The sequence below is a fragment of the Erpetoichthys calabaricus genome, chromosome 11 (assembly GCF_900747795.2).
Source record: "Erpetoichthys calabaricus chromosome 11, fErpCal1.3, whole genome shotgun sequence".
NCBI classification, from domain to species: domain Eukaryota; kingdom Metazoa; phylum Chordata; class Cladistia; order Polypteriformes; family Polypteridae; genus Erpetoichthys; species Erpetoichthys calabaricus.
Genome location: NC_041404.2, coordinates 134,995,397 through 135,277,589, shown reverse-complemented (window position 1 = coordinate 135,277,589; position 282,193 = coordinate 134,995,397). Strand labels below are relative to the sequence as shown.

At 53.9% G+C, this 282,193-nt stretch overlaps 9 protein-coding genes across 12 annotated transcripts in view; 6 read left to right on the top strand and 3 right to left on the bottom strand.

Annotated features, from left to right (window-relative positions):
* Positions 1–7,673, top strand: part of kcnj12a (potassium inwardly rectifying channel subfamily J member 12a) — a 22,689-nt gene extending 15,016 nt beyond the window's left edge. Inside the window, exon 2 of the mRNA XM_028813983.2 lies at positions 5,900–7,673. Within this exon, the coding sequence (XP_028669816.1) occupies positions 6,012–7,310 (1,299 nt within the window). The 5' untranslated portion in view covers positions 5,900–6,011 and the 3' untranslated portion in view covers positions 7,311–7,673. The remainder of the gene's footprint in view (positions 1–5,899) is intronic.
* A 56,497-nt stretch (positions 7,674–64,170) lies between these two features.
* sox8a (SRY-box transcription factor 8a) lies at positions 64,171–68,031 on the bottom strand. Its single transcript, XM_028813982.2, has 3 exons — positions 67,281–68,031; positions 66,054–66,292; positions 64,171–65,461 (listed from the first exon to the last, which is right to left on the bottom strand). Exons 1-3 carry the CDS (start codon positions 67,697–67,699, stop codon positions 64,734–64,736), a joined length of 1,386 nt encoding a protein of 461 aa, XP_028669815.1. The 5' UTR covers positions 67,700–68,031; the 3' UTR covers positions 64,171–64,733.
* Positions 68,032–75,980: 7,949 nt separating this feature from the next.
* Positions 75,981–156,183, top strand: lmf1 (lipase maturation factor 1). The gene is made up of 11 exons (XM_028813980.2): positions 75,981–76,239; positions 82,316–82,625; positions 99,569–99,579; positions 110,879–111,027; positions 118,995–119,060; positions 135,953–136,120; positions 143,400–143,571; positions 145,373–145,526; positions 148,749–148,932; positions 151,467–151,579; positions 155,822–156,183. The coding sequence occupies exons 1-11, from the start codon at positions 76,011–76,013 to the stop codon at positions 155,994–155,996; spliced, it is 1,731 nt and encodes a 576-aa protein (XP_028669813.1). The 5' UTR covers positions 75,981–76,010; the 3' UTR covers positions 155,997–156,183.
* An 18,399-nt stretch (positions 156,184–174,582) lies between these two features.
* On the top strand, positions 174,583–223,431 carry LOC114660947 (ras-related protein Rab-26). The gene is made up of 9 exons (XM_028813977.2): positions 174,583–175,018; positions 181,243–181,353; positions 202,476–202,517; positions 209,283–209,349; positions 214,215–214,267; positions 220,534–220,599; positions 220,689–220,745; positions 222,290–222,366; positions 222,993–223,431. Exons 1-9 carry the CDS (start codon positions 174,836–174,838, stop codon positions 223,093–223,095), a joined length of 759 nt encoding a protein of 252 aa, XP_028669810.2. The 5' UTR covers positions 174,583–174,835; the 3' UTR covers positions 223,096–223,431.
* A 3,659-nt stretch (positions 223,432–227,090) lies between these two features.
* On the bottom strand, positions 227,091–244,581 carry LOC114660943 (arf-GAP with dual PH domain-containing protein 1). The gene is made up of 11 exons (XM_028813974.2): positions 244,001–244,581; positions 236,605–236,735; positions 236,308–236,399; positions 234,719–234,801; positions 232,035–232,147; positions 231,252–231,398; positions 230,307–230,390; positions 229,869–229,931; positions 229,387–229,458; positions 228,942–229,170; positions 227,091–228,805 (listed from the first exon to the last, which is right to left on the bottom strand). Exons 1-11 carry the CDS (start codon positions 244,089–244,091, stop codon positions 228,777–228,779), a joined length of 1,134 nt encoding a protein of 377 aa, XP_028669807.1. The 5' UTR covers positions 244,092–244,581; the 3' UTR covers positions 227,091–228,776.
* Positions 244,582–248,883: 4,302 nt separating this feature from the next.
* On the top strand, positions 248,884–251,431 carry LOC114660948 (cytochrome c oxidase assembly protein COX19). Its single transcript, XM_028813978.2, has 3 exons — positions 248,884–249,032; positions 250,160–250,271; positions 251,229–251,431. Exons 1-3 carry the CDS (start codon positions 248,951–248,953, stop codon positions 251,320–251,322), a joined length of 288 nt encoding a protein of 95 aa, XP_028669811.1. The 5' UTR covers positions 248,884–248,950; the 3' UTR covers positions 251,323–251,431.
* Positions 251,432–251,616: 185 nt separating this feature from the next.
* Positions 251,617–257,114, bottom strand: LOC114660942 (uncharacterized). 3 transcript variants are annotated; one of them, XM_028813971.2, is made up of 6 exons: positions 257,055–257,114; positions 256,491–256,650; positions 255,256–255,766; positions 254,228–254,409; positions 252,971–253,117; positions 251,617–252,728 (listed from the first exon to the last, which is right to left on the bottom strand). In XM_028813971.2, exons 3-6 carry the CDS (start codon positions 255,689–255,691, stop codon positions 251,895–251,897), a joined length of 1,599 nt encoding a protein of 532 aa, XP_028669804.1. In that variant the 5' UTR covers positions 255,692–255,766; positions 256,491–256,650; positions 257,055–257,114; the 3' UTR covers positions 251,617–251,894. The 3 variants fall into 3 exon arrangements, with proteins under 3 accessions (XP_028669804.1, XP_051789974.1, XP_028669806.1); XM_051934014.1 differs by having other exon boundaries at positions 256,491–257,107; XM_028813973.2 differs by lacking the exon at positions 252,971–253,117 and having other exon boundaries at positions 256,491–257,107.
* A 4,022-nt stretch (positions 257,115–261,136) lies between these two features.
* LOC114660946 (RNA-binding protein with serine-rich domain 1) lies at positions 261,137–267,290 on the top strand. 2 transcript variants are annotated; one of them, XM_028813976.2, is made up of 7 exons: positions 261,137–261,228; positions 262,667–262,822; positions 262,984–263,175; positions 263,825–263,927; positions 264,387–264,540; positions 264,922–265,063; positions 267,015–267,287. In XM_028813976.2, coding segments are annotated over exons 1-7 (855 nt in total). In that variant the 5' UTR covers positions 261,137–261,226; the 3' UTR covers positions 267,121–267,287. The 2 variants fall into 2 exon arrangements, with proteins under 2 accessions (XP_028669809.1, XP_051789529.1); XM_051933569.1 differs by having other exon boundaries at positions 261,139–261,228; positions 264,922–265,069; positions 267,015–267,290.
* Positions 267,291–270,734: 3,444 nt separating this feature from the next.
* On the top strand, positions 270,735–276,899 carry stub1 (STIP1 homology and U-Box containing protein 1). The gene is made up of 8 exons (XM_028813975.2): positions 270,735–270,976; positions 271,753–271,985; positions 273,405–273,603; positions 274,463–274,628; positions 274,698–274,785; positions 274,878–274,934; positions 275,382–275,498; positions 276,228–276,899. The coding sequence occupies exons 2-8, from the start codon at positions 271,872–271,874 to the stop codon at positions 276,351–276,353; spliced, it is 867 nt and encodes a 288-aa protein (XP_028669808.1). The 5' UTR covers positions 270,735–270,976; positions 271,753–271,871; the 3' UTR covers positions 276,354–276,899.
* The last annotated feature ends 5,294 nt before the right edge of the window (positions 276,900–282,193 follow it).

The window sequence follows — 282,193 nt, the reverse complement described above, 5'->3', positions numbered from 1 at the left end:
TGTGAGTGTGCCCACCATGGTTGGGTCCTGCCTGGTGCCCACTGCTGCTGGGAGAGACTCTGACATGTGAACCCTGAATTGGATTAAATCAAAGTGCTGCATGCAGACAGGAGTAGTGGGGCATAGTGGTGAGTGCCGTGGCTTCATGGGTATGGCATCTGTGGGCACAAATAAAACAGAACAGAACATAACAACCTGGTGGGGGGGGGGGGCAGAGATGGGCCTCTAGACCTGGCACACAATTATGTTGACCATTGGTTTCTTTTGCAGCTGGACTAGCTACCTTTGTCTAGCTGCTTGGTCCCTGTGCCCGCCTTACACACCTTGCTCACTCGAGGTCTGGTGCCACCTGTCTGCCACACTTCTCCCCAGCTTTGTGAGCCCACCCAGCTAACCAGTGGCCATGCGCCCAGGCTGATAGACTTTAGGAGTCGCATCTGAAGCCAAATGGACTTTAGAAGACTTAAAGTTGGAGGGAATGTCAGACTGGGCGACTGGCAATGTGACTGGCACATTCCTTATCGTGAGCCCAGCTAGTGACGGCCGAACGTGAAGGCTTTGAGTGGTCTGAAAAAGCTGAGACATCGGACAGGTGAGCCCCCTTCCTGTGTGATGTCCTAAATGCCCATGTCAGAGAAAGGGGCTAGCTGGCACTGCTTCGGAAGTGTGAAACTGGGTGACAAACCCGGGCAATGAGACCACCCCCTCAAACCGGAAGTCATGAAATGTGACATTGTGAGTGCCCGGTCTGCGTTCCCTCCAGGAGCTGCCCACTCATTGCTTTACGGTTGGCTTGTCCAGGTAGGCCCACCCATTCTCACAGTCCTCAGTCACCTGAAGCGAGGCGGGTATGCCATCAAGGTGTTCTGGGTGCCCCTTTATACCAATGCCACTTCTCCCCCACCACTCGATGAAACAAAATCACCAAAGGAGGACCCCCCCCTTGATGACACAATCAAATCTGATCAAAGGTGAAAATCTCTGCCCCCTCCCCCCGTCCCGTAGTCTCTGCCGACTGAACACAAGGGTGGGAGACCCCACGTTACGTTAAGCTGATGGGAGTCCGTGGACTTAAGAAGTGGGGCTCTTAATGCGAGCTGACCCTCTTAGGACCGGACCAATGACTGGCGCTCGGTCCCCGTGGTATTGCCGCCTCGCCCCCTGTGACTGGCAGCGCTGCCCTCGATCCGTGGGATGAGGAGGAGGACAACAGGATCGATTTGAGACTCTTAGCCCTAAACCGCAGCTCCCGTCTCTTTCCTCCTTCGCGTAAACAACGACGGGGGCACAGCTGACCACCTGAGCAGGGACAATGCGGAGTGACGTCACAGGAAGGTGTGTCCCATACGCCGGATATTCCAGGTTTTATTTGAGGGGCGCTATATAAAGCCGAGCCCGATCTCTTTGAAGTTCTAGAGCTCCTAATGCAGCCTTCAGACCAACTCCCCCCCCCACCCCCCCGAGACGTCTGGCTCATTCACTGCCAGCCTGCGTGACATTGCTGAGTTCCGCCGAAGCTGCCCTCGGGTCCCCGTTGTCACGCTACAAACGACCTCAGGCCGGATATTCGCAGTGGCGGCGGTGGTGGCGCTGATCATGCAGTGCTGTCACACGGCTAAATTTGATTGGCTTTAATGTCTTCCAAAATCCCGATGAGGCTGTCACAAGCGCTTAGCGACACTGACTGTGCCACGTGAACGCGGTGAGTGGTCGGGGGGCTCGATATAGCGCCTGTCCAGCCCAGTCTTACAAAGCGCGGAGAACAGCCGGGGATGCAAAGAAACGCACAGAGGACACAACTGGCGGTCACAGCAGACCCGAGACCACCGATGAACAGCCCGAGTGCCAAAGTCGATTTGTGCCACAAAGGTGTAACTCGGTGAGGACGTCCGGTCCACTGATGGCTCTTTACGGGGTCGTGTGGTTCCTCGTGGGGTCTGGACGGGATCTTTGGTTTAAAAAAGTCCCAAATGTGTGGACGAAACCTAAACCTTGAATGGCCTGGGAGGCGGCGTATCGGGACACTGGCAGATGAAGACCCCCTGAGCTGAGCCCCTGTGACTGAATGCAGCGAGAGCCCCCGTTTTTACAAATCTGTTGTTATCTATTTGTGGATCCCATTACCGATTGGGGCGAGCAAAAGGCGCTTTCTGGGACCCCCATGTGGAGGTTTTTATGGCGTCACTCTGAAGAGCCGCTTGGGCACCATGTCGCGGATACGTCGGTCTTCTAAGGCGCCAAGAGACTGAGTGCCAGGGGTCGGCTTGCCACCCTGTGCTCACCAGAGAGCTGTCGAAATAGATTAGAGGGTGACGATGGGGGCACGTGCCGTAAAGTGTGGCGTGCTACCAACAACCACTTCGGCAGCCAATCGCGGGCACCCAGAGGAACGAACTCGGTTTGAACCCAAATATCTCCCGGCCGCTCCGAGCACACGTGCACGCGGACCACAGAAAGGTGACAAGGAACACAAGCGACACGGGCGACACGACCCCGAGTCTCAAATAGGAGTGAGCGTTCGATCTGCCGCTTAATCCAGCTCAAGGTCACGGGGGGGCGGAGCCTAGCCAGCCCACCACTTGGGGGGTCTGGCAGTCCGTTACACACGTGACTACACGGGGGCACCTTTGGAGGCGTCTTTGGGTGTTCACAGGGACAGACAAATAAGCGGAGGTGACGGCAACCCGCCGTGTCACACGTGTCACACAATGGGACAGTGGCCTTTACCCAAGCGACTCACGTGTCGTGGATCAAACCGCAAAATGACTCAAGTCGTCCGGTGCTGCAGTTTGATTTAGAGAAGCTAAGAAACAGGCGGGTGAAGGGGCGGCGTGTGCGGCTCTGATGGGCGGGCGGCGGACGGCGGGGGTTCGAGGAGCTGCTGGGCCAGCGAGGAACTGCGCGGCGTTATGATCTTCGTTTAGGGGGCTCTGCGACTTGGAGCGACTCAGCTGGGAAATCAACACGTCATACTCTGTATCAAGTGACAAGGCGCTATATGATAGATAGATAGATAGATAGATAGATAGATAGATAGATAGATAGATAGATAGATAGATAGGAAAGGCGCTATATAAGAGACGGTCAAATCGTGCCAGCCTCTTCTTAATATTGTCACTTTCGCCGAGGACACCCCCGCTGGACTCTTTACTAACTGATCTTCATTTATTGATGTCTTTAGCCAGCCTTTCATTTCAGATGTCACTGAAGTCACCGCCATGTCCAGTACGTCGCTAATTACGTCGTGCAGACAAGCGGATTTCACTCAGAAGCCGCCACTGTCGCCCTCAGTTGTCGATGCCAGGGTCTAAATGTAGGTCTGGGTTTCCAGCACCAGCGTTCTCCCACCAGTCCTCCCCGCTCATCACTTTCCAATAACAGTTTTTGGTTTTTTTTTGTCTCGGCGAGGGGTTTGCGGGTTTTCCACGGCGCATGCGCTGCATTCAGCGCGGCCTGATTGACAGTCCCGAGGGATGATCGCGTCACGTTTTGCACGCGTGTGTTCGTGTAAGCGAGTGCGCGTTCCCGTGCCTTGTCTTACACCTGCCACTTTTATCTGGCCGGTGGGCAGGTGGGCTGGTGGGCGCAGCTCTTGCGTTGCTCGCGGTTACAGATAGGGGCGACAGGTGCCTCCCTCTATGCCACAGCACTTTCGTGTCACACCGCATGCGACGCCGGCGCTGGATTTCGCTGAGTTTCCCAGATCCTCGTCTTCTGTTGAATCTAAAAAGCGGGCGGCTCTCCGTCGGCGTCACTCCAGCCAAGTCCATCTGATGGAAGAGGTTGGAGGGTCTCAAAGCGAAGCTGGCGCCCACCACGCAAGTGCACACAGAACGAGGCGACATCAAACTGAGACGCGCTGCCCGTCTGCCCTCACGACCTGCAGGGCTGCGGCTGTCCGTAGATTTGAGGAACGTGACGAGCTTTGGGCTCAATGGTGACGACGGACGGACAGGCAGGTCCTGATGGGTGCCAGTTAGTGAGTCAGATGGCACAGGGACACAACCAAGGACCTCGACCTCCCTTTATGTTCTACTGGTGTCAGAATCCTGGAGACAACACGTCCACCATGTCAGCGAGATTTTGTATGCAAACCAACCGACTGTTTGGTTCAATGAGTGGCATGGTGGCATGTTGGCACAATGGTTATGACTGTTACGTCTTGGCAGCAGAACCCTGGCTCCAAATTTAGGTCTGTCTTTGGAGTTTGTGTTTCCATCCCATGCCCCCCCCATGGGTTTTTTTTCCACACCCCACAAGCTGTGCCAATTACTTCAGTTGGGGTGCTGGCCCTTGTGCTGCCAGGGCTACCCGACCCTCAGCTGGTGTTATGAGATCAGTAAATGAATGGGTGGGTGGCTGGTGGGACATGCATGAGCCCCCCCCCCCCCCGGCCCTGACCTTCATCCCGCTGCGTTTCACTTCTTCAGAGTGAATTTGAAAACCCATGAGAGGCGACTGAAGTGACCCCTAAATTAAAAATGTATGCAGGGGTGGGCCGGAGATTCAGGGGGCAGACTGACAAATAAGCAGCGTTCATTTTATATAGCGCCTTTCACAGCGATCAGCATTACAAGACAGATGAGAAAACACGCAGCGGAGCAGCAGAAGGGGGGCTGCGGCACTCGGCGTGTCGAGTAAAAACATGACGTGGTGTGAAGACCACCGAAGCAGGAATGAGAGCGTCGATGCCAATCCCCTGAATAATAGAAGTGAGGGGCGGCACCACGGAAACGGAGAGGAAGACTCAGGGGGAGTGAGGTGGGCATCGGTGATCAGAAAAGGCAGTCGTGCTCCGTGGAGTTTTGTGCGGCCGTTGTGGGCCCAGGGGGGCGGCCGGCAGGCAGGGGGCGCTCAAGTACTCAAAGGCAGAGACCACCATCAGCACACAAAGTCTGGTCAAACGGTGAAAGCTGATTGGATGGGGGGCTCACAAAGACCCCCTCACCCGTACACTCTCATGGACAAGCGCACACAAACACACCTACATATACGTGTGTGAACGCACACTGACCTACACACATGTGCACACTCGCTGAACTCACACCGCCTTCATTTAAACACACACACACATACTTACACACACACACACATACACATCCTGACACACACACACACACACGCATTCCTAAAGGCTCCCACACATTGGCACACACTGGCAGACACACACTAGCAGTGATACATAGGGACGTACAGCACACACACTTACACATTCACACTCACACACTCAGCACTGCTTCACAATGTGAGGTCTTGGGGTTTGCTTGACTTTGTGTCACGATTGATATTTTTATTGTCACTTTTTGTGCCACCCTTCCATGTGCTGCTCGTGACGGACCACCACTGCTGCCCACTGACAACTGGATGCCGTGACATGTGACGCAGTTGCTATTTAAGATGGCGCTCTGCTGCCAATGGCGTCCAAGTTTCTGGCCAGGGTCCCAGATCCCAGTGGGCTATGCCAGCGCACAAATCGATTTGCAGGGTGAGGTTCTCCTGGCTTTGGGTGACTGGTCCTTTCGGCCTGTTTGTGCCTCCCTCGATGTCCCAACTCAGGCCCTTAGTCCTCTGTGACCTCTCGTTCCCAGTGTGGCAGCCTTTCTGTGCCCACCCCTAAAAGTGTGCCCATGCGTGAGCTGTCCCAAGTCCCCCTACAGCTGCCACCACCGTTCCACAAGCTGCCCACCCATGCGTAAAAAAGGCCATTCAAGGGAGGGGAGACCGTAAAACCCCTGGCACAGTGGGACGGAGGCAAATCGAGGATCTTTCACCGTAATCCAAAAATGACAGAGGAGCAAAGGAAAGGCAAAAACAACAAGCCAGAGGGGTCTGCCGTGGTGGTCTGCCTCGAGGTGTGTGCGTTCACGCCAGACTAACGCTGATATCCTTTGCTTCCCAGGGGTCCACCGGATGTCGACGGTGCAAAGAGGGGCCGGCAGCAGCACGTCGCTCTCCATGTGCCGGAGGAGACTACGAGACCTCCGAGATCGCCTCTCATACCCGTGGTAGGGATGAGCGTCGGCAAGGTGAACCGCTACAGCATCGTGTCCTCGGAGGAAGACGGCCTGAGGCTCACCACCATGCCCGGAGTGAACGGCTTCGGCAACGGGAAAATCCACACGCGGCGCAAGTGCAGGAATCGCTTCGTGAAGAAAAATGGCCAGTGTAACGTGGAGTTTACCAATATGGACGACAAGTCTCAGCGCTACATGGCGGACATCTTCACGACCTGCGTGGACATTCGCTGGCGCTACATGCTCCTGATCTTCTCGCTCGCCTTCCTCGTGTCGTGGCTGGCCTTTGGACTCGCCTTCTGGCTCATCGCTCTGCTCCACGGCGACCTGGACAACCCGACGGGCGACGACAACTTCAAACCCTGCGTCCTGCAAGTCAACGGCTTCGTCGCCGCGTTCCTTTTCTCCATCGAGACGCAGACCACCATCGGCTACGGGTTCCGCTGTGTCACAGAGGAGTGCCCCATCGCCGTTTTCATGGTGGTCTTCCAGTCCATTGTCGGCTGTGTCATCGACTCTTTCATGATCGGCGCCATCATGGCAAAGATGGCGCGGCCCAAAAAGAGAGCCCAGACGCTGCTGTTCAGCCACAACGCCGTCATCGCCATGCGGGACGGCAAACTCTGCCTCATGTGGCGGGTGGGCAACCTGCGGAGGAGCCACATCGTGGAGGCTCACGTCAGGGCGCAGCTCATAAAGCCGCGGATCACTGAGGAGGGCGAGTACATACCCCTCGACCAAATCGACATCAACGTGGGCTTCGACAAGGGCCTCGATCGCATCTTCCTGGTCTCGCCCATCACCATCCTGCACGAAATCGACGAAGAGAGCCCGCTGTACGGCATCAGCAAGCAGGACCTGGAGGCGGCCGACTTCGAGATCGTGGTCATCCTGGAGGGGATGGTGGAGGCGACGGCCATGACCACCCAGGCCCGCAGCTCCTACTTGTCCACCGAGATCCTGTGGGGCCAGCGCTTCGAGCCGGTGCTCTTCGAGGAGAAGAACCAGTTCAAGGTGGACTACTCGCACTTCCACAAAACCTACGAGGTGCCGTCGACGCCGCGCTGCAGTGCCAAGGACATGGTGGAGAACAAGTTCTTGGTGCCCAGCGCCAACTCCTTCTGTTACGAGAACGAGCTGGCGTTCATGAGCAGGGACGAGGAGGACGAGGAGGAGGAGGACGAGGACAGCAGGGTCCTGGGGGACCTGAGCCCGGACAGCCGGCATGAATTCGATCGGCTACAGGCGACCATAGCGCTGGACCAGAGGTCCTACAGGAGGGAATCGGAGATTTGATGGCCGGGGGTGGCTTTCGACAAGAACATCAGTGCAAGTGCCATAGGGGGAAAAAACACGTGACGGGGCAAGGAGACACGGGTGCCACCTGCGGGCAGAAGGAGACTCGAGTCGGCATCCTCGCCCTCCTTCGAGAAAACTTGAATTTCTTTTTGTAAGAAGCTTTAAGTGCAGCAATGCAGAGAGACAAGGCACAAGGAGGGCGCCCGCCTAAATACCCGCCTGCCTGCCCGCTTCGCTTCGGCCTGTACAGACAGCCAGCCTGCCGCGGCCCCTCCTCTTCCTCCTCCTCCTCCTTTGGTGACTTTTTGGTCGTTTCTGGTATCGCTGTCTCGGCTCCCAGGGTGCACCGCAATCCAAGCAGGGCGGTACGGGATCTGCAGTGGATGGCATCACCATGACGATGCAAGAAAACAAAGAAACGATACGCTGAATGGCACAAAGGGACGTCGGGGAATTTCGTGTTAAGGGTAGCTGTTATTAGAGAGTTATTTATTTAGGAATACACTTCTCTCTCTCTCTCTCTATATATATATATATAAATATACGTAAATATGAAAATATATATTTATATATGAAATTTTATTAGCTTTTCACAGACATCCCAATAACAGAAAGCAATATTGCCATCAAAACGTTTTCACGTGTGAATATTTTCTTAATTCATGCAGCGCCCTCTAGTGTTACAAAGAAAGGCGAGAACTGAAGGCACCACAAAGTAACGTCCAGAATGGCGCACACAGCCCACCGGACCGGTGGTCTCGGTCTGAGGGTCCGCTGTCCTCCCTGAATCCACACGACGATGTGCAGTCGCTGCCTGTCCGCCAAATCGCCCTACAAAGTCTTCAGGTCCAATCACGTGCGGCGTCCTCGAGACGTCAGGGTAGGAGTTTGGTTTTAAAGAGGCGTCCTGCCGGAGGTCATGAAATCACTGGACACGGCTTTCTGGACGTCTTCTGAGCATCTTCCACTTCCCTGTGGGGCACACAGCGGGATATCCTGCCAACTACACCAGCAGCTCCAAACGGCAGCCATATTGGTAAACTGCTTTTCATGTGAAACTTCCAAAGTCCCCCTCATCCCTTTGACCCTCGGCACTCGGGCGACGCCTGCTATGGCACAGCCGGCCCCTTCCGGCCGCTGACGTGTTGATTTGCTATCGCCGACCACATGACTCCTGCATCTTCAGTGATCTCAGAGTGTAATTCTCTCGCGTCCTTTGTCCGTTAATCATTTGTAACTCATTAGCGTGATTTGCTGACGAGTCACGGAAACGTTTTTATTTTGTGGACCTTTGGGCTTTCCTCTCGTCCTCCAGATCGCCCCACCAATCACGCCGCCCTCTTTCCCCCTAGTTGTCTATAGAGCTTATGGCGCCACCTGCGTTAGGGTCAGCACTACTGGAGATGGAAGGCAGTAACCCAAAAGGGCGTCACGAAGGCAGGCAAAGGTCGCAGAATTAACGACGGAAAAGTACAGTCGACGACACGGGAGCCACGAGCTCCTCACCAAGTCTCACTGCTCCACTAGAAGGCTCGGACCCCGTGAGCCGCACACTCCCATCTTACTTGACCTGACATGTCACATGACTGCCAGCTGGCATAGCCACGTAAATAACGGGCAGAGGGAGCCACAAAGCAATCCAGAGCATACAATGGCGTTATGTGATGACATCACCAAAGCAACCGAAAAGCAGTCCACCCGCCGTAGCACTGATGTCAACTCACTGAGACCTTCTAATTGTGTGCCGCAGCAGGCATGGAGATCCAGATGGCGTAGTAGGCAGGACAGCCTGCTGACGTTCAGCCACCAAGCAGTTTACATGTCGTCACAGATGGGGCTCAGAAATCCCATGGGTGAGGACAACTGATGAGGAAGGCTCTCACAAGCTCCCGCCTCTTATATAGCGCCTTTCTCACACAACTTATCCCCTGAACTTGATGTTCCTAAGTTTATTGAGGCCAGACAAGCAAAGTCTCCTTACCATTTACTTTATAGTGTACGATCCTCATACGGCACCCCGCGGCACACATTTGCCTGGCCAGGTGGACGTGATGGATGTCCATGTAACACTCGAGCCGAACTCCAGGCCAGTGGGGACGCAGACGTTGAGATTTCAATCTCACGCGTCCTTCTAACGGCCACATTAGCATATCAATCAATCAGCTCCGCCGTATAAAGCGCCTTTCATCCCCCTCATCCCAAAGTGCGGGACATTTGAAAAATGATGCCCAGGATAGCCCAGCATTTGTTCTAAGCTTAGGGAGTTCCACTTGATCAGCTGGCTAGCAAAATCATCACAAATGTATTAAAAATCCCCCAGAAGTCAGCGCTCACCCCTAAGGCACGTCAGTGGTCCATTGGGGCACAGGTGGCATTTCCCAGGGGAGGGACAGTGGGGACACTACAGCCCATCCTGGATGCCTAGTATACCTGAATGAAGCTTCAGTGGGTCTTCATCGTCACTCTGCAGTATGTCAACTGGGCTCAGTTTCACTTTTGCCCAGATACCCAGTGGCACAGCTGGCACGCACGCCATCAGAGGCCTACTGCTCTCGGCCAGTCAGACAGCTGGGTGAGCTGGAGGGACTTTGGCGTTGACCAGGCCAAGGGGTCACCGACAGGGTATCACTGCACCCCCTACCCGGTCAATTGAAGCAATAAAAGCCAGAGGTACCCTCACATGCCTGGCACCTGGACCCACAATCAAGCCCTCTGTCATGTAAAGGCACCATAAAATTCAAGCCAGGCTTGTGCCCCAGGAGTCCAAGACCTTCTGGGTCCGCATGGCGTTTGCATGTTGGGGTTCAGGCTCTTTAATTTGTCACCTGCCAAACCCCAACAAGGGTTCAAAGGGCCCTGGCCGTGCCAGTTAGCCGTACCTGCATGCACACAGCGGGCATCACTTGATAACGTGCCTTTCAGCGTCAGTTCCACCATGAAGCAATAACCAGCACTGCAAAGATGAACACATTTGGAAGAAGCTCAGCGAGCAGAGACAGTCGTGCGCTATATACAGTAGCGCCTTGTAAGGGGACTGAATACCAATATCAGGGATGCCAGCACTTTGTAAATGAATCCAAATCCAGTAAAGCAGAGCTGCAGTATATAGCGCCTTTCAGAGCTCCAGTCCCATTAAAGCACACTGACAGTGCTTGCTATATAGCGCCTTTCAGGGGTGCTCCTGGCACATTAGTACAGGTAGGTGAAAGTAAAGGGGAATGGAGTCAAGCGTCATATGGCGCCTTTCCCAGTAAACGCACTGCCAGTTGAGATGGCACATAGCGCCTCTCATAGAACTTAAATCACAAAGCACAGAAAGCCAAGCAGTTCTTGCTGTATGTAGCACCCACCTTTCAGCCCCTCACACAGCTCCTCACGTTAAGTAAAAGTGCAGCATCAGCCTCCATGCGCCTTCTTCTCAACGCAGAGGTTCTTTCATAGCTTAACAGGCGACAGCAACGCACAAAGAGAACGGGGAGAGCAAACCAAACCGAATATAGCGCCTTTCAAGGGGGTGCCCAGCACGGTCATGAGATCGACTGTTCTGTTATATAGCGCCTTTCAAGGGGGTGCCCAGCACGGTCATGAGATCGACTGTTCCGTTATATAGCGCCTTTCAAGGGGGTCCCCAGCACGGTCATGAGATCAGCTGTTCCGTTATATAGCGCCTTTCAAGGGGGTGCCCAGCACAGTCATGAGATCAGCTGTTCCGTTATATAGCACCTTTCATATTAAACTCACCGCCAATCAATTTGGCAGGAATGACATCCATCTTGAGGTGACATAGCACCCTTCATACTTAAGACCCCCCCCCCCCCCAAGCAGCATCGGCCTTCCTCACAAAGATCTTTTCATAGTTTAATAGCAGCACACAATGCAAGTCGCAATAAGGGAGGGCACAGCAAACCTTACCTAACAGAGCACCTTAATATAGCGCCTTTCAAGGTGACCCCCCCCCCTCATACCAAGACACTTTCAACAGGAATCAGAGGTCCACAGGGTCAGCGCCACACGCCACACGCCATCCTGCTGTGACTCCCTTAATCCTTTGCACTGCCTTCTGGGAAGGCACTGGTGACCTGCCATGTGACACCTTTGTACCTTGGAAAGGACGTGACGGTGCTGGGATTGTTGTTACTTGTCTCACAAGAGGTAACCGTAGCAACGCATCTTCAGCTTCTTGGTGACCTCCTGGGAATGCCAGTGTTGATGCCCTTGCCTGCCCAGCCTGCTCCTTTAAGGTGGAATCTCCTTGAGGAGAATAAAAGAACATGTGCCCGTAGTGACCGTGGTCAGGTGACAGGCCAGCACTGCGCTCGTTGCAGTAACACCTCATGTCACTAGTGGGCGCTGAATTGATTCAGACAAAACCCCCAACCCCCAAGAAAGGCTCATCCTGTTGGCACCCCAGTCACCAAGCCAGCTGTCGAGTGCCTTAGCGGTCAGGATGGGACCACCTTACTGGGGGCTCGTGCTGAGGCCTTAGTCTGGGGATGGAGGGGCTGAAGTGATGAGGCGACCCACTTTGTGGTGCCACGGCACACCTCTGAGGGGCACTGCCACCCATCTGCTGACCGTTTTTAAGGCGTCCCAGTCCCGGTGCCCCATTGGCTTGTTGATCCAAAGATGGACGAATCGGCTCTTGAATTTCACATTGGCGCAGCACGGATGTTCGTGATTGGCCGATTTCGTTCTCTTAAAGGGATAACTGGATGACCTTTGACCTCTCTAGAAGTCTTCCTCTTTGCCCAGAATGTGGACTGGCAAGAACAAGCTGGGTGGGATTTTTCTTGTTTTGTTTTTATTATTGTTTTACTCTAATGGATGATGACACGTTTATTAAATGACAACGTCTCTTATTAAGATGTGCCCTTGCCTTCTGTGTCACTTCTCACATTGTGCCCCAACAGCCCACGGAGGATCGGGGACAGCAGGACAGTCCCTACAAGGTGGCCTCGGCACAAAGCGTGTCTACCAGTCTGCTGGCCCTGAATCACCGCCACGCAGGCCCTTTAATAATCCTGAAATGCCCTGGACACACGGGCACCATGTGCCACCTCCACCAACCTATGAGATGCCGTACCCCCCTTGGGGAAACAAAGAGGGGTGACAAAAATCCAGGGAGATGAGCAGACTGTGCCTTGTGTTGTATTGTATGGTGACAGCGAGAAACACGCTGGGTGGCCATCACAGGTCACTGCTCACCGGCCTCTTCACGAGTCTGCCATTGACTCAGGTGGCAATCAACCACTTAGAAATGTACCACGTACCAGGGCAACGCTGCCAGTCTGTGGTGTATGGGCACATGTGGCTGTGCCCTGTCACACACTGGCTTCCCATCCATGACTGGTGCCAACCTTATGCTTCTGGCCCCTTGTAATCTTGGCTTCAGAAAACAGAGGGACGGTTGGAGTGTGACGCAGCTGAGGACTCGGGTTCAAAATGTTAGTCCGGGCTCAGGGGGCACTGGCATGGCACGCCACCTCCAGTCCTCCATGGTGGGTGACAGCAGGGGGGCTGGTCTTAGAACTGAGAACATCTGGACGCCCATCCATGTCTGATCTACCAACGGAAACGAAACACGGCGGCAGACGAAGGCAGACCACCGGGGGGCAAGGAGACGAAAATCTGAAAAAAAAATCAAAAGAAAAAGAAAATAAAGGAAAAAAAAAAAGAAAATGGGGGGGGGGACGGGGGGCTCTGCTGGTTCTAATAATAATAAGAAGAATACGGGCACACAAATAGTCCTAATAATAATAATAATAATACCGGCGGGTTTCGAAGGACGTGTTATGTAAGTATAAGAAATAATAAGAATAATAAAAATAATTATGTAATTAATGGAAACAAGAGAAGCAGGTTCATTTATAATAAAAATAATAATAATAATAATAATTAGCAGGCATGTTGTGTTATGCTGTTCTAATCACATTAATAATAATAAACCTAATGACAATAATAAGAGCAGTAATAGCATTAGTAATTACAATACTGTAAAAATAAACGATAACAAAAGCAGGATATGCAAATCAAGCTGAAGTGAATTCATACTCACAATGCACAGCTAATAGGATATTAATATTAATTATTCCTCACATTTATTATTTTATTTAACATTTGTCTAATTAATATTAAGGTTACATTGAAGGTTTGACAAGCAGGTTAAACATGTGATGATGATGATGATGATGATGATGATGATTCTTAGGCTGCTGGTATCTTTCTGATCAACGCTAACCCTGATAATAATGCCAGCGTCATTCTAGTAGTAACTGAAGGTTTATTGTGAAGGCCACTCTCGGGCACCTCGACCAGGTCCTCAAGGGGCATCATCTTCATCATCGTCATCTTTGTCATCATGTTCACTTTGATAGCCCTAATCATTCCAGTGGATTTGTGGCCCTCTCCCCCATATTAAATCTATGAAGACATCGTTGGACCATTTCGAGGGTCCTTTGCTCAGCCTGCACGGTCTCAATGACCTCACAATGAGGGACCCAAAATGTCACTTGTGGACCTCAGAGTTATGTCCCCGCTAATCGTCACGGCTGTCCACGGACCTTTAGAGACCCTCACATGGTCGCCTTTCCTGACTTCAGATCTCTCCATTCCTTCCACGCTCGTGTGAAATAACCAAAGGCTGCCAGAGGTGCTACTGCAGTGGGCACACCAGGGGGCACTGCCATCTGGATTGGGGACTCTGATTGTTGCCCTTTGCCACTGGCCAGCAGCACACTGAGTATGAGAAGAGTGACATGCTGAGTCAGTGTGGTTGAGGTCTTCAAACCAAAGAGGAGACCACCACTATGACACGAGGGGCTGCTCTGACGTCACCTGAGTGGAGTGGCCTGGCACTGTGTATCTGTTGGGTGACCGCTGGTGACCTCACCCACATGGAGGCCTCACTCACCACCGGACCCTCGTGTTGTCCATCACAGGTCACTTCTTGATTTGTGACGTGTTGAGTTTGCGTCGTCCACGCGCTCTCAAAGCTGGCAGCTGAGTATAATTAATGAAGCGCCAGCCTGAACGAGCACATTAACGTGGGCCAATAATTCATTCATTAAACAATGAAAAGGCATCTGCACTGACCTAGAAAGCAGCAAAGCTGGGAAACATCCACTCGGCCGACCTGTGGATGGGCACTCCACTTGGCACTGAGAGCGGACACCTCGCCGGGCACCCACTCCTCATCCACTGGCAGAAGGTACCCATTTGTACCCACCAAGGTTCAGGTGTGTACACGTGGGGCAGACTTTGCTTTGTGGTCTCTCCCTGTGATCCTCCCTCCTGTGCAGCCGTGCTGCAGACCCTCGAGACCCCACAGAGAGTGCAGTGAAGTCTGAAAGGCACAGCAAACAAAAAAAAGGGACATCGAGCTTCACTGCCACCGCCACATGAGAAACAGCTGCCAAGGAAGGGCTACAGCAGGGTGGCACGCCAGCCCCCCCCCCCCCCCCCCGCCATATGGCCTTCTGCCTCAGTGGTCCGTGGGAGACACAGCACCAGGGTCTGAGACGTCTCGGGAGGCTGGCTGTCCGGTGAGCAGCTCAACCCAGGCGGTCAGTCACTTCAAGCGCCCACCTGAAACTGAAGACAGGACTGGGGGGTTGGGGGGGGTGGGGGTGTTGGATCAGGGGTACTTGGAAGGGCACCTGTGGTGGGGGGCAGCCAATGGACAACCAAGGAGTGAAAAATGAAAAAAAGGGCAAAAAAAGGGCAAAGAATAAACAAACAAACAAATAAATGAATGAATGGACAAATGGACGAATGCCCTCAGGTCTACTGAAGATGTCACCCGTGGTGCCCAACGACACTTAAGGCAGGAAAAGACAATCCAGGGAGCAGACAACAGCAGACGTGAAAGGCGCCACATGGATGATTGGCATATTCCAAAACTGCACAGCTCCTCCAGGGGGCGCTCAAGCCCCCAGTTTTTGTCTTTTCCACTTGTTAATTCGAACACAGCAGCATATAGCGCCTTTCCTGCCTGTGCCCAAGGTCCTCTTTAGCTGCACTACATTTTCCACAGGTGGGCACACTTTTATTTCTTGCTCATTCCATAAAGCCATGTTGACGTGCCAAGCATGGCGGGTAAGCAGAAAACAATTGAATGGCACAGGTTTGTTTCTCTTGTGCCACCAGGGTCATTAAGGAAACAACTGTCAATCCCAATGATTAGCTCCAGTTTCAGACCCTCCCTTAAAGAAGACTCCGTGCCCCCTGCCAGTCCTCACCCTGGTACTTCTCTGCCAGCCTCCAGTAGGCCATCTGGACGGATTCTTGACAGGGAAATGCAAGCCACCCGCGCAGTCGTCCCCGTCCCATGTGTGACACTCACACAGCACTTTTTATGTTTGTCTTGTTAATAACGTGCCCCCCCACGACCCCTGGCACGTAACCCCCCCCCCATCTGTCCCTCTCAAATGAAGCCGCTAATTAAGTTTGCACTTCTTGCTTCCATCTGCCTCCCTGACAAGCAGAAGATAAATTCCTGCCATTAGCCGCCATTACCCTCCAGTGGTGGTAGGGAGCTGCTTGACTTTGGCGTGCCAGGGTCTGCCACTTGTGTCCTCCTGCGTGACCCTCAGGTCTAAGAAGGCCACAATTACCCAGTGACATACAGGAAGTGCACCCCCATGCCACCTGTCCACTGTGGACCTGCCTGTCCGGTGACTTATAGAGACCCCCAGTGGAGCCACAGATCCCTAGTCAGGACACCCAGAGGCTGTGTAAGTCAGGGGGAGGTGGGCACTAAAGAGCGGGCATTCTCAATAAGCATACCAGCAACGAAACTGCAGTAGCAGAGGTCCACCCTGCTGCCCTCCTCTGAACATCGCAAAGACCCTCGACTGAGGCCAGCGTCACCACAACGTGCCTGCTAAATGACTTTGGGGTGCACTATATAAACTCATGGCTTCAGTTGTTACCTGCTGTTCACACTTCATCTGTTGGCACAGCGCTGGCCGCTGGGTCGGCCAAGCATAAAGGCACTATATAAATTCACAAGCCTTCTGGAGTGGACGGCAGCCCAGATGTATGAAGCCTTCCAGTCCCCCCCTGTCTGCACACGTCCAGCCCCCCGGAGTGTCAGGCCCACTAAGAGCGCCCCTAATCCGCCGGCTCACGCACCAGCAGCCGCTATTATTGCCTGATTAGCAGATTCCACTCGGCTTTCTTCTGCCCGTCGTGCCGCTCACACAATAGGATGGCACTAATCCGCTGATCCAGGATGGCGAGCTCTTTATCGCCTGAAGGGGGGCTCTGATCCCTTTGGCACTTGTGGCCAACCTCACCGAGCAAAGAAGATGAAAATCAATCAAGTGGAGCTATGCAGAGGCTAAAGGGGGTGGCGGGGGGTCCTGGCAGCTTCAGGGTTCAGTCTGCACCATTATAAGGTGCCAGCAGTAGCTATGGCAGCGGACACTGGTGACTGGTGAGAACTGAAGTTACATCAGGGGCCACTGATATGTTGCTCTTGCAAGCGCCATAGGACCACTGATTCCATACTGAGTGTTGAACCCACCAAAGACTTGGGAGAGCCATGAGGAGTCCAGACAGACCATCCTGAGAAGACCCCTGTGCCCCCAGGCCTTCTGAGTACCTCCACTCACCAGCACCCCCCCACAAGTGGCTCAATCGAGCCCACCGGCACTAAGCCCTTCATAATTTATACAGGCGGCCCTTCGCGGGGTCTTTGATGTCAATGTTCAGAACAAGCAGGAGCGGGGCGGCCCACCTCCAGCAAACACAACAAGCGGAGACATTCACGGATTAGCGAGGTGACACGGAGCAGTGGATTAGGAAGGAAATCCGTCAGCGGGTGACAATGACAACTGCAGAGAATCCCACGCATTGGGGTCTTAGATCAAGCCAAAGTGCTATATAGTGCCTTTCCATGGTTGAGGGGTCTCCATATGTGCCCACTTTTTGACATCTGAGTCCTGGCAGGTGAACTGGCTTCCGCGGGGGCATGCAGGGAGGGAGTGGAGGTGGTGTTGGGTTCCATATTGCGCCTTTCCATTGTCAGCACTGCCTCAGGCTCTTTAAAGACTTCTGTACTGGTGGCTGGATGGACTTCCTTCATGCCACCACGGAGCCAGCAGTAGGGGCCAGCCCACCTTCGTGATGATTCAATAAAACATAGTGGGTGCCATCTTAAGGCGCTATATGACCGCAACATTCACTCTGGCATGTCAGGCCAGAGGCCAGCAGTGTGGACAGAACGGCTGACCTTGTAGTGCAGCTGAGAGGGTCTTCATCTTATATTGCGCCTTTACTGCCTTCACACTGACCGCCTGCCCAGGCCCCTCACTGGTGTAGTTGGTTTCTTTCTGTGTGTCTTCAGCTGAAGGCTGAAAATCAGCAAGATGGAGAAAAAGCGTGAAAAGTGCACGGGTTCTATATGGCACCTTTCAGGGTATGGCACCTTTCAAAGAATGGCACCTTTCAAGGTATAGCGCCGTTCAGAGTATGGCTCCTTTCAGGGTATCACATCTTTTAGTGTATGGTATCTATCAGTGTATGGCACCTATCAGTGTATGGCACCTTTCAGGGAATGGCACCTTTCAAGATATAGCGCCTTTCAGGGTATGACACCTTTCAGGGTATGAAACCTTTCAGGGTATGGCACCTTTCAGTGTATGGCATCTTTCAGTGTATGGCGTCTTTCAGTGTATGGCACCTTTCAGGGTATGGCGCCTTTCAGGGTATGGCACCTTTCAGGGTATGGTGCCTATCAGTGTATGGCATCTTTCAGTGTATGGCATCTTTCAGGGTATAGCGCCTTTCAGTGTATGGCACCTATCAGTGTATGGCATCTTTCAGTGTATGGCATCTTTCAGGGTATAGCGCCTTTCAGTGTATGGCACCTATCAGTGTATGGCATTTTTCAGTGTATGGCATCTTTCAGGGCATAGCACCTTTCAGTGTATGGCACCTATCAGTGTATGGCATCTTTCAGTGTATGGCATCTTTCAGGGTATAGCGCCTTTCAGTGTATGGTGCCTATCAGTGTATGGCGTCTTTCAGTGTATGGCACCTTTCAGGGTATGGCGCCTTTCCTAACGTCTCACAGCACAGATGGCTCTGAGTTTCCATCTTCAGCACCCCACCCAGTTCAGGACCTACCTAAGGGGTCTCCAAGTCCTAACCACTAGGGGGCTACACCTGCAGAGGTGTTCGACTGCTGGGTTTCCTCCACACCTCCATTAGTTTGCCCTTCTGTTCATGGCACCTCCCTACCATCTGACTCCCCCACAAGTGTGCCTTTCATTTGTTGGCAGGTCTCACTGCTGCCCCCTAGTGTCTCGCTGCTTGTGCCGTATTGATGTGTTGTGTAGCTGGCAGCTGGTTGCCCCGCCCACTTATCGTATTGGTTCTTTAATTGGTTGATTTGTTTTAATTGGCTGCTTGCCCTTCAGCTGACGTCATGTGTTTTCAATGAATTCTATAATAATAATAATAATTCATTACATTTATATAACTCTGAGGGGTTTCCAGTCCAAAAGTGGTTTAGTTTTCATTTTTTTTTTTTTTGTTGATACAGTATTTTTAATTTTTTTTTCACAGGTACAGATGGTGAAGTTCTAAAGGCTGAGCTGCCAGTCTTACAATTTCACACCCGCCAGTAAACTATCCTAATGCCATGCTAGTTGATGGTGCTGGGGCTCTGCTACCTGGGCTGAAAATTCATAGGTCTTGGGATCTCATGGCACATCTCTGTGCCAAGTACAAGTGGGTCACGGGCATCAATGGGAGCTACTGGCCCATGTGGATTGATGAACTGGTATTGTAGAGGCACAATTTGGGCATGCAAAAGGGAGTCTCATAATGCCAGGCTGTGCCCACACCACACACCAAGGAATGCCATGGTGTGGCAAGGTCAGATGACCACTGCCAGGTATCCCAGTGCATAGTGTTAGTGAAGGGCATGGTGACAAAGTGTCTGAAGGTGACCGAGCTGAAGTTGGCACTCTGGTGACACCACATGGCCCCTGTAGTTCAAGGATTTGGATTCTAGCGCCATGGCCTTCCAGTGGCACTCAATCACAGCCCAATGTGGTCTTAGGATAGATGCCCCTGCCAGGCTCACAAGTGGGACACTGCTGCATGAAGTAACCCTGGGAGGTGCCAGGCCAAGCCTGATATCGTACGGTGCCAGCCTACAAGTGGGCCAGAAAGCGCAGGGTGAGCGATGCCAGCAGCATTGTATGGCATCGTCCTCCAGCCCCACACTTGAAGTCCACACTCTGCCAGCACATCACATGTGACCACGAGGGCTTTATAGCGCCTTACTGTCCTCTCACATGCAACATCTGGACACGGGCCAAGTATGGTGACCAAGTGACCCTACACTGGCTCAGAACTTCCTGTCTTGACATACAAAGTCTCGTCCTCGTCCCTCACCTCACATCACCATGGCAGACCCCCCGAGACCCCCCCCGACGGTGTCAGTTAACTTTGTCTGCTGTGAAGCTCCATTGGTGGTCACTTACTCCTTCACTGACTCCACTTTAGCTGTCCACCATCTCTCCTGGACCCCCATTTTTCCTTATATAGCGCCTTACAGTTCTGTGTGTATGTCCCATAAAATAACGACTGACTGGCTAAAGGCAGAGACGCCTTCTTGAACCCCTGACTTTGAGACGTGACCTGCGAATGTGAACTGAGCAGACGGCGCAGGCCATCGTGTGCAGAGCCTCGTCAGGAATAAGTCATGTGTGTCATTAAAGCGAGCGAGCGAGCGAGCGAGCGAGCGCGTGATGTCAGCGCCACAGCTGCCCGCGTAAAGCCCTGGAAACGCTTCAGTGCCAAAGACACATGACCTGGTCAGGCGCAGTCCGAGAGAATCCAGCGTTCATCCAGAGCCCCTGAGGGTGAAAGGCGCTTTATAGCAGACAGACCCATGTGACCGGTGACAGACTGCTGTGAAAGGCCCAGACAGACAGACAGCTGGGTCAAACCCCGCCCCCCGCCCCCCATGAGTGTCCCCTTACCCTCGGCCCTCTCGGGTTACCGGTGCCGGTGGCCGTCCTGAGCGTAAGCTGATCTGCGCTGCCTGCCGCTTTTGAAGATGGCAATCGTACACCGTGCCGCGTTTGCTTTGTTCGCCTCGATGATTGTGTTTTCAGTGTGGTAACGCGATGCCACCGCTCGGACAGGTGGCGTCCGACCATGAAGACGTGTCTCTTTGATTGGGGTCAGCGTTGATGTTCCCAGAAGGTGAGCGGAGAGCACAACTGGTGCTCAGCGATGGAGGGCGGTGACTTGAGGGCTGGCTGCTGTCCCGTGGGTGTTGGGAGGTGCGGGCACATTGTGTTGGCCAGGAGGTGCCACCTTGTGCCTCGTGAGGTGCAGGTTCATGTGCTCCCTCGCCCTGCCATTTGCGTGTCCTCACTGATCGTGTCAACTGTCTTTGGGTCTTCTGACTTCCTCCCATGTCCCCGCACTGGCCTGTTGTGTGTGTGTCCCTCTCCACGTTTAGGGGGGCACTAAAGCCCACCAGAGATATGGCCGTCATCCCAGACAAGAGTGCCACAGGCCTAGCCAGGCGTGGAGTGGCTTGCCAAGATGACACCTGTCCAGTGCTGTGTCTAGCGAGTTCTGGTGGTCCTTGTTGGTGAGGTGGGGGCGCTGAGCCCGCTGGATGTGCCCGTACATTTTTGCAATTTAATTTCAGCCATATTGATTGGTTGTATTACTTAACAGAGACTGCGATGCCCAGAATAGTGCCAAGGGAGTCAAAGAGAACTCGAAAGTGGCGGGTTTGTTCTGCAAAGACACACAGACGGGAAGGAGACTCTGGAGTGAGCAAAAGACAAATGCCCGCCCCTGTGCCCCGTCCTCTGCCAGTCAGGCCGCTTGCCCATTTGGTCTCAAGGTCCTCATGATCCCTGTCATGACCCACCCTTCAAGCCCACTCCCACATCTTGGTTGGTCTTCTGTAACCACCGCGACCCCCAGCTAAAGCTCCTTCTACTGACCCCTGCAGAATCCAGCAATTGTGCCAGCTTCAGACTGGCATGGCGCTTTATTGTTATTGTTGATGTGCTGATTTGCAGTGCTGCCCATTTTGAGAGCCTTGTTTTTTTTTCTAGGTGGCCATTTTGGGCACAGGAAAGCAATCTCGGTGTCATACCGTGACCCAGGAAGGTGCCCGTCGTGCCCTCATCACCCGGCTGTGCTGGAGGACCCCTTGGTGTTTGAGAGCTGGAATGAATGAAGAAGTGAAGGGAAGAATGAGCAGATGAGAGAGATGAATTCAGTAATGAAAGGAAGAAAGAATGAAAGAAGGAGCAACAGAGTGAATGAAGGAATGAAGGAAGAAAGGAAGGACAAACTGACTGAGTGTGCAAAGGAATGAAAGAGCAGAGGAACAAGTGAATGAATGAATGAATGAATGAATGAATGAATGAATCTTTAGCCTCACACACACCCCACCTTATATCCGCTGAAGCCTTCTCCTACACCCCCTGGACATGGCAGTGCCAGCACTGGGCATCAGGACTTGTGCTCAGCCTCCCCCACTGACAGATGTCATTGCCACCTACCCGGGCTGTGACAGAGATGTGTGACAGGCTGACACTTTTCCTCCCTCGCACTTGACACTTGAGATATTTTTATGCGCTCTTGGTAGGACGCGGGGTCACCGCTGCCTGGCACCCCCAGTCGGACTTTCTCATTGCCCCTTGTTCATGTGCCTCCCAGTGCCACCTTGGTGACTTTGCCTCCTCGATGCTCCTTTCTCTTTGTGGCCCTCACTCTTTTCTTATCTCCGTCTCCGTGATTTGGTTGTTTTGCGGACCCCCGCAGTTGGTTGGGTCCTGGCCTTTTTGGTTTGGTGGTCATGAAGATATTTAACTGTTGTGCTTGTGATGCTGCCGTGCCACCATGTCGAGGCTGTTATTTGTCATTGTCACCTCTTAGTGCCAGTGTGTTGGTGTCCAGTGGAGCGCGTCGAGGTCTTCCCAGGCACAAAGAAGCCCCCCTACTGTCAAACCCCAGCTAGTAATAATGGCCTGGGCAGGATCTTTATAAAAGAAAAGATTTATGACTCAGAAATACTCAGGAACAAAAAGTCATCTCCGTGGAGCACAAAAGGCAAAAAGGAGTTGAGACCCCTGAGGACCGAAATCAATCGAAACGACGAAATCCCAAAGCAGAATCCAGAAAGCGAGGGCAGAAAACGGGGATGAGCTCCCAATTCCCAACAAATCACAAGAAGCACAGAGACGTCACTGGAAAGACCCCCAAATGAACCCCAAGGGTTGGCCCCGCCTTTATAGAGCTAGAAGCCCCGCCTCTTAAGGGACCACAAGGCACATCATTCACTGAAAGCAAAGTGCCTACCAAATTAAGACAACGCAAGCCGACACTGCGCCGAGTCAACACCACGGAGAACATGTGGAGGACAAGTCAAAGGCGCTATATAACACATGGGCGGGGCCTCGCCTGGGCACTCCATATTACAAAAAGACACAGCAGCACCTGAGAAAGTCCAAGTGGAGACCACCTGGGCTCATTCAGGACCACGGAGAGCAACGGAGGAAGAAGAAGGACATGAAGGGGCAGAAGCTTTCAGCAAATGGACATTAGGAGGTGACAAGAGGATTGAGGAGAATCAGCACAGTGGGGCCCGGCCGTCACTTTCAAATGAGATTGTCAACCAGAACATGGGGACACAGATGAACACTGGACCACAAAGACAGGGTGTGGACTAAGTGACCAGGTAGGGGGGTGGGCAGTAGGACTTTTGGGACCCTCAAATCTCAACTGGTTGTCATTTTGTTTGGCTTGATGGCTGAATGCCCTGCTCTCGTCTCCATTGTTCAGATCTTCGAGGCTGCTCACCCATCAGGTACCCACAAACACATGCCCGGTAACAAATGATGCCATCCACCCCATCTGTTTGTCCCTCTCACCCTTTGACTGTCCTGAGATGTCTGCCATCCCTGGTGGGCACGTTCCTAATGATGCACTCATCTTCGTTCTCCTCACACCTGTCCTGGTTTCTCTCCCTGTTTTTCTGTCTTTGGCGCAGTGCCATGGGAGTAGCACCCGGCGCTGGCACACAGTAGGTGCCAACAAAGAATTCTTCTGCACAGCTCCAGGGGGCCATCAGGATGACTTTCTGAGCGTTTTGTTTCGCTGGCAGTGCCATTGTGCCGCACACAGGGATGAGCTCGAGCCCGCTGGCATTGATCGTCACAACTTATTTCCTGCGCAGTGGGGGTCTTCACAAAAGGACCCTTCGTTTTGGAAAGCTCGGTGGGCAGCCACCTTGGGCACGTGGCAAGGCATCTCCATCAGCTGGTTTGTAACCCTTTGTGGGCTCTCCTCTGCCCGGGTCTCCTCCATTAGCTTTGAATGTCCAATAATGAGAATTCCGGGAGGACCTCGGGGGTCCGGAGCCAGTGGCTTTGAAAAATGGAGAACTCAGGCTTTCAAACTAGAAACTCGCCGAGGGTCCCGGCATGATTTGGGGGTGCTTATTGGTATCTCCCCCTAAATTCCAAATGCCTGCTTGCTTGTAACTCATTAGCCCTGAACACTCCCTGGGCGGGGGCCTAACGGCTAGCTGACGGCTCAGTTGCCCACCACCTCCTGCCCATCACTTGACTGAGGCTTCCTTTGGCACCTTCATGAACAGATGGGTCCGGTCGCTGCATTTGAACTAGAGGGGCACTCATTTACTTGAAATATGGAGTCTTGTCATTTGGAGCCCCCTGCGTGTGTGACATCGATGTCCCGGTGGTCACTTCATTATACATGACCTCCTTTTTGTTCTCTCTCTGCGCTGCTATCCGTTACTCTTGTTTCATTAAAATTGCATGACGACAGCGTGTGAGCAAGAAGGACAAGACGAGCGCATTGACACGCGGACCCCGCTGTGCTGCAGGTCCTCGGTGACAGCTGAGTCGCTCCGTAGTGTCCCCAGGGGGGTCCTGGGACAGGCTTTCAGGGGTCCATCATATAGTGCCATACGCCCCAGCAGCCAGACAGTCTTTACAGGATATATAGCGCCTTCACGAGCCACAAGAACCCACCTAATGCTGACACCGCACAGCACTAGTAGTCACATTAATGCTGATAGACATATAATAATCATATTAATAAAAGTCATCATCATCATCATCATCGTCATAGGCTCTGCCCACTTTCGAAACCCTCCATCCTAAGGCCCCCCACCCTTACATAATAATACCATGCCAACAGGGTGGTGGCACTGAGCCTCGTCCCCAGGCTGCTTGTCTTGGTGACATCTTCTTCTTTCTGGTGCCATTCTCTGAAGTGGAGGAGAACTTGTGGGCACAACAGCTGTGTGACAGCAGTGCCGGTGACTCTGTGGTGACTGGGGCCCCCCATCTCCTCAGACCACAGATCTCTGTCATCATCAGCTAGACCCCCACCATCGGGAGCTCCTCCAGCTGGATGGATGATCCTCTTGAATTTCAGAAAGCCCCCTGAAGGATGGCATCACTCTTGGCTGTGGTAGCAACACCATCCATGACAGCAATGCCATTGCCTGGTCTGTGCCATCTGACGTGCCACACTTACAAACACCAAACTTTGTCAAACTAAACTTCCAGTAACTTCTGGCACAATGTTCTGTCACCCTCGAGTGACAATCAGCAGGTTCAAACAGAGTTTCCTATCCCAAGTGGCACACGCAGTGACTGACATGGCATTCCAGAATCACATGCAGCTTGGCACCCCAGTGACACATCTGTCAAACCATCCACCCTGGTCTAAAGCCCACTTAATGAAAATTCCAGGGACAGGCCATGAAACACATTGTTGTGTCATTGTCACCAGGCTGTCCTCTGTGTCTGTCTGTCTGTCTCTCTACTTTTATAGCTCCTTCGAGGACACAAATATGACTTCCATGTGTCCTCCTCCCCCACTATACAAGAGTGTGTGGCCCCCTCTCTCCACATCTGGTGCCCAACCACTCATGTGCCAGCTGCGTGTGGCCTTCGTCCAGGTCTGAGAAGCTCCTTCTGGGTCACAAGTGGAGGAGCCGACGACACCAGGATAAGTCGACAAGGCGTGAGGGCCACCAGGCAGTGGCTCGATGGTCCCTTCAACTCATTTAGTGGGGACCCTCAGCACCAGTGGTGACAAATTATAACGCCTTAAGAGGGTGGGGCATCTAACAGAAGGGGCGACTACCTGGAGTTGAATGGCTTTGTGTGTGCGTGCAGCAGTCTCTCAAGGTGGCACATGATGGGGGGGCACGGCAGGTTCGTGTGTGTGTGTGTGTGTGGCATTGGGGCAGCAGGCAATTCAACTCATGCGGACCCCTTTAATGTGGGGGGCATCAGATAGAAGACAGAAGACCTGAAACTCAGTATAGTAACCCGACGACCCCCCCATAATGGGTCAGCTGACCCAAACTAATCAACCACTGGGGGCGCAAAGGGCGGAGCTAAAGAATGAAAGAAAAAAATGGAAATTGGAGGCGTCAGAGCTGTGGTGTCAGAGGACGATGACGGTGACAGCAAACAGGGAATAAGTGTGCGGGAAAGGAGTAAGTGACTAAAAAAACGGTGACAAGGGACAAGAAGAGTAGGAAGAAAAAAAAAAAGTCCAATTGGCACCTGCAGGCTTTGGGGGGCAGCGGCGCGACCGGCTTACCTGTGCGCGTCCGCGGGAACGGAAAGAGGACGCCGGAAAAATGGAGAAAGGGCGCCACCCAGTGGACATGACTGGAATTGCATCAGGTGAAGAGCGCGCGGGCTGCTGCGCGGGGGACTCAACTTAAAAGGACCTTAAAACGGGGGGCCTGATGACCGGTGTGACCGCCATGGACCAGCGAGGAGGATCCTGAGGATGGTGACCAGGCAGTCTGGTGAAAAGTGGACAATAAAGCAAACGGGGACCATCCCAGTGTGGCCTGTTATGATGAGAAAAATAAAAACCACAGCAGCAATAATAATAATAATAATAATAATAATAATAATAATAATAATAATAATAATAGTCGGCTATCTGTTTAAACAGAACTGAGTGGCACAAGCTGCCAAACAGTCAAGCCCACGAGCTATGAGGTGTCGGTCCAATAATGGTGTCCCCTTGTCCAGTTCAAGGTCCTAAGGTTCAGAGCCAGCTAGACAAACATCAAGGCAGTGGCCACACTGGTCAGGCTGGCAGCGCATCACACACACACACACACTCAGGTGCCAATTTAAAATCACCAGTCAACATGATGGCACCCAGTAGGACATGAAGAGAACACACAAGCTCCACACCGATAACAAGCAGGCCCGGGCTTGACCTCCATGTTGTGGTCCAGTGAGGTGGCAGTGCTGAGCGGCCCACCACCACCACCAGTGTTATTGTGATGCCAATATGCCAGTCAGTTCATCCGGAATTAAGTTCATTAATCAGCTCAGCCCACTTGTGAGGTTTTATTTCATTCTACAGAAACACAATGCCACGCAGCAGGCCGGAGAGGGGCACAAAGTGACACGAGATACGAGGGGTGAGAAGATGTCAGCTTCTGTAGGTGGGCTGGAAGGACTTGACACACAAGAATGGAAAATCAACCGACACAGAAAAAAAAATGAGGTGGCATGGTGGCGCAGTGGTAGCGCTGATGTCTCCCCCTAACCCCATGTCTTCCGCCCTGTGTGGAGTCAGCATGTTCTCCCCATGCCAAGGTGGGTTTCTTCTCACAGGCCAAAGGCATGCACGTTAGGTGAATCGGTGACAGTAAACTGGCCCCCGTGTGTTCGCATGTATGTGTTCGCCCCACGATGTGTTCCTACGTTGCGCCCAATGCCACCTGGAGTCGGCTCAGGCACCCCCTCAGGACCCTGGTCTGGATTAAGCGAGTGAGAAAAATGACACGACATGGCAGAAAGCAAACAAAGAATTCCCGTCATGTCAAAGGAGAGCAGCAGGTGGCGCTGTCGGACTGAAAGACAACAAGCCGAGTAGCCGACGCCGGCCAAAGTGACCACATGGCGACATTGAAAGGACTAAAACTTAAAGGCAGGGAAAGGAAACGTCATGGGGGGGGGCACGAATGAAACAGTGGACATCTGACTGACCAAGGGACTTGAGATGGCTGTGAAATAAATCAATAAATAGATCAATCAATCAATAAATAAATCAATAAACACATCAATCCGAAACGACCTGTGAATTCGCCAGCAGAGGGGGTCCTTGAGCACCGCCTACAGTCACAGAAGAGCCCGCTGAGGTGATCACACTGCCTGGCACACTGTGAGCCCCCCAGGTTGTTCCCAAGCTCTTTCTTCACAAATTGTCACGCCGTTTTGTCCCCGCTGCCCATTTTCTGCCCTGGTCACCATCACAGGGTACAAATCAGTGAGTCCGTGACTGGTGACTTTGTCGGGTCTACAGCTACCTGGGTGACATCTTTCATTCTGCTCACTTGTCCTTTTTCACACATTGTGTCACTATAGTGCCTTTTACTGTGTCGTCTGCCGTGCCACTTTCCCTGTACCCTTAATGTCTGCGGTGGTCTGCCCCTTTGGCTATTTCTGTTGTGCTGTTTCTTTCGCCTCCCTTGCCCACCGCAGCTTCATTCGCTGCCCGTCTTCGCTTTGATGGCGTCCTACTGTCGCGATCTTCTCCTCTGCTGCATTCCAAAGTTTTGTCCTTGTCAGTTTGGAAGTGCCACGTGAAAGGCGCTACATCATTTGAAGACTGAGGGCTTGTGCCTGCTGCAGGTCGCGTCCCCTTCGTTTCTGGGCATGTCGCCCGCGAAGATCACGTGGCCGACCACCGGCTAGCATCACCTGCAGCATTTGAAGGGCGGAGCTGAGGGGCTGGCGCTCACCTGAGGGGGTCTTTGTGAGATTTAATGGCAGTCAGATGGGTCGGTGGGGCAGGGGGGAAGTGTTAAAATAAAGAAGGGTCTCATCAATCTTACAGCCCACGTGTCAACTGAGTGTGTGCTCGTGCCGACAGAACACACCTCGACGTGTCCATACAACCATGCAGTATATTTGTTATATAGCGCCTTTCGTATCTATGCTGTTGTTCCTGCTCTTATCGATTAATCGATTACAAATGGCTATTTACTCCCAGCTGTCTGTATGTCTGTCACAAAGCGCTGTTAGTCCTACTGTACCTGTCACTTATATAGCGCCTTCCCTGTCTGTAATAACTAATAACTATTTACGTTTCTTCTTTTGTGCTTTCCAAATGGCGCACTGGCAGGTGAAGTGACTTTGCTCAGAGTCACACCGTGTCACTGGCAGGATTTGAACCCACAGCCTCAGTCCAAAGCCTTAACCCTTCAGTGCCCTTTCTAGAATGTCACGTGTCCACGCCTGGCGCTATAATGGCCGCTGTGACTCTGCAGCGCATTTGCGCATTTATGGCCTTCTAGACTTTTCTTTCTGGTGATGATGGGATGGATTTTATATCGGTGGTCTCATTAACAAGCCGCTTATTCCCGCGCTCCCCTGAGGCTCACGCAGATTTGCATACGGCGGAGACGCGCATTGCCTTTATTTCTAACGAGTTCGAGAGCCACGAGGTGGCGCTGCCCGTGGACGCTTTGGAATGGCGCTGTATTCGCAACTCGCTTCGGGTTTCCCAAGTCCCGGCAGGACGGGATGCCACACGCCACTAATCTGAAGGGGCAGGAGAAGAGCAGACGCGGCGTGATTGTGCCAAGTGATGGACAGGGCTGGCATCCGAAAGAAAGAACAAAAAGCACAAAAAGCTCAGCATGGCCAATTTGCCCTCCTTTCCTGCATTAATTCCCGGGCTGCCCTTCCTGTTGAGGCTCACCTGTCGCCCAGGTGCCACACAACAAATTCCTAAGTTAGACTTCATAGCCCACCTTGCAAGGGCACCGGGGGCATGGGGCTGTGGTCAGACGCGCAAACCTCCAGAGATTAGGCCAGTCACGTGACACGCGAAGGGGCGGGGAGAGGGGAGGCTCCGACGTGATCAAGGAAGGAGGAGTCAAACATCACCTTCCGGATAAATCCAGTTCAGGATCATGGGGGCGGAGCCTATCCTGGCAGCATCAGGTGTGAGGCAGGGCGCAGGTGTAGGGCGCAGAATCGCTTTGGGGATCGGAAAAAAATGGGGGCACCCAGTGGAAAACACATCGAGGGTTGGAGAGATTGGTAGATGTGAAAGGCGCTATATAACAGACTGATGGGACTTTACTGTGCCCAGGGGGACATTAGCTTTATAAGGGAGCTCAGTAAATAAAAGAATAAATCATAACAACTCGGGCATAGGATTTGAACCCAAGATGCCAATTCTATGAAGCCACTGTGCCAACCACAATCAACCCGCTCTTCCTTTCTTTTATATAGTGCCTTTTATTCCCAGTAAAAGCTTAATTCCTAAAAATCTCTAAAGGCAAATGAAGATGCCACTGCCAGGCTGATTCTGATACCCGAGTGGTGGGCATATGTCAGGTAGCCCACAGCATTTTGTAAACTTTAATGAAATGAATAAAGCCCACCTCAAACTGTCTTCTTCAGCCAGGTGACCTGGGTGGCACATGGACGTCCTGTCCTGGCCCAATGTCCTGTCGCTCTCCCTGTGTCACTTGTACCGTGTCCTTGTGTTTGTGTCACTTTCCTTGGCCATTCTAAATGGACCCCTTGTGGACAGAGGGTTAGGGATGAATGGATTGGAGAATAAGCTGAGGGTGACCACCCATGGGTCACATCTCCTGGAACCTTGCGTGAAAGCCGAAAGCAACCTGTGTGTCCACATCTGACCTTTGCTCCACAAACATATGAGTGGTCACCTTTGGTGTCTGTCACAAATGGTCACCTATGCTTAAACTTTCCTGGACAGCACGAGGTCATCAGCCCACTCACATGCCACATCCCTTGGGGGTCTTGTCTTCAGCCTTATGGTCTCCTCAGTCAGCTGGACAGTGTCTCTGCCCCTTGGTGGACATAAGCGGGCTCATCTGTGGTCATCTTCTTGGGGTTCTCTGTCTCCCCTAATCGAGGACACCCAAAGTGGCCTGACCTTCTAATGTGACCTGTCTGTTAGGTGACGGTGGCTACATACACATGTCTGTGTTTGTGCAGCTCAACATGGCAGACCCCTTGGCATCACGGCCGGCATTGCTCCTCCTTGTGGCGCACACGCCAGTGAGTGCACTGCAGCCTGACATGCAGAATTCCTGTCCCACACGAGAGGTGACTCCATCGGCGGGGCGTGTGTAACAGATATGACTTGGGGTCTCGCTGCCCACCCGCCCTCCAGCTGTTGTGATTAAGCAGCTGAGCAGTGGCATGTCGGGGGCCACCCCCTTTGAAGATCCGGCTCCTTCCAAGCTTGGGCATCCAGAAGATTTGGGTTCAAATCAGGAGCTGCAGAGATGCCCATATGCCAGGTTCTGGCACCTGCATTGGTGCCCCCTACACCCTGAGCTCAGGCGAAGTGGCATGCAGGAAACAAAGTTACCTGATTGGACACCTGGGCACTGCCAGTACTATGCCCTGAGACCATCCACTTGGAGTGCTGAGCCCTTTTCACTTGTGCCCTCTGCCCACCTTCACTGTCCTCCAGTGCTGGTCTCGCCAGTTGTGTCTGCAGCTCAAGTCACTTTACTGTTAGAAAAGACCCTCAGACCACACTGAGGAGCACAATGGACCCTGCCACCTATCCCATAATAAGTCGCTGGTGTGCAGGTCCTGTCCTTATCCACTATGTGGCGCCTTTCATGTAGCTAGCTAATATTTGCAGTGCCTTTATATAGCGCCTTTCACCTCCCTACTTGTCTCCTATGGAGCCCCTTTCATCCCAGTCCCTCCCCAGCAGCAGAACTGGTGCTGACCAGTAAGGACCGTTGCTCTTCTTGAGCCGGTGCAGATGAGCCGGACACGGGTTCAAACGCCGCTGCGCTGCCAGCAGTAGACACTCCACCAGAAGCTGAGCAGGGAGGCCCCCCTCTCAAGGGCACTCGAGTCACTTCTAGCCCCCTAAACGTGCAGCGTGGCCGACATGTGGAAGCAGTTACCGCGAGCGCGCGTCCCACTGTCCACTTTTTAATATGTGATTCCCGCTAATGTGAAGTTCGTGTTTGGGACGCATTCCCAACAAAACGCTTCCTTCAGGCGCTCTAATTTCTAGGGGAGGGTCCGGGACCCCGGTGTGTGCGCTGCTCCCTCAGAAGTTTGTTGCAGAGCTCTGCTGCCAGTGTGCCATAATGCCATTCAGAACACTGTATTGTGGGCACACCTGGGGGCATGGACCCATCCCGGACAGGTGTAGCCCAGCTGTCCCACAGTGCCCTCTGCTGGCCAGTGTCCAGGATGGCTCCTTTGAAAGAGCAGTCAGGAAGGCCTTGACTTTAGAGATCTGACAGCTCGGTGCCCGTGCCCCTCTACGTGCCTCAGGACGACATTGGGTGGTCTTGTCCTGCTTCAGGTTTCACCCACCTCTCCCTTTGGGGCTCTTCACCCTGCTCTGCTGCAGATGATTATGTCTGGGGTCTCAGATGGTCTGTATGCAAATCTTGGCATGGATGTCCATTGGAATGACTGAGTTGTACCCCAGTCACACTGGCACACCTGGACTTCATCACTAATGTGCCAGGGCAAGTGCCCACCCAGTTACAGCCTCTCACACTCCTAGTGACCCAAACCAAAATCATGAAGAAAGCATCGCAGTGTTTATCAATCCTCCTCATCCAAGAAGTTCTGGCCATCCAGGGACACGTGTGTGTGTGTGTGTGTGAGTGTGTGTGTGTGTGTGGGGGGGGTCTCATTTCTAGCCCTGTGGTCTGCAAAACAATCAGCGTCTTTGGGGAAACGAGGCCGGAGGATGAGAGCCTGGGCTGAGCGCGGGCCGGCTGGCTGATTAAGGAGCGTCCACACCAGGGTCTGCCGCTCGTGTGCATCTGTTTTCCATTTGGTACTTTGGGGGGTGCACCTTGGCACAGAGGGAAAGCCCAAAAAAAAAAGATGAAGCGCAGAACTCGCTGTTCCCACAGACCTGCTGATCTGTCCGGGGTAGAAATGGCCACCACGATGAAGATGACTGACAGACAGACAGGCAGGTGTCCCTTCTATGTAACTGTCATTTATATAGCGCCTTTCACACACTTTTATATAGTGCCTATAATATTGTCCCCTTTATAGATCAGTTTATGTCTGTGTACATCATGTTTATTTGTCATTTATACTGTGCCCTCCATCTCTGTCATTTGAGGTGTGACACCAGTGTTTGACTTGGGTCAGCAGGGGTCACTCTGTGCTGCCAGGGGTATAATTCCTCCTGAGGACACAGAAGACCACCAGAGGGCACACTGCAAGGTGCCGCATCTCACTGCCATGTAACTGCAGGAGCCCAGCTGCAGCAGGACTGTAATGCCCCCATGGGCCTCTGGGAGGCAGCATTGGCACAGAATATTAACGGACGCCTCAGACAGACTTGCAGCAGCAGACCCTCTCTATCTGGGGGACATGGTGGGGGGTCCAAGTGGGCCAGCCAAGGGTTCATCTCCTTGTACCCCCTTTGGTGTATTTTTGGTGGGTTTGTGGCATTTCCGTCTCTGTATCTTTAGAAATATGCAGATGAGCTGCTGGAAGATGAGCTTATGGGGGCTCTCTGTGCCTTAAGACCCCCTAGGGATGAGAGTCATTTCCTCTTATCAGCTCTACGTGTGCCACCCTAACACAGACACTTCAGGCCCCCAGAAATCTGCCACTGAAGGAGCACTGCTTGGCATGGCATTAGAGAAGTCCAGACCCCCAGTGCCTGGCACAGCCATCATCATCATCATCATCATGTCAGATCAGCTGCTCTAACGCCCGCACATGTACAAAGAGATAAACAGCTGTGCAGCATAAGCCGAGTGTGTGGAGGAAATCCTGAGATTTACACAAGCCCCCCGGGACCACTGGTTAAGAAAAATCTGGAAAGCCTACAGATAAGGCCTGGAGCAGCAGGCTGTGGAAAAACAGAAGATGAAGTCCTGAGGCGAGGAAGAGGAAGAGGCGTCCATGAAGATGCAGACTCGGCATTTGGGTTCAACAAAAACCTCCAGAAATGAGCTTATATAGCGCCTTTCAAAGCATCAGAAATGGATAAGTGACTGTCACCACTCCGAGGGTGGTGTTTGATGTTCTGTAACATTTGATTCAATATTATGGTACGTTAAGTGAGAGTCGTTTGAAGGCCAGACATGTCAGCCCCCTGTGCCCTGGCATTAGAATGAGGTGCCAATCCCTCATGCATGTTATAAAAGGAGGATACAGGAGCCTGGCATTAGGAAGGGCACCTGACTGTGAAAAAGGACTCCTCCAATAACCCCAAGATTTTCACAGAAAGCTAAACTGGTGGAGCTCCTTTCAGTGCAGGGCACCTTATCATCTTCTTGCCACTTCTGCAGTGTGACTAATGCCAGGGTCCAGGAGATTTCACTTGGGCACACAGAGGGCACAACAGCAGTACAAAGTGGCTCTGGTGCTCGGGTGGACCACTGCAGTGGTGGGGTCGGCTCCAGTTGTGAATTCTGATTAGTCATTTATGAGCCCTCATGGCCTCTGCCACCGGCACCCAAGTGTCATTTGATCACAGCCTCAAGGGTGGCCCTGCGGCTTGTCACTGTAATTCATCCATCTTACTGTGACAAGAAGGCACAATCTGAGGGCTGCCAGTCTGGACAAGGGAGGGAGGACAGCCACCACCAAGGGGCCTTGCTTGGGTGAAGTACGGGCATCCTTGAAGTAGCACCAGCGCCCCATTGGCGCATGTGACCTTTCATATTTAGGATACATTTTGGGATTAAATCCCACTGCTGACACCAGTGTGTGACCCTCAGCGCCTGCCTGTGCTGCAATCGGAGAAGCAAAGCAAAAAGAAAAGAAAAGAAAAGAAAAGAAAAGAAAAGAAAAGAAAAGAAAAGTGGGCCCAGTTGTGCCTCATCAGCCAGATAAATAAAGTAAATGTGACATGAGGACAGAAGGCAGCGTTGCCCCTTAGTGGCAGGGCATATCCAGAACAAGCCACATAAGATCTGAGTGCCACAGGAGCCTGTTCTGAAATAATTGGCTTGGTGTGATGGGCCCTGGCACACCTCCGCCCGTGTGGTGCCATGCGACTCTGGGCTGTGGTCACCCGCACAGACCGGGGCGCCTCTGGAGTGCGTGACTCACACACGACTTTCTCCATTGGAGTCTTCAAGGCTCGGCCATCCCACGTGGGTGAGTCACCAAATAGGAAGTGACCACTGACCTCTCATCCTGATGACTCCACCAATGTGTCCGGGGGTGGGGGATGAGGGGGGGGGGGCTCGGATTCCCAATCTCCCTGACTTCCTGTCACACTCTGAGAGAGAGAGAGAGAGGCGTGAGCAGAGGGTGAGGTGAGCTGGGGTGAGGCCAGCGGTGCTTCAGAAGCTCGAGGGCACTGGCAAGGGGGGAGGGTCAGTCCGGGGGCTGGGGGGCTGCAGCTGGCGGCTTTGAAAAGAGAGCTGCAGCTGTCAACACACGGCCCTCTGGGCATTGTACTCGGAGTAGAAGAAGAAAGAAAGAAAGAAAGAAAGAAAGAAAGAAAGAAAGAAAGAAAGAAAGAAAGAAAGAAAGAAAGAATATAAAACAGATATGCAAGGCGCTATATTGCAAAAGAAAGAAATGATGGCACAGTGGTGACTCAGCCAGCTCAGTCTCTATCTGAATCTCTGGACATGTTTCTCGGTGGCCTGTCCCCAGGCTGTCCCCAGTCCGCTCTGTCTGCTCGTCCCCTCTACGTCATGTCACCTCCTGGCCCGTTCTGAAAGCTGTCATCCTGTCACAGTCAGTGGGACACAAAGCACTCTAAGGTCTCATTTCTCCATGTAATGAACACACATCTTGAGTTACAGGAGGTGACAGGATGTGACAGGACTGAAGCTCGGCCACACTTGGCCAGTCAGGCTGGAAACCAAAGTGGAGTTTGGCCGCAGTGTCCTGGCACCTCTGGAGGTAGCTGAAGGGCTGAGAGTGGCACACACACCCACATTTGGGCTAATGTGACACTGGGGTCCTGTTTTTCTTCCTCATCAATGTTTAGTCTACTGTGTGCCCGGGGTTTGCTCAGATGGACCCTCTCCTCCATCTGGGACACCCCAATGAAAGATGAAGGCGCTTCAGGAGCATCAGAGTGACCTAAAGAGACTCAAAGGGGCAGTGCCACCACCAGGCTGTTCTCAAATGGTGGGAGTCCATCTGTGGAGAGCAGATGTCCTCGTGGGTCAAACACCTGCTAAGTCACTTGGATCAAGTGGCAGATGTGCCATCTGGTGTGCTCTGCATTAACAAGCCTATGGAAGCAGATGGCGCTGCGCTGTCTAACATTCGCCTTTGTTAACATGGTAAAGCCAGCAGGGGGCGCTGCTTTAGGCCCATGTGGCATTCACTTCATTACAGACCTCAAGCCAGCAGGTGGCGCTGTTTAAGGGGTCCTGGCTGAGCTTGTTATGGTTTTAAAATTTCTGTGTAAAAAAGAGACAAAGTGTTTAAAGAGCATGTCGCTGCCAAACTGGCATAATGTGGGCAAGCGGTTAAGAAGCCTGACCCTCCTGGCAGATTCCTCGAGGTCCATTGATCAAGAGATCATCTCGATCTCAACACTTCTCATCTGATTTCAGGATTTTCTTCTCATTTTAGCCTCTTGGAGGCAAATCAACCCTCCAGCATGGCAGCCCGCTGTGTCCTTCAGTTGCTGGCCAGGCTCCATATGCCTTTGGGTGCCCGCTGCTTGTGTTATTATTGGTATTTTATCTTTCTTTTTGCTCTTTGAGGGTGAAGGCCTGAGCACCGGTTCCACCTGGCAAAAAGGGCATAGGAGCTGTGAAGAGTTGGGTGGGGGGGGTCACCCCTAAACATCAGGTGGCATTAAAGTCCAAATTGAAGTAAACAGGCACATTGACGGGTGCAGCTTGGGGCACAAACAGATACTCAGGTATCCTCACATGGCACCCTGGAGTGTGGGCAGCCTGAAAAGCCGCCACTACCTTGGCACGGTGGGCATATGACATAAAAACTCACAAAACTGAAGCCCCAACCCCTCACCTCTCCACTCAACACAACACAAGTGTCAGACGCCCGAGGGTCCCCACTTCTATTCCAAGCCCCCCTCAGTCAGCCTCATTTTACTTCCCAGCTCCAAATTCCAGTCATGCACTTTACAAGCGAAGAGGCCGGATGGCACGCTGCCGGAACTGTAAACAGAGGGGCAAACAAAAGGCCAAGACGCGCGCCTCGACCCGGGCAAAGGGGAGACGAATGAGAAAGTGCCCGGGTGCCCTCTTGGCATTTCAGACTCAGCTGCTCGATCGCCTCCAGGATGTTGGCCTGAATAATCAGCGAGCTGCTTAACCCCGGACATGGCATCTCCGCACATTCCTCACAGCCTCCGGCGTGCTGGATGGGGATCACCATGGCGACATCTTGGGCGCATGCCCGTTGGCTATTAGATGTGGCACTCACACCGACTTCACTTCTCACTCGTGTGAACATTCGCTTTGTTTGTCACCAGACCTGACTTGAATAAAAATGTGACGGTGGGCTTGTCACTGGAGTCCAGGTGGGCACAGTGGACAGATGTCTTGGAAAGAGCCATCACAGCCAAGGAGCGACTCTTAGAGACCACCGAGAGACCACTCAGTCAGAGAGACACCTGATGGGAGACACCAAAGTGTCAATGGAAAAGTAGCCATTGTGGCACCTGTCACACCTATTATATAGCGCCTTTCACATCAGTCTACCCATCTGTCTATCATATAGTGCCTTTCATCTATCTATCTATCTATCTATCTATCTATCTATCTATCTATCTATCTATCTATCTATCTGTCTATCTATCTATAGCGCCTTTCACTTCTATCTATCTATCTATCTATCTATCTATCTATCTATCTATCTATCTATCTATCTATCTATCTATCTATCATATAGCGCCTTTTATCTATCTATCTATCTATCTATCTATCTATCTATCTATCTATCTATCTATCTATCTATCTATCTGTCTGTCTGTCTGTCTGTCTGTCTGTCTGTCTGTCTGTCTGTTATATAGCGCCTTTCCTAGCCATCTATCTCTCTATTATTGAGTGCAGTTTGAATGCCATTGGGCACTTCCAGCGTGTTCCTGCAGATAACAGCAGCACACAGAGACCAGATGGGGGCACCACTTGGGATGCCAGTGGTGACTCTCTCTGCAGCTGGCTCATTAGTGGGCTTCACATCGTCTTTGTTACGTTTGGGGTTAGGTGGTCCTGAACTTTCTCTGTAGGGGCAGCAGTAGTCGGGTGGCCGGGGACACACATTTGAACCCGTAACAGTAACAGACCACAAAAAAAAACGGAAGTCAGGCTTCAGACTCAAAGAGCCCACCTTTGTTTAGGCGGCTCACCAGGTGTTAGCACCCTCCAGGCGTATTCACTGTGGGACTGTAGGGGGCGCTCGTGAGCCATTCCTCAAACAACACAAGTCGTAACAAAAAGGTTTTCCATTAACTACAATGAGGTGGAGGAACAGCAAAGCACAGCAAAGGAGTTAAAGAAGTGCCACCTCTGCCCATCTGAACAGCGGCCCCCTGGCCCCCTTGTCACTCCTGCTCTCCCTGTTCTCCTTCCTCCCTCTCGCCCCGGTGTGGGGAGGCCCACTGATGCCACACCCCGTACCCACAAGCACTTGTGGATGACGTCCTCAAACCCGAGGCCATAAAATGAAGTGAACGGAGACCGAGTGAGCTTTCAGCGGGGGTCTGCGGGCGAACACCAAGGAGTACCCCCCGATGCCGGGCATCACAATGCCTGCCCTGCAGAGCTGCACCCTCCTGTTGGGCTTTTCCTCCCCACCCGCCTCGCGCTGCGTCGCCCCCCGTCCAGACGATGGGCAGCGAGGCGGTTAACAGCTCAGAGGCTTCGCTGATCGCCGGCGAGGTTCTCAGCGCCGCGCTTCCCTCGAGATTCGGGAACGCGTCCAACATGCAAAACCTCGGCGAGCCGCGTAATGGCTGCTTTGTAATTTCAGCGACTCCAGGGGTCCCGTGGCTCTGATACGAGAAGCCAAAACATCTCCGCCGGCCGCTCTCAGGATGACTCCGCTCCGCGGGCAGATAGCGAGGCGCGTCGGAAGTCGGGGGGCGCGCTGGAGCCTGAGGGGACAGCGATAACAAATGTGTGCGTGTGAGTCTGCGTGTGTGTGTGAGAGTGTGAGTGAGTGTGTGTGAGAGTGAGTGTGTGTGTGTGTGTGTAGGTGTGTGTGTGTGAGTGTAAGAGTGTGTGTGTGTGAGTGTGTGCATGTGAGTGTGAGAGTGAGTGTGTGTGTGTGTGTGAGAGTGAGTGTGTAGGTGTGTGTGCGCGCATGTGAGTGTGAGAGTGTGTGCGTGGGTGAGAGTGTGAGTGTGTGTGAGTGTGTGTGAGAATGCATATAGGTGCATATGAGTGTTAGTGACAATGTGTGTGCGTGTGTGTGAGTGTGCATAAGCATATGATGGGAGTCCAGTTAGGACTCTTTGTCCACTCATGTTGGACTTGTAAAGATGATCGTGCCCAGTGCCCGCTGCCAGTGTCCCACAATGATCAGACACAGAAGTGCCAGGCTCTGGAGATAGGAACAGACCCCTCCAAGGTGAAACTCCAAGGAGAGCCAAGCCAGATAATCCACAGCTCCACGTATCTGCTTGTCCTGCGGTGTCCCGGAGGGGACGGCTGGGGGTCCACAGGTATCTCCTCCCGCCTGCCATGTCCCAAAGTGACACATTTCTTCATTCGCTGATCTTCCTCACAAGTTCAAAGGGGGCTACAAGCAGACACAGGGTGCAGTCAAAGAGCTCAGAGGGGCTGTGAAGGACCACCTGACATCCAGTGCCCACTCGCTACCAGATGACCGGAGCTCTGCTCTGAGGCGTGCCACTCATTGTTCATTCAACTTGGTCCTGCCAGCTTCACCGTCACAGGAAGTGTCACTGGTGCCACCCAAAAAAATGAGGTGCCACTGAAAAGACCAACTGCATTTGGACCCTGAGTTGAGTGGTCACTCGCTTTACAAAGATGTGCAGCCATCCAGGAGAGATGTGGCCTTGAAGGGAAAGTGTCAGCTGGGACATCAATAAGACAATTTAAGGCGCTATATAAACGCTCCTGATATTGGCCCTGTCACCCAATGAGACAATCAGCCGGTCATCTGGAGAATCAATCAGCCTATCAACTCCGCATAAACTGAATGACCAATCGACCATCTAGCCAATGAATCCGCCAGTCATCAATCGACCAGACACCTGACTGATGCACCTGTCAATCATGTAGCCAATCAATCAATCATTTAATCAAACATCTCAGCATCCAATGAAATAATCAATGAGCCAACCAACCGCACAGGCCGATTTCAATCAATCAGAGTCCATCAAAGGGGTCACCTGATTGTGTGCCAGGTGGCCCCACTTAGGCAACTCGGGGGTCTCCCTAGGTCACTCACTGCTGGACAGTTCCACATCCTGGTGGGCACCAAGCCTCAGGAAGGCCATAGCCCTTGGTGCCCAGCTCAGGGGTCCCATTCATTTTAAACATCCTGAAAAAATAAACTTCTGGAAGCCCTGAGCAAAGGAGAATGGCGGTCGGTCACTGCCCGTTGAGAAGCCCACTGGAGCCAGGAACTTATTGTGTGACCATGCTGTCCTTCCCAGCGTGGCCCGTCAAGGAGTGTCATCTCATTACGAAGGGGCCAGCAGCCGTTTGGTGGGCACAGACTCACTGAGGCAGAACATGCCAGTCATGTGGCTCTCAAAGCGTTAAGTGAAGCTGGCTTGACTTCCCCATTTTGTGCCCACTTGATGCCCAGACAAGCCAAGGCCGAGCTTTGGGTACTTTCCACTTGTGCCCTCGGAGTTCCTTGAGTGTAAAGGTTTGGTTGTTTGTTTTCAGGAGGTCCTCGGCAGAAGGAGGAAGTGACGGTGGGGTGGGGCGCTGCTGACATGCTTTCACTTCTCGTTGGACTCGTCGGCACTTCATGGCTTCCAGGTGAGACCACCTGGGCTCAGGTAACAAAACCACCTGAAGCAGGAGAAGAAAATCAGAGGAGGAGATGGCAGACTGCCAGAGCTCGGGGGCAGCAGCTCAGATTGGGACCCTCCTGACGCTTCATCTTCGTGAAGAAGGCGGACTGCGTCTGACCGTCGGAGACCTTCTGAGTGCTTTGTTGTTCTTTTCCTTTGTGTCCTTTGTAGGTGACATGAGTGGTGACTCGCTCTGACCACCGGCCGGCCACCCTGAGCTGATGTGGCACACTTTGGGTGTAAACTACAAACTCAAATGTCACCAATTGGGACTGGCCATTTGAAGACCCTTCTAGATGGTTCTGTAGGACAGGAGGTGGTGGGGCTGTGCAGACCTGAGGTGACACCAGTCAGTCAAGGAGGGAGGCGGGGCTCAGCCAGGTGGTCTGACCTGATAGTCAGGCGTGTGCTGCTCTGTGAAGGTCCATCCACCAACTTGAGGACATAGCAGGCTGTTTGTTCTTGGTGTGGGTGGGCGCCAGGGAGTAGCGGGGGTCTCAGCCCCGCCTCCTGTGTCTTTGTTCTTGAACTTTGTTTTTATTTATGAATGTTCCGTGTATTCTTTATTTTGTGTTTGTTAATAAATAACGTTGTATACACTGTGTGGTCCATCTAAGTGGGCGGAGCCTCATGACACATCAGCGGTAGCCCCGCCCCTGGCGTATCCAAGTCTGTACTGATTGGTTCTTCACATTTCACTCCTTGTTGAGCCTGTGTGGGCGTGGCCTCCTGACACTGCAGCTGTACCCCGCCCCCAGGTGGTCCTTTAAGCCCCACTTGTTCGGCTCTCCTGTTCATTTCTTATCATTTTTGGACCACAGCCTCCTTTGGGTTTATTTGTGTTCTTCTGTTTTTGGTCTCTCGAATGTAGCAGGACGTTGTGTTGTCCTCCTGGCCGGCATGTCATGGACCCTCCTTCCTTTTCTGAGTTGGATTTGTTCTGCTGAGCCGCTCAGCTTTGCAATTTCATTGTTTTTTTGGTGGCTTCAGAACTTTTTCTGGTCTTCAGTCAGCTGTGTGAGGACTTTGGGTCTTTGGTTGTTTCTGCTCTTAAGGGTTCTTATGAGGCCTTGGAGATGCCATTGTGGTTCGGCTACATCCGCCCGCCGGCTCCATTTTGAGTGTCGTTTGTGGCGTCTACCTGCCCCCCCACAGTGTCTCCCTGCCCCCCCACAGTGTCTACCTACCCCCCACATTGTCTACCTACCTCACCCCCCCACATTGTCTACCAGCCCCCCCACAGTGTTTACCTAACCCCACATGTTGTCTCCCTGCCCCCCCACATTGTCTCCCTGCCCCCCCACATTGTCTACCAGCCCCCCCACAGTGTTTACCTACCCCCACATGTTGTCTCCCTGCCCCCACACGTTGTCTCCCTGCCCCCCCACATTGTCTCCCTGCCCCCCCACAGTGTCTATCTGCCCCCCACATTGTCTACCTACCTCACCCCCCCACATTGTCTACCAGCCCCCCCACAGTGTTTACCTACCCCCACATGTTGTCTCCCTGCCCCCACACGTTGTCTCCCTGCCCCCCCACATTGTCTCCCTGCCCCCCCACAGTGTCTATCTGCCCCCCCACATTGTCTACCTACCTCACCCCCCCACATTGTCTACCAGCCCCCCCACAGTGTTTACCTATCCCCACATGTTGTCTCCCTGCCCCCCCACATTGTCTCCCTGCCCCCCCACAGCGTCTACCAGCCCCCCACATTGTCTACCTGCCCCCCCACATTGTCTCCCTGCCCCCACACGTTGTCTCCCTGCCCCCCCACAGCGTTTACCTACCTCACCCCCCCTGCTGCTACACTTTGGGCTGAGGCTGCTCTGGAGGAGGCCTCACTGGAGCTCTGACAGTGACATCATGACAGGTGGGCCATCACGGTGGCAGGACAATGCCATTTCTGGTCACTTGATCTTCTTAGAGGGGACTCATCTGGGATTTGGTTCGGGACTGCGGCTCTGGTGCTTTGCAGCTGCTCTCAGTCCTTCTCTTGTTTCTGACTTTATTGTAGTTCATTTATTTTTCCTGATATCCATTGATGGTCTCCAGGAGCTCAGGTTTATTCCACCAGGAGATTAAAAAGTGACAGAAGAAGGAGCTGAGATATGAAAAATTCAGGGAACGGGTCAACACTCGGAGATCAGAAAACTGAGGCAGCAGAGCTGAGCCTCCGCCACAGGGCCAGGTCCGTTTGGGGGCGGGGCCTCCACTTTAGCGTCACGGTGGGGGCGGGGCCTTAGCTGCAGCACCATCCCTCTTGGCTGTGAAGGACAAGGCGCCACAAAACTAACATCAGACATCAACACAACAAAATAATATTAATCAGATCATACCTGATATGAAGATGCAATTAATACGATTTCAAATATAAAAATCATTACTTTAATAAGCAGAAAACCAACCGGAGCCTAGCATGAAAAACAAAATGGTGTGGTGGAAAAAAGAAAAACAATACGTGACAAAATGGCAGCCTGGCGAGGGCCAAACCAAAAGTGAGAAACGGCTGCATGGACTAAAAGGAAGGACAGGAAGAGGAAGCCATTATTGTCTGCCTCAGTGGGGCGAATCACGTGGGCCGCCATCTTAGACAAGGACAACGTGATGGTGTAACACATGATGTCACTTCCACATCATGTGATCGTAAATAACATCACGAGTCCAAAAATGGGCAAAAGAAAAATCAAACTGGCACAGTGAAAACAGGAAAAGAAATAATAATAATAATAATAATAATAATAATAATAATAAATGTCATTACAATGAAATATACAACAGTAACAATAAAAACAGGAGGAGTCACAGGACAAAGAACAAAAGCGCACACCAAACCAACTCGGAGGGTCCTGCCGACTACACTACACTGGGCACATTCTGGGTTGCTCAGCCCGGGAGTCAGAAATCCAAACCATGGGCCGTCATTTAGAGAAGCCCCTTCTAGGCAGGCGGAGAGTGAAGAAGTGACGAGGACATGTGACCAGACCCCCCACCCACCTGGCCAATCTCTTTCCTGCTTTTTTCTTTTTCTTCTCATTAAATCCAAATATTAAATGAAACGACATGAGGAGATCCACACGAGGGGCCGGCAGAAGCAGTGGGCCGGAGGCCGTTATCAAGCCATCAGACCACCGCTCGGCCAAGTATGCACCGGCCCCTCAGAGAGAAGGTCCCCCCCCCTCCACCCACCTCATTTCTGTACAATCTGCCTGGAGATCTGGACAGACATTCCCCGGATTCCAGCCCGGTAAACTTCACGGGATCCGATTTCGCTGGGGAGCCTGCCATTGGACGAGGGCCGCAGAGCAGCTGCAGGAAGTGACACTGGCAGAGCCAGCGGGCGAGCTGGGCCTGCTTTGAGATGCTTGTGGGCGCTGCAGAAAATGTCCACTTGTCCTGAGGGGCATCCTGAAAAAAATGTCACACAACGCAACGCTTCAGGTCTGCAGATGGAGAACTCAGCGAGAAAGTGAGCCACACACGGGTGGGACGAGGGGATCGGCGTGGCGGGGAGGTCAATGGGCACCCACTGAACATGACGATCAGGCCCTGAGAGGCCTCCTGGTGTCGGAGGGTCCACAGTCATCCAAGTAGGCCACATAGTCACCTTTGAGTCTGATGCTGTAGAAGTGTCACTCTTTGTCACTGTCCTCACTGCTCACAGTCTGAAAGAAGCCTGGAAATGGAGCTGGGGACCCACCCTGCCACACCACCCTTGTCGTCATGGTGACTACGAAGAACCAGGAGAACATTCACAGACCTTCTGATCTGATGCCTCTCAGACATTACAGCACCACCTTCAGGCGGCCAGGAAACACCTGGAAGGAAGGAGGTGACAGATGGAGGAGTGAAGAAGTGGCCATCTTGGAGAATGTCAGGCTTTGGGCTGGGGGGCCGCGGGAATGCAAAGTCAATGGCCAACATGTACTGACTGAAGATGGCTAGGAATGGCCAAGCCATCCTCAGAGGCCACCAAGTCCCCAAGTCAGAGAGTGGCGCTCACTAGCCGAGGTCCTGGATGAGAAGACGCAGCCAGGGGGGCAGCCTTCACGCTCAAAGGGCATTAACACCAGTGACACGAGAACAGGAAAGTCTGAGCAGCCGTCAGGGTCTTACAGGTAAGGGGGCTGCTCCCCAAAACGAGGTAAGGCCACAAGAGAGCCCCCCCATGCAGTCCCCCATGTGGCCCTGGCAAAGGACTTGTTAGCCACGTAAACGTTTCTGCAGACCACTAGAGGGAGCTGTGATTGGGGCTTACAAAAGCAGTGAGGAGGAGGAGGAGGAGGAGGAAGTTCTTTTGTCACTTTGGTCTTTCTTCTCATCATATGGGATCAGGGACAGCTCATCAGCGCCCCCTAAAGTCTGTTTGAGGGAACACAATCCACAATTTAAAAACTCAGTCAAATCCCATTGGGTGAAGACCTCCTGATGCCACATCACCATTGGGGTCACCCCAGCTCCATGCCCACTAGCCCAGCTGGCTTTCTTCAGACTTGGTGAGCTCCGATTCACGGCTACAGTCAAACGGCTGCTAAGGTGTGTAGCTTGTGAAAAGGCGCTATATGAAGCAGAAACCTGGGGTCACTCAAAATGACCTTTACTTCAATGCTTCACCCCCCAAGTCCCCCCGTCCCATGGCTACTTTCAAGGAACGAGTTTGTTTGCCCCTCGAGTTCTGAGTTCTGGCTAATCCTTTGAGGTTGGCAAAAGAAACCGCTGGGCTGGCTGACTGCCAACAGGCTCGAGGCACACCATGCGCTGAATGGTGACGGGGGGCCGCCACTCCCACCCGCTGACAGAAATACTTGAGCAAGGGAGACAGCGAGGACATGACGGCGTTAATCACAAGCGATGCCATCAGCCGCACTCATCTGTGAGTTCCGCCGTCACAACTGGCACTGGTGCCTGGGGGTCCGGCCCACTCTCTAGAAAAGGGACCTCTTTGAGTGCAGGTAAAGTGTGCCCCCCCTCATTTCTACCAAGAAAGGTAATAAAGCAGGACCACCTGCTCCACCACTGGCACTGCCACACCTGAACTGATAGGGTGGCATTCCCTAGGGGTGCTGCGCTGTGCACACAGGGGAGTCTCCCCACGTGGAGCCTGCCATGGTGTGCCTTAAATAATGGGGGGGGGCGCCACTCCCTGTCTGGGTACAGCACTAATGTGAAATGAACAGCTGGCATTAGCAGGCTGCAGGTGGGCACTCACTAATTTAGTATTTTTGTCCCCCCCTCCTCATCAGCCTGAGTTGAACTGAAGCAGTTAAATGGGGGGAGTCACTGTGCCCAGCAGGTAGAGTGGGGGGGCAGAGTGTGCCAGGGTTCAGCCCAGGTTCACCCAAATCTTCCTCCTGATGAGGTCTCTGCTTTGGCTTCACCTTCTTGCCAGTGGGTCCTAATAAACCTGAGGGGGGTCACATGGGGGTGCTGAGGATGTGACCTCAAGGGGGGCAGGTGATGACATGAGCAAAAAAAAAAAAAAAAGTAAAAGGAGTGACGCATGAGAAACGACAGATGGTGCGTGCGAGGTGGCATCATATGGCACACCAGCACAGCTGACCTGAACCCGTGTCTCTGGGGTGTGGGGTGAAGCACATGCCAACTGGCCAATCCATGCTGGGAAAGGCCATGAACCCAGGTCGCCGGAGCTGCCATGTCCAAGTGTGCCACCATGCTGCCCTTTCCAAACTTATCATGTCTGTCCTCTTACAGCCCAGAACTTCAGGTTGGCACAGTGAGATCCCACCTGCTGTGCCCATTTCTTATTGTACACAATGGCCTGCTCTTACTGTGTGTTCTTGTGCCCCCTCCACAGCAGGTTGTGGCTTTGTGCCCATAGGTGCCAACCTCTATCCAGCACAACATAACTAAAAAGAGGCGGGCGACTCTGCACTTGGCATTTCTTCCCCCAGATGTTCCGAGCACTCAGATGACGGCGGGAGCCGAGCCGTGCCTGTCAGTCTCAGATGGAGCAGCTCGGCGAAAGGAAAAGCCCCTCGGAATGACGGGGATTAAAAGCTTTTCTGGAACAGGTTCAAAAAGTGCTGACAGGGCAAGACTAAACATCAGAATGGCAGCTGAAAGATGTGGCCAGCGTGGGGGCCCCGCTCCGTCTTTGGAGGGCTTTGTGCGGCAGACAACTGCGGCCGAGTACCACTCAAGGTGCCCGCCGATGAGCCGAGAGTGAGAGCTGCTTACATTTGGGCACAAAACAACAAGGGGATTGGCGCAGGAAATCCGGGAAAGACCATCGGAGCAAAGTGGCCATAAGAGGTGTGACGGGGGGCATAGGCTCAAGGTCCTGGGCTCTGGGTGGGGGGGAGATGTGCAGTGAACTGGGTGAGTGAGTGAGTGTGCCCACTGATGGACTGGCACCCTGTCCTGGTTGGCCCCCTGTCTTGCACTTGAAGCTGTTGGGATAGGCGCCTGAGACCCCGAAGGCTCAAGTCCCCCCACTGACATCTTGGTGTTTCCCCTCTGGTTCCCTGGCCTCAGTCACTTGATGGTCTGGTGTGTCTGAGGACTCGTGGCGGTGACTTTGAGTTACCCTTCCTGCTCCCTGAGCTATCCCTGAGGGTCCTGCCAATTGTGCCCCCTCTTTGGACCTTCCTCATGTCACTGAAGGCACGTCATCAAGCCCTGCTTTTGAGGGTCACAACGCCTGGCCAGCAGTCATTACTCACCCCTGAGCATGCTGGGCTGTGAAGACCTAATCAATCAATCAATCAATCAATCAATCAATCAAAAAAACAGTTAATTAGTCCTAAAGAATTAATTAATCAAATTGACAATCAATCAGTTCATTAAAGAATCAATCAATCAGTCAATACTGGCATCATATGGCACCATTCACAATAGGCACCGAGCACCTAAGAGATTCAGCAGGGTGTCCCAACTGGAGGACGAGTGACACATCATGGCACCCACTTTTGTCTTGACAGGTGCTGTCCTCTTGTCTGCTTTCACCCATCCAGCTCACCTCTTTGTTCCCATTTGGGGGTCTCAGGTCAGCAGGGCAGATCTCATCAAGGCTGGGATGCCCATGAGCCCCCTTGGCACTGTGACTTGTCACGCGGGCCCATTTCTGTTTCTCACCATTGTTGACAAGGACATCCCGATGGCAAGAGACGCAGAATAGAAATGTAAATGAGCCCAGGCCTGATCGGCCGAGGGGCCGCAGCCGGGCATTTCTTTTGCTTGGCGCCTTTGTTTGCGAGAATTATGCAGAAGGGGAAAATAAACGAGATGAGAAGATGCATAGCTGGCATGTCGTGGCTTTGTTGGCCAGTGCTGGCATCTCTCAATGGCTCCATTAATGAGCCGCCTGTTTGTACAGATAGCCGGATATCTCGCCATCCCAAAGTAAATGCCAAGGGAGTTTAGTTTTGTCAGACCGAGTGGGCAGCCTTGGCTTCACAAACCCTCCATAGCCACACAGTGAGGCATCGAGGACGTGCCAGGACAAGGTGCTGCCGCCTGCAGGCCAGGTAGGGGACTACAACCAGCAAGGATGAATGAATGAAAGGGTGGGCAGGAAATAAGGTGGGAGCCCACTCAGAATTAGAAATGTACAGATCTGAGACCCCGTAACACACCAACACAGGGTCGTGACCCCAAAATACACACACCGTCATGATGTCACCCCAGTCATGTGACATCCAAGAATAAATGACTGACAAGATCCTGGTAACTTCACCCCTTGTGAGAGCTTTTCACGAATAGGGTGAGCAGTGACACCCTAAAATCAGGTCACATGGTGCCCCCAGATAATATAATGGCACCCAGCTGTAGCATCAGTGACGCTCAGCTCCACTGCAGGGACTCGAAGGATCATAAACATTAAGGAGAGGTAACAGCGTAGTAAGTAGGATCAGGTTGTGCATTAAAGGCCCAGGTCGAGCTCAACTCAAGTATCTCATCTCTGAACCAATCAGATGCTTCCAAACATCCACAGGGTAACCAACCCGGAGAGCACAGGTGGTCTGCAGAACACACGTTTGGAGCTGCCATCTTCTTATCTAGAGGATGGCGTAAGGATGGCTGAGAGGAGAGTGAAGACAGCACCTGCATCTATCTGTCCCACCGTCCGTTCAGTCCTCCCTCCTTCCATTACGTGAATCATCAATTCACTGATCAAGAACCAATTAATAGAAACACGAGATGTGACCAGAGGTGGCGCTCTGGAGAGATCCTCAAACCCAGAAAGACCCCTGGCCAACCCAGTCTCTGGTTTATTGCCCATGAAATCAAAATGGATGGCCACAAAACCACACAACGTGACAAGTACTGCACCCTTCCTCAATGTGCTGGCCTCCTGCTCCTCCTCATCATCCTCACCTCTCCTGACTTCCAGGTCTCCTGACTGAGGGGGTGGAGGTGCCTATGAGCCCAGACACTGGAGAACTTCTGCCGCCATTCCACTCTGACTGAATGGACCTACAAGCCATCTCTAAAACTACAACTCCCAGGAGCCTTTGCAGTATGCAGCCAGTGGCCTGGAGGTTTACAGTACTTTTAGGGGCTTATCACTGGCACCCCAAGTAGTGTCCCACTACCCACTGCTACAAATGATTTGTTAATCCAGTGTCCTCCCAGACATGTGCATGTTCTCCCCGTGTCTTTGTGAGGTGACCTCCAGATGTCTCAATCTTCACACCAAAGACATGTTGCTAACTTTAAACTGACCCAGCTTGAGTATGCCCAGTTACGGACTGGCATCCCATTCTTTTGCCGGTTCCTGCCTTGCACCCAGTACTGCTAGGGCAGGCCCTGTCTCCTTGTGACCCTGACCCTTAACATTGTGAGGGCAAAGCCTAACCCAGATGGATGCCAGGCCAGCCCATGGCATTGCCCATGAGCACCATTCACCCCTCGAGGATGTCCCATTTCCCAGGCCAGTGCCAAGTTTAGTTCCCGGAAAACTTCGAGAAAGCGCCACAGTGAGGTCAGGCTGGCCAGCAGACGGGCGCCGCTTCATGGGGACGCCTCGAATGTTTGTTTCTTCTGCTTGACTTTTTGGTTACCGTGGTGATGGTGGCAGTTGAATTTTTCATTTTCCAAATTCAGCGCCCACTGGCTTGAGAAATCAGCCAGACAGAAGAAAGAAGACCGAAGTGCAGCCGCCGTTCCCTCACCACCTCAAAAAGGCACAGAAATATTCTGAGGGGCTCCTCGTACCCCCGGGCCGTGTATTTGGTGTCCTAGCAACAGTGAGTGGTGTGAATGCGGCCTTCTCAGGGGTATCAGGCGACAGGCCCATCAAAGGCCTTTATTAAAACACGACTTGGGGCGGATCAACTTACCGAGTGGCTCACCTAATCCCGTCCCATGATGCTCAGCCAGGAAATGAAAGGAGCTGAGCCGAGACGATGACGCTGGCGTGCCAGGAGATGAGGGCCATGATACGTTTGTCACACGGGCCTTCAGAAGACAAAGGCCAGGCTTCAGGGACACTTAGGGGGTCTCTGGTTACGGGACACAGTAGGAGCCTCAACAAAGGCAACCCCGAGAGAGCACTTCTCAGTCACACCGGGGAGGGAGACGGGCAGCAGGTGGGCACAGCACACTGGCAGGTAAATGCCACCATCATAAGTGATGCCCAAAGATAGACCTGTGGTGACAGAAAGTGTGAATGGAGCTGAAAGCATGGCCACTGCTATATGAAAGAGAGAAGTGAAAGGCGCTATATAATAGATAGATAGATAGATAGATAGATAGATAGATAGATAGATAGATAGATAGATAGATAGATAGATAGATAGATAGATAGATAGATGAAAGGCACTATATAATAGATAGATAGATAGATAGATAGATAGATAGATAGATAGATAGATAGATAGATAGATAGATGAAAGGCACTATATAATAGATAGATAGATAGATAGATAGATAGATAGATAGATAGATAGATAGATAGATAGATAGATAGAAGCAGAAGTGCATTATGGGTACACCAGTGTATCCCTCATACCAAAGTGTCACATGTCCAGCTCCAGCTCAGTCACCAGACCCCCATGCTCAGTGATGTCCCCCACCTCTGTCAAAATGCCAAGCAGCTCGACTTTTCCTTCTTTTGATTTCAGAAGCTCACTGTCCACAGTGCAGTTTGCTGTCATCATCATGTCACTTTGTGTCATATCTTGTCACCCTGGTCATACAGGTCATATGACAGGTGACGCTCTGTTATTCAGGCCCAGGCCTTCACTTTCTGTTTCTTGTTTGTGCAAATTCACCTCCCAGAGGGTCAGCGCCAGCTGGGCCGTGTAGCCACCACCTGTGGAGAGGAAGGCCTTCAGTGCCCAGATAAGAGGGTGCCGTACCAGGAGCAAAGTAACATTGAGATCAGCCGAACACCAGCCGAGGTGAAGGGTCAGGCTCATTAGCACTGATAAGCGCCCAGGAAGGGCGCCAAACACTCCGACTTCCACTCGGTGACTTCCCCAGGGACCTGTGCAGGTGTGTGGAGGAGGAGGAGGAGGAGGAAGATGAGAAATGAGCAGCAGGACCCCGGTGGAGGGGACGGACTGGCATGGTGCACACTGGAGAGTAGACTGAGGGTCGGAGTGTTTATGGAGGAGAGCTTGGGATGACAGGAGCTATAAAGACAAGAGACTGATGTGAAAGGTGCTATATGGCCCTGACACACACATTCTCACGCCCATTCTCTCTTTCTGCAGGGCACACAGTTGCCCGCCCCACACCATGTTGCCATCGGTTTGTGAGTGTTGACTTAACGCACATCGACAAATGTTCCGGGAGTTTCTTTTGATTTTGCTCTTGACACACGTCGATATTTCGAGGAATGCCTTTGAAGCCGTCTGCTCCGTTGCTAATGAGAGCCGAGTGCCGCCGATGTGCAGATGTCTCCACAACAGCTGTGAGGGTCGCTCATCTCGTTGTGCCCCTCGCAGGCCGCCATGCCGTTCCACTCAAAACTGATTTCCTAATTGGGTGGGCAGCCAGCAGTGGTACTGGCTGGCCAGCAGGGGGTGGTCTGTACCCGGTCAGTGCTGCTCTGCCACCTTTGGGCTGGGCACTGGCTTGTGACACTGACTGAAGAGACCCAGCCTGATGCCCTTAATGCTGGATTAGCGCCCCCATTGCATGGTGCGCAGGGCGCTATATAAATCAGAGTTGTCCAATTGCGTGTGTAAAGCGGAATTCCGAGTTCTGAGTGTGAGCCCTCTTTGTCTTCCAATCCGGGGAAAATTCCTGTGTGTGTTTTTTGCGCTGGTTGACTGAGAATGGAGAAGTTCCCGAGTCGCTCGACTGGCACTTCCTCATCACTCAGTGCCCCCAAACAAAAGCCGTCTTATACTCGGCGGGTGCCACTCCAAACTGCCAGTTTTCATTTTCTTTTTGTGTTCTTCTTAAATGACAAATCTTCTCAGTTCCTGTTTTAGCCCCACCTACTTGGGCACCATCCATCCACTTTCTGCCCAAGACATGTGTGCCATGCCAGAGGTGGGCACTGCTTCACCCTTCTGCATGTGGTCGTGAAGCTCGGCAGATGACATCATCATCTGGGGCGTCAGGTTCTGCTGGCTTTCCTGAGGAGCCCCTCACACCGCACGGCGCCCCCCACTGGTGGTCTTTCAGCCGAGCCCCACCTGCACGTGACACTCCCAGGCTTGTCGTGATTCCGACGGAGTTTATTTTCCGTTTGGCTACGCCCTCAAGTGTTTCCACATGGCAGAAAATAAACGGCTTGTAAATAACATCTCCGGAGGGTCCTCGGCTGTAATTTCGCTGCCCTCGGATGTTGTCACCCCAGAGAAGTCGGCGTGGGAACCGGCGGGGAAAGCCAAATTAACCCTTTGCTTTTTTAATGGCACCCCCAAAGAAACCACTGACTCCATAATGACTGGCACTTCTTGGCGCGCTGCGGTTTGGGCTGTCAATTCCCAGTCTGCCGCCGAGCGCTCGCAGATTTGAGAGAAGTCCTAAAAATATGGCGGCACGGCCCGGGCCATAAATCATTAGCAGCGCACGTCACACAGAAATGCACACAACAATCTGCGCTCTGCCCACTTACCCGAGATGAGGTGGGCACATTCCCGTGGCCAAGTCACGGCCTGAATTGCAACACCAATGATGCCAGCCGGGTGGGCAGACCAGAGGCCACGAGCAGAGGCGCTGCCTTCCTTGTGAGGACCCTCTGGCCACGTATGGTCCAAGTCATTTCTGGGGGCACTTTTAGAAGTCCAAGGGGGTTTCACCTGCGGATTCATTCCAAGGTCTCCTAATTGAGGGCTCCTGGAGACCCCCTGGAGGATGGGGGGGGGTAGATGAGGACTCTTTGTGTCTTTTCTGGGCGTTAGGGGCCCCCAGCCATCCAAACGGGAATTCCATCTGGAGAAGCTGAGGTCTCCTAAACAAGGACTGCTGTCCATCTGAAAGTTCATGTGGGTGCCATCACAGGCATGCCAAGGTCACCCACCTGTGCCACCGTGACATCACAACAGCATCAACTTCTCAATGGCCAGGTTCCCTTCATGCCAGGGTAGAAGCTTTGTGAGTCTCCCCCTGGTGCCGAGTGGCATGCCAGAGCTGACTGTGGACTTTGGGTGGGCACCCAAATGAGCCCACAAGGCCTGGACCTCCTTCATTGTGGGCCAGGGTTGATATGAGGGGAGTGTCAGTCCAGAAGTGACAGTGGCCGTCCCACCTAGTGACGAATCCCCAATTTTCATGGGATGAGCACTAGTGTCCAGGTGTTGGAACATTTATGAGGGACCAGATCACAGGTGTCTGGCCTTTGATGAAAGGCGCTATAAAAACAGATCAGCTTCACGTGAGACCTCACTGGGCTGCATGGTGTCTCAATTTGAATCTCAGCTGTTCTCCTCCTGTTCATGTGACCGCCCAGTGGCATAGCTAACTGGCACCTCTGAGTTGGCACAGCAGGCATGAAGGAGCTAGTGAGTCATTGCGCCCTCTAATGGACTGCTCTTCAGTGTGTGCTTACCTCTTACCTTGTTCCCAGTGCTGCCAGATTGTCCAGTGGGCAAAGAGGTTGCTGGCATTGAGTAATGAGAAAACCCCAGGAGGACAGAGTGTGGCTGGGATGTTAGGATGGGCACCACTAGGGTAAGTAAGCCTTGCAGATGCCAACATTTCACATAAATGGAGGGGCCTGATGAGGACCTGTGACCAGTTAAGCTCTGGGTCTCCAGAAGCCCCCAGTGTGTGGGCAGTGAGTTCCGGTGCCCACTAGAGGCCACAAGATTTTCCAGTCTCACCCTTCAACTCACAAGTGATACTGGGCTTGGCCTGGTGAGACCACACTTGGGGGCTGTAAAGTGCCCATGTGACCCAGGAGGTTTAAAAATGAGTGCAGTCGTGGGATGGTGAAAGGCGCTATATAAATGATTACTGACACACAGAAGGTGCTGCTACAGGAACTACACCGCTGCGCCTGAACTGAGAGACAGTAAAGGAGGACCTGCTTTAGGATGGTGAAAGGCGCTATATAACAATAAGCCACTAGCCAGTATGCAATAAAGTCACAATGAAATACATAAATGAAATAAAACATATACAAAGTATTATAAATATAATAAAAATATTCATTCACAGACAAAAGCAATTGATATTAGAGTGTCTGCCTTGGGGTGGTGAATGGCGCTATATAACAATTCATTCGCATTCAGTCCGCCTCTACCTCGGGATGCACGTCAAATAAAAACGTCTCCTCTGCACTCAATAAGTAAAGACGCCATATAACACAGAAGTGACTCACACAGCCCCCACCTCAGCCCACGCGGACCACCCGGTTCACACTCAAGCCCACTCAATGCCCCCCCCCATTAGACCACGAGACTGGGGGGGGGGGGCACTTGAATATGTGTGTATGCCAGTTGTGATGCCCAGAACTGTGACTGGCATTCAATGCAGCCTCGGCTCTGGCGTCTTCCCACACGCTCATCCTACCGGGAAGGGCCGATGGGAAGAGCGCAGCCATCCAAGCCCCGGCCGCTCGGCTTGCGGTCGCCCTGATTGAGGGTTCATCCGAGTGCGGCTCTCGTGCTCCGGGGCGCCATCTGCAGCCGCGCTGAACTCGCTGACCCGCTTCCCGCTTCTGGAGGCGCATCTCGGGAGAAGAAGCAAAGGAGGGCGGCATCGCCACGCACACGGCCAGGGTGGCAGCTCGCTTTGCTGTAATCCCCCCCCCCCCGCCTCCCCAGCCCGCTTTGAAGTTTGAGGAAAGCGTCCGCTGCAGTATCTCCTGTGGCCACTGGGAGGCAGTGCTGGCCATAGCAGGGTTACTGGATGGCACGTCCAGTAAAATGGAACTAACGGGCTTACGGGCACCAGTTTAAAATGGATAATGAATAGACATGCCAGTCAGCAAACAAACACAAGGTCAGAAAACACTGATGTTGGCATTTAGGGGGCTAATCTCCATCCTCCGACTCCCCTAATCCCATCAGGGATCCAGAGAGGAGCAGGCAGGACCCCATCCTGTAGGGGGCAGCACACTCAAGGCAGCATTTATTGGAGCTCTTGGTCCAGCCAGACTGGGCTGGAAACATGTAAAGCTGGCAGGCGGATGGGGTGGCACACAGCAGGTTACCTGGACCCAGGGCGCATTAACGTGTGCCGCCCTCTGCTATTTTATCGGGTGCCCTTGGCCAGGAGTGCCAGACTGAGAGGCCAGATGACCAGTGGTGAGTCTCCCTTGATGTCCTTTTTCACCTGACCGCGTCCACGCTGCCCACTCTTCATCTTGTGTACAGTGCTGCAGTGGCCCTTTGTTGCCCACGTCACCCGCTCAGATGTTTTCTGCTTTTCTTCATGCAGCAGGGGGCAACAATAGGTGTGTTTTTGTCTTGCTGTACAGTCAGAGGTGTCTGCTCAATAAAGGTGCCCAGGTGCCCACTGATCCTTGGAGTGACCTGAACAAACCAGTGAGCAAAGTTGGCAGGCAAGTATCTAAGAGTGTGCCCGGTGCCATGGGCTTATCTCTTTTGAGATTTGAGTCCCAAGATACAAAGGTTCATTTCAAGCCCACCTGGCAGTGCCTGCTGCTGCTGCAGGACTCATCTGTTTTTCAGTGATGGCACGACTCCCATCATGCCCTGGGCACCATGCCAGCCTGAACTTTCTTCTTCTTTTGATTTTCCCAGGCTGCATTTCAGAAGGGATTGGCAGGGGTGAGGGCAGCAACCCAGAGGACTTGGGTCCAGGCGACCAGGCATTGATTTGCATATGTAAATGAGCCACGCCCTTCATGCTGATGATTTACTAAACGAGAAAACAGAAAAAAAGCCGAGACGGAGAAAGCGGCGCCAGTTCAGTGTGGTGTCAGCGACCTCCTTAACCACACTGGAGTTCGTGGTCACTTTATTCAGCTCTGCCAACCGCTAAAAGGCTGCAGTTTCCTACTGACTTGAGCGCCTGGCAGCTCGGCACACAAGCGAGAAGCCGCTGGGAAGATGGCAAGTGGGCCGAGGGGGTGGCGTCACCCCGGGGTTTTGAACCCCCAGGCCTTCAAAAAGACAGGAAGCTCCATGGGGGCTGGGCACATTCCACGGTGACAGGCTCAGCTGTTCCATTTTATCGCCTGGCCTTAAGACTCGAGCAGATGGCACGGCTCTAGAGTTTACATCACCAACATGACAGGGTGGCACAGATGGGGCACAGCTGGCTCTGCCAGGGCCTCATACTCCAAGCCAAACACATGCACTGCCAACCCCACAGCGTGCGCCCATGACCTCCTCGTGCTCCTTGGGTCTCGTCTCGGCGGCTAGCCTGCCAACTCAGGGGGCTCATGTCACCCTCAATGTCATCACTTCTCACACTGAGAGCTCTCTTTCAATTTGCACTCATCCCGTCCTGGGTGTGACTCATCTTCCCACTACGGGCATCAATGTCCCCAGCTCCTGCTGGTGTGTCACAGTGAAGTGCTCTTGGCTCTTGGTGGCAAGTGGGGTCAAAGGAATGCCCTCTTTACCGTTAGGGTCACTGGCACCATTACACCTCTTTCAAGCAGGCAGCTGGCCACCCAATTTCTGCTGGCTGCAGGTTCAAGTGCCACCTGAGCTCTCTGCAGCGATGCCAACTCGCTTCCTGTGCCAGCTGAACCCTGTTAAATGAGGCACATTCCCTAGCATGTGCAGACGTCCATCAAGCGTCAGACTGGTGGCAGGTTGTGTAAAAATGCCTTGTGTGACGTGTAAGGCGCTATATGACATGTGACAATGTCCTGGCAGGGATGTAGTATTAACACACGAGTTGGCACCGACATGGCAGTGAGGCTGAGAAGACACAACTCCTAAAAGAAGAACAAATGATCCGCCCACTCAGCATTCCGAGACAATGTGAAAGCCGCATGCATTTCAGTGAGGCTGGGGGGGCATGGGGGGGCAGCCTTGGTCAGCCTTTTTTTGGGATGACCTGCTGGTCTGGCGTCACATCCCGCTTCACTTTCCCAGGATGAGCTAATTAATGGGCAGTGACAGCAGCAGAGAACAATTTACTGTGGAGGTTTGTGGGCAAGGAGCAGCATGCCACTGTGCCATCAGCCACTAGAGGGCACAGGGTGGGCATTTCACTCTTCACCGTCTTATTGGACTTCTGCAATTACTATCTGTGAGAAAGAGGAAAGTGCCGACACACAGGTGGGCATCGGCAGGCCACGGACAAGTCAACATGGTAAAAAGTCAAATCTGGGGCAACACTCACACTGGTGGTTGGCACAACTTACAGGTGCCATGCTTCTCCAAGGATACAATGCCCATATCACTAAGGAGGTTGGCTACAATGAGCATGGATGGTTTGGGCTGTGACTGGGCAACTAAGACAATACTCGGGTTTTAAACTGGTATAACTGGCTAATGGGGTGAAACTTTAGGCAGCAACTGGGCATTGAGAGCAGCATGGAGCTCATTTAGAAAGAAAGAATGATGCCACCTTTGAGAGGGCACACCTTGGGGAAAGCTGTCATTAAGCTCTGCAGCACCCCCCGTCTGTGACTTCATTCAAGTGCAGGCTGTCCACTTTCTAAACTGACCGCAGATATTCAGGTGACACACAACAGGGACACTGCTAGTAATGCACGTCATTGCTGCAAATGTTTGGCTTGCACCATCTGTTGGAATGGCAAATGCAGTGCATTTTATTCCCACATGCATTACCAAATACATTCCAGCAGATGGTGCACTGCACATGTTAACGCTGAGGTCCTGTCTTAGGTGGCTGGCACTGCTTGTTTCTGTCATAATAAGAATCCCTCAATAAAGTGCTTGTTGAAAGGCACTATATAAAGGGACGCATTTAATTCCTTTTCCTGTAATATGCATCAGTTAATGTGCGGCTCAGTAACAAAGGCACAGTGTGGCATAAAGATGAATCTATTCACTTTTACTGTCATGCCAGTTTATGACAGTGCCCCTGTGAAAGGCGCTATAAAAGTGTAGGCTGAGTTCTGCTTGTTTATTATAATGGAGCTCGCTTTGAAAGGCGCTAAATAAAATAAAGATCTGTGGAATTGTTTCTTAACGATGGGCTCTTCATGAAAGGCGCAATTTGAAATAAGGACTGATTTAGTGTCTTGCCAGTTCCTGACAGCATTCCTGTGTAAGGCACTATATAAACAAAAGCTTTTCTGGTGGGCTGAAGGTTGCAGTTGTTTAGAGATGCCAACCTCGCCAAGCAGTCACATGGCAGCGGCTCGTCTTTTATTGCAGACAGCCAATCGCCAGGCCAGACATGAAGCGGACGAGGCTGAGGGGCCGAAGCGCTGACCCCGTAACGAGTCTTCTTCACACACCATTTCCCTTGCAAATCATCTGCCAGTTCCCAGAGCTTCTTTTCGGCGGCCCCCCGAGCTCATTAAAGGCCAAGAGACTGTGAGCAGACAATGGTGGTCCGGAGAGCGAGCGGCGCACACCACATTTGTCCTGCTCCATTATGTAATGTGCTGTTCTGAAAAGCCCTCATTGTTCTTATTTTAGGGGGTCCGGCCAGTCGTTGGGGCAGCCTGGCAGCCAAGTGGAACGCAATGCAACCCTGGAGGACAAATGTGCCACTGTGTGTCATTAGAAATATCAACACTGCACTAAAGAAGCCATCGACGTTTCCTTTATATAGCGCCTTTCACTAGAGACGCAGGCCAACCTTGGTATTGCTGCTCCTGAACCACTAGGGGGAGACACCAGTATACTATAAGAGCCTTTCTCTAGTGAACTCCATCTCCAGGTGAGAAGGCCACACCCACTGGTGGGTGCCATGTTAGGGTGTGTTGGCATGAGTGCCACAGCAGAAAGAACAGACGGAAGAGTCAAAGAGCTGAGGAACACTTTTGGAGCTTGGGGCAGCACAGTGGTTAGGGGGCCGCCTGGAACTGGCAGGGATGAGGGTTCAGGTCCATAGACTTATGGAGTCTGCATGTTCTCCCCTTGTCCTTGCCTGCTAATTCAGTGCAGGGTGCCAGCCAGGTAGTGGAAAAGCAGCCTGGATGAAGGAATGAAACTGAATCAAATCCTGAAGATGGATGACCCTGCGCCCAAGGGACTCCAAGGACAAGATGTCTCCAGGGTGGCACCAAGACAAGTCTGAGCTGACCACCTCGAACCTGGTCACAGTGAGGAGGTCAACATCACAGTGTGACACTCAAGGACAGCTGGCACAAAGGAAGGGGAGAGACTGATGGGGCCTCAGGTGCTGGGCTGTCAGTGGGGTGGAGGGGAGGTAAGGAGCCCCCCATGAAAGGAGCTACAAAGGTGGGGATAGAAGGAGGGAGGTGGAGATTAGGAAAGGGGCATCACATGTCCATGGAACCTGACCAGCCAGAAGTCGATCCGCTCTTGTTGTGTGATGGCAATGCCACCAGGGGGAGTACTTTAGTCATCATGGGGCGAAGGTCTCGTCACTGGCGCTTGGTGCCAGCGGCCTTTCAGGGTCACCTCGTGACTCGTCGGCTATTTGGCTGCCCATCTTCTGTCCAATTAATTCTTTTCTTGTAAAGCGTTACAAAGGCACCCGCGCACACTGAGGACTCATTAACATTCGGCGCCCCTCCTGTGCATCTTCTCGAGGCCCTGGCGGCCGCCCAGCACTTCTGCCAGCTCAGAATTCGTGTCTAAGCGCCAGTCAATCCGAGGGTCTCAGTGGCTTTAACTCCAGGCCTGGGAGTGGATTTGGGGTCCATGGGATGGGATGGGTGGACGGCTGGAGCTGAGGGGCCTCACCTGGAGCCCAAGTCAGTGGGCTGGCAGGCCGAGCACGGAGATCACAAGGTGGACAATCCACAGAGTGGAGTTTGTGACGCCTGGCTGTCTCACTGTCACTCTCAGGTGTCACTGGGTGGGGTAGGAGGCCATCTTAGCACATCAAGCGGTTGCCAGATAAAGGGGAGAACAAAAAATAAAAAGATGCGGCAAAAAAATGGAAAAAAATGTGCGAGTCCATGGGAGACCAATGGGGAGTAATGGGGAGCAATGGGGCAACTGCACGATGAATCCCAGCTGGAACTAATCCCGCCCACCAAAAGCTCAAACTCATCTACAGCCCAATGCTAACTCCGCCTACCAAATTCTTTGACTAATCAGCAGCATAGCACTAACTCCGCCCACCACGTGCTGTAAGTGAACTGTAATCTGAATGCAAACCTGCCAATCAGATAGATAGATAGATACTTGATTAATCCCAGGGGGAAATTCACATACTCCAGCAGCAAAAAATATTAAATTAAAGAGTAATAAAAAATGCAGGTAAAAAACACACAATAACTTGAATAATGTTCAACGTTTACCCCCTCTGGTGGAATTGAAGAGTCGCATAGTTTGGGGGAGGAATGATCTTCTCAGTCTGTCAGTGGAGCAGGACAGTGACAGCAGTCTGTCGCTGAAACTGCTCCTCTGTCTGGAGATGACACTGTTTAATGGATGTAGTGGATTCTCCATAATTGATAGGAGCCTGCTGAGTGCCCGTTGCTCTGCTACGGATGTCAGACCGTCCAGCTCTATGCCAACAATAGAGCCTGCCTTCCTCACCAGTTTGTCCAGGCGTGACGCATCCTTCTTCTTAATGCTGCCTCCCCAGCACACCACTGCGTAGAAGAGGGCACTCGCCACAACCATCTGATAGAACATCTGCAGCATCTTATTGCAGATGTTGAAGGACGCTAGCCTTCTAAGGAAGTACAGGTGGCTCTGTCCTTTCTTGCACAGCGCATCAGTATTGGCAGTCCAGTCTAATTTATCGTCCAGCTGCACTCCTAGGTATTTGTAGGTCTGCACCCTCTGCATACACTCACCTCTGATGATCACGGGGTCCATGAGGGGCCTGGGTCTCCTAAAATCCACCACCAGTTCCTTGGTTTTGCTGGTGTTCAGTTGTAGGTGGTTTAAGTCGCACCATTTAACAAAGTCCTTGATGAGGTTTCTATACTCCTCCTCCTGCCCACTCCTGATGCAGCCCACGATAGCAGTGTCATCAGCGAACTTTTGCACGTGGCAGGACTCCGAGTTATATTGGAAGTCCGATGTATGTTGGCTGAACAGGGCCGGAGAAAGTACAGGCCCCTGCAGCGCTCCTGTGCTGCTGACCACAATGTCAGACCTGCAGTTCCCGAGACGCACATACTGAGGTCTGTCTTTAAGATAGTCCACGATCCATGCCACCAGGTATGAATCTACTCTCATCTCTGTCAGCTTGTCCCTAAGGAGCAGAGGTTGGATGGTGTTGAAGGCGCTAGAGAAGTCTAGAAACATAATTCTTACAGCGCCACTGCCTCTGTCCAAGTGGGAGAGGGATCGATGTAGCATATAGATGATGGCATCTTCCGCTCCCACCTTCTCCTGGTATGCGAACTGCAGAGGGTCGAGGGCGTGTTGGACCTGTGGCCTCAGGTGGTGAATCAGCAGCCGCTCCATGGTCTTCATCACATGTGATGTTAGAGCGACAGGCCGGAAGTCATTCAGCTCACCAGGACGTGATACCTTTGGGACTGGGGTGATGCAAGATGTTTTCCAAAGCCTCGGGACTTTCCCCTGTTCCAGGCTCAGGTTGAAGATGCACTGTAGAGGACCCCCCAGCTCTGATGCACAGACCTTCAGCAGTCGTGGCAATACTCCATCTGGACCTGCTGCTTTGCTGGCACGAAGTTTCCTCAGGGGTAGAGTTAGGGTTCAATCAAGTGATTTGACTAAATTGCTTTCTTAAATGAACCCCACCCACCGCATGCATTGACTCCGCCCACAACGTGCTCACACAAAGCTGCAGTATAAAGTTACCCCTCCCACTTATTGCATGCTTTGACTGAACTATAGTCTGAAGTTAGCCCCACCCACCACGTGTTCTGACTGATCTGGACTTTACCCCGCCCACCATGTACTGTGACTGAGTTATAGCCTGATGTTAACCCCGCCCAATGACGGCTATGACGTAGCTATAAATGGAAGGTAACTCTGCCAATCATGTGCTCTGATTAACATGCATTCTGAAGTTAACCCCGTCCACCACATGCTCTAATTAAGCTGCTGTCCATACAGTATGTAACCCCACCCACTACATGTTCTAACGAATCAGGATCCTGATGTTAAGTCCGCCCACCATGCACTCTTTCTGAGTGGCAGTTTAAAGTTAGCCCCTCCCACTTACCAGATGCTTTGAATGAGCTGGAGTCTGAAGTTAGCCCCGCCCACCAGGCACTCTGACCAACTGTGAGCTGTAATTGAGCTACAGCCTGAAGCTGGCCCCGCCCTTCACATGACAATGCTTGTCACCTTTGTGAATGGTTGAATTTTCTTCAGCTTCACCATTCTGTTTTGCCTGTTTGGTTTTAGATGCCATGTTAGTGAAGTCAATCTCATGTTGGCGACCACCTTCATTGTGATTGGATTGGTCCTTTAATTGATCACGTGACCCCAACTTGGTGGGTATCCTAATGTTGGGATATAATCCCAAAGGTTCCTGGATATTTTTCTTTGCTTCTTGACCTACAGTGCTGATGACCGTTTCTTGGTCCTGAAGCCCACTTCTTATTTCAGCTGTGCCCAGTTGCCCCCCACCCTAATGCTGAGGACTTTCTGCTTTTGTCACAAGCGTAACACTGCTGCACCCTGCAGCTGGCCCCGCCCACCCATGTCTAGACTGAGCTAGGCTCCGCCCCCAAGGCTCTGACTCCACTACTGCCTGTCGTTCGCCCCGCCCACCCAGCTGCTCTGAGTCAGCTGACCAGATGACCCCACTGTACACCAGCTGTGCTTTGGAGACCTTTGTGTTTCTTCACTTGTGGACCCCCAATGTCAAGTTCTTCAGCCCCCTTGTTACAAACCCATTTAGCTCTTTTCAGTTGCACAGCCTAATCCACCCTTGACCTTTGACTTCAGACACTCTGGTGGTCCTGGTGTCACATTAGACTGACCCTGAGCATTGGGACTGGGCTGTGGAAAACAACAAGCGGTGTGACCAGTCAGTCCACTGGGCGGAGCAGTGAGCCAAAGCTAAAAGCAAAAAAAAAAAAACCGGACAAAAAAAAAGAAATCTAAAGATTTCAAGGCGGTGGGCAGTGAGCCGCGTACCCGCCCGTCATGTTCTGAACCCGGGACTCGATGCCAGTGCCAATGAGGACGAGGCAGGAACAAAGCCTTGGTGACTGGACACTCGCCTGTCAACATGTCTGTCAGTGGGGGAAACGCACATGACACGCCCGTCAGGACCAGGACTGGAGTCTGGCGTGGACTTCCTGTGGGCACCAAAGATATACAGGTGGCTGGGGAACAGGCATCCCATTCAGGTCGGGGTCCCATCTCGTGCCTGGACACACAATTAACAACACGGCCATCGACACAGTCCACATGGGGGGCGATGGGCAGGACAGGTGGGCATCTGCTACATCGGTCAGCTCCTGGCTGGAAGGACTCAGGACTGAAGATCAGCAAAACTGCAGGCGCCAGCACCCCACATCAGCGAGGATGGAGAAGACCTCCGATCAGCTTGACGGGGGGGTTTGGCTCTGGTCAGCAAAGCCAGTGGAACAGCTGCCTGCTGGGAAACGGAAATGGAGGAAACAGCAAGACGGGAAAGGACAGCTGTGAGAAAAGACGAGCGGAACAAATGAATGAAATGCGGAGGGGGGCACAAAAGGCACAGCCAAGGGGCAGGAGACAAGGTGCAATATAAGAACAGACAGCAAAGTCTGCCACATAACAGGTAGATGATGCAAAGAACAAAGGTGCCATTGAAAACATGAAGAAACAGAAAAGGCGCTATATAATAGATTGATGTGAAAGGCGCTGTATAATAGATAAGATGGCTGCTCTAGAATTAAAAGCTTTGACTGGCACTAAATACCAGAGAGCCAGACATGATGACAGGTGACCTGTAAGATGACAGACAGATCAGGTGATTCTGAATGGCTGCTCTTCCACCTGTCAGGATGAAGCCCATCAAATCCTTTTGGTGTTTGACATCACAAACCCACCCCCCCTTTGTGAACGTGTGCCCGCTGCCCCCTCACAGGGCTCATCACTGAGGGCTGACGTCTGCCTGACTGGCGTGGTCCCCGCACTTTACTCCTCATGATGCCCTGGCCGCCTCTTTCTTTTCTGACTCTTTTTTCTCCCTCAGTTTGATCCAAGTGACCCCTACTGACCCACCCCAGATGTGGTCCTCAGCTCCCTTGTGTGGAGAGTGACCCCAGTATGACCACCTGAATGACCTCTGCATGGCACTTCAGCACCCCTAAGTACCCACAGGCACTGGCATCCCATCACAAACAGCCAGCAGGGTTCTGCCAGTCAATGAGGCGGGCACACAGCAGACGTCGGGTGGGCCACCCTGGAAAGCGAGATCACGTCGAGTCGGTCGGCCGGTCAGCTTGAAACACAAAAAAACAAACTTCTGGGAAACTTTTTTATTAAAACATCTGCAAAAATAATTTCAGTAAAAAGATTAGAAAATGACATAAAAGAGTCAGCGAGTGGGCGAGGAGAAGACCTCCAGAGCGGGAAGGCACCGCTGCCGTGTCACATGTCCTCACGTGGAGCGCTCCCGGGGGGCTCGAGTAAGCCGAGGAGCCCACCACATTGCTGAAAGCCGAGGGAGGGTTCAAACAGTGAAAGGAGATGAAGGGGATTGGGGGGGGGAACGCCCCTCATCACGGAAACGGAAAACATAAATACAGGAATAAACTCCGAGAAAATAAAAAGGTCCACTGGGCACACCGCTGGGCACACTTGGTCCCGGTTGGCACCGTAATTCTCGAGTCCTCACAGAGGATTGGCGTCCAAGTCGGCTGCCACCGATCCACGCTAAGGCACAGGCCTCCTCCTCGTCACTGTCACCGCAGTGAAGATGGGGACAAAGGCCCGCTCAGTCCCGTCATTAGTGCATAGAGCTAAATGGAAGTCCTTGGGGGGTCCAGGGCGACGGCACACAAAGCCCCCCTTGGCTCTCCGGAGCCTACGGCCTGCTCAGGGTGGTGTAGACGGGCTGCTCCCAGCCGGCCGAGGGGCTGTGCGCCGGGGGGACCGACAGGCCGTTGAGGATGGGCGAGCCGTAGCCGCGGCGGGACGAGTGGAAGTAGGGGTACTGGTAAATACTGGAGGGGTACCCCGAGTACGGGCTGTAGTAGTTGGGGCTCTGGAGGTCCGTGTAGTCGCACTGGGAGCTGGAGAAGGACACCGCTGTCGAGGTCGGGGTGGACGAGCTGGCGCAGGCCTGGCCGCCGTACCCGCCGTAGTCGGAGGGGGTCGGGGAGTCGTGGGCCTGCTCGCTGTAGTGGCTCGGGCTCAGCTGTTCGGTTTTGATGTGCGGCCTCTGCTGGCCCGGCTCCGAGGACGAGGCGCCACTTTTGTGAGCCCAGGCCTGGACGGGCCCGCCGGTGCCGCTCGAGTGGCCGTAGATGGCACCGTACGAGGCGGCCGAAGAGTTCTGAGCGTGGGCGTGCTCGCCGGACAGCACGGCGTGGCCGTTCAGCGGCAGGTACTGGTCAAACTCGTGGACGTCAAACACGTCCATGTTGCCGATGACCTCGCTGCTGAGTTCCGAGATGTCGACGTTGCTGAAGTCGATGTTCTGACGGCCGCTCTCCACCAGGCGACGCCCCTCGTGCTTCAGGTCCTGCTTGCCCCCGTGGTGGAGGTCGGTTTTAGGGGTGGTGGGCGGAGTGGGTGGGCCGTGGGTCTGACCTGGAGGGAGGGAAAGAAACAAAAAGGAATAAGATAGGACCACCGCCAAGAGCCACGTGCCAAACAAGACCACCGCAGGCCGGTATGTGGGGTGGAGGTCCTTCTGTGGAACCCGTGGTTAAAGAACAGAAAGAAAAAAAAGTAAATTTACGAAAAACAGAAAGAAAAGCAGCGCAAGGAACAAATGGAAAATATTTGAAGGAGACACATGTGAACAATGTGGGGGGGGCAACAGATCAGGTGGGCACAGACAGGGAGGGAAACAGGTGAAAGGCGCCATATAATAACTGGAGGTGATGGATGCTGAATAGATGTGGATGGTCCAGTAAATAAATCTCCATGTAATGACTGATGGGCGCTCTCTAATAGGCGCTATATAATAAATATATCACAGGCATATAAATACAGTGCGGGGGGCTGGCGCCCTGCCTGGGGGTTTGTTTCCTGCCTTGCGCCCTCTGTTGGCTGGGATTGGCTCCAGCAGACCCCGTGACCCTGTAGTTAGGCTATAGCGGGTTGGCTAATGGCTGGATATAAATGTGGATCACGGTATGTCAGAGAGCAGCCCCCCCCTCCAGTCCCCCCCTCGTACCTGCGTGCTCGCTGTGTGGCGCTCCGTCTCCCAGGGCCCCCACGCCCGGCTCCGCCTTGTACACTCCGCCCGCCGGGTGATGGCTGAGTTCGGCCCCCGAGTCCGAGTCGCTCTGGCCGGCTTTGACGCTCTTTCTCCGCCGCGGCTGATATTTGTAATCCGGGTGGTCCTTCTTGTGTTGAACTCGCAGTCTCTCGGCTTCTTCCACAAAGGGTCGCTTCTCGTTCTCGCTCAGCAGGCTGAAGAGGGGGACAAACACAAACCTGATTAGTACGAGGGGTCGGCCGAGACCCTCTGAGACGGCCGCGCGAGTCCTCCTACTCTTCTAGCGCCCTGACGCGGTGCCCGCTGCCCGGTGGTCTCCACTGTGCGCACTAATTCGGTCTTTGCTTGACTTTTAATTTAAATCTGAAGGGAGAATCGCCGGCCGCGCTCTGCGCCTGCGCAGTTCCCACGCTCTGCTGATTTGGACTGTAAAGGGCGCCAGTTGAAGGAAATTCCGTTAAACGGTCACCAGAGTCGGCGGAGGCGGCACAGGACTCGTCCAGAATGCGCCCACAGCCCCTCAGAGCAGAGGCTTCACTGTCCAGGAACACTTCTGGGCCATCGGTTGGCTTGGTGTGGAGAGACACTTCACCTGCCAGGCGGACAAGACGCCAATCGCAGTGCCCAGGCATCGGGCGCATTTGAAATGTAAACAATGGAACCGAATGCAACAAATGCCAAGCTCCGTCGCGTCTTATGCCAGTTTGAAGGCTCCTGGCACTGACTGTAGCAGTTACCAGCAAGTACCGTTAGAAAAATAGCAGACTACATCGAGTGGGGGGGGGGGGGGGGGGGGGGGGGGGGGAACTACATTTATAGATTATAAGATCTGAATCAAGCGCAGAATGAAGATGCCATGCACCTAGCAGAGAGCAGTGCCTTCGTAGCCAGGACGGTCCGGCAGGGCACCCCAAAAGGTCGCCTTCAGAAGGTCGTTCTAGTCTTGCGAGTCTCAAAATGCACTTCGTGTTCCACAGAGAGGATTCCCCCCCTCGGAGCCGCGGTGGTCTGACGAGGACTTCGGTGCAGTCGCAGCGGGCACCGCACGCCAGGAAATGAAAAGGACGTGCAGCTCGGGGTCCCCTTCATCAGCGACACAAGCCAGCGTCTCCCTCGCGATCGCCCGCCCCCTGTAAACGCGAGACACCACACGCCCACCGGGGTCTGCGAGCCCCCACTCACCGCCACAGCTTGCCCAGGGTCTTGCTGAGCTCGGCGTTGTGCAGGTGCGGGTACTGGTCGGCGAGCTTCCTCCGCGCAGCCTGCGCCCACACCATGAACGCGTTCATCGGCCGCTTCACGTGCGGCTTGGACTTGAGGGCTCCGTTGCCTCGCACCGGCATGGGCACGAGTGACCAGTCGTAGCCCTTGAGCACTTGAGACACGGCTTCGCGGATGCAGGCTGGGAAGCGCTCGTCTTCGTCCCCGTCCAGTTTTTTGCTCGTGCCAGGAGCGCGCTGCGAGCCGCGTCCATCTGAGCCCATCGGGGACGACGGGGCATCGGAGTCCGAGTCCTCCTGAGACATGGAGCTGCTGGTGCCAGTCGGGCTGCAAGGGGGCTCGGCGAGGGCTTTGTCGTGCTCCTCTGTCATGTTCAGCATGGGGCGAATCCTCGGCAAGACGAAAGATGCTCGAGCGGCTCGGCACAGGAGGAGGGAGAGCAGAAGGCTTAGAGGAGGCTCATGGGGTGACGCAGGGAATCAGTGGAATCTGCTGACGAGTCCAGATGGCCGAGTGCTGCCACACATGAAGCTCCGCTTTAACTCCAAGCAACGGGGGAAAATTCGAGTAATTTCAACGAATCCAGCGACTGTCGGACGCGACGCTGCCACGGCTCGTCTGCAGCGCAGCGTAAGGAAGTTTCTTAAGGCAACTTTCTCTGACCGCGCCCCCTGCATCCTCATTGGTGGAAATCGCGGGGCGGTGCTAGCGACGGGCGGGGCATCCTTCTGCACGGCCGTCCAAAAATCAGCCGTTTCGGCTCCAGTGCGTCTGTCCGTCTGTCGGTCCGTCTGTCGGTCACTGTCAGCTCTCCGCTTCGCCTCGGCGCCCGAACGCCTTGAGCTCTTAAAAGCGCGGTGGCTTTGGGGACAGTAAAAAAATATGGCGTGTGTGTGTGTGTGTGTGTGTGTGGAAGTCGCCGTGTATTCTTCTTAAAATGTCTTCCCGGAATGTGTGAATGAACAAACGTTTGGCGAGGCTCAAAATTCTATAAAGTCACAGGCTTCTAGGGACCCTGAACGGCATCCCAGTGCTTATCCCGTTTCCATCGGGTTATCCATCCATCCATTTTCCAACCCGCTGAATCCAAACACAGGGTCACGGGGGTCTGCTGGAGCCAATCCCAGCCAACACAGGGCACAAGGCAGGAACCAATCCTGGGCAGGGTGCCAACACATCGGGTTATCATCCTGGTAGATACAGAAGTAGCAGCGGGACCGGGCCACACATCAACAGGCTTTAATTAAAATGTCTTCTATGAGGGTCAAAGTTAGTAAGTGAACAGCTACAGCTGCAAGAACCAATCGATACAATCGAAATATAATCGAATAGCCCAGAAGAAATCACAGCATCGGAGTGTCGGCGACTTGGTGGCGGCAGAGTGACAGGCCTGCACTCAGATCGAGTATCTCTCTAGAGAATATATATATATATATATAAACCGTTCCATGTCGCACACACGGTCCCGTGTAGTCGCTACGGTAACCGGGCGCGCGGCTGCCAGTCAAGGACTCGGTTAGCGCACAGAATGTGGACCTTCGGCACTCGTGTTGTCTTCCTCACCCCAAAGATCTGCCAGTTCAGACAACAGCTCGGCACTGGGCCGGTGTGGGTGACACGGGGCAGCCTGGCCTTCCGCTCATGTCGGTTCCTGCCTTAGAGCTAAGACGCCGCGAGTGGCTCCAGCTACACCGCCTGCGAGGTTTGGAATGTCGTGTTGTTTTCTGTATAATTATTTAAAAATATAAATATCTGTTCTCCAATTAAACGGCTTAAAGTCACCTGACTTGTCCCATAACGTCAAGCTAGGAAAGCAGAGAGCAGAAATTGGATGTGCGCAGGTGTCCACATCAATATAGCGCCTTATTATTGAGAAGACCACCACAAGGCAGAGGTGAGTGCGCGTGCGTGAATTCGAGTCCGGAGGTGCGTTGCCTTTTTTTTTTTAGTTTAGTTTAAATTAAGACGGCCCCGTTTTTACGTTTTCCACTATTTCTATGTGTCTGTGCAGAATGGACGTGGATGGTGTCATCGCAGACGACGGGAGCCATGAGGGTCCAAGAAGAAGACGAAGGAGACCCCGGCCTTCCTTGTATTGCAGTTGTGCCCCGCTGTACTGGACAAGTGGCTTCATATAACGGACGGAGTAAAGCGAATGTCCAGGAGTGTCCGGCCGCGACCCCGCACTCCACAGACAACAGGGGACCGACATTTGAGACAGATGGCACATCACCTCAGCAATTACATGTATGCAAAGCAAGTCAACTAATCGTTTATGAATATGTCCGTCCAGAATGGAAAAGCAAACCGCCAGCTACACCCGCGTCTCAGCTGACGATCCTCAGTTTACACATTCATTGGCATGTCGCCATATACTGGGCTGCCTGCTGGCTAAAGAAGTGAAATTAAATCTGCTGCTTCGGTCTTTACTGCTGTCACCCTACGCAAATATAATAATAATAATAATTAATGTATTTATATAGCGCCTTTCCCACGTTCAAAGCTCTTCACAGAAGTTCAGAAGGAACAACTGGGCAACACAGGTGAGGTAGGCGGCAAAGGTCTTCGAGGGTGGGGTTGTGGCGTTTTGTTAACAAACACTCGGAGTCAATACAATCCCCCCCCCCCCCCCCATAACATCTGTGTGACATCGCGCAATAAAACCATGCAATGCACGTATAGCGGTGGGGAACATAAACCCACAGCCCACCCTAAGTAGACAAGCACCCGCCTCACAGAGCTCAGTACCAATATAGCGCCCTGAGGACGCGTCTGCTATGAAGATCTAAAAAAAAAAAATCAAAAACGGGTTGTTTTCTTAAAGTCAGTAACTTCCTGTACTCGCGTACTTACCGGCGGATTGAGCAACAGGGGGTGCTGTACGGCAGCGGCTCGCCGGTAAAAGGGCTCGTCCTCGTTCAATAAGAGTCATGCACGCGCGCGCGCGCACACACCGGCGCACACACGCACGCGCTTCACTCCTTACAGCGCTGCGCAGACTTGAACGGCAGCGTTCGTGTCCTCGGACGTTCAGGGGCAAAAAGTCCACGAAATGGCAACATTTGAATGTGGAGCAGTCACAGTGCATGCTGTTGGACGTATTGGTGTTTTTGTTTTGTCTGTTATTATATACGCTCCTTTAATAAGAGACAAAAAGCCCATTTTCTTAAAGCTTCTTTATCCTCGCCAATGTAATTCACTTGAAGTGTTTACAGTGCGATACTCTCTGAGAAGATCGAAATGGTCATTGGATTACCTCATCAACAGGCTTATCCCACGTTAAGCCAAATCAAATAGCGCCGAAGGTTTAAGGAAAGAAAATAATAAATATGTCTGGTATAGAGGAATAGGGTGCCTATAGAAAAGCGCTATAAGTCTGTCTATCGATCAATTATATCGCGCCTTTCATCCATCCATCTGTCTATCTATTATATAGTGCCTTTCACATATCTATCTATCAATTATATCGCGCCATTCATCCATCCATCTATCTATCATATAGTGCCTTTCATTTCTAGCTATCCATTATATCGCGCCTTTTATTACATCCATATTATATAGTGTCTTTCACCTATCTATCTATCTATTATATAGCGCCTTTCATCCATCCATCTGTCTATCTATCTATTATATAGCGCCTTTCACATCTCTCTCTCAGGCATGCTGTATTCACTTGCTATTCGACTAAAATAACTTGAAACACGAAGGTTTATAATTTCATGTTTCTAATCATCACGCAGCCTCCTGTCATCGCCGATGCGCGAGAGGCGGAGAAGCGCCACATTTCTCCATCAGGGTCTCCCTCTCTGATATTTTAGGTCCTCTGTCCATACATCTGCTCGGCTGCTCAGTGAAGCTGCACCGCCACAACCGTGAACCAACCACCCGAGACGAGTGTACCCCGAGATCTGCAGCCTCTCGCCGATTGTTTCTCAGGTCCGTTTGCCGAACCCATGCACCCGATCGAGTTTTTGGAGTCGCGGGCAGCAGGAGTGCCATTGGGCGTTGGCTTTTAAAAGTTTAGATGCTCACTTTGTTAAAGTTTCTGGAAAGTTCATTTGCTTGTACGGCGCTTTGGCTTGTTTGTCCTCGTGCGGACCCCCAGGAGGTTTACGCTCGCACTCCGCACTCACGGCGTATCGATGCGCACGAACCCCGACACTGGCAGAGTGCTCTGCGAACTTGATATGATAATGACATCGGAGCGTGCACCTCGCTTTATAGCGCCTTTGATTAACAGGAAAGAAACACGCGTATATACGAAAGAAAGAAAGAAAGAAAAGCAGAGGCCAGTTACAAAGCGCGCTTCACGGCTCCAAAGGATCTGAGCAATGGAAGCGGAGACACTTGAGGCGGGAAGGAAGTTGACGGCTTTCGGCTCCGACTCGGGTCTCCTGGCACCCCTCGCCACCGCGCGTGCCCCTCGTGGGCACTAGCATACCCGGAACGCGGCGCGCACACCCGGCGTCAGTCCAAAGTAATTGCAGTGCTGCGAGTGTTATTAGTGCAGAGTAAATAATAATAATAATCATCATCATCATCATCATCATAATGCTTCGATGTGGATTTTCACATCCGCTGTGCCCCCTCATACCTGCGGGTCTCCAGCGGGTCTCCAGCAGGTCTCCAGGCCGCGCCGCCGCTGCAGCAGCTCCTCCGGTCCCCCACACGCACGCACTTATTGGAAGTCCTCGTTTGATGGCCTCGCTCCTCTCGCCCTCCCTAAGTAGTCGTCGCTCGCACTCCCAGCAGACCCTCACTTCTTGTACTTCGCCGGAGGAGACAGCGAGCCAAGTGAGCCCACTTAAGAGCGCTTTTGTGACCAACTTAAAGCCACGAAGGAAACATTTGTAGTCCCCCCGGCGATCAAGGAATGTCTCTACCTACGGGATACAATGGCCTTTTGTCCCGTCACTGCAATGCCAGCGCTGTGGCAGGCCTGGGGCTGAAGGAGCTGAAGACAAAGGGGCATCAGAGCAGGGCCGGAATGAATCGCGTCTGCCCGACATTTTCTAACCTGTGTGAACATCTCGTGTGGTTTTCTGGACAGCACGGCCAGGCGTCTTCATGTTTGAAAGCCTGAACTTATTAAATAGGAAAGGCGCTATATAAAATATGGCAGTAGATACAGAAGCAGGTATACAATCAGCCTCTGAATATACACTGAGCGCACTAGACATGTATAGAGCTGCTGTACAGTAGAAACAGGAAAGGCGCTATATGATGTACGGACGCACAGGTGAGTGCTGATCAAAGATACAGGGAAGCTGATATACGGTGGGTGGATGTGAAAGGCACTATATAGTCGCTCGACATGTATGGCACTATACAAACACAGCAAATCAGTCCGTGTTAAGGCAGCCCCTAAAAGTGCCACTTTGTCCTTATAAACCCCTCAGCTGATTTGTGATACTGGGATCCTTATTGGTTTTAGTGGGTAAATGCAGGCACAGAGCAGCCAGCATGTCAAGGGCCACATGATGGCACAGTCTGCTCAGTGCTGCTGGCTCACTGCCCGCTTGGGTTCAAGGCCTTTGCCTGGTCCATGCCATGTGGGGTCTGCATGTTCTCCCTGTGCCCGTGAGCTCCGGTTTGATCTCCAAGGACAAGCTGGTTATGTTGCCTGGTACTCACAAACTGGCTCAAGTGTGTGTGGTCCTGAAATGAACTGGGCATCCCACCCAGCCTTGGCTCCCTGCTTTCCAGGGTAGGCTGCATGTATGGACAGTACATTAAACAACATGGAGGACAAGGGGACACCAAAAATGACACGGCATTCAGGGCAGCAGCGACTCTAACGGGTGGTCCCCATCGGGCTCCCAGCTTTAGGTGAGACTGATGTACCACCTGGTGGTCTCAGTTCTGCTTGAAGATGCCAGCCTGGGCGTGCCGTGCCGTCTATGGAGGTGAGCAGAGTTTGCGGTTAAAGCCCTCCATGATGGCCAGGGGTTTACTAGATGAGGTCAGCCCGTCCCAGGTGGGTGGCCACTGGGTGAAGTGTTTTGCCGTGCCCACCCTCATGTCAGGCCCGTGACGAGTTCTTTTGCTTTTGTTGGGTTTCGGTGACCCTGCTTTGTCAGATCTAATGCCCTTTCGCTGCTTGTCCTGTGTGGTGCCACAGTGCCCGCTGCTATTCTTTGCCATTTATTAACTGGGGTCCTTCACTCAACTCATCTTCCATTTTGCAAACATTCCAGATTACGATAAGCGGGTGCAGTAAGCCGTTCTGTGTAAAGTCCCTTTGTCACACGCCGATCTCTGGTGTCACCTGTGAGTCACACGCTTATGTCAGGGGCCAAGGCTGTGACCTGAAGGGGACCTGCGGTTTACAATCGTGACTCACCGGCCCCTCGTCAAGGCCGTGCCCTCAATATACCGCTGCGGTCCACTTGCTGTGTCTGCCCTCACTGCCTTGATTTACCCAGGGCTCGAGTATCTGCATCTGGCCTGCCCGGTGGTTGGCGCTGCCAGTCTCAGTGCTCCATCGATTGTGGTTCACATCCCGCCCCCTTGCTCTCGAGTTTCTGTCTTCTTCCAGGGTCCATGGAGGTTTACTCCCCTAATAAACGCACCACAAACGGGTGACTTTAAAGTGAATGGCGTCTAGTCTGTGGTGCCCCGTGAGTGCCTGGTGCCACTGCCATGAAGCCCAGTGGTTGACTACACTGTAGCATGGCATGAATCCTCCTGGCTGGCATGCAGCTGCTGCTCTCAGTCACGTCTGTCTTGGATATTCTTTTCGGTCAGCAGGAAGGTCTTTGAATTAACGTCGCTTAGTCCCTTCAAAGGCGCCAAGCCACGGCTGGCACATTTTATCAGCCGCCCCTTAAATTACGGGGCTCAGCGTACTTTAGGAAATCACGGCGGGCTGCGGCTGATCTGACAAAAGGTGGGCCCTGAGTGACAGCCTGTGTGTCATCTCCTTTGTGACTCTTCCTATGATGTCAGTACATGGATTAGGAGGGCATTGGGGGGTCATGACGTCACCTTGAAGGGGGGTGTGTGGCACAAAAGGACGAAGGTCTTTAGAGTCTTGGATGCTGCCCAGTGACCTGAGACGAGGACTGGACTCCTTCATGTGTGTCACTTCAGAGGGTCCACTGGTGTGACTTGGTGTTGCTCACAGAGTCCCGAATGAGTCACATGACCTGCATCGTAAGGGGGCGTCAGTTATGGCGCGATTACCCGAGGGTGATCTGGCTCATTGTTGAGGATCCGAGTGGCTGGACCAGGCCAAGGGAATGCCCACGTAACAGCTGGCTGTGGCAGATAGAGGGGTGGGACTGGACCACCTGTCTGTACCAGTGCATGCCCCCCAACCTGACCTGACCTGTCATCTCCCCGTTTGGGAACTACTCTGGCATTGTGCCACATGCCAAAGCTGGGCTGGTTTGGTCCTTTTAACGGGTCTGAGTGACCGTGTCCTGTGATGACCTGGCACATCCAAATCTTCTAAATCTCCACCCAGTGCCACTGGGGAAAAGCCTGGCATTCCTCAGTCCACGCATTGGGATCAGTGGGATTTGTAACTGGAGAAATAAAAGATACAGCAGATACTTCAACATCATTTATTTCTGTCGCACGAGCTCAAAGAAAGAAAAAAATATAAAAATAAAATGAGGCCATGCTGATTAACAAAGAAAAAAAGTAAGGGGTGATGCCCAGGGAGGACAGAAAAAAAAACAAAACAAAACTTCAGAGGGCTGGAGAGAAAAAAAAAAAAACAAATCTGCAGGGGGTCCGAGGGCACGAGACCACCCGGCTCACCCAAACCCAACGAGTGAAGAAACAGCAGAGGTGTGAAGGGAGAAGGAAGAAGCCGACAGCCAGCCAGCGGTGGACGAGCAGAGCTCTGCGCTTACATTTACAAGACAAATAAAGGAAACATCTGGGTAGCCATGAAGACTCCCTAAATGGGGTACTCTGCAGACACCCGTTTGGCATATTTGGACGTCCTTCACTCCTTTGTTCACTGTCGTTAGAAAAGGGGATGAACTCCATGATGTGAACCAGAAAACGCTGTTACATTTTAACGAGTCCTCAGTCACCGGGCAATCTCACATGCGACTGACCGATCTTTGTCATTTCACATGGCAGGAGAATATGCCAGTCAAGCCTCTGGCAGATTTGGCTTTCACCAGCTTGTTGAGCCCTCACCCAGTACTCAGGCTACGGTACCTCCTACTGTTCGTCTGAAGTGCCATACCAAGAAGACGACGCCTTCGATGTGGCGCTAAGAACTATAGTGCCACTCGTAAGATTAAGCTGATGCTCCAGAGACGCCTGCCCGCATGCCCGCTAATGCCAAAGCAGAGCAGATCCACCTGCGGGGCGCTGACCTGCTGAACTCCGACAAGCTGCAGCCGCGGCGCACGCCGCTGATTTGTTTGGAAGAGGCGCCGCCGACAGTGAAGGTGAGCTAAACAGACAGATGGGGGAGTTTGGCTTCCTCTAACCTTCGTTTCAAGGTATTTCAGAGAAAAGGTGCATATTTCGCAATTAGGGGTTTTGAATTTGAAATAGAAATATTTCCCTTCGTTATTTTTTTTTTAAATTAAAAGAATACTAGCACGTGCTGAAAGGTTTAATGAATTCAGAAAACCCCTCTACCTTAACTTCTAGTGGATCATTCCAAATAGCGTAGCCAATCAAACGCTGACTTGTGGCTGTCGCTCGAAGCGCGCAATCAACATGGCAGCCTCCATTCCAAATGTGCGGGACAAGAGCAGCGAAGATTCTGCGGTTAGGAAAAGGCGACCCGGACAGCCGAAAAGTGCGCAGGAAAGCGACTTGAAAAGCAACAAACCCGAGGAAGAAGATAAACGCAAGCATGGAACTAAAGGACCGGCGCCCCCTTTGCAAAGCGGCACCTTTTGGCTGACGAGGATTGTTCTTCTTCGGTTTCTTGCTTTTATTTACTGTGAGTCCATTTCAAACTTTACTTTCGAGGCATTAAAAGTGGCCGAGCTGTTGTGTTGCTAATGGAAGTCGCGGCTGTTATTTGCCAGGCGGGTCGCTGTAACGCCTGCTCTTGTTTTAAAGTTATATAGCGCCGTTCAAGGAGAACGCGGTGAATGTTTAAGGGTTCGAGAAGTGACGTATGCGTGGGTAGCCGAAGGCGGCTGCACGGAGGAGCTTAATGGCCCGGTTGGGGCTGCACACGGCTCGGCCCGGCCCGGTCCGGCGTCTAAAAGAGCCAGCTGACTTGGTCTATGCCGGCCTGGCGATGCTGTCAGCAGGACACGGTGAGCCTCTCTCGGTCAGAGTGTCTCCTCTGGCGTGCGCGTTGGCAGGAGGACAGCCGTGAACTTCGGGGTGATGTCCAGACTGGAAGGCCCCGAGCTGGCCGTCCGTTACCGGCCTACAGAGTCACCGGTGCGCCACTCCGTGCGTAGACTGAGTTTTTAGTTAACCCGCACTTGGAGGGCACGGTGGTCGTGTCGCAGTCCCTAGTTCGCTTACTTCAGAGTTAAATATTAAGTGACAAGAAGAGCGGACGCAGGTGTCATCACTACATCTTTTTGTTTTCTTCAATATATAAAGGCGCGTCAAGAAAACGACACGCGATGACAATCGTAAACACGAAATGTGGAAAAGCAGCGCAAATCGTAGAGAAAACTACAAAGACGACAAACCAAAGGGAGATTAAGTGAGGAAAAGTTTAGCAAAAAAATGAATTTAATGAGCGAAGCAACAGACAATAAAACTTTGGGTGACGGTGAACTCAACCAAGGTGGCACCATAAGATGACCATCGATGGCCGGCCGTCCCTCAAGGACTGTGTGGCTGTGGTCCCTCGGCCTCGCAGATTCACTCGATGTGTGGCGCGACTCCTGGTCCAGGCTTTGGCCTTGTCACTTGTGGACTACTGTAACACTCTGAGTGAGTGCCAATCTGAGTCACCAAGTCACTGGTGTTGAACCAGCCAAGGTGGGCACATGGCACATCTCTCGTCAGATCGCTGGCTCTTTGAAGCCAACGTGCGTTGGTACAATGTCTTGCCGCTTTGGCACCTGAGAGGTCGTCTGGTGATGCCACCTCAGCGTGGTGTCCAGTCTCACTCCGGACCCTCCTTACCTGTAGCTCCTAGCATGAGCTGCCCACCTCCATTGGGAATTTGGATGCCCTTGGGAAGCATTTGAAGACCCTCCGATTCTGTGAATTTCTGTTGGGTGTTACGATGTAGGAATTGTGACTCTGCTTCTGTTGTGTTCTTCACTTGTGGTGATTGGTTTTGTCACCTCGTCCTGTGCCACTTGTTCCCAAACAGCCCCCCCAGGTGGTTGTTGACTTGGTTACGTTAACCTCCTTTGTAAGATGCTTTGGTGTAAAGTCAATGTTAACAGAAGGGGACAAGAGGCGTTTGGTGGGTCCGGTTGATGCCAACTTGAACTTGAGTTGGTGGACCAGCCTGAGCGCCACGCCTGATGTGTAATTGACTGCCAGCTGAGCCCCTCTTGATGTCTGAGTGACTTGGAGTAACCGAGGAGCCACCAAGAGTGAAGCACAGCAGCTTCTGTGACACCATCAGCTGGGGACATGAGGAGCTGCATATGAGCGAGAAACGGCCACGTCCCCCTCGCTGCAGCAGACCCCGAGACCGAATGCACTTTGAAGAGAAGAGCCTGGCAGCAGAAAACGAGCGCGGCCCGCCGGAGTTGTCCGTGCCAAGCCCTGCATTTTGGATTTTGCACCTCTTAGTCCCGCTGTTTCCTGACACTGGTGGTCTTTTTAGTAAGTGACTACGCTGTTCAGTCTGAAAGCTGGACAAGTCACGTGGCTGTTGTTCTGAGAGGTGCCAGTTCAGTGCCTGCTTGGCACTTTCGTTAAACGATTGTACAGCAGTAGCACCTTTGCCTGAAGTTGCCCGGTTCGTTGGTTCTTTGGCCCGTTTGGCTGAGCTCCATGCTTTCTTTGCCTTCATTAAGTGGTCAGCGGGTGCCATTTTGTAAATCACAGCGGGGGGCACGGGGGTATCCTGGTTTTCTTTATTTGCAGGTCTTGTGAGAGTTGGCCCTCCGCCTGAAGGTCGACTTTCGGTGTTTTTGGAGTGCCGCCCCCCCCATATCTGCAGCATCGTTTTGGGGTCCGTGTTGATTGGCCTGTGAGCTCCTGGTGATTGGCCGTGTTGAGGCCTTCCTCAGATCCTGTCCTCCTCTGCCTCACTTAATTATTATTATGCCTAACGATTCCCCCCCCTCCCCCCCCAAGACAAGCCCTGTTGTTTTTTTGAGTGTGTGAGGGTCCGTCACTGAACGTCCCATTTTTGTACACTTTATCCCCATTGCTAGGATGACTAGGGTGTCCCCCGTAAGTGACGTAGAGATTGGGCCAGGGATGATGGGGACAAGAGAAGAAGCCAGCTGTCCAGACCCCCCGGTCATTAAGACTGAGGGGCTCTCGGGGACTCCCCTTCTCCTCACCTGCCTGTGGTCAGTCTGTCTGGACGTCTGATGCCAAGTGCAGGTGACCCTTCAGTGTATCGCAGAGCTCGTCACCACCCTGGCCACCCGGCTGTGTTGGTTGGGACCCCCACTGTGTTTCCTTTTATACGTGTGGTCGGTGGTGTGTGTCGTCTATCGTGTGCCCTCTTTGGCTGTCGTTCTTCTTGTCCGGTGACGGTGGTCAAGGCTCCTCTCTGTGCCAGCTCTGTCCTGTGCCCATTGGCATCTCTCTGCAGCCTGCGCCTTCCCCTTCTTCACCCCGTGAAGTCTAAGCTCACCTGGTAAGTGGAGTGTGTGCCACCTGCCCGTGTTAATGTGCCCCCTTTTGACGGCTGGTTGCTAAACCGGATGAGCGTCTCGGTCCTCCGCCGTCAGTTTTTTTTTTTTGACCCCCCCACCCCTCCCAGTTGCCGACTCCATATTTGTGTTGAACTCTCGTCTTCTGCCCTCCTGTCATCTCGGCAGCTGATAATCAGACTGGGGGGGTGGGGGTCACAAACTCCTGGAGCCACTGGGAAGGTGGGTGCCCGCTGTGCCAGGACTTCACTATGAGCGGGAAGGCATGCCAGGCAGCGGGTGTTTGTCTTCCATCTCAGTTGACACCCTGCAACGCTCTGGGATGATGAGGCACTGGGCAGACATTGGGGCTGCGTGATGGGCAGTGCCCAGTCAGTCCGGGGTGCCATTTCCTATCTAGTGCCCATGCTTTTCCTTTCACTCTGGGGGGGGGGGGGGGTTCTGGTGGTCCTCTGGCCATTCAAGCCGAGCCCCCCTGCGGTTGGTTCCCCTTTTGGTTGTCATTGTTTGATTCTCTCTGCGCCTGCACTTTGAATGGCCGATTCTTTACGCCCGCTCGTTGTTTTGTTTGGCACTGGCACAGGCACCTTGGTGAGCCCATCTATCGGCCCCATTGTTAGCCGCTAGCCACAGGTTTACCAGCAAGGAAGGAACTGCTGCCATGACAAAAGCTGTTTGTTCAAAGAAGAGCTTAAATAAAAGAGCCCCTTTAGTGGCGGGCAGGCGTGCGGGCGGGCGGTCGGGCGGGCAGTGGTGACGAGATAAGACCAAGGCAGATTCAAATCGCTCCTCTCTTTAGTGCCTTTGTGTTTCTTTATTGTGGCCTGATGCTAATCAAAGGCATTTCTATAAAAGAATGGGCACCTTTGGGGACGGAGGCATTTCGAGAAGGACTGGCAGACGTGACCGAGATGTCCGCGGTGCCTGGCTGGTAAGACTGTGCCCACCTTTGTCATGCTTGGTGCTGCTGTTTTGAGGGGGGCATTGAGGAGGGGAGGCCATTCGGTTGGCATAAGGGTAAAGAGCGAGCCAGGCATTACGAGAGACGATTGATGTTGTTAATGACTGGGCAGAAGCGCCTGCACAGTGCCATGCCAGCCTCGGGTGCTTTCACGTCATGGCTTGTCACTTGAGGGCTACACCATGGGTGGCAGTGAGTGTGACCCGGGGTTTTACCTGGTACCCCACCAGGTGATTTGTTTGTAATTGGTAGTTACAGATGGCAATCTATGGGCACTGCCCAGAGTAGGCTGGTGCGGCGGCAGCAGCATCATCCCAAATCTGGACTGCTGTTCTCATCAGTTTTTAGATTGGCACTGGGTGAGTGCCCATCTGGTTTCCCACCCTGGGTTGGTTCCTGTGTTGTGCTGGGGTCCATCAGAGGAGGAGCAGTCGGTGGAAGAACTCGGATGGTACAAGCGGACTACTGTGGAATGTCTCTGCCTGTCGTGCCCATCTTTCCCATAGCTGCCTACGGTGGCACAGGGGTCTGGTGGTGTCGTTGTGCTGCTGTCTGTAGAATTCTGGACCCTCTGCTCATTTGTTTTTTGTGTGTTAAACTCTTCTGTGTTGGCATCAGTCAGGTTCTGCCCCTCCAGTGGTCTTCATCTGTCATCACTGCCCACCCATCCGTCTTCTGTGTTAGGACGTATTCACTCGCATGCAGCTGCCACCTATTGGAGGACCCACACTCTGACTGGCATTGATTACATCAATAGATTTTTAGGGTGGCAAAGCAATGAGCTGACACCTGTCAGTACCCACGTCGAAGGGGCAGAAGTAATGGAATGTGTGCGCACGTCGACATGCTGGCCTGTGAGAAATGTGTGTGGAGGTTTCCAGGTTGGGGAATGGCAACTTGTGCCAGGCTCATTGGCATCGCCAAGTAAGACTTTCACAAATGCCATTATGGCATTTCCACAAGACCTGCTTATGAACGAGATGTAGGGGGGCTGATGGCATGAAGGGGCTATAAGGTGCCAGGGCATGGCATCAAAGATGGCAGGTGATCTTCAACAAATAAATGACGTGTGGCGTGGCGCAGGACGTTTTATTCTAAGGTTGGTTCATAGTCAGGTGTGCAGAGCTGCGCCTTAACGAATGCTGACAGCCAAGATGACGATGACTTTGTGACGCCACTCGGCTCACAGTGACACCTTGTTTGTCATTTGTCTGTCTTTTATGCCTTTGCCGTACGTCTCTCTGTTTTTGGGCATTTTATGTTGTCTTTGTAAGTTGCTTTGGATAAAAGCGTCTGCTGAGCGAATACGTGGACACCTCGGCCCTTTATAGCGGCGGCCATATTGTGTACTGGTTGCTAAGCTGGTTGCTAAGCAGGTTACTGTCACGGGATCCACTTTGGCAGGATGCCATTGGCTGTATGAGACATGTGCTCTGTCACGGGTACAGAGTGCGGTGCGGGTGGGACATCATCGGGGGGGCACAGCAGCCTGGCCTGATGGACATGGGGGGGGGGCGGGGGGTGTGGTTTGGGGGGGATTGGGGGGGCGGCCATTAGATTAGCTTTACGTCACTACACCTTGTGCCCTGCGTCCTCCTCCGGCGCCTCTCCTTGGTGCCCGTGTGCGTCTGAGCCTCTCCTCACCGGCGCCCACCCGGAAAGCCCCCTTCTCCGACCTTGGGGTGCCGCTGTCAGGACTCTCTTGGTCTGCCCTCCTTTGCCATTTCTCCTTCCTGTGTGTCCTACTGGCACTTCCTCACCCAAGCCAGACTGGCCAACCCTATGGCTCTGAGGGGCTGAGGTCTTGGCCTTTGATGTTGTGTATAGCGCCTTTCAGAAATGGCACTTGTTTCACCTCGGTCTGTCAGTTGTATAGGGAGCATGGCATAGGTCACCTTGGTTAAGGGCATCGGTCAGATCAGAGGTAGCAGTAATACCAACAGTAGTAGCGGTGCCCGCTGTAACGTGTCTCTAGTGCTTTTAATGTCTGTCTGGGCGTGCAGACCTCGGTCTCATTGGTAACACTATGAGTGGATGGCATGACTGACTGTCAGAGCTGGCGTGTTGACCTGGTGGTGGTGATGAGGGTGCCCTCGTCTATCGTTCAGACCGATTGGCACCTCCTCCCTTCTGCTGTTTTTTCTTCTTTCCCCTTTTCTCGGTGTCTCAGTCACTGAGGTGTCCCACCCAAGTGGTCTTAAATGCGAGTTGCTGGCGCTGATTGGAAGTGCCCTCTGAGTTCTGCCCCTGTGGTGCCACCACCATCTTTAACGAGCTCCTTCTTCCTCCCACAGTCGTGGCCTTCCTGGTCGCCTACCATCAGAACAGAGCGCTGATCGGAGAGAAGGGCCTGTCGCCATGCAGACTTTACCTGAGGAGCGTCAAGCGCTACGTGGGCGGGAAGATCAACCTGGCAGCCTTGAGCTACACCCCTACCCTCCTGTGGTTCATGGACTGGACAGACATGGACGCCAACCTGGATCACATTGCCCTTGGTGGCCTTGCGCTGTCTGCCTTTGTTCTGGTCTCCGGTTGTGCCAACATGGTGCTGATGTTTCTCCTTTGGCTCCTCTACCACTCACTTGTCAGCGTTGGGCAGATCTGGTAGGTGCCAACTCCTTTACTGTCTGTAGCACAGGAGGTGGGGGGTGATGTTATTGTCGTGCAGACCAAGTGCCTGGATGGCGCGATGGAGGAACAGGAGACCACCACAAAGGAGGTCCGAAACGTTAACCGGACGGTCAACAGGGTGGCAGGTCAAAGGCCATTTGGTAGCCTAACGGCAGTAGCTGGCTGAGGTGCCACTCCATCTTGAATTGTGGCCCCATGATGGTGTCATATGTAAAGTCATATGGGTCATGCCATGGCAGTGCCCACAAAATCCAAATAATCCGTTAGCCCTGTAAGAAAATGTAAAATGCCATCCCCTAATCCTGGGGCCCTGTGATAGTGGGTGGGTATAGCGGGTGAACTGCCCGAGAATGGAGTGGTGCGGGCGGGCATGCTGGCTGAGTGTGCGTTGGTCCATTTATGGCATTTCATGGCTCATCTTGTCATCCTGTTGTCACCGAGATACTGCTGGAGCAGGGGGCACCCCAAGTCTGAGTGATACTCGGTCACCTCCTGGCAGGGACACCATCCCCGTGCGGGTGACGTGGATGCCCTCCTGTGGTCACTCGTTAACGGCCCGCTCTTTTACTGCGATTTCCGGTTGTGCCCGCTCGTCCTGTGGTGTGACAAGTCCTGCCCAAATCTGGGGGCTCTGTGTCGTGTCTGTACGAGTGTGGTGTGGAATGTGCTTTACCACCAGGGATAGTCACCCAAATGGCTGGCAGTCGTAGGGTCCACATCGAGAGTTGCTAAAAGAAAAGATCGATAGCAGTAAGCAAGAGTCCTGAGCAGAGGCGTTTATCGGCTGATTGAGGTACAAGACATGGCCATCTCTTAGTCACAGCGAGGTGACACACATGGAGGGTCTCCGTCACCTAATAGCAGCGGACACAGCCACCACCACCAACAACAACCCGGAAGAAAAGCACGTGGCGTGAAAGTAAAAACCCGAACTGAAGGTAAAGGTCCCGTCGCCATGGTGGGCTGACAAGCAACGAGCTCTCGGCCAGGGGGACGTAAGGTAAACAATGTGGCCACGGGAGCGGGCATAGAGAACCACCCGGGTCGTACCAGAGCCAAGTGGACAGAAGGGAATGATGGGCCACACAGTGTGGCTTCACTCGCCATAGCTGGAAAACGCTCACCCAGCTGCCAGTGCCGTTGGGCATCGCGCTAAATGCAGTGATCTGAGGGAGTCGCCCCAAACCTGGGCATCCGAGCTCCGGTGAGCCACAGAAAGTTCCGACACTCAAGAGGCCAAAAGCGTAAAGGAAGAGTGGGACCCCATAACAACCCCTGGCACGCAGCATCAGTGTGTGTTTATTAAAACAAAACAAAAGAAAAAAGAACCAAAAAAAGTGAATGTTAAAAGAACAAAGGAGGAGCCATTCGACAAAACGAGCAGGACGTTCAAACAAAAGAAACGAACCCAAAGCAGCTGAAGGGCGCGGCTCGTACTGTAAACCAGCGGGCGACTGTTACTGGTCTGGGGGGCAGGGGCCACGTGACGTAACGAGACCACAATTTAAAAGGAAACCCCTCTGAGCCGGCGGGGTTGGGTAACGGCAAGTGCTTCACTGAGCGGGCATGAGCGGGCAATCGCAATCCGTCGTCCCCCGCAAATGCTGACTGCATCGTCTGCCATCATCTTTCCTCAACTCGGGACTAAAAACTCCTCTCGGTGAGGAAGAGGGAGCCTTCGAGCCCCCCGGCCCACCCATAGCAAAACTTCATTAGTTTGAATTCCAAATAAACGGACACCTCGGAGCATTCCAACGTACCAACATTCAAAGTGGGTCCAAATGCCCAAGAAGCTAAAATACCCGCCAAAAATCGGCGAACCGAAAGGCTAAAGAATGAAAAACAAATGACCAAAGATCTAAAGGGGGCTGAAGACCACCAACAGTCACAAAATGAAAGTGGGAAACGCAAAGGGAGCCCAGGAGCGAGCGCAGCAGGAGTGTGAGGGGCTGGCCAGCCACACCTGAAGTCCCCACGCACTCGTCACTGTCATGTGCTCCACTGTCCCTCGTCACTGCCATGGCCTCGGTGTGTTTGTGGTGCAGGGTGGGCCTGCCTGTCGCTAGAGGGGACTTCCCAAGCCAGGAGTAAGTAAGCAGGCCACTGAAGTGAATTGTTCCCACTTTGACACCCCCATAGCCTGTCCCCTGACCCCCGTGCGCACCGTTTTATCATTTACTTTATTATTTTTATTTTATTTTTTTTTTTTAAGACTATTGTTCAATCCCCTGCAGGTCGCCGCCACCCCCACCCCACAAAAGCCACCAGTGATGCCCCTGGAGGTCTTTACCCATAAGTGTTCATTTGTGGCCTAATCGTGGGAAAAGCGAGATTAGAGTAAAAGGAGCGTTTTAATGATCCGCTGGGAAATGTGGACAGAGCGGGCAAGTCGGGCTGGGCACTCCAAATAAACAGGAATCTCGCTGCCAGTCATTTATTGGATTCAAGTGCAGGGTTGGAGAAATAGCCGAGCGCCTTAATGAGAGGCTTGAGAGCGGGCGCCTGATCCCAGGCCAGCTTTGAATGTCGTGCCAGTGACGCCTTCGCACGACTCCACGGCTTGGTTGCCTTTGCTCTTGGGTTTCTTTTCTGGTTGCACCGCTCTAAACTGCGCCGAGTGGCATCTCTGGGTGGACGTGTTTGTGTCGCCAGGCCCCGATGCCAGCGCTGCACACCATGTTCAGGTTCACTCTGTTGTGTCTCCTCACGGTGCTGATGTTGCTAGGATACCAGAAGAAGACCCTCACAAACTCCATCCGTCCATCCCAGTACCACCAGGTATCCACAATGTGCAGTGAACCCCCCCGCATGCCCTGATGTACGTGATGCCCCCCTAAAATGACTGAGCTTGGGCGTTTCAGCCTCACCCGTTGTTCAACTTTCTGCTGCCGTCAACATCGAGCGACACGCCATCTCCATCGACAAACACTGGCACTTGAGTGGGTGACTTGCCGTCCTCCAGTTGAGTGTTGGCCTTCCTTCCTCCCAGCTCTGACTCGCCTGGACCCAGGAGTACTTTTGGTGCCAGGGCTAGTGCCCACCAGAAGCACTTCTTGGTTATGTGGAAGTTCAGTATAGTGGGGAGTGTATCTTCCTGCAGGGCCCCCATGTGGCACCTACCTACAGACCCCATTCCCATTCTACGACTCCCACCATTCCCTGCTGGTTCCTGATTGGGCGCCAATATGGAGGACTGCTGCCATCTAGTGCCTGGGGGGAGTAAACATCCCTCAGAGACGGGCTCTCCATGTCCGGTCGGGACCCCTGTCCATTTGTTTGGGGCTTCCATCTCCTCTGGCTGGGATGTCTGTCCGTCTATCAGGGCAGCCTTGTCCGGGTGTGATGTCCTTCCCTCTCTTGGCTGGGGTGCCTTGCTGTTCACTTGGGGCGTCCCGTCCGGGTATGGGATCTTCCTGCTGGGCTGCCTGTCCTTCCTGTGTGTCTCCTTCAGTGTGTAATGCCAGTGTTTTCAAATCAGTTTATGGGCACCTTAATAAAAAAGTGTGAATTTTATTTTCACAAATAATAATTGTGCAGTAATTCCAAACTCTTCATTTACTGTACTTTCTTCAGGCTGATGGAGGGTCTCGCACTCCTTCCTCATATTCACTCATCACAAACTTGAGGCGCTCCCCACACTTCTGATTCTGGCGCCTGTACACACACACACACACACACGGCCAGTCTTTATTGTTATGGCTGGCTCTACAGTAGCCTGGCACCCTGTGGGCACCAAGTGCCTCTGATTCGACTGGCACGAGTGATGCAGGAGAACGTTGGCTGTGCGGGATGGCTGCAGTCGTCAGTGATCCTATTTGATGGACTTTGTTAATCCTTGAGGGGACATTTTTGCATGACCTTTGGGGGGTTGTAGTGCAGGTGTTGGCATTTCTACGTCAGCTTGTGCTGCACATGTCCTGAGCAGAAGGCAGAGGGGGTGCCAGTCGTAATCTGTGCCACCTTCACCACGTGTGACCCAATTCAAAGTCTCAAGAGTGACGACCAAGCTAGTGCAGGATGCCATGGCTGCCTTTGCACACTTGATAGGTGTTGGCTGTCTAATCGGGGGGGGGTGTCCCTTGTGAACCCCCGACACACCCTCTGCTGGTTTGTAAATGCACTGTCCCGGACACGGTGAAAGGCGCTATACAAGTGACTTGTGGTAAAGCCTGGACCCCCTCCCTCCCTCCCTCCCTCGTCCTGCGGCACATCAGCACTTCACATTTTTGCGATTTGTAGAGTGTGGGTGGTCCGATTCAGAGGGGTCGCTTCCCCCGCCGCGGTGAGGAGCTCAGAATATGACAAAGTAATGTGAGTGCACACACATGTGCCTCGATGAGGTTGGCCGAGGGGTGGGGGGGGAGGGATGGGGTGTCTGTGCCCAGCTTGCCCATTCCCCTGTAAGCAGACACTGTGCCATCTTGAATGTGGTGTGACCTGCTGTGAGCAGAATGTGGTGTTTAGGGTTGGCATCGTGGGCTTTTAATGGCGTTTAAAGGTTACCTCACCACATTCAGTGACCACGGTGGCCGTTTTATTGTCTGCAGGCTCGTTTCTGACACGTCCAACAGCCTCGCGGCTTTCTGATGACAAGGCGTGAACTGCTGTGCCTTTTATGTGCGGCGCCTGGCACAAACAAACCAATATTTGGGAAAACCCACATCTGCCCCCAGGGAGGGATTACAAGCCACACTTCAGCGGCACGGGGTTCGTCGCCAGTGACTGTCGCACCAGCTGGCACCGCTCTCCTCCTCTTTGTATCTTGACCCAGGGGGTCGAGCTGAGGTTAGGGGCCGAGTCTCTTGTGTGTGCCAGCTTTGAGTGTAATGGAGCGCACACAACCCCGGGGGTGTCCTCGCCACCTTTTACTTTCATACACGTCAAGCCAACTGCCATGTCCCATCAAAATGGCTGCCTTTGGCATCACCAGATTGACTTGGTGCTTCCTGTGGGTAGGCCACACGGTCCTCTCGATCTCCCACCCGCTGATCCAGTGCATCAAAGGTGGCACACTGCATCAGAGTTGTGTGTGGCGTTCTGAGTTGGCTACTCGCAGTACGCCACTTGGAATCGGTCGGACACCGTGCTGTGACTTGTGGTGACGGCCCAGTGGCGGACACTTGAGGAGATTTTGGGGGACATCCTGCCCCCCCCCCCACCTAAAACTCGCTGCAAGATGTCCACCTGTCATGGCCCTTAGGTAACCATGTGGGCCCCCCAAGCCAGCGCCTTTTAATGCTGAGCAAACAAATGTGTGCCCAGCCAATGTGGCATTCAGTTCCTAGTGTGTCTGTGGGCACACTTTCTGAAATTTGGAGGGGCCATTGTGCCAGTCCTAGCCACCTTGCTACTCCAGTGTAACCTACTGACCACCGCACTAGGCGGTCACTGCAGGACGGACTTGGCCAGTCAGGTTATTGTGGCAATCCGAGGTGGGCCAAAAAATAAACAGCAGCCCACCAGGCCCTGTGAAAGCCCCTCGGAGGAGAGGCCGCCATGTTGTTCCACACTCTGTGCCACTAAGAAAGCATGAAGTGACTGTGCGTAAGAAAAGGAGGAGCAGACCCATCTGAAAACAGAGAACAGAAGACCCCCGTGTCCCCCGTACTTCAGTTTCCTTTATTTATTTATTGACCCCAAGCCCACCTAGCGGGTTCAAGAAGACCCTGGTGACGTTCAGATAAAGATTCACCTCTCGAGGTCGTTGCCTGTCTTGTGCTCCTTTTAACCTGGCGGACCACTCGACTCCCACCCGTTCCACCTGTGGCTTACACCCCAGTGCCTTCATCCACCATGGCACTAATCTTTGCCCTTAAGCCATAAAATAAAGAGAAGCTTCCAAAACAGCCTGCAGTTAACGCAAATGAAGACCCCCATAAACAGCAAGGACCTCCAGTGTAGCTTGAGCTTGGCATGCGGTGTACACAAAGGTCAGCGTCTGACCTCCTAAAGTGGCACTGAGAACGGGCACTGCTGGCTCCCGCGCCATCTCTTACCCTTCTGGGCACCAGAACTTCCGGACATTTGCCCCTGAGGAGTCTCTGCCTGTGCCCCCATGTTCTTGTTGAAGAATGCGTTTTGAAGTCGCAGCCGGGGGTCCCGATTCTTCACACAGTCCCCCACCTGTCCCCTCTTCTTGAGTCTCTGATCCACATGGAGATGAAACGGCAGATCTCTACAAACCGTGTGACGAGGACGGGCCATTCAGGCCAATCATAGGCACCGCACTGCTCCACAATCGCCCACCGTGGAGATATGAGGGTCCGAAAAGTCCTGCTGTCAACCACGCTATTTGGTTACATGTTCCGTGTGTCTCTGCTTCTTGTTGAAGTCGCCGCCAGGGTCCGCTGGTCTCCTTTGAACACCTCAGTCAGGTGACCCCTTCGTCTTGGGCTGCCGGACCCGTCTCCCTTTCCTCCTCCTGAGGTGGGCCGTCTCTGGCGCCACTTTATCATCCTCTGATATTTAGAGCTTGCAGAACTCCGGGTGGAGTGGTGGGCACCTTAGGATGTGGACGCTGAGCGGCCCACTGTGTGTGGCTCCCCATTGTGTGTACCTCCATATGATTTACATTAAATGCCACCGTCTCCAAATCTGTCCAGGTGCCTCTGCGCCATCCCTCCTTGTTTAGGACCCTCGTCACACTTGACCAGCTTGTTGTTCTCCTGATCGACTCAAGTCGAGGACGCTGGTGTGTCACTTGGCAGCACAGCTGTGATGGCCTCAGTCACTCTGCATCTCTCATTCACTTCTGGAGGACAACAAGGCCACCCTGCTCTCCATTTGCACCAAAGGACCACCACAGACAGTGGTGCAGTTTTTACGGACTGAAGAGTACAGGGAGCCCAACTCCTCATTGGATAAGCGGAATCCTGGGTTGGGGGGTGGTTGGGGGGGGGGGGGGGGGGCACTCGTCCCCGTGTCCGGCCATTCTTGAACACTCCGCTGTGGTGAAACTCTGGCGAGCGGAGAGACCCCCGATTTACTCCTAGAGGTCAACAAGAGAATCTGACTGACGAAGGGCACAAGGGTCCCAGTGGGACCACCAACACTCCATGTTGCCACGTTGTGGCCCCCCATCTGTGTGGACAGCCGTATGGCCAGCCCAACCCAAACGATCACAGACCCGCTGATCCTGATTGACTTTTATCTCCTAGATTAGGACGACTGTGGTGGTCCTGACTGGCAGCACCCTGTTTTTACTGGGATTGTCAGGTCAGACAAACGGAAGGAGCAGCAGCCCCAGCACACTCCTGGTGGACACCGGTACGTCATCTCCTTCTGAGAGGTGTGTTTAAGTCCATGTGTCCCGCCACGTTCTCCTGCCAGTCCAGATGAGTAATCTCCTGGGTGGGCACCTCCATGGCTGCCCGCGTTCACTCCCTTTTTCCAAATTCCTCCCCACACTCCAGTTTTTCCATCTTTTTCTTCCGTTCGTTGCCAGTGATGCACATTAAGCTCACAGGACCATCGCCCCTCGGTTCGGCCCGGTCGTATTTGTGACGGTGGAATGCCCTTTGCCAGGTCCACGTTAGTTAGGAGTTTCCCCTGTATTTTGAGAAGTTTGCCTTGGGGGTCTCTCGTTTGCCCTCACTGGCACAGGTGCCCCCCTGTGCTTTGATTGCAGTTCCATTCAATTGTCCATCACTTGTTGTTGTGACTAGCACTGGAGGAGGAGACGGTGACAAGTTGAAACACGGGACCCTTCTGTCCCCTTATTGCTGCTGGTGACGCTCGTGCAGCCACCACGTTCAGGTCCTCCTGCTGGCCACTGCACTCCATTGTCCAGACACTTGATGATGCAGGGGGTGCACGTCGTTGAGGGAGGGCCGCTGTCATGAGGAGCAGCATGTGTGCCCCCCGTCCCCTCCGTCTGCACGCCATTCTGCATTTGTGGCTGTGAAAGGCGCTATATGAAATGACTGGCATTGCAGCTGGTACTCTGAGCCCGCTGCAGTCGCCCAAACCTCCATGGAATGCTGAATGTTGACACGGGGAGGGGGGCTGGGGTGGTACGGTTGTTGTAAACATGCGCGGCCCACCGAAGGACAAACTGCTCTGGTTTGTTGTAAACAGGAATGTTCAGAGGGCACCAAGTCCCTTTACGAGCGGCCCTCCGTCTGCTGCTCATTTCTCGGCGACCTCAAATTGCTCGCTTTATAGCCGGTGGGTGCCCTTGTAGTCGCGTCCTGCCCAGATGTGCGCCACGCAGATGTTTGGAGCTTTGCTGGCCGTGTGCAGCCCGCTGTGCCCGCCTGTTGGGTTGGCAGACATTGCCAGCCTTTGTAAGCCACATGCATGCTGAGTGCTGGCAGCTAGTGATTCTGAAGTGAGGGCAGTAATGACACAAATTCTGGCTTTCACCTGTGGGGGGCGTCCCTGTGCCTGAGCCAGATCCCCGCAAAGCCAGGTGGCTCGATGCCCCAGCTTAGGCGGGCCTTGGCGCCTTTAAAAGCACACGTTTGGGGTGCCTCCACGCCATCCTCCTGGAGTGACACATGATGGGTGGCAGCAGGTGGTTTATAGTTTGGGGGGGGGGGGTCTTCAGGACTCGCCATTCTGTCCAGTTGGTGTTGGAGCAGTTGGCACAATGAGATCGGCCTTAGTCCATGAACAGCCTGGTGCCAATTTAATACAACTGGATACAAAGATCAGCAACCCCTCTAGACATGCTGGCATCTCAGGAGAGTGGTAAGCACTGCAAATTAGAAAAGTGGGGGAGAGAGCCTTAATGGGCACGAGTGAAAGAGGGCAGCCCTCAGTGGGCAAGGCCGCTCATACACCTAAGACTCCTTTAGACCTGTGTGGGTGAAGCCTGGCAGATGTGGGTGGGCTGGCAAACACCGACAGAGACTTAGACCCGGGCACAGCCCTCCACACCAGTGAAAGGAATGGCAAGCGTACATGCAAAAACTTGGAATAAGCTACCAAGTAGTGTGGTAGACAGTAAGACGTTCGGGTCTTTCAAAACTCGACTTGATGTTTTCTTGGAAGAAATAAGTGGAGAGGACTGGCGAGCTTTGTTGGGCTGAATGGCCTGTTCTCGTCTAGAGTGTTCTAATGCAGGGCGGGCAGCACCCACTCTGATTAATAAATGATAGACTGGTGTCCTCTCCGGGTTGTGCCAGTGGTGGGCTCCAGCTCCCCCATCCCTCCCTTGGATGTTCTGCCCCCGTCTTCCATCGGAAGGCTCCTCCATTTCTGGGGTTCTGTTTTAATACTTTTGACTGACTTCTTTGGGGTGGTCTTTAGTCTTCATTTTAGTAGTGTGTCTCGGTCCGCGGTGGGTTGTCATTTATTTATAAAGTTTCGGGGCAGGCCGTGTGGCACGCTGGTTAAGACTTTGAATTTCAAACCCCCTCGGTGCCAATGTCACCGCTGACGCACACACACAGATTTGTACACCCCGCTGGCCCCCCTTACGCAGTGTGCTGCTGTTCAGACTTGCAGTGGGGCTGTCAAATTCAGGAGCGCAAGCTAAGAAAAATAATCCAAGTTAATAAAAGGATGCGTGTCTGTGTGTCCGGCTGCTGTGTCTCCGTCATTCCAACAGATGGTGCATCAAACATTTTTAGTAATGCATGGCTTTTGGCATTCCAACAGATGGTGCGTCACAGCTCATGTAGCTCCCTACTAAATGCCATCTGGCACAGACCTAAGCACTGGGTGGAGCTCTGCGGACCGAAGTCCTCGTTGATTTCTTTAATCTCGTCTTAGACCGGTAAATGTTCCAACATAGCCTAAATATTCCGGGGACCGTGTGTACTTGACGTGCTTTGCCTCATTTTTCCTTTTTGCTCCCAGTATGTTTGTCTTCTCAAGACTCGTCGACAGCCGTGTAAAAGAAGCGGGTGGTCTGCGGCCCTCCCCCAAAGAGTGAATGCCCGGGCACATCTGAAGGTATGAGAAGAGCAGGCCAGACGGGGTGCTGTGGAGATCTAGGGGTGCAGGTCCGCTCCATCAGTGAGGTGCCCGACTGGCAGCGCCCTCTGCTGTGTGCCCTCCTGTGCTCTTAGTCTACCTTGTTGAGGGGGCTGCTCTTTCTTTGAACGCCGACTGTAACGTGTAATAGAATGGCGCCAGGGAAGGTCGCTTTACAGAAGGCCATTTGGCGCGCACCCCGTGTTCTGTCGGCTTGATGTAAGCACAGTGCCAGGGCGGTGGTGAGAATTCAGAAATAGTCCTTACAGTAAATAAAGGAATTTAATCAAAATCAAATTAATAATAAGGATTTGTTTCTCGACACCGCAGAACTTTGTGCCAAAGATGTGGCATCAACAGAAATGTCGTCCTCCATGGTCAGTCTCTCCGAAGTTGTCCATCCCGCCATCTTGCAAACCCGCCTATCGTTGGGAGCCGCCCCTTTCCATGACTCGTGGACGTGTGCCTGTCAGTGGCCCTCACCATGGCCCTGCTGCCCTCCATCCTTGGCGTTTTTATTGTCTTGTCACTGTGTGACGGTCTTGGCACTTTCTGAACGCCGTCCACCGCTTTGTCAAAGTGGGAGCAGACACCTGCAGCCTCGGGGGTCCGCAGGCCTGACCGTGTATCTCCTGCTGGGTTAGCTGTTAATCTTCACGCTGCCTTAAAAAAAAACAAAAAGTGAGTGTGACAAGTGTTGAGACCTGGCCGGGGACGGGAGGTGACAGCTGCGCCTGGCCTTGTGCCTCATGTTTATGGCAGTGGTGTTGAGATCCTGCTGAATGCCATGGGCGGGCCTCTTCCTGTGGGGCGGAGCTTGTCCCTCATCTGTGGCTCCTCCCCCAGTTTGAGTGACACCGCCAATTGTGCGAGTCCTGCCAAGTGATTTAGCAGGACAGCTGTGGGACTTTCCCTGAGCCCCTCCAGGTGTTCCGAGGACACAGAACAGGCGTCTGACCCTCGCGTCGTGTCTTGCGCCCACCAAAGGAGGGACGACTATCTGTGGGGACGAGTGGCAGCTGACTCGTTGTCGTGGGTTGCTGCCCGTCTCTCCATATTCTGTTCATATTCCCTCACTCACTCATTTTCCAGACCCGCTTACCCAGAGTCACACAGAAGCCGGAGCCCCCCGTACGGGGATCACACGCACGTTAGGGGTCAGTTTAGCATCACAGACTCCATACAGGGGGGCCGAGGATGTGACCCCGCAGATCTACTGGAGAGCAGTAAGCAAACTCTTCCTTCATCTTGAGTTTCTATGGACGAAGACCACCAGCACGTAGCAAGTCGTTGTGTCTGGAGAGCAAAGTCCCGTGGCACCCAAGCTTCGGTGGGTTTCGGGCCCGGCCGGCAGGACCCCTCGGTACTATAAGAGCAGTTCTGTGTACGGTTGGCCCCGGCATATCCATTCGGTTTACGACGGGCAGATCAGTTATTGTGAGCAGTAAACGGGACGGTGCTGCCTGTTTGAATTAAAGAGCGGACCCTCGGCCAGATCATCGGGGTAGGAGCATGGCATTGTGGGAACGCCATCTTTCCTGTTTAATGATAATACTTTAACAGATGTCGCCCCCATTCTGCCCATCTTGACCATCTGAGTGAGGACTATGCATCGGGAGTTACATGAGGACCCCCTATGGGGCATTTCCCCTGTCATTGTCCGGGCGTCGTGACTTTGATTCTTCACAGTGGACTTTAGTGTCACCTGAACACACTGACTTAGGGTTGAGTCGACCGAAGGGTACATCAGGACAGGGGGCAGTGGGCACCAAACACCTGCCACAATGGGCGTGACCGTGCCACTCTGTTTGCTACTGTCCTCGATTTATTTGGCATTTGTTAAACACTCTGCTGGATGTCACTGGCAAGACTGGAGGTCAGAACTGCAGTGTTAGGAGGTGACGTGGGGGGCCCAAAACATCCTGCGCCCCCAAACACCTCAAACCCCGAGGGATAACAGTGTATAGATACGCAATAAGACCCTTCAAACTCTGTCACACTGTGTCCCCTTGCCACCTTTGAGATTCCGTTTTTGTCCCTCATCAAGTGACACTGAACACTCCCCGAAGCCAAAGTGACAACAGCAGTTCAGGTGACGCCTGTCAAGTCCTTAAAAATCAACAGCTGACCGAGTCCTCTGAGCCATTAGCCAGCACGCCCCCTGGCAGCCATTCTAGGCTGGCATCTCCTTGGCTCGGACACCACAAGCTTCACCCATCTGGACTTCTCAGCATACCCTCATTGAGGACACCCCTGTGCTTCGCTCCATCCAGCTGCTCTCCCAGTCCCTGATGCTGCCAGCACCTCCAACTGTTGGCCTGGTACTGCACGGCGGGCGAGTGGTACCCGCTCTCCACCAGGCATAATGAGAGCCCTGTAGGTGCCTCACTGCAAACTCCCAGTGGGCTTCCGGGGCTCCCAGTCGGTGCCATTCTCGTGGAGCCCAGCACGGTGCTAATGTTACGCTGGTGGTTGTCCTTCTGGAAGTTTCTCTCGTCTCCACACGGGTCGTCTGGCGCTCGGGTGGAGAGACCCTTGGGTTCTCGGTCACCTCTCCTCCTCTAAGGTCCTTTCTGCTGTGAATGGCCAGTTGAAGGACGAGCTGTGGATGTTCTGGAGGCCACCGTGTGACCCTCGACACAATCGCGTCTTGGCAGGCCGGGCCTGGATTGGCACGACTGCGGACCCCCTATAGACAGGTGTGTGCCTAAGGCGGTCCAGTCAAGTGAATGACCACAGGTGGACTCCAAACATGTCAGCCAAGGTAAAGGCTCGGAGGGCACGTGTCCGTGGGACGTTGACGTTTTTTATTTTTCATAAATGTACAAATGTCCCCTAAATTCCTGTTGTCACTTTGGGGTGTTGAGAAGGAAAAATGAATTTGAAGGACAAGACTACAACAGGAAAAAGCATGACAAAGTGACAGGTCTGAAGCCATTGTGTGTGTGTAAATCCTCGCAGGGGACAATAATGACCCTGTAAAGTGGTCACTTCAGCTGGGTGTGGTGGCACAGTGGTTAAGGACAGGAGGCCCCGACAAGACCAGCTGGAGCAGGTGACGACCGGAGCGAAAAGAAACAAAAGGACGGGCGAAAATCGTGAACAGGAGGTCATGATGACAGTGCAGACGTCCAAACCCGAGGCCAGAAAGGAGTCCCCAACAGTTGGGGTCACACCAACTTGTGTCTGTCCCTTTTGTCAGGTCTCCCTCCACTGGTGTTCACCTGTCCTGCTGAACGGAATATCGAAGAGGCCATCGCCTTCACACCCTTCCTTCCTACCCGTCTGTCTGTCCGTCCATTTTGTATCCATTTCACCAGTTCAGGAGTGAGGGGGTCCATTTCTGATCCCAGCAGGCCCAAGTGCCAGGTAGGAAGCTGGTCCATGTTGACTCCCGCACCCCCTGCCCCCTACCCATGCATACAGTGCCACTCTGAAGCTGCCAGGTAGCCTCACCTTCGAAAAGCCCCCATGAACGTCACAAGGACAGCGAGCAGGCCCAGGGAGTACAAACCCCCTTTGACGTCTTAAAGAGGGCAACACGTCAAGCTGTCATCCCAACCATGGAGACCCCCATTGGTGGGCTCTCGTAAATTAAAACCTGACCACCGTCAAGTCCACCAGCTCCCTAAAAGGACAGAAGTTGGGATTGAGCCTCATGGAATTCTGGGAACGAGGACCCCGTCAGCCAGTCCATTGTGACGCCAGGTAGGCCAGCATGTTAAGAGCAGAGCCATGGAGTCGCCGTGAGCCCCCCGTCTGCATTACGCCACTGCTGCTGCCCTCCGTGGGCCCAGTTCAAACTCTTGGTTGGCAGTGCCCATGCCATCCGTCCCAACACAAGACTCTGTGACTCACAGAGACAGGTGGTGCCCAGTAAGCACAATTTAGCTGGGCATCCCCTAGCGGCCTGGCAGCTGCCGCCTCATATGGAGCGCGGGTCACTTCTGGAAATGTCATCAGCGAAACGTCCCAGGCCATCATCTGTGTGCCATACTCCTGCTGTGACAGGTCCCTTTCACTAATCGGCGGGATGAGGGTCAGGGGGTCAGTGGGGGCGGACTGGACAGCTGTGGATTCATGGTGGGAAAGTCCACCCTGCAGGTCAGGCCGAAGTGAGCCATGCCAGCTCGTTGATTGATGGGGTGCTGCTCTCCCTGTGCCCATTTCAAGTCCTCATCTTGAGGCTAACCGACATTGGTGGGGGGGGGGTTGGAGCTTTGGTGTCAAGTGCTCGCTCTGTCACCTCTGGTGCTGCTCCTTGTTGACCTTTGCCCCTTCCATAGCCCTCCCATCTGTTGTGCCCACGTGCTGTGCTCTGTCATCGTGCTGATTGGCTGAGCCATCTCAAAACTCCTGGTGGTGTGAATTCAGTGAAGCGGTGAAGGGAGTGCAACCCTGAATAAGGGGGGGCATCGGGGAGATGAGTGGGCTCAAACCGGGATCCATGTCTGAAGCTTGCTGTTAGGTGGGGCGTGTATGCCCCGTGGGGTGGCTGCTGTGCCCCTGGTGTAGATAAAGCTGATGCCAGGGAGCACTCTGTCATTAGCTGTCACCTCCACTCACTCAATGTCACTGTGCAGGCTGGAGGGCCATTGTGGACGTTGACTCCTCGTTTTGCCCACCCATCTGGCGTGTGGGTGTCTCTTGACGTGTCTTATTGGCCTGGAATATTAAAGAAGAATGTGGTGAAGATGCCCATCAACCCAGGGGGCATCGGACCGTAAAGGTGATGGCTTCATGTGGGGCCGCTGACATTCATTGTGCACCTTTAGTTGACTCTCTTATGAAAGACCCCCTAATAGACCTAAGGCACCTGTGACGCAGCAGTTGCCCCTCTGCCTGTATCTGTCTGTCATATAGTGCCTTTCATAGCCCCCCGTCTGGAACTTTCAAGGTCTGTGATTATGGCCCCCCAAAGCCTGTCATTGATGGCGGGCAGGCTGCTCTATCCTCCATTGCCTGTAGATGAGATGGGCTTACAAGGCGGTGGTGTTGCCTGGCATCCCTGTTGGCGCGGTACGTGATGCCCGCGGCTTCTCTTTTTGTGTGTGTTTTTTTTTTTTTTCTTCTCAGATCTCACTTGCCAATTTGTGAAGTCGTTGGCTTTCGGTTTCTAATTAATTTCAGGAACTGCGATTGCTGGAGAGAAAGACGGGAAGAAAGAGCGAAGGAAAGCAAGCAAGAAAAGTGACTTTGTGTGACAGCTGTTTCTCGTTGGTGCCAAGCCTCAGAATGCGACCGAGCTTGTTGGGGGGAGGAAATCGGATTCAGCCGCACTAAACGAGAACCACCCGCGTCTCTTGTGGGGCGCCTTTGTTGTGGCCGCCCGTCTGTAAAACGGGGGTCCTCTGCCCTGTCATTACCGGGCCTGCCCCCTTTTCGTATCATGGCATGTTCAGGAGGACAGCCCGGTGTGTTGTGGCTGTCGGGCCGTGCTGGCGTGCCAGGAGGGCGGGGATGCCTCGAGGTGTGGCCCCATAGCCCCCCTCCTTACTGTTTTTTGTGTTGTTTTGTTTGTCCCACAGGCCCCCGGATGGACTCGGACTCGAGGATCATTCTGTACTCGTCAGAAGTAGACGTGCCAATGTGTTGTGCTAGCGTTTATGGCCTCTGTGTTTATGGGCACGGGGCTCTCGTTTACACAAACCGCCACTTAGTGAGAGCCCCGTGTGTGGCACACCTACGGTCGGGCAGTGTGTGTGTGTGTGCCAGCGAGTCCGCATCCCAGCCGCTTCGTTATTCCCATTGGAAAGAAACTGAAGGTGCGGACCTGACTGTCACCATCGGTGGTCTGCAGTGTCACTCGGCCCACAGGCAAGCCCTGGTGCCACATTCATTTGAATATAGACTGATGCCACCATATGCTTGGTAATGTGGGCATGGCTGCCACACTGCCCCTCAGTCGCTGGAGGACAGCGGGCTGTCCACTTGGCATTGGCAGCACTATAAGATGGCATTCTGTCTGAGTGTTCCCTGACAGTTGAGTGAAAATCGGTAAAACTTGTGCCAAGGAGTTACACGTGCCACCGTCCATGGCATTGAGCCTTCATCAGAGGTCTTCACAAGCCTGGACCAGCCAATGGGGTCAGTGAGCCACTAATCTGAGAAATCACAGTACCCTGCACACATGCCCACTTCATCCACTTCAGGGTTATGGGCGGCACTGGGCACAAAGCAGGTGGCAACCCCAGACAGGGCACCAGGCCACTCCTTTGCCAGTCTCTAGGGAAGTTGAAGAAGACTGCCACACAAACAATGACTGAGCCTGGAATTTGAACCCGGGACACTGGAGCCGTGAGATGGCAGTGCCCACCACTGTGCCACCCATTCTTCATCATTGTCTTTTCTAATGAAGTGGGTGCTCAAATCCATGCCCAGGTCCAGTCGTGCATTCCTCCGTTTCCAATGGCCTGGTGCAAGTGTGCCCCATGGTGCAGTGGTGACCGTGCCAGGGTTGGTGCCTACCTTGTGCCCTGCAGGTGACGAGCTGGTACTGTACATGGCCACCAGTATTGTGTAGCTAAAGGTGGCTCATTTTCCTGGGGTCACTCACTCTTTTTAATTAACAGGATAGCAAAGGCCACCATGTGTCATGCCTCGTGACCTCAGATACACAAGAATGTAGCTGAGTGGCCCCATTTGAGGGTCCGCCCTATCGTGTGCCACCGTACAGCTCCAGGGTCCTGCCATGCTCCCCCCAACTGCATGGCTTTGTTCATTGGCAGCTGTTTTCAGATGTTGCCATTGTTTGGGGTGGGCCGGGTTGGCTCCTTGTTGCCCCCTTTGCTCCCTCAGTTTGGGTGATGTAAGAATGTTGCAATAGCAGGCTGGACCTTGGGGGTCCCCTCCAGAATGGCACTCTCTTACCCTGGGTGTGTCCGCAGGATGGCAGTGTGAGTCACTGGCCCAAATCGGTTTTTGTGGTGGGGGTGGGCTCTTGGATTTTGGGGGTGAAGTCCAGCTGGCTAACCCGCCCTTTTTGTCTCTTTCAGGTACTCCTTTGGTAAGTGACCGCTGGCCCGAGTGACCCCAATGGACACGTATGTTTGACTTGCTCCTTCTTGGAATTGCGTTCTTATCATCTGTTGAGCCCCCCCCCAAGTTAACGGCCGATCTCAATCCCAGTTGCCTGCGGCCTAATGCGCTTGGCATGGTGGGACTGGCACACCTCAGGGTGGGCAGCAGGAGGGCTTGGAATTGAGGATAGGGAAACCTGAGAATGGCCCTGCGCTTGCTTGAATGTCTGTTAATGCCAGTCACTCAGTGGGCATCAAGTGTGTTTGGACACCCAGGAGGTGGCAGGGGCTACATGGGTCACCCAGCTACTGAGTGACATTTGGCCAGGGTGATGGACGCATAAGGTGACAACTTGAGACAACGCAACATCATCAAGCCCACTTAAACCCATTTAGTGCCAGTCCATCACAGGGCCCACTGGTGCACACTTTAATGCTGGGCTGATTGAGATTGGGGTACCCAGAGACGAGAGCACCCAAGTGTGTGGGGAGAGCATGCAGATCTGAGACGGAGAGACAAGGAGAAACTGGCATGGGATTTAACCCCAGGACGCAAGGAGGTAACAGTGGTGGGGACTGGTGGTGCCAGGCTGTGCCAATGCCAGCCTGCATGTTCTGCCTGCCTTCAGTACGATTTACTGGTAGCCATTTCTTTGTATGTTGATACAAATTCACTGCAAGAAAACGTTCAACACGGGCAGCCCCCAAAGTACATTTACCAGGTGACAAAGGGCAGAAAGTGTCGTCTTTGCCAGCTTTGTTTCCTTGGCAGGGGCTGCCCTCTAACATACAGGCAACTTCCCTAATATCTGTATCGGAGTGTGGCGCCCTGGACCTTTTACACCTTTTCTGTGTGGGTGGTGAATGTGCCCGTTGTGGGGGGCAGTCAGTCATAACCTTTGCTGTCGAGTGGAGTTGGGGGGAGGAGGAGGAGGGGGAGGGGTGTGTGACTGGTCTGCTGTGGCGTAGGATGTTCGCAGGATGCTCTGCCTTTGGACGTGCCACAGAAGGTGGGTACATGCCCCGTAGGAAGGCCAGAAGAGACTTGTGTTGACTTCTTGTCGGCTGTGTGGCTCATATGTCACGTGCTTTGCCACTCTGCGTTGTGTCTGGCACCATTTACCTTTCCTCGTCAATCTGGCCGCACGCTGGCACAAGGACTTTGTGCTGAATTGGCAGACGTAAGGCCCTTGGTGTCAGTGGAATCCATCAATTCAGGTCAGGATGTATTGTGAGGGGCAGCATTAGGGTTTGGGGCGCAGGAGCAGGCCTGGCATTAGCAGTTCACAGTGCCACTCGTCCACGTGCCTCCTGTCCCGCCAAAGATGCTGCCCAGTGGCAGTGCGTCGTGGATGTTGCTCTCATTGTTTCTCTGTTTCCCTTTTGTGTTGCATTTCTGTTCAATTCACCTTCTTATTGTCATTTTCTGGGTGTTTAATGGGTTTTTGGGATGCCATCTCCAGCTGCCAGGCTGCACGTTCCAGGAGCGCCACTTACACCAGTGGCACGCTTGTCATGCCATCCAAAAGTGTGGATTTATGCCAGATGACGACTCCTGTGCAATTTTTCTGAAGGACCACCTTGGCAGAGTTTGTGTTGACCTGGCGAATGGTGCCCGCTTTGAGGTTTGTTTCAGAGCTCGCCAGTCCTGTTTGTTTTTTTGACTCGATTTGGTGCCCCCTGGCACTTCTACTCTGTTGCAGTACACACACACACACGTCTTTTTCTTTCTCTTTCCTGCATCTTGCTCCTCCATGCCCCCCTCTCTCAGATATGGCTAAGAACTGAAGGTGGGTGGTCTTTTTGTGCCAGGCTCGACCCTGGCACTGTCCCCAGCTCCTGTCTGATACGATGCCCACCCCTTACCCTTCATGAATTGAGTATTTCTAATTTTGTGACCCATTGGTCTTGTTAAGGGTGGGCCCTGGCAGGGAGGGGGTGCCAGGCTTTTCCTGTGCCCATTATTTCCCACCCATGTAATCTCTTCCAGTCTTACATGGAAAGTGTTTTGGTCCCATTTAGCGGGCGCTCTGTGCCCAGTTGAGACTTTTATGTCTCTTTCTGTAGCCTACGTACTTTTTCCATAAATCTTCTTTGGTAAATAAGTTGCCTCTTTGTGGCTCCGCAGGGCATTCCTGACAAATCCTTGGATTGTTCCTCGATGTTTTCCTCGCTCATTTTCTTTATAGCCCCCCTGCTCCGTTGCCTCGCTGCCCACGTAATGATTCATTTATTTATTTTCTTGGTTGAGATTCCCGCTGGAGTGTCAATCCTGTTATTGGGCGGCGTGTGGCAGTGGGGACACCCCCAGAACTGGCTTGTCATTGTTTGTTACCCTCTGTCATCTGCTTGGCTTGTTACTGGGTCAATATTGTTCTGGTGGGCATGCCTGCCACCGTTTAGAGGCTGCGGTCATATTGTTCCCAGTTTCTATGCCTGTCGCCGGTCACATGGCGTATGCCCATTACAGTTTCTGGTACCCGAGTATCGGGTCCTCCCTGAATATCTGAGGTAGGGGGCACTGTTGCACTTGGCAGCGAGTCCTCATGGAGCAGTGGCAGGCTGGCCTGGGTGAACTGGCATTGTCCCAGTGACCACACTGGCCTGACCCATTCACTTTTAAAAGTCTTTTGATTGGTAGATCAGCAGGGTGGTGCCACGTCAGATGGATGCCCGTGCTGTTTAAACCCCCCCAGTCCAACTTGTGATTGAATGGTGGTGCCATTTTGCGTTCTGTTTTTCAGATGTGGCCGTCACTGGGGTGGGTGGTCGAGTCTTGTGTGACTGCAGCCATGTTGTTTCCAATTGCTATGCTTGTTGCCGGTCACATGACATATTGTCTGCCTATTAAAGATGGCGGTTTGTGATTTCCGAGTCTCCTTGTTAGTGACAGTCAAGGCAGAGGAACCCAAGATGGTGTCTGGTGGTCTGCACTGAGACCTTCACTTTGTTTTTGTGTGTGTGTGGTGCTGAGGTGTCACCAGGGTCCTAATTTGGGATCCTGTGGTGGGTGCAGCAGACGCAGCGCTGTGTCATTGCAGAGTCCTGGCTGTGATCTTCTGGCCCGTCGCCTTCCACCTCCCCAAAGAAACGAAACCCCCCCTTGTGAAGCACAGGACCCCCAGTCGCTCTGACTGACAGCTTGAGACATTCTGCTTTGGGGGGGGGGGGGCCTGACATTTTCGCTTCTTTCTTTTGGTCTCCCATCTCCTTCCTGTCCGTTCCCAATTGGTGACTTGCCCTTGTCACTGTTGTCACAACGCTCTCAGGGGTCTTCAAATCAACATTAAGACAGGAGCTGTACTTGTAGGGAGTGCCAAGGCATGTGTCCGCTCCACCATGACAGGGTGGTGACTCTGAGGGGGACATGCAAGGCCATTGCGGCTGTCACCCCCGGGGCTGGCCAGCCTTCAGCATCAGTGGCCACTCGTGAAGAATGACACCCGGGGTCCCAGGTAGGAGGCGCTGCTGTCTGATTTCTAAGATGTTTGCTTCATTCTCAGTGCCATTTTTGGGGGTCCAAGTACGTCTGACTCATTTCTTGCCCCATGCCAGGTCCAGTAATTGCCTCTTCTGCTGGTCGCACGTCTCTGCTGTCCCCTTAAGTCTCCGGTGTCTTTAAACGCTCCAGAGTGGTGGGCTTCCAAGAGAGCCTTGAAGAGGGGGGCATGAGTGGGCCAGCATTGAGACCTTTAGCTGGGAGGCAGGGGTCTCCATCCATCCAAGCATTCATGTTGTGACCCTCTTATCCGGTTCTGGGCAGTGGAGCGAGCAGTGACAGACATTTGTAGGGTGTACGGGTGGGCTTTGGCGTGAGACCTCCTCAGTTGTACTTGTCACTTGTGCACTTTCTGGACTTGCCCAGTTTAACTGAGGCTGGCACCAGAGCTGGGTGTGATCCTGGGGCTGCCAGTCCGTCACCGGGCACACTGGCCTTTCTGGGGGTCACCCCGTCACCTGACCTGCTCACACATCTGAGTGGCACGATGAAGACCCTGTAAAGTCACCTGACCTGCTCGCCTTGGGGGTGTGGTCAGAAAGCCATGCAGATGAGCCCTCCTTCTTCTAGACCCACCCATCAAGCCACAGGCCGCCTCCTATTGGCTTTGGGGGGGGGGGGGGGGAGGGAGATGTTGGGTGGGCACAGGGTGCCTGTATTCTTGCCAGGCCCGCTTAGGCTTCATTTTTCTAAGGGACGTCGACGGGGAACTCGAGTCCACACGGGGCACCACGGGGGTCTGCTCGGCCACGGGGGTCTTTACCGATCGGCCTTTGAATGATGTTGACGCACTCAAAGCCAAGGGGCATGAAGTGATGCCGTCGAGTTGTTTGAAGCCCCAGCATGATGGGTGGCCACTGTGGTGGTCTCTTCAGGTTCAGTCAGCAGGCCAGCACCTTAAAGGGTGACCGGGTGACACGTTCTTGGGGTGCGTCCGATGAGGTCAGTCAGGCGGCACCTCCTGCTGGAATGTGGTGGCTGAGTGTGCGTTTGGGCGCGTCACCTGTGCCCACTTTGAATGTTTATCAGCAAATGTCTTTCATTGCTAGTTTTGTGAAGATGGTCAGTGAGACCCTTCAGGGGTGGCCCGACCACAATTGTCACCTTCACCCATTGCAAGGCGGGTGGCATTGAAATTGAAAGTGACATTCTGAAACCAGCATCCCCGTCCGTCCTTGTCACAGCTCGTAAAGCGGCAGCGATGTCCTCTCTGTGCTCCGTTGCCATTGCTCACCTGCTCCTCTGCTTTGGGTTTGCCCGTCGTCGTGTCACTGTGATGCTTCCACTCCCTGAGACCGCCGATGAGAGGCGTGGGGGGCTCAGAATCTGTCATTTCTTCCACTTGGCTGACGATGACCTCTGTCTGCCATTGGCAGGCCAGGCTGGCACCCTATCAGTGACGCTATACTGGTCTCTGCCACTCATCATTTAGGCCACGTGCAAGTTGGCCACCTCCTCACGGCCTTGTCTGACATTCTGAATGTGAGCCAGCAGGCGAGGGTCCGTTGGTGTCGTGCTGGCGAGTCACTTGATGAGACCCCCTTGTGTTGTGTTTGAAAGGCCAGCTGTGTGCGCTGCACGCCCTGGCAGTGCCACTCCCCTTCTGTGGTTCACTGCTTCTCACGCTGGAATGTAGGTGGCGCTAGACCGTAAGTGCCCCCTGCCTTGTCCCGTTCAGTCCCCCCTCCCCCTGGGCACATACTTAAACAAATCAGGCAGACCTCAAGCTTTGACTGTTTTAAAACAAATTTGTGGTTAACGCGAGGACGGCTCTTCCACCTGCGCCTAATCCGCTGTTTACGCCCGCAGTGCGCGCCGGGAAGGTGAGCTTTGTGCCCCGGGGGCTTTGACAAGTGCAGTGCAGGCCGAGTGGCGCGATACGCGCACACTGGGGGGGGGGGCGGGTGACCGTCACACTTTGTTATCTTTAGCTGACCGACCGCCTGATGATTGTACTCTTCGGCTCCAAGGTCCCTGGTGGGTGCAGAGCTGGGACTGGCATGGATTTGGCAGTTGGGAATGGTGCTATATGGTGGACGGGTGCATTGACCTGCCCATCCGTCCATCCCACGGTGCCTCCTTTCATGTTTGTTTTACTGTACATCATCCGTGTGTCTTCATCTGTCATATAGCGCCTTTCACAGCTAACCCCCTGCCCCCTTGCCCAGTGTTGCCAACATGCAGCTGGTGGCCATGGCAGCCATGAAGGCGTTCAGCAGGACCAGTCGTCCTCGGGCCCTTCACTTTCAATGCACTCGTCCAGTTCGGCTCCCGCTGTTCAAAAAAGCCCACCGTCTGAACACGACCTTCCTTTTTTATTTGAGATGGCCAACGGTTCGCCCACCTGAGTGGGTCGCTTAACCTGCGTCCGTCAGGTGGGCCTACGTCTGTCTTTGCGGGCTATGATGGCTAATGTGTCCCATTGGTGACGGGAGCCTCACCTCGGTAGCCTCTCAGCCTATTCACAGTTGTCCACGGAGCTCGGCTGATGGCTGCCGTACCCGCTTGGGCACCTGGGCTGGTGTCACCCTACATGTGGCCTGATCTGCAGAGTGGGCATCAGAGCAGGCCAGGATTTGAACGAGGACTCCTCAGCCATCGCCTCGGGTTTGAGGGTTGGCGGTGGACACGAAGGACCTCTGAGTTTCATCACATCGCTCCACCCACTCTCATTCTATGCCAGGGTTGCCATGTCTTGGAAATACCGACAGCTGAAAGACCACCTAGTGCCGCACTCAACGTCCAGCTTGGGTCCCCATAGGAGTGTGGCTCCCCTTGCAGTTGTCACACCACTGACGTTTTATGTCTCCATCCCCCCCCCCTTGAAGTTTTGACATTTGGGCAGCCGCATGTACCCTTTGAAAGTTGCCCCAAAAACGCCCACCGCCACATCAGAATGTTTCACTGCACGACAATCTCAAAAAAAAAAAGAGGCCAATTTGGCACGAAAACGGTACATCTGGGCTGTAAGGATGTGCCAGTTGCTTTGCATGCAGGGTTTCATACATGTGAGATGATGCCCGCCTCACCCAGGGAACAAACCCAGAACGAGACAGATGGGCACTCCATGCCATCAATGGCCCCACTTCATGTTGGCTGCCCACGTCTCCCCAGTGAGCTCACTTCTCATCTGTCGCTCGCTTTGCTGCACCAAAGGGCATCATATGGGTTTGGGGGCTTCCTAAGAAGGGTGTTCAACCACAAGGGCACACAGTGGGCAGAGAGTTTCACAGCCTGGTGCTATATTTTGCCGTGTAAATGTATAACATTAGGTGGATTAACTTTGCCTCCTAGAAAAGAGGACCCCATGGTGCCATCGCCAGCCTCGCCCACCACCCCTCCTTTACACTGGTAGGGGGCAGCTGGCACACATCTGTGAGGCTGAACCCCTCCCCCGGTCAGCTAGTGTGCAAACATGCCAGCGCTGACAATGCAAATGAGCCGTGTCTTATCGTGCCAGCGCTGCGTGGCGCACTTTGGCCTCTGACTCCCTGAGTGGCTCATTTGTGTGTCACACACACACACACGTCCTCGCACTCCTGTTGTTGTTAAAACAGACCCCTGCCTTGCCCGCGGTTGTCACTCTTCAGTTTTCGTCAAGCCGCTACTGTAAATCTCCTGCCCGCTGTCATCCTGCCCGAGTGGGAGCCGATGTGCCGCTCTGCTTCCGGACCCCCACAATGAGCCCCTTTGTGGAGGCAGTGCAGCTGCTGAAATCTGACGAGCAGCAGGTGCACCGGCGAGGCGGTCCTCACAAACACCAGGCTGCTGGGGGCGACGCTTCTGAATGGGCCGATTTTAAGGGACACACAGTGGGCAGAGAGCTTCACAGCCTGGCCAGCAGGGGGCAGTTTGAACCCCCCCAGTGAGTTTAGGATGAGAGGCCGTGTCGGAGTGTCGCTCTGCATGAGACCGAGGGGGCACACGAGACAAGCGCGGGGTCCTAAAGCACCGAATAGGGCAGGTGCGGCAAACCCGGGTCCCAAGTGCAGATCACCAGAACCAAAGGCATGTGCCATCTGAGGAGGACATGGCACTGCCATTTTTTTTTTTTTTTTAAATTTCCTTGTTGTCTATGAGCCATCGGTGGCAACACGCATCCTGTACTGTGTCCTTTAATGTCCGGCTAGGTTCCAGCGCTAGAGGGTCAGGTGGGTGCTCTCTTTGTGCCTGAGCTCTTCAGAACTGGACAGACTCGTGCATCGTGACTGCCACCTGTTTATCACCCCGGCTCGGCATATAGTTGACAGTCTGCCTGGTGCCACTGTCCCCAAGGAAGCTCTCATGAGTGTGTCAGGCTTTGAATTGAACTGGCATTGGAGGGGCTTTGTGGTGACCAGCCTGAGGGTGGACAGGACGCCTTGGTGCACACGGCCCACTGCCGTGATGTTTGCGATGAGGCGCCCTTTGTTACCGTAGGCACGATTTCCATATGAAAAGTCGCCAACAGAGCGGGCCTTGTGTACGTGTGCCGGCTTATCGGCCCAATCTGAAGATATGCAGAGCTGGCGGCACAAGAGCTCCTTTCAAAGTCAACCACTGGCCGCGGGCGTCCCAGGAGCAGAGCCTGCCTGTCGCCCACTTTGGGTACCCGCCTGCCCCTCTGTTCAAAATCCGTGGCAGTTATTGATGCCCACTTGACCAAAGGTCACAGCCATGCTGCTCAAGTCCAAGTCTCCTACTGGGGTGACCCTGCTGCTCCCAGGTGGGCCCTTGAGGAGTGGGTTAAGACTGTGCGTGGAGGTCAGTTTCAGATGGCACCTGCACCCATCATCTACCTTCCAGCAGCTGCTTCTGCAAAGTCATCTCCTCAATTAAAATGGCGGGCACCAAATGCCTGGCGAGGCTTTACCATTAACCACATTAATATGTTCACCCCGTGGTGGAGCTGCAGCCTACCCTGGCATCATTGGGCACAAGTCAGGGGAGCCCGGGAGAAGAGCAGTGTGGCACAAGGGTGACATGCAGGCTGGCAGCAGGGAGGTAGCACACTGCCATGCCATCGTGCTTCCTGTGCTGTGTTATCACCTTCAGTCCCCTGCTTCTGCCATGACTCTCATGCCCCCCCCTGCCCATGGTGGTGTCCAATGCTTGGCCATTTTGGATCCTATTGGATGCAGAGCGTGCTAGCATTATATAGCGCCTTACTGCGGTGGCACACTCTCTCCTAGTGGGCTGTTGGTGTGGAGTCAAGAGATCTCGTGACACAAGGACACTTGTATAGCGCCTTTCCGAGTTTGCGTTTACTATGGAAACACGTGGTGACCTTCAAGTGTCCTTTCTGTAGTGCCTCATATGGCACCTGTCCATCGTGCATGGCTTTGTGACCGACCAACAGGCAGGCCACCCTTATATAGCGCCTTTCCTTAGTGAGACACTTTACAGGACCCGCATGAACCAGTGACTTACCCAGTAAGGGCGCACTGATGGGACTGACCGACCCTGGTCATTGCTGTGATTAATACCTGTCTTCCTGGTGGCACAGAGGTTAGTACCACTGCTTCACCATGCCAGTCGGTTTTTTTCCCCCTGGGTCCTCCAATTCTCCTTCCACATCCCAGAGTTGTGTGCTTTGTTTGTGGGTGATGCCAAGTTGGCCTGGTATGAGTGGGTGTGCCCTGTGATTGACTGACTCCCTGCCCAGTATTAGTGCTATTCTTATGTCTAATTGGAAACTTGTATTTGAACCCAAGAGTGCGCCATTCTCCTGTTCAGTGTTGGCACCCATCTTGTGCTCAGTGTTGGCATCAATTGGCAACTCTTGTGTGACTTGTGATAGAGTGGCACCCTATTCAGTGTTTTTGCCTATCTTGTGCCCATTTTCTACCAGCCGATTGACCCAGCATAAGTGTGCCCTGCAATGGATGACTCTCAGATCTGGGCTGGTGCCTTTCTTATGCCTCCCTGGATGGGGCTGTCCATTCAAGCTGTTTTGGTTGGCACTGGTTAAACGGTCCCATGATGGACTGGCATCCCATCCGGGGGTGTCTCACCTTATGCCTTTTACTTTGTGCCGCCATTGGCACTGTGATATCTTTCATTGCATGTTGTCATCACGTTCTTGGTACCAGTAAGGCCTGGCAGTCAAGTTTCCTTCGAGCCCTCCTAGGAAGTGGGCATCTGCCCCTGGTGTCCGCTTGGTGGCACATACTTTGCATTGACGGCCTGGCACCCCGGAGCTCAAGTTGACAGAGACTGATAAGATCAGGTGAAAACGGCCCGCATTTGGCTATTCAAAGCAGCGCGTCTCGCTTTCCCTGGAAGTCCCCGAGCGGTGTTGATAATCCGCCATGCCAGCTGACGCCACATGCAAACTCCGATTTGCATCTCATTTTCTTTTTTCCCTGACCAGTTATTTCCTGCATCCCGGTTTATTAACGTACTTCATGCTGCCAGGGCCTCCGTCATCTGTGCTGGCGCAGCCAGTCGGCTCTTGGGTTCAGTGCTTTTTTTTGGGGGGTCTTGTCATCTTTGTCCAGGTAGAACTTGGGCACTTTCGGGCTGAGAGCGAGTCTGGGCAGTGCTGGCGTGGCACCCTCTACAGGGCAGGTTTGGAAGTCCAAAAGATGAGATGGTGTGTGTGACCTTAGGCCGAGGGCCCCTGTTTTTAATTTAGGACCCCGGCCCACCCCAGTTTATTAAGTGGTGCTGCCCTCACTTTCTAAATGTATTTGGGCTTTGTAATTTGTCACCCATTTGTTTGGGGGGCCCATCGCAGTCTGAGGCTCCTCTGAGGGCCGAGTCCAACTCTGGGTACACATCAGCTCCAGCCTGGTGGCACCGGGTGACGTGATGGCTCTGCGTCATTTCAATAAAGCTTTGCCGGCACCTGAAGCGGGTCGACCAGTGAAAGTGCGCCAGTTCACTCCTGGGTTAAGAAAACACAGCCCTCGGCTGCCAAGCCCTCCTTTCAGTCAAATTTGCTTCTGAACTGTTTATCCCGAGGCTGCCATCTGCGCCGTCTGTCGGAACGCAAACCTGAGAGAAGGAAAAGGCACAGGGGCACAGACCTGCTCACAGCTGGGCACGTGCCAATGGAGTTGTTCCCACTAGTCCCCCACAAGACCTTTGGCATCCATACTCCGTGACTGGCATCGATGCCCTCAAGATTTGGTTTGAGTTGATTGGCTAACGAGCACTATGTGCCAGCCACATGTGGGCAGCGGAGACAAATAAAGGAAGAAAGAAAGCTTGGCGAGCAACTTTATGGGCCTTGTGTCCCTCGATAAAAGGCCACACCCCTCGGTGCCCGTCTCTGTGATTGTGAACTCTGTGTGATTGACACTTAAAGGAATTAAATATTAGTGGGGCATGGTGGGGGGGGTCCATTTTCTTGTTATAATTAATTATTCAAAATTAAAATCTGATCTACAAAATGAAGGTAACCCAAGGAGCCGGGGGGAGGGGGTGGATCCTGCCATCTGCCATGCCTGCTGGGGATTACAGTCCTGCCCGCTATGCCCTCCTCATTTACGGTAAGTTCAGGTGTTCTCATCTGCTGTCTACAGGAGGCGCAGTAGAGCAGCAGCAGTTGGCATTAAATGAGCGCCGTTCATGCCAGAAGTGGCCCGGCGGAGTTGCTGCCCGTGTCTGCAGATTTGAACCAGAGCGGCTCCTTCTGCCCTGTCAGCTGCCCCTGTGCCCACCGGAAGCGTTCTTTGACCCTGGAGCCTGGAATGGGGCTGCTGCTGTCCCTTGGGTCACTGGCAAGGCACTATATAGGAGCCGTGCTCTGGTCAGCGGTGCCCGCCTCTTTGTGATGCCCCTGCCTTCTCCTCTCTCCGCAGGTTGGGAGTCTCAGCTGCTGGAGACGGGATTTCTAGGCATCTTCTTGTGCCCCTTGTGGAGCCTGCAGCGGGTGCCGCCAAATACTCCGCCCTCTGGCATCGTCATCTGGGCCTTCCGCTGGCTCATCTTCCGCATCATGCTGGGGGCGGTGAGTCTGTTTGCTCCGTCGGGTGGTTATGCCCTTTATGGGTATTCCGTGGGGACTGTTGAACCCTTCCCAAGATGCCAGGTTGGGCCTCCTTATCAGTCACCAGTGCCCTCTGAAGGCTCTTCTTGGGAGAGTCCTGTGCCCCCCCCAGTAAAGTGAACTCTCTTGCGAGTGCCAGCAGCCTTGGGGGGGACTGGCTGTCGATTGGGTTGGTGGGCTACAGTTCATCCATGCACAAGTTCCTCACAGGGCACACCCACACTTACCAGTTTAGAGATGTCACACACAGCAAACGTTTGCACCCTTTGGCCTTAAGTGCTTGACCCCGAGCCCGGTGGGTTCACAGTCACATTGTGACCAACTGAAGTGGTCCCAATGTGTGTGAAATGCACTACGGTGCCCACTGAGGCGCTGGCATCCATGTAACACTGCTTGCCCTGCTTTGATGACCCTCCCAGGGTCTTTTATTGCCAACTGGGTAGTTGTGTCTGCTGAGGATTTGTGTCTCTGGCATCACACTGCCCACAATGCGCGGGCCTTCTGGTTTCGTGCCAAGGTGCTAAGGACGGGCTAACGTCACGACTGCCCCCAAGTGGGTTCACCAGCGAGACGCTAAATGCCCACCCATTCATCCCTTTTCTCGATCCCCTCATTGCTCTGAAGGCTGTTCCAGAAGTTAGTGGGCAGATGCCAACTTCCCTCCTCCTGCCACAGTGTAGGTTGTGACCCATCTGCAGGGCATGAGAGGAGACCTGGAAATGTCACACTCAGTGCCAGCTGCCCAGGCTTTGAAAACCTAACCAGTGGCTCATCCATATGCAGCTGTGCCACCTGGGCACTCGCTGGTCACCCCAACACAGACCGCTCCCGGGAGCTGCAGTGCATCATGGGATGGCACTGAGAGTTAAAACATTTTAGACTAAATCTGAAATGCCCGGGCATGGGGATGGGCAAAGGTGGCATGAGCTGAGACAGAGGCTCACCCTGAGCTTCCTGACATGTATATGAGGGAGAGCGGGTAGAAGGTGGCACTTTAGTGTAGTAAAGCGCGGCCCCCCGATAAACCTGACGGTGGGGGAGGGGGTCTTTTTGTGCCGCCAGCGCCCAGGACTGCCAGGAACTTAGCAGTGACCTGAAAATCAGTTTAAGATGTGCGGGCGCAGAAGCTGCTCATCTGTGTAATGAGAATCAGAACATGGCAGTCGCTGGGGGGCTTGTGGTTACAGGCGGGGGGGGGGGGTCATTGGGGTGGCAGCTCTTCTTCATTTGAACTGCAAAGCATCATGTGGCGTTACACACACACATACACACACACACCCCTCACCATACACGTGGAATGGAGGCAGTTTATCTCTGCCCATGCTGCCATCTTTCAGCTGCTGTGCCACCCTCCCACACTCCAGTTATCGGTGATCATCGTCTTACGGTGGGCACCTGGTACTCGAATCCTGAATTTGATTTTCTCCGAGTCAGTGGGCCCCTTAAGTCTCAGACTTTCCTACTGAATGTGACCCCAGAGGGGCTTGGCTTTGGCACAACGTGATGACGTTCTGTGTATATGCCAGGCTGGGCAGTAGTGTAATCCTCTCCTGGCCTCTAGAGGGATGCTGCCCCCATCCTACGATACCCTTGGGTGTATTTGTGAAGCAGGTATGAAAAGTGCCCAGGACGTAGCTGGCTGGCACACCTTTAGATGGGTCCCCCCTTATGCTGATATGACAGTGGCCATTAAGAAGTGCTGTGGTGGGGCAGTGGGCACGTGGGTGGGTATTACTGAATCGCAGCTCTGGAGAATTGAGCTCATAGAATTCAGGTGGATGCCAGGGCAAAGGAGACAGTTGGGGGTGGGGGTCATCCCACCCAGAGTGAGGGGGGTCCTCCTTTTCTTTGAGATGCCAGGTGGGCACTGCCTGCTTCACACACCTTAACGGGCTCCTGTCTCTGCCATCGTTGTCCTCCATGAAACTCGAGGACGCGGCTGACGGGCGGCCAGTTGCTGCCGAGCCCCCTAATCCCCTCGCGGGACTCGGCCTGACGTCATGCGGACTCAGCACTTCAACAGCTGCGCCGTGCCCTCTGCCAGCGCGGGATGTGAGTGGCGGCCATAAAGAGGGAGTTTAACGCACCGACCCGAGGTTTCCTCTTCCCACCGTGACGGTGCACCTGTTTCAAATGACACCAAAAAATGAAAAAGTGAAGGCGCAGTCCCGCCAGACCTGCTGGGGGCTGTAAAGTGGACGTTTAGGGGACCACCAGCTGCCGCAGACATTCAACTAGCCGTTTCGTGGCTTAGTCTCAGGGGGCTGCAGTTGTGTGCCCCACCCCCCGCCATTTCCATGCGTCCCACCGCAGCCATGTCTTCCGAGTCTGATGTGCCCCCGCTGGCTGAAGTGCCAGTGTCACATTCTCATGCCAGCCTGATCCTGCCCTGGCGCGGCCTTCACGAGAGATGTGGCCCGAGTGGCAGCATCACTAAGTGCTTCGCCGTTTTTCATTGGTCGGTAGCACACGGCACGTGCAGTGGTCCGTCCGTCTGTCCATCTGTCTGCTGCTGGTCACACTCGTCTTCACTGGTCCACTTCAGTTAAAGGCTCCCTTCCTGACCTGCATGGCACACTTGAGTCCCAGTGGCCACCTGCTGGGCACTTCAGCTGCTCTTTGACATCCTGAAGAGAGGAGCTGCCCGCCGTGGGCGCGAGATGGATACCCGCTCTCCTGGCCTGTTGCCCCCTTGTCCACGTATTGCAGTTTTCTTCACATGGCCACTAAGACGTGTGTGGTTGTCTGTGATGGACTGCCACCTCTAGAGGGTGCCCAGTGCTGCCAGGTTAGGCACCGGCCCGCCACCACAGTCCTTTGGGTTTAGCAGGTTGGCTGGGACACTGTGCGTGGTTTTATGTCCCCATGCCAGCTAAATTGTCACGGCGCCTCAGATGGCTTTTTCTTTGTGGTGGGTCATGCCAGTTCCGACCGGTCCACCACTGCAGGTCCAGTCCTGGACCCTCACTCCCTTATTTCTTACTCAAGTGCAGGGCTACAAGGCGCTGGTGTGAGGCACGGGATGCTAGTACGATTGGTGGGCACCCTGATGTGGTCCTTCAGAGCGTCTCTGCTTATGTTGAGGAGCCACCCGGACCAGGAGGGGAGGGCAGGGCAGGGCAGGTGAGTGCCGGGGAGCCCACCGTGTTTCCATGCACTTGCGCTGCAGTTCAGTGCCTTAGCCACTAGGGGGTCCTCTTTAATGTCTGTTGCATTACCGTGTGAAAGGCGCTATATGGTGGGCTTCCATCCATTATGCAGCCCATCATATCCTAACATGGGAGGTCTGCTGGAGCCAATCCCAGCCAACACAGGGCGCAAGGCAGCAAACAAATCCAGGGCAGGGTGCCAGCCCACCACAGGGCACACACACCAGGGACAATTTAGGATCGCCAGTGTACCTCACCTGCATGTCTTTGGACTGTGGGAGGAAACCGGAGCACATGGCGGGTTTCTTCTCTTCCACTTGTGTTGTCTTTGTAGGGCGCTATACGTATAAAGGGTGGCTCGCTGGTCAGGGTGATGTGTTTCCAGAGTCTCGGGTTCAACTCCCAGGCCCTCTCGCTGTTCCCGTTCTCTCAGTATTCCGGTTTTTCCTCCCATCTCTCCAAAAAGTGCCATGCGTTGTGTTGATTTGGGACTGGTGACCTGGTCTGTCAGTGTGGGCACTGGCCCATCTCTCCGGTGACCCTAAAGCGGGTATGAGGACATGTGACTGTATATTAGTGCTTGGGATGTGAACCATTGACTACCTGAAGAAGAAGGCATGGCACCCGCCAGCTGGATTCATGTGCGTGAACTGAAGTGCCCGCCTGCCATGGCTGACTTGTAGCAAGTATAGGAAAGTGCTGCCCGCCGGGCCAGGCCAGTGTGACTTTCCCTTATTTGATTAACTTTAATGAGATAAATGCAGGAATGCAGCATCGGCACACGTGCCCGCCATCCTCGTCCCGGCGCCCCCTTTCCCATGCCACCATTAGGAAGATTAATTCTCCAAATTTCTTTGATTACATTATGTGGGATCAAGTGAAGAAAGACCCTCTTTATGCGCTGCCTTTGCACTTCCACCTACTGGTGGCTCCTGGAGATGGAGGATGCTTGACCTCTGACATCCCCCCAGCTGCGGCCCCCCGGCGTCCACGAGGGGTCTCTCCCTCTCCCCATCTGACCCCAGTGACCGGCGCTGATTTGCTGTTTCATCCTGTGGCTTGTAAGGTGCAGCTCGAGTCATGTGGCAGTGATGGTGGCAGTGCCCGGCTGATGCCCCTCCGCTTATATTTATTTAAGTATATTCTTACTGTAGAATGTCTTCCTTTATTTTGTAATTGCATCAGCTGCTCCAAAGAAATGGCACCCCCTTCAGGGTCAAACCAAACAGACAAGAGGGCCACGTGATCTGAGTGGCATTGGGATTGGTGCCCCTTGCCAGATGGCTGACTGAGCCCATCAACGCTCGCCAGTCCCTTCCACTTAGTTTCTCTGAAATGACATCAAGGCGAGTTTTGAAGGTCCCTAAAGTCCTACTGTCCCCCCTGGTACTTGGTCACTTGTCCCATCTGTCTGTGGTTCCAAATGCTGCTCCTGATTACCCAGAAGAATACAAAACTAACTGGGCACTGTGCCTTTGGGATTGGCGCCCCCTGCTGGACGGCTGAGTGGGCGGGCTCTTCTCTTTGGCCCCGAGTTCAATGACTAGGTGACATTAACTGTTAGGGGTGACTAATGACTTAAACGTTGGCATTCGACAGAGGTGCTCAGCTCAAGCACAGGGGCGGGCACCGCTGTAGTCAGCTAGACTTTTGTTTCCAAATTCTTATTTGTTAATTCTAGAACTTACTTGGCATTTTGAAATCTGCCTGTCTGTTACTACAAAGACCTGGCGCCCCCATCAGGCCAAAGCCATTCATTGCTGAGGTTGTGGCTGCCTGCTGTTCTAAAATGGCCAGGTGAGTGGCATTGGGGTCGGCGCCCCCTGCAGGACGGCTGACTCGGCTGAGACTGGACCCGGAGTTGGTGGAGTTTACTATGTGGCTGACTCTGTAGCGCCCTCTCCAGGCCTGGTCTTGGCATTACGTTGTAAAGGTCCGCTCTCTTCCACCCCTAATCCCTGTTTAGCAAACGTGACGGGGGACCAGTTGCTCCTCATGAAGGGACGCTCCTTTTTGGGACATTTTTCAGCTGTTCCTTCTAGAATTTGTTTTTATTAATCTGGGCAGAGACCATGGCGCCCCCTACAGGACCCAAGAATTTTTTTGCTTAGGTCGCTTGGGTTCTGGGTGCCTGCTCTTTGGACAGGAAGACCACATGATGGATGGGTGAGTGGCATTGGGATTGACGCCCCCTGCAGGACGGCTGTGTGAAGCCCTCAACAGAATGGATGGTCTTGAACGGTTTGGCTGGCTCTCTAGCTCCCCCTGCAGGTGTTGTAGGCTCTGGTAATTGAGCTGGGCTTCAAGGCGCTATAATAAGTAGCAAACAAAACCAAACGTAGTCCGACTGATGGCCCGCAGCCCTCCCGGCACTCCATGTCTGTCAAGCCCCCCCTCATCACTGAACTTCTCAAAAATGGGGGCTCTTAAATTACCGACCAGAGACGGACGCAACGATGAAGGCGTTGGGGCGCAGAGGCATCTCGAATTTGCGTCACTGTCCCCAGCCAGCACTTTACAGGCGTGACTTTAGGTCACTCTTGGCCTGCTTGTGTGTGGCACCCCTGCTGCTCTCCGCCATCTCCCGAATTAATTAGCCCCTGAAATGAATGGCCACTTTGTTTCAGGGAAAAAAAAAAAAAAATCCATGGAAATTCTGACATCCGTAGCCCAAAAAAAAAAAAGGGAAAGAGAAAGCGAAGAGCGCCAGTCTGTCCTCCTGTCGGGGGGCCTTTGTGATCACGCAGCTCGGGGGTCTCGCTGTCATGGAGTCCCACTTGGCCTATCTGGGGGCCCACACGTCTTTACCAGCTCATTGAGTCGCCGGTCGGACCTCGGGTGGTATGGGGGAGCCCCTCAAGTCGACGGGCACCTCGCTCATGTTGCGATGCCAGGTGTGCCATCATGGGCTGTGCTCAGTGGGTTTACCCGCTCACGAATGACCTTGGCATCATGCAGTTGGAGTTCCTTGTGCCCGTGTAGTGAAATTCTCCGCTGTTGGCAGTGTTGGCCTATGCGGGTTCTGCTAAATTTCCCTCGCACTTTTATTTGCCCCCCCATCGCTCTTCTCGACTCGTGTTCTGGTTGGCGAGTCTCAGCCTGGCATTTCTGAGTAAGGACTTCGGCTCCGGGCTTTGGACTTCGCACACGTCGCAGTTGGGCGGGCGGCTCCTCCTCTTGTTCTTGTGTCGGGTGGCACCTGTAGACCCCCCTGTGCTCTTTACAGCGGCACTTGTCACACCTTCACGTTCTCCTTCACGTTACTTGGTGGTGCCACAGGGGCTCTTGGCAGCTGGAGGGTCGGAGGGCACTTACAGGTACAGGTGGTGGTCTTCGTCACCTCTAGCCTGATATACTGTGACACTTGTGGACACATCCCTGTGCTCTTGACAGCTGGCCTTATCTACCCAGCCAACAGCTCTTAGAGTGGTGCCCGTCACAGCTGGCCTCCTGTGTGCTCATATTTACCATTTAGACACAGTAGGTGGCACTGGTGGGCACCCCCCCAAACTCTCCCTGGGGCCTTGAGTAGGTGACACTGCTGAACTGTCCCCGTGCTCCTCACAGATGCTGTTTGCTCTTCTCCCGTCACAGTCACATGCCTGGCAGGTGGCGCTTGGGACGGTGACGTGTGCCCATCACGCCTGGTGTTGTCTCCTCATTCCTTCACCTGTTAGGTGCAGTAGGTGGTCCGACATGGCAGGCCTTGTTTTGACTTGTGTAACCCGCATTGCTCTTGGAGGTTGCTGGGCTTCTTCACATGTGGCCTTCTGCACCCCTAAATCCAGCAGGTGACACTTGGGGATGTGTCCCTGTGCCCTTTACAGCTGGCCTTATTTAGCCATCGTGTCACCCTCCCCTGTTAAATTGTGCACCCCAGCAACCTCCACGAGGCTTCAGAGTGTCACACACAGCGGCGGGTGCCACCAGAGTTAATGACAGAGATCTGGAGGTGAGAAGGGTCCCCTTTTAGACAGGCCGGGGGGTCAAAGCCATGAAAATCATTGGGAGCACCCGACTGTCCCAGAAGAGCGCACCACAAGTGCGATTTACCACCTAAATGCCCCGTTGCCCACAGGAGACCATCGTGGCGCTCATCTTGGCGAGGGTTTGATGCCAGGGGTTTCTACGGTGACTGCAGATTCAGGTGGTCTGGGATGTCTGACTTTGGCAGCGGGTCACATAAAGGTGGCTTCGGGGGCCTCCCGATGAGGTGCTGTAATCCTGCCTGCTGCCGCGATGCCCTCTGGGCTGATGGGAGTCCTGCCAGCTCCGTGCCAGGATGAGATGTTTTCTGTTCTTTTCGTTATTTGAGACCCTCAACAACAGAACCACCGTGGTGACATGAAGGAGAGGCTTTATTCGGTGCGCCCTGACAGCTGAACCCTGGCCAATGCCAGCTGGCACTGAGATTTTCCCAGTAGTTAGCACTGCCTTGAGGGGGGGTTTCCTGGTGGTCCTCCTGTCCGAGGGGGGTCTGCTTGCTTCACAGTGCCTCCAGTTCTCTATATCTGTTGTTCTGTTCTGAAGGAGTTGGCACTGTGCCTGGCCTCGGCCCACTGCCCCATTAGGTGCCCGTGCTGAGGGTCAGCGTGGAGAAGGGTGCAGTGCAGTCCTAGGTCGAGAGTTCACTTTGTGGACCGCCACGTGGCCACCCAGGCTCGTCCTTCCATGGTGCTGTTGGGTGTTCCTGGTGGCTTCAGGGCAGTGAAGGTGGTGACAGGGTGGCAGTCCCTGCCCCTTGGTGGCTCACCTGGTCTTTGTGTTTGTCTCATGTAGGGCCTGATCAAGATCCGAGGAGACCAGTGCTGGAGGGACCTGACCTGCATGGACTACCACTATGAGGTAGGTGGGCCCGGGGCGGGGGGGGGGCAGATGACAAATAGCAGGACAGTGGCATCATGTGGCACTCCAGTGTCCCTTATTTCTCCTGCATGTTTGGTGGCCTTTTCACATATCTAGCCGTACAATGTCCTGACCCTGTTGTGCCCTCTGAGGTGGGGGGCACAAAGCCCAAGTCATAAACCTGACCCTCATGCCAAGTTCCAGGGCTGCGCATAAACCCCAAATGCCATGTGGCGGGTGCATTGTTTCGCATGAGTGTTCCAGTGGCATCCAGAGGGGTGCCAGTCTGTCGCAGGGCACACACTCATGCCATCCCACCTTAAACTACACATCTTTTGGGATGTGGAAGGGAAGCAAAATCAACACCTGGGCCAGGGGTTCAAATCTGATGTACCAGAGCTGTGAGACATTCGTGCCATCCTCTGTGCCATTCTACCAGCAGAATTTGGGCCAAAAAAAATGTCCCATTTTAACCCGGGAGTTGCCCACCTCAGGCAACCTGGTGGGCCGTAGAAACAGGTTTACACTTCGATGGTGACATGTGACACGTGTGTCAGGCCACCTCAGACACCCACAACCCCCTCGTGTCCTAACGGCTTTACATTCAGTTGCACTGGCAATGGTGAACAAGAGCGAGGATGGCAGGATAAAAGCCTCCCACCCGCCGCCGTGCCCCCCAGATTCTCCCCTCTCATCCCAGAACTTTAAAGGAATCTCTTTATCTGCCGGCTCTGTCTGCCCTTTGATGTCCCCTTTGAGAGGCGGAGACGTCAATTCCACCACACAAGACCCCGTTTGTACTCCGGAGGCAGACTTGAGTGCCCCTGAGATTAGCGTGTGGTGACGACGGGCGGCCGGGCTGTGACCCGAAGCAGCTTGTAGGACGAGACAGTTGAGCTGTTGTATAGCGCCTTTCATCGCTGGCCTTCATCTATCTGTCTGTGTGTGTGTGTGTCTGTGTGTGTGTGTGTTCGTTCTGTAGGGCCTGTGTAGCGCCTTTCATATCTCCTGTATTGACGCCCCTCTGATATCGGGTGTCTCATCTGTCCTCGGTGTCCTATAGCGCCTTTCACGTCGCTCTCTCCATGTCTTAGATCCATGACGTGGCGCCTTTCCTTGCTGCTCTCTGGTGCCCTCTGTTGATCACACAGCCCTTTGGCTCTCCTGTGCCACCATACAGCGCCTTTCATTCAGCTCTTTTTTCATGTTGGTCATGTGATGTCTCACCTTTATTTTCTCTTGTCTCATATTGCGCCTTTTCTTTTGATCAGAGTGTCCCTTGTCTGTCATGTGGCACCTTTCGTTTCTGTCCGTCATATAACGCCTTTCACCTTCCTGTCTCTAAGCACCTGTGACTTTTCTCTCTCTCTCATATAGCGCCTTTCCTATCTCTCTGTTTGTCTAGCTGAGTCTGTGTTGTGTCACACGTCACCAAGCTGTCCCACACACAGCTGATATTCTTTGGCCACCAAGCCTTGTTTTTTTTTTTGCTGAGGAGCCCCACCACCCTCGGGGGTCTCATGTCGTTTTGGTTGACAGGCTCCACTCGGTCGCCCCTAAGATTGAAGTGAACAGATATGGGGGTCCAAACTCGCGGAGACCCACTGAGCCACATTTGATGCAGAGTGAGGTGGGCTGAGGAGGATGAGGAGGAGCAGAAAGCCAAAGGGCCAGGTGTCGTCACACAGATGAGGGGCCACCGAGTTTGTGGGTAAAAAGCAAGTCTTCCCTCAGAAGCCCCCCCATCCCCTTGGACCTTGCAGGCGGCTCTGACCGGTCCGCTGACCTTCACCAGTGTTAGGGGCTCCTCCTGGCAGCCACGGAGCCTTTGCTGATGTTACCCTTCAAAGGGGCCGTGAACGTCATTAGGCCCTGGTGACACTCGGCAGTCACAAAAGTGGAACATTGGCATGGAATCCCAGGAGGCGCCCACATGCCCACCCCCAGAGGCTGTGATGGATTTATGGCGGTCCTCTGCAGGTGCCCCCCCATGTGCCACTTCAGCATCTCCAGGTGTTTTTCATCCCAACATTCTTTTTGCCGGCCCTTGTTGTGACTCCTAGTGCCATTGGCACAGCTTTCTGCCCATTTGTCATCTTGTCTTTTCTTTATGTTGAGGGGTCTCGACACCAGGAGTGCTTCTGGAGGGGCTGTCCTGGTGTTGATCCCACGAGTCAGACCACCACATCGACCTTCCTGACAAGCCTCAGGGCGTCACGAGGACACAGTGGAGCAGGACAAAGCGATTGGCATGAGGTGGGCATGGCAAGGGGACTCAGGCTGGTGTGTGGTGATAGTGAAGATGGCAGCATGGCACTGTCTTGGCTGTAAAGATAGCCACAGCAGGTTGGTGATGGGAGGCACCTGCGAACAGCCCGCAGACTGGGCAGTGGTCATCATTGTGTTCATTGGCATCAGTCAGTACTGTGATGGGCTGGGGGATCAGGACAGCCTCAAACACCAAATCCCCCCCCCCCCCAATCCCCCCAAATCCTTGGGGGTTCATTAATGAGGCCGAGTCGGGCAGCATGGTGTGCCAGGTCATAAAAGAGCCAGAGGCCTAAGCCAGAGCCCCCCGCCCCAAATCCCGCCAGGGCTCATTTGGTTTCAGCACGCTGCCCGCAGTGCCATGGCATTTTGAATTTTAACAGCCGCCGAAACAAAAGAAATACGGGCTCGACGGTGCCCTTTCACCTTTCAGCTAGTTAAAGCTGCCAGTCTTGGCCGGGCACCTGATTTCATCACAGTTTGATTATGGGGGCCACTTCCTCAATCAGCGTGCAAAGCAAATTGCAGTCATTAGCACTCGGTGAATGGCGCAGATCGTCACTCGTGTGCCTGGCAGGTCTGGGGGTCCTCGAAAGGGGCCAGGGCTGTAGACGCGCGCGCACACACGCAGGCGGCACACAAGGTGTGTAATGGGCGCCCTGGTCAAGCCTGCAACTCATTACCCGTTAATGGGCTCCTGTGAAGCAATGCAGTTGGCAGCACTGAGGTGCCACGCTTCTGCCAAGTCCTGCATTACTGGGTGCCCTGGTGCCATTAAAACAACAACAGAAAGCAAAGACTTTGCTCACGCCAGTCTGTGGCACGGGGGGCTCGTTAGAACAGAAAGCCTGTAGCCATCGTCACTGTTTTTACTCATTTCTGGTGGTCTGGGTGGCACCAGCAGCTGGGTGTCTGCCCTTTTACCTTGAAGGGGCATGCCAGTCTACAAACTGGCCCTGCCTGCCCACCCACCCCATGACTCTCATCATGTGATAGTGGTCACAAGGAAGTGTGAGAGGAGAAGACCCTCCAGCAAGGGGGACATCCTCTGTGCCACCAGGTCACCCCCTCATCCCTTAAAAAAGGGGACCCGTTTCTTTGGTGCCCCTCAGCTTTGAGTTTTACGTGAAGCTTCAAATTGGCATTTCTGACTGCGCTGCCTTCCCAGATGTGACCTGTCCAGCTAAACGGCAGACCACCTTGAACCCGAGTCGCCCTATCCCACCGTGGCATGTCAGGCTTGAAGTGAAGGGTGGTGGAACTCCTGAGATGCTTGCTGGTTTGGCACCGGTGCCCGCCGAGGTCACCCCTCAGTGCTCTGACCCCACGTTTGGTCCGAGAGACACCCTGACTGGCTAGGAGCCCCCTTAGTGTGGGTGACGATGACGTCATTATATGTTGAAGGCTGTTCACAATGACATAGAAACATTCCAGACTGGTGACCTTACCAGGGCTAAGAAGCAGCCACAAAATGCCAACAAGGAGCGGGTCACGTCAGACTGATTGGACTTAGGTGACCTCCTGCGACCCCTGCGTTAATCCCACCCGGAAGGTCGGTGAGGACATTTGGGGATCTGCAGCAGCCAGCAAGAGAGTGATGAAAGGTGTCTAGAGCTGGCAGGATGAGGACAAACCTGAAGACCCTGGGGGGCTTCCACACAATAAAAAAAAAAAAAGAAGCCACAAAAAATGTCACGAGGCCCACGGCGCCCGCTGACAGCCTAATGAATTGGTCACGCTGAGCGCCAGGCATAGCTGCGTCTCCGAGAAGAAACGCGCCATTGTTGTGCGCCCCCCCGAAGGCTGCCCACCCCTACCTGCAGCGAGGCGGGCGCTCAGCTCTGAAGGGAACATCGAGAACTTGCGTTGGTGGCTCGTCTTTTTTTTTTATGGGTATGGTGCCCTTTTTATTGGGCTGTCCCTCTTTTTAGGGCGGCTTGTGTCATAAAGCGCCTTTGCTGTTTAGGAATGTTGTGACCTCTCATTGGTGGCTCGTCACTTGTGTCATATAGCGCCTTTTGTTACGTGCCATTACTGTCTTCCCGCTGTGTGACTGTCGTGTCATCCTGTGCTCTGTTTTTTAGGCTTCTGTGTTTATATAGCGCCTTTCGTCGGGGCCGCCGTTTCACGCTCGGCGCTGTGGCCTGCCTGTCTGTGGTGTCCCCCACTCTTTGGTCTCCATGGTTACAGGTGGCCGATCGTCTTCCGTCCTCCATGTCCAGCACCCGGTCACATGGCACCGGTACTGCAAGTGCCCCTCGCCCACGGTGCCCACCGTTCCCACCCCCTTTTAGTCCCCCCCCACTTCCAGGAAGGAGCCGAGAGGCCTGCAGACCCCCGTGGTCCCCAGCAGCCCGAGCCGCGTTTGGTGGACGCCGTCCAAACCGCTGTTTGTTTACTTTGGCGTCCGGGCAGAAAGCCGTCTTTGTAATGCAGGCCTGAAACGTCTGCGGGCCAAACTTGTGCTTGGCGGTCCCGCGACCGCAGCGCTTGAAAGTCGCGTCCCATTGTGCCGCTCGCAGGACTGCGCCACTCATTTCCACTTTAAATATCGGATGTGTGCGTCCGGCCGCCTTTTGTCTTATGGTAATGGAGACGAGGGACGGCCACCGCAGGGCGGGAGGGACGACTGCTGCCCTCGAGGTTCGAATTGGGGCTGTGAAAGGAGCTATATGAAGGAGCGACTGACTAAGTGAAGAATGCAGCGCCACCACGAGCTCGGGTCGAGAGCTGGCAGGCAGCACAAAGTGCCCATTGTCTCGCGTATTTCTTCAGAGGCCTCAAAGTCGTGGAATCCACAGTTGGCAGCGGCCCATCCTGGTGCCCAAGGGCACTCCTGCCAGAGCTGGGCCTGTGCCCTGAGCTGACACCCGATTTTGACATTTTTTGAATTTTTTTAATCTTCAGTCTCTGAAGGGCACCACATGATGTGAGCCGCCGTCATGCAAGGCGCCATATAACTCGGGGCTCTACGGAGTGATCATGTGATGTAGCTGGAGGCCAATTCGGCCGCAGCCTGCTCTGCACCCCTATGCCAAGGCCTCGTTCCTGTGCTTGCATTTTTGCATATATAAAGTGAGGTGACCTCAGCAGGGTAAAGCAGATGGCAGGATTGTGCCCACTCAAAAAGGGTCCTCAGCCCACCTCTGACTGGCATCCTACCAATGTCCCTGGCAGGCACTTGAGGAGGCACTCGGCACACAGTCTTCAGTTCTCGCTTTGTAAGGTGCTGGGTTGGATGCCACAAGGATGCCAGTTCAGTCCTTGCTGCTGTCACATCTGGAGACCCTGTACCAGTCGCTTTAATGAAAAGAGCCAATGGGGTTCACAGCAGAAAGGCGCTTGATACAAGGTGGCAGTGAAGTGAGAGCCAGGAGGGGGACATTAGGGTATAGTGGCACAAAAGGAAAATGCAGTGGGCATAGATGGGCAAGGAGCTTTACTGGCATCCGGAGGGGGGGTGTGAAGTGTGGGTGCAAATGTTTGATTATTTTTTGTTGTACAGCTTTTCCCTTTGCTCGTCCCTCCTCACCCTCCTTATGGGCTCATAGAGGATGCCCATCTTTTTTGGCCTTGTCACCAGGGCTGTGGTGTTCAAGTCACCACACATTATGTGGTTCTTGTCAAAGGCTGGCAGTGCCCCCAGCTGGCGTGTCTGTTACCGCGTCCATCGTGTTTAATTTACAGACTAGGAATGGAAATGTCATGGCAACCCAGGGCTCGCTGCCAACCACATTTAAATTTCAATCTAGCCCTGTGCCAACCTCTTTATTTGACGATATGTTCATAAACTTGTGGACATCTTAATTTGTAAGATTATGACATCAAAATGGAGACTTGGGAAGGCTGCCAGTCATCTCGTGGCGCAGGCCCGTGCCTCCCAGCTCCAGGGTATTTTAGTGGCATGTGCCTCTCGGCAGCCTCTCCATGTACTTGTGCCCACTTTCTCCCATTGCCATGCAGTGCGCCCACTTGTGGAAGACCCTCCCACCCCAAAAAGGCAGGCTGCTCTGCCCGCCATACAGCGACCGGTGCTGCGGAGCTCGCCAGGCCCTCGTGGTCTTTCCAGGGCGAGGGTGCCCGACAAGCCAGTGGAAAAAAGCTGTGCTCACTCCCTCACTCCCTCCCTCTCTCGGCGGAGCTGCCGGCCCTGGTTGTGTCGTTTTGGCACGGGGGGCGGCCAAGTAATGCAGCCAAGCCTGTGGCACGGTGCCCTTATCTCGGCCGCGGTAATCAGGGGTGGCAGTCAGGAAATGCATCATTGTATCTGCCACCCTTGGCTGCCAGCAGCACGAGCAGTAAAGCAAAGTCATCCGTAACACCTCATCTGCGCCTGCTGGCCTTCTGCTTGGAAAAACGGCGACGCCCTGCGAAACGAGAAAGAAGGAAAGTGCCCGGCGGGCAACGGCATGACGAGGGTACCGGGCTGCCACTTGGGAAGGTGGCAAGGGTGCAGCCTAGGTGTCGACATGCCCACCATCTGCTCATTTGTTGACTCTTGTGTCTAGTAATTTGTCACCATGAGTGCCCCCTCATCATCTCCGTGCCCCCTGCCAGTCACCCAAACAGTCAGTTCTCCAAAGTTATTTGCATTTGCTGAAAACCAAAAGACCCTCAAAGGCCGACCGTCATTAGGATCATGCAGATATATATGGAAGCAGGCTTCCTGAATTGACTTTGGGGGCACATGCCCGCTGTGCCATGGTGCCAGTCACAGTAGAGCTGCAGCATGCAGATTTATTTCTGTTTTGGTGGGAGATAATATGAAAAGTCCTGAGTTAAGTAAGTCATGCCACGGGCTCGAAGCTGGCAGGCCCACCATACCATGCGGAGAAAGTCGCTGACATCGAAACGGGTGTCATGCCTGCTGTGGTGCCCTTGCCCACCTCACCGACTCCCTTACAATGGCCCCCGTGAACACTTTGTAATTTCACTCCGATCCCTCGTGGTCATCTGGGGTGCTCGTCACGGTTGTCTGCTTTTGGAATTTGCCCCCTCCGGGGTCCTGTTGGGGGTCTTTATGTTAAATAGACGTCACTATAAACATGGTGGACTTGCTATGTGTCTGCGGTCCTGTGCCCACTGACTTGTGGTGCTAACGGGCGCCCCACTGATGATGTCCTCGACTGTGTGACCCTCTAGTGTAAGGAATGAATGGCACAGGTAGCTGCTGCCTAACGTGGGCACTGCTACTGAGGGCACACAGTGGCTACAGCGCCCTCTAGTGGCTCCGGTGAAGTTGAGACCCGCACGTGCCATCAGATGTCCCGTCATGTCCCTTGTGCTTGGAGGGTGGGTCCCCCAGAAGGCGGGTCCTCGCTGACGTCACTGCTGCTGACTCCTCCCCCTAGCTGTTGCCTTGACGTTTTTTGCTTGGATTTTCGTCACTGGGTTGCCCTTTAGGTGACGCCTTGTTGTGTCCCCAATGTATTTGTGGCCGCCTTTTATTTCCATATGCTGGAATTTTTCTTTGTTTGAACTTTCAAACCCCATTTCTGGGCCTAGTCCGGTTCAAGCCTGCTGCTGGTAGTTGGGCGCAGGCCGGACTGGGTGAGCCTCTGCTGGTCTGGCCAGTGAAGGCCCCCCACCCCGCTCGGTGGTGGGAGGAGCTTTGAGGTTGAGAACGACGAGCATCTGAGCCAAACCGCCAGACGAGAGCAAAGGGCAGGAATGACCGACAGAAATGGGAGCCAAAACACGCAGAGGAAGCGTTTCCACGGTGACCGTCCATCCCGCTGTGTTGTGGTCAAAGGTCACCGCCTCCAAAGACACACCCCTGACAACGGTGTGTTAGCCATAGCAACGGGAAACCCAAAGAGCAGCAGCCACAGAATTACAAAATGGCTGATGAATTGGTCCAAATGAAGAGGAAGAGGAGAATTTGGACCCTCGAAGGGACTGAAGATGGAGGAGCAAGAGGGGCTCACCAGCCGGGGGTCCTCACACTTTATGAGGCGAACAGCTTGCCGCTCTTGCCGGGGGTTTCCCAGCCTCTCTCCCTTGGCCCAGCTTTGTCTCTGGGGGTCTTGCCAGGCAGCGTTGGCTACTTTTGGGGGTCCGCTCTTCTGTGGTTTAGCTTGCTGTTTTTCTGGATTGTTGTCTTTTGTTTTTAATTTAATTGATAAAGTCATTCCAAGTTTTGCACTCGTCTCAGAGGGGGGGCCTGGTGTGGCGTCGCTGAGGTGGGTTTTGTGTAAATCCGGAGTGCCAGTCACCGTGTGCCCACCCACTGCCATGCCCGACCTTGTTGCTGGTGACATCTCGAGGGGTCATCTTGTGTTCCCGCCTCTCCTGTGGCCCGTTTTGTTTGTTTCTGTTCACATGACTGCCACCGTCATTCTGTGACTGTTTGAGGGGTTTAGTGCCCCGAATCCCCCCACGCTCCTCGACTTGGTGTCCCTGTTTGTCATCGTTGAGGACGTGTTGAGTCACCAAGGGTGAGCGGGAGACCAAATCTCAGCCAAAGTGCCAGGAGGGCCAAACGAGGGGGCAAACGGAACCCGAAATTGAAAGGCTGTGCAGACCACCAGCTCTTGGTCCTGGTGGCCCGCTGGCTTTACTTCTGTCCCTTTTCTTTTCTGCTTACCTTGCGCTTGACCAGCTGGTGACGTTTGCCGTGGTGGATGTCATGTCACCGTGGACCGCGTGGTTCTTGCTTGCGCCTTTGGCAGACGCGGTGTGACTTGGTGCCTTCCTGTCCCCCTGTCATCTTCTGCCCTTCTTCAGCCTGGTGGTCCCGTCGTTGAGGCCCTCCGCTGGTTGTGTTTGCATTGCCCACCACGAGGGCTGGATAGCATGACAGTCGAAAGTGGGGGGCCGCAGACTTGTGACGCACACAACCCCACAATTACTAAGTGGGACCATCCGGAAGTCTCAGCCCACCAGCCTTTACACCTTTGACCTCAAACGTCACCCATGGCAATGCCCTGGCAGCCATCATAACAAACTCGCATACAATGGCGGTGCCCGGTAAAACAGATGGATGGAACTGGAAGACCCCCAAGACGGGTGAGGCCAGTGAGACTTACATCGCCCCGAATGACTCGGAATCCCAGAACCAGCGAATTTAAAACCAGTGCAGTGCTTTGGCCCCCCACCCTCCAAGTCTCCCGCTTCTATCGACGTGATGCCCGTCCGCGGGTTTGCCTGGCAGCCTCAGTGCACTGGGCCTCTCGAGACGAGTTACGAAGCGAGAGAAATGGAAACATCTGGGCAAAGAAGAATACGCCGAAATGTCGTCTGACTGCACATCTTCAGGGCCTTCGCGGAGAAACCACAGCAGGAAGCGGCAGCACAGGGGGAGTCTGGGGGGCTCCAGATGGCGAAGGAAGCCTGGACGGGATTTTGATTTACTGGAAGCGTCAGGGTGCAGTTCTGCTGTGGATGGCCAGGGGGCGCTGGCGGTACTCACACTGGACTCCTTGGGGGGGGGGGGGGGGGGGGGCACACGGGGGTCCAGTGGGAAGGCCTGCTTTGATTTTTCCCCATCGTGAACTTCTCAGATTGGAAACCCAGCAAGTCAAATGATGAAGATGAAGATGAAGAAGGGGCCAGAAGTCAGACACCTGGAGCCAGAAAAGTCGAGTCGACCAAAGCAGACCCCGAAACGAGAATCGAAGGCCGAGCAGCGACCACCCCCCCCACAATGGCACACCAGAGGGCAGCAGAGGACGAGCCGCAGATCTGAGTGAGCAGTCAGTCAGTCGCTGGACACGCCCCCGGGGGACACGCCCCTAGCAACGGTCCATAACAACAGAGACAGCCCTGAGAGATGGAGGAGATCAAATGGGCACTAACTACATTGAACGCCAAAGCCCCCCGTGACATGGCGATGACTTGGGATTCAAAGGGATGCCCTCCTCCGGCTGTGCCCTCTGCTCACCCGCCGCCTCTCGTCGCCTTCACTTTCTTGTCTTTCAATTCACTGTTGGGTTTATCATGTCGTCGATTTCTTCCTGGGGCCGGGCACCGCCATTTTGTTTACGGTTGCTATGGCAGAAGTTGAAAGCACTATATGTGCCCACCTTGATGACCCCCACTATTTGTATTGTATTCATTTGTGTTTGTTTTTTTTTGGTTTGTTTTTTTTAAATACTCCCCCCCCCCCCCCCCCCCCCATGTCGAGTCACAGGAGCCATTCCCCATCTGTGGGTGCCGCACAGGGTGGTCCCGGGGAGTGACATCATCTGTGTGGCGGAGCCGAGTTTCACACCTTTGCTTCCTTCGTTTCCTTTATTTGACGTGAGGAAGGGCAGCTTGTTGGCATCAATTTTCAGCAGATGGCATGACTTCCGAGGTGTCACGGAGGAGTGGGCGGGCCCTTAGGTCAGTGGCCAGTGGGGACAACAAATTGATGAAAGCACAGAAGTTGAATCGGGTGGGCTGCTAAGATGACGTGAGCCGATGTCCCCTCCAGGTGTCACCTGGCACTGACTGATGAAGGATGGCCCCGGCTGGAGGCACTCCCAGTGAGCCATGTGGGCACCAAGGGCCCTAGAATGACATGCCATGAATGACATTGAGGGCAGTGCCAGTGAGGTGAGGGGGGCACCTCTGAATGAAGCTGGTGTACAGTGACCAGCCCTTCTGCTGACACTCAAGATGTGTGTTGTGTGGCAAAAGTTGCACCATCGACCTATGATCTGCTGGCATGGGCTGGCACCAATAGACATTATAAGGGCACAGAGCGGCCGACTTAGGGGTCTCGTTGAGCTCATTCTGTGGGTTCACCCCCCTCGGTCTCGATGAGATGATCCACGTCAAGCTGTGACCCACCAGCCGCTTCTCATGTGGGCAAATCGAGACACCAGCCTTGATGCCAAATTTCCAGCCCTGTCTCACTTGTGCGAATGCAGTGAACTGCGTGCCCACCCTCTGCTGCTTCTGCCCAGTAAAGTCTTCCAAGCCAAATGGCGGTGATGACACCGTCATTGTGGACCTGAGCCCACCAACTCGTGACATTAATTTGCTGTTATGCAACAAAATAAAAATGGTGTTCTCTGTTTCCTTGGTGACATCAGTCTGAGCGCGGTGACACTTTGGCCAGCTGTTGTGTCTCATTCAGCCTGCTGAGGTAAACCAGCACCTTCCCTGGCAGACACCTTTTTGGGTTTTGGTGCCAGCAGGGCAGTCAGAAGAGAATCAGCTTGACATGAGAAAGAAGCCACAAAGCCAGCCGATGCTAAGCGAGTGCTTGGGTGTCGTCACCGGCAGGTCTGACCTGGCACTCTCAGTGAGACTCGAGTCTGCACGACGACACACGAGTGAAGCGGCAGAGGTGGCACAGACACAGATTTGTTTTGACCCAAGCCCATCATACTGCCCCCCCCTGCCCAAAATGACCATCTCCATCCCAGCTAAGGGCGGCTGTGGCTCAGCATGTCCCTCAACCTTTGAAGGTCCGCGTGCCACCTAAAGAGGGGCTTCAGACCCGTCCTGTGCCAGCTGATGGACGTTTGGCCAGTCACTGCTTGTGTCTCATTGTTCTTTCTTCCAAGCTGAGGACGTCTGTCCGTCTCCCGTGGACTGGTCACTCTCCACATCCAGACCAGCAGGCTAATGGTACGTTGGCTTTCATTGCCGATGACAGCTGGCCAATCGCCCCACCGAGCTCATCAATCCTGTGTGTCAAAGGAACATCAGATCCCAAAAGTCTCGCTGCCCACCACACTGGGTGGTCTCCTAGTCCTTGTGTCTGTGGTTCTCTGTGTATAAAATCTGCCTGTGACGAGTTTCATACTGTGAGACCACCATCCTAATCCCCTCTTGAAAGACTCGACTCCCCCTCCTCCTCCTCAGTTGCTCTCCTTGGTGCTGAATCGGCCCCCTTGTTCTCTTGTGGACTTCCTCCGGTGCTGCTGTGTCTTTTGTGTAATATGGAGCCCTGCAGGTGAGACCCCACGAGTGTGTTCTGTAGCTCCTTTGACTTTACATATAGGGGGCGCTATATAACCCAGCATGCTGAACCGCATCTGTGAACTCCCTCCATGGAACCTCCTTTGGTTTTAATGGCTCGGCTCCTTCAGTCTTCGCACCTTGGCCCACTTGTTCTTCTGTGGACTTCCTCCAGTGCTGCTTTGAGACCCCACCAGTAGAGCCAACAGTCTAGCTGGCAGCGTTAGTAAGGACCCGTCTGGACCCACTGCCCCTTTAAACACTCCTGTCATGTCCCCTGCTTTGGTTTTCGAGGCTCTGCTCCCTCAGTGTCTCGTCCTTGGCTGCTCTCTGTGGTGTTGAATCCCACCGGCCGCTCCGCTCTCTGTGGTGCTGGACCCCCTCCTCGGCCGCAGTAGTCATGGCAACTCCTCCCCGAGCTTCAGAACACCGTCCTAAACCTTGTTGAGGCCCTGGGTGCTGTTCGGGGTCTAGCCGCGGTCTCCGCATGTCACAAAAGACAAAGCAGCACTGGAGGAAGTCCAGAGACGAGCAAGTGGGCTGATTCAGGACCATGGAGATCAATGGAGGAGGAGGAGGAGCTGAGACTTAAAGCCAATGGAGGTGCGTTCCTCACAGACGCGATTCAGCGGCCTCCTGGGTTTTATTGCGCCCCCTATAGGTAGAGTACAAGTCGAAGGAGCCATCTGACACACTAGTGGGGTCTCCGTGTTCCAAAGAAGACACTGCAGCACTAGAGGAAGTCCAGAGAAAGACGATCAGGCTGATTCAGGACCACGGAGAGCCGCCAAGGAGGAGGAGAAGCAGACGGAGCTGAAGAGGTGGCAGGATCGAGGGGTTTGGCATTATTAAGTGGTACGGTGGCTTCCACGTGTCACTTGAAAGTGAATTTGGTAAGACCACACCAGTCAAAGGGTAAGTTATGCCCAGAGACCCCCCTGCTCTTTTCACATTGGTCTCCCTGTCCTTCTGCTGGTCCTCGGCACACACACAGGACGAATGCTGCGATTCTCCTTTTCTTGGTTTGTTGGCCACTTTACTGTAAACCCCCCACGGCCGTCTTCACGTCCCCTCTAAAAATCTGACTGTCCCTGTCTGCTTTGTGGCAGCAGAATGTCACATGTGCCACCTCAAGTGCCATAACGTTATGAAATAAGAGTGAAGCTCAGAGGAGCCGATTCTGACCAAGTTGGCAGATTTAGGTTGGCGGCTGCTGGAGCGGAGTGCCACTGCTTTAGGGACCCTCGAACCTCAAGTCGCTGGTGACCAGGATTGGCGCTCTCGTGCCAATGTCCTCAGCTCCAGGTCCTGTCATTTGCTGCACGTGTGGAGCCGTGTCACCCATCGATGTCCCCTCCAGATTTATGGCTTGTGTTGTGCCCGACATGAAATGGCTGCCAGATGTCCCGGTTTTGTAATTTCCAATAAGTAAACGCATCCTCTCGTAAAGATTCAAATCAAACCAGCATGCGAGACCCCCTCTTCTGCATTCCTGTAATGGTCCTGCAGAGCTTTGTGGAGAGGGGGGCACGGCGACCGGAAACAATATGGCCGTCAGCGGACAAGGACAGACAAAATGGTGGCACCGGGGGGGGGGCAACTAAAGTCACGCAGGCAGATTTAGTAAACATAAAGATGACAAACATCCATGAGGGCAGAACTGAGGGGTCACCACAAAGACACACGCCCAACCCCCGCGCCCATCTACGAGCCATCTTGATGTGCCACCCTGCTGCACCTCCTTGTAGTTGAAGCGTCGACTCTCAGCCCGCTGCCCTTGCCTTGGGGTGTCCAACTGAAGTCCTTGTCATCGTTTAACAGGCAGCACAAAGGCCAGGCCAGTGTCACAGTGGGGGGACGGACCTGCGTCAGAAGTGACCACAGTTCTGGCGCGGGTCTACCAGTTCGATTGAACAGAATGCCAGCTGGCACATGAAACTTTAGTAGAAGGATGCGAGACCCAGCAGAGGCCTGGCCACCAGAGGGCACAGGAGGGGGTGGTGGGCATCTGAGGACTGTTCAAGCTGACCATGGACCCCCAGAGGTGGCTGCGGATTGGGGTATTTGCTGGCACAATTCATTTCTGTGCTTAGTTCCATGTCTTTGCTGTGACGCCATCTTGGATTGTGGTCTCCATTTTGTGAAGGGTTGTGTGGCTGTGGCTACTACTGGTCACATGACAGGGTGGGCGTCAGCAGCGTTGTGATTTGCCCACCTGCAGGTGTTAGAAGCCGGCAAAGTCTTTAAGGGAAGCTCCATGATGGGTGCCCGCCCAGTGTGCCCCACTCCTCAGTCTCTATCGCTGAGCTCTGCCCTCCCGGGTCGATGATGTCAAAGCCACCAGAAGCTGGTGCCCATCTCAGGTCCCCAAGGGTGTTTTGCACCCTCGAGTGCCACCTTCTCCTCATTAGATGGGGGTACTGCAGACCTTTTGGCATCTCTCTGCCCTTTGTGTTTAAACTGCGCCTCCCCCCCACCCTGCACTCTGCCCCCATTTCTGGTCCTAGGTGGGTGTGCAGAGGTCACTGGTGGGCCCCCTGGACTCACGTCAGCCCACTTTTGAGGTTTTCTTTGTGTTGCCGTTTGGAGCCTCACAGAATGTGCTGTCACTTTGGTTTGTCACTTTGATGATGCCATCTTCTTTTTAGTGGGCACCCCCATTTCTTGTGTTTGTCACCTCGATGAGTTAGCCAAAGTTCAGGGGTGTGGCCTGGTGTGACATTTTTTTTTTTTTGCCAATGGCCTTCAGAGGTTTTGCTCAAACTCCCGTCTTTGTTCCTTTTGGTCCCCGGTTTTGCCCCCCCACTTGCTCCCAGTGCTGTCGCCGCGTCTCCGTCTGTTCACCTGTCACTGGTCAGTTGGCAGAGGCTGCCATGTGTGTGCGCGCACGTGTTGGGTCACCGCGTTATTCGGTCACTCCTGAGCCTTCAATGGCCCACCATATGAGCCGTGACTGCCCACCTTGAGCGGACCTTCTCAGTAAGGCCGTCCAGCTGAGGACTCTGGTGGGCTCAGTAACTAATTAGCCACATGGTGCGATTGATCGCCCTGAGCGGATGCCCTGCCTGCCCGTCTGCCTTTCGAATGCGCCAGGGTCATCATTGAACACGCTGGGTGAGGCCTTCGCGGTGTCCACTTGTGACGTCCCCTCGGTGGTCCTTGGCTACATCTGTGTGAGGTTTTGAACCCGAGACCTTTGGGCCACAAGCAGCCCCTCTGAGCCAGCTGAGCATCACACAGATGTCCCCTGAAAGCCCCCCGGCCCACCACTGCCACCTCATTTGTCCTCGGCCGCTGACATCCCCCCGCCGAAAGGTGAACGGTGCCCCCTGTTCAGTTGGTGGGCCGACAGATGGACCGATCTCGGAGTCAAGCTCTCGCCATCTGCCCAAAGAGCAGCCCACCCGAACGTGAAATGGCAGATTTCAGCCCGCCGTACATGTGCAGTTTACTCGAGATCTCCGGGGAGCGCGGTGCGGCAGAGCGTCTCGAGTAAATTGCCAGCAGTTTACGGTTAGCCTGGCGCTCGCTCAAACTCACAGCACGCTGGCTAAGGCTGCCGTCTTGGAGCGGCCCGCTCGAGGAAAGCCCCCCGTCCTCCGCAAGGCTGCCCACCCGCCTGCCGGACTGGCCTTTTAATAAAGCCTGGCTGAGCGCTTTGATTTGAACCCGACGCGGCCTGATGTTGAGCGTCTGGCGCGTTGCCTGGCACATCTTCCACCTGGGGTGGCGCCCCCCTTTGGAGTGAAGAGGTGCGCCCAGTTAAAGGCGCCATATAATGCTCAGCTGACTGGCACAGCCCGATGAGGTTACATGTGCCTGGGGGGGCTCGTGTGCTGTGGCTCTTCCAGTGGACCTGTTTTTATAGCGCCTTTCCCTTTGTGGACGAGCGGTCGGTCAGGTGGGCTCCCGCCACGAAGTTTGTCAGCCGCTGCACCTCTGTGACTCGGCGACCCCCACCTCGGGCACTCGGAAGCGCTCTTGGCAGAGGCTGGGTGACCCCGTGGCTCGCGCTTTCCTGTCTCGGTGTCTCAGGAAGGAAGGATGCGGTCGGCTGTCCTCGGGGGGCCGCTCTCGCTGCTCGGCTTGATTGATTCCAGGCCCGCTCCTCCGTCTGTGCGCCGCGTTCAGGCCCACCGCTCACTGTGGCAGGCGCACCTCTGGGTCTCGCTGGGCGTGTTATGGGCCGGAGACCACCAGGTGGCAGCACTTCTTTGGTGCCATTAGATGGCTGTGCTGTTGTGGGTTATGAGAAGGTGTGACATTGAAAGGGGGGGGTCCCCGAGTCCTGATGAAGTGCATCCTGTGCATTGGATCATTTTGTGAATCAAATAAAAACGGGGCATCTCCCCCCCCCACTGTGATTTATTGAGACCCCCTATGTGCCAGTTTGATGTGCCAATCAAGCACTTGCATCTTATAATCCAGACAACACTCCAAGTCTTTAAACATCTGGTGCCCCTCACAGTTCCAGCCAGCAGTCAGTTGTTTATAGCGCCTTTCACACGATGAACGAGCCAGAAATGGCATTCATTTTAGGGGTCTCCGCTCGTTTGGTCAGGAGGTTCATCTTTCTTGAGACCACCTTGGCTGGCAGCGTCACCATACGGCTGTATGGAGAATAGAGAAGTCTGGGTGATGAGTGTGTGTGTGATGGCACTGGATTGCCCCAATTGATGGGTAGGCACACTTCTTTGCCATTGTTATGATGCCCACTTTCTCTTCCACAGACCCAACCGGTGCCCAACCCCTTGGCGTATTACATGCACCAGTCGCCCCAGTGGTTTCATCGCCTGGAGACCCTGACAAATCACTTCATCGAGCTCGTCGTCCCCTTCTTTGTCTTCATGGGACGCCGGATGTGTGCCCTCCAAGGAGTCCTGCAGATCCTCTTCCAGGTCAGTCACCCGCTTCTCTTCTCTTCCATTTTGTCGTGCCGTCCGTTCTGAGCCTGTCAGGGCCCCGGTGACTCTGCCCACTCGTTAAGGAGCGCGGGCGGGTTTGTGTGTGGGGCTCCTCAGGGGCGGGGCCTGGTGACGCTGCAGCTCAGGCTCCGCCCCCAGGACCACTGAAGGGGTTTGTGGGCCATAAGCTGGCGCCGTTGGCTTCCTGGTTGTCATTCGCTTGCCTTTGGACTTGTGGACCCCTTTGGTTTGGTGCCCCTTTTGCTCATGTCGTACCTTTGTGACTTTGCTTTTTTCTTTTCTTTCGTTTTTTTCGTGCTAATAAAATCTTTTAATTTTGGCATTTGTGCCCGCGGTTTAAATGGTTTCCCCCTTGTCGTGTTGTTGTGTGATTTTTGTGCAGGCTGCAAAGTTGGAATCCTGGCCCACTTTGTGTAAACTGACCGACCGACCGACCGAGGACAGGCCTCATCCCAGGCAGGCCCACAACTCAAAGTGTCCTGCTGTGGACGAGAGGAAGACCACAAAGCCCCCCGAAAACAAAGGGAAGAATGTGGAGGTCCAGAGCTGAACGCGTCATTCGTGGACGGATGTTCTTGGCTTGGGGTCTGGCAGTCGGGCTGTGTGTGTGTGAGTGTGTGTGTGAGACTCCATGACGGGCGCTTACTGAACTGAAAAATAAGGGTGAGGAAGACAAAAAACCCAAAAGCAAAGACCGCCACCTCAGTCAGGAGCAGCAAATGCCCAAGAATCCAAAGAAAAAGAGTGCAGCTGGCATGGCACCCTCACCTGACAGCCACTGACTTGGCACATCATTGACCCTCGCCAGCCCTCCGTGGGCACCCCCAGTGTGCCACGCGTGACGTACCTGCAGGGTAGCCTCTTATGTGGCACCCGTGCCAGCTCGGTGCTGGGGGGCTTCTTCTCCTGCTTGTCTTGTTCTCACACACATAAAATGCGATTGCCCCCCCCCAGCCGGCGGTTTCTCTCTCGCTGTTTCATCGCTCCAGCATGTTTGAAAAGATGGAGGCATCAAAGGGCGAGTGATTCATCAAAGCGAGCCGTCGGGATCATCTGGAGATGATTTGCTGATAGACAAAGCAGAAACGCCGGCGTAGGAGGCAGCGACGTCTTCTGGAGTTGGAATATGAACTCCGCTGGATGAGAAGAGCGACACACACACACACACCTCAGCGTTTGGGAGTCCACCATCAACAGAATTCCAAAGTCCATCTTCATGTGTCAGCAAGCCCACCCAGGGACCCCCACCTATGTCCCTGTACGTCAGCGCTGGACACCATTTTGGTAAACCCAACGCCAGCCACACTTTTCAGTGTCGCCAGGACTTGTGCTCAAAGATGGCACCAAATGGCAGTGAGAGGCGAGCGAGGGCCGAGGACACGGTCTGAGTTTATAAGGGTCCCGTCAACAAACCCACAGTGGGACGACGAAAGAGGAAATCCCCCGGGGCAAAGTGACAGCTCGCGGTCGGTCGGGAGAGCGTTTGCCGTACGTTAATTCGAGAAGAGAAATCGGAGAAAACTTTGGAGGGGGGCCTCCAGGCCTGGTCCTGACTTCAAAGAGCACACAGCCCATCGGACCAAACTGGAGATCCAAAACGCGAGCCCAGCGGCCCCTTTTTAAATGGAGGCTCTCTGTGACCCACAAGACGTCCAAACGAGTCTGACGTCCAGTGATCCGAAAACTTAAAGAAGAAAATGAAATAAAACGGAAAATCAAATCTGAAGTACGCGGGGGCGGGGGGGGGTGGGCAAATCATGAGACTTGGCACACAAGGCAGAGCCGACGAATCCCAGGTCTTCTGGAGGCTGGGAGCGTGGCAGGAGGGCCCGCCCCCTCAGTGTTCACACCATAAGGGAGGTGTGCAACACACGTGAAGGGTGGGGCATGAAGACCTGGCTGGGCACACCCCACCCCCAGGTGCTGCCCACATCAGAAGACAGTGAAACTGGGGGGGGGGGGGACAATGACAAGATAACTAAGATGATGAACGACAATTACAGTAAGTACAGAAGTGCAAAGAGAAACGACAACCAAGTAAAAGTCCCAGCAAGTGACACAATCAAAGGCGGGGGGGGCGTCCCAGGGTGGTCCTGACTGATGCCAGGAGAGGGCAGTCTGGGGACTCTGAGGTTGTGCCAGCATCTTCTCGGTGACGTGACCTCCGTCCTCGCTTTCCAGTTAGGTGGGCCCTGCTGTGTGTCTGCCCCCCCCCCCCTCCCAGGACCACTTTGAAGACCCTTTTAAATCCAGAATGGTGGAGATGATGATGATGATGATGATGCAGTGGTCTGCTTTTATGCATTTTGTTGTTTTTTCTTTTTAATCAAAAATATACGAGCAGATTTTTTAGGTCCCAATTAAAAATAAAGAAACAGTGAGGCCACTCTGGACCCCTTTACTGTATGTGGGGTCCGGCTGCCGCCTCACTTTGAGTGGCCTGGGCCTGCTTGTTGGTCTTAGAGGGCTCGCCCGTTCAGCTTTCAAGACCGATCAGAGCGGCCCCCGAGTGTCTGACCACCTCAGGACCCCTGTGCCCTCTGTGGGCTAGCGTGCGAAAGGGGGGGGGGGGGCTGCCAGCTGGGCTCACTGTGTCACCTGGAGGAGGAGGCCCCTCTTAGTAAGCCTGCTAATGGAGAGGTGGGCAGCAGCACCATGGACAGCAGTGATTAGCCTGGTGGGCTTAGATAGGGGGGCTCTGCTGTGGTACATCGGTGAGGTTCCCAACTTCTGTTAGTTCACCACACAGCCCAGCGACTAGAAACCTCCGGAAAAAGCCGACACTCCGGATATGGCGCCTTTCAGGTACAGTATACGTCTCTCTGTAGGTGGTCTCACTCTTATTATATAGCGCCTTTCGTCCCCCCACCCATCTCTGTCTGGCTCGCCGCTTTGCTTGCGTTGCTGGACTCGTCTTTGGGGTCCTCGGCCTTTTGACCCCCTGCTTTTTGTTAATTGACTCTTTGGACTTTTGGGTGTCCAGTTTTGTTTTTTTGTTCTTTGCCAGGGCTTTTCATGGCCAACCGTCCCACCGGCTTCTGGGTTTAAAAGTTTTGGCCCATTCTGGGGTCTGTGCTGAGTGTGGAGGTCCAGGACGCCATCTCGTCAGCCAACCGCCTAAGAGAAGAACGAGCTGCAGGGTTAGTCAGCCGCCATCTTGAATTGCTGGCCAGTGATAACTCACGAGAGGTCACCTGACCGGCAACGGGCTTAGCAACCTGCAAACAACATGGCAGACAGCTCAGCAGAATGGCGACAAGCTTCCAGAAAACCGGACACGAAATGGTGGCGCGAGAAATGGGATGATGATAAAAAAAAGCAAAAAACAGAGGACCGGGTACGAGTGGGGAAAAAGCAAAATCATGCCAGGCCAACGGTGCCCAAGCTGGAAAAGGAAGGTGAGAGGGCAGCACAGAGGATGGGCACCTGGGCCAAGTCCACAACCAAAAAGCGTTCAGTTTGGCGACATTACACAGAGTGGGTCACGTGACCAATAGTCACCATGGCAATGGAAATAAACCACAGAACAGAACCCAGAGGACCACCACTAATCTCATGGCAGACTGGTCCCCTTGGCACTGGCACTGGCACTGGGGCTCTGCTTCTCTCTTTAATTCTTACAAAATTAGGTAGCTGGTGACAGGTTATATAGCGCCTGACAAAAGAGCCAAACTATGGGGGGAGCCCTCACTGCCAGACAACATGCCAGGCTGTGTTGTGCCCTGTGAGGTTGATTGAGGGTGTAGGCCTGGCAGACTCTGACAGTCCTGTGCAAAAATGACGAAAATGATGGGACAGCCAGAGGTTCAAGTGACGATTGAGAAAAGAGAGCAGAAGAGGAGGAGGAGGAAGAGGAAGAGGAGGAGGACACGCCAGAGCCACCTCTCCAAAGAGACTGAGGCGTCACAGCAGGCCACTCGCCATCAGCCAAAGGAAAAACTGAGGACTAGTGACAGTTGGGCCACACGATGACTCTGTCACTCCAGGTCATTGTTTCCATCGTCCCGACTCGAGTGCCAGCAGAGCAGCAGGAGATGATTGCCTGCAGTGGGGTTTGGGTGGGCATGGGTGCCAGTGGTGCAGTGCGGTGTGTGCCGTTGGCTTCCTGCCCAGAAGTGGTTAGTCAGTTGAAGGATTAGAGGTGCCAGCCTCGGATAGAGCGCCCTTTGTGTCTCTGTTATATAGTGCCTTTCCGGTCATCATGCTCTGTGCCAGTCTGTGCCTGCCTAGGTGGTGTTTGATTTACTCCTTCAGTTTCACCTCTCATAAGTGTTATATAGCGCCTTTCCAATGCCTCGTCTCCTGCCACACTGAGCCTTATGCCTCTGTCGGCCTTGCTGACAGCCTTGTCCCTCTTTCTGTTACCTGTCCCTTATAGAGTGGCACCGGTCACATCTCTCTCTCTCTGCCACTTCCAGCTCCTTTTTATGTGTCTGCCCTGTCCTTGTCCTCCCTCTCAGTGGTCCCACCCCCTGTGCCCTGTGGCCCTTTGCTCTTTGTGTTTCTTGGCCCGAGACCCTGAGTAAGTGCCATCTCTGGGTCCCCGCCGAGGCCCGATTGAGTGGCCTTCGTTTTTGGGACGCCCGTCCATTTTCATCTGTGATGTCAGCGAGGCCCCTGCAGATGGCACCTCGCCTTGTGGACATCATGAGCGCCCCCTGCTGAACGAACGGCCCCCGTGTGTGTCATTTGCATGCCTGACAGAGGTGTGTTTGTGCTGCAGGTTCCTCTTCTCCGTTGTCCGACCTCAGAGGGGGCCGAGCAGGAAGCCCCTCCAGCCGGCTGGCAGGACATTTGCATACAAGAAAAGGAAAAAATGACAAAAAAATCCCTTTGGGAAAACCCAAAGAGCAAAGCGCTGGCAGTCAGCCTGTGGGCGGGGGGCACAGAGTCACCAGGGAGTGACGTGGTTTACACGAGGGGCTGCGGGGTGTGTGAGCACAAATGAGCCCGGAGGACGTCTAGGGCAAAAAGTGCACCTCTGCTGGGGGGAGGAGGTCCCTGAACGAGCCACCCTGACGGGTACGGGCTGGGGGGCCGGGGAGGGGGGTGAGGGCACAAAGCTGTCACCGTACAGGAGCCGCTATGCCAGGGTCGACCAGCCACCGCTGAGAAATTCGCCTGATGGGCGCCTGAAGTGCCAGGTCGTGCTCGATGCTCACTGGCGTCCCCTGCAGGATGGTCTCAAGCGTCCTCACCCTGGTCAAAGTGACGGCTTCATCTGGAGTCGTGGGGTCTTCCTTATTTTCGAAGTGGTGGTCGGCCGCCTCGCTGACTGTCGTAAATTAGCACCTCACTTGTCCAGTGCCATGTGGGGCCTGAGCTGTGTGGTCTGCTGTGCCCACCTACTCGCCCAGCTTTGGTTCTTCTAGTGCTGGTCATCTTGTCAGTTTCTGCGATGTGCCAACTCCATTCTGTCTTGAGAGCAGCAGGCTGCCCACCCTGACACGGCAGGCCTGACACTTGTTTCTGTCATCCTGGGCTGAGGTGACATCTAAACGTAAAGTGTCATTTTGAATTGTGGTGGGTCCTCCTGGCACCAGGCAAGTCTCCGTCTCAGTCCTGTGGCACACGCAGAAGGGAATCCCAGACCACAGGACTACCAGTACGGTGGCAGAGCGAGGCTTATGCCAGGTTAGTCCACTCTTAGACCTTGACCAGTGCCACAGGCTCCAAGCTCCTGGCTTTCTCACTAGTTGGGCCTGAATGCCCCTCACCCTTGTCATGCTGCCCAGCTTCATCTTCAAATGCAGCTCACCAGGTGTGCCATCTCTGTGGCGATCCTGCAAGTTGGACCTTCATGTGGGCAGCATTTGGCACGCAGGCCATCACCTCCACCACACCATCACAGAGCCCTGGGTTCGAACGTTGACCCAGTGTGGCATTTGCCCGTCCCCACTTCTGTGCTTTGGGTGGGTTGGCGACTGTCCCTTGGCTCCTGTTTTGAGTCCTGTGCTGTAAGGGTTGGCATCAGCAGGCAAGAGGTGGGTTTCGTGTAAAAACTTGGCATCCCTTCCCTGCTGTCAGTGAGAGGCCCGTCCATCGACGTGGCACTCAAGTTCCCATCTTTGATTTTGTCATGGTGTCCCTTGGGCACAAGTCACGAGTGTCACCAATGGCTCAGTGATTTTGAGGCCACACACACGTCAGCAGGTGACAATATGGCCGTTGTCACCTCACACCTAACATCCTAATTAGTCCAGGAAAGCAAAAGGACCCTGACAGCATCTCAGGGGCACATAGCAGGTGGGGGTGCCCGCTTATATAGCGCCTTACTTTCTGAAACATCCTTAAGATGACTGGCGCTGTGACTAACCCAGAGTTGCTCTTCCTCACAAAAAGAGGGTGGCACGTCTTGGGGGTCTTCCTGGCTGTGCTGGCCATGCTTGTCCGGCCGCCTTGCCCGTCTTTGCCATTGCGTGCCACGTTGCTCGTTGCTCCTTTTCATTTCTTGGGCTCTCTTGCGGGGCGCAGGCCGTAATTTGAGCAGCGGCTCCGCGTCTGCAGACATCTTGTCAGGCAAATCCCGGCAGACCTTTCAGCTCCGCTGATTTCATCTCGCACTTCATAAAACGTTGGTCACCACGCCGTCAGATTTACGACGCCAGCGCGGCTCCCACTTCCCAGCGCTTACCACGGGCTCCTGCCTGGTGAGGCGTGCCGGGGACACATGGCACTGAACGGCGACCCCTGCTGGTCGTGACCGGACCGCCATGTGTCACTTAAGGTCATGCCCACAGGGGAGCAGGGTGGGCTGGGCAGCACCTTTCACACAAGTGGCGTGGCTCAGGGGACCGAGGAGACTCCCAAGCACAAAGTGACCAATGAAGTAAACGCAAAGTAAAGTTGCTGTGTGAGTTTGGTGACTTGAGTCGTTATTATGTGACAATGACACACTAACAGTCAGTGTTGGCAATGCCTCCCAGATAGTGGGCAGTAACAGCCATGACGATTTGGACGCGCATTTATCCCCCGTGTGCCCACTGACCGAAGGTGGCACCCAACATGGCCGCTGCCTCAGTGTAATGCTCCCGCTTGTCCCCGTCACTCCCAGTGACTGTCCCTTCACTTCCATTGGCCGCTGCCACTTGGCGCCCCCCAGGTTCGGCGTTCTTTCTGTGTATGCCCCCTCTTTGCTATGAATGGTGCTATATGAGATGTGGTGCTTCGTCACATTCCTGCCTTGAGGGGACACCGTCACCCTGATTTGTTTGTCACTCACGCTTTGTCCTCCTCTTCCCTTTTTTTTTAGACCCTCCTCATTCTGAGTGGAAACCTTAGCTTCCTGAACTGGCTCACCATGGTGCCCAGTGTCGCCTGCTTCGATGATGCCAGCCTGAGCTTCCTGTTTCCCTCCGGACCCAAAGGAGTTGTGCGGCAGGTGTCACGGATTCAATCGGAGGAGCGGCCGGTGCCTACCAAGGGTACGGTGGGTGGCATGCATGTTTGTGGTTGGTGAGCATCAGCCTGGCACTCCAGTCTAGGGTGGCAGAAGCGCTATATAATATGAAGGCCTGCCGGGCTACACACACGAGGACAGTGACTCCTGAAGCTCAGCGTGGCGCGGCGCCCTGCCAGCGTGCCCAGCCTCTCGCCATTGAGTCTGCTTTCCGTTTCCAGTGCTGCCGTCTTATTTTTTTTCACAGCTACTGCCAGCCATTCATGTTTTGATTCCACACACACACACACTGCATCCTGGCAGCCCTCCGAGGAGCGGCACAGAGCGGCACAGCGCTGTGAGGTCATCTCGAAAGAAGCCATTAAACTACCGAAGTACATCTGGAGCAGGGGGGCTTCAGGGCGGGGGCCTCTTAATTACTTGTTAATATGGGCGGGCGGCCTGGCAGAGATGCGGGGGGGGTGGGGGGATGGCGCAGGCGGGTAATTGGTCCCCAAAGGCCGGCTGAGCGGGGCTAATAAGCGCTCGTTAATGGAAGGCTTTCTAATGACCAACTTGTGTCACCGGGGGGCTGGCCGCCTGTCATCGCCAGTTACAGCCCTCTGTGTGACTCTTGGCGGTCTGGCGGTGCAGTCACCCGTTTAAAAGCGCCCCGCTCACTTTGCCCTCCTTTTTCTACCAACACTGTGCCCTCACAGATTCGGTGCCCCCTCACAGTGCCCATGTGCCCATTTCTTAATTCTTTTTTTATCAAATTTGCGATTTTTTTTTTAATTGTAAGTGTGCACACATAGGGGGATGGGCAAGAGCCAGCCTGACGTCACACACGGAGGCACGTGGGCATCGATGGGACAGCAGGTACCAGGTTTGTGACAAGCAAACAGCACCTGAGCCCTCCCTCTGCCCGCAAAGGCACCTCAGACTGGTGATGCTGCCTTCTTGGGCCTATTGGGTGAGGGTTGGCACACAGGGATTGTCCTGGATTTGAGCCTTTGGTGCCCAAGCTGCCCTGAGTTGGACTGCTGATGTGTAATGAAGGGCGCATGGCTTTGACTAAGATTCCAGGCTTACTCTGCTCTGGGCCCTCGGTGCCAGGCTCTTCCCGCTGTTACGTTCTGTGTGTCTGTCCCTCATTTCCATTTTAACGGCGCTTGCCGCGAGTTTTCCCTAAACTTTCCGTCATTTTCCTAATTACAGGTTTCACTTAGCAGGTGCCCTCTGGCCATACGCCCTCATCTGCCACTCTTTAACGTCGATTCTTGTCTCAGCCGCTCTGCCACTCTTTAACGCCTCCGCCGCCACATCAGTGCATCCTCCGAGAAATGCTGGGCACTGGACGGGCATTAATCCGGTGTCCACTGAACTCCGGGACCAACGACTCGTAGCTGACAGATCTAATTTGCTTTTAATGGGCGCGGCCTGCCAGGGTGCCCCACAGTGACACTTGCCAGGCTGGTGATCTGACCAGGTCATCACAAGAAATAACAAATTAGACTGGCGTTGATAAACGCTTTTGTCTTGGGCAGGCCCAGGCCACAGCCCGGCTCTCACATTTTTCACTCGGATCTTGACTTTGCCGTGCCAGCTGTGGCAGAGGGGTGGCATTCTCCGCATTTCCTGCAATTCACCCACCAGTGTGGTACAAGTAATGCTGGTGGGCGAGCCTGGCAGGCTGACCCTTTCCTAGACAGGGCATCAATGCCAGGTGCCCCAGCACTGGGCCGAGTGGCTGCCAATGAGGCGCCCTTTCTCTTGTCGGGTACAGCTCAGGGGGCTCTCCCATCAGATGTCTCCTTTGACTTTGTTTTCGTCTTCTTTCCTTTCAGGCATGCTGATCCGGCGGGCGGCGAACGTGTCGGTGGGCCTCCTCCTCGCCTACCTCAGTGTGCCCGTGCTCCTCAACTTGCTGAGCGCCAGACAGATTATGAACACGTCCTACAACCCCCTGAGAATCGTCAACACGTACGGGGCCTTTGGCAGGTATGGCGCGCTGCCGCCGCTCTCGTTGACTGCTTTATGGCCGCCACTGCCAGTTGTCTGTCCCATTCATCCTTCAGACTCGGGCAGTTGACGACTTTTTCCAGAGACGGCAAAATTGAAAGCACCTGTTTAAAGGGAGAAGCCGAAAACTGAAACGACGAGCGTCCGTTGCCGTGCGCCTGTGCCAGCGTGGCACCCATTGACTGTGCCGATGAAATTCCGTCGACTTTAGGAGGGTTGGACGTGGTGCTTGAGGGCAAGGACTGAGCTGGCAACCATGCTGGTCTGAGTGGCTGGGCACTTTGTCATAGTAAGTCACAGGGCCCGAAGGGCAAAGGGCAGTGCCCTCCAGCACACATCAGGGCAGTGCACCCTCAACCCTCTGAGAGAGAATGGGAGGAGTCAGGCAAGACCATAGAAGTGGGGGGGAGCGGGGGGCAGAAACCAAGGGTCTCGGACTTGTCTGAAACATCGCAGGGGCGCCAACTACTGAGAGCGGAGGGCAAACTCGAACATTCAGAAGAATGCGGAAAAAATGAAGAATGGGGGGGCATCCAAAAGTGGGTGAAGGTGAAGCCTCTCCTTGGGGGCCCGTAGCCACACTGGCATCAGTGCCTTCTCAACCAAAGTAGCCCCCATTACCTTGGAAGAAGACCCTCCAAATTAGGAATACCAGTCAAGTCCTTCATTATTACTGCTGTGAATGGGGGGCACTGGAAATTTCAAATCACCAATGAGGTCTCTGGTCCATCGGGGACCACCGTCACCATTTGGTGGCCTGAGGTGCACATTTTCTGCAGCCCCCCCATAAAGGATCTCTGGCCTCCTGCTTTATCACCCTTAGGGGTCTGCCCCATGATCCCCCCATATTTAATACTAGCGGTCTGCCCCATGGTACCCGGTACCAGTGCAGGCATGCAGAGCTTTGCGGGGTCTTGGAGACCCTGAGGTCAGCCTAATGTCACACACACACAGGGTGGGTTGAGTTGAGGTTGCCCCAAGGTCCCTGGCTCAACGCTGGCACTTAGGGGTGACCCCACGACTCGTCAAGATGTCGGCCACATAGTACCCCCCAAGCTGTCTGTCCCAGGGTGCCCTGTGGCAGTCCAGTCATGCGCAGCATTAGGGGTCTGCCAGATAGCCCCCCTCGGATGTCACACCCACAGTGTCCCCAGACCAAGCAGAGCCTCCATTGGTTCTTTGTGACGCCAGACCGTAAGGTCCCTTGACCACGCTTAGCTGCGAGAGCCAGCCTTCGAGTATGCCCACTTCACTTGGCCCTGCGCTGTGTGTACGTTTGGGGGGGCATTTTACAAAGCAGGGACCCTTTGTAACCCAGTGCAGAGTTTTAGGGGGTGTCCAGGACCGCCTGTTTGCATTTTGGATTATTCTTATTGTCACTCTGGGATGTGAGGCAAGGGGTGTCCAGCTGAGGCGCCCGTGTTGCCCGCAGGCCAGCACGTCAGCAGCCAGGTGCCCGGCATGCCCGTTTGTGAGGCGCTGTTCCTGCCAGGAGGCTCTTGGCACCAGCTCGGTGATTAATGTGTAGTTTGACGTCCCTGGGCTTGTCCTGCAGAGGTGCCCGATGCCTCCGATTTACGGTGTGTCATTCCACCGGCACTCCGTTAAGCACGAGCCATAATTCATCTGGCCTGACCCGAGGGCAACGTGCCAAGGAGAACAATAACCGCAGAAGATTTAGGGTGACATCTCGCATTTATGAGCCTGCAGGAGGCCAAAGACCTGAAAAGACCCCTTTATATAGCACCTTTTGACAGTCGGTGGGCTCAGGTCACATTGACAGCAGGCCATGGGGACCACGATAGGGGTGACTGGCGGTCCATGTGGCCTCGCTGGAGTGCCTCGACGTGCCGATGACCTCCCGTGTCGTCACCTTGTTATTCCAGACTGTGCCAACAGGATGTGATTGTCGGGGGTCTGCATGGGACCGACTCCTCATCCTCGGCCTGCTCAGGTTTGTGCTGATCATCTGCCCAGACTGTCCGGCTCGCTTGACCCCGTGGCCTTCTATCCGAGCAGATGGCACCTCGGCCTTGTCATTTAGCTCTGAGCGCCACCTGTTAAAGTTTGACATCTCGTTTACATACAATTCTGAGGCGGGACGTCGTCCTGTCAGGCCAGTGCTGAAAGAGGAGATGAGTGGAGTGGAAAGTCGAAAAGAAGGAGAAGCGGGCACCAACACGAGGTCAGGAGACCACAGCTGAGAAACCAGCAGGGGTTCAATGCCAAATACAAGTGCGCAGTAAGAGCAAAGGTCGAGAGCCACGCTGGCCTGTTAGAATGGTGATCAGGTGACGCGGGTGACATGTCCAGCAACCGCCGTAACAACCAGACACAAGATGGTGGCATCTGTAAACATCCAAGATGGCTTTACAGTGGAATTCACAATTAATTACAAACGTCCACGTGACGTCACATGCCAAACCCAAGTGGCCACCAACGTGTCACCATAACAATATGGCGGCGATGTGACCACCCGGACAGAACATGAAGTTCTGATGACAAAAAGATGGAAAACAATGAGCTTTGGGACTTCCATGTCAGCAGGTGCCGGCCAAAGAGGGGCTCGCACCCCGCCAGCACTGCGAGGGGGCATCACCCTGAGTGCAGACCAATGGTGGCGTGAGAGAGATGGTGACAGGGCGGGGCTCTGAGCCTTTTGTCACTGGTCACATTTGGGGCTCATCAGAAAGGCGGGTGAGGCTGAGACAGCGTGACAGCACCTGCCGTCCCACTTGGGCAGGACGAGACCCCATTTAGTTCAACTGCTTACTGACTGTGTGAAGACTTGACCCTCAGTGACTTCTGAAATGGTGACATTTGGGGACTAATCCTGTTTGGGGGAGTGGAGGCTGCTGTGCCACATGATGCCCTCTCGGCTCGCCCATTTGCCCCTTTAGGCTGGTGCTTACCAACTCTGAGGCACTCCGAGTTCAGTCCCCACCTCACAGGCTCTGGGTGTCACTTGGCAGGTGATGATGCTCATGCCAGCGCTGGCACACGGGGCATCAGAATTTCATGCAAGAAGTCGTAACTGGAGAGAGAGCCTCATCATTCAGGACCAAGACAAAGATGCCCTCCACGGTCTCTGGCTGTGCCAGCTGGGCACCAACTGTGTGAACAGACCTTGCCAGCCCGGTGGCTGCGCCTTTTCACCCGGATGAGGTGACCTGACGCTTCTTTCTGTCTTTTCCTTCACAGCATCACAAAGGAGCGGACTGAGGTGGTCCTCCAGGGGACGTTGAGCTTGGACCCCAGTGATCCCAGTGCCTTGTGGGAGGAGTACGAGTTCAAGTGCAAGCCGGGGGGCCTGGCGCAGAGGCCGTGCCTCATATCGCCGTACCACTATCGGCTCGACTGGCTCATGTGGTTCGCTGCGTTCCAGGTGAGTGGGTTTGAGCTGGTGGGCAGCTCGCTGGCGCTTCGTGTGGTGCCATCACGTCACCTCGCCAGTTGAGTTGGAATGAAGCCATGGATGGGATGGGGATGAATGACCTCGAGGTGAACCCAGAATTTGGAAAGTGGTTCTGGGGGAGCCCCCCTTGAAGTGGCTCAGTGCAATGACGATCAATGTGAGTGGGGGGTCCCCTTGGACATGAGCAGCTAAAATGATTAACGTCAATCAAATTAAAGTGTTTGGGGGATCACCAGCCCCTCACTCCGTAGCTTTGCCTCTGGTGCCACATCTCTGGGTTTTGCTGAGCACTGATTGGCAGTCGGGCTCTGAGACCCCCATGGCCTGTCCATCTGTGTGGGGCTGACGACTGGTTGAGGTGGACTCTATCACTCCAGTAGCGCATGGGCACTGGCCACCCTCGGGGTAGACAGTAACACTGGTCTGAAATGCCAACATGTTGGTTTGTGTTTCATAAAAACGCGGGATCAAACTGTGTGTTCTCAGGGTGCCAGCCGTGATGGCGGACCCCCATCAACTTCAGAGCTGCTTGGCCCAGTGTGTGGAAACCTGGTGTTAGTTCCCACCCTACTCTGCCAGTCAGCTACAGATGGGTAGTGCCCCATTTTCTCCATTAATTTTTTCATTCTGTGCCCCCTGTTGGCACAGTGCAGCTAGGGGTCCAGCAGTGTGAGTGGAGGCCCCTCACCCTTAAACCCTTTGAGAAGCAGATGTCCTCAAGTGGTGGCACTGGCAGCTCTGGGCCGCTGTAGCGTGAGCCGCTGAGGGGCTTGCCTGCTGGTAGCTGCCACTTTCGGGACGAGTTTCCATCAGATCAACACTTGGCACCCGCCGCTGTCTTTCTGTGGTTCTTCCCTCGCCACGGCCAGGGATGTGCCCCCGGAGAGCCCGGCGTCTAAACAGTGCTGACGGCGGAGACTGCCTGTCCACTGTGGCAGCGGGCGCTGGGAGAGATGGCATTTCTCACGGTGACTAACAGACCTTTGCTTGGACAGGCTGCACTTAGAGGGTCCCCTCTGGGCACATTCACTTCTGGCCAGGACTCCAAGTGCTTGCTCGCCAGCTTTGTCTAAGATGGCAGGACTGACTCATGCTCATGTTTGTCCTTTGCTGGAGTCAACGGGCACTATGGGGCGCTTGTGACTTTGACTCAGACTGAAGTGAGTGGCACCTGCGGCGTGTGGACTTGGGATGGCACCCTTCGACTCACTCACTCTCCTCCTGTGGCTTCTCCAGATACGGGTGATGGATGGTTGTTGTCTCTCTTGATCCCTCCGGCCGCTGGCACCTTCAGTTATGTCTGTTATAGGCTGGCACTCGGTTGGCACTGCTGACACCACACAGGGCCTTTAGCGAGATGCCTCTCAGGCTTGCTGTCAGTGTCTATCATGTGACTTTATCATGTAGGGTGGCTAAGCAGATCAGGGCTTCGTGCTCGTGTGCCAATGAACTGGCATCCTTGTGTCTGCCAGGGAGTCTGAATTGAGGTCAACAATACCCAACTATAAATGGAGACGGATGTTGAATAAACCATCAAAGAGCAAGGGGCTGCCAACATGAAGGGCTTGGCAAACAAAGATGGCTGTCCAGATGCCAGTCACTCGCACTTTGTGTGCGCGCCCATCCCTTAGCTCCCAGAGATGGACATTCCCTAATGTTATTTTTGTTGTCCCCCTGATCAACAGTGACGTCCCCATCACTGGTCAAGGGTCAGTACCACCTGTGCCATCTGCTTCTGCATCTCCATGTGCCCAGCCTAGCAAGTGCAGCAGCAGCAGCTCCCCCAGTGGTCACATCGAGCTCAGCATCTTTGATTTTGTGCCTTTCTTAAGGGGCGGCCATAAAAGAGCAGCTCTGTCCAACTAGGGTGCCAGTGGGGTCTCAGGCTGGCATTTTAGAGGTCCTGGTCAGCTATAGGCAGATGCTAAAGTACATCTGAGGTTTGTGACAGGTGCCCGCTGTTGTGCCCACCGCAGTTCCCATTTACCTTGTATTTCTCATATACTGGTTGAGGTTTAGTGGTCAGCAGGGCACACAGCATGGCATGTGAGGCATCACTGGGGTCTTGTGGCACAATATAGCCTATATCCTGTTGGGCTTCCTAGTACTGGAGCATTTTGAAGTGGCGGGTCTGCTGATACACCCACTTTAATACCATCTGCCATCCGGCTCTACTGTGGTGGTCATGGTGGTCACCCTCATGATGGTGGGTGCAGAGCTGTGTGTTCCTGTTTTAATTCTATCCAAAGTGGTCTGTTCTGTACCTGGCATTGCCCTGCCCTGTGACACTGGCACTTGCCTCAGCGGTCTTGTGCCCTCCCTTCCAGATATCCATGGTAAGGCCCAGCTGAAGATCTTCCTCAGGTAAGTCGTCTCAGCTTGGCAGATGCCTCGCAGCATGCAGCCTAGTGCCAGCAGTAAGCGGGCATCGCCCAAACACTTGACAAGATGAGAAGTGACAACAGCTGCACTCATGCCAGCCTTTCTTCTTTGCTCTCTTTCAGACTTACGAGCAGAACGAATGGGTGATCCATCTGGCAGGGAAGCTGCTGGCAAACGACCCCGGGGCCTTGGCACTGATTGAGCACAACCCCTTCTTGGGCCGGGGGCCACCAAGGTAAGAGAAGGAGATGAGGCGGGTGGTTAAAGATGGTACCATCTCAGAAGCCTTGGAAGTGTCCTGTGCACGTAGTTAGCCCTTGTGTGGCATCAGCCCGTCTGTGCCCACTGTCGGCCTAAAGGTCAGTCATGTCGGAGCCTCAGCTGATCCCTCGTGTGCTTTGTGCCTCTCCGTGTGGAGTTGGCATGTTCTCCTCGTGTTCGCAGTCTGCGTGTTCTCAAGTGAGCTTGATTGTTGCCAGTCAGGTGCTGCCAGTGGGTCACCGGTGAATGTGGCGTGAGAGGAGTCTGGACCACTTGTGGGGAGAACCACAGACCAGGCTGGGATCTGCACCCGTGTCTCTGTGCCACCCTTGTCGTAGTCTTCCACAATGGAAGCTCGGGGGCCCTGTGGGGTGGTGACGATGGCAGCCAGGGTATCAAAGGCTGAGCATGTGCCTCGGTGCCCGCTGAGCATCTCATGCTTGCCTTTCTTGATGTCACGCCACTCATGCACTCGGTCACACTCGGGTGGGCACACGGGTCTCCATGCCCAGTGCTGGTCTTTGTTGAAGTGTCAGTCTGCACTGCAGCTCACAGACTCCGATTGTCCGTCCGCCCAGTGCCCCCCAGATACCCTGCCCCCTGTATTCGTACTTGAGCATTTGAGCTCTCAGCCACCGCCCTCTGCTGCCCTCCATATGTGTGACGTGGTCCTAATTAAAGACCCCAAGTGACTGTCCTTAATAATCGTCGTCACTTTGATTAATTTGAGTTGTAAAGTTCACCCAGTGGCCGCTGGGTAAAGGAGGCAGTTACAGGCAATTAGGCGCGCCATTCCTCAAGCTGTCACCCGGCTGACCCCGGGTTCAAAAGCCCAAAGTGCAGGCAGTTGGTAACCATGCCAACGCGCGCAATGCCGTTATGTAAACATGTTAATGACTTAATGGCACTGTAATTGGTCCTGTCATGGCTTCACTGGCGCCGTTACTTCTGCGCTGCCCGCCCGCCACTCAAGGCCCATTTAGTGTACTTGTCTTCTGGTGGTTTATTTCAAGTGACACTTAAAGCCACTTAATCTAATCCTATAGCAGCAGCAGCACTGGGCACAAGTCAGGTGCCAACCCTAGACAGGGTACCACTTCATCCACACACTTGTGGGGTCAGCGTAGACTGGCCAGTTAATGGAGCCGCGCACACCTGATGTGGACATGGGCAGAACCTGCAACACCCACACAGAGAGCAGCCAGGATTGGTGGGCAGTGCTAACCACCATGCCAACCTTACAGATTGTAAAGCCACCAGAAGCAGTGGGGCATGCAGCTTTTGTCCTTCAGCGCGCCCTTCATAGTGAGCACCTCCACACGTTACCTCACTGCAGTAACGACAAGGGCAAAACAAGTAGTGCCCTCTGTGCAAGGGCATTGGCAGGATGGCATGGAGAGGGATGGGATTGAGTATGCACTGGAGCTTCTCTGTGGAGAAGCTGCCACCAGTTGCCATCTTTTGACTTTCTGGGCAGAGTTGGCACAGTTCCATGCCAGCTCTTGTGTTGCTCAGCGTCTCAGATACCCGACCCTGACCTGTGGGTTTTCATTTTTGGTTTGTCATTCAGGAGAAGATAAAGAATGTAGGCGTTTAGGCGAAAGGCACTATATGAAGTCGAGTCCTCCTTTAATTCAGACCCACAGCAGGAGGACAGAAAGTCGTGGAGCGAAAGGCTGGCACTGAATGATGAGCACCACCAGTAAGTGCTGATTGAAAATCACTCAGTGCCACGGCATACTCCGGGCATCAAATGTCACTGTGTCAGTATGGGTCATCGTGCGTGTTCAGTGCCTGTTTGTGCCCACTTAGATGGCCTACCAGCAGCACTGGGCAAGGTGCAGGACCCATTCGGGCAGGCATGTCACACTTGCTGACCCCCGCCCTTGGAATGTAGAAGGACCTCCAGGTCAGGCTGGCATTTGAACCCGTGTCTCTGTAGCTGTGAGGCAACTCTGCCCCCTCTAGTCGTGTCTAAGCTGCTGGTGTGCTCTAACTCGGCCTGGCATGGAGGTGTGAGTCACGTGGGCACGCTGAGCAGGTCAGTACGGGTGGACGAGACAAACGGCGGGCGCGCGATAAGCCCACGTGACCCGACGGCCCGATGCTCCATTCTGAATTCCTGCTGGAACGACAGGAGCAAATGTGCGGAGAAATGCAAACATGATGGCAGCTGCTGGCGCCCGTCTGAAGAGCGGCCAAGGAGCTGATGGCAGGACATGTCGTGCGCCCCTCGACTGCGCGGGCAGGCGGAGGTCAATTTGTAACTCGTCGTGTGAAACACGCAGGGGGCCGCATATGTGCCCCCGTCTCCATGTGACCCTGTGAGCCCAGTCGTATAAAAGGCACTATATAAATAAGGCTTCTGCCCATTATGCCATCTGTGACATGCTGCCCTCGATCTCTAGAGCCCAGCCCGAGTTTTTGCCCTCTGTGGCACCTTTTGCCCACTCACTCTGCCCACCTTTTGGTTCGTTATTTAGCTCCTCTCACTGTCCTCTTTCCAAAGTGCAGATTCAATACAACGAGCAAAAAGAAATCCTAGAGCAACCAACAGTGGGCAGATCACTGGCACATTAGATACCCTGTAAGGGGGCACAGCCTGGAGACAGCTGAGCTGCCCGCGTGCCTCTAATGAAACTCACGCAAATGGAAAAGGATGTCTGCTGGCACACTGTGCAGTCAGGATTCAAGTGCCGAGTTGGCAGTGCCATCTTTGGGGCACCCAGGAACTCAGCTGGGCGTTCAGAACTTTCATTGTATACCAGCCTCCCATTAGCTGTCAGAACCCATCAGCCACAACTGGGCTATCCTCTATTGTATATGGAGCCTTTGGCGGTGGCATCAGTTGGCTGTGTTGTGCCCGTCCTCATTAATGCCGTGACAGATGTATAATGCAGGCGACCGACATCTGAGCCAGTCGAGACGGTGGGCATGTGGTGCAGACGAGACCGGAGAAGGGCCAGTCTAGCGGGCTGTGAAAGTGGACAGGTGTCTGGCGTATATAGCGCCTTTCGCGGGTACGGAGCCGAGAGCCTGAGCACTGCGATGAGGCGTGTGCCCGATGCCCTACCCCCTCTTGGCCCTGCCAGCCCCCTTCATCCTGACACTAAACATGGTTCCTGTTTTCCCCCCACAACTCCCAGCTGTTGCCTAGAGACAGCTGCTCCCCCTCTGGAACTAATTACAGCTGTCCGGGAGATTTAGGGGGCCGAAGCGGCGGCCGAGCGGAGCTGCTAATTTTTAACACATTCGCCCGTGGATGTCATAACACGCTGATGGATAGCAGAGTGGCGAAGGTGTTTGGCTTCAGCTGCCACCGGGCATCTGGCGGCCGACAGGGCCGCTCTGTCCATCTCTCGGCACCCTGCCGCACATTCACGCTTTCCTGCCAGGCTGAGACCCCCATTTCCTGAATTCTGCATTTGTTTGTCACGTGACCCTCCATGCCCTTCAGGCCGACCGACAGAAGTGTGCCATCACTGAAGCAGTCGAGTGGAGATGGCACTGCCACAAACAGCCTTATGGGTGGGGTGAATTACCCCGTCCGCCCTCAAGGGGGCACCACGCCTGGGACTGTGAGTGTTTGCGGCTTCTAAATAGCCCAAGGACCGCTGCCAGTCTGCTCACAGGGTGCCATCCCATTGGCCCGTAATAAACCACTGCCACTCCACTGCAGGTGCACCTCTTGGTAACCCCTGCCACCTCCCTCATGGGGGCGCTATCCAGTAGAATGCCGAGTCACCTTGCCTGGCATGCGGTGCCTGTGGCCCTCATCCACAACTTCTTCTGATCGCATGTCATGCTTGGCCTCTCCTGTAGAGGGCAGTGTCTCACGCAGGGTGCTCTCCAGATGTTTTCCGAGGGTCATCTGCCCACTCAGTCACAACTCTTGGTGAGCAGTTGTCTCAAATGTAATGCTTGGGCTGTCCTCGGCAGGGGGGGCACTGTCCTCTGAATTTCCCCAGATGCCATCTCCCAAGCCCCCCCTCATGAAACAAGTAGGGCTGTGCCAGCAAATCGGTGCACGCCAGTCCCACCTGCGGCCCAAGGCCATGTGTGTAGTCCACAGCAGACGGGTTGTCCCCTCCATATTGTTTATGCTGGACCAAACCTCACCCGCTGGCAGCCACGCCACCTAGTGGTAGGATTCACCCAGAATGCCCATTTCCGAAGCCGGGTATTGCCAGCGCTGAAGTGTTCCTTTCTTTTGCAGGTGGCTGCGAGGAGAGCATTTCAAGTACAAGTTCAGCAGCCTTGGCGGTGGGCACGCCGCAGAGGGCAGGTGGTGGGTGCGCCGGAGGATCGGGCCGTACTTCCCGGCCGTTAACTTGACTGGCCTCAGGGGGTACTTTGAAGCCCGCGACTGGCCGCACCCCGAGATCCAGTGAGAAGTGACCACAATGAAGGTAGTGACCAAGGGGCACAATCCAAAGGGACCCACATCACATGCTGCTGCTGCCCACTTCTTTGAGGGCACCTTGTGCCATCTGGGAGGGTCGTGTGATGCCCGTGTGTCTGTGTGTGTGTGTGTGTGTCCTGTCCGTCCAGGCAATAAACCTCTCAATTTGAACAGAAGCCTTCCTTTCAGATTACTGGGGACCTTGTGCCACCGTATCACCTGCTGTGCCTTCACTCTGGCCCACTGCTTTACGAGTGAGATTATGGGGTCACGTCCAGTCCCTTTGGCCGCTCTGTCCACTTTGCGGTCAGCGGCGGGCGCCGTTTGGCTTTCCCTTTGGCTCTTCCTGTCCGTCCCCCCTTTCTCTGCTCATTTTTCACTCCCTCTGTCACATCAGCTGTTCGTCGGGCCCCCCGGGACCCCTTTGGCTTTTCCAAGTGAAACTGAAATGTGGCCAGCAAGATCAAAGAGGTGACCGCCTTAGAACGAAATGTGTGTGCGGGAGGCACGGCGGTGTGTCCCTGACCTTGACCTGTGGTCCCCTATTTCCAGCCACGTGACGTCCTGCCACCTCGGGTGACCCTGAGAGCCGTGGCGGGGATGTGAAGTGACCGGCTTGTTTAGTGCCCCGTCTTTGTTATATGTGGCACCTCTCTCCAGGTGCCCTTCCTGCTGCTGGTCACGCTAGTTTCACTTTGGTGGATAGACCTGCACTGGTGGGCTCGGACAGTGCTGACCACTGGCCTCCAGGTTTGTGTGTCCACATTAACTGCACACGAATTTTGACAGGTCATCGGCTAACCACGTGGGGGGCAAGGGGGGGCTAGTCGGGACCCCCGCCCGGTCAGCTCAGTTACCAATAGTGTAGGGCTCCTGCCCGCTGTGCCTGTTTCTCTGCGGAGTGGTGGACGCGTAGCATCGGCACTCACCCAATTTCCCTTGGCGGCCTGGAGATGTGAGATTTGAGGGCTGTCACCTCTGCGTCCCCCTGCCAGGCGTTCTGATTGATGGCCGTGCACTAACTTTGGCTTCAAAGGAGGTGGCGGGGAGGTAAATCACTCAGCCCCCTGAGCACCAGCCTTAATGTCCGCCACATTCCTAAAAGAGCCGTGTGCAGTTGGGGGGGGGGGGTGAGTCTTATATAGCGCCTTTCAAAGGGAGGTGGGATTGGCCCCTGCAGGCTTCCTGCCTGTCGTCTCCAACAAACAGGACCACAACAGTTGGTGGGGGGGTGTTCAGATGCCCACTGTGCCCACAGAGGCAGCATGGCTCCCCGCTTCTGTGTGTTATTTAGTGCCTTTCAGAGCTGATGTGGCGTCAGCAGTGGGATTTGAACCCTCGGCCGTCTTCCCATCCATCATTTGCATCCACACGACACTGAAAGTGAGAGCAGGGTGGGAGTCGGGGGGGGGGGGGGGTCAAGGCCTGGCCGTGGGTTCAAAAGGGTCTGCCCTTCCCGGCCTCCTCCAGCTGAGAGGCGTGTCCTTGTCCCCGGATGTCACTCGCCCTGCCCTGCCCCCTCCTGTTTAAACGCTTATCCCCTTTTGTTGGCGGTCTCACAGCTGGCTCCCCACGTACTTTGGGTTTCGTCCCTGAAGGCACCAAAAGGAACCAACCGTCTGGTGGGGAAGCGGAAACATTCCAGACACGGAGTGACGACGGTGAGCAGCGAGAGCGGCGCCTCTGTAAACACGGCGGTCTTCCTCGACGCTCCTGAGCGGGACTTTGGTGCTGACCTGTCACAATGTAGCACCTTTCACCATCCCTTTCAGAGGGTCCTGGGACAGGGTGGGCACCCCCTGGAGTCCCCCTGAGCCAATTGTCTGCCTCACGGCCCAGGCTTGTGAGAGGGGCGGGGCTTTCAGCGAGCTCTCGGTAGTAACAAGGGGTGGGCTTCTCACTGAGTCCATACCCCCGACCACACCCCGGGGCTCGATCCGTGTTCACAGGTGGCCGGTCAGTCATGTGACCCTAATACCTGACGAGGATAGAGGCGGGACACCTGAGATCTGACGTGATTGGTGGACAGGACAGGTGGGGAGGAGAGTGAGAGAAAGTGGGAGGAGTTCTGGCTTTGAAGTCACATCCAAGGTCAGCGTCTACTGGAGAGCCCCCCCCCCCCAACCCCCGAGATGCCCGCACTCTTCTGCCCATTTAATTTCACTCCACATGGCAGGTTCAAGTTTAGGGGGCGCCAGTCCAGTGCAGGACTCGGTCACAGAGATGCAATGTCAGAGCGCCATGTTGGCATCACCAGAGGGCAGAAGGTGGCAAAAAAATGAGATAATTGACAGCCAAGGATTTTGCCAGCAGCCATAGAAGTGGGTGATGTTTTCACGGCCGCCACCATCCCACGGCCAGACAGAGTCAATCGGCCCCCGCGTCGGTCCCACTGGGACCACTGAGTGAATGTCGACCACGAAACACGACAAAGGAGCGGGCATAGAATCCTGGAAGGAGATTTAAGGACAAAGTAAAACGGTAGTGTGCCAAGCCAACATATTCTCACAGAACCCTGTGGGGGGCATCGATGTGCTCCTTCTACGAGTGGCTCGTGCAAGACACCGTATAAGACGAGGACCCCCTCCAGAATGCCAAGGTGCCACTGGGTTTGCCTGCCCTTGTTGATCGAGCCTCTCGCTAAATGAGCTTTCCAGGCATCCGCTGCTGCCGCCCCCTCGCCGATGTGAAACAGCAGGAGGTTTCGGGACACGCTGAGGCTTCCTTTACCAGATGACGAATGCGGCCCACCGTAACACAATAGGCCCCCCCCTAACCCCTCCCCTTGGGCTGCCTCCTCGGCCGCGCTTCGCCTTTCATGTTCCAAAACAAGGAGGTCTTCGGGGCTTCCTGCAGGTGGCGCCCTTGTGCCTGTGACGCTGGCCAAAGGCTGAAGTGGTGTGCCCATCATCTGAACCTGACTGTAGTGCCAGGCCGTCACAGGGCACAGACACACGAGGTGCCAGCAGGTAGGTGTGACTTCCACAGGCGACCACTGACAGGACGCTTGATGTCATCCTGTTAAGGCACGTGTGTTATATGGCGCCTTTCACAGCTGGTAACATTTATAATACCTTCTAGTGCATTCCACGTCTTTATGATTTCAGGTCTGTCTTAACACCTGGCTATTATATAGCGCCTTTCACATGGACCTGGTGCCTCTCTTATTGTGACCTTCACGACTACCCTACCCCTCATCTCTAATATGTGGCACCTATAATGACCCTAACCTCTAATCCTATATAGTGCCACCAATAGCTGTGTCTGTTAGGGTATCGTTTCATATTCATAAAGTTATATACTATAGTGCCTTTCACCTGTACTTGTCACGGCGCCCCCCCCCTCTCTTTTGCCCTCTAGGTGGCAGCACAGGGTTCGGCCCGTTGATTTCTACTGCGTTGGTCCCGCGAGGTCGGCGGAGTCCCCGAGTTGGCGCCGTGCTCGTGCATGTTCGCGTGCTCGTGCATGTGTTTGCGTGCTTTCCAGATGCCTCGTCCCCTCCCGCTCTTCTCTTCATTGAGGCGCCTGGCAGGATGAAGCCCCCCAATTCAAACCTTTCTCTGTCTCCCCACGACTAGGACGCTTTTCTTTCTTCTCTTTTTTTTTTTTTTGCTTTGCCATTCAGAGGATATGATGCACCTGCGTGCGTGCGGGTGGCAGCGGTGCCATCTGCGGGGATGGCACGTGAAAGGAGAGCCAGCTGTGAGAGGCTGGTACCAGGGGCAGCGGGACAAATCATTCATCAGTGGCCACAACAGACGCGTCTCTGTGTCGCAGAGGCGGTGGGGGGGGGGTGACAGCTTTTTTTGTCTTGAACACGTGCTTGGCACATCCCGCGTGCCCTCTGAGTTAGTGAGGCGGGCAGCGCTTACAGAACTGATGGTGGTGCCAGTTGTGTGGCCTCTTCAAGTCTCCCTTTATTAATCCCATGGGCAGCTGCCCCTTACACAGCCTGCTCCACAGGGGTGCCCAGCTCCAGACTTCCTGTCAAATGTGATCGTCAGTGCTGCCAGCTGTGCAAGACGCTATATGCTGCCCATGTGAGTAGAGTGGCCAGACCACCTAGCAGAGATTATATCCCAGTGTGACATCCACGTCACTCACAGGTGCCAGGCTCCGTATTGAGGGAGTGGCACCTGCTGGCGATTTGTGACAATTTGCCCCGCTTGTTCTCTTTCGCTTCGCAGTCCTTCATCTTGGGGTCGGCAGGACACTTTGGTCGCCTGTCACCCGCAACACGATGGCCGTCCCGTCCCTGAGAGGCAGCGGCCAGGAGACGCGCAGGCGCAGAATGAGTTGTCCGTGTGCCGCGGAGAAGCAGCTGCGCTCGTCACCTGTCGGGCTGAAGACCCTCACAGCTGCACCAAAGGACAAAGGGGGGCTTGGATCTGCACGGGGCACCAAGGCACAGAGTGCCAGGGATTCACTTCATTCACAGACACCTGACCCCCATTTCTGTTGGTTTAAAGGGGTGGCACTCACTTACCGGCGAGCCCCCAGGGGTCTTGCTCCTGGAGGGGATGGCAGGCCATTGTAGGTGGTACAGAAGACTGGCAGCTGGGCAGTGAGAGTCCACACTGAGTGTAATCTGCAAGCCTCGGGTCCAACCTGGCCAGACTCGTGCCTGCCTTGTGTCCAGTGCTGCCCCCCCATGACATGGCAGTAGACCGAGTCCAGCGATCTTCATGGGGACCACTACTGTGACACCACATCAAATGGTGGACCACCCAGCTAACTGCACTGCTTATTGTCACGTGTGTATATAGCGCCTGTCCTTACGGGTGGGCTTCTCATGTAGTCAAGCCCTGGACGACGAACTGACTGCCCCAAAGTCTCGCAGTGAGGTGGTGGTCCGAGACTGGGCCAGTGGGCGTGGTCACTTTAGGTAGTGACTGGACAGCTGACTGGGGGTCTGGCGGACATTAAATCGGCCGCCCCACACTTGAACCCCACGGGGGGCTGCACTACTATATAAGGGGCCGACCAGGCCCCCTTTTCTGCCCCGCCTCTCATATTATGGGGGCCGCTGTTGCTCAGGTCTGTCGTTCTCGTTTATGGCCTGCTGCCCGTTTAGCGACTCACCGTGTGAATCAGCGCTTGAATGGCATCCATCTGTTTATAATAACCCTGGCGTTCCAACAGTCGGCCTTGGTGGCACTTACTCGGGGGTCATTTACGAGGGCGAGGCTGTGAGGGTCAGCTAAGCCCCCTGCCTCCACGCTGTAGTTTGATGCCCGTGTCCACCACTACTGACTTTGTTTTTGTGTTAGGTGGAGCAGGGTCGTCCTCCCAGCATGCGGCCCACCTAATGGAAGGACAGTGGCCACTCCTGAGGCCAGAGCCCACTGTGACTTTGGCTCCACCTCCTGTCCCCACCAATTTCTCTGTTCCAACTCTGCCATCTTGGTGTGCCCTGATGAGGTGTCCAGCTGGCACAGTGCCCCCCTGACAATGCCGTAACTTGGCTGCAGTCTCTAATGGTGGACCCTCTGTGCCCCCTGTTGGAATGCTAAAAGAGTTTTCCCCTCGATGTTCTCCATTATCATCGGCCTGACCTCCAGCCAGTGGGCATCAGGGTGGGACTTTAGCGTTGTCACTTGAAAGCGGGTGGACATTTGTGTCCACAAGGTGCCATCTGCACGCCCAGTTAGCAAGTCCAGGGGCACTCGGGCCACACTGCTGCTGCTCGTCCCAGGATGGGCCAGGGGTCAGATGTCCTTTGGAGCCCCCCGGCAGAAGGCACATTGGCGTGAGAGGCGTGCCTCACGTTTGAGACCCGGGTTCATCCTGTACCTGCAGGCACACTGGGTGGCGTGGGGGACTTGAGGGGGTCACTGCACTAAACTTGAACGAAGTATACGGTCCCCCCAGCTGGGGCCTCCCACTTTCAGCTGTGCTCTGATTGGTGCTTGTCAACCTTCATGTCTACGATGACATCTGATGGCCTTTGACACTGACTAGCTGGCTGAGGAGCCGTGGCAGTCCTGGCCATCGCCATGAGGAGGCGCCACCAGTGGGCGCTGTCAATGTGCAGATATCCCACGGTGGTCACTTTAATTGTGCCACACTGGACAGTTCCTCTCACAATTCCGGATGACCAAAGGTAGTGACCTCTGCCCGGTTATGGACTGGTGCCCCCCACTGTCTTGCCACTTGGCGCCGGTTCATTTGGGAACTGGAGGGGCAGAGCTGGACTCGACTGCGGAGTATTACACGTGCTTCACAAGCGGGGCCTGCACTGGTGGTCCGCTCCGAGTGCCAGCCATACTCGCCCTCTGCTCTGTAAGGCCCTGTCTGGGCAGTGGCAGAGTGCCAGGCTTGTGAATGGAGTCCAGCAGGGCCCACCTGGTGACGTATTCCCGGGGCCCAGCTGCGCTATTTCTAGCTGCCACCTGAACAGAGCCCACTTGTTCACGTCTAGACGGCGTGTGCCGCTCCAAGCCCAGGGGCACTGATGTAAATGTGAGCCGCTGTTTGGGCAACACAGGGCGCTGGGCCCGCTGATTTGCGGTGGGCACCGTCTCGTGTGAGACACAGAAGTCTCTCAGTCTCTGCATGTTGAGGTGGGCACAGTCAGCTCCCCAGGTAAGTTGTTTCACCAGCCTGTGCCCTGGCACTGCAGCTGTTTATTGTATCTCATGGGAAAGGCGCTATATAATGTGCACTTAGATGCTGTGTTTGCACAATTTGAAACCACAGAGAAACCAAAGCGAGGGCACAGCCTCATACCCATCTGGCATTTGATTGTGCCCAGAAAGTGTCCTACACCGAGACACAGCATCCACCTTCTCAAAGCCGCTTCTTCTAATTCAGGGCCTAGGGGTAGAAGCCTATCCTGGCACCGCTGGGCACAAGAGTATCCCAGGGCTCACTCATGCACCACCCCCTACTCCAGCTCATACTGGTGCCAGTTTAAGGGGCTATACAACATGAAAAAGGCCACAGTAAGACACTGCACTTCATCGGTGCCAAGCGCTGTTCTTTGTCATTTGCCATTTTTTAATAAAGTTCTGAGGAACTCCAACGTGCCAAGGGGCCTGCAGAGGTATGGCAACCCAGAAAAAGCCTGGCACCAATGTGGCAGAGCAGGAAAAACAACGTGTTCTGCAAAGGTCCAGCCAAAGTCACACCCAGATCTGCCAACCAAAGCTGGCAGATGGTGACAAAAGGTGTGCCAACCAATCATAATGCAGCGCCCTCTAGAACCAGCAGACACGGCATGGTGACTGGCATGTGTCGACAGGCAAGCAGCCCCCTGGCTTAGGGGCCTAAGGACATCTGCAGTCAGAAATGGCCAAGGTAGAAATGGGCCCCCTGGCCTGGGCGGCTTTGATGGTCTTACTTGAGTCCGAGTTGTGTCTTTGACGAGTCCCCGACTTTCTCAGCTGTATACAGCGCCTTTCACGTCCGTCTATCCAGTGCCCTTCACTACATCCACATGATATAATAATCATATGGTGCCACCCTTTATATAGCGCCTTTCACCTCCATCTGCCGGGTTTCTGATTCAAACAACTGGGAAGGAATCCGCAGGGTGGGCAGTTCTTGAGGGTCTCAAACCAAAGCGGCCATTTAGACCCCGAGGAAAGTGACGGGCTGGCACCTTCATCAGTCTGCGCTGTTGGCATTGCGAGGGCACACGTACCCTCATGCAGACCTTTGGATTTTGGAGCCTCGCTAAGTGATGAGGCGTCGATTTAAGGGGGGCTTTCTTGTTTGCTTTGTCTTCTCCTCCTCCTGTCCACTGCTTCGTCATTATCATCATCTTCTTCATCTCCTCCTCCTTTTATTTCATCTCATCCTTTGTTCTTCTTCCTCTTTGTCTTTTTTCTCCCTTCGCCCTCCTCTTCTTCTGACACCCCCTTGGCTTGTTTTGACTTCCAGGACCCCTCAAGTGTACCCGGCATCCCGAGATGTTTAGTGATTTGTGTCACCCCGACCACGTGTCACACGCTGGATGGGAAGGTCAAGACGAGCCGACTGGAGGGTGGCTGTGATCCGAGACCACCGGCCTGGTGGGTCCTTCAGGTCTGTTCTCCTCTTCTACTCCCAAACAACCTGTCGGGGTCTCGGGCCCCACTCATCGCCCCCTGGCCACTTCTGTCCACCTCGTGCTGGACGTCACTCATCCTACGCTGGCATCGCCAAACGCCAGAGCAAGTGGCCCACCTGTCTGTGGGAATGTCAGGACCCCCGGTGTCCCCTTCGGCTCCCCACTGATAACCTCCGCAGTTTCGATTGCCGTGAAGATCGATAAACGTGTTAAGCCGCCGCCATTTCTCACCATCCCTGGGGACAAAGTCAGTGCGCCTGCCAGGGGGTCCGTTTGCATAAACCCCCCCACCCTGTGCACCTTCAAGGTCATCGAGTGGCGGGGGTAGGGATGATGTCACCTGTGCGGCCCCCGTGTCTCCGCATCACCTGAAAAGGACTTTAAGGGGCTTCACTGGGACATCACCTGACGGACATGACCTGCTGAATAAGCCGATGAGATGTGACGTGACGAGACCACCTGGCATATGTCATGTGGTGTCACCTTCTATAAAGTCACTTGCTGCACTGCCTGTGCCCACCACTGATATGCCAACTAAACAGGAACAAGGAGGGCGAGTGGCTTTCTTAAAATGGACTTCTGTACTTGAGAACATGCGGGCCACCACTGGACAGGGGACATGGGCAGCACGGCCAGGGATGGAGAAATTCACATGACCCTGGGCCCGTCCCAGCACGACAACCACTAATATCCACCTCTTATATGGCGCCTTTCACCCCCAACATCGAGTGCTCGACTGTATGGCGCCTTTCCTGCCTCCCTGCTTGTCACGGCGCCGTGTGTCACTGCGACTCAGGACATTTGAAATGACGCGACTTCCGGCTCATCTCGGTGCTCAGATAGCATGGGGGGGGCGTCTTCCCGGTCTGCGCTTTTTTGTTTTCTTTTTGCCAATCGCACATTTGACCTGTGCAGCCCACCCTGCTGCCCGCCTGGCCATTTCAGGGTCGCAGGTGGGGCCTGTTGCTGGCCACCAGGAGGTCATTTCTAACGTCCAGAAAGCCCCGAAGGTTGTGACCTGGTGAATCGGCGTGTCGTGGTGGCGCCCCCTGCTGTCCACACACGTCCTCACAAACGGGCCCCCTGTACCCAGCAGCGGCAGACCAGGGGATCGCAGAGGCTTCAGTGGTCAGTCCTCACAGAGGGCGATTCGGTCAGAGGTGGTCAACCTGAGCCCCTTTTGTGAGCCCCCCTCAAACACCCCCCCCAGGCCAGCTCCTGTTGGCCAACGCAAAGAGCCCGTGCCAGGGCCGATAAGTGGCGGAGACGGAGACACAAAAGCGGGATTTACGGGGGCTTCACACACCTGGCGAGGCGGCCACAACCGAAGAGCTGGCAGCAGGTGGTCCAGAGGTGTGCCATCCGGTGACCTCATCAACACACGACCGCCCCGCACCGTCGACCCCTGGCCTGGCGCCGCGCTTCTGCCCTCGTTGTCCCGATTTCATTTTCTTCCGCCATTCCGCCGTCACACGAGAGGACAGCTCACAATGGCCATCGTTAACAAGTCGCTGGCGGGCGAAGGTCAGCTGAGGACCCCACAGAGGACTGTGACATCGAGGACCCGCCGGGTCCCAAACCTGATTTAATAAAGCGCCTTTCACTGCTGCCGCGTCACGGAGCACTGAGCGCTTATTTTCCAGTTCTGTAAGGAGCTCGGCGGGGGCTCACATTCTTCAAACATTGGGGGGCTCATCTTGTGATGTTGAGACTGCCCCCCTAACTGCACACAATGCAAACCCACCTGTCATAAAGTGAGATGGTCCAGCGGCAGACCCCCGCAGCTCCGCTCCACAGCCTATTGGAGTGCAGGTTTATGTCACTTGAGTCAGATACCCCCCCCCCCCCCCCCCCCCCCATGTTATCCACGGCATAAGCAGGCGTCATCACTGACGTATAATAGAAAGTGACAACCTCCTCAACGGCGTGGAGCTCTGGGGGTCCGCGCAGCTTAACTTCACACAGCTAAAGTCGGCTCGGATTGGATTTCAGCGCCATGTCAGTCAGCTCTCCTTCACAGACCCCGAGCGCCCCCTAAAGGCCGCTTTGGCTTGAAATGCAGCAGCGGCCTCTGCCGGTAGTGAGAGGAACTGACCGGAACAGCTGAGCGGCACGCGACCACCCGCCCCGCACTGGCGACACAAGAGCACCGTAAGTGGCAGCGGCAACTGCTGGACTGAGGAGAGCGACCACCTGATGTCCGCAATTCCATCCCACCACAAAAGAAAAGGTCGCGGTACAGGCGCTGACAGCCTTGGGGGGCATAGGGCGCCATTCTCGGGGGCAAACAGGAAGTGAACTAGGAAGTGGAGAGGGTCCAGCTGAAGACCCCAAACAGTGACGTGAAGGGACGGAGCAGGGCAGCCTGAGGACCCCTAGAGCCTCCATCGACAGACGTCATGCTGAGGGTCCTGCTGCGCGATATATAGCGCCTTTCACTCTATCTATCTATCTATCTATCTATCTATCTATCTATCTATCTATCTATCTATCTATCTATCTATCAGTTATATAGCGCCTTTCCTATCCATCTATCTGATATGTATTGCCTTACATATCCATCTACCTACCTTAATATGGACCTTACAAAAAGAAATTGGAGCCACCCAAGATTTACGGGGGTCTCGCTGATTTAACACACAGGCAGGCGACTCTTCTTTGTCACTGGCGAACGGGCCTCTTCTGGAATGAAGTGCAAACTGTCAGGTCTGCAATACAAACCAAGGCCGCCAGATGGCAGCAGCACACAACAAAATCAACCCTGTAGGAAAATAGAGGTAACTGTCGTCTATGTCACGGGGATAGAGCGCCTGTCACATCTATCTATCTATCTATCTATCTATCTATCTATCTATCTATCTATCTATCTATCTATCTATCTATCTATCTATTATATAGCGCCTTTCACTCTATCTATCATATAGTGCCTTTCACTCTATCTATCTATCTATCTATCTATCTATCTATCTATCTATCTATCTATCTATCTATCATATAGTGCCTTTCACTCTATGTATCTATCTTTCATATAATGCCTTTCACTCTATCTATCTATCTATCTATCTATCTATCTATCTATCTATCTATCATATAGTGCCTTTCACTCTATCTATCTATCTATCTATCTATCTATCTATCTATCTATCTATCTATCTATCTATCTATCTATCATATAGTGCCTTTCACTCTATCTATCTATCTATCTATCTATCTATCTATCTATCTATCTATCTATCTATCTATCTATCTATCTATCTATCGCCTTTCTTCTCTGCTCATTTGCCTTCACCTTCCCATTGTTTTATTATGCTGTGCCCGCCCGAATAGCGATATATACAATGACAGAAGCTTTTAGAGTGGGTGGCCAGCTGGGTCCGGAGGTCCGCTTTGGGTGTGGCTGGCTGAGGCACTCTTAGTGTCCCCTGATTTTGCTCATTCATCACATTAGTGGCTCTGTCACCTGTCGTCATTGTTCCAGATCCCCTGCTTGAGTGGTCACTAGTGGGACTGACTGGTCCCCCTAAAGATGTGATGCTGTGGGTGTCCTAAGTGACAAGTCCGGCTTTGTTGTCTTTATTCTTCTGACTGTTAAAAGGTGACAGTCCTGTGGCATTCTGAGCTGGTGTCCACAGTGAGGCACTATATAAGAATGTGTCACATGTCCTTTATTTTGAGTTGTCACTAGAAGCCAGCAGCCACTCTACGTTTTTACCTACAGAACCTGGAAGGCCTTGGTGAGATCCCATGGTGTCCCCCTGCCAGCTGAGTGCCCCCATGACTCCATCTTCTAAGAATTCCTTCTTATGCCACTCCAGTGATTTATCTACGCCATTTTTCTGTCCTTGTTCCTTGTCACTTGTCTGCTGCCAGCCTGAAGTACCTTTGATGAGCGGGCCCAACATATTTTCGACCAAGCCTACAGGGGGCGTCACTGAGATAAGCTGCAGGCGTGTGGCACCACACAAAAGAGCCCCAGATGAGAGTCTTAATGAGAAAGGCTGGCACACCTGCACCCTATCAGTTTGTCCTCCACTGCCCGCTGGCATACTCTGTTCAGTGTGGTGCATTTGAAGGTGCCAGTGTCCACTTGTGTCCGGCAGAGCTCCACTGCGGTCATCTTTGGCATGTCTTCAGAGTCTGTGTGGTGGACTGTGTGGCCCTATGTGGGTCCCTCAGCCACCACTATGCCAGCTTACCAGGCTGGAGAGACAAGCACAGCGAATGTGTGAAGTGTCTGTGACTGGCATTCAGTCAGGCTGCCAGATGTGCCAACAGGAGTCTTGAAAATGTTGCCACTCCCCATGGAGTGTCCATCCAGTCCTCAGGCTGATGACACAGCCTGCGCACAGTGAGCGACACATCAGAGCACAGCACGGGCACCGGCACACGAGAACGAGGCATTGGTGGTGCCACGTTGGCATCCTGACCGATGTTCCCAGCCGAGCTTCACCATGACAGTGCAGAGCTGGGCCCTGCAGGACTGCATGACCATCACCCGGGGGGCTGCCATGCCAGCTTGTGGGGCACGGTATAATGTCATGTGGAGTTCATAAACACGTGCCCTAAATTCAGTGATGTCACAGGAGTCTGATCCGCACCCATCACGTGTGCCCATTCATCGCCACAACCCCCCTAAAGGTCAGGACTGTTGAGGTCTTCTTCTTCTTCTTTGTCATTTGTCTCATTGAGAACCCCAACCCTTGTGCCCGTTGCTCAGTGTGACCCTGAGGAAGTCACGTCACCTGCCGTAAAGTGCCTTGGGACAGCTGTCAGCGCTGAAAGGCGCTATATACGTGTGACTCAGCTGTCCAGCTCGGAGTCTTTCTTTGCCAACACTCCACATTTCTGATGATCCCAGAATTCTTTGTATCCTACCAAGGTGCCCGCTAACTGCACTTCCTGCTCACTAAACAGTGACAATGTTGCCTAAGTGGAGTAAAAAGTGACGACCACGGTGACACACACAAACTGCTAAAATCAAGTGGCGTGGCGTCAGCAAGCCTGGATGGTCTACTTCATGTTCAGTGTGTGGTGGCACAGTGCCTGGCACGACTGCCCTGCAGCTCTGGGGACTCGGCTTCAATGTGCTGCCATTGGCCACATACAGCCTGCTTGGTCACACTGGGCACACGGCTTTGTCCTCACAACGCAGAGTGAGTGTGTGTGACCGTGTGTCACATGACTGGACCCGCTTGTTACTTACACCGCCTGACCTCTTGTTATGGTGGCTGGATGGCTAAGATCCTTCTGCCTGTCCCTCTGCCATGGCACCAGTGGGCACACCCCCCAAATGGCTTCCTAAGTACACAAGACAACATGCAGTTGGCACACAGGCACATTTGCCATTAGTTAGGAGTGCCCTGAACATGGCACTGGAATTAGTGGTGGGCTGGTGGGCACTGGACCCTGCGCCGCTGCTCGACACACAGAGCATGTGATGGGCACGCGCCTCTGACATGTGTGACTGTCACCGCAAATGGCGGCTCACCTTGACTTTTGAATTGATGTTGCTAGGCAACCCCAGCATTCACAATACAACAAAGCTGTAATTTAGGGGGCACATTTACGGAATTGTTTTATTACCGTGCCAGCCTACTTAGCAAACACCAAGAAAGAGGCAGGCGCTGTGCTGCTTGATGCTCTGTTTGCAGAGCTCTAATACGACAAGTGCCCCCCTACATGACCAAGGGGTCTGCCTGCCAGCCGCTGAGGGTCCACACAATGGCGGCCCCCAGTGACCTCACCAGGTCACCAGCACTGAGTGTCACCTACAAAACAACTCGGCCAAGCCCACCACGAGAGCAATGGCTGGACAGCTGATAGGTTGCTCATCTTCGACGAAGACCACCCGGACCTGAAGGACGCTGCCTGCTGGCCGACATCGGTATGCTGTGTGTTGGAAGTGGCGAACCCTGGCAGTGCCTTAAAGGGTTCAAACAGACTGACCTTCAGCAAACGGGGGGCTCACTGGGCTCCACGGATTGGGGGGGCTGCCAAGCAGCTGGACCCCACTCAGGAATTCCCATTGAGGTTCCTCCATCCATCCATTTTTGAATGTGATGCCAAGAGCAGCTGAATGGGCACAACGCCAGACCCAGTGCCAGATGGGATGCCAGGCCAGACAAACCCGCACCCCAACACCCCTCCACCAACCAAGGGGCATTCCAGTGAAATGTCCGCTGGGGGAGTTGAATGGGGGGCCTCATTCGAGTCCGTCACTTGATGGTCCCCTCCATCTTGGATAAGAGAAGGGGAGAAGAGGAGACGGGCATGAAAGGCGCCATATTGTGAATGCGTGTGAAGGCCTAGATAAGAGTGTGACCCGTGAAAGGCGCCATATAATGGATACGAAGGTAAAAGAAACGGGAAATAGCAGGGGGGCCGTGTGAAAGGCCCTCACTGGACAGACAGACTCCGAGGACCACCTGAGGGTCCCCTTGGCGGAGGCTTCTGTAGAGACTGAAGCAGGTGCCTTCAGGGCTTTGGCCACTAGGGGGTGACACTGTGACAGTCACCTCTAGTGCTTCAGGGTCCTGCTTCCTTGCTCCTCACCCGCTGTCCTCTGATGTTTTCCTCCTAGTTTTGGGGGTCCATTGGCCCCTCAAGGCTGTGTCCACTGGCCCTGGGTTCAGTGCCAGTGCAGGGGTCACTCAAAGTCTGTGACCGTTTGTGTCCGTTTGTCACCATAACTGACAACGAGGACAAGGACGAGATTATCTGTCAAAATATGTCACGTCATGAGGGGCACGGATGGTGGAATTCAAGAACCCCACCCTGGTGTCTGGTGGGCTCAAATTCCATTGTTTGATTGACATCAGTGGCGTTGGACACCAGAGTGGGCACAGATGGCAGGTGCCACCACGCTTTACCTGTTAGTCACTTGGGGTGCCGTCAAAGGGCCCGCCCCGTACTCGCTGCCCAGCTCCCTCAGGTGCCCTTTACCCAGCTTTTCTATTGGCACAGGTCAGGAACTTCAGATATGAAAGGCCCGAGCCACTGGCCACTGCTGCCACCTGCTGGCCCCACTTGACATAACCACTGGGCTCCGGATGGGGCACCACACTAAATGAGCCCCAGGTCGGCTCCTGAAGGTCATTATGCCCACATCTCCATGAAGTGCCCGTCTGTTGGCTTTCTTTTCTTGACCACTTGTCAGTTTCCAGTGCCAATCAATTTCTTTGTCCTATAGTCCTCCTTGCCAGGTGAGGGCGCTGTGGGTATGCCCATTTGGGGGCTTTACCCCTAAAGCAGGCTGCCTGGAGAGACCAAACCTCTGAGTGCTCCCCAAATGTGGAGGTCACAGACGCTGAGGCCAAGTGAGCCGAGAAAAACCATCAAGACGGTCACAGACTGGGACATCAGGGGACATCGGGCTGTGACACGGGGTGCTGGTCACACTCAGGGAGACTGACAGGCCATAAAGCGCGTTTTCAAGGACCCCTGTGCCCCTCCAGCCGCCAGTCGTGGCCCTCATGAGACGCCTTTGACACTCAGACATAGAAGTGGCCTGAAGGGGGGGGCGCTATATAACGACTGGTATGGAGACCCCGATGTCTGGAGCTTCAATCAGATGGACACCCTGGCACTGGACAAGGGGGGGGGGGGAGTCTGGTGGCACAAAGGCTGGAAGGCAGGCACCTGGACAGTGCCACAGATTAGACCACTAGGTGGCAGCACCTCAGGGGTGACGCCACATGTTAAAAGAAAGTCTGATGACGGCTGAGGAGCGTGCCCAGGAAGGAGGGCACAGCAGGTCAGACCTGGTGCTGGGGGCATTCAAAGGGTGTGTCCGGGAAGGAGGGCACAGCAGGTCAGACCTGGTGCTGGGGGCATTCAAAGGGTGTGCAGCCAGCTGGAATCTCAGCACTGTGTCACCTAGGGTGATGGCCATGAGCGGGCAGGTGCCAACGTGACGGCATCGACTGCAGCGTCTGCTTCCTGCACTGCCACGTTGCTGTCACCAATATCAGAGTTAAAGGAGATGTACCCGGGCACACATGGTTGTCACTGTGGAGGTGGCATCTTTTAACATGGACCCTGTTCTCCCACTTGCTTCTTAATTAGCTCCTGACACCTGGCACAATGCGTGACTGGCAGCAGCCTGAGCCGACGGCAGAGGAATGACTCACAACAGGGAACTGGCACGGGGAGGTAGAAAACGGGCCTGAGGGGGAACCGCGGAGAGAACATTTATGGAAGGACCACTCAGGGGGGCTTTACGTACATATAGCGCCTTCACTTTGGGGCTTTTGAAGCAAAGCTGGGGGGAGAAAATCTATGGAAATGAAACAGAAGAAGACGTTTGATCCTCCTGCCCCCCCATCATGTAGCGCCTTTCTGATCTCTCCCTGCCCCCCCACATTCCTGTCTTGTCTCACACTGTCACCTGTACACCGCTGGCTCTCGGTGCCCCTGTGACACATGTCAGCTTTTCCTCTGCGTTTCTCCTTTTGCACGAGTGGCACTCCATTTCCGCTCCCATTCCATGCCCGCCGTTAGTCGATTTCTGCCTCTAATGTGACCCCACTGTGTGTGTGTGTGTGGTCTGGTGCCCCCTGTAGGGCCTCTTGGTTTGCTGTTGTGCCCCTCTTTGCCCCCCCCCCCAGAGATGGACTGATGGCTCAGGACCCTTTGAATTTTGAAGAGATGAGGCACCTGAAAAATGCCAGCTGTGGATATCCTGCCAGTGATGCCACTCCAGGCTCTCAGACTCAGCTCAGCCGATTTGGTAAGCAGCAAGAAAAGGAAACTTTAGGGACGTCACGGGACGTCACCCCCCTAGGAGTCCCCTCAGAGAACAAAATAATCAGCTTTTGGACCGCGTTGTGGCTCTCATTTGGAAGAAAACGCCACCCGGACCTGCATGGGACCCTCGGGGGTCTGAGTGCTCGAGGCCATCTGGAAAAAACTGCTGCTGAATGTTGGGGGGGTGTGTGACACGAGTAAGGAGCGGATGTCGTGCGGTGTGTGTGTGTGACGCCTAAAGTGACCTGTGATGTCCTGCACTGCCCTCATAAGCACTCACTCTGTCGGTGACACATCAGGTCTCTGAGGACATCCACCGTGGCACAAATTACAGGAAGCAGGGCATGACCTCTGACCCCAGCACAGCACTTCTCAACATAATTGGCGTCACTGGAGACACCCATCTGCTGTAGTGGCAGAAAGCACAGACGTGGAGGGGACAATGAATGGTGACAGGGCAGCACGAGACACGAGAGCCACTTCAGCATGACAGGTAGATGGGAAAGGCGCTAAAAAACAGATAGATGGATAGTGTAGTTGGCAGGATTAGATAGATAGATAGATAGATAGATAGATAGATAGATAGATAGATAGATAGATAGATATGAAAGGCACTATATAATAGATAGATAGATAGATAGATAGATAGATAGATAGATAGATAGATAGATAGATAGATATGAAAGGCACTATATAATAGATAGATAGATAGATAGATAGATAGATAGATAGATAGATAGATATGAAAGGCACTATATAATAGATAGATAGATAGATAGATAGATAGATAGATAGATAGATAGATAGATAGATAGATAGATAGATATGAAAGGCACTATATAATAGATAGATAGATAGATAGATAGATAGATAGATAGATAGATAGATAGATAGATGAAAGGTGCTATATAACAGGTAAATGGCGGTTACGCCTGATGGACACCTCATCGTCTTTTGATTTGGGGGTCCGCTGTCGCGGCCTCAACATAACTGACTGAGGATGATGAACCAGCGTCCCATCCAGGGTGGGTTCCTGCCTTGTGCTTGATGCCACCAGGACAGGCTGTGGCCCCTGTTAATGTGTCAAAGGCCCGGACTCAGGTTCGAGCTCTGGTCCTGCTCCCTGCCTGATGGCCACCTCCTTGTCACTTCCTCCTTCACACTAATATCTCGTGTGTGACTTTAATTTTCCCCCAATGAGTGTCCCTGGTCCATTGCCCGGAGTCCCCCAGCCGGTTATTTCTGGGGGGCTTTTGCTCCCAAGCCCATTGGAATGGATAAACAGGCAGAGGCAGCACGTGAGTGTCGGGGGTCTCTGGCTGCTCTTTGTCTTCTGATCTTTCCCCCCCCTCCCCACACAAAGCCATTTTGTAATCCACGAATGGCCGTCTGCTGGCTTTGCGGTGTAAGACGGGGGTCTGCCGACACAAAGGCCAAAGCAGGCGGGTGGCACTGCAGACGGGGCCGAGCCGCGCGGTTCTCCTGCCGTGTCCGCGATGCCGTCCCGTGTCGTCCCCCAGGACCCCCTCGGTCCGCAGCTGCCGAGGAAGTTTCGCTGGAAAGAAAAAAGAGAAAACGGGGGGCCGTCGGTCTGTTTGAGAAGAAAGGCTTTAGTAGCCGAGCTGCGGCCCCGCACCTGATTGGACCGTCATGATCGAGAGCGAGTGCTGATTGGCTGACGCTGTGGCCCGGACAAGCCAGTGCGCTGCGTCCGCCGATCAGCGGCCCGCCCATTTATTATCTTTATTAGAATTGTATTATTATCATCAGACAGAGAGGTGAGGGGCTTGACGAGGACGGAAAGAAAGAAAGAAAGAAAGAAAGATGAGTGCAAGACCCCGTCTTGTACCAACCTGCAGCCGGGTGCGCCAATAAGTAGCCCTCTAGCAAAATATTAAAAGTGGACAACTGTGCCACATCTCCTCAGGTTGGACAGTTCCTATCAATTTTTTTTAAAATTCTCCTCAAAGTGGTCCTGAGAATTAAAAGGCCACCCGACCATCTGCAGCAGGAGATCCGGAAATAACGAAATGTCCAGGAAAAAAACCGTAAAGAGCAAAAGTAGCAACAGCCCGACCAGCAGCCTGCAGAATAAAGACGGCGGCAAGGCGGCCAAGGGAGGCGGGAGCTTCGAGGTGCCTCCGAACGGCGTGGTGCACCCGAGTCGACCCTCACTGAGCAACAGCAGCGAATTCTACGACGTCGCCTTTAAGGTGAGTCTCTGCTGCAGTCTGGCACGGGGGGCAGCGCTCGGGGACTCGAGCCCTCCTGCCCTCCTGCTTTCATGCGTCAGGGCGGCCAGGCGCTTGTTACCCTCCGCTCGTCTCTCCGCCTGGCTGCCCGTCAGCGTGCGCTCGGGCTTCCGAAAGGCGCTATATCGGCCTCGATGTGAACGGGGGGATCCGCGGCTGCAGCCTTACCGTCCAAAGGAGCCGCGCGACGCGCGCCGTGCACTTAGCTGAGCATCTGCGGAGCTTTGAAGAGCTCGGCGCCTGCGCCGCTCGTTTGCCTTTCTTCCCCGCGGGCGTTTACGGCGAGCAGATGTCCGCGTCGCTCGTGCGATCAGGAAGTTCAAGTGTCGCGTCACCCTCGAGCGGTCCCAAGTCCAGGAAGCCCCTGCCGATCGGAAGACAATCAGTCAGCTTGGCCGGCGCCGAGGGAGAGGACGTCGTGTGCGCGTTGAAACCGCCGAGCGGGGCTGTCGGGGCTGGGATGTGACCACTCTGTAGATGATATAGCGCCTTTCGCACACAGCGAGCGACCTGACCAAGTGCAGTCCACGACTGGAGTGGGGGGTCGTTTTACGGGGGTTCTGTGAGAATTCAAAACGAGGGGGCAACGGAGAGAAACCGCGAAACGGCAGCGCGCCGCGAAGGATTAAAGCGCCTTTCATCAGGAAAAGCCACGAGAAACAAAACAGGCGGGTCCGAGATTCGCCCCGGTGGGAGTGGCACTGCCAGTAGTCCTGGTAGTACGAGGATTGGCACTCGTCGCATTGTTGCTGTTGCTGCCTCTCTATCGCCGCTCACACGTTTAGTTCTTATGAAGTGGCAGTGAAGTGGCACTGCCCCGCGATGAAGCGCTGGGTTTAGAAGATGGAGGGTTATTATTATTATTATTATTATTATTATTATTATTAGTGTCCCCGAAGTCCCCTCCTTGTCCCAGTAGGGTTCAATGTAAGCCTGGGTGGTCTCGACATTCTCTGCGCCCTTCAAATCGCCAACACAAAGCTGAAAGACCCCCGCCCGCCATACCCAATCTCTGCGCTCTTCTCCCGTCCCGTTCCGATTTCTTTCTTGCCAAGTTCGCGTTTCCGCTATGCCAGTATGCCGTGCCCTCTTGCCCGTGCAATGTCGTGCCCCCGTCTCACCGACTTGTTGAAATTCAGGCTTCTAACCTCAGGACGGACATCTAAAGCTTGTCACTGAAATCTTTGTGCAGCGGGCGACATTCCGACCTGCAGACAGGGATGTTGGGGGCACCGATGTGGCACTCGAGTTTGGCATGGCTTGGCTTCTAGTAAAAACCTGTCCCGCGGCTCGTCCTCGCAGCCACACGCGTTTTGTCCCCCGCTGTCCCCTCGTATTCCTGTGGCACCTCTAGGATGTCTTGTCCCTAAGCTCACACCGTCGGTGCCAAGGTGACTCGGGTGTGCCAGGACAAACACTGCAAATCTGTCCCTGCCCTGGATGGGACGCCAGTCCTCTGCATGGGACAATAAAGTTCAAGTGGCATTCAATAAGAGTGAAAGTGCATTTGGGGTCCGAGGCGCTGGGCAGAGTCAGAGCTGGCACTGCCCTAATGAAGTTGACAGTTTATACAGCACCTTGTCACACTTGATGGCTAGCCCGTGTCACCTCCTGGCCAGCATCAGGGAAGTGCCATTACTGATGAGTGCCCAGGTGCCAATACTCCTGTCTGAATGGCACACCAGGGGCACGACAGCGTTTCTCTCAGACCTGGCATGTGCTCCCTAATACGTGGACTATGTGGGCACACATCTCACTTGACTTTTAGCCCACCTGCTGGACCCTGACAGGGACTGTGATTTGGCACACACAAATATGTCGAGTTGCCTGCCTTGTTAATGCCAGCATGCTAACACAATACAATGGTGGCTTCATCAAAGCCTCAGTGTCCCATCTGTGGTTGGCTCCTGCCTTCTGCCAGGCTCCCTGCCAGGCTGTGATGGTGAAAGTGGCTTCCACACACGTGGATGGATGGATTTGCCATCTCCTGAGTTTTAAAAACGTCCCCTTGAAGCCAAATGGCATGCGAGCGGTGGCCTTCATGGTGACAGCTGTGGCCTGGCATGAGTGAAGGAATTCCAGAGAGAAGTGCCCACTGGTGTCCAGACAGAGGGGATCATGGGACGGCAGAGGAAGGGGCAGCGGGAGGCCCGAGCCGAGGTTGCTGAGAAGAAGAGCAGAACCTCGAGATGTGCCCAGGTGGCTCTAAATAGGGCAGCATCACCGAATGAGCAAGATCAGCGAAATCAGGGCTCTGCCATCTGCATGGGTGGGCACTTTGTTTGCTGTGTGTTGCGATTTTGGCCCAGCTGCAGGGGATGCAGATTGGCCATCACCTGCAAGTGACCTAATTATGGCACCGGCCCCCCGGGGACGTGTCGTAGCCCTCGTTATTGGGGCTCCTCTGCCAGCTTTCCTGCTTCATAATTCATGAAGGGAGTCATTTGTCACAAACTGGATGGCACTCGGGAGCGTATTAATCAGCCTGCACCTCTGCCATTGACGAGGACCCCCCACCCAAGTCGTCATGATGTCCCCATGCCAGTGAGTTGAAGGGCTGCCTTCATATTGTGAGCTTTCAACAAGGTGCCCACATGTAGCCCATCTTGGCAGGTGCCCAGGAGACAATCCTCGGCCTGATTGGTGGCTGTTCCAGCTCCACAGCTTTGGGGGGGGGGGCGGTTGGGGGACAAATCCACTGTAAACCACAAGGCACAGACCCCCAAAGGACGACGGGCACTGACTGGGAAATGTCAGCCCTCAGAGAACTGGTGGCAGGGCACAGAAACAGAGGCGTGGCGTCCTGTGAGTTTCTCCTGGGCAGCTGGCACGGGACTGGCACTCAGGGGGTCTTTAAAGGAGTCCAAGAATGGAGGGCAGAAATACAGACAGACAAGAGGAGGCCAGCTGGCACACACACCCTCCCCCTCACTACATGCCAACCAGTCAGTTGCCAGTCTGGGAAGTGTCCATGCAGTGTACATTGGCAAATGACCTGGTATGGGCACATAGACCCCAACATCAAGAAAATAGTGGGGTGATATCCAAAGGTCTGGTTGGGCAACAGGCAAGGCAAAGGGCAAAGGGAGTGTCTGGGAGTGAAAGAAGGGGGCATGCAGATGACACAACTGAGCCTGGCACTCACCTTCAAGGCTGGGTATGGGAGGGTCAGATGGAAGGGGAGATGGGCCTAATGAGTGGGTGTCACCAGCTCAGATACACCCGTGGCACAGTGGTGACCCTTATGACCTCTTTAAGGTCAGGTATGGCATTACTGACAAAAGTGGGCACTGGCCTAATGAGTAGGTTCTGCCAGCTCCCATATAACCGTGTGATGAGGGTGACCCCCAGTGTGGGGGTTACAGTCGAAAGTGGGCACTAAAAGTATTGACCTGGTAGTGCCCATGTTTGTCAGGTGTGTGTTCTCTTCCACTGTGCATTGTGGTGACATTAAAGTGCCCGCCTTGAGTGGATTTATCCCGACAGCGGGTTTCTTTTTTCATTTTCATTTTCCTGCTCGCCCCCAATGCATTGTAGGGGTCTATCGGGGGCACTCACCTGTGTTTGGACTGGAAGTGCCACTGAGTCTTTACGTCACCTCTCTGTCACAACGACACAGGCGTCAGTCCACCGATGCCATCTTGTTCAGTTTGTGAATTCAGCAGTTTGCAGTGGATGCCTCTGTGTGTGTGCGTCCCACTTGAGTGCTGGGTGGGCATCTGCTGGCTCTCCTAACACAGGTCCTCTTTTGTGAAGAGAGGGGATGAGGGGCTGCGCCACAGAGGGGACCCTGGCATTGGCAGTGTCGGCTGCCCTCTCAGCTTCTGCTCTGATTTCACTTCTCGTTCTTTTTCATGGCCGACTCCTCAAGCTTCTCCTTGGCTGAATGACAGCAGGTGGCCGAGTGCCAGCGGGCCACCCACTCACGTGATGCCACACACAGCACTGGAGTCCATTAGAGTGATTGAGTATCGATTACCCTGTGAAGTGCAAAGAGGCAGTTAATTAGCGCCTCAGGCCGGGCTGGCACAGGGGTGCGCGGGCAGCGTGTTGGATGGGTGAGAGTCCCCGAGAGAGACACGCTCGTGTGACCTGAGAACACCTAGTCAAGGCGATATTAATAATTGGTGTTAAGACAAGCTGGCAAAGCCAGACTTTTCTGGTGTGTGCCATGGAGCGGTGCCCACTCTGGGCTGGGTCCCTCTCGGTGCGGTTTGGGTGTGACACCATGTTGAGTGACAGAGCTGAATGCAGTGACAGTGACATCATTATTTTTAGGCAGTGCCACACTTGTCTCAAGCTGTGCTTCATGTGGACGGCGCCCCCCGGTGGTCTTATTTAGGATGAAATCGAGAAGCGGTGGCAGTTGTGAAGTGACAGTCCAGTGGCTTTTGAGCCTTTCTGATCATCGGCCATCCACTGCGTGAAGTCCCAGGATGTGACATTTAGTGCTGAAGTCAGCCTTTGTTTATATAGCGCCTTTCACTGGTCTGTCTGCGGTGTCCTCTTAAAGGCCTTGGTCATCTACTAGAAGACCGCCAGACTGGACGACGCCATGGTCACAGCCCTCAGTCCCCACCTTCCCCATCATTTTACTTGCCCCCCGCCCTCTTTTTTCTCCCAGTGACCTTTGGTCACGTTAATCGAGCGTCCATCTTGGTCGAACGTGATGGGCACATCAGGGGACCTTTGGTGCTGCGGAACAGTGGGTTCCTGAGGGTGGTGCCAGATGCCACACAACTGAGAAGCTGTCACCCTCCCTGATAAAGGTGGGCTCCTTCACGCCATGATCTGAAGGGCAGGGCCTGCATGCTTGCCCCGCCCACCTTACCCAAACTTGCGGGTGATCCCAGTGTGGCTGTGTGTGTGTGGCGCCCTCTCCTGGTGTCTGACGCTGCCAGGATGAGCTTTAGATTTCACTTAAGGATGAGCAGAGCCATTTAGGTGACAAAGTGACTTCCCAAGGCCACCCTGAGCTGTCACCAAGACAACGGAACTCACAGTGGCCTTCATGAGACTCAGAGAGCGTCATAAGGGGGGGAATGCTGCCCGCCTCCGACTTGCGGGTCCCTGAATGCTGAGCTCCCATGACAATGGCACCCGGGTGCATTCACTTTATTTGATATAGCGCCCCTCTACGTGGGCATCACCCCACAGTACTCAGTGTCCCACTGTTTCTGGAAGGGCTCACCAGGGGCCACACTAGGCCAGCAGGCTTCCCTATGGGGGTATCGCTATGTGGGTACAGCTGAATGGCATAAGTCAGGAGGTGGCCTCAGGGCTTGACTGGCACATGCGGGTGGCTCTGTTTGATATAGCGCATTTCTATTGTGGCACATTCAGTTCAGTATTTTTTGCAGTTCATGTTAGTTTGAGTGTCTGAGTGAAATTTCCAGTGCCAACGTGAAGACCCCAGGCATGCCCAGCTTGCACCATCTTCATCTGTCTTTGTCTTATTTCCATTTCAATAGAAGACCATCATCACGTGGCAGGCTCACCCCCTAAGGTGCCCAACAAAATGGTGCTCTTAATTACCGTGGCACTCCACATCTCGGAATTTTGTGTGGGGAGTTAATTAAAGTTAAAACAACACAGACACAGCCTGGCGGGGTTAAAGGCTGGCAAATGCCTGACTAACAGCTGGCATGGAGTCATGGAGCCTGCGGAGAACAGTGCCAGCAGAGTAAAGGGGTCTGAATGGCAACATGGGAGCAGCTGCCCATGTGTGACCTTGTGTGTCCAGAGCATGACCCTCAAGTGGATGGCAGTGCCCGCCTCAGGTAAGAAGGGCCCCTCTAAGTGGCGCCCCCTGTCTGTCTGCAGGCCCTTCATTCAGTGGCCCCTTCAGGTGTCAGTCCTATGGGGGGCTTATCTCATTTGCATTTAACTGCTCGTTGACCATGAAAGGCGCTTGGTGGGCCTGAGGCACAAGTTACTGATGTATTTAAGGTCACACATTAGACACATTGACCCCCTGTGTGCCTCAGACCACCAGGGTCAACAGCATAAGACCCCCCCCCCCCCAACTGTCCCTGCTGTCCTTTCTAAGCTCAAGGGGCTGATGAGTGGACCAAAGGGGACATTTTTGAAGACACCCAGGGTGGGCCTGGATATGCTGCAGTAGCGGGTGGTCCTCGCTGGCCTCGCTGTGCTTCGTCACACTGACCCCTGCCCTTTCTTTACAGGTGATGCTGGTGGGCGATTCTGGCGTTGGAAAGACGTGCCTGCTGGTGCGCTTCAAGGATGGCGCCTTCCTGGCAGGGAGCTTCATCTCCACCGTAGGCATTGACTTCCGGGTAAGTGAGCGGGGGATTTCTGGGAGTGTGTCTACACTGGCACTAATGCTAGTGCCCCATGCTGGCACAGCACCCTTCATTCCAAGTTACTCCTCACACCAGACACTTTTACTAGATTAGGACTGAAACAGCTGGCAGATCTGGTGAAGGTGGCACAGTACTCTGCATGATGCCTAATGCCCTGTGGCCACTGGCTGCAGGCAGCTGTCTTGGGTTGACCCTCAGACTCTCGTATACCCACAAGTGGTTTGTACCCTTGGCAGGGGCCTCGAGTGTGGATTGGCCATCCACCACAGACTCGCCAATCCGACTGACTGTGCCCTGCCACTGCGGTCCTCTCCCGGAGTATGCCAATCTGCTGTTCTGTACTGTTCTGTAGTGACTGCTGTGGCTGTGTGGTCCAAGTGGAATGCCATCCTGTGACTTGAGAGATGGTCTGGCACTACATCAGTGCCACTGGCTACTGTGCCAATCATAATAGGCTAAATGGATGAGACCAGGGAGGGTGGCGCAGTCAGGTTTCATGTGCCAGGGACTGCCAGCTTGTTCCACTGCCTGACACCAGGCAGTCAGATCGAGCTGGCATAGCACCCCTCGTTCTCCACAGTGGGGACGTGCCATATGGAGAGTGAGAAGAAAGAACGAATGAGAACAACAAAGTGAGCTCAAGTGGAAATCAGCAAGAAGAGATGGCAAAGTGGGCATCGGGGAGCCAAGTCCATCCGTCTGTCTGGGCATTGGGCCACGCGCCATCCTCCACTTGTCCATCTAAAACATCGCACCTCCGTACACCTGAGTCATGGGTCCGTTTGTCGGCCCACTCCAGTTCATCCCCCTTTGCCCTCCCTTGAAGCCCCCCATTCTCCTGTCTGTCCACCTGTCCAGGTTCACCTGCTCCTGGTCTGTGTGGTGGTCTCGCGCTCTCCCTGTGTTCCTCCCTCCCACATTCCCACAGACGTTCAGTTTGGTTCACAGACAACTCTAAACTGGCCCCGTCTGACCGGGTGTGCATGTGCCCTAAGGTGCCATCCGGCGTCCCACCCGGCGTCACATCCTGCCATCCAGTAAGCCCGTAGATGGGTGAACGGGCCCAGTGGACGACTTGAACCTGTGCCCTTGTGCTCCTCAGTCCACTTCCCGGATTGGCTCCCTCCTGTGCCCTGGGTGCCCACCTCTTTGGGTCACATGACCAGAGCTGATGTTCTTCTCCCTGCTTGCCTTACCTTTCAGTCACCATGGTAACCACTTAGCAATGCTCCAATCTGAGCGGCGCCATACCTTGAATTGGCATTGAGATGCGGGTGCTTCATGGCAACCTTTGTTCTCGCTGGGCTGCACTGTGACTTGGTGGGACATCTGCCAGAGCTGCTGGGAGACCGACTGTCACTCCATGTGACGAGCCACTCAGTCTGTGGGGGCAGGTGGTCCTTCACGGGGTCCTGCTCATTCATCCATTGACCTCTCTGTTCAAAATGGAAGCCAAATTAACATTTGGACCAAACATGTGACAACAATGACAGGGGTCTGTCCTGCCCACCCAATGACACCTCTGGCCTTATCCCTCTGCTGCCTGGTGACGTTTCTTACTAGGCCCTCACCTAAGGTGGTCTTACTGTTGAAAAGGCTGGTGCTAAGCCATGGCGTGGTGGTCCGCATTCTTTGACTTCATGATCTACTTAAGGTAGACCCTGCTGGAGGTGCAGTGCCCCCCGGTGGTCACAGGGACGGACTTCAGGTGTTGTGCTGTCATTCTAATGAACTGTCACCAAAGGATTCTCGGGGACCCAACCAGGTGGAACCCCAAAGGCAACAGATGGGAATGAAAACAAAGAGCAGAATCAGCTGCTTTGCTGTGGTGGTCCGGCAAATGACAGACCACTACTGACTATGCTCAATGGGGTGGGGCAGGTGTGATGGCACTGGTCCTCACTTCTAGGAGCTTCTCTCACTGCCTTCACCTCGGACCCCCTCTTAAGACCCTCACCCCAATAAATCAGGACAGCGTCTGTAAGTGACTCTGCACCAGGGGTGCCACTGGCTGGACCCCACTGGTCTCCCTGGTCCCTGAAGGGGTAAGGGTGCACCTCTTGTGACCAGTGTGGCAGGCGGGCAGCTGTGCCACCCCATTCTTATAGCCTCACCAGACCCTGTGGGCAAGGTCAGAGGGCATATGCAAATGAGCACAGAAATAAGCAGCAGCTGAGCGACGCGGGCAGATGAGTGGACCCCCGAGCCGCCGCTCCCGCACTTGAACGTCTCCCCGCGGAGCCGCGGCGTCGGTGGAGGGAGCAGGTAATCGTTAGAGACGGGCAGCGAACAATGGCAGCCCACGTTTGATTAGAGTGCGCGCTGCAAATTCCTTAAATTACAGTCTTTCATCTCGCTAACGGGCTGCACAAATGGAGCCTGTCGGCTGTCGTCGCTGCCCGTTTCAAAAGAGCGACACGCAGACCGAATCGCAAAGTGGATTTCTAGCCATTAGGCGGGCAGCGCCTGCAGCGCCAAGTCTTTCTGAAGCTCAAGAATGGAAGTGAAAAACACATCGACAAGGGGGGGCTAGGCACTGGGTATGGCATCAGTTGGAGCACCAGGACGAGAAAGGGGGGGCAGGGGGAAAGGAAGCGGCAGTGGTAAAGCAAGGGGTATGCCACCCCCACAGTGCCAATCTGTGCCATCAAAATAACAGGAGACGAGTCGAGGTGCCACCCTGGCCAACCTCATTTAACTGACTGAAAGAAAAATGAAAAAAGAAACACAAAGAGCGAGAGAGAATGACGGTGACTGAATGGTACCCAAGGGGGTCCAGAAATGAGTGCCCGCTCACATAGAGGGCTTCTAGAAGGGGCAGGACTTCCTGGGCTGACGACCTTCCAATACAGCCAACGAAGACGGAGAATGTGTCAGCAACAGCGCCCCCTGTCGACTCGGGGTGGCAGTGCTTACTTTAGGAGAGCCCTGGAGGTGCCCGCTACACTATAAACACTGCATGCGCCTGTGTGTCTGTCTGTGGCTGTGCCCCTCTCATTCCAACAAGTGGCGCATCACAAACTCATTCTACGAACTCCAAATCAAACGGCATGTAACAGAGACTTTGGTGGGTGGCACAGCTTGTCTAACACACACACACACATACACACACAGCACGTAGTACACAGGAGCAGACAAGGACGGCACAATATTGGGGGTCCCAGCTGTGGTGTTACCCTCACATAGTTGGCTCAAGTCTTCATCCAAGGTGACTTTCAACATTTGAGATTCGATTCTTTTGTTCTTCCAAAGGCAGGTCATGTGACTTGCTGAGGGTCACATGGTGTCAGCGGTGGGATTTGAAGCCACAGCCTCAGGGTTTCAGGTCCAAAGCCTTTACCACTATGTCACAATGTTATAAAAGGTAAAGTGGTGGCCAACAAACTGGTGGCTCAAATGCCCAGCAGTGTCTCCTCATTGGCAATATTCACCACAAGTGGGCACTGAGGTTAAGCCCACCGTAAACGCATCTCACAGCAAAGCCACCGTAGTTGTCATCCTCAGCTATTCCAGTTGTCATGATCTGCTCCATGCAATCGAATGTCTAGTGCAATGGTGACACGGCCTTCATGCCTGGCACTGCCCACCTCCTTGCCCGTAGGCCCTATTGTGGTCTGCCCGTACCTGAGCTCAGATGTGCCCATGTGCAGCCTCAGTGGCTTGAGGGTTGAGCCCTTTTAAGTGACCCCCCAATTTAAAGGATGTCTGGACTTTGACATCTCGCTGTTTCAGAGTTGTCATCGTCATTATGGTCCTATGATGTGACTTAGCAACTGGCCACCCCAGTTGTACCCCCTGCACCCGTGAAGCACAGAAGACCCCCCCCAAATCTTTCAATCATTTTACGTTGTTCTGTCATCTGTTGAAAGTGTGTGTGCCCTGGGGTCTGCCTGGATTCTTTGATGATCCAGCTGGCATTGCCACAATGTGATGACGGGCAGTCCCCTGCCAAGGAGTACAGTGTTTCTCAGCTCTGCTACCCGCTCAGCATGTCGGATTTCATTTCCAAGATGGCCCTGGTTTTGGCGCTGCTACTCCTTCTGCACCCCTTCAACTCCATAATCAGGTGCCCTGGTCATGGCCCATGATCATGTGCATAGTTGGCACAGCTGGCAAGGACATCTCCATGTCGAAAAGCTGGGAGACAGAAACTGAGTGGCACTGTGAGCATCATTGAGCCCTTGGGGCACAGGTGGTCTTCAACACTTGAACAAAATCATAAAATACAAACAGCCAATCACAACAAGGCACGGGTGGCAACTCTATCACTCTGGCATTATCACCAGGAAAGAACTTCAAAACTGGCACAGTAATCTAGTGTGCATGGTGAAGGGCAGGGTGTGGATAAATGGTGGCATTAAGTTTCACAGAAAAGCACAAACCCTAAAACAGTCAGGTAGAAAAACACAAAAGAAAAAAACTGGCATTTGAGTGGCCAAATGTGCCAGGGAGGGCTGCCAGTCAGTACCAGTGAAGTGGTGCCCACACTCAAAAGGAGCCCAAACAGAGCTTGGCAACTTCTCAAAGCAGGGATGTCACCTCCGGGGGTCCCACGGTGGCACTTCAATGCTCTCTTCAGTGAGCCCGCAGCCCACCGTGCAGCAGCCCCTCCTGCCAGCCCGGCACACGCGTTCATTCCGCTCGCCTGCCGCTGATTGCGCCATCAATTTCTTGGAAGCTGGCAGGAGGGCCCGCGTCGCTCCTTGATTGCCTCCTTTCGATGTTGAGATGACGCTGCGCTGGGCACATCCATTGCTGGCTCGCCGGCATCTTCCGTGTGTTTTGAATTTTCAAATTCCTGACGCGTAAATAAAAGTCGGAGTCATTCATCGTGCCCATCGACCTCGCGCTTCTCCTCCGGTCGCTGAAGCGCCATGTTCACCTTTCTTTCTTTCTTTCTTTCTTTCTTTCTTTCTTTCTTTCTTTCTTTCTTTCTTTCTTTCTTTCTTCTGTGTGGTGGAGGAAACTGTGCTGCTCCTGGGAGTCCACCAGTTGTGTCAGGGAGCACAGACTTTAAACTGGGAGGGTGGCAGGTGCCACTTACTTGAGTTGTACACAAGGTGGGTCTGCACCCCTCAACTGCTGAGTGCCATTTCAAAAGATGCCATCTCCCTGCGTTGCTCAGTCAAGAGTGGCATGACATCATGTGCCATCACATATCATCCAATTCAGGATTGCCAAGGGTGCCACCGGCCACAAAGAAGGAGCCAGCCCTGAATGGGGCACCACTCCTTTGCAGGGCTGTAGTCTAATCATAAATACATTGATACACAAAGCATGGCACAGTGGCTCAGTGGTGCAGCCTGGCAGCTCAAGGGACCTGAATTCAAAGCCCAGCCTGCTCCTTGCCTTGTCTCCAGAGTGCCCGGTACCCGTGTATAATAACTGATGGATCTGGGCATTGAAGGAATTCACAGACAGATTGGCACCATGGTTAGTGCTGTGGCATGGGGGCCTTGTCCCTTATCTGCTTGGCATTTGCATGTTCTCCCTGGTTACAGTCTGAGGGCTCAGTTTTTCAAGTACGCTGGCATTTTCACATGTTGGTTTCAGACAGTCACTCTGGAGGTGCCACACTTGGTGGCAGATAGATGAGTGGCACATTTGGCTTTATGTCACTGTGCTGGCACCACTGACCTATTCAAACCCAAATAGACAGACAAGGAGCTTGAGACGAGTGCCAGCTCTCTGTGGACATTGAGCCATGCCAGTCACATCACATGTGCCCTGTGTTGGTGCTGAATTGCCTATCAAAACAAATGACCATAATGTCAGTTCGTTGAGTGACAAGTGACAGTTCTGTCCAGATGAGTAATGCTTGCATGCAGCCCCTCTAGCTTTCACATGGCCGCGTGGCGCCAGGGTCGACAACATTAAAGGCTTTTGAGTGCATTTCTCTTGTTGTGTTGCCCAAGGTTCACCCATCATGACACACCAGCCATGACAGATGCCCGCTCGACAAGGCCGTGCATCTCAGCCTGCGGCTGCTCTCCTTAATGGGCTCTTAACAAATCGGCAGTCGAGGGCACAGATGGACTCACACATGGAAGTCGAGCTCAGATAATGAAGTCAGGAGCTGCTGGAATTGAGTTAGGACCTCCAGTCAGTCAAGGTGGGCAAGCAAAGCCCTCAGCATACACAGAGAAGAGATAGGAAAAAAAAAACAACTGAGCATAGGGTGGCACAGGGGCTGGTGATGTCACCGCACACTCGAGTTCAAGTCCTGTGCAGCTCGCATGTCTTTGGTGGCATCCTGATTTCTGAACCAAACCCAAAAGAATAAATCACCCCAGGATGTGTGTGTGTGTGTGCCCTGCAGCAGACTGGCATCCTGTCCAGAGCGGCTTCCTGTCATTCATCCTGTGGTCCTTGGGTAGACTTTGGCACCCTGTGACCCAAACTGGGTGAAGTTCTTTGTAAAGGTGTTGTGGTGGGACAGTGCTTAACGGTGTCCTTGGTGTCCCGGGTTCAAATCCCAGCCCACTCCCTGAACGTGGGGATTTTTCTGGATTTCTAGGAGGTTCTCCTGGACCCCCAGTTTAATCTCCAGATTTCCTCCCACATCACAACGACTTCAGGGTCCAAAAAAATCGCTGCCTCTAAAATGCCCCTTTTGAGTGGTGCCCATTGTGCCCTGTCTTGCCTTTCTGAAATCGTAGAATGGGCAACGTGAACAATGAACTCCGTTATGAAGTAAGAACAACTCCGCCATTGGATCAGGTGCCATGAGTGGTGGAGGGCGACGGACTGACTGGCACGCCAAAAGGCAGGCTGCGGTGCCCACGCTGCTGTCCGACTGTTTGTCAGACGCTCAATTCACTGCCTAGCTGTGTGTGGGCGTCATTTCAGATCGGACTGGGGACGGGCACTGGGGGTCCGTTAGCTTTGTCATCGTCAGCTGGTGTGACTTGACCTGGGATGTAGTGATGTAAGGCGCTATACAGACCAAGAGAATGTTGGCTTATTGCGCATTATGGAATGAGCGAATTGCGAAGAAGTTGCCCCCGTTAGAAAGACGGGCATTAAATGAGGCCACTGGTGGGCGGCAGGCAGCGGGACCTCGTCACAATGGAGACGCTGGAGAGTTTTAATGCATTTCAAGTGGACTCCCACACACAGCTCCGCTTTTATGGGCGAACGTGGAGAGAGGAGGGCACGCTGGGCACTTGGAATTTAAAGGAGCACGGCAGAGTTCATGGGGGTCCGGCATTTGCTTTCTTGTCGATGGAGAAGTAAAGACACAAGAAGGGCCGATCTTTAGTGGGCTTCGCCTGACGTGTGTCAAGGATTCACACGACACGATGAGCACGGTGACATCTGACACAGTCACTTGGGGCACCGGCCAGCACGCCTGTCACCACAACAAAGACACCGATCGAGGACTTCCTGCAAACTCAGTGACAGCCCGGGCCAGCGGAACAGAAGGGTGAAATGGGGTCCTCGGGTGTTGACGTGACGACGACCCGCCACGTGGGGCTCCGCCCACAGAACGTAAGAGGCCAAAGGAGAACTGTGGGACTCGGCGCGAAATTACAGAGGGGTGACATAACATCGTCCCACCTGAGGCTACTGGATGAGCACGCGACGTGCCCAGACCCCCTCCAATGCCACCTTTCCCACTCAGAATCGCTGCCTCCTTTCCAAATTGGTTTTCTTGCAGAACAAGCTGACATTTGGCATCGTGGCTCCTTCCTGCTCTGTATGTGCCACCTGAAAATGAGGTGGTGGCAATGACGTGGCAGTCAGTGGTGGGGTCATCGCCCGTGCCATCATGCAGAGGAGCCGCCGGTCCCAAACCTTTAGTGTTCTACTTGCCATATTTGGGCACTCTGGTGTGACCTTCACGTTTACTGAGTGTGACGGGTCGCCGTCCGTGCCACCACCGACAGTTTTCAGTGGGACTTGCTGGTAAAGTAGAGGAGAGGAGAGAAGGGCATCTGGGCGAGGTGGCTTTGGCTCGTTTTCAACTCCTAGTTCTCCTTCACACTGGGACTCGAGTGATCAGTCTGGGCTCCGTATTAAAAAGCGGTGGCCCAAAGTCCCCCCAAGCCAGGGGCTGAGGGTCTCCCGGGGTTCCTGCGTTCTTCTCGGGTGTGCCCGTCTGAACTAGTGGAGCAGCTCTGTGCCCCTGCCGCTCCGAGATGAATAATTGATTGGGGGGCTCCCTGCTTGACCTAAGGAGGCGTCTGCAGCTTTTTAAAATTCACCTGCCAAATAATCTGTGCCACGGAACGAAGGATCCATTAGTCAAAATGTGTCCCGTTGCACTTAATCAGCGTCAGACGGCGACACCTGATGGCACCGTGCGCCGCTGTGATTAATGACGCTAACGCTTTTATTTTTTCCTTCTTGTCACTTTGAAGCGAGCGGTTTGCTGTTGGGGGGTGGTGGTGGTGGGGGGGTTCAGATTATCATTACCTGAATGCTTCAATTGGCCACAAGTGGCAGTTTATACAGCAGGTGTTACGGAGCGAACTGCCTGAGGCGGGCACCACGGCGGTCCCCCAGGATGCCAACACGAGATGCTGCCCTCATTTTCTATTCCCACCGGGTGAAGTTACTAAGCGTCTTTTAAGCATTTTTCGGCTGTTAATCGTTACTCTTGATAGTTGCCGCCACCTTCGCCAGTAGTTAAGCGATGGGGGGCTTTGCTTCCAGCTGCACCCCTTCTTAGCCGGGCCAGCGCACGAACGGAATAGGCCCACACCTTGAGTGACATCGCTGAGTCACTGGCATCTGTGTGAATACACGGCTGGCCGAGGTGCCACCCCATGGCAGGGTGAGCAGACACAGACAAGCCTCACGGGCACATTTAGCATCGCCAATCTGCATGGCCTTGGACTGTGGCAGGAGCCCCCCCTGGACTTGAACCTAACACTGTCCAAGTCAAGCTGACCACGATGACCTAAACGTGTCATCCCACTGCCATGGGCAGCTGCTGATATCCACCACGTCGCTCTCCACCCCACTAACATTGCAGTGCCTCGCCACGCTGACCTGGGTCTCCACCATCATGCCAACAAACTTTAGATGCCAAACTGAAGGAAACTTGATCTCAAACGTTGTACCTGCTTGGCCCATTGAGGGTATGGCACCCCAGACCACTTTGTCCGGCTCATGTGCCCATTAGTTCACCCCACTGTCCCACTGCTCAGGTGCCTGGGCTTGCCAAGTGACTCCCAGGTGCCCACTGCACTGCCCATCAACAGACCCTATGAGGACAGCCCACCGGCTGGCACATGCCGTAAGGCCCTCCTTGTTACCCACCTGCACTCTGCAGTCACCCCCTTGTCCCTTCTTGTGCTCCTGCTGGATCTTCAGTGACAGTTCAGAGTGCCACATGAGCTGGTGGGCGATACCAGGAGATTCATCGTTTCATTTGCGGTGGCAGCCTCAGTATTGGGCAGAGCCCTGTTAGTTTTTAATCAATGATGCCACCTTCTTCACCGTCTTCTTCCTCTTCTCTGCCAGGCCTGAGGTGGAGCTGCCATTCAGACCACAGATTTGGGCCCCTGTGGACCCATCCTGCCCTGGGAGGTGGCGGGCAGGACTGTGGACAGCTGTGGCTTGACTCCGTCCACATTGTCACAGGGATTTGGTTGTTAGGTTCTCGTTTGTCACTTTGTGGCACTCATTCAAATGAGGAATGTTCTGCTATTGGAGAGTTTGTCACCTGTGGGCTATTCCCCAGTTTGTCCATTTCAAAATAAATGGCACATGTGACAAAGTGTCACCCATGTCAGCTGCTATGGATGGGGTGTCAGTCTGCTACTCACCATGCATGCCAGTCTGACTGTATGAGTTTAACACTGCAGATGGAAACTCGTGGGCACACAGGGAAAAGGTGCCAACTCCATGTAGAAGGCGAAGTGGGGGCTAAAAATGACCCCCACACTGGCCATAGCTGCCTGTTCTCAGGTTTTGGGTGCCACGCTTGCCTAACTTTGTCACTTATTGTCATTTTGTATTATTCTCGATTTCGTAGGATTTAACTTGGCATCTTGTAAGGAACAAAGGGACCCCGGTGACATCAAGTGGGCTGAATCGGGGGACACGTTTAGAACGGAATAACGGAGGTCAAAGGGAGGAATGTATTACTCCAGGTCAGGAGCCGCAAGTTTGGAACGACCATTTTATATTCCTGAAAGAGGGGGCATAATAATCTGAAGACATGAATGGAACCCCATGGCGGAGGTCCGTGTAGCACATCGGGGTTTACAGTGCATTGCAATTCTCTACACACTGGCGTCCCATCCTGGTATCCTCTCTGGGGTTGGCACCTCATCCTGGCATCCTGTCTGCGGTTGGCACCTCATCCTGGCATCCCATCTGGGGTTGGCACCTCATCCTGGTATCCCATCCGGGGTCGGGTTCCTCCCTGGACCTGCCTGATGTTGCTGGTTTGGCACCTCATCCTGGCATCCCATCTGGGGTTGGCACCTCATTCTGGCATCCCATCCGGGGTTGGGTTCCTCCCTGGACCTGCCTGATGTTGCTGAGTTGGCAGTTATTGAGGGGCATGTAGTCAATCGACTGATCAGACGTATGGCGGTGCCCCTCGTGTGTTGAGTGGACATCCTCGTTTATTTCTTCGTTTTTTGCCAGTGCGTCGGATGCCCACCCCGTATGGATGTTTTTTTGTTATCTCGGCAGTCCACATATTTATTTGATGGCATACTGTGGCACTCGGGTGCCCCCACTAGGGTGGCATGCTACTGCGATCCTTTGTCCAGCCCCTTGTCAAGGCGCTTTATTGCAGTTGCTCCTGCTGGTGTCCCCGTTTTGTCCCTCATCCTCACTTGGTGGTCCCGTCCACTTCAGATGCCGCCTCCCCCCAGCCGCTGTGCTGCCTTATTCAGACCCCCCTCCTACGGCCCCCCTTTTTATTCCTGCTGAATGTTTCATTTCATACGGTGGTCTAATTGGTCCCGGGGGGATCGCCGAGCTCGGGTCCTTCATTTCCAAGCTCCGTATTTTCTCTGAAAGGTCAGCGGAGTGCGCCGACTTTGACAGCCATGTGCTTTGCGTGCAAATTGGGCAGAGCGGCGATCGAGTGGCACTTCCCCGGCACAGGCTCTGTGAGTCGAGGGCATTTGTGACGTCCGCCTGATGATTTAATGAGTGCGACTGAGGGGCCTGGCACTAGGACTGGCACTCCGTCATCGCCATCCAGCTTTGAGGTGCAGTTCCATCAAAGGCCAGGGTGGCACACTCAGTCTTGATATAGCGCCTTTCACATGAGATCAGATGTCCACTAGAAGTGGCCAGAAAGCAGCAAAGGACCGTTAGGAGGAGACGAGGGCGAGCAGACTAAGCCAAGAGGGGCACACACACACACACGTACGCCCACACAGAGCCCTGTGGGGGTCCTGCTGCCATCTCCAAGGAGGTCTCGTTGACCTTTGGGTGGCTTTGAGCTCAAGAGCGCGTGCTTCACTTGAGTACCATTCTGTGCCAGTGTGCTGCTGCTAATTTATGCGAGGGCACGCTGTAATGGGACCTGTGAAACGAGGTTGAGATCAAAATGACACGACTGGCACACAGCTCAGGCGTTACTGCACACTTAATTAGGGTATAAGTGAGGGCATGACTGCTCACTGAGGCGTGCCACCTACTCACTTTAAATCTAAAAGCACCATAGAATGGCAGCTGTTAGTAACTGCCAATGCAGTGCCCATGCTGCCATGCACCTTTCTTTGTGTGGCACTTCATAGCCAGAGCCACTGCACACCTCACCACTTACTGTCTGGCTGGCACAGTGGGTGCATTGGCACCCTGCCCATCCCCTCAACCTGTCGGGGCACCACCTGAGATAATTGGGGCTCACTGCTGTCACCTGCCTGAGTCACAGATTCACATTTGAAACACAAAGCACATGAGGTGCCAGTCTGATCGCCAGCAGGCTGGTTATGAGGGCATATTTAGAGTTTCAGTTCCAGATGTCCAGTTGTCATCTTTATGAAAACTGGCACAAGAAAACAGCCATGATTAGTGTGCCAAGCCCGTCTGGGTGGAGGTGCAGAATGGCACTCAATAATCTGACCAATTTTAAAAGCTGGCAACCAGGATATAAAGCAGAATAAAGCAGATGATAACTCCAGTGGGCACTGCCACCCTTTGTCACTGTTCACTTTGTGACTGGGGGGGACTTTAGACTTTGTGTACAAACCCTGTGGTGCCACCGGCTGTTTGTAATGCATCACTGCCAGGCTTACGAAAGGTGAAGATTTAATTAGGAGGGACTGCTGCCTACAGCCTGGCACCAAATGCTATCCTTACCCACTCTCTGCCAGCTCTGAGAGGTAAGGATATTGGCAGTGAATATTGCCAATCGTTGAGACCCCCTGCAGAGTTCAGCCATGTGAAGCCTCATAGATATGCCTGCTGTTTGTGCCCAGCTGCTCAGTGCCCATGTGTATGTCCATGTATGCAGCCAAGGCAGAATATTTCAAGTTGTATGTGCCCAACATTCCATGCCCAGTCTTGAATCATTCTGGTGATGCTCTGGTACCCTGCAAAAGACATTGGCACCCCTGATGGGCCTTTATGAATTGGCATTTGTGGTTGTGTGGCCATGTGATAAGATTGCGACCACAGACCTGCCTTTGTCATTTCATGTGGCATTCCACAGCTGACAAGCCACCAGGACACATGTAGCATCTGTGTGCCACCTTCAATGAGTCCGCAGAGTTGGTCTGAGGCAAGACGCTGAAACATGCTAAGAGCTTTGCCACTGTTAGCTTTAATACAGGTGGCACCATCGAATGGTAGTCTCAATGCAGCCCAGCCTGGGCAGCATAGTGGTGTAGTGACTGGCACTGCCACCTCACAATTCCTGCCCGGTCCCTCTCTATGTGAGATCTGAGCACACACAGGGTGTGTATAGTGCATGAGTGGCACAGAGATTTGTTGCCAAGGGACAGGTGTGTTTCCGGTGGCATCAGGTGAGCTCCATCATCAGGGCATTTCCTCCCTTCCTTCATTTCCATGGCACTGAAATCCTCCGACACGCTCATCGAATTCGTGACTCAGCCATGTGGTTTTTGATGAACCCCGCACCAGGAGCGGTGCCCTATTTAAAAGGGTGCTGACCTACCAGAGATGACCATGGGTGCCCTGCATTAGGTGGCCTCATGTGCCCTGTTGGATTTACCTCAGGAATTTCCTCCCAGACCTTTGGCACCCCATTGGGTTTTGACCTTCAGACTTGCTCCAGGGTGTTGGCATTCCAGGTGCCCCACTTGCTTTCCGACTGGCCTCACTGGGTGCCCCACTTGCAGCGTGTCAGGACCCTCTGGGTTTTTCCTGAGGGTTTTGGTTGTTTCCTGCCGATGCCACGTCAGCCTTGGGCTCTGAATTTTCCATCCTGGCCTCCTTAACCTGACCTGGGGGGGCCCAACTTTGCCCATCATGGTGGCTCTGCCTGTAAATGAAGATCTGGTCCCGATGAAGTGTTGCCCACCCCAGACTGGCATCACTTGTGCCGCCAGTATAGCTCCGTCACTGATAATTGCATGTCTTCGCCTATTCAAATGCCACTTTGATAAGGGCAGTTTGGGGGCTTGCTGAGCTGGCAGCAAAATCAGAGGACCCCGAGGATTCATGCCACCGATCTGGCAGCACATGCGCCACTTCTTGTCAGCAGAAAACCTGAAGAGTTTGTGGAAAGTGGGGCACTAAAGGCTGAGCCGAGCTCATTAGAAGCGAGTCTGTCAGTGTGGCACCGAGCGCCAACTGCAGTCTACAAAGAGGGAGCTGGGCACACGAGCTTTAAGTGCGGCATTATAAATGAGAGCTTTAAGAAAGTAATGGATGGCAGAGCGGCGAGTTATGACACCTCATTAAATCAAAAAAGAAGAAGCACAAAAAATAAAATAGTCAGCAGGAATTCGAGGCGACATCACAAATTGAAATAAGAATCTGAGAGCTGGGCAACTGGCAAGGGCGGGGGGCACCGGGGGCCCAGGACATGGACAGCACTGCCCTCAGTCTGCCACTCACATGCCATCTCACTCTGGCATTAAATCAAGTCAGTTTAGCAGGGGCATGGCAGTCTGGGACACAGTCAAAGTGGCAGTGGGCACTGCCATATCAGGGGTCATGGTCCTCTCCTAGTAAGTGGCACCACCAGGCAGAAATGCTGACCATGATGATGAATTGGGGTCTTAGGCCTCGTACAACGTGTTCAGCTACCCGGTCAGTCTGAGTGGTCAAGGACACTGGCTGGGGACCAAAAGAAAGAGGAACAAGTGGGCAAAATGCCAGGGTTACTGGGCTGACCCTCCAGGATGGGTGCTGACCTCTTGGAGAGATGCCACTTATAGAAGGACCTCCAGCGATCACAAGGAACCAGTTGAGGTGGCTTGGGCATCTAGTCAGGATGTGCCCGCTGACTGTACTACCAGGACACTCACTGGGGGGGTGATGTGCCTTGACTGACCTGGAAGGAGGGGGGAATTCCCTTCAGTGGTCTGCCCTCTTTGCTTGGCATATTGTCACCATGACTCTCACCAGGACAAGTGGGCTGAAGGTGGACGAGTTATCATGTCATTTCAGGTGACTGTCACCTGAATGTCCTCATTGGTTTGGGCCACAGCCATCAAGAAATGACTGTCACTTTGGACGCTTTGACAATGTGTGCCTGCGATTGAGAAATGACATGTGCCACACACGGGCATTCCAGAATGCTGACAGCAGTGGCATGTTTTGGGTGCTCCCTTGTTCTGTTCTGCAGTGGTTGTGGTGAAAGGTGCTATATAAGAAGTGAAGGTGGGACCCCAGGCAGTGGGCACTAGCATTTTGCCCCACTACTCCTGCTGCTCCCTTCATTGACAGTTAATTATGCCATCAGCCCGGTGCCCATGTTACCTGACTGGCAGAATCAATTTCAATGACAGTGGGCCCTGCTTGGCCTTATGGGTCCCAAACGACTCAGCTATGTGCCCCCTGAAGCCATCTGCTGTGAAGCAGGCACTCGCCGCTGAGTGTGGTGGCACACATGACACCCGTCTGTGCTTTGATTTTTGATGTCGACTGCTTGTGCCACCTGTGCCAATGGGTCCTATTGCTGTGATGCCCTTGGCAGGTGGCAAGGCCGCGTGGTGTCAAGTAGTGAATGACACAACATCGTCAAAGTCCGTCCTCATGGGGAGGGTGGCATCAGCATGGAGGTTGGTTGGGGGAAGGATTAGCACAAGTGACCAAGATAAGCACCAGGCCTACAGCTGCCAGTGTCCATTTGGACCACCCAAGATGGTGGACAGTCAGTGATGCTGGTCAGCTATTTGACAAAGAACTGACTGTGAGAAGACCCCGTCACCTGTGTCACCTGTCAACATCAGATGACCTGAAGGATGAGCCACTGAGTGCAGCCCAGGTGACCACAATCTCTTCATGTGACCACCTCGAAATGCACTGAACACCAGCCCACCTGTATGACTTGAAGGACCACCGCTTGATCCACCATATGCCCCCAGAGGTGTTCTTGGTGAAGATGACCAAGACAATTGCACCCAGATGAGTGATCAGCCTCTGAGCTGGCATCAGGTGCCAGTCTTTCCACACAGCTCTGCTTCTTCAGTGGCCTGGCCTCCAGTGCCCACTTTGTTTGGCACATTTGGAGCAAATCCCCCTGGACAGCATCCCAGCCTGGCACACTGATGAACGATGTCACCCTGCCCACTCACTGGAGGTCCTCCTGAGACCCTTGCGAGTTTTCACATTCATTCAGCCTGGTCCTCTGAGCCATGCTACATGCCAGCTGGGCACATAAGGGGTGCTAAACGTTCAATCTGTTCTTTGTGCGCAGCCTGGCAGGACTATGGGTGCCAAACTCAACTGGCTGCCAGGCCTTGCCAGTTTGCTGTTTTGTTTCAAGACAACTTATGACACATCATGAAATAGAAATGAAGTGAAATGGGCAGCACAGCGGGCAACGCTGCAGACTGGCTGCCCCAGCTGCCTGCGTTCAATTCCAGCTTTTCCCTCACTTCCTAAAGAGTGACGGTGACAGCCTGGCATGGCTGAGTGTGTGTGACTTCAAGTGATGACAGACTGGCATCATGTCCAGGGTGGGGTTCAGTGCTGCTGGGTGGGCTTTGGGCCACGTGACACTAAATGGATTCATCATCTTTTTCTAAATCTGCTTATCCCAAAACTTGGGGACATCTCAGCAGCACGAGGTTCAAGACAGGAGCCAGACCTGGAGAGGGCACCAGTCTACTGTGTGGGCACATCTACAGGAGCTCAGTCAGGGCGGGCATATTTAGAGGAGCCAACCCAAGTGACTGGCATGGGGCCGAACGGATGGGGACTTGAACCCGGGACAAGTATGTTGTCATGTGATTTGTCGCCATCACCACTCGCTTGCTGGTCCTTTCTTAGGGTTGTCCCCATATCATGTCATGTGCCACATGTCCCCCTTTCCAGTCTCACCAGTGTAAATTGTGCTTTAAAATTAATAATCTATCTGATGGTGGTGCCCACTGTCATGTCTATTGGCTTGGAGTGAGTACTTGTGTTGTGCCAATGCCCAGTGCCACCCCATCAGAAATGACCAGGCTCACTCAATGCCTGTCCTCTTGTGCCACTCAGTGCTGCCACCTTAGCAGTTTGAACTGCACATATACTTTGTTGGTATAAACCTCAGCCATTCACAAGCCAATCCTGGCATTGCCACTTGCAGGAATGGAAAACAAACGAACCTCTGGCAGTTGGCAAGGTCTGGAGAGCAGACAGACGTGCCCAAGGTGCCACTGGCTGTGTATTCAGACAGTGAGATGAGGCCAGAGACAACATGCCCACTGGGGGGCACTGATGTACTGAGCTGCCCCCATCTATGCCATGTGACATGACCCTGTCCAGAAGCAGACTGCTGAGCAACTTCTCAGTATGCAAATGAGGTTGTGCCAGCTGTGTGGCTGGGCAGTAGTGGGCCTGCAGTTCAGGTCAAGATTAATGAAGGGTGGTGAACCAGTGCAGAGTGCTGGGGTGTGCTGTGCCCATCTCTCACTGCCCCTGGCAGTCAGCCCCCCACATCCCCATCACACATTTGCCCACTCAGTCCCCTCTCAGAGCCCTACCCCAGCAGCATTAGAGTAAGGTAAGAACCCACCCAAGATGAGGTGCCCAATCAATGGGCTTGGCATCGTCCATCGTTGATGATTGAAGTCCAAACCATTTACTTCAGACAAAAGGAACTTTTCTAGGTAAACAGATTGGGGGTCTGAGTGAACCCAGTAAGTGCCTGACAGGGTTGGCATGACCTTACCCAGCAGTTTGGGGAGCAGTAAGGTGCAGTGCTGCCCTTGTTAGAGGTGGTGAGTGCCAATTAGGAGGCAGCGCATGATCCTTGGTACAGGTGGAGATTGGTGTTGCTTGAAGGTCACCACTGAGGGCCCACCTGTGCCCACTTGATAGAGCTTTATGCAAAGTGCAGAGTTGACCCTTCTGGCAATGTGCTGAGAGACGGGTTCAAGTCCCTTGTTGGCACCACAGCAGTTGTTTTTCTTTTCTGTGCTGCCAGCCTTGGGTGTTTAAGATAAGACCCTTGCCCTTTGACCTGACGGTGGCTGGCACCTCTTCATTAGGATGTTGATCTCAGGTGCACACAGACATGCCCGAGCATGCAGCGGAGTGCTGCCCACCTGTCTCTTCCTGGCACTGTAGCTTCTTGTTTAGCAGGGCTGCGTCTGTGTCCTCGATAATTAGACACATAATTACAGCTTATTAAACAGCGGTGAGGCGGGCACAATTTGCACACTTAACTCCCCGTCGGATTCGCTCTTCTTTATGGGTTAATGACAGGGTTAGCGATGCCCGCTGGGACTCGAGTGGAGACAAAACAAACAGCTTGGCAAGGAAGCCTATCTATAAGGGCTTTAGTGCCCACCTGCCAACCCCACTCCAGCTTTGGCTGTGGGTGGAAAGAAGAGGGCTGTGGGTGGATCCAGGGGCGGGGCAGTCATGTGGGCGGGGTCAGAGGAGAACCATGAGGGGTCAGCACACACCCTCTGTGCCACTCCAGCGTCTCCAGGTTTATGTGTTGGCACAGTGATTACAGGGTCCTGGGACTGAGTTCCACTGTCCTTGTGTGTTGTCCTTGTGTCACGCGTGCCACCGTGAGTCACTGTGGGTGTGTGCCTGAAGAGCCAGGTACACTGTTTGGCATTGTATGGGCAGAGTGCCACCATGGCATTTGTGTTTCGATGTTAGGAGTTGTTGATTATCCTCGGGGGGGGGGGGTTACACATTTCTGGATACTAACACTGTAAGGCGCTATATAAAGGCATGTTGGTTTGCCGAGTGATCGACCCTCGTGATGTCACATCGGGCGCTGTTTCCTCCGTGACGTGTATCTCCTAATGTGTAAGGCGCTATATAACCTGAATGTTGACCTTCTAAAAATGACTTTATGGTAAGCACCATATGCCCATGGTCACTTTGTAAGGCACTATATGGCTTGGTGGGCCTTTGTGGTTGAGATCACTTTGCCCAGTCAGTTGTCCACCAGATTCCTGCCAGGCTTTCCAGCTCTGTCCCGAGTGGCACATCTGCCCAAATGTTGCCATCTCTGCCTATGCCATGTCTGCTCCGCATGGCACTTCTTGTTTTTATCAATGTTATGTGCTCATGCCATCTGCTTGCTCAGTATGGTACAGGCCTGCTAATTCAGGGAGATGAGTTGATAGGCCTGTGCCAAGGTCGAGGTGCCAAAAATACTGAGCTGTGTGCCTCCCTCACACTGCACCGCTGTGAGTGTCGCCCACTGGCTGGGGGGTGGAGTCTCAGATGGAAGGCGGTGGCAGCCTTGCGCCCTCTGCCACATGTTGCTTTTTCTCCCTTTGGCTCCCCTAAGCAGGAGGCCCACTCCAAAGTGCCAAGGTGCTATATAAGTCCTCAGTGGCACCACAATGGCAGATGACGTGACCCACATGGCTAGGCAGTGGTGCAAAGCAACTGTCATGCCAATGCAAAAGTCTCCCACTTAACCACACACAAGGTGATTTTCAGGCCACCCACTTCAGTTCAGTTCTGTGGGCACTGAGCACCTCTTGGCCCTGCCATCGAAACAGACAGCCCTTGGCACTGCGTTCAGCTGCTGTATACTGGGATGCCAACAGTGACAGTCAAGTGAGACGAGTTTCGCCGGGTGACCGAGCACTCGACCTACTGTGGCCTGGTGACTTCATTAGATGGCCCATTTTTGTTGTTTACAACCCCCCCACTTGTCTGTTGGCAGGTTGTCAGCTGGCCGCTGGCAACGAGGTGACAGCCTTTTGTATTCGTCATGTCAGCTGCCATCATGTGGAGTTTTCGTGCCCTCAGCAAGCTGGCACTAATGGCTCCTCGCAGTCCCTGCACTTCATTGATGACTCGCGCCAAGCAGCGCACCCATCAACAGGCACTGAGTGACTAGCACTGGCACATGCCACTTGGCACCACTCTTATCAAGGCTCCATGTCACTTGGGATGTGTTTATAGCACCTTGGAATAAACCTGAGAGCTCAGCTGCCTCATTCTTAACTTGGGCACCTCACCCTATAGGTGGGTATTGGCTGTCCAGTGGGCATTCTTTAAGGTGCCTTTGATACTCCTATGGGCTCCTCTTTGTTGGCACCTGATGCAGGGGGCTCTTCACACACTATTCTTTTATAGCGCCTTTCATGAAGTGGCACACCACACTTCCACATGGTCTGACTACCGATGTCCAGGGCGGATGATGAGTGACGAGGACGAGTTCATTAGCCTGGCAGCCCACCGAGGTGTGTTTCCTGCACAGAGACCCCCAAATACATCTCTAAGGATGCTAAAGGGAGGGTGTGGGCCCCCTAGTGGCTAAAGATCAGGTAGAATGTGGCATTAATCCTCAAGCTGCCCATCAGCTCCTGTCACCTTGTGATGGTGCGCTCTGTGAAAGGCGCTATATAGTTTTATAAGTAGAAAGAGTTGTTTCTCTCATTGTGGCAGGAGTGGCAGCTGGTGGCAATGGTGATGCAGGAGCTCAGACATCGGGCATCAGCCTGCAGATCCACCACCAGCCCCTCCGTGTGCCCCCCACAGATGCGCTCCTCGTGCTTTTTATTTATAGCTCGTGTCCTCATCACTTTGTGCTCAGCTCTATTTTTCACCCACCTAATAATATCTGAAAATGCGTCATCTGGCACAGGTGGCACTTCGCTGTGGATGAAACACCGGCACGCTGGACTGTGCTGTCTAAGAGATAAGCAGCTGCAGTGCCAAAGCCATCCTGAAGGAGGCGCCAGCCTGTCCACCCTCTGTCCATTTCGGCCCAGGCTCATAAGTCACTGAAGCTCTCCAGTAGGGGCACCAGTGCCTCAAGGGGCGCACACCTTAAGACGACAGAGGAACGAGACAAAGAGAGTCCAGGGGGAGGGCGTGGCACTGCCAACGTGCTGCATTTTAAAGATGTAACTTGAAGAGACTCCATGCAATGCGTATGTGTGGGCATATTGTTTTTGTACCATATGAGGAACTGTGAATGCATGTGTGACTTTGCCCTGTGATGGCCTGGCACTCTGCCCACAGCTGGCCAATGCTACCAAAACATGGACAGGCACTATATAAGAGTGTGTGGACTGTTGGGGACCATGTGGCATGTCACTGCTCTGCCCTCTGAGTTGACTGGGCACATTAAGCTCACTTCTGATCAGTCATTGTGTCTCCCAGCCACACCACATAAAGTGACAGATCACGGGACAGCAGACTTTACCACCTCCCCACATGTGCGAGGGCACACTGGGCATGCTGGACGAAGTGCGATTCACTCAGTCACACGACAAAGTGGCACTTCATAAGCAGCGGCAGGGCTGGCGTGTCGAGGCGGCTGTGTGCGCAGCAGAAATAGAAACGTTTAATTGGCAAAGTCGAGAAGGGCCTGGGTGAGACTGGCATGAACATACGGTGGGGTATGCTTGGTATGAAGTGACAGGCGGGCACTGCCGCAGTCAGGCACTGTGGCCAAGAGCTTGGGAAGAACTGCAGTTTTAGCATCCTCAGAGTCACCATGACATATCATGCCAGGCATGTGTGGTGACAACTCAACTGACCGGCTCTCTTCTTTCCTTCTTTTTCAGAACAAGGTGCTCAATGTGGACGGCGTGAAGGTCAAGCTGCAGGTAAGGATCACCTCCGGGTACACGGGGGAAACGGGGGCAGCGTGGCACAGTAGCACGACAGCGAGGGTCTGCAGTTTGATGGGGGTGGGAGGGCCCACCAGGCTGAAGTGACAAACCAACCAGCGAGGAGCCACATGAAGAGCTGCTCCCCTGCTCTAATTGGTCGTTAGCTCGTGAGAGGTGCCATGTAACACTCCCTGCTGCCCGCTCTTGTGGCTGCGGCTCGTCCAAACTGATCAGGCAGACAGAATCCATAAAGAGGAACACAAAAGGCGTCAGCGGCGTGCCGAGCGCTAATTAAAGCTGGCGAGGTGGCAGCGCCGTCTTCACGAGATCCTCCTTCTTAATTAATTTATCAAAGCAGGCTGCACGCCATCTGCTGTGGCACAAGAACTCTGGGCGTCTTCTGACACGAACGAGAAAAGACCAAGCACGAGGAGGGCACGTGAGGGCACAAGGGGAGCTGGCAGGCAGTGGTGGCAGAGTGCCACCGTCACCAGCAGGCATGTGCAGAGCCCGAAGTGGGCCCACACCTTGACAAGAAGAGCGCCCCCTGGTGATTTCAAGGTGCTCTGACATCATAATCAAGAGAAGGACAGCTGGCACTATATGGTGCCTTTCACCCAATTTAAAACAGTAAAGCCAAGGAGGTGACAGACAGCAACCTGTGCGCCAACAACACACAGACATAGAAGGAAGAAGAAGGGGCATCACAGGTCTGTGCCCTGGTGTCTGCTTGGGGCGATGCCAACACACAGCTGCCCATTGTCACCAGATGGAGGAACTCTGCAAAGCCAAGGCCCTGGCATCAAGTCCTACTGCTGCTAAACAGCTGGGCATCATCAAGTCACCTCTGTAATTGTCACCTGTGTCACTCATAATAAAGAGTGCCAGGGAGAGCCTGTGCCATCTAAATCTGTGGCTGGCACAACCAATTACAATCACATTATTAATATGTAATTGAGAATAAGAAGTGACCTGTGACATGTGACACATGACAGCGAGATACCAATGCAAATCACGTGGCAGCAAAGGTCAATCAGATGAAGTTCAGGTGGGCCAACTGGCAAGGGCAGCAGCTAAATAGCAAACATCAACATAAAGTCGGCATTGTGCCAGCATTGTGGGAAAAGAGCAAACTGAGTGCAGATGTCCAGATGGGCTCGTCCTGCTGGGATGCTGTGCCCGCTTCTTCACCCTCATGCCCAGCTGGCATGTCCCATTTTCTTTCAGTTCGGCCATGCCAATTTGCCCATTGGCACACTTAAATGTGCCTTTCTGGCCATGCTGCTGATTTGAATTTTTTTGTTTCTGATGCACACCTCCATTATGTAGACTTGGGCACTGCCCAGTCATTGAGTTCCCCTTGGAAGGTCAGCTGGGGTGGGCATTCAGAGAAGACAGAGTTGGGTTCACCTGAATGAAGATAAGTGGCTCAAACACTGATGGGCACCTCCAGAGGGCACCTCACAAAGTTAAGATTCAGATCAGCCCCCTCCAGCTGCATCACACCTGGGCACTGATCAAAGGCTAATGAAGAAGTGGGCCACCAGGTGCCATGATAGTCGATGTCCTGTCTGGGCAAAGCCAAAGCCCAGCCTGGTGATTTTATATGGCACCTTTTCGAGGAGTAGCCATGTGAATCTGTCAGGCTGGGCATCCCTACTGGACTTCTGCAGGCATTGCTTAAGTCGGTGACCCTTTTTAGTACCAACTGCAGGTGATTTCCCCAGGTGCCAGTGTGCCATCTCTAATAGGCACTCCCTTAATTGCCTGCAGTTTTTAATTGGTGAGAATTCCTGCAGATTTTTTTCTGCCATCAATGCATTTGCTTAGAGAAGCAGAAAAATCCAAAAGGGCCCATGTGGCGGCGGGCAAACGCAGTCATTAATAACGTAAAGGAGCCCACAGCCATGGCACTTCCTCTGTGCTGCAGATGCCCGCCTCTCTGTCCTCAGCAGTGGATCCAAAGCCATCACTGCTGCTATCGAGCCGTGTGTGTGTCTTAATTCTATATAGCGCCTTACATCCTCACAAGGTGTTTTACATACAAACAAGACTGTGATGTGACATCAAATAAAGACGGACCCTCGGGGGCGACACAGACCCCAACTGAAGTGCCACTCAACACCAGGGCTTTTATCAAATGTCCCCTGACACTGCAGTCTGACTGTCCCCAGTCACCATTACAAGTGACATGGAAAGTGTCCTGCTTTCCATGAGATGTCCCCAACTCCATACTCATTGGGAGGGCACTGAACCTGTGGGCCACACCCTAGTCCTGCCCACTCAGAACACAGTGTGGCACACGAGTGACCCAGCAGTCAGGGGGTCCCCATCCTGGGCATGTCTTCAGATGGGTGACAGTGAGTCTCTCGGCTGTGTTTGATTTGGGGTCCTCACTTGAGCTCTTGGCTTGTCACTCTTCTCGGCCTCCAACTGTTGGAACTTTCTTTTGTCTTCTGTCATCTCATCTTGTCACTTATGTCACATTAGGCAGCACTTAATAAATTCAGTGACTGTTATCTGGCCGATGCAGCGATGACACGCCAACAGCAGGTCTTCATAAGTGTGTTGGTATTGAGGAGGGGCGCTATATGAACACGACCTGTGTCGACTGCACAGCCATCGAAGGCCTGTGGCATTGTGCCAGCCACAGTTGTGCCCAAGTCGAGGTCCGTGAGAAGAGGACAGAATGTGGAATTGTAAGGAAAGCCAAAACCCACTCTTGAGATTATATAAGAGTGCTATAATTAAATTATAATTAAATAATTAATTACAAAATATAATTATAATTAATGAAGAGTGCGCTATAATTAAAGAGCCGCGAGCTGATAGGATTATCGTGATGTCCAGGGAGGAAGTGCAGCCGGGTGGTCACCTGTGTGTCTGTGTGTGTGTGTCTGTGTGTGTGTCTGTGTGCGCGCACACGCGCGCGCCGTTAGCCGTGTTCCCCGGTAAAGGAGCCCGAGGGCTTTGGCTGATTGGTGAACATTCGGGACAGACGGCGGCGCAGATGTTCATTTCTACGCAGCGCATCGCCGCCCTAATGACTCAGCATTGCTCTTTGTTAGCTAAACGTGTAAAACTGGAATGGCCGAGACGGGGTGGGCATGACGGAGATGGGGGGCACTTTGGGCTTCTCGTGATTTCATGAAATTAGAGATCCGAACGTGTGAAGGGTTTAAAAGAAATACCGGTGACGGCTTGAAGTATTCGGAGAGTTCAGCACCTTGGACAACCGTCACCACCACGGTGGGGCACTAGGGGGCAGCACCAGAGCGGACGGACGAGCGCTGAGACTTGAGGCTGCGCGCTCCTCAGGCTCCTGTCACCGCTCCGTGTTACGACCACTCTGGCCCTGCTGGAGGTCTCAGTGGAGGACACGATACCTGCTGGCCATCATGAGCAACACTGTGTGTCCTCTCTGTGACACTTCAGCCCTGAGGACCGAGTCCAGCCGGAGTGCGACAGGAGAGACGACTGGAGAAGCCGCGACAATGGGCCGTTATAGCGCCGTGAGAGCTCAAAGGGGGACAAATAAATGAGGGACAGTCTATCTATCTATCTATCTATCTATCTATCTATCTATCTATCTATCTATCTATCTATCTATCTATCTATATTATATAGCGCCTTTCACTCTATCTATCTATCTATCTATCTATCTATCTATCTATCTATCTATCTATCTATCTATCTATCTATCTATCTACCTATATTATAAAGCGCCTTTCACTCTATCTATCTATCTATCTATCTATCTATCTATCTATCTATCTATCTATCTATCTATCTATCTATCTATCTATCTATCTATCTCTAGCGCCTTTCTATCTATCTATCTATCTATCTATCTATCTATCTATCTATCTATCTATCTATCTATAGCACTTTTCACTCTATCTATCTATCTATCTACCTATATTATAAAGCGCCTTTCACTCTATCTATCTATCTATCTATCTATCTATCTATCTATCTATCTATCTATCTATCTATCTATCTATCTATCTATCTATCTACCTATATTATAAAGCGCCTTTCACTCTATCTATCTATCTATCTATCTATCTATCTATCTATCTATCTATCTATCTATCTATCTATCTATCTATCTATATTATATAGCGCCTTTCACTCTATCTATCTATCTATCTATCTATCTATCTATCTATCTATCTATCTATCTATCTATCTATCTATCTATATTATAAAGCGCCTTTCACTCTATCTATCTATCTATCTATCTATCTATCTATCTATCTATCTATCTATCTATCTATCTATCTATCTATCTATCTATCTATAGCACCTTTCTATCTATCTATCTATCTATCTATCTATCTATCTATCTATCTATCTATCTATCTATCTATCTATCTATATTATATAGCGCCTTTCACTCTATCTATCTATCTATCTATCTATCTATCTATCTATCTATCTATCTATCTATCTATCTATCGCACCTTTCAATCTATCTATCTATCTATCTATCTATCTATCTATCTATCTATCTATCTATCGCACCTTTCACTCTATCTATCTATCTATCTATCTATCTATCTATCTATCTATCTATCTATCTATCTATCGCGCCTTTCACTCTATCTATCTATCTATCTATCTATCTATCTATCTATCTATCTATCTATCTATCTATCTATCTATATTATATAGCGCCTTTCACTCTATCTATCTATCTATCTATCTATCTATCTATCTATCTATCTATCTATCTATCTATCTATCTATCTATCGCGCCTTTCACTCTATCTATCTATCTATCTATCTATCTATCTATCTATCTATCTATCTATCTATCTATCTATCTATCTATCTTATATAGCGCCTTTCACTCTATCTATCTATCTATCTATCTATCTATCTATCTATCTATCTATCTATCTATCTATATTATATAGCGCCTTTCACTCTATCTATCTATCTATCTATCTATCTATCTATCTATCTATCTATCTATCTATCTATCTATCTATCTATCGCACCTTTCACTCTATCTATCTATCTATCTATCTATCTATCTATCTATCTATCTATCTATCTATATTATATAGCGCCTTTCACTCTATCTATCTATCTATCTATCTATCTATCTATCTATCTATCTATCTATCTATCTATATTATATAGCGCCTTTCACTCTATCTATCTATCTATCTATCTATCTATCTATCTATCTATCTATCTATCTATCTATCTATATAGCGCCTTTCACTCTATCTATCTATCTATCTATCTATCTATCTATCTATCTATCTATCATATAGCGCCTTTCGCTCTCCTTGTCCTTCTCTGTGCCCTCTTTTCGTCTCTTTGTCCCATCTTTCTATCTCTCTGCCTGTCCAAATTCTTATGTCCTGCACATTTTTGAGGTCACCTTTAACTTTATGTCATTATAAGGAGAAACAACACCTGACAAGCAGCTGGCCACGTTGCCCCCTGTGCTGCCCCCTGCATTGCCTCAGGTGTTTCCCCCTTTGCTACCCCCTGGTGTTGCCCTCTGCGCTGCCCCCTGCGCTCACATGCTGCATTTTCCTCCAGGACCCCGACTTGATGCTTGCACTAACGTGTAGATGTGTCCGTGGGTGGGGGGACATGGAGGTGGGACGTTAGTGACAAGACAAGCCTTGAGGCTTTGGTTCAAATCGTGGTGTGGCACTGAGCGAGCCCCAGCAGAAAAGTCGAAACCATGAGACCCCAACTGCCAGGCTGCAGAGCCAAAATGGCAGACATACTCTTTAATTGAAACTCAGCTGTGAAAGAATCCCAAAAACACGAGAGTGCCCGATGCCAACCTTCATGCCATCCCAACGATGACATCATGCAGACATAGCAACACCATAGCAACAGTACACAAAGGGCCCCCTTCATTGTAGTTCAGCGGCTCCTGTTGTCCCTCCTGTTTTGTGGGTGGAGCCTCAGGAGGCGGGGCCAGGCTGATGTCACCTCGAAGGTCCGTCCCCCAGCCGAGCCTCCAGTGGTCCACCAGCATTGAGTTTTGGATTTCGCTGCTTGTGTCCCGTGGATGCTCTGATTTGGGACATATCCCCCGGGTGGCCTTTCAGGTGACTCCTCTTTCTTTCTTTGCCCTTTGGCCACTTTCTCCATTTTTGTGCTCCATCCATTCCTCCATTTTCTTGTTCTGCTTATCCTGAGTAGGGGGCTGGAGCCAACCTGGCCATCACCAGGCACAGGGCAGGAGCGCCATCTTGACAGGTGCCAGCACACTACAGGGTGAACATGGATACCCATGAGGAACGGGACTTAAACCCTTGCGTCCTGACTGCAAGGCAGCAGCACCACCTCGGTGCCACCGAGCCACCCTCATTTTGTCCTTTGTCCTTGTAAAGTTCACTTTGTGGTCTTGTTCTCCCATTTTGTGCATTTCCTAGATTTTGGGACATTAAGGAAGTCGGCCCGAGTAGGCTGATGCCCTGCTGTGGAGTTGGGGGGTCAGACCGCTAGGGTGAGGCCTCCCTCCCTGGCAGCCAACTCCAGATGAACCCAAACATTCCAGAAGGATCCACTTGGGTTCTGCATAACAATACGAGGTGGGTGGGGGGTGGCGAGCCCTTCAGGATACCTTGGGGGGCTCTGATGAGCATCCGCCCTGAACTTGCACCTTTCCTAATGGTTTTCTCTCCCTGTTGTGTAGGTCCATGTTGAATGTATATAGCGCCTTTCAGCCTGAGCCAGCGCCCTCATCTTCTCACAAGTTCTTCTTTGCTTCTCTTCCAGATGTGGGACACGGCCGGGCAGGAGCGATTCCGCAGTGTCACCCACGCCTACTACCGGGACGCTCACGGTAAGAGCCCCTCATGTTCGCCCCCAGCTGTGTATGCTTTATGTCACAACGGCTGCATTCTGGGGACGACGGGCACAAAGCTATGGCATCATCCTCCATGGTGACGAGAAGAACAGATCAACAGTGTGGCTTGTTGATGAATCTCCGGGACCCCCCAGTGGTCCTGAGTCCACTGCTCGCCAGCAGCACACAAGCCATGAGCGCCCCCTGCCAGCCACTGGCGCACTGCCCTCCTCGGTTCCCCAACTGGCAGATGAGCCACTCGGCCATTTGATTGGCACCTGATGCTCTTTTCAAAAATCCTCTCTAAATTAAAAGGAAAGGGCAGGAAACCAACAAAGCTCCGACAAAGCCCCTCGATGCCCGCCTTACGTAAGCGCCCGTGCCTGCATTTTCACTTGAGCGGGGAAAAGACATGAAAATGAAGCCTCCCATTGGAATGCCACGTCTTTGTACTCCGAACGAGCGCTGGGCGACGCTTTATGCAAATACCTTGGCAGCCTTTGTGCGCCATTATCATAAAGCGGCAGCTGCCAGTTTGGATTTGTTCTCATTTGTGTGGCACGACAGGAGCGTCGGTCTGAGGGGGCGACTCGACACGATGGAGCAACACGCACGGAGACAGCAGCGGGCACTCAGGGGAGCGCAGAGACAGGAGGAGGACACCTGAAACAAGGCCCGGGTCACTGGCACCACCCTGCAGTGCCCTGCTCTTAATGAAGACGCTGGCGCCCACCCTGCCCAGTCTGAGCCACTTTAGCTGACTCTTTAGTGCCCGTCTCTGCTGTGTTCTCATATTTTGACTTCTGTCATCGGGCCTGTGCCCAATCCATTATTGTGACAAGCTGCTCACATGGGCATGGCCCGCTTCCTTATGCCCATCATGAATTTACATGAACCCCTGGCCCATCAGTTGAGAATTGCCACCCAAGCCATCAGCCCCCATTCCTCTGGCCAGACACTAATCACCCCATTTAGCCCACAGTGCCACAGGGCAGTGCCATGCAGTAATGCCAGCCTGATCTCCCACTTTCTTTTCCACTGACCCCCCATTTCCGTGAACAAGCAGCTGGGTGGGAGTCCAATTAGCCTCAAGAAGCCGAAGACATGTGGTCAGCGAAGTACAAAGTCGAAATAAGCCAACGGAGGTCCCTGCGGACACCCGGCGGGCACTCAAGTGAGGAGGAAACAAACTTCATGTCCAGGGTTACCAGCCTTGATGACAGCTGCAGGGAGACGAGAGGCACTGGCACTCGAGCGTGTCTGTGACAGCCTGGCAATGGAGAGACCCACATGTGGGAAATGAACGCCCTGGGGCTACAAACCAATGGGCAGTGCCATTGAAAAGAAACCGGGCATCAGAGAGCAGTGCCACCTGAGGACGAGGTGAGAGATGAGGGGCGCTGCGGCTCTGAAAGGACAGAAGAGAGGAGGCTGACCTCGGCCAACGAACGAGACCCCGAGACCCCAGGAATCCCGCGTCAGGCCAACAACTGTGAGGTGGCGCCAGCGCCCCAGATGGCACACATGGCTTGGCTCTCTTTGAGTTTCTCACCATTCAGAAAAGAAATTCAATGAAACGAAAGAAAAGCGGCGAATTCGCACAATTTGAGAGGTGTCGAGAGGGGTTGCCATGGAAACCCCCGGCAGCATCGTCTCCAGCTGCAGCGAGTCTGAGGTGTTGGCCTCAATTCTATAAATGACTTGAAAAGCAGAGAGCGCAGTCTTTACGTGATATAGCGCCTTTCACATTGGCCGAGTCCATTTAGCATCGTTCACTAAGACGAGGGGCACAGTGTGCCAGAGCTATCTGGGCCTGGCAGTGTGCCGGTCCATCATCCACTAGGACAAAATGCCAACCAGTGAAAAAGTCCAATCATCTCATACAATTTGAGGAGCTTTGCATCTAAAGTGGCACAAACAAACAAGTCACCAGGGCTGGGCACCATCTACCCACGCATCCTCAGTGGAGCCACCAGCCTGCAGAGCCATAAATGGCAAGATGCAGATGTCCATGTGGCACAGGTTTAGACAACGAGGATTGCCTCTTGCAAATAAGATGGCACTGGAGAATCTCAGGCCAGTCATCCGATGCCAGGGAACTGCCACATCATGTTAAAGAGGAGCAGCAGGTTGTTCTACAAACTGGCACCATCAGAATTCTAATGTTTGACTCGGGTGAATATAGCGCCTGACAGAGAGGTCCTGGCTCATGAGACAGACTTGGGGGGTCATGTTGGACTTGACTCTGCCCACCACCAGGCTGAGCACAAATGAAGTTAACAACATCAATAGCCCCCTCTGTGCGGGCTACAAGTCCAGACACTGTGGGGGTCTCATCTGCCCAAATCATACAAATGACCTGAAAAAGCAACGCGAAGGGCAACTGGACATCCAGCAGAAAGACAAGAGCATAGATGGACATGAAGGGCAAAGAGTCCAACGTCACCTTAAGACATGCTGGGAAAACGGGGCACGGATGGCATCAATTCAAATGTGTTCACCTCTAGTGCATGGCCTGTGCCACAGCAGCCCAACCTCGGCCTGCTCCTGATGATTTTCAGAGTCGATCCCCTTCAAGATGCCCGCCTTCAGTAATGGCAGCTGAATAATTCATCACATCCAAGAAGTCTTCTGATTACACAGGAGGGCATCGGGAAGACGGCTGGCATAAGAAGGCAAATCAAATCTGATCAAACCTGGCAGCCAGCGGTGGGCCATCGTCACAGCGGTAGCCACTTGTCATTAGCCCCGTTGGTGCTGGCGGGACCTGCACGTGGCACCAGCCTGCCCACTGCCAATAACAATGGCACTGGTAAAGCCACTGTGCCCCCACCTCCCTCTCCCTATGGGCCTCTTAATGCTGACGTTCGCTGAGCGGTGCGACTCTGACACACGAGGCTCATTTGTCACCTTTACGGTGTCAGCGCTGTTAGTGAAATGGAAAGCACATCTGCACGTTCGACGCCCATTGTGTGTGACAAAACCAAAGCGAAATCGATGTGCCATTGATCTGCTGCCACGCTGACGGCTTCATTCAATCGCCCGTCACACCGCTGATATGGGGGCTTGTCTTCCAATACCAGTCCTCTGTTAACCTCGAGTGGCGTGGTGGCACACTGCACTGAGGGGGTAGTCAGTATGATGATGATGATGATTGTTCCTGCTCTTGATTGTTCCCTTCGTCCAGCGGTTGATGCCCAGCTGGCTCCTATTCTTTTTGTTCTGCCAGTTGGAGCCCGGGCAGGTGAAGTGACATTCTCAGGGTCCCTCCATGTCCCACAGCCTCGGGGTCTGAAGACAGCGTCATCAACAGCAAAGACTCATGCCAATGTACGCACATCGACATTGAGGGGTCCGATGAGCCCCCCATTCATTGTTCTTGTCACTCAGCAGCTTCATTTGTTAAATCCTCCGGGCGTGTGGCAGTGGGCACTGGCTGGATGACAAAAGGCCATCACCGACGGACTGTCCCTGTGACGGTGTGAGGGGCTCGAGGTTGACGGTGGCTCCCAGCTCTTAGGGGTCCACCAGCCATCGTGGAGCTTTGGCAGTAAACTGAGTGCTGAGTGCATCAGGACGTGTCGGGGGGCTTCAGAGGCTTTAGGCCGTGTCGTATTGAGCGCAGCCCCCCCATATCACATGCACATTAGTGAACTCGAAGCCCCATGGGGGTCATTAGCTTTAGCAGTTATTAATGGCTTAGCCCCCCGCCCCCCCCCCATATGGAGGTTAGATTGAGAAGTGGGGGAGGGACCCTAGAGCTGTCACGCCAGTCAAACGGGGGAGGGGGGTCCCAGTGGGTTCGACAGGCGCCATACATACATGTTGAAATGAAGAGCAGGGGCTTAAACTCTTGAAGCCCCCCTAACGACGCCACCCTCCACAAAAGACCCCAAGGGGCACATCATGTGTTTTCCATGTGAATAACAACCCCGGGACGCCGAAGGGGGCTAAGACCCCGACACCATCAAACCATGAAGCCCCCATCTTATTGAGGCCTTTCTGGTTCTGGAGGCTCCCTTTGAGTCCGGGGGGGCACTCTGCCGACTGGTGGGCTATCAGAGGACCCCCGAGCCGTGCTGTTGTCTCCGCTCACTAACAGTGATGTCATGTCTGTGCGGTTTGTCATTTTGTGTCCCCTCATAAGACGGGTGTGTGAGGGTCTGTCATCTCGTCCGCGACTCCCCCTGAATTCGACACGCGGGTGATAAATGGAGGGGCCAGTGGGTTAGTCGTGCAGCCCACCGCATATCCATTATGTGTTCTCATCGTGTGGGCACGCACCTGCAGCCCCCCCAGAAGCACTGCACAGGTGATGCCAACCGGGGCCCTGGTGGTCCGAAATGTAAGCGGTCGTCTAACGTTCAACTGCAGGTGGCTTAGACATGTGGGAATGGCAGCCTGAAAGTGTTTGTGTCATTTTAATGTCCCCAAGGTCACCAGCACCGCTCACAGCTGCACACCACTAGTCCAGTCGAATGAGTCCAGTGAGGGGCTGAAGATCTGAGGTGGTCTTTAGGGGGTCTCAGGCGAGAGTGGTAGTCCTGAGCCTCATCTGTGACACGGGACAAGCAACAGGAGGTGCCGATGGCTTTAGGTGAAAGTGCGCTATATAAGAAACCCCCCATGATGGCAGAGAAGGTCAAAGAATCAGAGGCGAGACCCCCAAAGGAGTGACTCACTTCATCTTCTATTAATCATCCACGGTGGCCCCTTAGGGCTTTCCTGTCCTAACTGGGCTCTGCCCACTGGAGGCTTCAGCCACGTGTGGTGGACGAGTGGCACTGACCTTTCACTGTCTAGGTGCCATGGCTCCAGGTGGCACACCGCCATTCATCTTCTTCTCTCCTTTCTCTTTCCAGCTCTGCTGCTGCTCTACGACGTCACCAATAAAAGTTCATTTGACAACATTCAGGTGAGAATCCGAGGGCTGAACATCGGGGGGCTTCACACCATGGGGAGGCTGCATGCCAGGGCTGGGATGGGCAGCCTTCTGATTCTGGCTCTTCTCTTTTTTGGCCATGATGACAGAGGAGACCTCAGACTGTGGATGGAATTCTTGGATTGGGGCTGGCACATAGTGGGCATTGTCTTATATAGTGCCTTTCGTGGCCAATTTTAGCACCACATTACCAAAGAAGTGTGTGATGCAGAATGGCTGGCACAGCAGAGGCAGGTTACCACCTTCAGGTGATGCCCCCTGATGAGGAAGCCACAGACCGCCATGCACTGTCCAACTCTTGAACACAAAATCGTCTGTTCTGTGCCAGGGTGCCACATGCAGTAAGGGTAGGGCCCAGGGGTTTGAGTGGCAGGAGGCCTGGCAGGGATGGGTGCAGGCTGACCCAGTGATAATGATGAGGGGGGGCAGGAGCTTAAGATACCCAGTCCTTGCCCCTTTCTGCTGCCAATATGTGCTGCACAGAGATGGACGGAGAAGTGTCCAATGACGTCACGGCACTGGGACTTGGGGCGGGACCACAGTGGATGGACCCGCCCATTTAGACAAACTTTCATTATGAGGCCCCGCCTACTCCGGCTCAACAGGTAGAGCAGACAGAGGAGGACAAAAGTGACACGTCAGACAGAAACTGACACTCAAAACGAAAGACCACCCTTGTGTGGCACCAGCCGTCCTCTACCTATCACCAGATCTGCACGCTGCCAGCTCCCTCTAGTGGCACCTGCAAGTCCCTTTTGAGCCCCCAGGCTCTCATCCCATCACTTGTGTGTAGGACCACCATGAGTATCCACGAGGGGCACAACATCTGCTGCCCAGTTGTTACATGTGACATTTTCATGGAACAGCTTCACTCAGGTTGGTATCAGTGCCCTCTCAGTCAAGTGTAATCGCTGCCCCCAATGCCTGCCACTGTGTCCTCTTTATCCATCAAATGCAGGCGGACTCGTTCAGTTGGCACTTTTCTCACTTGAGAGACTGGTTGTGATATAGCGCCTTTCACTGGTGAGATGGCGGGTTGGCTTCTCGATTAATTCATGACTTCTTTTTAAGGTCCCTTACATATTCAACAGGTGAACACCAAAGCTCCCTGGCACCCTCAATATCAGAATATGCCCTCCTCCTGAATGGGGTCCTCGCCAGTCCAAACCTTGTGAAGGCACTACTTGTGTTTTTTATGGGCATCATCGCCCACCGACTTACCCATAATCTTAACTCCTCCTGTCACATCCTGATGTGATGGCACACCGCTTATGGTTCACTGGCGCCATGGCTGACACCTCACTGCCGCGTCGACGAGTGTGTTGGTGCCCCCCGCTGGTTCAGGAGTATTTAACGGGATTCTCTGGCTTGCCGAGTGCCGCAGGCCTGATGAGCGGAGAATCGCACTTCATGCCCCCCACCCGCTGATTCCAGGCTGAGCGCGCTGGGACTCAATTAGTGCCAAGCTCAGGATTAGTCAGCGCCAAGCAGCCTGTTGGAGGAGGTGGCCATCTGGACGAGGCAAACTTACAGGTGAGTCGAGAAACGAGTCTGTGCCAGCCTTTGCTTTATATAGTGCCCTTCACACTCGCACTCACGGGAACTGGCACAAGGCAGGAGGCAACCCAAAGGGGGTGCCAACCCAGAGCCCACCATCAGCAAAACAGCCTTCTGTCTGGGGTCGTATGGGGTGGGACCTCAGATTCAAAAAATGGGCTGTGGTAGGACCAAGGGGACTTTTGCCCCCCTGTCCTGTAGGGGCACTAGAGCACGGCAGACGTGACATTAGCCACCTTATTAAAGGCCCTCATGAATGACCAAGTTGCTATCAATTAGAATTAGGAAGGAGTCAGTGGGGGCACTAGCAGAGTAGTGGGCACAATTGTCTCTTCGGGCTTGTTGGCTTACTGGACTGGCATAAAGCTGTCAAGGTGCCAGTTGGTCCCAGGAGACTGAGTGGCATGCCAGTTACAGAAGGCATTCAATGTCTGGGTGGGCACAGATAGCAGCTCCTCAGTCAGTGGCTGAGTGGATGGAAGTTTGGGTCCTGTGTGCCCATTCACTTGTGGCGTCGTTGTGCCCATTGCAGCTACCACCTGAGAATGAGCGACAGCTTAGCAGCTCTGGGGGCTCCATCATGACCCACCACCACAATAAATGTCACTGTGACCCACTGCACTACTGGGTGCCTTATTGGCCATAGGGGGCACAGTTATGACCCATGTGGTGTCCACTGTTCTTTAGGAGGTGGTGTTGTCACCTGGGTGGCTTATCAGATGTAAGGGGTCTTGCTGTGAGCCACCACCCCACCAGATACCATAAGACCTGTGGGTGGCACTACTAAATGATTTAATAACCTTGGGGGTCTGGCTGTTATGAACCACAGCTTCACTGGGGGTCTTACCTGCTGTATGCATGCTGCTGAGACCACCACCATAATAGGTGTCTAAATAACTGCAGATGCCTTACCAGCTGTAGGGGGCACTACTATGAACCTCAGCTCCATGGGGTGTGGCGCTTTTGTCCGTCACTTCACCATGGGTTACTTCACTGCTGATAGGGGGCGCTGTTATACACGACTTGTCCACTAAGGGGTCTTATTGTTCCCACCGTCCCAGCATTGTAGTGGTGCTCACAGTCAGCAGCGGTAGAGCTGATGTACACACAGGTTCCTGCCTCTGCAGCAGGGGGCGCTGCGTCACAAGACGTGTGGTTGATGGGCAGCAGTGGGGTCCAAGGAAGGCTCTGCCAGTCAACTTCATGGTGGACGTTTTCACTTTCTGATCGACATGCCAGGCCCGAGAGACGCCAGCCGCTGCCCTCCTATATAAGCACTTAAGGCACTATATAAAGTTAACCCTGACCTGCTGATTTCTATTTGATGCCAGGCTGCCAGCGGACTCTGTTCGTCGCCTGGCACTCTCCGCCTCTGCTAACTCTAATAAATGAAGATTGCGTTCCAGCGCGGCGCTAACCGTCGGACTTGTGATTAATCACGGGCACGCCGCTAAATGTCAAGTGCTGCCTGGCGTGTGCGCCCTCCTCATGCCGCGTGCTGATTTATTGCCGCTGTTATTTCTCATTTTAGACTCGTGTGGCTCAGACAGTCAGGGGGGTTGCAGGTGGCAGTGGGGGCTTCTTTCCCACTGTATGAGCACAGACTGCTAATCCCAATTGACGTGTGTTGGTTAGTGCCACCCGCACTAGTAGGGTGGTTAGTTGGGCACATCCAGTTAGGGTGCCAGGTTTGGCCTGCTAGTTCCATTCATATGCCCGACTCGCCTGAGTCTGCTGTGCCCGTCTGTTAGCCTCACTGGTTCGATGCTGGGATTGTTGAGAATGTGTCAGAAATGGAACTGGGGGTCCGAGAGCTCAGAGGTGGCACACATGATTAAAGGGGGGGCACCTGTCTGTATTCTGCACCCCCTCAACCTCAGGACATGGGAACCCCAAATACAGCAGCAGCAATCTCTTATTGTGCCCCTTTCCTGCCAGTCTCACTCTACACCCATTCTGGCACACAATCTCAGCTGAGGCCAATGGGCACCTGACGGAGATGTGCAGACCCTCCAAGAGTACAGTGGGATGTGAATGTTAGGGTCAGGACTGCACAGTGCGAGCACTCGGCCGGTTGAGCTGGTGGTCTGCTTGAGTAACTGGTGGCACTTCTGATGCCACTTGTGCCCTCTATGACATGCGGACACTCCACGTGGCCAAGGGGCAGGTGACTTACATTAATGCAGAGGAGGTCACAGGGAAAGGCGCCATATCAGTTTGAACTAAACACAATCACATTTGTCCTCTTAATGTCCCCTGAGCCCCGGTGCTGTGACACAGAGGACATGGGAGGGTGAGGAGCAGTTAGGGACTCTTGGTGGTCCTCATGGTAGACCCTCCTTCCTCCAGCCCTCCTTCTGGTGCCACCTACTTGTGGTGTGGTCAGGCTGAAGCCCCGCCTCTGCCTCTTCTGACTCCGCCCCTACCTTACTGACATGACACTGCTGTGCTGTCAATCATCTTATTGTGTTGGGCGCTCCGTCCACAATCCCACTGCCTTGAAAGGCGCTATATAATTAACCAGGCGCTGTCCTGCTTTTGTCCCTTTGGTATCCCACATCACGTGGACCCTCCTGAAGACCCCCAAAGTGTAACTGCAGCACTTCAAAGATGCCCCGCCTGTCAAATCCTCTTCAAAAGCGGCGCTCATCCCGCTTACTACGCCATTTGTTAGAATTCAGGGTAGATTTACAGTGACGGTGGCCATGAAGACACAAGGAGTGCCTGCCATCTCGCTCGCCTCTGCCTGCTCTTACCTATGTGGGCCTGAGACTGGCATGGACGGCGGAGGAGCAGACTCCTTGTGCCAAGGTGCCTACCTGCAGAATGTGTCACTTCGTCTGGCTGGGCACCACATAACAGCAGTAGCCTCTTGTGGCCCCCTTCAGTGTGACGCCATGAACTAATCAAGCAGGCCTGAGGTGCCCTGAAGCTCTCCCTATGTGTGGCTGGCTGGGCATGGCATGGCTCACCTGTGCCCAGAGCTGACCAGTGTCTGTGCTGGCTTACTGGTCTGGCTCGTTACATCCCCAGCTCCAGACTCATGGAGGTCCACCGCAGGACGACTTTTACCCCCCAAAGGGGTGTCATGTGACATTAACAGACCCCTGTACTCCACCAATGTGCACGTTTTCACATGCCAGCAGAGGGCTGCCAATGAGTCACAGCACAGCCCTCCCAGTCGCTCCAAGTCACCCATTAAGAAGCCTGTGTGTCTCATGATGGAGTGGCACTCCCTATTGGAGCGCCCATCAACACAAGGTACTGAGACTGGCAGAGTGCCCAAACAAGGAATGCTGGGCACAGACTGGTTCAGTGCCACCCTAGCCACTGGGCTACATTTTATGGCGCTTCATTTGTGAACTAAGTGCCAATGCCAACATCGGCCGTCAGAATGAGATTCTTTAAGAGTGACGGTGGCAGCTGTGCCAGGGAGCAGCAGAGGGCACCTGAAGAAACCACAAACAACTTATAATGAAAGATGGCACAAGTTGTGTTTGTGAAGAAGGGGGCTTTGGCATGGCAGTCACATGATACTCCTCTCGCTTAGGACCCCAAGCACAGGCCTGGCACAAAGTTTGTGCCCGTGCCCGTTTAGGGCATATGTGACTCATCTGCCCATCAGTTCTCTAAACCTGCTATGGGTGTCATGAGGCTCGGTGCCCACATGTCTGCTGCTCGTCCACCTCACCAGGCTCTGGTCCTCATTGGGCCCTCCATCTTGAGGTGACGGTCAGCAGGCTGCCCGGGTCTCCCCTGAAGGACCAGCCTGGGACAATGTCAAAGGGTTACATGCCACGTTCAAGGCCCCTTGTGTTCTTTACCCACGTGATGTAAGTGTGAGGGTCACATGATTGTGAGCCAGCGGTGGCATATGAACCTGGAAAGGTGTCGCAAAGTGAAAGTGACTGGCACAGCAAAGCACTATGGGAAGGTGCCAGCCAAATGAACCAACAATGCCGTGCCCCGGTGTGATGAAGACCAGGGCTGGAAGGAGTTGGGCAGTACGAGTGGCCGAGTGAGGCAGGCAGGACAAGTCCAGGAAGATGTGCGGGCAGACTGGCATTCGGGCAGGCAGGTGGGCAGCGGTTTGATTCACTTTAGGACTCCATTAGTCATCTTCACCCTAATTGCATGATTTTGCATTTGATTAGCTCCCATGCTGTTGCTGAGCGAGAAGACGCCAGTTCCTGAGAAAAATGCGTAAGTGGCGGGCACCATGCCCTCGACACACGGGCTCCATCCTGGGGTCGCCAGTGGCAAGAGCCCACCGTGGTTGCTGGGGCAATTAGGAATGAACAAGCCATTGTGCCCTGGTGCCATACTGCATTGTATTTCAGATGGCTGTTGTGCCCAGATGCTTTACCTCAGTTGGGCATTAAGCCTGAGCTCTTTATTTTGGATGACTATTGTGCCAAGGCTCTAAACATAATATGGCTGTTGTGCCCAGATAATTATACTTCAACCAGCTGCTGTGCCCGGGCATTAAACTTGAGATGGGTGTTGTGCTTGGTGCTATATCTCAGATGGTTGCTGGCTGTGACAACTGCTCCTCTGTGATGTGACACATGTGTGTCATGCCATGTCCTCATCTCGTGTCACAGATGCTCTGTTAGATCTCCACGCTGCCACTAAATGCCCTGTTCTTCTTCTTCCTCCTCTTCCTCATTGTCCCTCCACAGGCGTGGCTGACAGAAATCCATGAATACGCGCAGCAGGACGTGGTCCTCATGTTGCTGGGCAATAAGGTAAGCCACCCGGCCTCGTCACCTTTCGTGTCCACTTGGCTTCTGTCTGTCTGTCTGTCGGCTCTAATTCGATGTTCTCGATTCTGCAGGCAGACGCCACTCACGAGCGGGTGGTCAAACGAGAAGATGGAGAGAAGCTGGCCAAGGTAGGGTGGACGGGCAGGACGCCGATGAAGGTGCGCAGCTGGACGGCCTTCTTCCTCCTGCTCCTCCTCTTCTATTCCGCCGCACGCCTAAAATGGTCCAATTCTGCCATCTAGCGGCCAGACTCTGAATTACAAGTTAAAATCGAGTGCGGCGGGCGGTTCATGCCAGGCGTCCTCGCCTTCCGTGCTGCCGGATTCTCCGACTCTTCCTTATTTTTTAACCCATTCTTAGCCCTATGCCTACTGTTGGCACACTGTATTGTTACCCAGTTGGCTCACCAGTGCCATTCTTGAACGGGGTCACTTTTGCTTTGGTCTCTGTGTCTGCTGCCACACAGAAGGCTTGATGTGCCTACCACATCCTCTAGCGAGATGGCACATGCATGGAGTGTTTCTGACCCATTCGATGTCCAGTGTCATGGTAGCCCCTCATGCCACTGTCCCCAGTGATGCTTATGCTTGCCCAATCCATCCCATTCACTTTCAGGATGACACACACTCCAGTGGCGGGCAATACTGAGGGACACCACCTGCTAGCAGCCCCTCTCTTGTGCCCAGTGGGCACAACTGCTCAGCTGTCAGCCACCTTGGCCGCCCCGTTTGGGTCCACCGTTAATCTCAACTGGACTGAGATGCCAGCAAGGGCACCAGATCCCCACTGTCGTCAGTCTCTTCTTCATCAGTGGCCAATGTGTCATTGGCACAGTGCCATGTGAGGCACTATATGAAAGTCTGTGTCAGCAGTTGTGGTCCATCTGCTAATTCAATTTCATCAAAGCCCCCCGACCTGACCGTTTGCTCTTGAGGGGGTGACACCAGCCATTGACAGTCTACCCATATCTGATGCCATGTACTAATCAAGCAGGTTGAGGGTCAGACGGGGCACCTTTCAGATTCTCCTGAGAGGCACCACTTCACCCAGTGGGCCTCTTTGGGGACATGGGAGGAGTAAAGGGAGAACCACAGACACCAATTCTGCACCCCCGGAGGGTCACCGCGATGCTAGGCAGACATTAATAATAATAATGCACTTTATTTAAATAGCCATTAGTGAGATGCCACCTCATCACCCAGTGCCACCGATAGCCAGCGTCCACCATCTTTATTAGTCCAAAGAGCAGGAAGACCCCCAGATGAACTCGGGTCCTCGCCTGATACCTGCAGGTGTCACAGGCCACCGGACGATGCCATGAAGAAAGGCTGTGGAGTGGCACAGGTGGGCGTGGTCAGTGGATTTCAGTTCCATCAGTCCCATTCCCCCCACCCCCCCTTTGTCACACATCCGACTGGGTCAGCTGGGCGCGCCTGTCCGGTCACCCTTGTCACATGCCTGCTGGTACCAATCAGGGTTAAGATGAAAGGAACAGCACTGGGCAGGCGCCAATAAATTCCCATCCGTCACATTTGAGGTGACAAGGACAGCAAGCCGCCTCCTCCACCCAGTGACACCACGGGCACACAGCGGCCCCTGCTGTCAGCGTCTGCAGTCACAAGGCATTCCAGTCGCGTTGCCCTCACCTCTCCGACATGTTGTTCTTTTCCAGGAGTTTGGGGTCCCCTTCATGGAGACGAGCGCCAAGAGTGGTCTGAATGTGGAGCTGGCATTCATGGCGATCGCAAAGTGAGTAGGAAACCCTTCAAATATTCACCTTGGCAGTGCCCACTGATGTGCGACTAGTACCATCTGGGTGTGCCTCTTGTTGTATGTCTCCCTGCTCATGCCCTCACCCAGGCAGTTGTAACCATTCCTGAGGGCACACAGGGCATCTGTAACCAGCATGGCTTAGCCCAAGTTATGCCCAATGTGCAAGGGATCTGCTTCCACCCTGCTGGTCTCTAGTCTAGCAATGCCAACCCCAGAACGCACAGTAAGGGCACCCAGCCCTTCAGGGGTCTCCTCAAATCAAACTGATGCCCAAACCTCTGGCCACCTTAACCAGAGCCAACTTCACCCTTGATGCCCCTTCTGTGGGTGCTGCAACCTCATACTACTGGTGCCCAGTCAATCATTCAAAGCCAACCCTGTCCAAAGCCCACGATGGTGTCAAATTCAGATCTCTCCCCTCGCCAGGCTGGTGCCCAGGTCTGTAGTGCCCTCACTGTTGGTGCTCATTCTGGGGATGCTGTGCCCTCACCCCAACGGCTCCCAGTCCATCAATGCCTGTTCCAGAACTCCCCTCACATTGCCCATGCCCACTCTGAAGATGGCAGCCCTCGGTCCTAATCCTGCCTTCTTTGTGCCCACAGGGAGCTCAAACACCGGTCGATGAAGACGCCCAACGAGCCGAAGTTCCGACTCCACGAGTACGTCAACAAGGAGATGAAGAGCTCCGGGTGCTGCAAGTCCTAATGGGCCCCGCGGGTCACAGAGACTGAGATGGCGCTGGGCACAACGTCCCCAATCTCTCTAAGTGTTCAGGATATTCTCCTTGTGGAAAGTCTGTGCATGTCTGTAGCTCGTGTCCTTCCATCGACGTCTGGGGGGCCTTCACTCTGTGCCAATGTGTGCCCTCGTGGAGGGGGCAGAGCAAAATGGGAGGTGTGCCCTCTGTGTGTGTTTTGGGGGTCGCATTGTCACACATTGTCCCCACTGCCCTGGCCAGCTTGTCCTCCATCCTTGTCTGTCCAATCCTTCTCCTCATCATCATCATCATCACTTAAGGTGCCACCAAAGGCCAAGTGGCACAGTGAGGGGTCTCAGTCCAATGAACGACCTGCACGCCCAACTAGAGGGGGCTTCAGCCCACCTGCCAACCTCAACCATTCCTAACAAACCCAAAGGCTTTCAAGGGGGTCCATTAGTAAGGCCAGGTGACTCTATATAGTGCCTTCATCATTGGCACTATGGCTGCCACTTGCCCAGCGGACCCTCCTTCAACGGAGGAGCTCTGGAGGAATCTCCCTGGTTGAAATGTCCATCCCAGTTCCCAGACTCCTCGGATTTGGCACCTCAGCCTTGATTTTGAGACCCTCGCCAGCCGGCCACCCGACCCACAAGAACGTCGACCAGGAAGGCCTGAAATGAACTGAAGGAGAACACCAGGGGGCAGCAGAACAGAACTGTGTTTATTGAATAGGAAGGAGAAACAAGGGGGGGGGGGGGCGGTAGGGGGCGCCAAAGAGCTCGGTGGGGCCTGGGAGGTCGAGGGTGGGGGCTCTGCAGTGCTTGGGCGCAGGGTCTGGTGGTTGAGGGAATAGGCAGGAATGCCATGCTGAGATTTCATGGCACCTCCCAAGAGCAGTGAGGTGACCACCAGTTAGGCAAAAACAGGGGCAGGTGGGAGTGAAGGTACAACCTCCACCTCTGAGGTGGGAAGGAGGAGTCCAAACCCAAAACATGCCAACACTGGAGTGCAGCTGGCACATCAAAATGATTCCATGGATTGACCCAGAAGAGAATTGGTGTAGTCGGCAGGATAGCTGAGGCCCCAGTGAATACAGCAAATACTTAAAGGCCCCATAAAGCCATCGGCCAGGACCTCCTGGAGGGGGCGGAGCAAAACTGACCCCCCCATCATTGGCATTCCTGAAGAGGCAGCGCCATCTGCAGGACCCATCAGTAGAGTGGGATTAAGCCCCCTAGCCATGGGTGTTCATTTAGGGGTACAGAAACAGAGAGGAGAGCAGCAACAGACAGCCCCTCTACTGGCGAGGGTCACACGGGCATAGCAGTAGAGCCCCCCGGACCACACAGACCACTCGCTGGTGCCCCCTCACTGTCACACTGGCTAAAGGCCCCCCTCTCCCTGCAGTGCAACATAGCGGGACGAGCTGAACAAAGGGCACCGTCATTGGGTGGCACCATACAGACATAGGTACCCCCCCTCCCCTGCTGCCATCCTCAGGGGTGTCCACTATGTTAGACCTAAATGTCACCAACACTGCCCACTCAGTCAAAAGGGGGGGGTCAGCAACTTTCCCCCTGCTGGCCAAGCCCCCCACATCCCATAGACTCCTACAGCAGGGTGCCATGTGGGCTTTGAGGGTCCCGGCCCAAGTTGCTGTACTGTTTGAGGAGCTGCCCTCTAGTGCCACGTAGCTCTAAATTCTTAGCAGGGGTCTTCACAGACCCCAAGGCCAACTGGATGGCAGGGACCTCTGCTAATGTGCCACAAGTCCCCCCCCCCGAATGAGGCCCCTGTAAGTGCAGGTGATCTTTTAGGATTATTTCACAGATTTGTCCCCTGCATTGTGGCCCTGGCACCATCCATCTGATTACATACAAAACAGACGTGGCAGTCACATGGTGAGGTGCCCGTGTTACGTTGCCCATATCACACCTAATTGTGTCACTCCAGAGGACCCCCAGCTTAAAATGAGCTCAACTGCCCCAGGCAATCCTGATAACAGGAGGGGTGGGGGGTCCATTGGTAGAAACTGGCTCACCCCCACCGGACCTTACTCATTCACCTCATGGCACTGAACAAGATCCCTGTAATCAGGGTCTCCATGCTAGTGGGTGGTCACACTGGCACAGCAGCCACTGCCCCTTCACCCAACTCTCTGTCGAGCTGTCTAGACACTCCAGACTAAATGCCCTCCTCAATCCAGCCGAGACCTCCGCAGGTGTGCCAGGGGCGACATGGCCCCCTTGCCACCCACTCGTCCATACAAGTTACCCAACAGGCCGTCCTATCAGCTTTGCTCTCTTCGAGCTCTTAGTCCTTGGCACCTAGACATGTGTGCCCCCCCCACAGGTGCTCATGGCTGGCATCCTGAACACATAAACAGAACGATGACCCCCTCCAAGAGCTCAGCTGGTAAATATTTACACAAAAACAAAGCAGAAAACTCTCGGGTGCCCTCTGCTGGTCAGAGGGTGGACAAGCAGCCATATTTCTTTAAAAGCCAAGTGAGACTGATGTGTTCCTGCTGTTCGTTTCCAACCATCGGCGCACAACAGCCAGTCCTGGATTTGAAGGAACGTGCAACTCCCGACCCTGTCAGTGAAACGCTAAAGGCTTCTCGCGGCCGCACGCCTGGCTTAGACTCGCAGCACTTTCTCTGGCCCGCGTGCCGCCTTGTGCCCAGTCACGCTTTCGATTGCTCCACTGCTCATGAAATGAACGCTTTAACGTTATCTGGTGTCGCCCGCATCCTTCACACACATCGACGCACCTTTGTTCATTGAGCTTGTGTCGTCCATCCTGTCTGTACGGCTGATTGAACTCCGTTTTGTAGATGTAGCATTGAGTGTTTAATAAAGACTTCATTTTCTATTCAGTGTTAAATTATACTGGGGTGGCATTTCATTTTTGGGGGGGGGCACCAATTAGTTAAAGTCCAAAACCCGAGGCCAGAATGAAGACGACATGTCAAAAAGAAAGGAGATGGCGTAGTCGGCAGGACTGACATCCAGTCCTCTAGAGGACACAGCACATAAGAACCCAATGTAGCCAGGAGTAACCATGGCATGACGGCCATGCAGACTGGGCAGAACAGAAGAGTGGCGTAGTCGGCAGGACTTGCACACAACTCTAATAACAGCTCAATACAGCCTTTTGGGATCTTGCTGAAAACGGCGTGGATGAGCAGTGGCGTAGTCGGCAGGATTGACACACAAGGGCCCAAGACTACTCAAGTGAAAACAGACGATACTTGAATGTTAATGCCATCCAGGATCGAAGATCCTCCTGAAGAGGGCCGTGTAGGCCAAGAATAACAACGCAGTGGTGTAGTCGGCAGGATTGACACAGCAGAACTGGAGGACTCTACTGAATATAAGAAATTCACGTCCAATAAATCCCGATGAGATCTTCTGAAAGAAGGAAGTGCAGGCAGAGCAGAGGCGTAGTCGGCAGGATTGGGCAACGAGGGCTTCTTGGTCTAATAAGAATCCGATAAAGACAGACCCCCGGCGTCTTTATCTCTTATTTTGTTTATTCTTTCTCCAGTCATCTTGGACTTTGTCCAGTGTAACGTTGGTCCATAAATTACGGGCGGCTTTCAATGACATCGACGTTTTTCTAGATGGCCACGTGAGTTTCATGCTGGGTTCAGTGCCGAGGGTGCTCAAGCCTAGGAGACCAAAGATACAATAAAGACGCAGAACCCAAACCAGATATGTGGGTAGACTGTAACTGTGCCAACTGCCAGTCAGAGCGGAAGAGTAGGGCAAGGGGCCGCTGGGGGCCTCACACAGACCCTCAAAACCTCTGCCAGCTAAAGTGGAGACAAAGGCCAGTGGGGTCAAATCACTGAGCCAAATGGACCCGAGAGAAGGTGCCAGGGCAATCCCGCCATCGCCTGACAGGTAGAAAGGTCTCAGGGCAGACCCTCGTCCATGCCCATGCCCTAAAAAAAGAGAAAAGCTGAGCCCAGATCCACCACACGATGGCCACCAGCTGTGAAATCTTCGCTTTAATGCACCGGAGGACACGCGACATTGAAAAGGGAAGGACCAGCGGGTCCTGTTGGCAGACTCTGCCCACTGGCTGCCCGGTATGGAGTTTGGTCCACATGCCCACGAAGGTGAACTCTGACCCTGCAGTCACCATTGTCCCTGTGGGCACGGCTTTGGTTTTCAGTAAGAGGCCACAAACTGGGGCATTGATGGACTAACCTGGGTTGGCATTGACTGGTGCCACACATGGGTAGTTTTGGTTTGGTTTTTTAAAGCATTGGGTCCTGGAAAGGCACTAAACAAAGACAGAGCAGAACAGGGACATCGGCCTGGTCTCCATGTGGACACCCAGCCGGACTGAAGAGGGCATTGTATGCCAGGAAGAGAACAGCAGCTCTTGAAGAGCTGACTGGACTGAGAGGTGGGCACACTTGGTGGAGACAAGAGATCAAAGCTGACGGAACTGGCACAGTCAGAAGGATTCAAGCATGAGGGTGGAGGAGCCCACCACCATCTGCAGACACCAGAAAATGGGCAGAGCCAAGGCATGCCACCATTACAGTGCCTCCCTGAGGCCAATCTGGGGATCACATGCCCGGAGTGTCAGCATGACCTGAATGGGCAGACTTGCACTCCCAGACCCGGGTTCAAGTGCACACCGGCGTGGCTCCTTGCTGCTTTAGCCAATGAGGTTCCATTCCTCAAAGCACAATCATGCCACTAATGCTGAGAAACACCAGCTTGGCACTCGTGCCATCCTCTAAACATCCCCTCTGAATTTCAACTCAAAGGGTCCTGGGAAGCCTTCAGTGATACTGCCTACTAGTGGCACAACTTGGCACTGCAGCTCCAGTTAAGAGTAGGACGCCAGAGGTGGTGCTATAAAGCACCAATGTGCCCCCGTGCCAGTCTTTACATAGTGCCTTTCACAGCGGGTACTTCACAGCTACACGAGTCTGTTAGAGCAGAGTGCATGCGAGTCAGTCAATTGTTATATAGTGCCTTTCATGATCAGCAGGTCATTTTTACCAGCATTTGTCACTGCCAGGTTTGGAGCCCGCATCCTGCCCACAAAAACAAAGCCCCCCGCATGCCAATTTACCCACAAACCTACTGAGCCTTTCATGAATTCTGTCCTCAGGGAGGTTGATAAAAAACAGCACAAGGGACACCGAGGGGACACAGCGACAGCTCAGAGCTGGCAAACAATCAGACAGCAGCCATGCGCCACTCGTATCTCCCCGGGCCAGTTCATGGGTGCCCGGTACCAGCACCGTGAGAGGCACTATAACACGCTGGAGACATCCAGGGCTCCCAAGCTCAAGGTGGACGGAGGGTCTCAGTCTCTACAGGGATAACGAAGCCCAGGGGACAACGGGCCAGGCAGTGCTGAAGGCCACAGTCACAGCTCAATGCCGAGGGGGACATGTTGGGGTCTTGGGCGGGAGCGGGGGATTGAGGGTCCAACTTGTTTGGTTTTTTTAGTCCCAATGGCTGTCGAAGGGGCCATCGGCCACCGGTGCAGCAGCTCATGGTCCAACGCTCCACCAGCTGGGTCCCCAGTCACTTGGAATGCAGAATGGAAGGCCGCCTAGGACCACCCAACATGCCGCTGCCCCTCATGGCCACCTGGCGTGGACGCTGGGAGTCTCTGCACTGGAGATCCGCTTTCTGGGACGGCACCCCCCTCAGGGCTTGTGCTTAAAGTGAGCCTCCACTGAAACGAAAGACAAGCAGCGGTCAGGCTCATATAGTGCCTTTCACAGCACTGATGTTGAAAATGAGCCCATAGTGGACACCCCCAAGCCCAGGGGCACTGGGGGCTGTGAAAGGCGCTATATAAAATGACCCACCTGCGTACTCCTGGGGGAGCATCGGCCTGTTGATGGCCTTCTGGAACGCCTCGATCCACAGGTGCTGCTCGAATTCCGTCTCACAGGTGAACAGGAACTTCCTGTCGGGCGTCACAATGGTGATGCCATGCTGCCAGTGGTAGCCTTGGGTCGACGGCGGGAGCCCCGGCAGGACCAAGTAATGGTTCTCTTTGCTTCCGATGAACACTTCGCCTCGGGCGTAGGCATCCTGGAACAGAGGGCACAGCCAGCAGTCACATGTACTGATGGCACCCTTGGGACCTGCCCGCTTTCACTCAATTGGCACGTCAAAACACCCGGAAGAGGGGCGCTGAGACGGCTGGGCACCCACCCATTCTACAGCAGCATGAAAGTCACAATATTGTGATACCACAAATGAATGAGAGGAGCCCCTGCCACAGGGTGCCCACGCTGCCACTCTTACCAAGGGGTCCTTAAAGTACATGAGCCTCCTGTCGTCCATGGTGAACCACCGCTTCTTAAAGCCTTCGGTGTGCTGCAAAACAAAACCCACGGGCATCATTAGCATAGACTGGGCACCTTTGGGGGCAATGCCAGGCACCCACGTCCCCAGGCGCCTGCTAAGCCTAAAGGCTCCTTTACTGATGATGTCATTAGGACCCCCATAACCACTTGGACGTGGAACCTTGGGGTCTTTTCTGGGTAATTTGAAGTGAATTATTGAACATGCAGGAGGAACAGTTCTGTGGTCCAGACCATGTGGCATGTGCCCGGTGTGCCACAACGACACCAGATAAGAGGATGTAAATGTGCCAGAGGAACACAAACTCAATCAAAATGGGAGATCGTGGCGGAAAAGCAAAACAAAAACAGGAAGGAGAAGAAGGAAGAAGACGACGACAAGACGGACGAGGGGCACAGCGAGTCACCCAGCGAGTCACCCACCTTCGGGCCCGTCTTCTCCATGTAGCCCTCCTTCACGTAGTTCCTCGTCAGCTTTGGCACCAGCTAAACAGAGGGGGGACAAAGCGCATGTCAGCCATCTTTACAGGTGTGGAGGCCAGCGGCACGTCAACCCCCACCCCCCCATGTTGAGGACCAGCGTCACGCTGCAATGACAGCCACCTGACACAAGGGCGGCGCCACAGACTCCGCCCTTCCATCTGCAAGTCACTCGAGTCTCTGTCATTGGCTTTTAATGCCCCCCTTCTTTTGGCATTAAACCTCAACTGTCCCACTCACTTAGCCCACCCTAAGATGAGGTCGGCCTGCAAACGAAGCCCCTGAATGGGTGGGAGGAGAAGGGAAGAGCGTAATGAGCATGGAGCGCCCCCTAGTGCCCCCCGTGTAAACCAGAACGCGGACGAGGGGCAGAACACTTACGTCCACATCACTCGCTCCCGGGAAGGCCACCTGGAGATAGTGGAAGCGGGCTGCTCGGATGGCATTGAACCAGTCGACGATCTCCTAGGAGACAAGAACGTGGTCAGGTGAGAGACGGGCACACGGACCAATCATCTGCTCCTGATGAACACTGGCACAGCCTACAGGGCACGGGGGTTTGGCTAGTCAGGTCATCACCTTGTGCCCACTACTGTCCAGACAGGCTCACCCTGACTCTAACCCTGTGTGCCAGCGCTCATCTTCACTTTGTCACACGACTTCATGAAATGACCCAGAGAGCAGCCTGAAGCAGGGGGGCCGGCGGTCACTTGAGTCAATATGCAGGAATGGCCACCGAGGGAGGCGGGCACTGAGCATTCAGAGGATGGAAAAAACTGCTGGCATCATAAATGTGAGCAAGTGCAAAGTGCCACTGGGACTGAATCAGGGCGTGCAGATGGCACTGCCTGGCAGACCCTTTACCGACTGACCTAACACTCCAGCTCCACATTCACTCCCAGAGGTGGGTCCCAGGAATTCCCCCCCCCTTTGTCCAATTCGTTCAGAAGGAGACAACCTTGTGCAAGGCGCTATATTTGGCCTGTTGTGCTGCTGTATTTGGAACAGAAGATGGTGGTCTCTGGGGACAATGGTGGCTTCATCTGTGCAGCATCATGTCAAGGCAGAGTGTGATGTTAGGGGTCACTCCTTATCTCTGAACAATCCGCTGGCACTGCAAGTAAATTACAGGGGGCATGACCCAGCATCTTGGGTTCAAACCCCCTGACTGATGGGCTGGTGCCCGGTCCTGCACCCAGAACTGCCAGGGTTGGCTCCAGCACCCACGAGCCTGAATTGGAGGAGACCGACTTGAGAACAGTGAAGTGACAGAGAATGCCAAAGAGGTGCCAGGACACAGAGGGTCCGCACTGGCGTGCCCCTTACCTTGCCGTCGTCGTGGTACACAAAGATGTTCCTGGTGCTGTTGTCCTTCAGGTAAGTGACCTGCAGCCCATTGGGGTTCCCAATCTTCACCGGCTGGAAGGTGGCATTGAGGCACTCGATCTTCATGACAGCCTTGGGCTCTCTTGCCTACAGAGAACACGGAGAACTTCATGAGAGGGCGGGCAGGTGGGCATGAAGCCCAAGGACAGGCCCGAGTGTCCAGTCGCCCAGGCCTGCATGGACGGCCACCCCGTTTCCCACGTCCCATATGGGCTTATGGTAGACACCGTGTCACCCCGACACCCACCCACTCGCATGTCTGCCCTCCTCCTTTAAAGGGCATCCTTAGACCTTGTGCCACCGACTGACATCAATCACACAGCTAAAATGACCACCGCTGGTCAGCACTGACCTGATCAAAAAGCCAACCAGCTCAGAGTGGACGCTCACAAAATGCCCACTCGGTGCCCAACTCAAGCGCAAACCCCAGAACATGAGACAAGTCGGCCGCCCCTATTAGTCACGTCTACAGTGCCTGTCGCTGCCAGCTGTCAGTCCCACCCACACCATGAATGCCACTCTAATAATTACTGCACCAAGCTGGGCACCACCCACTGCAGACATGTGGCCACATGTGATTTGACCCTCAAGAATGGCCAGCAGACACCTGTGCCCGTGCCAATCAGCTTGACTCCCACACTCAGCTCTGGCTGGGCAGACACAATGCTAAAGGCATCGGTATCCTAGAGTGGTGCCCACCGGCCCCCCAGATGCTCTACTCACTTCGTGCTTGTTGAAGTACTTGAGGACACCTTCTCGCTCCGACAAGATGAACTTCCTGCTCAAGAACTGCCCGTTGTCTCTGCCACGCTTCCACAGGATGCCTTCTCGGTAGCCTGCGGGGACAGCACAGTCAGGCACGCTCAGGACCCCCATGTCACCCAGCCCTCGCCCACCCACATTCAGAATCCCATCCAGATGGACAACAGGACTGAGGCCACTGCCTTGAAGGACCCTGACCATGTGCCCTACAGAAAGTGGACGGCCACCTCACCAGGCCAAGGGGCCTCCTTCAAAATGGACAGATGGCACTTGGCACATATCCTCGGGGGGGGGGGGGCACGCTACTTTGAACACACCTCATGTTTAGGGGCTGAGATTTGAACCCAGGACCGCTGCCGCCATTTATCACTTCATGTGTTTGGGGACCCGGGGGCCGAGCCTACCCAGGTTGCACACCCGGACTGAGAGCTCACCCACCATCACCGGGCACAAGGGGCAGAAACTGGCACAACTCAAGAGAAGACGGCAAAGCCACAGGGAGAGCATGCCAAGTCCACACAAATGCAGCCTTGGGCACCGAGTGGTATGCCACCCCAACAGCAGCCCATGTTTGTGTTATATAGCGCCTTAAAAAGTGTGACGCACTGCAAAGCTGGCCCCTTTAAATGCAGCACTGGGGGTCTAATGAACAACATTACAGTTATATAGCGCCTTAACTGCACAGTCCTACAAACACCAGAACAGAAATGCAATGCCCAGGGTAGCACCCACTCAGTCAACCGGTGTCACAATGTGGCCTGCAGGAACAAAGCCAATGAGTGCCCACACTGCCACCCCAACGAAAGGCAATGCCCGCAGTTTCCAGAGTCATGTGGCCCACAATGAGCACCTGCAGGTCTAAAATGCCAAGAGAGGACGCACCCGGTGGAGACCACCCAGGAAGTGCAAGTCACACAGGCAGGCAGGTGGGGCAGCTGAGACCCCCTCCGTCAGTGGTGACTCCATGGTGAGTTGCTGAGACCCCGTGATGCGGAAGTGAACACCATGGCCGGGCACCTCGTTGCCTGTCATTTGACTTTCTGTTTGGCCCTCTAAACAGATGTGCCTGCAGGTCAAGTCTGCCCACCACCGGTAAAACGCAGTGCCTACTGAGGCACTTGGGAAATCTCTCGCCGCTGGCACGGACTGCCACTTAAGTGTGCCAATGGCTCCCAGAATGCTGCTCTTCTCGTCTTTGATTTCGGTTTTCGTGTGAATTGCTAAAACTGTTTAAATGAAGATCTTTGGTCTGTGGAATTCCCAGAACACGTGGCACCCTGGTGCCAGACTGCCCTATGACACACACACGAAGCGCTGCACAGCATTGGCGATTTGGGACAAATACAGCTCACCCAGAATATTCAGGCAAGCAACTGCCACCACTTTGTGTGCTGATGGCACCCCCACCATGACAGCCACAGTGCCCTTTGTCTTCTGTTGACGGTCACCTGGCACTTCTAACAAATGACCACCATCCACTAAGCTGACCTCTTGGTTTGCGTCATTCCACCCATTCACTCTCCATATCTGGTGTCATAGGACCCTCATGACATGTGCCCACCAGAGAACTGCCACAGAAAATTCAAGGGAAGTAGCTTTATGTGCCACTTTGCTCCAAGCTAGGTAACAGCATTCACGGGGTTAAAGTCACAAGCCAGCTCAGGCACGCCATCCATCATAGACATGACAGGCAGGTCCCTGGCACTTGCCCACTCCCCCTCATCTGAATGCCATGCTCTTCACAATGCCCATCTTGTTCTAGACATGAGTGCCAGCCTCCTGCTTCTCCCAGTTGATGGAATTGTTGTGCATCCCACTTGCAGATGGCCCCTCGGCAGATGTGACAAGGTCAGCATTATGTGACAGGCGCTGCTGGTCCTCCTCGCCCTCAACACAACACGTGGGCATATTGTGCTGAACCGTGCCAGCCATCCTGCATGTGCCTCTCAGACAATCTGTGTAACTGGGAATGGGGAGGACCACCCACTCCACTGGCATACATCTACTGCTGGTGTTCCTGACAGGGTGCCATACACAATGTTACTGAATGTTGGACCCCTGGGCATTGCCCCCTTGACCACATCGATTACCCGGTCCAGCCACACACCTGAAGCCTAGTGGGCTCATCCCAGAACATCCCAGGCTTTGCCATTCTGTCATGCTGAGCCCATCAGAGCACACCAAGACCTGCCACCAGAAAGGGGTGCAATCGCATGGCTGCCACAGGGAGCTGGCACAGACTGCAAGAGTGCCATGCCAAGAGCTTCATCTTAAATGCACCAGAGTGTGGTGAAGGAGACCAGAAGGCAGTGCGCCCCCAAGTGTCTTGGCCACACATGTCATCTTCAGCACTGCCACCAAGTGAAGGTGGGCTGCTGTTGTGACAGTTTGCATCTCTTAAAACTTTCTAATAACCCAGAAATGAAGAGAGACTGGCAGGGCACTGGACTGGCGCCACCTCCTGGCAACTGAATGAACGGCTAATGAGAGATGTGGGTGATACCAGGAGAGACAAATGCCACTACGTCTGTGGCGCTATCAAAGAGGAGGGTCCCAGCTTGGAGGGGTGGCAGCAGCAGGTGTGCATATTTATAGGTGGGCACTGCCAGGGGTCTCACCCAAAGCTAGAAGAGGATCAGACATACCTGCAGAGTATGGCTCCTGCCGCTCTGTGTAAATGAACTCCTTCCTGGCATAGCGTGCCCGAATCCACTGCTCCTTCAGCACCCTGAAAAAACAAGCGAGGACCCGAGTTCAAGGATGGGACCACCATAAAGGTAAAGCAGAGCCAAGACCCCCCGTCGGTAGGAAGGCAGAGGTGCAAGCGGTGGGTCGTCTGGTGACACTCACTGCCAAACACACAGAGGACACAGAAACAAGAGCAGGGCGAGGGTCACCTGCATTGGGCCAAGCTATATAGCGCCTAGCTAATGCCATCTACACCTCAACACAGAATTAAAGAGGCGGCCAACCCCCCCAATCCCCCCAGTAACTCAACTCTGTGGGACCAGTAAGCCAGTGTTGTGAAAAAGCCCAATTCTGAGTGCACCTGAGGGAGCAAACTCTTTCCTTTGTGTCGAGCACATTTGTTATTTATTCAAATTACCCAACACCCTCTGGCACGGTGTGAAAAAATAAGTGCCCCCCCCCCCCCCCCCAAACATCCTAACTGGCCACACTGCCTCTCTAAGTCATCGTCTGCTTTTCACGCCGCTGAGGAGGAACTTCAGCCCTGTCTTCGCTTTAATTCCCAGACATTGAGAATGGCCTGCCAGGCCATGCCAGTCCCAACTGGTAATCTGGCATCTCCTCAGCCTTTTAAATGCAGACCTGCTTTAGCGCTTTGGACCACCGTCTGCTGCCTGTCCAAACGCTTCTGCTCACCGATGGATGACCAGACTTCCCATGAAGAATTTTCAGAATTCAAGCAGAATTCCTGGTGCATTCAATCCCAGCAACACCACCACGCTGGACCACTGGAATGAGGGGATTCCAGTATGACTTGTGGGGGCATGACTGGACCCACTTCTGTCTCATCTGCCCACCCTGACTTGTCGACTGTTGGCGAGTCCTTCTGATTGTGGACTCGTCCACATGGACCTCCTGGGCAGGAGAAGCTGCCAACTGTTTAGGGTCTTCCTGGTGGTTTTCTGCTGCCCTCTTGCATTCACGCTGGCAGGGTTATCCATCTTGGACTGATGGGTATCAGTCATGGGATTTTGTGATCTCCTCTGACGTGGCATTGTGTGCTTATTGCCACTTTGTGCTGGCAGCATTCAACTGGGGGCTATTACTTGGTGTTTGTTCATTTGGTAAATGGCAAATGTCATATATACAGGAGCTACCTGGGCACTAAGGTGCCCTTCCTCTGAGATGGTATTTTAGTTGAAGACCTCAAAACAATTAGCATGAGAACCTGAGGAAATCACACGGGGGCAACCACTATAAAGCCTTCAACAAGACCACCCTGGGGTGGGTCAGGTGCCCAGAAAGGTGCTTGAAATGGAAGGCACAGAAGGCAGTAGGGAGTCTGTGCATCAGGATTTAGGGGGACAGATGAGGGCACAGAAAAAGGATGGGGGGTGCAGCCCAGCCACCCAAGGGTCAAAAATGGCAGACAGAGGGGCTGGGCACCACCTGGCACAGACAAGATAGACATACGATGGCAGGGAAGAAAATGTGAGCGTCATTATCTGAGACTCCACCCGAAGAGTAAGCGGTGCCAGTCACTTACTGGCAGTCAGAGGCTGTCGGTCGGTAGTAGAAAGGTGGCACCTTCTGCTCGTACTTGGCCTTCGCAGCATCGTTTCCAGTGGAGCCGATGAACTTGGGGACAAAAGAAACAAAAACAAGAGACAAGGTGCCATCAGTCAGCGTTTCATCATCCAGTGCCCTGATGCTACCCAGGGCTCACCTAGACAAAAGCACTTCTTGGGCTCGGACAAGGCCTCATCAGACCAGTGCAGACTGGCACAAGTGGTGAAGGATTTTAAATCTACAAAGGCTCCCCACAGCGCCCCCTGCTGCTTACCTCCACCTCCACGGGCTCCCAGGCGTCCAGCTGCACCGACTTGACCTTGCTGATCTGCGAGATGCCGCGGTGGATCCCAGTGCAGGTGGCACAGATGAACACGCCGAGCGTGAAGGACGCCCAGTCCGGATCTGGAAGAGCAAACGGGACACCCTGACAGGGTTCTGCCAGTGCCACATCTCCAGCAAGTCCCACCCCGTCCCCCCCAGTTAGGTGCAGGTCAGAGGGGAGGGCGTGGTCAGATGTGGCCCCACCCCCCCCTTCTCTCCCTCAGTCTCGATTCATAAAGTGCCCAGGAGTCACCCGGGTCCCCGGCGTCGACAGGGGGCAGCACCCTGCGTGTGACAACTACCTGACACCCCTTACCTGAGGTCATCCTCTGTGTGTTGTAAAATGGCCAAGGCAGACGTCCAAATGAAAGGCGCCATATAACACGACGCACTCCGAGACCCGACTTTAACCAAAAGGCTGCACCATGTGCACAGCAAAGGTGTCAAAAGGGACGCTCGGGGACAAAAAAAATCAGCCACTGACAAGAGCACAAAATAAAGATAAAACGAACTCAAAGTGCAAAAGGATCTGCGCCCCCCCCCCCCCACGCAGCCCCCCCAGCAGGCCCACAAGCTCACCAAGGCCTCCGACTGGCGACTTCTGCTTGCTAAAAATAGGCAAAGGCGGAGAAGAGGAGGGGCGCAGAGGAAACCACAAGGCGCTCGAGTCACACGGCCGGCCCCCCGGACCACTAACAGTGAGGCAGCAGTTGCCCAAACGTCTGAGCTCAGCCGGACGTGTAACATGCTTTAAGATGAAAGGCGCCATATAAAGGGAGGGCCAAAGCTAAGTGCCCCTGGAGAGCCAGCGGGGGGCACAACTCCCAATTTACTACTGGGGAGCCAGCAGGGGGTTCATCCCCCCATTTTAAAACAGAGGGGGTCAACAGGTGTGCAGCTCCTTATTTATTACACAAGGCCCTGGCACCTGGAACACAAGGGGCAGTGGGCACACGGGCACTCAAGTCAGCCGCTAAACACAACACCCCGGTGACTTGTGATGACCGTTAGTCTCTCGGGGGGGCAATCAGCTGCCATCTTGTGTATCTGCCCTTGGACCCCTCAGCCTAGTCAGAGCACTCGTCCTTCCCTTCTGCCATAATGACTTACAGATGGCACGCAGTCAACCCGGCACTGTCCATGGTGCCAATACCTGGCTGCGCCCACCTAACTGAAGTTGTGACACTGCACTGGTGACACGGTGGTCTCCTAGGGGTAGGGCTGCCTAATAATCTGCTGCTTTAAGATTCTGGCTGCTTGCCTTCTTATCCTTGCTGCCATGGCCATTGAAGTGGGCTGACAACAAGGATGACAAGACCGCCATTCACCCAGTGAGGAGGTGACAATGCCACCTCTAAAGCCCGTTGCACCCGTGCGCCAATCAGCAGCCCACTGCAGCCTAAAGCACCAGTGTGGTGGTCACAGCTACTCTGAGACAAGAAAAGTCAGCCAAGGAAACGCCGCCCACCTCATACCTTTTCTCATACATGCGGTGTTGCCCGCCTGATCTAAGATGCCCAAAAATAGACAAAAAAGTGAAAGACACCACCACAAGCGCACAGAGGACCCTCCACCAGCTTGTGCACCGTAAGTGGTGAAAGTCGCCCATCCGCACAAATGGCACCGTAAGGTGAGGCCAATGGACTTACTGGTGCATTTTAACAAAGTCTGGGATGGCACAGAATGGCCATCTGACTGAGGTATTTAAAAAGGTAGTGCTGCCATCTGGTGGCCAGCTGTCACTACTTGTGTGCCACAGGCAGCCCCAGTCTGATCAGGTATGGACAGCAGGGGGCTAACTTGGGGGGTGGGGAGGGTGAGTGGACCAAGTGGGGTAAACGTCAGGGCTTTGGCCGAGTAACGGATGCAACTTTACCCAACTCTTACCCGCTCACGTTCTTAATTTGTCCCTTTCTTGCATTTCTATGCCAACCCCAGAAGTCACTAGGGGGCACACACATACCATCAGTGCGCAGAGGCCTACCAACCACCTTAGTCAAGGCTGTGCCACTCACTCTACTAGTGCCCGAGCTTCGGCTAAAGTGGTGCCCGCATTGATGTGCCACATTCTGAGGCTTTCACGAGTTTCAGCTGGTCATTAAGCACTGCCCTGTCCAGACTGGTCACCCTGGCACAGACCTCCCTTCTTGTTGTATGGATCAGCAAGCACAGTGCAGGCCAAGAGCCCTTGGGTAAACCTGTGGACCCCCCCAGCAATGGGCACAGTGCCCAACAGAACACCAAAAAATGTGAAGGGTGGTCAAGCCAAGACTGGCGGCCCCTGCAGGATAAAATCTTCACTGCACAGACCAGAAATCAAGTGCAGGATTTCATCGTCACTGGTGCCCCCTGCAGGCATTCCCAGCAGCCAAGAGTGCAACAATGGGGTCTCTCCAGGGGTCCCACTGTGGCTCCCCTTAAACAAAGGTGGTCATTCACTTGAGACCCTTGGCCATGGCTGGTCATCAGCTTCACCTCTCTTGGCCCACATGGGTGGCGCTGGTCACTGTGCCATTAGACTGGCTAACGCCACCCTAAGCCAACCTTTAGGGCAGTTGAGTCGGCCAGCACCAAGGACCGGAGTGTGTGAGGGCACGCTGATCCACCATGGCCTTTTAAAATGAGAGGGGCAGCTCAGGGCCACAGGGGAGCACCCACTGATGATAAGGGACCACCACATGGACTTCAGGTGGTTGACCTCATCCTTCACAGCACCCACTACCACAAGGCTGAGCCAGTAATGGCAGGACGAGACCCACAAACACAAAAGGCTCTTTGCTTCAGATTGTGTGATGCCATCAGCTCACTGGACCCCCAAACTGGCAGCATGCCACAGTCCTCAAACCCAACAGTCAACGTTCCAGGCTGCTCAGCATGCCCCCTAGTGGCAGTGACGTGAGTGACAGTATGGTAGTCCACAGCCCCTCGTTTGGACAGTCTGCTCAGCTTAACCTCAAAAGGAGGACAAGAGAGAGAGAGAGAGAGAGACAAATGCGGGCGAGGGGGCACAGGATTCACGCGAGTCAAACACAAGCCTGGAGGGAAACTCATGCCAATGGATGCCCGGCCTGCTTCAGCACACACACAGTCAATGGGAAGTGAATTTGGTTAAACCAGGGGGGCTGAAGTGGATGGGAGAACACAGAGGGAGCCACAGGCAAAACTGGCAAACTAGGTGCCACCCAGGCACAGAAAACTGCTTCTGAGATGTGCCACTGCCACACTTTGAGCTCATCGGGTCAGTTGTGCCACCCTAATAGCCAGAGCCCTCCTATTGAAGGAGACAAAAGTGCCAGTTTAGAAATTAATTGTTAAGGACAGGGGAGACTTCACAAGGGCTGAGTGCCATCTTCATGACGGGCATCCACTCTGCCAGGCAGTATAGGTGAAGAAATGGCTTGAGCCATCGTGCCAGTTAAGCTGCCAGCCTAAACTGCAAAGCGAGTACCTATCTGTAACATTGTGTCTTATGGCATACTGGGCACAAATGGCCCGTGTGAAGGTGCAGTCACTCTGTGAAAGGCGCTACATACGTCAGTCAGTCCGTCAGTCAGCTGGAAACCCAAAACAAATGGTGCTGGAGACCCAGAACTGGACAGATGAGCAGATGTCCAGTGGGGGGCACAGAGCAGCCACCCGTTGATGGCGCCTTTGGGGGGGCAGCCAGGTCAGCACTGGACTCTAAACTACGGCAGGTGGGAAAGGTCAGAGGGTCTTAAGATGAAAGGCGCTATATCACAATAAATCAGGTTTCATGTACAAGGTCTGGGAACGGCCATGAGGGGGCGCACTCACACACCTGCCTGCACCCGCCAGGCTGCCCACTCAAAGTCCATTCTTGGCTGGACGGATCAGAAACTGTGGATTTGGGTGGGGGTGCGGACCACCTACATGGCGCTGATTGGGGTCACCAGTGAAAATCAGCACAGACCTGGCGAGTCAGGGTAGCCCACAAGTGTGTCAAGTGTGCCTGTCAGATCCTTTCAGTCAGACCACCCGCAAAATCCGAAGTCACGAGGTGACTTGAGGGACCCCAAAACGCACGTCACTGGCTGCGGCTCGCATTCACTTCCTGATGTCCTAAAATAAGCCTTGGCTGCGTGTCACTGAAGCGCATTTGGTGACATCGAGAGCTGTGTCACAAGAAACATGTGTGAAGCTTCTGGAAGGTGCCCACTATCTGCAACATCTTCAAGGACTTCTCGTGGTGTGCAGTGACCGGTGACGTCCAAGCAGCCCGTGTCCTCTCTGAGCTCTTCTCTAGAGGTTTATCTTTACGCTGGCCCAAGGACCCCAGAGTCACTCTGACCTCAGTGCGCCCCCCACAGCATGCCCCCTTGACCCTTAGATGCCCTCCAGACAGCCTCACTCAAGTGACTTTGAGATGAAGGTCAGATGCCGGTCAGGGTGAAGCCCCTCGACACGAGCGTGGAACATTTGAGGGGTCCGAGCTCAACGAGCGTCTGATGTCTGAAAAGGTGCCCTGCCCTGGCACTATGCTGTGCCAGTCTGAGATATGACAGCCCATAATACTGCAGAGCATGCAGCAGTGCCATGGGCGACACCCACCTTCTGCTCAGCCATGCTCCTCACACACAGCAGGTCGCCCCCTGGTGTCTAAAACGTTACCCGCAGAAGGGCATCCCAGAGCTCCAGCCCAGCCCAGGGTGCCTCGTCTCTGCGTTTAATTAAGGAATCGCCAGGCATGTCTGGTGTCTTCTCCAGGTGGCCTTTAATATTTATAGGGGGGCATCCAGTGTGCCCAAGAGGAGCTCCTCCTCTGAGGTCTCCATCATGGCCAGTAGTGCCCACAATCTCCTTCTTCTGGTCAGTGCCCAACATTTATGATGGCAGGCATTAACTGATGGGCAGGCGCCAATGAAACAAACACCAGGACTCCGTGGCAGCACCCCCTACAGGACGCCCTGGGACAGGGGTCCATGACAGGCACCTTCTGGTCGAGGCTGCTTCCAAACCCAGAAGACACTGGTGACCCCCCCCCCCCCAATACCCAGCGGGCACTCCATCAGTCAGATGACCATTGCCCTCAGTGACTGTCACACTCTGGTCCGTCCACGACTCCAATCAGGATGGACATCCACTCCACCCACTCTGCCCCTCCAGGGGTCACCAGACATGGCAGCAGTCGCCGCAAAGTGGCCCCCTCGTCCCCCTGGTGTCCCACCTACAGAGAAGAAGTGAGGACGAGGCTGGGATTGCCTGTTCCTGCCCACTGGTGCCCAGGCCCACCTTAGAAATGCCACCACACCGTTTGCTTTACCCACATGGCTCCTGCTGCCATTCCTGTGGGCTTACACTGACCCCCCTGGTCCGGCTTTGTGTTTTTGGGAGATTTGTGCCCCTGGTGTGGTTGCTCTTCCTGGACTGGGCACTGGGCACACATGAACTGGAATCATCAATTTTCTTTTATTATCATCGCCCCATTGATCTTTTTCAACCTGCTGAATACAACGCAGGACAAGGTGCCACCAGGCACATACTGGGCACAGTAACTTGGGCGGCGCCCATTTACAGAGTCAAAAAGCTGCATGGAAGAGTACAGCTACAGGGACTGGCCAGGTTTAAACCCACACGCCCAGAGTTGTGGGGCAGCAGTGCCAACCACCACCCCACTTCATAGGACACCCTCAAGAAGCAGACGCTGGTGACTTGGCACATGTGCGGGTGACAGGGCGTGGAGTCCAAACACTCTGCCTGGCGACGGCGGCCTACACAAACGTGGAGGTTTTGGCTGCCAGCTCAAGGTGTGGTGGCCCTAATTAGGAGGGCCGGGCACCGCAACATTTCTGTTCAAAGGTCTCATTGTTTCTGCTGCGTTAAACGGGCGTTGGCACGAAGGCCGGGCGAGTCAGGCTGTTCTTACTTGTCCTAGTGCCTTTGGCAGCGACATTGATATGGGGCACACGGTAGGCTTGTGCTTTTTGGCTCTGCCCAGGCTGGCACCAGAGGGGCACCACTGCTTGTGTTTTAGCTTCAGCTTAAGTCAGAAGTCTCAACTCAGGTCTCAGAAATGAGCCCACCCAGAGGGCAAAGGGCACCAAGATCAGTTCCAGCCAACCCGGACTGGGGTGCCATCTGCTCCCCGAATCTCCATTTTTAAACACTGTGACCATGCCAAGGCGGGAGCCAGATGGATCCACATGGCGACATACTGAACAGAGCTGGTGCCACGTCCAATGGGTCATTCATCAGACCGCGGGCACCCTGAGCCTCATCGCCTTCATCAAGTCATGCCTGCCACAAGGCGCTCGACCCCCTCCAGATCGTGGGCACCACTGGTTTGATGATGTCACGGATATTTTAAGCCTCCTTATTTGATGACACGCCTGCCCCAGGAAACGCCACAGCATGGAGGTTTAATTATGGAAAGAAAAGTTCAATAGAGGCGCGCCAACGGGCACAACGAGCACCCCAAAGCGCAGAACTCGAGTCCACGGCGGGCAGGCCCCCCTCCGACCTCGCCTATTTGTGTTGCCGTCAGCTTTGGGCCGCAGCCACGAAAGACAAGAAAGATGCCAACTGCAGAGAAAGGCGGGCAACAGGATGACCTAATGTACCGACGGGACCCCTGAAGGAGCACTTGAAAATGGGGGCATCTCCTACTACAGTCTCGGTATCCAACAGCGTGCGCCTTGAACCTGCACATCACACTCGGACCCCCACAGGTCCACTCCGGAGCCCCCCTCTTATTTAATGTCATAAACATGGCCATCGTCGCCACGAACTCCTCCTCTTTATTTAATCTACCAATGCAGCAAAAACTAAGAAGCAGCCAGGGGTCTGAGCCGGGTGGGCAACTCCCTGTTACAGTGGGACGGGGGCGTCAGCGCCAATTCAGACCACCCGTGAACTTGACTGCATCTTCATCCACAGCCCACCCTTCCTAGACAGAGCCGTCCACCTGTTTAGGGGGGCACACGCAGCACAGTCCCCTTACTGCCACGACCCCCAGACAAAAGAAAAGCTCCGAGTGAGTCAGCCGGCCGCCCGCCCGCCCGCAGAATGAGGTCACTTCTTGCCGAGCGCTACGTCGTCCCAGGGCGCCCCCTACAGTCTGCCTTCGGGCACTGCAGCCCTCCTCCTCTGCAGAATGCACGACTCCGTGTTTGGACCCTCGCCTTCCACAAGGAGGTCGCCCCCGCCCTCATCCCCATCGCGCCGAGTCCGAGCTCTTGAACCCTGCGGCTGTTATGCCCATCCCGGCTCCCCTCCCAGCGTTTGAGGCCGAGCCGAGACCCCTTGCCTGCCAGCCAGTCGAGCGCACAGAATGGCCTCGCTTCACCTTGACGGGCACTCGACACAGACGGACGGACGGACGGACGTACCTGGCGCCCCGCAGTCCGCGCACGTATCGTTGCCGGGTCTCCGCTGCAGCTCCAGTAACGCGCGCCGCGTCCTCTCTTTGTCCTGAGCCATGGCAGGTGCGCGTGGTGGCTCGGCAAACCGGTCCTGTGGCTCCGTGAGGCTCCGTGTGCTGTAAGAGAGCGGAGCCTGCGCCTCCTGCTACCGTCCCTGCGAGTGCCGCAGCCCTGCCCGGCTCCTCCGCGTGCTCAGCCGAGGCAGAAGCGCGACCTCCGGCGGCAGAGCTGCTGCTTCTTCAGCCTTCGAGGCGACACAAGCAGGAAGGAAAAACAAAAAAAAAAAAAAAGCAACTGAGCGCAACGCGACAGGACAGGACAGGGGCGACAGCCAGGTAAGGCTGACGGCGCGGGTGACGTTAGCGCATGCAGGGCTGGGAAGGACTGCGGGCGCTGACGTCACCGAGGGACCGGCCGCTCGACCCTGGACTGGACCAAAGGTCTCTGATCGCAGTGCGAGGTGGGGCGGCACACGGAGCGAATCAGTAAAAAGCGCAGGCTCGTGGCGCAGACGGGACACTGGGCTCACCCCGGACAGGACATGTGCACCAGCGAGCATGCGCAGTGCCGTGGGTCACAGCTACAGATGACGGATGGATTGACAGATCGATGAACAGACAGACAGCACTTGATGTGGCACCAGGGAGAAGTTCAGCAAATAAATCAAATGATCCTATTGTGACAAACAACAAACCCCGCCTTAAAATACACTCCAGAGGATGGGCACCCCCCCCCCCTCCCGCTTCTTAAAAGGCCTGCCGTAGGCGACGAGCTGCGCAAAGACACGGGTTCAAAGACGGTGAAGTGCTTTGTCTGATATGTGTGTGTGTGTGTGGGGGGGGGGGGGGGGGGGGGGCATTTAGTGTCGCGATGGGGTGCCTCTTACTTCTACTATAAAGTGTCCATTCAGCGCCTTTCTACGGTCCCTTTGCAGTCCTCCGTTTCCCACTGTCCAGTACACCACTTTGGGGTCCGCTGTGGGTCATTCCTACCCTGTGACCCCCTTATGATAAGAGGGTCACACAATGAAGCTCCACACACACACACGATCCCCCAGGAGGCGCCCCAGCAGGTGATCTCACACACCCTCCCATCTGTCCTGCCTGTCTATGCCAGTCTCACAGGGGAAGCCCACCATCCCCCCCAGTAGTGCCCTCTCTGCCCTCCATGGGCCGTTTTGGGGTGGTGGAGGTATTCCAGTGGGATTTTGCTGTTGGCTCAGGATACCTTTTTTTTGGGGGGGGGCACCTCCTGCAGTTAGTGAGGATGAACACATGGCACAGCAGGAATTCCGACTTCAACAGCAGTTTGGTAACAGGGTGGACTGTGCCAGCTCCAGCACCCACGCTGTGCTCGATTCGATTGTTTATTTTGTATAGCGCCTTTCAGCGAGTGCAGCTTGGGACGAGTCCTCAGGTGAAGTGCGAGTACAAAGTTGACAAACGGGCACACAGAATGAACCACTAAAGCAAGAACGGAGAGCCTAGGCTGCCAGTCTGAAGTGGGCAAAAGCAGGCCCAGGATTGTTTACAAGCCCACGGTAGTTGTACCCACTGATGATGGCACCGGAGGGCGGGCAGCGGGTTAATTTGCACATACAAGTGCACTGCGTACACACGACAATAAGGTCCTCTTCGTGCCCACACAAGTGAAATTTCTTTCATTCTGCCGCTTTGCTGGATTTCTGGTGAATGTGGAGATGCCACCCTCTCTCTCCTAAACGCCCTTCTTGCCACCCTGGGCAGACCAAGTGACAGCTGGGGTGTTAAACAGGATGACCAAGCCAAGATGGCCGTCATGCCAGCATCATGCATTTCACAAGTGGTCCCGACGCGTTGTTGAAATACTTCCAGAGATGAGCCAAAGTCCAGAAGCTGGTGGGCAACGGAGAAATATGAGGGGGTGACGCACACGAGAGAAACAAAGTGACGTCCATCAGGAATGGGCCAGGGGACATCAGCCAGAGCTCCACACGTCACCATGGCCTGCAAGCCCACCCGGCTGAGGAAACTCTGGCCTGCCATCTAAGCCTGTGAAAAAGTGTTTGCCCCTTCCTGCTCTCCTCGGGTTTTGCCCACAGTCACCAGTCGTGACAGGTTGGCACCCAGTAGGCATGAGGAGTTGAGAGACTGGCCCGTGTGCTACCCACTGTTCTCAGGCAAGTGCCTCGTGGGCACACCCACAAGAATGGGTGCCAAGCACTGACCCTCTCGCCAAGGGAAGCGCATTTAAACGGCCAAGATGAAGTGTGGCACAAAGGTGGGGCCATCGCCCAAGTCCACAGTAGACAGAAGGCAGGCGGTGAGAACGTGGCAAACGTGCCAGGCAGGACACCCCGATCAAGACGGGGGCTGCCACGGGGTCTTTGCCTTTTACTGTTTTTTTGCCAGCCCCTTGTCCGCGTCTTTCATATTCTTCATCAATTTGCCTCACCGCCTTTCTCCTCAGCCTCTCAACTACTTGGGGACAAAACATAAAAAGTTAAGACGAGGAAAACAAAATGGAGGACACTGAAGACTAACAAGAGGAGGAGAGCAGAACTGTCAGACGAAAGCCAGGCGTCCCGGCTGTAACCCGCTCCTCTGCCTTTAATTTCTACGCAGGACTGTGAATGTGTCCCTCCTTTACTGGGAGGTGCTGCTCTGTGGTGACGTTTTATTGACGGGCGCCGCTTTGCTCGATCTATGCCCATGTGCCACGTCGTTCTTAAGGAGCCTCTGCCTACCCTGGCACTCGCCGTCTGAACCCAAACTACATGACGACTCCAGCTGAAGGTCTGCTCATCTGCTCAGAGCTGTTACGGGGGTACTGGGTAGTATTACGCTGGCAGACCACCAGGCCTGGTAACATTTCATCACACGAGGAACGGCCTCCAGACTGGAAACCAGTCAGTGTACCCCCATTATAAAAAACACCACAAGGCGGGCTGACATCCAAGTGATCAACGTGGACCTCGGTGTGAACGCATGCAGTGCGCCATCTGTTGGAATCGATCGTGGAATAACACGCATTGCAGGCGTCATTCCAGCCGATGGCGCATCATTCTTTACTGTGCGCCATCGGCTGGAATGACAGGGACACCACAATCAGATGGACACACAGACACTTTGCCCGTTCTTTAAGGTGGACGTGACCGGGCCCATCCAAGGAACTCCACGCCAGCAACACGGCAGCTGTGTTTCCATAAGGGGGGCTTGAGAGCAAATTAAAACAAGTGGGGGTCCAAGACACAATGTGGAGATGCGGTTAAAACTGGCTTAAACACGGGAAGCAAAGGGTTATGGGAGAGAAACTACTCCACGGTGGGGTCAGAGAATTGGCATCGGTGGTCTTGATACGAACAGAAACAACAGGCTGGTTAAGTTGGCAGCGGGGTAGGGGCTGGCGGACCCACCTTGACAGCATGGACGTCGTTTCACAAGGCTTTGCTCTTAACGTGTTTGCCCAGCGGACATTAAAATGAAAACATTAAGGAGGCTCTCAATCTCACACCTCCATCCGTCTGCTGCTCCAAGGAAGCTGGAGCCCACCCTAGCAAGTACAGTGTGCCAGGCAGGGTGCCAGTCCATCAAAGGTGGACACACACACACTGGGGTCAATTCAGCATCACCGGTCCATCTAACCTGCGTATCTTTGGGCCATACGAGGGGTCCGAGCAGCCAGGGGAGACCCCCGCGAACACGGGTCACACATCTCCTTACAAGTCCATTATAACCACTGAGCCCTTCTGCTGCTTACTGTATATGCCTGCCGCTCTCTCATTTATGGTGGCATATTACACGCGTGTGTGTGTGTGTGTGTGCTCTGAATTTAACACACCAGCGAGGCCTCATCTCGAGTCCTTGGTGCACCTTTGGTCGGTTAATTTAAAAAAACAGACACAGCAGCTGTAGAGAAAGTCCCGAGACGAGCGAGCAGCCCGAGTCCAAGATCGCAAGGAAGCAAGACGGGAGCAAAGGGACCTTATCGGCTGAAGCAGAAGGACAAGTGTCAGTGTGTGTGTCATTCCAGCAGATGGCACATCACTAACATTAACAGTGCTCTCACAAGTCCCACACAAAATGGCATGTGTCATTCCAACAGGTGGCGCACATCTTTGCACCAATGTATTTTATTACTTGTACCATCTGTTGGAAGGACAAAGGCAATCCATTTTATTACTGCATGCATCACAGGTACATTCGAGTAGGTGACACTCTGTAAATGTCCACTCTGGTTACTTTGATTCAACCCGTCTATGAGGTGACATATTTGAAATGTTTAAAACTGCGCTGGGAATGAGCACATTGGATTCCAGCTGTGACTTTCAACCCAATTCTTTAACAAGACGCAGTTGAAACTTATTAACTTTAAACTTCACACAAACATTCGGACATTTTTCTTCACACAGCGAACCAGAGCCACGTAGAATGAGTCACCAAACGGTGTGGTGGACAGCAGGACTTCAGGGACCACCTAAACTCGACTTGTAACAGTTTTAGGTGTGTGACGCTCGACAAGAAGCGGTGTCGGGCTGAATGTCCTCATCTCCTCCCCTGAGGGTCTTTGCTCAAACCCCCAAGCTTTAGCGACCCCGGCCCAAATGGCAGACACACGTCATGAGCACTTTGATTTGTTTGACAGATTTCCACATGGCGAGTTTCACCAGCGTGCCCACGGACAGTTAGAACAGAGCTGGAGGCTTCAAGCCTGGCCCTGGGCTCCCGTCCTAAAATGCACGTACCTCACACTGAAGCTCCTTCCTCCACCGAAGCCCCCCGGGGCCATTCTGCCGGTTCAACACGCCACTCGTTCTAGCGGGCGTCCATCGATCCTCTCGGCAGTCGCCAAGTCAGGCCTGAAGAAATTCGACTAGCCTCGGGAGCGCGCCGTTCCCACAGTGCACTGCAGTAGTGCGCGCGCCGCCTGGTCTCCGTCATGTCGACTGCAATGAACTTTAGCACAAAAACATTCAAACCGCGTCCGCCGGATAAAGGCTCTTTCCCGTTAGATCACTTCGGTGAGTTTCACGGAGTCGTGTCTGCGGCATTAGGCTGTTTTCACGTCGCTTTTGCCAGACGAACGCGGGTTGCTCGAGCCCGATGTCCTCCTTCTCAACCTCCTGCTGCGGGGGGACTCCCGCCAGTAACGTGCGCGTCTGTTTGCAGTCCGTGCTGGTGGAGCGGCTCGCCTTTAAGGTTCCTCCTTAGGAGGCTGCGCAGCGCCGCTTGTTTTCGGTTCACAACAGAAGTGCGCGTCAAGCGGCCGCGAATCCTTCATCTGCTGAAGAGGCCCATGAGCACGTATGTAAGGAGAAACCGAGAGCAGCCGTAGGTTGCGGCGATAGCCCACCAGACTTGCTCGAAGGTCGGCGCCGGGGCCATGGCGGGGTGGTTAGTGACGTGACGACGAGGCAGTAAGCTGCAGGTGGGAGCGACACTGAGAGGCCAAGTCCGTGCGCGACGGTCATTTTGGTAACCCTTAGCATGTTGGACTATTTGGCTGCCACGGTGACCGTACGTGGCTGGCTCCGAGAGGGGTTACCAGTGTAAGTAAGGCGCCTGATCGTGGCTCGTGCTCATCTCCTGTACCTTTGCGTTGGCGTGTCGTCAGCTACGTGCTAAAGATGCTCGCGTCTGTTCATAATGTCGCACCTGCGCCCCCCGCCCCCGTTTTTCTTATCAGACCACTTGTCTTGTCGCACTAAGCGGAGTTCAGTTTCTGACTTTGCAGGTTTGACTCCAGCAGATCCCCGTGTCCCTGTAGTTAGGATATACAGTAGCGGGTTTGCTGTTTCTATAGGCGCCCCTGCCGCTGGCTTTGAAGCTTCTCTTTTCCATGACGGAGTGCCCGCTTATATTACGGCTGACTGAACTCTGGTCCATCCAGCTTGCCAGCACCGTTACAATAACCAGAAGCACTTGTTAGTGTGTCCGTGATTACAGAGAACGCCAACATCTCGCGTGGTGCGCCCCCTGGTGTCTCTGCTAAGTAAATCCTTACGTACTCACCGGAGGGAGCCCTTGGTGTCCAACGGGCGGAGTGAACTGGGCTCAAGCCGTTCGTCGTTTGTGTGCCTCGTGTCCGTTGCTCTCCGTCTCGTTAGCAGACGTACGGCTAACCGTGTGACTCAACATGTCGCTGCAGGAGAATGTAAAGACTTCAAGGACCAGTTCATGAGGTGTCTCCGGGAGAATCACTTCGACAGCGGCGCCTGCCGACAGGACTCCAAGGCGTACCTGGAATGCCGGATGGAAAGGTCTGGAATGCTTTCTTGTTTGTCCGTTCACACCCACGTCACTCGCAGACCCCTCGGCGTGGCCCGTTGGTGCACTGCAGGGTCCTTGTGCTTTCCAGGCGTGTTGGTGGCTAAAGACCGCCAAGGTGCCACTTTCACCAGCAGGTCCACAAAGGAGAGCTAACTGGACACACAACAGCCGCGTCAGTGGTGGGCTCAGCTTTAAGTAAGGTGACGGACGGGGGGGGGGGGGGGGGGGGGGGGCTAGACTAGACACGCTCCTGCTGGGCCCCCTTTCCTCTTCTCCCAGTACTTGCTTGGGTTTCCTCATCCCGGCCAGTGGTGGGTTTTGAGGTCAACCCTGAGGGAGTGAAGGATTCCAGCGAATGAACACAGTTGGTCTTCATTTCCTTTTCTTGACACCCAGACTGTAATGTTTGGGACAGTACGGTGGCGCAGCAGTTCACATTCATCCAGGGAGCCGCCATTTGGGTGACGTCTCCAGTAAGGGGAGCCGGAGAGACGTCCGTTTTAAAGGGAACCTCCGGGGAGTGAGATCTTGAAGACCCCGTCGTTTTAGGGTATTTGTTGGGTATCACTGCACACGCATGCCCCCCCCCCGACGCCCTGTGCTCCATTTTTGACTGCACCTTGTTGGGATTTCATGTGTGGTCATCTGCCCATTTACAGCAAAAGGGGGGGGGGGGGGGGGTGTTGGGTTGGTTTGTTCAACAGCAGCAGGGAGCCAACCCGCACCATTATCACGGGGTCCATTTGTTTTGTGATTGGAGCAGAGACGGGTGACGTCACCTGCTCAGGGTCACACAGCGGTGCCATTTGAACCTGCCACCCCAGGGTCTGGACCGCCAGGCTGATGCTGAGCCCAGGACCGCGTCAATGTAGGCAGGGCTTGTGGTGAAGACCCCTCACTTCTCAAGTGAGACCACTAACATGGCGCGTTTTTTTTTTCCTTTGCAGACAGCTGATGGCCAAAGAACCGCTGGAGAAGTTAGGATTTAAAGACCTCGGGGCCCAGAAGAGTCCGGGACCACACGAGACGACGGCTCCCTAGCCTGCGCTCTTGTACCTTCTGTAAAGTATTCCCTCATGTTGAGGTAGCGGACCCCCTCGCCTGTTTTGCTGCATGATGTCAATAAAGGTTTCCTTGCGTGAGGACACTTTGGTGGGCTGCTGAGGTCCCCTTCATTCTGCAGCACTTGTGCCAACCACACTGCCAGCTCCACTTACAGCCACACTTGGCACCGGGTTTGTGGCAAGCGCCTGTGGGGTCTGGGAAACTACCCCTCACCCACCTGTAAACCTTGAGGAGACCCTCTATATGTCAAATGGTTTTATTATCAGCGTGTTTAACATGAAAGCCCCCCTTTAGCAGAGTCCCAGCTGACCCCTTGGCCATCATGTCTGACGTCACCTGCTGACACAAATCGATCAAATCAGCTACAAGCTGCCCCTTCCTGTGACACTACAACCCCAACCCCAGTGTGGTCAGTCAAGTGGACACAAGTCTCCCGTCCTGACCCCCAACATCCACCACAGTCGCCATCCTCTGAGACCGGACATGTTAATCCCCCTCTAATTGGCCATCTTCATCTTCATCGTCGGGATGAGCAGTCGCCTCTCGTATCAGAAGAGCTCAGCTTTAAAGATGTTGTACTGCGCATCAGACGGGGGGCTGCTGGGCGAGTAGTGTGGCCTGCCCGGTGGGCAGATGCAGGAATAGCAAGTGGGGTCCGGGTTACACGGCCGGTAGTTTCCATGGGCTGGAGGGGGTGGGTTTAAATGTCCCCGTTCATAGTGAGGATGAATGGGTCGGGCAGAGTCCACGTTGGCGCCGTCATAACTGCCATCCGAGTCAGTGGCACCGTAGTGTGGGCAGTCTGAACTGGCTTGCTTTGGCCCAGGCTGTTGGTGAGGGGGGGCCAGGCTGGTTGGCGTATAGGGGGCATGGCCAGGGACCGGACTCTCCGTGCAAGGTGCTGGGTTCAGGGCTGCTGCTGGTGCCAACGCCGCTGCCAGCGTCTGAAGTGTGCGGAGGATCTGCTGCTGCACGCGAGTTTGCTGCGCCTGCTCCCTCTCTAGGCGGCCATGTTGTTCGGTCAGCAGGCGGACAGCACTGCCCAGTCTACGCACCTCGATATTCAAAGTCTCGAGTTTCTCGAACACCCTGCCGTCAGGATGGGGGCTCCCTCCGTTTGCTGGAAGAGTGGCCGTCGTGCCAGTCTGGCATCCGTGAGCTGGCCCAGAGGGCGCCGCACTGCCACTGCTACCGAGGGTCTGTGAAGCGATGTGCCTATGGGGGACGCCTGGCCCGCCGGAGGCCGCGTACGCTCCAGTGGGCGACACTAAGGCCCTCTGCTGCTGCTGCGAGTCCACTGGGCAGCACTCTGGTGGGCTCGGCTTCTGGCTGCCGCCGCTGCTTCTCAGAGTCGGGCCATTCGGAGCGCCAGCTGGTGACACCTTCATAGAAAACAACAACAGAAAGTCAACCAACCCAACGACAGAAGCGCCATCGCTACCACCCGACCTCCCCAGGGGCCACGCCAGCCTTGAAACATTAAGTCAGACACGAGCTTGGCACCCACCTCGGCTCAACACGCCCTCTGACTCGCCAAGTAGGCCGCCCTCTCATGGCAGGGCTCAATCGGCCATCATGGGCGGAAACCGTGAAACGGGCAAAGCCGAGTGACAATTCCACTTACGTCCATCAGAAAACGAACTACTGGAGTTCTGGTGGTCTCGGTATCGGCCACTGGCTGAGCGACTGACCAGCTGGAGTCGATTTGGAGCTCCTCAAAGAACGTCACCGCGAGCCCTCCGCCTCTTCGAATGACCGGACCACGTGGCTCCTTTACCATTTAATTATAAAACAGACAAAGCCAAGTAAAAAAAAAAAAAAAAAAAAGAGAAATAAAATAAAAAGCTTATTAACAGCTCGGACCGGGGGGGGGGGGGTGTTATGGGGGGGCAGTGAAGTCAAAAATAATGAAGTCACAAACGGGGCAGAAAGACGCAACTCCTGTGAGTCACATCAGGGGGACGAAAACCACAACGTCAACCGAGCCCCTCCGAGTGCCACTGGCCCACCACCCTGTCTCACTGCCATCATTCAGCTCCAAGTTCAGACTGTGTCCCCTGCCCATGTCCTCTCAGTCTGTGGCCTTGGCCAGCGCTGGTCTTGTGGCGCCTCTTTGGTTTTCCTGGACATGCGTGGTGACAACGTCAACCGAGCCCCTCCGAGTGCCACTGGCCCACCACCCTGTCTCACTGCCATCATTCAGCTCCAAGTTCAGACTGTGTCCCCTGCCCATGTCCTCTCAGTCTGTGGCCTTGGCCAGCGCTGGTCTTGTGGCGCCTCTTTGGTTTTCCTGGACATGCGTGGTGGGAAGGGACAGCCTCAGAAATTGCACGTGAAATATAAGACAAGAAAACGAACTCGGAGGGCAGACAAGACCCCTCATGTGTTCCAGGGGGAATGGGGGGAAAATGAAGACCCCCCCTCGCGTGTTTGGGGGGCCATGAAGACCCCCCCCGTCTCACATGTTATTGGGGGGGGAGGCCATGAAGACCCCCCCCTTTTGCGTGTTATGGTGGGGGAGGCCATGAAGACCCCCCTCTCGCATGTTATGGGGGGAGACCATGAAGGACCCCCCCGTAATGAGAGGGAGGCCCAGAGTTTCCCACTCACCCCACCGGAGGCCCCTAATCATGTTGGTGGGCTCAGGCCTGGTGAGGAGGACTACGGTGTGCGCTCATCAGAATATTCGGGCCACACTTGACCTTAAGAGATTAAAGCCCACCGTGTGAGAAGCGGCGTCAGCAGCGGCTACACTGGGCCCCTCACTTCTCATTTCTTCATTGTGATTAGAGGGGCATCTTAAAAATGTCAAATCCTGCAGCAAACTCCCACCCATACGCCGACGGTGGCTTGGAGGGGCTTCACGAGGACGGCTCTTTACCTTCATCTTGTGAAGGACGGCCTTCTCGACGAGTCTCCTGCGAGCCATCAGCGTGGCATTCCTGGGCGCCGGGGACTGAACTCGTCTGCAGCCGGGCATCACCAGCAGGGTCTTATGAAGTGCTGAAGGTACAGCAGGCCCATGGGTTGTGCCACACGTCACTCGCGGGCTTCCTTTTGTGGCTGAAACAAATAAAACAAATGCTGAAGTCATGAACCCAGTCAGAAAGCAAAGGCATGGCAGCCTGGCACCCTGCTAACTGTTATGTGGCACCAACACAGTCACCTGTGAAGTTGAACAAATGGACCAAGAGGAATCAGCTACACCAGGGGTCTCGAACTCCAGGCCTGCAGGTTTTCATTCCCACCCTTTCCCCAATCAGTTTTCACTGCTAATTCACTTCTTTCCTCCTTCCTTTTCATAGCCCCCCGTTTTTAAGGAGTCAGCCCCTTTTCTTTATTAAAATGGCAGCCGAACAGAAACGAGACGTGAGACGAGCCGACAGCTGAACTGGGGCTTCAGACTCCAGCCAGTCTCTTAATGAGGGGCTGATTCTTGCCGTTCATTACGCCCGTTATTTAATTCCATGGCTTGTTGCTGCCCTCGTTCTGCCACAGCAGGCGTTTCCAAAACGGTACATTTTGTGTTTTTTCCCCAAGACCACCGTTTTGTTGACCTGAGACCCTCACCTTTCTTTATGTTCAGATATTGTGTGGTGGGCACGGGTGGGCTGGTCATGTGGCGGCTCATTTCGTGTCTCACTATTGTTTGGCTGCTAATTAAAAAAGATGAAACAACAAAGGGGCCCGAGTCACGTTATTTAAAGTCACGGGTCACTAATGAAGAAGATTAGGTTGGTATGAAAACCTGCAGCGACTGCGGCCCACCAGGACCGGGGTCCAACAGCCGTGAGCTACACGAATAGAGACGAGTCTGAGGTGAAGGGCCGAGACTCTGCGGAGCACCAGACCTGCACTTATGGCTGCCGTCCAACCTCACAACATTGCGTTCCTGTGATGTGCACAAACCTGGGTTGGGGGTCTCGCTCTCACCGGCCCCTCCTTGTGATGAACTTCCTCTCCTCTGAAAACAAAAGCAGTCAGAGTTCTCCGAGAGAGACGTCACGTTCAGGATTTTGATTTCCTCTTCCTCGTTCCCAACATCACCACTTTGCCCTTTGGCGCCGTACCTGGTCATCTCGGGGCACCAGGCATTCCGGGCAGAGCCTGCTCTTCGGTTTGGTTTTTGATGGACTTGTCCAGTTGGCCTTTGCTGATCGGACCAACTAAAGCCGCTGCACTCCTCCATTTGGATTTTCTTCTCTTTCTTCAGGTAAAGGTAGATGGCCTGGGCCGACACCTTGACGTTGTCCAGTTCCAGAACGGCCTTGATCTTGCGGAAGCTCAGCCCGGCCCTCCGCAGCTCCACAATGCGCTTTTTTGCTGGCTCATCCAAGCGCCCCATGGGTGCAGCCAGCGCCTTTCCTTCACCTCCTCAGACTTCTTCTCATGATGTTCGGGGACCTTCTTTTTACTGGGCCTGCAAAATATCAACACAGAGAGAGCAGTTTAAACACGGCCGCTGTCAGGCTGTACACTCAAAGCACAGGCTTCGTTTCTTTGAATATTGTTAAACGGACCCTTCAAGACGCCTGTCCCGTGTGGTTTAGCTTCCCGAGTGTGAGGTCTGCTGATTTTCCCTGAATATCCATTTAACAATATTTTAGCAAAAAACAAGCCTATGTTTGGCACATTTTTAGTCAGCGATGGCGTGACGTGGATTACAACACGTGAGTTTCCATGTCCGTTGTTTCTGTGCGGGTTGTAATCGGTCTCGCCTCACCTCCGGCTGTCTGTCTGTCTGCCAGGTCCTGGGTACAACTTCACGTTATCTTGTGTACACACAACTACAGAATTACCTTTTCACATCGTTTGTCAAAGACAATCATAAGTGGGTTTTCTCGCCATTCTGCATGACCACAGGACATTCAGTTTTTTCCTCGGCCATCACTACAAACTAAATGGGGTAAATAACATAAAAAAAAGAAAAGAATCTCCACGTCTGGGCAGCCAGGTCCTTTAAGCTGGCACACTCAAGTGGATGGTTAGGTTAGGCATCGGATCTTTGAAAATATAACCACATGAAACGCAGCAAGTGTGGGATTTCTAGGACGGGACACCCACGTCCACTGTGCACGACAGCGCGCTGCTAAAATGGGACCAAAGCCGACGAGGGCGGGGGTGACAGCGACATCAAACCTCACCTGGCGGTCCGCTCGCTTCCACTTCACCACGCGGTGTGATGCTCTGAAGTTGGGCGGCTGCTGCTGCAGGTCTCTCCGCGCTGGCAACGCAGGAAGTCACCGCCACTTGACGCGTCTTTTAACATCCTGGCAGAGGTGATGTCCTTCCACGGGACAGTCACTAGTAAAAGATATGGAGGAGAATTAGAAAACGGACACGACTTTGGAGACCAACGAGCAAACTCACCGTCCACAGCACATTCGGTCACGCGTCTGCCCTTTGCCAGGCTGTACGTGTAGGGCGGCATTTCATTAAAGATACGCGACTCTGTTCCGCAGTCCACCGTCATTCGAGCTCAGAGCGACTGGGGGGCTTCAACTCCAGTCTGCAGCCTTTCACAAACCTGTCGGCCTGCCGCTACATAAGGACGGCGGCTGCTTCAGTACCGCGAGAGAAGTAAAGGCGTGACCTGTGCGAATTTAACACAATCGTCTTCTGACGTTTCTTACTCTTATACGTAAGTAAGTAAATAAATAAATAAGTATATATATACACACACACACACACACACACAGCGAGCTCACCTAAACATGAGCAGCTCCCACACGCACGCCGACCTCCTCAAGCTTCTGTTTACATTCGCTCGGCCGCGGAGAACTCTGGGATATGGGCAGTCCGACTAGGCCCGCCTCCGGTGGTTACCCAGCCCTTCGCTGATCACTCCGCCCTCGACCGAAACCATCCAGTGCGAGAGTTCTTCTTCTTCTTCTTCTTCTTCTTCTTCTTCTTCTTCTTCTTCTTCTTCTTCACAGATTGTCACAAAGTGTTCACGGCGCCTGCGTCAAACAGATCGGGACGCGCCGTAAAGAGTGCGATGATGTGGCGTCGTTAACAGTAAATTGCACAGCTCGGGCAGTCATTGTGCGCACGCGCGCGTGCATCAAGCGGGCCACGACTTTAGTTTTAAATGTGCAATTCCATTGACTCGCTGTTGTTTGTGTTTATTTGGAAGCACAGGACTGAATATAGTAAGAGTAACGCACTGTTAAAAGAGGGCGCTGACCAGAACATTCTTTATGTTTCTGACCTTCTAAATGAGCAGGGAAATCTCCACACTTTTGATGGTTTTGTAGATTCTTTAGAAGATTCCGTCACGGTGACAAAGCCCACCTGAGGTCTGGCACTTTATCCAGTTACACTCCAAGGCTTTTAATCAAAGTGTGGAGAAGAAACATAAGCATTACTGATTCAGAAAAAAACTAGACATGAACTTTGGCCCACAGCATCCCAAGAGCTCGTGTTAAGTGGAGCGCCTCGCAGCCCGACTCAGACCTGAGGGACGTGTGGCGAGTCTCATCAAGCTGCTTGTTCCCAGTGAAGTTTAGGAAGTCCATTTAAACTGCTGTCGTCCTGGTCAGAGACGGCGACGTCCACTTTGGGAGGACCCTCTCTCTGCTTTGAGCTGTGAGTATTGATCTCCTATTGTGTCATGGCGGTGCTGCTGCTCGCGGACTCCTGTGTCGACACTCAAATTCACAAAGCCCCGCAGAGCACCCTTCATGGCTGCCAGGCCAGCACAGCTGTTTGCTAACGGGATTGTCTCAACTCTTAGCTGTCTCTTTTTCTTTCTTTTTTTTTTATGTACCCCCAGCCTAAATCCAATTGTCCCTTCCAGTAATTGGCTGTGTCACAAAAAAAGGTTTGGGGCAGCCACTCGTATTTTACACTCTGGCTGCAGATAAGTCCATTTTTCAAGGGGTCTTCACTTCTGCGAGTCCAAAACAGAACTGAATGGCTGCCATAAGACAAGTGGAGGAGGTAACGTCATCGGTGGGATTTCCCGAGAATGGTGTGTAAGTGATTGAGAGTGACAATCAGTGCATCTCGCCACCTGCTGGTCAGCCATGGAATTCCTGTTATTCAGGCCCTTTAGTCGTCTCCTAATCAGACGTGTGTGACAGCCGTTAATGTGTGTTGTGGAATTTGTATAAATGTGAAGAAAGGCTTTGATTGTCTTCTTCTTCTTTTGTTTAATGGAAAATCAACTTAAGGGGCTTTACTGCCACCCACTGGACTGGAGTGCGAAGTAAAAAGGGAAAGAAAGAAAAAAAAAAAGAAGGCCGATGGCGACAAACCGCTGAGATCTCCAAGGAAATGTCTTCACATGACAGAGCTGCACACCTCCGTTCACCTAACCCTGTCCTAATGTCACCTCACCTGTGCCTGTGGATTTCAAGTTCTGACCCTGTGCTCGTTCAGGTGCCACCGCGATTCCCCAGACCCCCAAAAACAAATAATGGAAGTTTAATTTATCAGAGTCCTCCAGACGTAACACAAGCGCAGACACTCTTTCTCTCTCTCACTCTCTCTCACTGTCTTCCTCTTCCTCTTTTTCTCTCTTTCTCTTTCTCTCACCACCGCACTGCCCTCCTCCAGTCGAGTGTCGCTCAACGTCCTCCCAGCTCTGGATAACGGAGTGCGCTCCCTTCTTGGGGTACGTCCGGTGCCAGGACGTTTGCCCGGTGGAAGTACTTTCAGGTCACACAAACTCCCATATATTGGGACTATAGGTGGGGGTCCTTCATCCAGGTTGAGATGCCAGTAAGACATGCCAAGGCTCTAGCTGGCACCATTGGGTACAGCTGGGCATCATCAGCATGGCACTGATAAGAGAAGACATGGGATTGGAAGATGGAGCCCAGCGAGGTGGCATACAGCCAGAAGAGTAGAGGACCCAGCACCAGTCCTTGGGGTGCCCCCTTGACAGGATATGCCCAAGAGGCCCCTCATCTGTCCCTGCGCTCGGTGTGAGTGGTCTTGTTGCCGTTCTCGATGGACCGTCGTCTGGCCCACTCTGTCCCTTCTGCTCGCTGTCGCTCCCTCCACATTGTCAGAGGTCCAAATTGCGGCCTCCATGACAGTCAGACAGCTGTGCCCACCAAAGCCTGTGGATGTCCATTGAGGCAAACCTCGTTTAGCAGACGCATGGCCGTTGGCATGAAGGGGGATTTGCTTTGCATCCTCAGACCCCCAAACCCATCATCAGATGGCAGCAGCTGACCTCTGCCTGAGAGGACTTGGGTTTGACTTGTGGGCTCTCGATCCTTGACGTTTAATTTTGCACTGGCTCAATGTGCCACAGAGACGGGCATGTGGCCTCATTGGCACACAGAGGAGCGGGCACTTAAGGGTTAGGGTCTGCTCTGAAATGTTAAGGGGCTACAGGGACAGAGAGAGAGAGTCTGCCCGGGGACAGCAGGACAACGCTCCTCCCTCAGCTCAGCCTTCTGTGGACAAGCTACACTCAGGAGAACCTGCACGGAGTGCCAAGTACCAGGGTCCCGATGCCTACTGTCTGCCCCACTTCAGTCCACTCCTCCGTTCTTTAGCACTTCATGGTGATGGAGCCAACCCGGGCTGGGATGCCCCGCTCCTTTCAAATGGACTTGGCACTTCCACTTCTCTCCTCAATGGATGGCACTTTAGCCCCCTCACTGTCTGCACACAGTTTGCATGTTCTCCCCGCGTCCCCCCAAGATGCACATGCTCTGCTTATGGGTCTCCACTGAGGACGGCGCTGCCACTCCGGTGGTCTCCTATCCCTCTCTTGTTGTTGTTTTTGATGGCACACCTTCTTTTTATTTTGCCTGACTGCTTTTTTCTTCCTTCTCTTGATGCCCATTGTGGCTTTCCTTGGCAGAGGCTGGCCTGCCCAGATGGAGTTTGGACATACGCCCACCATGTATTCCTGTGCATATTTATGTATGTATGTATGTATTGTGGCCACTAGGGGGCATCATTGAGCACAATTGCTCTAACTACAGTCCCGGGTTCAAATGAAGATTTTATTGAAGGAAATACCTGCCAGCAGGCTCCTCCACGGACGTCACACAACCACAGTGTCCCTCTAGTCCTCTTTCTTCACTCGTCCGTTTCTCTTCACCTCCTCCAGTCTTCCCAGACCAGCATGGCGACTCCCCCGAGCCGAGTGGAGTGGAGTGCCACACCTGAAAGTGCTTCTGGAACCAGGAAGAACACGACATGCAGGAAGCACGTCCAGGTCAGGTGAAACTGCCAAAGAGTAAGGGGGTCCTCTCCTGGCAGTGCCCTCTGGTGGCACCTGAGGAACAGAACAGGGTGCCATGCCAGAGCAGCACTGCCACCTAAGAAACGTCTGTGCAGGGGGCAGTGCCCACCCAGTTAGGCAAGGGGCCATCATGCAGGGGGCAGTTCCCACACAGTTAGGCAAGGGGGTACCATGCAACCCTGGCAAGATACCTGTCCATCCATTACAGTAAATGTGTATGTGGTGGGGTGTATGTACTGTTTAAATATGATGCATTCTATTGCTCTGATTATGCTTGCCCTTTTTTTCTTATTTTATGCCAGTGGCGACGGGTCGCGTGTTCATTAGCAACGTACTCTGTGCACAAGAAGACAATAATGACCCTGCCATTTTTGTACAATTTGCATTGCTTATAAATAAAAATGAACTAAATAAGATTAAAGTGACTTGGATTTAAACACGTGAATTTTAAGACTGTTATATGACCCTCGCGGCGTAAAGTTGATTTGGTTTTAACTTTTTTTAAGACTTCAAGCTGGAAGAAGTCAAAAATCGCTTGTACCTTCCCGGAGTTGCCGTTAGGTGGCGATATTGGAAACTCTCGCAACTCTTACTTTATCCGCCGTCTCCCGCGGTCCCGGCTTGCCCTGCGTCATCATTTGGCGCCCGAGAACGAGCCGTTTGACGAAGATGTGAGTTTTCTTGGACTCTTGATGTTAATCTGTTGCCATCCGCGTTTGTTCTCCGGTGAAAACGGCATTAGGAAGATTTTATAGCAAAAGTTGGGCGCCTGGGTTGTGTGGGGTGTGGAATTTGACGACTTTTACAGCGTTTCGCTGTGGGCTTCGTCTCCGTAGCTTCCGTTGAATGAAAACAACAATGGCGGTGCAGGGCTGCGCGGGTCTCGGGCGCCCTCCGGCCGAGTAGTCTGAGAACTTGGCTCCCCACGAAGCGAATTCAGTCTGCTGTAGTTGTCTCAAACGTGCGATTATTTTGCCGCTTTCGGACGGTTTTGCCTGAGTTCTAGGAAGCGCTTTACGTGTTGTGTTCCAAACTTCATACACAGGTTTAGCCGACCTTAGCGCTCGTTCGTTCGTCCTTCCTTCCGTCCGCCTGTCTGTCCGTATGTTTGTTTGGCTCTTTTTTCCGGAGCACTTTGCTCCTCGGCGGGTTACATTTTGGGTCGTTTGTGAAGTTTGTTTGAGGGGATGGGCGTGACATTATTGTGACGACTGCGTCTCCTCCACGATCGCGCGTTTCTTTCTTAGGATGAAGAGGCTGCATTGCTTGTTTACGTTTCTGCAGGGCTTCACCTGTCGAAATTCAGAAGTTTAAACTGCGTATTCAGAGTCAAAACTTTAGGTTCGTATGGGCTTATGTGGCAGGCGACTTACACAGAATGTGAGCGATACGATTGTCCGTTTGTCCCATTGGGCGCAGGCAGGGGTCAGTAGTGGGATTTGAACTCCGAGCCTTGTGGTGTGAAGGCCAAAGCCTGAACCAGTACGCCACACTGTGCGGTATGAAGTCGCATTCTGAGGTCTGCATTTGTCACCTAGAAGTTTGTGCCGGGAATGCGAGTACCAAGTAAAACTGTTGGGTCCTCCATGAACAAGAAAGCTGTAAGGGCTGGACGTGAAGACCCTGAGGAAGTTAAAATTGTGAGAGGAGCGGATTACAGCGCTTACCGGCCTCTGGTGTAGGCTTGTTGTCAGATGACTTGAACTGCTCAGTTCTTTATTAACGGGTTTGCTTATCTGTGCCGTAATGTACTAGTGGAGCGGTACAACGAGAGGCTCATCCATATGCCCACCCAGTGGCTCTGCTGGGTTGGCGTGTGCCCTGGAGTCTGTGTGGGTAGCTGCGGACTTGCTAATCGGCTGGTGTGCTTACTAAAGGGCACTGACCTTCCAGATGTTGGCGTCCCTTGGGCAGACCATATCCATCAAGTCTGTTTCTTCTGTACTTGGTTAGGAAAACCATAGGAACACATTAGACGTGTAAGAGAACTTTCCTTCCTGCAGACGTGTGTTCACGGTTGAATATGTTTTTTGTCAGTGCTCAAGTCTTGTTAATAAGTTGAATGTCTGGGTTGAATATTTTGAAAATTGTTTGTTTACATCACTTCAGGGCTCCTTCACCTACCAAAAGAAAGGACCGCACTGAAGATAAAGGCAAAGAGAGAGGGAAGGACAAAGCTGCAGTAAAAGAAGGTGCTGAGAAGGACCGCGGCAGAGAGAAGGCCCGCAAGCGACGAAGCGCATCGTCTGGGAGCAGCAGCAGCAGGTGTGCCGTCCGTCCTGCTTGACCTAATGGGATGTCTGCAGAGGCCCCCCATTGTCAAGCTGTCGTGTTTTCAGAGTTTTGTCCAGCCATTTAGTAAGTCCGTGTGTGTTTGAATATGTTGACCAGAAGTGAGTAATTCTTCCATGCTTTATTTCCTGCAGATCACGATCCAGTTCCAGTTCTAGTTCTGGATCAAGTTCCAGCTCGGGGTCTTCCAGTGGTTCCAGCTCCTCGTCCGCATCGAGCCGCTCTGGCTCCTCCAGCAGTTCTCGGAGTTCCTCTAGCAGCAGCTCCTCAGGATCACCAAGTCCCAGTCGCCGACGCCATGATAACCGCCGTCGCTCCCGCTCCAAGTATGCATTCTTAATAAAACAAACATCCGAGCAGTAGTGAGAAGAGCAGGCCTGACAAGCCCCTCGCCCATTCTGTTGTCCCAAATAGCATCAGGTCGATATTTGAAGGTCCCTGAAGTGCGACTCGCCACCACACTGTGTGGTCACCTGTTCATTGCTCATAGAAACACTTACTTTTGTGTGAAATGTGCATGTAACATGTTTTGAATCGAGTGCAGCTTATGGAAGGAGCAGCTGGGATCTCCTGTAGCTGCACTCTTGGTTTTCAGGTCTGTCGGTCAATCGACTTACCCTGCGTTTAGCAGACCAGGGTGGTGGGAGAGTCGATCACTTTGGGGAGTCCCAAGTCAAATGATGGGCCTGTGCCCTTTGTGTGACAACATTCAGCTTACGTAGTGTGCACTGTAAGTTATGTAAGGAGAGGCGGTGTGCTTGTCGTGTTGAAGGCTGGCACTGCTGTTGCCACATTGAACATTTATTTATCGGGCCCTTGTTGCTTTTTTTTTTATTTTAAATTAATTGAACTAGAGACAACTGGGAAATCGTCAGAAAACTCCATTAAACTTCTCTTTTTGCAATTGTCCCAGCTTTGCCCAGAGTTAAATGTTTTTAAGGGATAATTATATGTGAACTTTGAATCATTTTGCAGGTCAAAATCTTTGAAAAGAGATGACAAGGAAAGGAAGAGACGGAGTCCGAGCCCCAAGCCCACAAAAGTTCACATTGGCAGACTTACAAGGAATGTCACCAAGGTAGGCATTGCAGGCCATTTTGAGTCCTCCTTCATTGAAATGCGGCACATTTTTGGATGTCATTGTCACACTTTTATGGTTTGAGCTGTTGCTGTGAAATGTATAGATAGATACTTTATTAATCCCAAGGGGAAATTCACATATTCCAGCAGATGATGATGGCTTGTGGTGCCCATTGTAGATAAAGACTTGCTTGTTAATTCTCATGTTTAGAAAGGTCTCTTTATGAGTTTAACTGTTACTGTCTGGAGTTATTGTAACCTGCTGCCCACCGCCGCTGTCGCGTGTTTCCTTTTCCACATCTGGATATTTGATTGTGTTCTTGATATATAAGCTCTCTGTGGGATTGTATTTAAATGACCAGCCATTTTTATTTCTTAAGAGAAGTAATTGATATTTGAGTGTCGAGTTTTTAAAATATTGAACTGAGATGCCACACTCCTCTTCATGCGATTCCAGGATCACATTATGGAAATCTTTGCTACGTATGGAAAGATCAAGATGATTGACATGCCAGTGGACAGACTTCACCCACACCTGCCAAAAGGCTACGCTTACGTCGAGTTTGAAAACGCAGACGAGGCCGAGAAGGCGCTGAAGCACATGGATGGAGGTAGGACTGGCGTCTAGAGGAGCGAGGCTGATTATGGCTAGCGGGTCAACACCTGGTGATGAGTTTTTGCCCAACTCCAATCCTATCCTTTTTTTTTTATTCGCCTCCTTTAGTAAAACATTGCATTCTCCTTAAATTTTCCAAGTTTGGAGGAGTCTACTTTAAATAAGCAGCACTGTAACTTAATAAGCTAATGAGCACAACTTGAAGGTAGTGGAGTTGAATTGGTCTGACATGTTTAGTCTCTTATCGACTGACGCATGCTGAACATTTGTAAAGTGTCCGCACCTCTATTAAAGACGCGGACGTCTCTCGATCCGACTTTTATGATGGTTTTCAGAAAACTAAAGCAGACTCGACTGATTTTTCTTACATTTCCAGGTCAGATTGACGGTCAGGAGATCACAGCAACAGCAGTATTGGCACCAAGGCCTTGGCCGGCTCCACGCAGAATGACTCCACCCCGCAGAATGCCACCTCCACCGCTTATGTGGCGCCGTACTCCGCCTCGCATGAGAAGGAGGTTGGTGTTTGTTATTTCTGACCTTTTTTTTTTTTTTAATATATATATTTGTAGAAGTGGATGATAATGTAAATGTGAACAATGCAGCGTTCACCACCTCCCATCAGTCAGTTATTTGTAGGCAGAATGAACACGACAGGCAAGCCAAACCCTCCAAGTGCAGACCTCCGCACTCTCAGCACTGCACTCTCGTCCCTGAATTACAATTGTGACATAGAAATGTCACTCTGAGTTATTATTCTAAGTGGATCACAATAGTAAAGTCAGTAGTATTAGGGTGTTGTACCATGTTAGTCATTATGAGTGTAGAGAAAAGCCAAGCAAAATGACCCCTTTAACTGGCTAACTAAAAAGATTCCAATATGCAGACTTTCGAGGCGACTCAGCCCCCTGATCACATCTCACCTGAAGAAGGGGCCTGAGTCGCCATGAAAGTCTGCATATTGGAATCTTTTTAGTTAGCCAGTTAAAGGGGTCATTTTGCTTGGCTTTTCTCTACAATAGTAAAGTCCGTATTGTCTGATAAGATTGAATGTGCCCATTGCTGACAGTCGAGCTGGCAGGGCAGGAACCTTGTGAGCAGCTTTAATTGCGCCGTTCAGAGTGGCGCACTTTGTCTGTTCCTCTTACGTACAAAACCCTCAAGTGGAGATTTGCTGCTCTGCTCGATGTTTCTTGGTTACCTCGTGCCCCTTTGTAAGGACGCATTTCAAAGTGACGCACATGGCTTGCGTGACGAGTGTCCCCTTTATATCTTGTTTTTATCTCCATTTGCTCAAGTCCTTCCACCTTGTGGTGTTGGCTGCTAAACAGCCAGTCCCTGATACTCGACTGCACCGCTTCATTCTCTCTGATGCTCCTCACTCATCTGTATTAATATGGAGAGCGGGCAGGAGTGTACGAGACAGAGGTGCCCTCATGAGTGGGCCGGGTGCTGCTCTCTACGTCACACAGCTTGAGCCTTTCGTTAGACTGGCAGTCTGACGTAAGAACACATGTCGTCAAACTGTTAGCTGTTGTACATTTGAGATTGGCACCAGCGGACCCACTTGGTGCAGAGCTTGCAGTTTGACAGGTAGGCCCATGGAGGAGAGACAGGAGAGAAGATGACGTGACGTTCACCTGGTATTGGCCAGTTTTGAAGATGTGTGACACTGAGGGTCTCAGATTTGTTGCTGGTGTTTGTGGACTGACACTCAAGCACCAACAGCTCCTTCTGGTTAGGACACATTAAGGCTGTCAGTCACTCCCAGTTACACAACAAGGACTTGGCAGGCTCCTGATGCCCAATCTGACATGGCAGGCTTTCCACAGAATGGACATTTGCACAGGCAGCTAAAGTGGGCATTGCTGGTGTGAGTAAGGCTGGCAACAGCAGTTAACGAGCTTAAAAAGGAAAACCCTGACATGTCATTTTATTCATCGTCAGTATTGAAAGTGGCAGCCAGCTGTGGTTTGCTTGGTGCGTCTTTTGTTTAAAAGTTCCAGCAAGTTGGGCACCAGAGGTTCAAGTGAAGATGAGGTCAGGAGTCGGGTGGTCCTTGTAGGCTGCAGGGGGGGGCTTATGTCAAAAATGGTCCTGTGCCACCCTTCAGTTAGTACAGTTGGAAGAGTGGAGTAGAAAAAAACGGCCACCATAATGCCTTACAGAAACAGCAGCCTGTCTGTCTGCCCGCCAGTGACGATGCCAGCTAACTAATCCAAATTTGGAACATCCTGCCTGGAAACAACAGCCCAAGCAAGTCGGCGGCAGGTGAAGCGCGCCCTCGCTGCCATCTGTCAGCCTGTCTGTTTTGGTCCTGATCTGAGAGCCCTAGGGCCCCGTTACACCCCCTGAGCATTATGGGACGATGGTGTTGTTCTGAAACTTTTGTAATAATGAAGTCTGTTTATGGAGGTGGTAGTTGAAGTTGACGTTGCTTTAAGCGGCTCCTCTCTTGTCCTTTTCCAGGTCCCGCTCCCCACGGCGAAGGTCTCCGGTACGTCGACGCTCTCGTTCTCGGTCACCTGGCCGCCGTCGCCACCGCAGCCGTTCCAGTTCCAACTCGTCCCGCTAGAGCGGCCCGTCCTCCAGTGGGGGTTCCTTAGTTTTTAGTTTGGGACAGAAGTGAGCGGGTGTGGAGCGTGGAGCCGTGTTCACCTGCGCCTTTCAAGATGAGCAGCAGCATCCCTTGGAGCAGAATATTGACAGTGCTCTCCGGTGCTCAGACTTTGGGGGGTGGGGTGGGGGGGGGTGGGGGGGGGGGGGGGGGGGGCAGCGGTGTTCATTTCTAAAATTGTTTCCATGTTAGAGGCCACCTTACCCTTGTGCTGTACTCCTGTTGCCTTGTGTTGTATTTTATTTATATTTTTGTACACACTTTTATGAGGAAGGCTCCCGTTCTTCATCGTGCCTCCAATCATGTGAGCCTCTTGATGGGCGCGCGAGGAGATGCCAGGCGGCCCGTTGATGCTTTGCTCATTTTGTGCTGTGACTTTTGAGAGCTCATCTCTCATGTCGGTTTGTTTTGCAGGTTTCTTGTAAATGACTTGTTTCATTAAAGTTCTCTACCAGGCTCGTCTTATGGCCACCTTAGTCCTTAAACTGGCGCTAGCAGCCTGCCCAGGAGCTGAGAATTCACGTGGTGTGTGGGGTGCGCTGACAGCGATGTAAAGACCGTTGGCCAGTTGGAGAGCGGAGTGTGCCGCCTCGCTCCGTGTCTTCATGCCATCTTTGGTGACAGGAGGAGATGTGACTTGTGATTGGCCAGCAGGAGCTCTCGTGTCCTCACCTTTATGAAAAGGAATTTTTAATTCTCCAAAACCGCAAGACAACCGCAGAGGTGACAGCAAAGGTGACCCGCTGTGAGGCTGCCTGGTCACTCTGACAAACCCTTCAGGGAGACTTCATCATGGGGGGGGGCAGCACCATTTGTGGTGGTCTCGTGTTTAGTTTGCTCCACAACAGAAGAATCTGCCATTCAAGAGCTCAATGATGAGCCAGCGCATGGGCAGGGGAGGCGGGTACCCTGAAATGACACCTGCACTGTGACAGTGGTGTGCCAGAGTTTAGAGAAGGACCCCCGTGGTGGTCTGCTGCTGTGGTGTCAGACGTTCGTTTCTTGGGTGCTCTGAAGTAGAATAACGAGCAGGTCAGACGTTTGAGTCTTTGAAGGACAATCATGTGAAGTTCATGCACAGCGTTGGCATGACCCACTATGTATCGAGACCCCTGCAATTCACCCGGGCAATCAACTTATGGGCCCAATCCTGACTGATGGCCGCTGCCCATTCTTGCAGTCGATGCTTGGAGTTTGTCACAATTGGTGGGTTTGTGTTTGTCCCCCCGCCTTCTCAATGGCATTGAAGGTCTGGAGAGTTTTCTGGCCATGGACCCCAAATGTCGACATTTTGCTCCCCAAGCCACTTCGTTGTCACTTTGGCCTTCTGGCCCACTGCTCCGTCCTGTTGGTCACCAAACTGTTCTTGGATGGTTGACACAAGTTGATGTTTTGGTGCCATTCTTTATTCAGGGCTGCTGTGTTCTTAGGCCACACTGTGAGTGAGCCCCCCACTGCCTTTACTGTTGGCCTGGCACAGGACTGATGGTAGTGCCACTCACCTCTTCTCTGGACATTTGGAAAGGGGATTCATCAGAGAAAGTGACTTGACCTCCGCAGTCCAACCCCAGACTATCAGTCTGTCCTTGACCCCCACCAGGCCATCCCCCAAAAGTCTTCAGCTCACCCCCACCTGCCTGCTGCCATTCCTGAGCCAGCTCTGCCCTGGTGGGGCCCATACCCCCCAGTCCCCCTACCCGGATCCTGAACATGAATAAAGAATGGCACCAAAAGATCAACTGAGAGCAACTTCTGCCAACCATCCAAGGACAGTTTGGTGACCAACATGACAGAGCACCGGGCTGTAAGGCCAAAGTGACAACTAAGTGGCTCGGGGGGGGGGGGGGACAAACGTCAAACTTTGGGGTCCATGGCCAGGAACCTCCACAGACCTTTAACCCCATTGAGAACTTGTGGTCAAACAAAAAACCCCAAATTCTGATCCTGCAAGAATGGGCAGCTGCCATAGACAGCCTGCCAGGGCCAATTGCAGGGGTCGTGAAACATAAACAGGGGCCAACACTGCAAACGTGGACTCTGTGCGTAACCTTCACGTGATTGTCCAGCAAAGCCTTTGAAACATCTGACCTGCTGGTCATTCTACTGCAGTGCAGCAGACTTAGTGGGTCCTTCTCCAGACTTTGGGCTACGCCTGTAGCTATGAAAATGGGGGTCCACAGTATCCAGCTGCTCTTCCTGGCACCTTGTGTGGGGGGTGTCAAACTCGGCCCCCTGGTGGGCTGCAGCTCCTAATCTTCATCTTCATGTTGCTGCTGATGAAGATTTCAGGACATCTCTGTTTTCATTGACTAAGTACGGTTTTTCTTTTTCAGCTTGGGGCCTTAACGTGGGCCTTATTGTCATATTGTCAGTCCAACCCGCTCTATCCTAACAGGGTCACGGGGGTCTACTGCAGCCAATCCCAGCTAACACAGGGCACACACTAGGGACAATTGCACCTAACCTGCCTGTCTTTGGATTATGGGAGGAAACCCACGCAGCACGAGGTCTTACTGGGAGGCAGCAGCGCTACCCACTGTGCCACCTTGTCATATTGTGAAAGCTTCTTCCTGCTTTCGTCTCCTTAGGCCCAGATTACCTCCGTTCTCTTTATGCTGCTGTTTCTCGATCGTCTTTGTCTCGCGTCTGGTTGGTTCTGAATGCGGCTGCCAGGGTGTTGACTGGCACCTGAAAGAGATGAACGTCTCACCTGTCTTGGCATCCCTGTTCAGATTTTCTTATTTGTATACCGGGCACTGTGTGGGTCTACTCTTCATATATTGCCATCCGCCTTCTCCAGCTTGTGTGGAAGTTCACCAGTAAAATAAAAATGTAAAAAGATGCGAGTAAGGGCAGCAGGCGCTCTGTCGAGGTGGTCTGCTCTTTCGAGGTGTCCTGCTCCTTGCGTGGCTTTGTGTCGACATCAGTCCTGCTAACGGAACTAGAAAACCCGACAGCTGCAGGCCAAGTAACCGTAAATTCGATGCCTAAATTAAATAACCATCTGGACATTTTCTCTGCGTCATTGACCGTGGGGTCCACGTGTGATGCTTTTGTCAGTGGTCATTTTGTCGTATGCGTCCTGTTGTATGGATTTTAAAATAAAAACTGAAAACTAACCGCACAAAGACAACACCCAAAGTACACAAAACTGCGATCGACGCTCAAGGAGATTTGACAGCGACATCAGGACATCTTGTCGGCTCGTGACGCTGCCGATGCTACAAGTCTGACAGCCCAGTCATGAGATGTAATCGGGCATCGCAGCCCCTCATACCGCACTGAATTTTTTTGTGGACTGTGAATTGGGCTTACAAACACAAAGTGTCTGCCCGGCATCAGAGCCTAGAAGTCGGTACTCCTTCGTCCGCACACGGCCTCTGACCGCTCCAATATGGCGCACGGCAGCCAATCAGGCTTCGTCTTATGGTTAGCGCCGCCCCCGCAGTAAAACAGTAGGTGTGGCGAGGCCATAGTTGGGTTGTGTCCCTCCCTGGAACGGGCGGCGATATTCAAATATTTGGACAGCCAGAGAAAACAATCTCCCTCCCGTCCACCAGGAGGCAGACCCTCACAGCGCCGCAGTCCTCCTTTCCGTTCGTCAGTCGCTCTCGCCACAGCAATCCGGAGCGGATCGGCGTCTGAACGCAAAAGACTCGCGGTGGGCCGAACCAGCAGGACAAGGCCAGTAATCCACGGCGTCCACAGCTCGCGTTGGCCCGCTGGAGAGCAGCGACTCGTCGGGATTGCACGAGCAGTCGAAGTCCCCAACTCTTCGAAGACGCAACATCGGCCCACGGGGCGGCCTTCTGAGGTACGTAAACAGAAGCCGAAGGTTTGGTGGCGGCGGGGAGGGTCTTCTTCTTCTTCATCTTCTTTGTTGTTTTAACGACTTGTAGTCAGAACGCAGCCTCGGCGGGGCCGGAGAGGCGCTCAGTGGATGGGGAGGTCTGAAGAGGACGCCGTCGCAGGCCACTTGTGCTGCAGCTCCAAGTTTCTGGCTGCTGTGTTCGCCGTCGGGCTCCGGTCACTGCCTTCGTAGTGCGGGCGGTGGTCACGGCCTTCCTTAGGGCTCGAAGTCTTCGTGATGCCGAAGTCAGGTTGTTGTGAGCGGCGAAGGCACCTCGGAGCTTCGCGGTGCTTGTGACGGTGATGGCAGTGGCAGTGAGAAGGCGCTATATGTGTGCCAGCTGTGCCATGTCCGGCACTTTTGTTTTACCTCCACCATCAGATGCACGTAGATGGTCCCTTTTTTTAACGGGACCGTACCCCTTTGCCAGGCGCTCGCAGGCCTCCCCATGCGTTGGTGGCACTTTGCTGGGTGATGACCAGGGGCTTCCGGAGATACCGAAGCGCATCGTCCTCTGAGTCCTAACGTGCCCGCTGTGCTCAGGGGTCGCGTGGGTGGTCGTGGAGTGGGCACTGCTGGCCTCCAGGAGTGGTCCCCTTCGACCTGTTTGTCTCTGCCGTTGTCCCATTTAAAGGCCAGCTGGTGACCGTCAGTGACATTGCAGGCCTGGTGACTCTGTGCCCACCTGAGCTTTTGTCTGCACACTGTGACCCCCTGCTCTACTTTTTGTCCCCTCACAGGTGTCCGTGGCACATCACGCCCGTACCAACCCGAGGACTTTTCAGGGCGGCCAGCCGAAAGCACGGGGAGCAGGATTGGGAAGCAGAGTGGAGCGGGTGCTGCTGGGGTGGCGGAGAAGATGGCAAGCAGCCCCGAGAAAAGCGCCTCCGCCCAGGAGCTCAAGGAGCAGGGAAACCGACTCTTTCTGAACCGCAAGTACCAGGAAGCTGCCGCCTGCTATGGCAAAGCCATTGTGAGTATCAGGAGGGGTGGGGTAGTGCCAGTCCCTGCCGGGCGTCGGGTTATCTGAAGTGTTTGATCAGGTCAGTTTTTAAACAGGTGGATTTGAGCTTGAGAGCCCACCGGCCCGGCCCTGGCAGGGAGATCCCTGAGAAGTGGCATGAAGAGGTGGGTGACGGGCACACTGCTGCCCTCCTCTGTGCAGGGCAAGGCGCTTCGCGGCTGTGGTCAGCATGATTGACGTCTGAGATCTTGGGAAGAAATCATCCAAAGACCCGAACAAAAAGAAAAAGACGTCTGTGCCACGCTGATGTTGGCATAGCAAAGAAAAAAACGAAATACGAGGAGCAGCAGAGATCAGGCTGAAGACGTTGAGCTCATGTGACTTGAGGAACCAATGAGTGGCGGTTTCCATTCACTTCCTGTTCACAATGGCGCCCACCAGAGAGCTGCCCGAGACCCCCACAGAGACACGATTCATCCTCAAACGTGACAGGACCACCTGCAGAGACCAACAGGGCTTGGAACTGTCGAGACCTCCAGGACGTGGTGGTGGTGGGAGGAGAAAAAACGAATCCAAGACGCCCTCCATGGTGACCTGGTACAACGTCCAAGGGGCTCGAGGCCATCGGGAGTGGTGGTGGCAATGGCGCCAAACAGAGGAGGGCTGCACTGCTCAAAGATGGGCACGAAACGGGAGTGTGTGCTGTGGAGGGGCCTCTGTGATGGGGTTCAAGGTGTGCCAGCTGGGCGGGGGTCCTCTGGCAGGACACAGTCGCTCACCAAAGGAAGACCTGAGCTCAGTCCATGGAGATCTCTTGGCAGGAGCGGAGATTTGCCACTGGAAAGGGGAAGCTTCGCCCGTGAGGGGTGCCAGGGCTCCTGCTCACCTCTCTTTCGAGTGCATTTGTTTTTCTGCCAACGTCTGAGTGGCACAGACATGTTTCTCTTTTGTTGTAATACTTTTGAGCTTTCTTTTAAGTATTTCTCGGCGTATTGGGCATGAGACCAGCAGTGCCAGGGGGCCAGTCATGCCATCCACAGCATTTGGGGACATGAAAAGGTGATTGTGAAACGAGACCATTGTCTGCCATTGAAGCCCGCTCGCTGGATTTTGTTTGATTTTTGTTTCACACGATGGGAACCTGGCAGCCATTTACTGTAAATCAGGGGTCTTCAGGGTGAGCCTCACGGCTGCCAATGTGAATCCGCATGCCCCCCCCCATTGCAAGGCCACAAACCAACAAGAAGGTCAAAGAGATTCCTAAACATTTGCTGTCTTTGTCCATTTCCTGACTTTTGCCCTGCAATGTTGGCACTCTCTGCCCGCCTGGCAGAGCCCCTGGGCCTGCTCACCCATCTGATGCCAGTCACTCTGCCCACTGAACCCCACCTGACATTTCACACTATCTTTTCTGTTGGCTTTCTTTAGAACAGGAACCCCTCGGTGGCCGTGTACTACACCAACCGGGCGCTGTGCCACGTGAAGCTGCAGCAGTACGACAAGGCGCTGGCCGACTGCAAGCATGCCCTCGAGCTGGACAGCCAGTCGGTGAAGGCACACTTCTTCTTGGGCCAGTGCCACCTGGAGATGGAGAACTACGACGAGGCAATCGGGAACCTTCAGAGAGGTCAGTGGAAGAGCAGCCACCGCGGGCTTCGCCACAGGCACTGGGCCTGCCTCTCTGTGCCACCGCATTGGCCATGGGGACACAGGCAGGCTCAGCTAAGAGGCAGTGCACTTGCAGTACCTTATGGGTGCTGCCAGTCTGTCTCCAGGCACACGCCAAGCAGATGCCCCTGACCTGAGGTCAGACTGGCATGTGCTTGCTGGGAGGTGCCAGTGGCACCGCGACATTCACTGTTATGATGGACCCTTCAGGGACCCTGAGCTCCTGTCTCTGTTTGCTCGTGTGGTTCAGATGTCATTAAAGACACCCTTGAGGTGGACATTGTGGTCTCTGAGTGTCACCTCGCTGGTTAGCCCACCAACTGACCATCCGGCTTGTCCCTTTGCAGGAGAAAGGAGGAGACCCCCGTAAAACACAGCCATTCGTCGTCGTTCTCTCTGGGTGGGCCTCGTGTCACCCTATGTGACCTAAGGTGACGGGGACTCTGACTGTCATCGTTATGTGAATGAAGTCATTTGGGGCATCGTGTAGTGTGAGTGATTGGCACAGGTACCAGGCGGTCTGGCAAAGCATCAGCCCAGCGTTCCTTAGGCTGGGTGGGCCGACGTGACAAATCCTCCACCCAAGTGGTGACACATAGTGTGAGGTGTTTCCAGTTCCAGTGGGCTTCAGTGGAGACCCCCGAGAAACCCAATCAAAGCACACAGGAAGGCACTGGTGACTCTCTGGTGTCCCAAAGTCCGCGCGAGTTGTCCTTTCGTAGGTCCCAGGGGGTCCCGCTACGTGTGTGTGTTTGAACTGGATGACTGCCTCCCCTCCCCGAGTGCTCGGTGTCACCCTGTCACTGTCCTGTCCCCAGCGTACACCCTGGCCAAGGAGCAGCGGCTCAACTTCGGTGACGACATCCCCAGTGCCCTTCGGATCGCCAAGAAGAAGCGCTGGAACAGCATTGAGGAGAAGCGCATCAACCAGGAGAACAAGCTGCACGCCTACCTCACCAAACTCATCCTCGCCGAGAAGGAGAGGTAAGACGGGGGGCTCCGTCCTGGGGGTCTCGCTTGCGCGGGCACCGCTGACCTGCGTTTCTCTTTCAGGGAGCGACATCATTACATGGAGAAACTGGAGGAGAACTCGGACGACAGCCGCATCCGAAACGAGTTGGCAAAGATGGACGCCAAGCACGTAAGTCTGGCATGCTTGGGCTCCTTTACCCCCTTGACGGCGGCCCACCTGCTCTCTTGGTGACGCCCCTTTTCCTTGTGGTCTCCCTCCAGGATAAATTTCTCTCTGACATGGATGAGCTCTTCTCTCAAGTAGACGAGAAACGGAAGGTGAGACCCCCGTGTGACGGGTTTGTGGGGGCAGCAGTGGCGTCTGTCATGGGCTGCGCCATTCCCAAAGGTGTCGGGATCAAGCGGCCTGAAGTAGCAGACTGATGCTTGATGCCCATGTTGCAGTGTTGGCAGTGCTCGTGGTCCGGAGGACGTCGTCATTAACGTCCCGGTCATGGGCCTGGGTGCCACCTCCTTGGACATATCGGGGGGCAGCCTGTGTGACCACTTGTGTTGCTGGCCATGTAGACTGTGACCGGCCCCCCCGGGTGGCTGCTCTGGTTTGCATGTCACCTGTTGAGTCCCAGAGTGCCCGCTGCTATGGCCAGTGCCCATGTTCCTCATGCCAGTCGGCCTTCTCCTGCCCTGAACCTGTGCCCTCAGTGGAGATGGCATTCTGCTGCCCGTTTTTCCTTCTTCAGTCTGTTCCTTGTCCTCCCCTTACAGAAAAGGGACATCCCAGACTACCTGTGTGGCAAAATCAGCTTCGAGTTGATGAGGGAGCCGTGCATCACACCGAGTGGCATCACCTACGACCGCAAGGACATAGAGGAGCACCTGCAGGTAACCGGACCACCGATGTGGGGGTGTCAGCAAGTGACCTGCCCGTTTAGACGGATGGTCAATGCGCTATATAATAGAGGGTGGCACACGGGGCTTCTACAGATGCCCGACAAATCTAGAACTCAAACAGGCAACACGACCAGAAACACTCAAAGTGCAGACCCCTCGGGCAGTGCCAGTGCCCCCTTTGCAGAGCCCTCAGATGAGGCTTCAGACTGGCCCTGCTGGTCCGCAGCCTCAGTGGCGGGGGGATGCCACTTCCAGCACTGGCCTGTAAGTCCATCAGCCATGCCCACGTTAGCTACTGTCTGGGCGATCGGGCGGACCCTCTGACCTTCACATTCCCACAAGGCCCCTCTCCTTTGACCGTGGCTGGTGGTCTGAGGCAGGACTTCACTGGTCACTCCAGCGAGCTCAGTAGCTGTTTACCAATCGGTCTGTGCCATCTGCCAGGATGTGCGCTCGCCTCCCACAGTCCATTAAGGCAGACCTCCTGCCAGGCAAGGGTGGCACAGCCAGTTAGTGCCCACCATCTGCACTCTAAAGCCTTTCATCGCTGCCCACTCACCTGCTGGCACCAAGGCAGACGGGTCCCTGTCACGCAACTGGGTGTTATTCCGGTGTAGCTGTGCCTGCTTGTCTCATCGGGCACATTTGTGGGCTGAGGAAGGGGGTGACCGTTGGGCGTGATCCTGTGAATGTCTGCTTACCCGTGTCTTTGTGTTGCAGCGCGTCGGGCACTTTGACCCCGTGACCCGCAGCCCGCTGACCCAGGATCAGCTGATCCCCAACCTGGCCATGAAGGAGGTCATCGACGCCTTTATAGCGGAGAACGGCTGGGTGGAGGACTACTGAGAGCAGGTGGTCCTCTGGATTTGCACTTTAACGGATGGCGGTGGGCGCGCAGTAGTGGGTGGGTGCCCGTCCTGGCCCGACTCATTTGCTCTTGGCGGCTGCCAGCCTGCGTTTTTAAGAAAAGGACATGCGATCCCAGAATGCACTTGGCAGACGGCGCCCCACTGCCCTCGCCCACTGCCACCTTTCCTTGGACTCTTCAGATGAGACTTGTGGGAACTTTTGCTTGCCGCCTCTTTGTGATGCCAGCTGTGGACCTTCAGACTGAATGTGCTGGCGTCCTGGAGTTTGGTGGGCGGCCCAGAGGATGTGACGGTGTCGCCGGTGGGGTGCTCTGCTTGTTCAGGTTGGCACCCTGCGTTGTTTTGCTGGGCCTGCCCACTTGCCCCACTTCTTCAAGCTGATGCCAGTTGCTGCTTATCGTTGTGGCTCTCACCTTTTGGCTCCTGTGGTTGAGTTCAGACTGGCACCGAGGCCTTGCCCCCTGAGTGCCCCCATTTGCCTTAATGTGCAGACGAGCTGGTCCCGGGTTCAAGTGTGCTCTTCGGGGGTCCTCTCATGAGTGAGGCACAGGTGCCCCCTGCTGGCCTTCACCACAGTGCTGCCATGGCCACCTTCCGGTTGTTTCATTTCACGTGCCATCGGTCGCACACAGAAGGGCGAGGCCTGTTTGGATTGGATACCACAGCTTTGGCCCTGGCAGGCTGGGCCACGTTATGCCCATGTTGGTGCCCTTCTCCCCGTGATGCCCATTCTTGCTTTGGCATTTTTGTGGTGATTTGGTTTGCTTTTTTGTCCCCCCCCCCCCTTGGCACAGTTTAGCAGCAGCTGGCATTTGTTGGCATTTAGCAGGCACTCTTGAGCTTTGGCTTTTCACCTGAATGGAAGACGGTTGGCATTGTCATTCAGCGGCACGTCATAGTTTTCTGAGGCCACCTCTCCATGGGCACTCTGATGCAGTGAAGGGGTTGGCGTCCAGTTGGCAAAGCGCTCCAGAGCATTGGGGCACTTGACCATTTCTATGGGCACACAGCATCATGGCAGCCATGTGCCAACCTAACTGTAACTGTGACAAGCTGATGATATCTCAATAAATTTGACTAGAGGAACCCCCCCTCCCCTGGGCTTGTGATTGCTTTGCAGGGGTCCGGGTATCCAGCCAGGGTGGGGGAGCAGGGCAGTGCCTGGAATGGCCTTCACCGTGAAGCGGGCAGCAGGACTGAGTGTCGTGCCCACATACAATCTGATACCCTTCACAGCTGGCTTTAGAGTCCCCCAATAGGCAGCAGTTGGCACAAGTGATTGCTTCTGTGGCATAGGGAAATCTGACAGGTGATACCCACATACAGGTGGTCATTGGCATCATGCGTGTGTGAAGAGCCCCTGGTTGCCCATGGCACGGTGGGGCACTTATCACTGCGCTCACTGATGCCCGCACCGACAGGCTTATCAAGATGGCGACCATTTAAGAAGAGGACCGTCGGCCCCAATTTGAGAAAGCCCCCCCCCCCCCTTTGCCTTCATGGTGGTGCCTTGCCACCCCACTGACCCGGGCTCAGCCTCCAGTGCCATCTCTGCCACTGCCCCCCAGCTACCCAAAGACCCCAAGTTGGGCTGACTGATGGATGTTTGAGGCGACCTGTGATGGGCTGGGCAGCTCGAGGGTGGCACAATGTCACTGTAGACCTTTGTCACGGGACCGATGTCTAGAGGGTCTGGGTCAGGTTCTGGCTCCCCTGTAGACCCTCTTCGCTGACTGCTTGCCTGGTATTGTCTGTAGTGACCGTCCGGTGGGCTTGAATGGTCAAATCTGGCCACAGTTTGGGGACTCCGTTGTCACTTCTCGACGAAGTAGGGGTGGGGCTTTAAATGGAGTCCCCGCCCCTTCCAGTAGCTCGTCACAGCTTCACTCGCATTGTGAGACGGTGGTGTCACGTGACGCGCTACGGTAACCAGACAGGACGGGCCAATGAAGGAAGGGAGGCGGGGCTTCAGCTCCTCCACGTGACCCGCCCCCCCCCCCCCAGTTTGTGTGCTTCGCCGATGTCCAGGTCGACGCTGTGAACCCACGAGCCCCCCGGCCGGTCACCCCTCGAGGTCCTTTTGTGGACGTTTGCTGCTCTCGTGAATCAGGTGACGTCCTCCCTCCGCGACAAGAAGGCCAGCAACTTGGTGGGCTGAGCAGCCGGGTCTCCTGCGCCCACCGCCTCGTCTTCATTCCTTTGTCGTTTTGTTCCTCCGCTTGGGTGTGTGTGCCACTGATGGGCAGCTCCTGGTGCCCCCTTTGCCCGTTTTCAGCTCCGGCTGGTCTCGTCGTGCCCTCCTCAGCTGTTGCGATTCTGTCACTGCTCTGCTCGTCTTCCTTCTCCGCTCTTGCTTGGTCTGTCATCGGGTGTCACCGCTGTTGTCCTCGCCACCCATCCCAACGCTCTCTGTCACCCGTATCCACCCGATTGGACACCAGCTCTTCATCGCTGTCCTCGTCTCCAGACTCGCATTCCGGTCCCCAAGTCCTGCCCTGGTGTCCGCTGGTCTGTCACTCGCTCGGGTCCCTTCTGGCCGCACCTTGTTCCTCCTTTCATAAGGCGTCGCGTTGTCCCTACTGCTGGCTTCTCCTTCATCATCTCCTCTTCCTACTTCACCCTGCAGGTAGACAAGGGGCCACCGAGCGTCGGCCTGGAGGGGTCTTGTGAAACGGCCTGAGCATTTAGATACCGTGAAATACACAAATGACATGAAAGGCGCTATATAACAGGCCCAGATGGGTGGTCTTATTGTGGCGCGTGCGCAGTCACCCTGCAGCACATGGCCGGGCTCCAGCGCTCAGCACAATAATGCACACGTAATGAAGTGCTGAAGCCCACCTGGGGTGCGCCCCCTAAAGGTGTCCTGCCTGCCCACTGCAATCCTGGCCGAGCCGATGCCCTCCCTGCCGCAGCTGGTAATGTGATGTGGACAGAGCTGACCCCTGAGACCCCCCCCCTCGATATTTTGCGCTTTCTTTTCCGTTCCCGTCTCCCTTTGCAGCTGACAGCGCTGAGCCCACCACGTCCTCACAGAAAGCCCACCATTCCAGTTTGGCCAATGAACATTTGGGATTAAAGTCGAGCCCCTGTAAGCAGGACGTCTCGTGGTTATGGGAAGCGCTCCGAGGGTCCCCATTACACCCCCCCCCCCCCCCAACTACCTGAACATGCTTGCCTAACTGCTTTGGGGTCCCACCCCGTGGTAGCACATTGCGACCCCCACACCCATCGCACATCCTGGCCAACGCTCAGCAGTGCTGCAGTTCCTCCGCGAGCCACACGAGGGCAGCAACACGTCTTTCGATTCGTGCGGCTCGGCGGTCCGCTGCGACAGTTCACGGAGGGACAGCGAGCGGGAGACCCTTCACATGTGCTGTCCTCCGTGTTCTTCTGGTTGCCTTGACATATAAGGTCAGCCTTTTGGGGGGTCTTAGAGACGGCCAGGTGCCTAGGCCACGCAATTCAATTCGACTTGTTTTTATATAGCGCCCCTCATTGAGAGCGCTGTGACAAGTTCCCAGATGAATGCAGTTAGATGAATGACACATGATGTGACAAAGCCGCACGAATCTGATCAACATAAACGAAGCCCCCCCAGGACTGATCTGAACACTAAATTCGCCAAAAAATGACGGAGCAGAAAAGCCAAATAAAAAAGGGGGGGGGGGGGGGGGTTACTGGCTGATATGCTGGAGCCTGGTGGGCACGCGGGTGTGTCCTGTGACCCCATATGCGGGTTAGACGGTCTGCAAAGGCGCAAGCTCAGCCAGTCGTGACACGTTCAGGTAATTCGGGGCTGGAGCCAACTGGCAGTCACTGTAAGGACCCCCGGACTGGGGTGGTCGTGGCCCGTGAATGGCAGAAGCAGACGGCGGACTCGCCTTCCCCGCGACCCCCACATTTAGAAGACGCCGTCATCGTGCAGCCCTTTGGAAAAAGTGCGGAATGTGCGCCTTAGGCGACCCGCTGGTGATTCGGATTCAGCCAAAGTGACGACGACACATTACTGTGGTGGTCTGCCTGGCCCGTCCCCTCCCCTCAGCAGGCGACACGAGTCGTTACTTAAGGGGGCCATTGAAGGAGCGTCATCTCGCGTCTAATGTGGGGCCCCAGCAGAGTCACGTCAGGTGACAACGGTGACAATCCAAGCCTGAGTCCTGTGGGATATCGTCTGCAATTTTTGAATGTAATGACAGTGCACTGCTATATAGCGCCTTTCATTTTCATCACTCATGAATGCTATGAAGGTGCCAATGGGCTGGCATTTTGGCACAGCTCTGCTTTCCCTTTAGTGCCCTTTACCTACCTTCTCCGTTTCCCATTTTCTTGGCTATGTGTCGCCCAGTAAAGCTCACTCAATGGTCTTGGTACTCCCACTGGCATCTGAAGTGGCATCACCATGACACCCAGGTTTCTCGTTCTTTTTTGAACAAAGCGTGTCCTTCTCCCTGGGATGCCAATAGGGCGTTGCAGGAGGTCCGTTGTAAGGGGGGGGCGTGAAGAGCCTGGCTCAGTTATTTACTCTCCCCCCCCCCCCCCCCCAGTTGGTCCAAAAAAAAAAAAAAAAACACTTCAAAACCGCGAAGTGTGCCAAACCTGAAAGACGATCTCGCGCGCACGCGCACACACCACACATACACGCGCGCGCGCTCCCTCCGTTCGGCCAACTCTGCGCAGCTTGGAATTTGCGGACACAGTTTGGGGGGGGCCAGGACAGAACTTGACCCACGTAGGCAGAGCTGAGATAGAGCGGGGGGGGGGATATGATGTCCACTAGTTCGCCATCGGCCGGGGGGTCTCCTGCACACGCGCACTCCAACTCGAGGCGCGCAGATGGACGTTCGTGCGGTGAAGCCCCTGCGGAGAAAGCCGCCTCGCCCCCCACCGTGGCGCCCGGCATGTGCCTGCGAGTGCGAGCTGGTAAGACGGGAGCGCAGCTGAGCGGGACACGGCGAGCCGGTGCGGCTGGGGGGCCAGACGGAGGGCCTCGAGCTCGAATGTGCAAACACGGGGCAGTGCCACAAGCATGGAGACAGATGGGTATCGCGCAGCGCCCCCCCCCCCCCCCCCAAATAACGCACGATTTTAACAGAAACGAAGACGGGGCTCTCGAGTGCCCCCTTCTGGCCCCGCCTTCCACGAAGCAGCCACTCCGGGGGTCCGCAGCCTGGACTCCGTGACACGACTTTTGCCCAAAATGTCACTGGCACCTTGGCACAAAGACCTTCTTCACTTGCTGCTCTGCTGGCTGGTTGAACCCGGGCTGCTGACAGGCGCTATAATCTGCGCCGGAGCCCCCAGACACACACTCGCAGTGTCCTACTGAGGTATTCAATGGGACCTCATGACTTGCTGAGGTGGTCTCCCATGTGACCCCCCCCCATCATTGTGGCTTACTCTCTTTATGTGACCCCCGCCATGTTTACAAGTCAGCTGTTACACTGCACCCCCCCCCCCAGACCTGCTAAGGTGTTCTCCTGCTTGACCCCCCCATTTTGTTGTACTCCCCCCACCTTAATAAGGTGTTCTCCTGTCTGACAGCCCCCACTATGTGACCCCCCCTTTTTCAAGTCCTTTCTGAGCCCCCCCCATCCTGACCTACTGAGGTGTCGTCCTGTGTGAACCCCCTGCCCACTCTGATGCTCTTCATGTGACAAATCGGCTCTGAAGCGGCCCCCCAGCCCATTAGGCGCCTGTGCCCCCCGGGGGGTGCTGCGCACTGGCACTTAAACACGTGTAACGTCTAATCAGCGGCTTTGGCGGGGCGCGGAGCTGCAGGCCGTTGCTCGATGGTGGAGGCGCCTCGAGGCGCCC

What these genes read in the sequence shown, in the direction of transcription:
- sox8a (XM_028813982.2), bottom strand. Translation starts at nt 67,699, where the DNA reads ATGCTGAACATGACAGAGGAGCACGACAAAGCCCTCGCCGAGCCCCCT. An exon ending in ACCCTGGGCAAGCTGTGGCG is followed by an intron (nt 66,293 to 67,280) that starts GTGAGTGGGGGC and finishes CCCCCTCTTCAG; the next exon opens with CCTGCTGAGCGAGAACGAGA. An exon ending in GCCACACAGCGAGCACGCAG is followed by an intron (nt 65,462 to 66,053) that starts GTACGAGGGGGG and finishes CCCTCCCTCCAG; the next exon opens with GTCAGACCCACGGCCCACCC.
- lmf1 (XM_028813980.2), top strand. Translation starts at nt 76,011, where the DNA reads ATGGCAGCCTCCATTCCAAATGTGCGGGACAAGAGCAGCGAAGATTCT. An exon ending in GCATGGACTACCACTATGAG is followed by an intron (nt 119,061 to 135,952) that starts GTAGGTGGGCCC and finishes TCTCTTCCACAG; the next exon opens with ACCCAACCGGTGCCCAACCC. An exon ending in TTGGGCCGGGGGCCACCAAG is followed by an intron (nt 151,580 to 155,821) that starts GTAAGAGAAGGA and finishes TTTCTTTTGCAG; the next exon opens with GTGGCTGCGAGGAGAGCATT.
- LOC114660947 (XM_028813977.2), top strand. Translation starts at nt 174,836, where the DNA reads ATGTCCAGGAAAAAAACCGTAAAGAGCAAAAGTAGCAACAGCCCGACC. An exon ending in TCTACGACGTCGCCTTTAAG is followed by an intron (nt 175,019 to 181,242) that starts GTGAGTCTCTGC and finishes CTTTCTTTACAG; the next exon opens with GTGATGCTGGTGGGCGATTC. An exon ending in CCGTAGGCATTGACTTCCGG is followed by an intron (nt 181,354 to 202,475) that starts GTAAGTGAGCGG and finishes CTTCTTTTTCAG; the next exon opens with AACAAGGTGCTCAATGTGGA.
- LOC114660943 (XM_028813974.2), bottom strand. Translation starts at nt 244,091, where the DNA reads ATGGCTCAGGACAAAGAGAGGACGCGGCGCGCGTTACTGGAGCTGCAG. An exon ending in GCAGGAGCCATACTCTGCAG is followed by an intron (nt 232,148 to 234,718) that starts GTATGTCTGATC and finishes CTGTCCCCGCAG; the next exon opens with GCTACCGAGAAGGCATCCTG. An exon ending in TGTACTTTAAGGACCCCTTG is followed by an intron (nt 229,171 to 229,386) that starts GTAAGAGTGGCA and finishes CCTCTGTTCCAG; the next exon opens with GATGCCTACGCCCGAGGCGA.
- LOC114660948 (XM_028813978.2), top strand. Translation starts at nt 248,951, where the DNA reads ATGTCGACTGCAATGAACTTTAGCACAAAAACATTCAAACCGCGTCCG. An exon ending in TTTCCCGTTAGATCACTTCG is followed by an intron (nt 249,033 to 250,159) that starts GTGAGTTTCACG and finishes ATGTCGCTGCAG; the next exon opens with GAGAATGTAAAGACTTCAAG. An exon ending in CTGGAATGCCGGATGGAAAG is followed by an intron (nt 250,272 to 251,228) that starts GTCTGGAATGCT and finishes TTTCCTTTGCAG; the next exon opens with ACAGCTGATGGCCAAAGAAC.
- LOC114660942 (XM_028813971.2), bottom strand. Translation starts at nt 255,691, where the DNA reads ATGGGGCGCTTGGATGAGCCAGCAAAAAAGCGCATTGTGGAGCTGCGG. An exon ending in GAGCGAGACCCCCAACCCAG is followed by an intron (nt 254,410 to 255,255) that starts GTTTGTGCACAT and finishes TATTTGTTTCAG; the next exon opens with CCACAAAAGGAAGCCCGCGA. An exon ending in CCGTCCTTCACAAGATGAAG is followed by an intron (nt 253,118 to 254,227) that starts GTAAAGAGCCGT and finishes TAAATGGTAAAG; the next exon opens with GAGCCACGTGGTCCGGTCAT.
- LOC114660946 (XM_051933569.1), top strand. An exon ending in TTACAAGGAATGTCACCAAG is followed by an intron (nt 263,928 to 264,386) that starts GTAGGCATTGCA and finishes ATGCGATTCCAG; the next exon opens with GATCACATTATGGAAATCTT. An exon ending in GCTGAAGCACATGGATGGAG is followed by an intron (nt 264,541 to 264,921) that starts GTAGGACTGGCG and finishes TTACATTTCCAG; the next exon opens with GTCAGATTGACGGTCAGGAG.
- stub1 (XM_028813975.2), top strand. Translation starts at nt 271,872, where the DNA reads ATGGCAAGCAGCCCCGAGAAAAGCGCCTCCGCCCAGGAGCTCAAGGAG. An exon ending in CAAAGATGGACGCCAAGCAC is followed by an intron (nt 274,786 to 274,877) that starts GTAAGTCTGGCA and finishes GTCTCCCTCCAG; the next exon opens with GATAAATTTCTCTCTGACAT. An exon ending in ACATAGAGGAGCACCTGCAG is followed by an intron (nt 275,499 to 276,227) that starts GTAACCGGACCA and finishes TTTGTGTTGCAG; the next exon opens with CGCGTCGGGCACTTTGACCC.